This window comes from Barbus barbus (genome assembly GCF_936440315.1).
Source record: "Barbus barbus genome assembly, chromosome: 4".
Classification (NCBI taxonomy): Eukaryota; Metazoa; Chordata; class Actinopteri; order Cypriniformes; family Cyprinidae; genus Barbus; species Barbus barbus.
In genome coordinates this window covers 40,816,366-41,093,207 of record NC_136732.1, presented here as the reverse complement: position 1 = coordinate 41,093,207, position 276,842 = coordinate 40,816,366, and the positions used below count along the sequence as shown (strand labels likewise).

Below are 276,842 nucleotides of genomic sequence, written 5' to 3'. Positions count from 1 at the left end.
CAAGTCGTTGCGGAACTCAGAACGTAGTCAAAGCATTCAAACGCTCCGTTTAAAAGGAATCCTCATCAGTCCACGTTCGCGTACACTAAAACCAGGCTAAAAGTCATTCACTTTGACAAATACTGAAACACTACAACATAACCAAAAATCAAAGCCAACATACGTACCAAGCAGAGAGAGAGAGAACAATACATGCCAAGGAAAGCGAAAGGCAAAAAAAACAAAGCAGATGCGCGCTGGTATGAAACTCGCTTGTAGGCCAACAAAGCCACACAGGAGGGGAAGGCAGATGGGAAAGTGGAGCCGAAACACGCTGCCACAGACAAACAACCCAGCCAGGAGGAACAGCAGCATCCCAGAGGGGAGTCGCATTCCTGAGCAATCGGTGTGTGACGCTTATGTACGTAGCACGGCGCTAATTACTGATGTCACAACTATAACGCATGCCACACTTGTATCGTGCATGCTGCGTATTGTTGATATTAACTATATGGCTTTGCGTTATCGTCCGGGCAGAACTATTGTTCCAGCCACCAAAGACAGATTGACAAATAATCTGCCTGATTTATCTCAACTGATCTGTGTACCCATAAATACACACACAATTACTAGCAACATGGGCACTATCTTTTCTAATATATTAGAAGCTGTTGCCACCCTCAAATTGAAAAAGGTTAGAGAAAAACTTACTGCGCCATGGTACAACAGTTATACCCATTCTCTCAAGAAAGAAACTCGTAATCTTGAGCGCAAATGGAGAAAAAACTAACTTGGAAGTTTTTTAGAATTGCGTGGAAAAACAGTATGTCCAGCTATATATACTGTCACAGATCGGCCAGGCTCTCCATCCAGCCAATCACAAGGAGCACCCTCACCTGAATACTAATCAGCACACCTGCACTCCATCTGCACCTCATTAGGACACCCCATATAACCACACACCTCACAACAGCCAAATGTCCGGTCTCATTCGTATGAAGTGGACTCCTAAGTATTACCGCTACGACTTAGCTGTGAAATATCTGCCTGTGAATATAACCACACACCTCACAACAGCCAAATGTCCGGTCTCGTTCGTATGAAGTGGACTCCTAAGTATTACCTCTACGACTTACCTGTGAAATATCTGTCTGTGACTTACCTCTTGTGTGTCCTCCGAGTGTTGTCTCCATCCGTGTCCTTGGATCCCTGGTTTTCCTCCCTGGAAGCTTCATCCCAAAGCACTGAGGTGTGTGGTTCCCATCCGTCCACGAGCTCCTGTTGGAATATACCACGATTCTGTGAGAAGTCCCATCACATCATTATCCATCCCTGCTTCAGCCATCTTCAGTATAGTTCTATATCTCTGCTCATCTACCTTTAAATAAACTAACCCTGTTTTTGTATCTCGTGTGTGGGGTCTGCGCTTGTAACAAAAGACCGGACCAACACCAAAGGTCACGATGAGCAGCCCAGATCCGTTTCAGGAGCTCGTGGACCGCCTCCGACGAGTTCTTGCCTCAGGATCACCGCCAGCACCACCGATCCCCCCTGTCACCAGAACCTCGGCTTCTTCTCCGCCCATGATCTACAGTCCCATGGCCAGACCAGCGCCCTTCTCAGGTTTGGCGGAGGAGTGCAACGGGTTCCTATTACAATGCTCATTGAATCTAAGTATGCAACCGCATCTGTACCCGTCTGAAAGCTCTAAGATCGCATTTATCGTTTCACTTCTCTCTGGCAAGGCTTTACAGTGGGCAGAAACTCTCTTCTCTCAGTCGAGCCCAGTAACCCAATCCTCTCAGAGTTTCACCACCCACATCCGCAAAGTTTTTGGGCGAGTGGAAGGAGATCCATCCATTAGCGAGCAACTTTACCATCTCCGCCAAGGTACCGATTCCATCCACGATTATACTCTGTAGTTTAGGACCCTGGCGGCGGCTAGTGGATAGAATGAGAGAGCCCTTCTCACCACATTCCATCAAGGTCTAGAGCCCCGATTGCGGTTGCAGCTGGCAAATTTGGATGATTCCTGTGGATTAGAGAAATTCATTCAGCAATCCATTCGTGTTTCCACCCGTATGCAATCCTGTTTCAACGACCAACCATTGTTAGCCCGTTGTATTCCTCCATTGGGCCACCCAGGGGTTAGTCCCCCTCCAGAACCCAACCTGGAACCAATGTTAACGGATCATACTCACCTTTCTTATCACATGCGGCAGAGGCGACTGCAAGAAGGGCTTTGCCTGCATTGTGGAAAGGGTGGGCATATTCGAGCAGCCTGCCCCGTTTGCCCACCGCAGCTCCTGGTGAGTGCCATTCAACCAATCTCTCAGAATATGAAGCCACTCACAGTTGAACTATTACTTACTGCCTCCGATGTGTCCCTTCCAGTGAGCCCTTCTTGACTCCGGTAATTTCATCTCCGGTAGCATCTGCCGCCAACTCAACCTCCCGACAGTCACCAACCAAACCTTCTACCAGATCCACGCGATAACCGGAAAGTCCATCGGGCGAACCATCATCCACTATAGTGCCGGGCCGGTTCATATCTAGATTGGTAAACTCCATGAAGAAGATATCACCCTGTCGGTTCTGGAGAGAGAGCACACGGACATCGTCCTCAGATGCCCCTGGTTGGTACAACATGAGCCCCACATCTATTGGCGCACTGGGGAAGTCCTGAAGTGGGGCACCCACTGTTTCCCAAATATCCCGAAACCACCCAACCAAGTCTGTTCCAAGATCCCAGTGAATTCCACCACCGTAGAAAGTCGATAAATAATCTGTTGAAATTCCAGCCTGTTATGCCCCCTTCAGTGACGTATTCAGCCTGGAAAAGGCCTCAAAATTTACCTCCTCATCGGCCATGGGACTGTGCGATCGATCTATTGCCAGGTGAGCCAGTGCCCAAGGGTAGAATTTACCCACTCTCACTTCCAGAGCAGAAGGCCATGGAGGAGTATATCGACGAGGCTTTAAAGCAAGGATACCACCGTCCGTCCACTTCCCCTGCTGCTTCGAGCTTTTTCTTCGTGGCCAAGAAGGACGGAGGCTTGCGGCCTTGCATAGACTACCGGGCTCTTAACAAGATCACTGTCAAGTTCCGTTATCCCCTTCCTCTCGTCCCAGCTGCATTAGAACATCTTCGAGGTGCCACCATCTTCACCAAACTGGACCTCCGCAGCGCATATAACCTCATCCGGATACTTGAGGGGGGCGAATGGAAGACAGCCTTCGTGACACCTACCGGGCATTATGAGTATCTGGTCATGCCGTACGGCCTTGTCAACGCTCCCTCCGTATTCCAGGACTTCATGCACGAGGTGCTCCGGAAGTATCTCCATAAGTTCGTGCTAGTTTACATCGATGACATCCTCATCTACTCCCGGAGCGTCGCCGAACATCGCCGCCACGTTGCGGAGGTCCTCCAGCAACTCAGGAGGTTTTATCTGTTCCTCAAAGCCAAGAAATGCTCTTTCCATCAACCATCCGTGCACTTCCTGGGGTACATCATTGACAGTGGTGGCATCCAAATGGACGAGGGGAAGGTGGAGGCCATCCGAACCTGGCCGGTTCCCTCCACAATCAAAGAACTCCAAAGATTCCTAGGTTTTGCCAACTTTTACCGTAGATTCATCCAGGATTACAGCACCATCACAAGTTCCCTTACCAACCTACTCAGGAATAGGCCCAAGTCTCTGTCCTGGACTCCAGCTGCCACGGAGGCCTTTGAGACATTGAAGGAAGCCTTCACCCACGCTCCTATCCTCGTGCATCCTGACCCCCAGAAACCCTTCATTGTGGAGGTAGACGCCTCCCCTTCCGGAGTAGGAGCCGTGTTATCTCAGCAGCAGGGGAATCCAGCCAAACTCCATCCATGTGCCTTCTTTTCAAGGAAATTCAGCCCGGCGGAAAGGAACTATGATATTGGCAATCGGGAACTCTTGGCCATCAAACTCGCCTTAGAGGAATGGAGGCATTGGCTTGAGGGCGCTCAACATCCTTTCACAGTGCTGACAGACCATAAAAACCTGCAATACCTGAAGGAGGCCAAACGACTCAATCCCCGTCAGGCACGTTGGGCCCTCTTCTTTACCCGGTTCAATTTCTCAATATCATACCGTCCTGGATCCCGTAATACCAAAGCCGATGCCTTGTCCCGTTTACACGCCACCGAAGAATTCGAGGAAGTTCCTGAACCAATCATCCCGGAGAAGATCTTCACCTGCCCCATCCAATGGACCAAAGAACCTACCACTCCTGCCAATGCCTCTACCGCCACTCCGCCGGGCTGCCCACCTGGTAAACAGTAGGTTCCCAGATTACAACGCATCTCCATCATCCGCTCTGCTCACGACTGACCTACCAGCTTCGGACGGAAACTCTTGCATCCTGGTAATTGTGGATCGTTTCTCCAAGTCCTGTCGATTGCTTCCTCTGAAGGGTCTGCCTACCGCTATGGAGACAGCGGAGCTACTCTTCAACCATGTATTCAAGTATTTTGGCATTCCCGAAGACATTGTTTCTGATCGTGGTCCTCAGTTCGTTTCCAGAGTCTGGAAAGGCTTCTTTAAGCTCCTAGATGTGACCTTAAGTCTGTCATTAGGTTACCACTCACAGACTAGCGGGCAGACGGAGAGGAAGATCCAGGAAATCGGCCGCTTCCTGCGAACCTTCTGCCACAGCCACCAGGACTCCTGGAACCAGTTTATTGGCTGGGCCGAGTACGCCCAGAACTCCCTGCGTCAAGCTGCCACTGGACTCACTCCCTTCCAGTGTGTGCTCGGCTACCAGCCACCACTATTCCCCTGGTCTGGAGAACCTTCTGACGTGCCTGCAGTGGATTACTGGTTCCGGGAGAGCGAGAGGGTCTGGGACAATGCTCACCATCAGCTCCAGAGAGCAGTACGCAGGCGCAAAATGACAGCAGACCTTCGTAGATCTGAGGCCCCACAATACCAACCAGAACAGAAGGTCTGGCTGTCAACAAGAGACATCAAGCTGCGCCTGCCCTGCAGAAAGCTAAGTCCCAGATAAATTGGCCCCTTCACCATCAGTAAACAAATCAACCCAGTCACGTTTCAGTTACAGTTGCCCCCACAATAACGTATTATCCCTACATTTCACGTATCACTCCTGAAACCTTACCACCCTCCTGTTTCTCCTTCCACAGAGCCTGGTCCGAGTGAGGAACCCCCTCTCCCGTTAATCCTGGAGGACAGAGCGGTGTACAAGGTGAAGGAGATCCTGGATTCCCGGCACCGTGGTGGCCGCTTGGAATACCTCGTTGATTGTGAGGACTACGTCCCAGAGGAGAGATCATGGATCCCCAGAGATGACATCCTGGACCCAACGCTACTGGAGGAATTCCATGCGACCCATCCTGATCGTCCAGCTCCCAGAGGAAGGGGTAGGCCACCACGACGTCGGGGCGTTCGGCCCTCTGGAGCGGGCCGTGGAGAGGGGGGTAATGTCACAGATCGCCCAGGCTCTCCATCCAGCCAATCACAACGAGCACCCTCACCTGAATACTAATCAGCACACCTGCACTCCATCTGCACCTCATTAGGACACCCCATATAACCACACACCTCACAACAGCCAAATGTCCGGTCTCGTTCGTATGAATTGGACTCCTAAGTATTACCTCTACGACTTACCTGTGAAATATCTGCCTGTGAATATAACCACAAACCTCACAACAGCCAAATGTCCGGTCTCGTTCGTATGAAGTGGACTCCTAAGTATTACCTCTACGACTTACCTGTGAAATATCTGCCTGTGACTTACCTCTTGTGTCTCCTCCGAGGGTTGTCTCCATCCGTGTCCTTGGATCCCTGTTTGTCGTCTCTGGAAGCTTCATTCCGAAGCACTGAGGTGTGTGGTTCCCATCCGTCCACGAGCTCCTGTTGGAATACACCACGTTTCTGTGACAAGTCCCATCGCAACATTATCCATCCCTGCTTCAGCCATCTTCAGTAGAGTTCTATATCTCTGCTCATCTACCTTTAAATAAAGTAACCCTGTTTTTGTATCTCGTGTGTGGGGTCTGCGTTTGTAACATATACACATGCTCTAAAAGCTGCCAGAGCAGAGCATATCCACAAACTCATAGATAATAACCAAAACAATCCAAGGTTTTTATTTAGCACAGTGGCTAGATTAACAAATAAACAGATGCCACCCGATCTAAATATTCCCTCACAGTTTAATAGTGATGACTTTATGAATTTCTTCACTGATAAAATACAATAACAGCCGTATATTCTACAGCGTCTAGTACTTCAGCTTCATTCATCGCACCCAAAGAAAACCTGCAGTGCTTTACAACTATAGGACAGGAAGAGCTAAATTAATTTATCACTGCATCTAAACCAACAACATGTTTATTCGATCCTGTACCCACTAAACTACTGAAAGAGTTGTTACCTGTAGCAGAAGAACCGCTTCTCAATATTATTAACTCATCGTTATCTTTAGGTCATGTCCCAAAACCATTCAAGCTGCCAGTTATTAAGCCTCTTATTAAGAAACCACAACTAGATTATAGTGAACTGGCAAATTACAGACCCATTTCAAATATTCCGTTTATGTCTAAAATTTAAAAAAAGGTGTGTCTGCTCAATTGTGCTCCTTCTTGCAAAAACAATCTCTCTATGAAGAATTTCAGTCAGGTTTCAGGCCTCACCACAGACTGCAATTGTTAAAATTACAAATGACTTGGTTCTTGCGTCAGACCAAGGCTGCATCTCATTGCTAGTTTTACTTGATCTTAGTGCTGCGTTCGACACTATACTGCGTTCGATACTACTTCCGGCTTTGCTACTGTTCGGACGCTCTTGCTTATTGCTCTCCGCTTTGCTCCCTATTTTTGCATTTTTCTCATATCTCTCCAAGATTTTAACTTTAACTTCAGCAGATCAGCACAGTGCTCAGACAACACATTTTTTTTTGGGGGGAAACTTAAGACTTTCTCCCAGCAGTTTACATTCCAGAGACGGAAAAACACAGCTGTCTACATTTAAACAGACTAGAGAAAATGCCTCTCGTGGAATCTACTTGCTGCATGAACTGCCACAAACTTCTACAAAGGATTGCGGTTCTTGAAACAAAGTTGCTTACTGGACTTCCAAAACAGGCGGAACACACAGCAGACGGTCATCACGGACCCCCTCAGCATACAGCTGGTGAGTCCTCTGAATCTCAAAAGTTTATACAAAGTGTAGAGGAAAAAGCCGAAACAGATCGACAGACAAATCGATGGCACAAATAGGGAGCGAGACCCAAAGGCAATCGAGACATCAGATTATCACGAGTATCTCGTATTGCTGCTGTAGCATCCTCTACCCCAGATACGGCTATGACAAGACTTGTAAACACTGGCATTCTACCACCCCCTATACATCTTGAGAACAGATTTGAAGCATTAATGAATGTGGGTGAGAAATCTGCAAATGTGACTAAACACGCATCGAATCAGCCAGCAGCTAACATCGCTACTAACAGGCGCTCAAGGTCGAGCAGACAGCGGCTTTCAGCTCAGAGCGCAGTCGAGCCCAGGACTCTGATAGTGGGTGATGCTATTATCAGAAACATCAATAGCAGGACTACAACTACCTACTGCCTTCCTCAAGCAAATGTCTCTGATGTGAACAAAGAACTTCGGAACATTCTGATGAAGCACAAGACTGCAAATCGAGTCATCATCCATGTGGGGAAGAATGATATTCGGAAGGAGCAGTCAGAACTCCTTAAGAAGGATTTCAGTGAACTCTTTGAAACGCTTCAAAGTCTTGAAGTTCAGTCGTTCATCAGTGGACCACTCCCAGCAAGGGGAACTAACATGTTCTCACGGTTGCTTGGGCTGAATACATGGCTACAAAGAACCTGCAGTATAAAAGGAGTCAACTTCATCGACAACTTCAACCTTTTCTGGGGCCACAGACAACTGTTTAAACTAGATGGCCTCCACCCAAACAGACTCGGTGCAAGAGTGCTTAAGGACAATATCTATTTCTCCCTCCGTCATCCTTCAGCGGTGTGTGCCAATCTACTCGGCCTGAATGGCACACACACACCTGGACAGAATATGAGTGACCACAGGACTTCATGTCAGCTTTTGAGTCAACATGTGGTTGACACATCCCACAAGGATACTGATAACACCACGCAGCCACAACAAGCACTGCTCATGGACATCCCAGCTGAGCCCTGCCCACAGAGCTCATCACATGCAGACTGTGACGTACTACAACAGCTCCAAGACTCAGCACCCAAGGACGACCTTCTGGAAAACAGCCAGGGAAGCCAGAACGACATCTCACAGCCAGCGGAAACACCAGAGCCAGAGCCCTGCTCACCAGATACACTATCACTCTCCCCAGAATCTCCACTTCTAAGCTTCTCACAGAAAATGGAGGAACTGGTGTATGCTGGGACCAAACTCTCCCACTCTTTCGCTTCAAGCCCCCAGATATCAACTAAAAAACGGCGGGCCCCACAACCACCAAAGACTGCAGGCCCAGCTCACCCTCCTCCTCCTGCGAGAGCTCTCCGGCCGCTGCCACAACGTCAGGGCCCAAACCCCTCTCCATCTGGTGTAGGTGAACCAAAAACAACTGATAACAGCTCTCAGTGATATGTGTCGGGTCCCCGCTATATTAGCAGCAACATTCACAAATGTTTACAGAACAAGCGGGAACCCAGTGTGCCTGTAGCCTCCTCTATTTCTGTTTTATTAAGCAATAGAAAGTCTAAGGCCTTCTCAAGCCGTACGGCTGACCCATCTAACCTGCGGCCTATAATGCATCAATCTAAGATTGCTGTAGAGACAAAATGTAATTCCATCAAGTTAGCATTTTTAAACATTCGCTCACTTAAAAATAAATCATTTCTGATCAACGATTTAATAACCACAAACAACCTGGATTTTATGTTTTTAAATGAAACATGGTTAGAAGACAGCTGCAGTGCAACAGTCCTTCATGAAACAGCCCCTCCTAACTTTAATTTTATAAGTGTCTGCAGGACTGTTAGGAGAGGTGGAGGTGTAGCTGCTCTGTTTAAAGATGTTTATCAGTGCAAGCAAATGTCATTTGGTCAGTATTCATCTTTTGAATACCTAGGTATTGTGCTGAAAGGTGCTCCACGCACCCTGTTTATCATTATTTACAGGCCTCCAAAATATTCTCCAGCCTTTGTTGATGATTTCACTGAACTGTTATCAATGATTTCCTCAGAGTTTGACTGTTTTGCTATTGCAGGGGATTTTAATATTCACATAGATAATGCAGAAATCAAAACTACAAAAGAAATTATAACTGTTTTAAACACTTTTGACCTGAGTCAGCATGTGCACGGACCCACACACAATCGTGGACACACCCTAGATCTACTCATCAGTAGAGGTCTAAACATCTCATCCATTGTAATCAAGGATGTAGCACTATCTGATCACTTCTGTATTTTCTTTGATATATTGATCTCGGTCACCACTGAATCTAGATCTGTCTCTATCAGAAAGAGATGCATTAACGAGAACACTAGTGCGCTATTTATGGAGGCAATATCATTAACACCAAGCATTTCTGCAGACTCTGTTGATCTTCTCCTGGAGTCATTTAACTCAAAAATTAAGAATGTTATTGATGATATTGCCCCGATAAAGGTCAGCAAGAAGACGGGGAAACAGAAATCAATTTGGAGAAAATCAACAGCAGTTCAGAGCATGAAAAGACAATGCAGAAAAGCTGAGCGGATGTGGCGGAAGACGAAACTCGAAATTCACTATAGCATCTATAAAGACAGCCTTCATGCTTTCAATGTGGAACTAGCCACAGCTAGACAGACTTTCTTTTCAAACCTTATAAACAGTAACTTAAACAACACCCGCACTCTTTTTGCGACTGTTGAGAGACTGACAAACCCCCCAAGTCAGATTCCCAGTGAAATGCTCTCCGACAGCAAATGCAATGAGTTTGCTTCCTTCTTTTCTGAGAAGATCAATAATATCAGAAAGGAGATTGGCACATCCTCAAGTTATGCAGAGGTCACACAGATTCTACCGCAATTTCAAAAAGAAGTGACTATGTGTGTTTTTAAAGAAATTGATAACAAAATTTTGGAAGAAATAGTACAGCACCTTAAATCTTCAACCTGCTATCTTGACACACTTCCCACATCCTTTTTCAAAAATGTGCTTAACTGTTTAGAAGCTGATCTCTTAGAAGTGGTGAACGCCTCACTTCTTTCTGGGACTTTTCCAAACTCCCTTAAAACTGCAGTTGTTAAGCCCCTTCTGAAAAAGCGCAATCTTGATAACACCATGTTGAGCAACTATAGACCCATATCAAATCTTCCTTTTATAGGTAAGATTATTGAAAAGGTAGTTTTTAATCAGCTGAACAACTACTTAAAGTCAAATGGATACCTGGACAATTTTCAATCTGGTTTCCGAGCACATCACAGCACAGAGACAGCACTCATTAAGATAATAAATGATATTCGCGTCAATTCTGATTCTGGCAAAATATCAGTGCTGGTACTACTAGATCTTAGTGCTGCGTTTGACACTGTCGATCATAACATACTTTTAGAGAGACTGGAAAACTGGGTCGGGCTTTCTGGGATGGCACTCAAATGGTTCAGGTCATACTTAGAAGGGAGAGGTTATTATGTGAGTATAGGAGAGCATAAGTCTAAGTGGACGGCCATGACATGTGGAGTCCCACAAGGCTCAATTCTTGCACCGCTCTTGTTTAACCTGTATATGCTCCCACTAAGTCAGATAATGAGGAAGAACCAAATTGCCTATCACAGCTATGCTGATGATACCCATATTTACCTAGCCTTATCTCCAAATGACTACAGCCCCATTGACTCCCTCTGCCAATGCATTGATGAAATTAACAGTTGGATGTGCCAGAACTTTCTTCAGTTAAACAAGGAGAAAACTGAAATCATTGCATTTGGAAACAAAGATGAAGTTCTCAAGGTGAATGCATATCTTGACTCTAGGGGTGAAACAACGAAAAATCAAGTCAGAAATCTTGGGGTGATTCTGGAGACAGACCTTAGTTTCAGTAGTCATGTCAAAGCAATAACTAAATCAGCATACTATCATCTCAAAAATATTGCAAGAATTAGATGTTTTGTCTCCAATCAAGACTTGGAGAAACTTGTTCATGCCTTTATCACCAGCAGGGTGGATTACTGTAATGGTCTCCTCACCGGCCTTCCCAAGAAGACCATTAGACAACTGCAGCTCATCCAGAACGCTGCTGCCAGAATTCTGACTAGAACCAGAAAATCTGAGCATATCACACCAGTCCTCAGGTCCTTACACTGGCTTCCAGTTACATTTAGGATTGATTTTAAAGTACTTTTACTCGTTTATAAGTCACTCAATGGCCTAGGACCTAAATATATTGCTGATATGCTCACTGAATATAAACCAAACAGACCACTCAGATCATTAGGATCGAGTCAGTTAGAAATACCAAGAGTTCACACAAAACAAGGGGAGTCTGCGTTTAGCTATTATGCGGCCCGCAGCTGGAACCAGCTTCCAGAAGAGATCAGATGTGCTAAAACATTAGCCACATTTAAATCAAGACTCAAAACTCATCTGTTTAACTGTGCATTTGAATGAGCACTGTGCTATATGTCCGAACTGACTGCAATGAATTTTATGTATAATCATTTTCTTTAAATTTATTTTAAATCATTTTCTATATATTCCTTGTTTTTATTATTCTTATTTCCATGTTTTTATTGATTTTAATGTCTATTTCACTTTCTTTTATGTAAAGCACTTTGAATTACCACTGTGTATGAAATGTGCTATATAAATAAACTTGCCTTGCCTTGCCTTGCCTTGCCTATACATCATGACATACTTATAAATTGATTACAAAACTATACGGGTATTCAAGGGCAGGCTTTAAGATGGTTTAGATCCCACCTGTCCAATCGCTACCACTTTGTTTATTGTTAAATGGAGAGTCATCTCAATTATCACCAGTAAAGAATGGAGTACCACAAGGATCTGTCCTAGGTCCTCTGCTATTTTCAATATACATGTTGCCCCTTGGTGATATTATTTGAAAATATGGGATTAGTTTTCTGATGATACTCATCTATATATCTCAACAAGAACAGATGAAACTTCTAAACTATCTAAGCTAATAGATCATTGATTGTATATATATATAGATTTTTTTAAAGCTAAAACTGCATGTACTCTGATTTTGCTGTAAATGTTTGTTAAAAATATAATACCATGAAAACTCTGGATATTTTTCATACTTGTTTTAAAACTATGATAACTTTTCTCAACACACTTAACTTTTGTTTCAAAGAAAAAAATAAATACAAGATGAATTACAGTCCTTAAGGGGGGCGTTTTCCCCACTCTACCTTAAGCTTCATGGTGAATACTTCTGCATCACTCTTGTCATCATAGTCTATAGTTACAATAAAAATGTATCTTGACTTTATCTAGTGGTTATTGTTGGGGAAACAGAAGTAGGGGTTTCCCCCCGCTCTACTCTAATAACAACATGTTGAGTCCAGCCCGGGATGGAATTAAACACCACATCAGCCTTTGGTTGTCTTGCTCATTATCATATTGATTTTAAAATAAAAGCAACAGCTTCAGTTAAATGTTGTTTATTAGCAACAAATCACACACTTGTGCATCACTTCTCCCCTCACAGCACACAATATGACAAGGCATGAATATTGTCGCGAAGCACAGTAGGCTATTGTTTGAATTATTGTCAAAATATAGGCCTATCTTTTATCTTATAGGCCTTATTTTTAAACATTTTCCTTATACCTACATTCAAAATGCATTTAATATTTAAAACACCAATCTTATAACATTATTCATGCAGTTATAATTGTTTGAAGTACCATACAATTATATCACCCTTGAGCTGCATTAAAACTGAAATTATAAAATTACTTTTTCCTGACTCAAATACAATCAGCAGAGAAAAGTTGTTGATAAAATATTAAAAGTAAAGATAATGTATTAATTAAAAGGTTAACATTTAATTAATAATTACTCGAGCAAATACAAAAATGAGCTAAGTAAAAGTAAAAACTAATGAGATGAACCCCTCTCACCAACTGACTTACAAGAAAGAATAGGTATCGGTAAAGTTTTAATGGTATTACCATTCTTACAATCTTGTTAATTAAACATATTGGACATAACAGGAAACAATTGAACATAATATGAAACCCATAAGTTACTAAAATGATATAATTTATATCATGAAGCAAAATTATATACAAGAATAAAAGTTTTGGACATTGTTCTTTAGGAAGGAACTCCATCTTTGAGTTGATCTGAATCTCAGTTGAATCTGCTGGTTTTGAAGATGAAGATGAACTTTATTCACTGCGAAAACTTTAGATGATGTTTCTTTGTCATGTCGCTTGTAATGTCTGGTTAGATCAGATTTATCCAGATGATATTTTGTTGCTTGATGCGTTACTGTGTCACATCTGGTGAAGATGATCTACTTACTGTGATTGTTTTTTTGTATGACTTTGTAGAGCAGATGAATGTTTGAAATGCTTCCCACGTGCAGTGCAGTGATACGGTTTCTCTCCAGTGTGAATCCTCTCATGTGTTTTCAGGATTCCTGACACACTGAATCTCTTGTCACAGTGTGAACACTTGTAAGGTTTTTCTCCAGTGTGGATCATCTCATGTGTTTTCAGACGTGATGCCACACTGAATCTCTTGCCGCAGTGTAAACACTTATATGGTTTTTCTCCAGTGTGAATCCTCTCATGCAGTTTTAAACGGGTCGCTGTAGTAAAAGTCTTTCCACACTCAAAGCACATGTACTCTCTCACACCAGTGTGTATTTTCTGATGTATTTTCAAACTTTGTAGATGTGAAAAACTCTTTCCACACAAACAACATGAATGTGGCTTCTCCTTTGTATGAACTTCTAGGTGTATCTTCAGGTTTGAAGCCCTCAAAAATGTTTTTCCACATTGATCACATGCATGCGGTTTCTCTCCAGTGTGGATATTCATATGCATCTTATGGTTTACTGCTTGTGAGAAACTCTTTCCGCACTGATCACAAGTGAACGGTTTCTCTCCAGTGTGAATGTTCATGTGTATCTTATGGTTTACTGCTTGTGAGAAACTCTTTCCGCACTGATCACAAGTGAATGGTTTTTCTCCAGTGTGGATCCTCTCATGTGTTTTCAGGTTTCCTGACCGACTGAATCTCTTGTCACAGTGTGAACACTTGTAAGGTTTTTCTCCAGTGTGGATCATCTCATGTGTTTTCAGACTTGATGACACACTGAAACTCTTGTCACAGTGTGAACACTTGTAAGATTTTTCTCCAGTGTGGATCCTCTCATGTGTTTTCAGATTTGCTGACACACTGAATCTCTTGTCACAGTGTGAACACTTGTAAGATTTTTCTCCAGTGTGGATCCTCTCATGTGTTTTAAGATTCGCTGACACACTGAATCTCTTGTCACAGTGTGAACACTTGTAAGGTTTTTCTCCAGTGTGGATCCTCTCATGTGTTTTCAGATTTGCTGACACACTGAATCTCTTGTCACAGTGTGGACACTTATAGGGTTTCTCTCCAGTGTGAATCCTTTCATGTGTGTTCAGGTCTCTTGACTGACTGAATCTCTTGTCACAGTGTGAACACTTGTAAGATTTTTCTCCAGTGTGGATTCTCTCATGTGTTTTCAGATTCGCTGACACACTGAATCTCTTGTCACAGTGTGAACACTTGTAAGGTTTTTCTCCAGTGTGGATCATCTCATGTGTTTTCAGATGTGATGACACACTGAATCTCTTGTCACAGTGTGAACACATGTAAGGTTTTTCTCCAGTGTGGATCCTCTCATGCTGTTTTAAACAGTATGCTGAAGGAAATGTCTTTTCACACTCAAAGCACATGTATTCTCTCACACCTGTGTGTCTTTTCTGATGTATTTTCAAACTTTGTAGACGTGGAAAACTCTTTCCACACAAACAACATGAATGTGGCTTCTCATTTGTATGAACTTTCATGTGTTTCTTAAGGTTAGATGATTGTGAGAAACTCTTCCCGCACTGATCACATGTGTACGGTTTCTCTCCAGTATGAACTCTCATGTGAAGCTCAAGACTTGTTTTGCGTGTGATATTCTTTCCACACAGATCACAAGTGAACAGTTTCCCTCCAGTATGAACTTTCATGTGATAATCAAGATGAAATTTGTCTCTGAAACTCTTTCCACACTGAGTGCACGTTAAAGATTTATTGGCGCTTCCTTTCTTTAAATCTTTCTGTTTGGGTTTTTCTCCACTTTTAACATGATTTTTCTCCTCTAATTCACTCAATTCTTTTTTCTCCTCATTATCTTCAATCAACTCTGAAATAAAAGTAAAAACAGTAAATTTTCATTAACTCATAAAACACAAACAAAAAAAATACAGAAAGGACATAAAAACTAACACTGATATAACAGCGGAAAGTAGACAATTGCATTACAAAATTTTGATCATATTGCTGTAACTTTATTATGTCCCTGAAACCTTCCATGAATGAGGTACACTGATCCTCAAATTATTAGTTTTCAATCAACAGAATAGAGCCCTGCATTTCGGCCCGGGCCCGACGGGCCCCACCTTTTTTATGCCTCTAGGGCCGGGCTTCGGGCCAATTTCCACGTCATAGTTCAGACGTGGGCCAGGCAGCGGGCCTGTTTTGGGTTTCTCATTTTTATATTGTAGACATCCATCGATTAGGGATGAAAAAAATTTCCGCGCTGGCGGAAACAACACGACACCGTGCCGTGACTGAGAGCAGCTCAATGGTGTTTAGTGTCCCGCAGCAGCAGCAGGTGCGCAAGTGACTTCAGCACAGCCGAAGAGTTCTGCGTTCAAATGCACACAATAGGCTAAGACTATGTCTGCGGGAAAAAGTAAGGAGATATTTGAATTATTTACTAATAAACTAATGTTTTCTGAGTCTGTGTGGCAAGGATGAAGTTGCTGATCCTGACTCGCCGTCCCCTCATTAGATGCGCCTTTAGAGAGAAATGCATCTTTATTGATTATGATTAAAATTATAATAAAAGAGTTTTTGTTTTCAATTTTTTTTCGTTAAGTGACAATTTAAGCTTTCTATAGATATATTTATCATGTCTGTGAGGCATGTATTCACTCAGCTTCCGTTCATTTTTGTGAAGCGCTCCTGTTCAAGACGGCAGAAAGCGCATCGTGTTTGTTTTCTTTGTTTTATAAAATAACTACCTTTTGTTGTGAGTGCACACAAATACAAGTAGACCCTTTACAGGTCCGAATGATGTATTACTCTTACCTTTATAAAAAAAAAAAAAAAAAAAAAAAGACAGAGTAGGCTATTTTAATTTGTTTCCACTGAAAAAAAGTTGTAACGAGTGAAATAAGATGTGGCTCCTTTAAGAGCTGAGCGTCATTCTGTGAGTAGTCTGCAGACGCATGTGCCACGAGAACCGCATGTGTGCGGGTCCGATGGTTTTATTTTCATTTACGTGGCTCATTTTAAGTTTTCCTTCAAATAAGTAATGCTGTTGTCAGAGGAATAAAGCTCAAGATGTGGAATGTGACCCGTGTGAGCTTCGATTGATTTTCTGCAACTTGAGTTAGGCGAGCTACATTCAACCTAACTCAGCGCGTTACAAAGTGTTTGTGCTGGTGCCTCCATGTCCTGCAGAGCGCGCTTTAGCTTCCACTCTCTGCACAAACTGAGATATAGGCTAGCGCACATTATTATTATAGCGCAGGTTTAACGTTTAAACATTGTTATATACTTTAACTGTTTTAGTATATCTATAGATTTTATTTTAGGCAAGTCGTGATGATATGAGAAGGCTAAATTGATCAAACATAGGCTATAATCAGCTCATGCAGCTGGCCGCTTGGTCGTTACATAAAAAACAAAACAAAAAAAAACCTATAGGCTATTTAACGAACAAAAATGCTCCAAACGTTTTTCTAAATTAAATTAATAAAAAAACTAAACGAAATAATAATTTTGCCATTACACACAAAACTTAACTATTTTAATAACCGAAACAGTAGTATAAACTCTTTTAGGAGAAGGGGGAAAAAAGACTGGCTCGGGTCGGTAATTGTGATAAGCTGTCAGACGTGGGCCGGGCTAGGGCCTGAGCATCTCGGGCCAGGGCCGGGCTAGGGCCTAAATTTGAGGCCCGTGCAGGGCTCTACAACAGAAACGGAAAAAAAAACGATAGGTGAGTGGAAAAATTGTCCAACGACACTGTCGAATCCAAAATATTAAAAGATGTTATCGGTACTGGCTAAATATTGAAATGTATTGTTATAAGCACAATCAATGTTTCGGTCCACTGACCATCATCCTTTATTCATATAATAATTTATAATCAATAACCATTTATGGAATTTATTGTTTGATTTTTTTTAGCATTTATAGCATTTTATGATTTTATTAATTCATTTATTATTTTATGATGTTTTTATATTTTGTATATCTTATTTTCCTTGTTTATGCATGTTCATTGTTAATCTGATGATTGTGAGGTTTAATTAACTGTTTTGTCTGAATGAATAAGAGATAAGAGGGAATGTTAATAGAAATTCAAGGTTTATGGGATGTTATTGTGTTTGGTAAAACACTGCTTGGATTTGTGCTGGTTATATGAAGTCTGAGCATTGAAACATATGCAACTAAGATTATTCAATAAACTTTGGTTCTTTTTATCATCTTCACTTCATCTCCTGCGTCTGGTCTTCTCTGGCTTTGCTCAGTCATCTTCTAGGTTCACAGAAGACTATTAATACAGTTTTGGTGTCAGACATTACTTGATGTTAATGGGTTTTAAAACTCTAGTCTACCACATCCAGTTTTCAAAAGTCTTGTGAACAAATGTTCTGTATGTGTTTTATGGCCTTATTTTAGTGACTTTTTTTCTCTAACCAAGCTTAAACGTTTTCTCAAAAACACATACATGTATGCTAGTAACACTGCATTCATGCTGCTCATGTATTATTGTAGCACAGTTTGTGCTGATTACAGTGTAATCAGACTTTACTCATTAATATGTTTTCAAGATACTGAATAAAAGCACAAATGCATGTCATAACTACTCCAGGGCCCCAAAACCCCCCTCAGACCCCAGAGGATTAATGCTTTGTGTGCATCACAAACAATCATTAAAGATGAATGAAGAGTAAACACCAACCTCCTTGTTCCTCGTGTTTTATTCTCCATGTTTCTGGTTCCTCGTGTTTTATTCTCCATGTTTCTGGTTCCTCGTGTTTTATTCTCCAGGTTTCTGGTTCAATCATGTTCTCCTCACTCTCTTCTTTAGCAAACACCATCTTCACAGCAGATCTCAGTTCAGATGATACTCCTCCAGATATTCCTGCTTTATTCAAAACATAGTCACGACTCTGAGGATGAGAATATTACAGGTATTTACTGACCTGATCCAAAAATTGTATTTTTATATTTACAGAAACAACATTTCTAACAAGATTGCATTAAAACAGCACCAAAACATAACAGAGAGCACGGTGAATCTAATCTTCTTCCTCTGAGGTTTAATGGTGTTTGGCAAACAAACGAGTGTTTTAGCGCCACCTGCTGGACTGGAGTGAAGCAGCGAGAGGAGGGAAATAATACGGGGAAAATTTACTTAGAGCATGTACAAGGTGGCTGATTTGTTTTATTAATTAATAAATAAACAATAAAACAAATAAATAAATGAAAAGGAATTAAATCAAATCAATGAAAAGGAATTAAAATGGTAGACTCTCGTGGTATTTGTTTAGCAGAATCGGGCCGAATGCGGCTGAGTGTCACTGTGTGCTGGCAGCAGCTTGCCAAATGTGAGCCAGTGAGCCAGGTCTGGCCCAGTAATGGTTTCCAGATTCGGCTAGGTTTTGGATCTGTGGATCTGGCCCGATTCTGGTTGAGAAATGACGCATTTAGCCACATTCAGCCCGATTGTGGGCCACAAGTGTCAGTCCTAAGATGTCCAAAATTCAGGTTTTACTCCTTGTGTGAATATTTGGTCCCCAGAATTAAGGTTAAACCTTTACACACAATCAATCAATTAAGCTGAATTACAAAATTGAAAAATATATATTTTTAAACAAAATGCTTTAGAGTCTTTTAATATGTCTATGAATTTTTTAGGCTGACCTCAAATGGACTTTGCTTATAATAAAAAAAAAATGTTCCCTTCTATGGAGCGAATTTTGTGCCAATATTCATCAAACAAATCCAGTGTTTTGCAAATAAACAATCTGCTTTGCAAAGAAAAACTCGACTTTCAAACAAATGCAAAGTGATTTTCAAATATAAAACTTTTTTTTTTAGAGAGAAAATGCAGAGGTATGGACAAATATATGTATTGTGTTACAACTGTGAGACTCATTTGCCTTTTTATGAGGAAACTTGGCTTGATTTTATCACAAATCGTGCAGGCAGATTTTCTCACAAATGCATGCAGGCTGATTTTATCACAAATGCGTGCGGGCAGATTTTCTCACAAATGCATGCAGGCTGATTTCATCACAAATGCGTGCAGGCTGATTTTATCACAAATGCGTGCAGGCTGATTTTATCACAAATGCGTGCAGGCTGATTTTCTCACACGTGCAATTGAGCAACTTTCTTTCTTTTCCAAAAACAGCTGACGGCGCTGTCGGTCAATTAACGCTAGTCTCCCGAAACCCGAAACACCTCTTTACCGTTTCAGACCAATACGAGTAGGGAGCAGGTGAGTTTCTGTCTTACTATATCTATAATTAACTATTTAGATGTTTTCATAAAGCGACCCTACTACAGTGTCAGTGAAATTCACAACAAGTGCTATAAAGCCTGCACGGGAAGTCGTGGCCTAATGGTTAGAGAGTCGGACTCGTAATCCAAAGGTTGCGGGTTCGAGTCTCGGGCCGGCAGTGAATGGGGAGTGAATGTCCAGCGCGCTCTCCACCCTCAATACCACAACTGAGGTGCCCTTGAGCAAGGCACCGAACCCCCAAGTTCTCCCCGGGTGCTGCAGCATAAAAAGGCTGCCCACTGCTCCGGGTGTATGTTCACGGTGTGTGTGTGTTCACTGCTGTGTGTGTGCACTTTGGATGGGTTAAATGCAGAGTACGAATTCCGAGTATGGGTCACCATACTTGGCTGAATGTCACTTCACTTCTAAAGTTGTTAAAATGATTGATTAGTTCAAAAATCAGCAGTGACATTCTCAAGACCCAGGCTTGAACTCGCGTCTCTGGTGTGATGGTTGAGAGATCTACCACTGAGCCACGGAAGTGGTGAAGTTGGACCCAAATGAAACACTTAAGGCATTACTCCAGGAAACGAAGATTTAATAAAAAAATCTTTGCAAGGATAACTCAACAAAAGTTCTTCTCGGATTGAGGAATTACAACATCAAAAACGATGGAAAACCAAAAGAGAAAATAAAAACTCCACGAGGGGAGAAAACACAGTCAGATAGCAAATACAATCAAAGTCAGGAACTCAGGATACCTTACTTGGGGTAGCAAGAGAGGCTTAGCGCGACCAGGCAGGAAACACAGGGCGAAGACTCAAAAACCGAGTGGGGAAACAAGGGAAAGATACACAACTTAAATACACTGGGGGAAAGCATGACACATGTGAGCTGGATAACGCTAAAGGAGAAGACAAGACAGGTTTTAGCAATGAGACATGAAACGTGGGGTTAATTCTAAGTGAACGGGGAAGAAACAAATGGTAGGAAACAGGGTTAACTTTCCTTGCTATGCGAAAAGGACCAATGTATTTCTGGGAGAGCTTCCTAGATTCGACCCGAAGGGGCAGGTTCTTGGTGGCTAACCAGACTCTTTGACCAGCTCGGAAATTAGGCGCCGTCCGACGTGACTTTCTCCAGGTCTGCCGACAGCGTTGGACGAAACGCCGGACCGAGGGAACGTCAACCTGTGACTCTTCCTCAGGGAACAATGGGGGGGGTATACCCGAACTGGCATTCAAAGGGGGATAGCCCAGTGGCCGATGACTGGAGGGTGTTGTGGGCATATTCTGCCCATATGATGTAGGTAGCCCAGGAGGTGGGGTTATTGGCTGGCATACACCGCAGAGGGGTCTCCAGATCCTGGTTAACCTGTTCCGTCTGGCCATTAGACTCAGGATGGAACCCAGACGATAGGCTGGCTGTGGCCCCAACCAGTTTGCAGAAGGCCCCCCAGAACCGGGATGAGAACTGGGGCCCTCGGTCGGAGACCATATCCAGGGGAATTCCAAACACCCGGAAGACATGGTTCATGAGGAGCTCTGCTGTCTCTTTGGCCGAAGGCAATTTGGGCAGGGGAATGAACTGTGCGGCCTTAGAAAACCGGTTCACAACCACCAGGATGACAGTGTTGCCTTGGGATGGTGGGAGTCCCGTGACAAAGTCAAGAGAAAGGTGCGACCATGGCCTACGGGGAACGGGTAAGGGATGGAGCAGTCCCTGAGGTCGCCGACGTGTAGTCTTTCCCTGGCTGCACACAGAGCAGGCCTCCACATAAACCTTAACGTCCTCCTTGATGGACGGCCACCAAAACCGCCGCTGGAGGAAGTCAAGAGTGCGGGTAATTCCCGGGTGGCACGTCAAGGGAGACTCATCACCCCACTGCAAGACCCGGGCACGGGCTGATCGAGGAACGTATAGGCGTCCCGCTGGACCACCTCCTGGGTCTGGCTCTTGGGCTTGAGCCTCTCGTACCACCCTTTCCAGTTCCCACTGAAGGGGTGCGGCAATCCTAGACCTTGGGATGACTGATGCCAAAGGCTTTTCCTGTGTCTCGGGAGAGTAGGCTCGGGACAGGGCATCCGGCTTGACATTTTTGGTGCCGGGTCTGTAAGACAGGAGAAACTGGAATCGATTAAAAAACAAGGACCATCGGGCCTGCCGAGGGTTCAGCCGCTTAGCCTGCTGGAGATATTCCAGGTTATTGTGGTCCGTGAGAACCTGGAAAAGGTGCTGAGCCCCTTCAAGCCAATGGCGCCACTCCTCCAAGGCGAGTTTAACCGCGAGCAGCTCTCGATTCCCCACATGGTAGTTGCGCTCCGCATCCGAAAGGCGACGAGACATGAAGGCGCAAGGGTGTACTTTTCCATCCTCACCCCTTTGTGACAGGATGGCTCCTACGCCCGCCTCCGAGGCGTCCACCTCCACCACGAAAGGTCTTTCTGGGTCAGGGATCGAGAAAATGGGAGCAGACGTGAAGCGGCGCTTGAGCTCCTCGAAGGCCCTCGCTGCCGCCGGACCCCAGTGAATCTTGATTCCTCCCCCCTTGGTCAGTGCCGTCAAGGGGGCCACCACAGAGCTGAAGTTAGTAATGAACCTCCTATAGAAGTTCGCAAAGCCGATGAAACGTTGAACCTCCTTAACTGTGGTGGGAATAGGCCAGTTGAGGACAGCCTCAACCTTCTTAGGGTCCATCTCCACGTGGCCAGGAGTGATGATGAACCCGAGAAACTGAGCCCGGGTAACATGAAACTCACATTTCTCGGGCTTCACGTAGAGATGATTGTCAAGGAGTCTCTGAAGGACCCTGCTGACGTGCCCCTCGTGCTCCTTCAATGACCCCGAGAAAATGAGAATGTCGTCAAGATATACAAAGACGAACTGATTAAGCATGTCCCGAAGAACGTCATTTATCAGTGCTTGGAACACAGCAGGGGCATTGGTGAGCCCGAACGGCATCACCAGATACTCATAGTGGCCCGTGGGGGTGTTGAAGGCCGTCTTCCAATCATCCCCCTGTCGGATCCGCACGAGATGGTAAGCGTTGCGTAGATCCAGTTTAGTAAAAATGAAAGCCCCTTGTAGTAGCTCGAAAGCAGTGGCCATGAGAGGAAGGGGATATCGATTCCGAACCGTGATCTTGTTGAGGCCCCGGTAATCAATACATGGCCTAAGACCCCCGTCTTTCTTTCCCACAAAGAAGAAGCCTGCCCTAGCCGGGGATGTAGAGGTGCGGATTATGCCGGCTGCTACGGATTCCTTAATGTAGGTATCCATTGCTGTGCGCTCGGGGGAAGACAAGGAGAAGATCCGACCCCTGGGAGGGCAAGAGCCAGGGAGTAGCTCAATGGCACAGTCGTAGGGGCGGTGAGGTGGTAAGGAGGTGGCCCGGGACTTGCTGAACACAACTTTGAACTCATGATAGGAACTGGGGACTCGAGACAGGTCGACAGACTCTTGAAACTCGGAACTAGGGGCTGAGTGACTCAGGCAGGTGAGATGGCAAGTGGAATCCCAACTCTGAATGGTGCCGGCAGACCAGTCGATAGTCCTGGGTGGCCCAGGATAACAGGGTACTCGGGAGAGTCAATCAGATACAAGGTCTCCTCCTGCTGGTGTTGATGGATGGTAAGTTGCAGGGACTGAGTGGCCTCTGTTATTCTGTCCGGTTCCAGAGGTCTACCATCCAACGCCGTAACTGCCTGGGGATGAGGAAGAATTTGGGTAGGGATTCCAAGTTCCTTAGCCAAGGATAGATCCAGGAAGTTGCCTGCGGCACCGGAAATGATCATGGCCTGAACCAGATGCTGGTGGCAGGACAGAGTGGCTGGAACCGCTAGAACGGCGTTAGTAGGAGGAGCTCCAATTTTCCCCATCACGGCCCTCCTGTAGCCGGGTGGGGATAAGCGTTTCCCGAGAGCTCGGAACAAGTGGAGCGAAAGTGGCCGGAAGCACCGCAGTAGAGGCAACGTCGCTCCCTCATGCGACGTTCCCTCTCGCTGGGAGAGAGCCTGGAACGACCCAACTGCATGTCCTCTGGGGAGTCATGGAGCTTTTCAGGGACCGGAGAAGCCCTGGATGCAGGAATACCAACTGGGGAAACAGATCTGCTCACATGAAACTGGGACTGAGGCGCTTTACGTCGAGCCACCCTCCACTCTCTCAGGCGATTGTCCAGGCAGATGGCCATCGCAATGAGGGACTCAAGATCAGTAGCTGGTTCTCGGATGGCTAACTCATCTTGAAGGGGCTCGAACAGCCCTCCCTGAAAGCAGACCATCAACGCCTCATTGTTCCATCCACTTCCTGCCGCGATGGTCCGAAACTCAATAGCGAAATCTGCTGTGCTGCGGGAGCCTTGACTGAGAGTAAGCAGGCGCTTGGAAGCTTCCCTACCACTGACTGGATGATCAAATACTCGCTTGAACTCTTCTTTAAAGGCCACGTAGGACTCACAACAGGCATCTTGGGATTGCCACACCGCGGAGGCCCAGGAGAGCGCCTTGTCTGAAAGAAGGGTAATTATGTAAGCAATATTGGAGCGATCTGTAGGAAAGCTTGAGGGCTGGAGCTCGAAGGTCAGGGAACACTGGGTGAGAAACCCCTGGCAGGAATTTGGATCCCCAGCAAAGGACTTGGGAGGTGGTAATCGAGGCTCTGCAACTGAAGTAGGCCTGTTGACACTCGGAGCTGAAGCAGAGGGAGGTGAAGCGCCCGGGAGCCGTTCAAAGAGCTGGCGGATGGAATCCATCACATCAGACAGGAGTTGAGAGTGTTTGGTCATTAGCTCCTCCTGATGGCTGAGAACGGCTTTATGGCGCTGGAATGATGACTTGTGTTGGGCAATCACCATCAACAGGTCCTTGGAGGTGATTGTTTCTGGGTCCATGTGTGACTCGGTTTTTCTGTCAAGACCCGGGCTTGAACTCGGGTCTCTGGTGTGATGTTGAGAGATCTACCACTGAGCCACGGAAGTGGTGAAGTTGGACCCAAATGAAACACTTAAGGCATTACTCCAGGAAACGAAGATTTAATAAAAAAATATTTGCAAGGATAACTCAACAAAAGATCTTCTCGGAACAACATCAAAAACGATGGAAAACCAAAAGAGAAAATAAAAACTCCACGAGGGGAGAAAACACAGTCAGATAGCAAATACAATCAAAGTCAGGAACTCATGATACCTTACTTGGGGTAGCAAGAGAGGCTTAGCGCGACACAGGGCGAAGACTCAAAAACCAAGTGGGGAAACAAGGGAAAGATACACAACTTAAATACACTGGGGGAAAACAAGACACAGGTGAGCTGGATAACGCTAACAAGGCCACACGAAGAAGAAATAAGGAAAAGGAGAACACAGGGGATCTCTAGAGGCACGGAGACAAACTACAGGAGGAAAGATGCTGACAGACATGGCTAAACATTTAATTAGGCAGTCTTTCCCTTTAAAATCTGATCCATTCTCTGTACCTCTTATCCTGTTGGATCGCGGGATATAGAATATTTATATATATTGATACAATTGTTCAACATTCAAAACAATGCAGGGGTATAACAATATATTGTGATACAATGTAATGTATAATGTATACATGTATATATAATGGATAGCAACAATATTGTGGATGAAAAGCTTCAATGCTTAATCTCACCATTACTAATATTTTCTCTAATATATCACTTTAACTCAAACAACTTGTTTTCATAATCTTAGGAAGTCAAACTCAATCGAAAATAAAAGTAGGTTAATCATACAACCCTAAAATAGAAGAGAAACCTCACTTCAGGATTGCAAAACAATGAAAATGCCTCAGTGAAGAATGTCTTGATATTATCACATGTAAAAAAGGTTGGCAAGATACAGTTGATATTTATTTACCAATGATAAATTGTAAGTGTATTTCCTTAATTTCCCCAGCTCCAAAAGCAGAACAGCTAACATTAGAGTTTATCGATATTACAGTCTTTTGTAATTTAGCCACAGGGCTCAGGTACCCATCCATACGTACAAGAGAAGAAAATAAGGATCGATTACAAAGCTACATGACAGTATATCTTGCATCTGATTTACTAAATACATCTTAAGTGGAAGAATGACTCAGTCATTTTAAAAACAACAATAAAGAACACATTAAAGTGTTATAGTCACTTCATCAGCTTCCTGAACAAGAACAGTTTGGAGAAAGCTTCTACTTTCCTTCATGAAAGAGTAAGTAAACTACAAGTGACACATACTGTATGCGATATAGTATGAAATGAAACTGTATGAAAGTATACTGTATGAAACTCGTAAGAAAGCACAATGCTATAATTTATATCAGGGATGGGCAACTTCGGTCCTGGAGGGCCGGTGTCCTGCAGAGTTTAGCTCCATCCCTAATCAAACACACCTGTCTGTAATTTTCTAGTGATCTTGAAGACATTGATTAGCTTCTTCAGGTGTGTTTGATTAGGGTTGGAGCTAAACTCTGCAGGACACTGGCCCTCCAGGACCGAAGTTGCCCATCCCTGATTTATATCATGAAGCAAAATGATACACAATAATAAAATGTTTTGAACATTGTTCTTTGGGAAGGAACTCCGTCTTTGAGTTGATCTGAATCTCAGTTGAATCTGCTGGTTTTGAAGATGAAGATGAACTTTATTCACTGTGAAAACTTTAGATGATGTTTCTTTGTCATGTCGCTTGTAACGTCTGGTTAGAACAGATTTATCCAGATGATATTTTAATGCTTGATGCATTATTGTGTTGCATCTAGTGATGATGCAGCATCATATCTGAAAGAGCTGGATCTGAATATGATTTACTTACGGTGATTGTTCTTTGTATGACTCTGTAGGGAAGTTAATTGTTTGAAACACTTCCCACATGCAGTGTAGTGATACAGTTTCTCTCCAGTGTGAATCCTCTCATGCCTTTTCAGATTTATATACTGACAGAATCTCGTCACATTGTGAACACTTGTAAGGTTTCTCTCCAGTGTGGATAATCTGGTGCTGTTTTAAACACTTTGCTGAAGTAAAAGTCTTCTCACACCCATGCACTCTCTCACACTAGTATGCATTTTCTGATGTACTTTCAAACTTTGAAGTAATGAATAACTTTCCACACAAATGACAGGAATGTGGCTTCTCCTTCTCCCAAAAATTGTTTTGCCGCACTGATCACATGTGTACAGCTTCTCTCTAGTGTGGATGTTCATGTGTGTCTTAAGGTTTGCTGAGAGTGTGAAACACTTCCCACATTGCTCACAAGTGAACTGTTTCTCTCATGAATGAAAATATCATGTGATGGTCAATACTTCTTTTGCGTGTGAAACTCTTTCCAGACTGAGTGCAGGTTAAAGATTTCTTGGCTCTTCTTTTCTTTAAATCTTTCTCTTTGGTTTGAGCGCAACTCATGATTTTTCTCCTCAACTTCACTCAATTCTTCGTTCTCCTCACTTTCTTCTATAAAATAAAAGCAGAAACAGTTTATTTGTCAGTAACTTAAAAAACAAACAACGAAACAAAATAACAATAAACACACAGAAATGTGAAAATACAAAAAAGTGAACCCTGTTGTAACAATTTAAAGACAATTTATATTCACAATTGTGTTCCTTTTGATGCAATTGTATAAATTATACATCCCTGAAACTTTTTATGAATCATTTATAAAATATTATAGACACAAACCCCATGTTTCTATATAGAGAACTATTAAATATGATTGCTCAACTACAAACTTATTTAACATACATTTTGTTGAAAAAAAGTGTCCTTTATTATTTGCTCCAGCTATATTACTCAGCAGCTTTTATGACTGTTTCAGTTACAACAAACTAAATCTAAAACTTCTTGAAATGCTATAACCGTCAGTGTTATCAAAGCTTTATAAGCCTAATGTACCACAAACAGTCATTAAAGATGAATGAAGAATAAAGTCCAACCTCCTTGTTCCTTGTGTTTTGTTCTCCAGGTTTCGGGTTCCTCCTGTTTTATTCTCCAGGTTTCTGGTTCCTCGTGTTTTGTTCTCCAGGTTTCTGGTTCCTCGTGTTTTATTCTCCAGGTTTCTGGTTCCTCGTGTTTTATTCTCCATGTTTCTGGTTCCTCGTGTTTTATTCTCCAGGTTTCGGGTTCCTCCTGTTTTATTCTCCAGGTTTCTGGTTCCTCGTGTTTTATTCTCCATGTTTCTGGTTCCTCGTGTTTTATTCTCCAGGTTTCGGGTTCCTCCTGTTTTATTCTCCAGGTTTCTGGTTCCTCGTGTTTTATTCTCCAGGTTTCTGGTTCCTCGTGTTTTATTCTCCAGGTTTCTGGTTCCTCGTGTTTTATTCTCCAGGTTTCTAGTTCCTCGTGTTTTATTCTCCATGTTTCTGGTTCCTCGTGTTTTATTCTCCATGTTAATACTTGGTTGCAAATCCTTTGCAGTCAATTACAGCCTGAAGTCTGGAATGTATAGACATCACCAGACGCTGGGTTTCATCCCTGGTGATGCTCTGCCAGGCCTCTACTGCAACCGTCTTCAGTTCCTGCTTGTTCTTGGGGCATTTTCCCTTCAGTTTTGTCTTCAGCAAGTGAAATGCATGCTCAATCGGATTCAGGTCAGGTGATTGACTTGGCCATTGCATAACAGTCCACTTCTTTCCCTTCAAAAACTCTTTGGTTGCTTTTGCAGTATGCTTTGGGTCATTGTCCATCTGCACTGTGAAGCGCCGTCCAGTGAGTTCTGAAGCATTTGGCTGAATATGAGCAGATAATATTGCCCGAAACACTTCAGAAATCATCCTGCTGCTTTTGTCAGCAGTCACATCATCAATAAATACAAGAGAACCAGTTCCACTGGCAGCCATACATGCCCACGCCATGACACTACCACCACCATGCTTCACTGATGAGGTGGTATGCTTAGGATCATGAGCAGTTCCTTTCCTTCTCCATACTCTTCTCTTCCCATCACTCTGGTACAAGTTGATCTTGGTCTCATCTGTCCATAGGATGTTGTTCCAGAACTGTGAAGGCTTTTTTAGATGTTGTTTGGCAAACTCTAATCTGGCCTTCCTGTTTTTGAGGCTCACCAATGGTTTACATCTTGTGGTGAACCCTCTGTATTCACTCGGGTTTTTTCACTCGGGTGAAGTCTTCTCTTGATTGTTGACTTTGACACACATACAGCTACCTCCTGGAGAGTGTTCTTGATCTGGCCAACTGTTGTGAAGGGTGTTTTCTTCACCAGGGAAAGAATTCTTCAGTCATCCACCACAGTTGTTTTCCGTGGTCTTCCGGGTCTTTTGGTGTTGCTGAGCTCACCGGTGCGTTCCTTCTTTTTAAGAATGTTCCAAACAGTTGTTTTGGCCACGCCTAATGTTTTTGCTATCTCTCTGATGGGGTTGTTTTGTTTTTTCAGCCTAATGATGGCTTGCTTCACTGATAGTGACAGCTCTTTGGGTCTCATCTTGACAGTTGACAGCAACAGATTCCAAATGCAAATAGCACACTTGAAATGAACTCTGGACCTTTTATCTGCTCATTGTAATTGGGATAATGAGGGAATAACACACACCTGGCCATGGAACAGCTGAGAAGCCAATTGTACCATTACCTTTGCTCAAATTAAAGCTGACAGTCTGCAGTTAAAGCACATCTTGTTCGTTTCATTTGAAATCCATTGTGGTGGTGTATAGAGCCAAAAATGTTAGAATTGTGTCGATGTCCCAATATTTATGGACCTGACTGTATAACATATTACATGCACGCACAGTTTTATGGCAGCTTTAATCGCCTTTTTAACTTCATGACTTAAATGATCACGACATTGCATGCTCGTAGTTTCTTTCCCGATTTGGTATGAAATAATACAGGCTACAGCTCGCCGGCACCTCTGTGCGTGTATTGAAGAGCAAGCGCTGCGAGCTCAGCACAGTTTCCACGCTGTTTGACTCGCACCTGACACTGAAGTAAAGTTGACACACGCGTGTGAAACGTCTCCAGATTGATGTGATCGTAAAGATGTGCTGCGACTGAATAAATGCACTTCTTGTCAAAAAAAAAGAAACAGAAGTAGCAGTTATGAGTGGGGTGGCCAAGGCCCCGCTCCTGCGTTAAATAATTTTAACATGTTAAACTGAAAAAATAATTGCCTGCGTTAATGCACCCATTTTGACAGCAATAAAACTAGCTTCATGAATTCTTTTTTTAAACACTTGAATGTGGGTTAGTTTCATAAGTAAAAAAATAAAGAAATAAACAACATTTTGAACAAAAAGCTGAAAAAAACTATGAATTGGATTCAGAATGATAATCAAAACATAGATGGAGTCGATCAACACCCCAAAGCTTGACAGCCATTATTACCTCTTCAACATTTTATTCCATAACCTTACACAGTTTTGATGCTGTTTTATGTCTGACAATCGTGTTAGTGAACGTGGAAGCATTTGTTGTTTTGTTTTCTTCACTTGTATATATATATATATTGTGTGTATATATATATATATATATATATACAAATAATTTGGAAATTCTGTACAGAAGATGTATACTAGCACCTCCTACCGTATAACAATAGAAACAGAGATTCTAGGAGCACAAGTATAGCTCAAATATATTTAGACTTTTTCTAAGTATAAGTCAAGTATTTTAAGGAAACAGATTAACGTGGTTTAACGTACCTTAACAATGACTGGGGAAAAACAAACTTCTGTCAAATTTTACTTATAATAAACACATGCTGTCAAAAGAACAAGCTCTCATTCAGTGTATAAAGTGAATAACATGTTAAGCGTTTTCTCCCCCATAGAAGTCCGTTATAAGAAACAGTTGAACGTGAATGCATCGACAAACTGAGAACATTTTTGTTCAGTTTCATTTTGTAATAAGCATGAAAGTAAAGACAGGTACATTTTCTCCAGTCTCTGCTCATTATCTCTAATGATCATGCTCTCCCGGAGAGCACTATGTTAATGATCTACTGGAGCCACACGAACAGGGTCAATTGATTTGTCTGCGCGTTTGGATCATAACATGTTAGGGTTACGGTTACGATCAGCAGACGGTCCTATACAAAGTAAAACAAACTTTCACTTTGAAATAAAGGTCGTGATCCTGAAAATGAACATTGTGAAGCATCCCGGAGCACATCGTTTCTGACGAGTGAGTATTTTGTTTAATTGTTTCCTTAGGAAAATGTAGCATGGTTCACTATAGTAAATGTGCAGTGACCCTGGTTTTGGGGCAGACTGAGCACAGTTTTACTAATACTATTGTTGTATGGTGGTTGGTGATTATTATTTTAAGTAGCCATATGTTAGTATTTTTATTATTTGCCTATATATGGGTTATGTATGTGTGCTACTGGTATTGTACTCTGCACAATATATGCTAACAATCATTTACTTTTTCTTATAGGAATGTGGCTGCATTACTAGTTCTGTGTGCTTCAAAGCAGTGCATGGTGAAAGACAGGACACATGACAGACATGTGATGTTCAGAGGAACTCTTTCCAAAAATGACACAAGGATGTGCAACAATGTGCTCAACAATAAGCCTCTGACACTCATTATTTATATTTTGATGTGCACTATTTACTTAAATTGCATCCAAAAGGTGGTGATGTCTTTCTTTTTAAAAGTGTAAAGTCTGATGATTGTAACATGGACTTTTAGTATGACCAAATGACATGGAAACAAAGGGGTTCTAATTATCACAATATAAAAAAAAATATGGAGGAAAGGTTCTGAAACGTTACTATCACATCAGAACTCCCCAATGTGTTAAAGAGTCAGAAAAGGATTTCAGAAAGAGCATTTACTCTCTAGTAAGGGATGACAAACAGTTGGCTGCAGATTTCTCTTTAATACACTACATGGGGGATGAAACTGCATATGTTCCACATAAGCATGGAAACGCCAAAACAAATAGAACATTTATTCCCACCAAAAAACAGGTGTTCTCTGACATACTCCTCCATGACCAAGGGCAAGCTCCTTCTAACATTTATAAGGCTGTCCTGGCTAAAGCAAGCACCAATGATCAGGAGCAAATGCCAGTAAACTGCCCACGGAACCTGAAGCAGGTCCAGAACACCGTGTATGCCCAGAGGTGTAAACACAGAATTTCACACGATGAAATATTTAGTCTCCATCAATTGGCATACCAGCTGCCAGGTTTTATTTGGCATATTACAACTTTTCCGGACCTTCTTGCAGGATGCCAGACATTGTTGATTTAGCATGTGCCAATTTGGAAGAATCTGTGAAATTTGGATACCCTCGAATCATCAGCTATGACACAACATTTGGGATGGGGGATTATTATTTGTCTATTCTAGCCATGAGAAACACTGCACTGGTCAACGACCCAGTGTTTCCAGTTGGCTTCATGCTACATGAATGGAAATTTATGCAAAATCATGAGCAGTTTTTGACTGATATTTTAGGATAGCTTGGAATGGACTCAACAACAAAAAAATTAAAAAATACTGTTTACAGTTGACAGGGAAAAGGGAATTGTGGCTGCCTTGAAAAAAAACTTTACCACACTAAGCATAGTGTTTTGCCACATCTTGCGAGACGTTGAACACTGGGTAAAGGGACATGGGGGAAAAGGGATGATGTAAAGGTACTGAAAGACCATGTTGAACAGCTGATTTATTCCACCTCTCCAGGTTAATTTGAGGCCAGTTACCATGCATTTGCCCAAGGATGGTCAGAGGAATTCCTCTGCTACTTTGACCAGCATCTAAAATCAGATATTTTTGAAAACAAAGCTGCATTTTACACAAAACAGTTTACAGCATTCAAAGACAAACCCCCAACAAACAACATAAGTGAGAGCATGAACAAAATTATTAAAAACAAAATGAATGGCGGGGACTTCCAGTGGACGCCATGGTTCTTTACATGCAGTCTTATTTCCTCTTAGAGCGAAATGTGGCTTGGGCAATTATGCGGACAAGCACAATCTATGTTCAGCAGTAAAAGCTTTACAAATGCCCTCTTTTCTTCCTTTGGAAAATATTATCAGGAGGGTCAAGTCCACCATAGAAAATGAGCCATGTAAAGTTGAAAGACCTGTCATCGCAGACATCCTTGGTAAAAACAGTCACTGAAATGGGTCTTGTAAGCCTGAATAAATCATTGAGAGTTTTTGTTGTAAAAAGTCCCTCAGATGAAACGGTTTATGTTGTACGGAATACCACAAATGGTGCATTATGCTCAATTGTGCCAGCACTGGAAAGACTGAATCTAGTAATACATATATTTAACTATTCAAAATCTGTACTGGTCCATTTCAGGTAACTTTATTTAATTTTTTGCACAGTTTTTAAGTGGAAGATGGATGCATTTTTTCTCAGTCCTGTTACCAAAAAAAGCATGTTTAAAAATATGTTAACAAATTCCTTCATTTCTCCCTCAGGCAGGTGTTTATTTTAAAGAAATTATTGGTTTCATGGTCAAAAAATATTTTTATCATACAAAATCACTAATTATCTAAACAAGGTGTATTTTTCTAAAGTACACAATTGTTTTAATTTTAAAGGCGACTCAAACCTCAAGCGTATCAATTTTCTATGATGCAATTTATTAAACAATGGGATAAATTGTGGACCAAACTTAATAAAAAAAAAATTGTGGTTTAACTTTTTTTTTTGTAAGAAAAAACTATTTAGTGACAGAAATGAAATGGGTAACAGGAAGGAGTATCCATTATATTAGTATACAGGTTTACACATATGAGGTGTTAATGCCCGCACTAGTACATCATTGCATCATAGAAATTGTATCATAGAAAATTGAGACAAAGATGGCGGCGCGAACACATCGCGAGGCTCAGCGTCTTACCAGATTTTGGAAAATAGTGTTAATTTACCTGGTTATTTCATTCGTGTTCGCGCGATCCAGTTATGCGAACTACAGCTATAGTAAACAGTCACTTTTGGACATCAACAAACGGTGTTCCAACATAGTTTTAGATAATCCTTTCGACTTCAGCGAACTCCCGCCGGAGCTACTGAGATCAACGCGGACAAGCGGATCACTCGTATCGTCCGGAAGTGCTCGGCGTCGGCGTCGAGACCGTAAACAAAGACGGGAAAAGCGTGGAGGGCTGCGTGCTAAGCTAAGGCTAAACCCACATCGACCAGCTCTGCCCAGCATCTTCCTTGCCAATGTACGGTCTCTGATGAACAAGATGGATGAACTAAAGATCTGGACCCTCACACAGGAATGGCTTATGGACTGTAATGTTATGTTCTTCACTGAAACATGACTCTGCAACGATGTCCCAAACAGCGTGGTGCATATGGATGGACGCTCTCTCTTCAGGGCTGACAGAGTAGCAGCAACCTCTGGTAAAAACAAGGGTGGTGGAGTATGCATTTATGTAAATAAATCATGGTGTAAAGACTCTGTCATTGTTGATACCTACTGCTCTGCTGATCTGGAGTTCCTGGTTATCAAGTGCAGGCCATTTTATCTACCACGTGAGTTCACTTGCATTGTTGCTGCTGCAGTTTATGTACCTCCAGACGCTAATGCTAACGTGGCTATGAAAGAACTTTGTGCTGCTATTAGCAAATTACAAACCCTGCACCCGGATGGAGCATTTATTGTTGCTGGGGACTTCAATCACTGCACTTTTAGATCTGTTCTCCCAAAATTTCATCAAAATGTCTCCTGCACTACAAGGGGACATAAAACATTGGACCACGTTTATACTAATGTGAGTGATACCTACAAAGTCACACCCCTCCCCCACCTGTGTCAGTCTGATCACCTCTCTTTGTTCCTCAAGTATACCCTGGTCATCAAATGTGTGAAACCTACAACAAGGACTGTTAAAATCTGTCTGGAAGGTGCTGACTCCACTCTTCAACATCAATTCCAGCACACAGACTGGAGTGAGTTTGCTGCCCAGGCCACCACAAACTCTCAGATCAACATTAACATTTACACCAACTCTGTCATGGAGCACATCAACAGATGTGTGAGCAGAGTGACTACACACAAAAAAAATAAAAATCTTCCCCAATCAGAAGCCCTGGATGAACAGAGAGGTTCGCCTCCTGCTCAAAGCAAGAGATGCAGCCTTCAGGTCTGGAGACCAGGAGGCTTACAACTCAGCCAGAGCCAACCTGAGGAAGGGTATCCGCCAGGCCAAACTCATACACAAACAGAAGCTTGAAGAACACTTAAATTCTTCAGACCCCCGGCGTATGTGGCAAGGCAAACAATCTATCACAGATTACAAACCACCTAACTCTGTGCCCCCCTCCAGCTCTGCCTCCCTCCCAGACGAGCTCAATCACTTTTATGCTCGTTTTGATCAAAATAATGAGATCTCACTCAAAGCTGAGCATCAACCCAGTGAACTGCCTCTCACTCTCTCCACATCAGATGTTTACTCCACTCTGCGTAAGGTGAATGCACGGAAGGCAGCTGGCCCTGACGGAATACCTGGTCGTGTGCTTAAAGCCTGTGCGGAGCAGCTAGCTGAGGTCTTCACGGACATTTTCAATTTGTCCCTGGCCCAAACAACTGTCCCCACTATCTTCAAAACCTCCACCATCGTACCAGTACCAAAAACACTCCACTGCCTCGGTCCCTAACGACTTCCGTCCTGTTGCACTCACCCCCATCATTGCCAAGTGTTTTGAGAAACTGTTTGCATCCCACTTAAAATCCTGTCTCCCTGCTACACTGGACCCATTCCAATTTGCCTATCGCCACAATAGGTCAACAGAGGACGCCATCTCAACAGCACTTCACTCTGCCCTCACCCACCTGGACAGTCAAAACACACATGTGAGAATGCTGTTCATAGATTTCAGTTCTGCATTTAATACCGTAATCCCCTCCAAGCTGATCTCCAAGCTCAGCCAGCTTGGAATCAGCACACCCATCTGCAATTGGATTCTAGATTTTCTGACTAACAGACCTCAGTCCGTTAAGTTAGATAACCTCTCCTCCTCCATCATCACCCTGAACACCGGTGTGCCACAGGGCTGCGTACTGAGCCCTCTCCTGTACTCCCTCTTCACCCATGACTGTGTTCCTGTTTATGGCTCCAACACCATAATCAAATTTGCAGATGACACCACGGTGGTAGGTCTGATCAAGGATGACGATGAGTCAGCCTACAGGGATGAGGTGCAGCACCTGGCTGTGTGGTGTGCCACCAATAATCTACAACTAAACACCCAGAAGGCAAAGGAGATCATTGTGGACTTCAGGCGGACTAGGAGTCATGCACACACACCCATCTACATCAACGGAGCTGTAGTGGAGCGTGTGTCGAGTTTCAAGTTCCTTGGCATCCACATCTCTGATGACCTCACCTGGTCCCATAACACCTCCACTCTGGTCAAAAAGGCACAGCAGCGCCTTTACTTCTTAAGGAGCCTTAAGAAAGTTCACCTGAATCCCAGGATCCTTGTGTAATTCTACCGCTGTAATTGCTCCGCATCTGACCGCAAAGCACTCCAGCGGGTGGTGAAAACTGCTCAACGGATCACCGGCACCCAGTTAACTTCCATTGAGAACATTTATTATAAGCGCTGTCTGGGCAGGGCAAGAAACATCATCAAGGATGCCTCTCACCCTAACCATGGACTTTTCACCCTCCTTCCATCCGGCAGGCGTTACAGGTGCTTACGCTCTCGCACTAGTAGGCTCAGGAAGAGCTTCTTCCCCGAAGCTGTGACACTTCTGAACGCCACACCACTAATCTAACTCCTGCACCTGCTTATTACTGCACTGGTCACAGTACTTTACACACATGCATTTGCACTATTCATATTTTGCACAGACTGCACATTGTTAAAGTTATTACACTATAAACTGTCTAAAGTTGTTACTGTACAAAGCACAGTAAACTATTTCTATAAAATATTGCACTACTGCTATTTTGCATAGAATACATTGTTCTATCAATACTTTGCACACTCATCCAGCTGTATTTATTTATTACCACTGTTCTCACGTTTCTGCTGTTCATAATGTGTATATATAATCTGTAATCTATATAATCTACATTGCTCTGTTCATAATGTACATACACTGTTCATAATGTACATACAATCCCTACATTGCATTCCTATTTATATTCTGTATATACTCTGCTCAATACTGTATATAGCAATTCCACTGTACATTCTGTAAATCATATCTTCATTTACTCTGCACTTATATGTATATAAAACACTATATTCTTGCACTTCTGGTTAGATGCTAACTGCATTTAATTTGCTATGTACTTGTACTCTGCATAATGACAATAAAGTTGAATCTAATCTAATCTAATCTAATCTAATCTAATACAGTGAAAGTGTTAAACACTGACTAGTGATCTGACCTCACTGCTAAAAAAGGCCAAATCATGTTTCTATTTAAATCTAGTGGTCAGCAGAGGCTTTTGTTTATGGGTAGAGGACAGGTTATTAGATAAGATATAAATAACAATAATATTAAAGTAAAACTGATATTAAAAATAATAATAATAATATATATTATTATACAAATAATATCTTTTCATTTTTTCTGAGGATTTTGATTTCTTATAGTGCAGCTCACACTGAAACGCCATTCCATATATGAGTCTAATAGATAATTGCCACAGGACAGACATTTCAAGTACATTTTCTGTCATGTTTGCAGGAATGTAATATAAAATGCAGGAACAACCATAGGTTTTCTCTGAGAAAAAGATGCATTTTCAAATTTATCTAGATTGGTATGGATGTAGCCTACATGAATAAATTTGATGACACTACTCCTGTTACTTTTACTCAGTTACTATATATAAGGCTGGTTGTGCATGATGGGTTCCAAAGAGTGTTCCTGTGTGTGTTTGCTGTTGTATTTGTATTTTATTACAGTGTATTTGGACGCGAGCGGTGCGATGCACGCTACAAAAGAGAAACCCCATAATAATAATCATATCGCCTGGATGACTCGACAAATCCCCTGTCAGTAAAATTATTCCTCCTTCTACTTCTGGCATAACCCAAGCTCTTTGCTACAACAGTTGCATCTGGTGTTGCGTTAAAACCCTGATTCTACTGATTCATCTGCGTGCAGCATGCACTTTCAAATGTTGAAGATTCATTGTATAGAGCAGGGTTAATCTCCTACAGAGTTTAGCTCTAACCCTAATCAAACACACCTGAGCATGCTAATCAATATCTTTAAGATCATTAAAAAATCACAGGTAGGTCCAGGGTAAGATTTGAGGAACCCTGGTATAGAAGTACAGAAGACGACTCATTAACAACAAAAAACGTTCGATCGAATGCGATGTTTACCAGATGCTACGATCTTTCACAGACGTCTCCTGTGCTATCTGCCAGCACACAGCCGAGTGAGCCAGCACTCCTTCCGCTGGCTACCTGAGGTATAGCGAGCAGCACTACTGCTGATTAAATACCATGAGAGTCTACCATTTTAATTCCTTTATTTTTTTATTTTTATTTTTTTAAAGAAAACAAATCAGCGCACCTTGTACACGCTGTAAGTAAATTTCCCCGTATTATTTCCCTCCTCTCGCCGCTTCACTCCAGTCCAGCAGGTGGCGCTAAAGCACACGTTTGTTTGCCAAACACCATTAAACTTCAGAGGAAGAAGATTAGTTTCACCGCGTTCTCTGTTGTTTTGTCATGATGCTGTTTAATATAAACTGTTAGAAATATTGTTTCTGTAAATAGAAAAATACAGTTTTTGGATCAGGTCAGTAAATAGCTGTAATATTGTCATCCTCAGAGTTGTGACTAAGTTTTGAAGCAAGCAGGAATATCTGGAGGAGTATCATCTGAACTGAGATCTGCTGTTAAGATGGTGTTTGTTAAAGAAGAGAGTGAGGAGAACACCAGTGAACCAGAAACCTGGAGAATAAAACACGAGGAACCAGAAACCTGGAGAATAAAACACGAGGAACCAGAAACCTGGAGAATAAAACATGAAGAACCAGAAACCTGGAAAATAAAACATGAAGAACCAGAAACATGGAGAATAAAACACGAGGAACCAGAAACCTGGAGAATAAAACACGAGGAACCAGAAACCTGGAGAATAAAACACGAGGAACAAGGAGGTTGGTGTTTATTCTTCATTCATCTTTAATGATTGTTTGTGATGCACACAAAGCATTAATCCTCTGGGGTCTGAGGGGGGTTTTGGGGCCCTGGAGTAGTTTTGATGCATTTGTGCTTTTATTCATTATCTTCCAAACATATTAATGAGTAAAGTCTGATTACACTGTAATCAGCACAAACTGTGCTACAATAATACATGAGCAGCATGAATGTAGTGTTACTAGCATACATGTTTGTGTTTTTGAGAGAACGTTTAAGCTTGGTTAGAGAAAAAAGTCACTAAAATAAGGCCATAAAACATACAGAACATTTGTTCACAAGACTTTTGAAAACTGGATGTGGTAGACTAGAGTTTTAAAACCCATTAACATCAAGTAATGTCTGACACCAAAACTGTATTAATAGTCTTCTGTGAACCTAGAAGATGACTGAGCAAAGCCAGAGAAGACCAGACGCAGGAGATGAAGTGAAGATGATAAAAAGAACCAAAGTTTATTGAATAATCTTAGTTGCATATGTTTCAGGTGGATAAATGCATAGACAGGGGAAAAAAAAACAAAAAAAAACATAAAATAATAAATGAATGAATAAAATGCTAAAAAAAATCAAACAATAAATTACATAAATGGCTAATTTAGCATAGCCCCATTGACTCCCTCTGCCAATGCATTGATGAAATTAACAGTTGGATGTGCCAGAACTTTCTTCAGTTAAACAAGGAGAAAACTGAAGTCATTGCATTTGGAAACAAAGATGAAGTTCTCAAGGTGAATGCATACCTTGACTCTAGGGGTCAAACAACTAAAAATCAAGTCAGAAATCTTGGGGTGATTCTGGAGACAGACCTTAGTTTCAGTAGTCATGTCAAAGCAGTAACTAAATCAGCATACTATCATCTCAAAAACATTGCAAGAATTAGATGTTTTGTTTCCAGTCAAGACTTGGAGAAACTTGTTCATGCCTTTATCACCAGCAGGGTGGATTACTGTAATGGTCTCCTCACCGGCCTTCCCAAGAAGACCATTAGACAACTGCAGCTCATCCAGAACACTGCTGCCAGGATTCTGACTAGAACCAGAACATCTGAGCATATCACACCAGTCCTCAGGTCCTTACACTGGCTTCCAGTTACATTTAGGATTGATTTTAAAGTACTTTTACTCGTTTATAAGTCACTCAATGGCCTAGGACCTATATATATTGCTGATATGCTCACTGAATATAAACCGAACAGACCACTCAGATCATTAGGATCGAGTCAGTTAGAAATACCAAGGGTTCACACAAAACAAGGGGAGTCTGCTTTTAGCTATTATGCCGCCCACAGTTGGAATCAGCTTCCAGAAGAGATCAGATGTGCTAAAACATTAGCCACATTTAAATCAAGACTCAAAACTCATCTGTTTAACTGTGCATTTGTTGAATGAGCACTGTGCTATATGTCCCAACTGACTGCAATTCATTCTATGTATAATCATTTTCTTTAAATTTATTTTAAATCAATTTCTATATCATTTTAAAATTCCTTGTTTTTATTATTTTTATTTACATGTTTTTATTGATTTTTAATGTCTATTTCACTTTCTTTTATGTAAAGCACTTTGAATTACCACTGTGTATGAAATGTGCTATATAAATAAACTCGCCTTGCCTAATGATTATAAATGATTATATGAATAAATTATTGTAAATTAATTTATTCTCTTGATACCATACAGTTTGTATTTGTGGATCCTCAGATCCTTCATGTTGTTGATCAAATGTATTTCATAGTTTTCCCTATAGAAACATGAGACTTGTGCCCATAATATTTTAAAAGTAATAATTTATGCCTGATGAAGGTCAGTGGACCGAAACATTGCTTGTGCTTACAGTAATAAATTTAAATATTTATCAAGTACCGATAGAGTGTGGGATTGCATCTTTTTATATTTTGGATTCGACAGTGTCGTTGGACTATTTTTCCACTCACCTATCGGTTTTTTCAGTTTCTGTTGATTGAAATGTAATAATTTGAGGATCAGTGTATCTCATTCATGGGAAGTTTCGGGTACATAATTAATAAAGTTACAGCAATATGATCAAAATTTTGTAATGCAATTGTCTACTTTCCGCTGTTATATCAGGGTTCATTTTTATGTCTTTTCTGTTTAGTTTTTTTACAAGTTAATGAAAATTGACTGTTTTTACTTTTGTTTCAGAGTTAATTGAAGATAATGAGGAGAAAAAAGAACTGAGTGAATTAGAGGAGAAAAATCATGTCAAAAGTGGAGAAAAACCCAAACAGAAAGATTTAAAGAAAGGAAGCGCCAAGAAATCTTTCACCTGCACTCAGTGTGGAAAGAGTGTCAGAAGCAAATATCATCTTGATTATCACGTGAGAGTTCATACTGGAGAAAAACCGTTCACTTGTGATCAGTGCGGAAAGAGTTTCTCACAATCATCTAACCTTAAGAAACGCATGAAAGTTCATACAAATGAGAAGCCACATTCATGTTGTTTGTGTGGAAAGAGTTTTTCACGTCTACAAAATTTGAAAATAGATCAGAAAATACACACTGGTGTGAGAGAGTATCTGTGCTTTGAGTGTGGAAAGACATTCCCTTCAGCATACCATTTAAAACTGCATGAGAGGATCCACGCTGGAGAGAAACCTTATAAGTGTTCACACTGTAACAAGAGATTCAGTGTGTCAGCACATCTGAAAACACATGAGAGGATCCACACTGGAGAAAAACCTTACAAGTGTTCACACTGTGACAAGAGATTCAGTCAGTCAACACATCTGAAAACACATGAGATGATCCACACTGGAGAAAAACCTTACAAGTGTTCACACTGTGACAAGAGTTTCAGTGTGTCAGCAAATCTGAAAACACATGAGATGGTTCACACTGGAGAAAAACCTTACAAGTGTTCACACTGTGACAAGAGATTCAGTCAGTCAAGAGACCTGAAAACACATGAAAGGATTCACACTGGAGAAAAACCTTACAAGTGTTCACACTGTGACAAGAGATTCAGTCAGTCAACACATCTGAAAACACATGAGATGATCCACACTGGAGAAAAACCTTACAAGTGTTCACACTGTGACAAGAGTTTCAGTCGGTCAGCAAATCTGAAAACACATGAGATGGTTCACACTGGAGAAAAACCGTTCACTTGTGATCAGTGCGGAAAAAGTTTCTCACAATCAGTACACCTCAAGAGACACATGAACATTCACACTGGAGAAAAACCATTCACTTGTGATCAGTGCGGAAAGAGTTTCTCACGATCAGTACAACTTAAGGGACACATGAACATTCACACTGGAGAAAAACCGTTCACTTGTGATCAGTGCGGAAAGAGTTTCTCACAATCAGTATACCTTAAGATGCATATGAATATCCACACTGGAGAGAAACCGCATGCATGTGATCAATGTGGAAAAACATTTGTGAGGGCTTCAAAGCTGAAGATACACCTGGAAGTTCATACAAAGGAGAAACCACATTCATGTTGTTTGTGTGGAAAGAGTTTTTCATATCTAAAAAATTTGAAAATGCATCAGAAAATACACACTGGTGTAAGAGAGTACGTGTGCTTTGAGTGTGAGAAGACTTTTACTACAGCAAAGAGTTTGAAACTGCATGAGAGGATTCACACTGGAGAAAAACCATATAAGTGTTCACACTGTGACAAGAGATTCAATCAGTCAGGAGACCTGAAAATACATGAGAGGATTCACACTGGGGAGAAACCTTACAAGTGTTTACACTGTGACAAGAGATTCAATCAGTCAGGAGACCTGAAAATACATGAGAGGATTCACACTGGAGAGAAACCGTATCACTGCACTGCATGTGGGAAGTGTTTCAATAGTTCATCTGCTCTACACAAGCACACAAAAAAACAATCACAGTAAGTAGATCATCTTCACCAGATGTGACACAGTAACGCATCAAGCAACAAAATATCATCTGGATAAATCTGTTCTAACCAGACGTTACATGCAACATGACAAAGAAACATCATCTAAAGTTTTCGCAGTGAATAAATTTCAATTGTTTCCTGTTATGTCCAATATGTTTAATTAGAGACTGTAAGAATAGTAATACCATTAAAACTTTACCGATACCTATTCTTTCTTGCAAGTCAGTTGGTGAGAGAGGTCCATCTCATTAGTTTTCACTTTTACTTAGCTCATTTTTGTATTTGCTCTGAGTAATTATTAATTAAATGTTAACCTTTTAATTAATACATTATCTTTAATTTTAATATGTTATCAACTTTTATTGTCTGCTGATTGTATTTGAGTCAGGAAAAAGTAATTTTATAATTTCAGTTTTAATGCAGCACAAGGGTGATATAATTGTTTGGTACTTCAAACAATTATAACTGCATGAATAATGTTATGAGATTAGTTTTTTTTAAATGTAACATTTTGAATGTAGGTATATGGAAAATGTTTAAAAATAAGATTATTGATAGGCCTATATTTGGACAATAATTCAAACAATAGCCTACTGTGCTTCGCAACCATATCCATGCCTTTTTCCAAATCCACATTGTTAACCAAATTCTTCCAGTCCAACATTATGTCTTGAATTAGTCTAATTACATATGTTATGTCATATTGTGTGCTGTGAGGGGAGACGTGATGCACAAGTGTGTGATTTGTTGCTAATAAACAACATTTAACTGAAGTTCTGTTGCTTTTATTTGAAAATCAATATGATAATGAGCAAGACAACCAAAGGCTGATGTGTTGTTTAATTCCATTCAGGGCTGGACTCAACATGTTGTTATTAGAGTTGAGCGGGGGGAAACCCCTACTTCTGTTTTCCCACAATAACCACTAGATAAAGCCAAGATACATTTTTATTGTAACTATAGACTATGATGATAAGAGTGATGTACAGCTACATCTCAATATTCGATGTACAGCTACATCTCAATATTCTCAATATTCATCTCAAAATTCGTGGCCTAATGGTTAGAGAGTCGGACTAGTAATCGAAAGGTTGCGAGTTCGAGCCCCCGGCCGGCAGGAATTGTAGGTGGGGGGAGGGAATGTCCAGCGCTCTCTCCACCCTCGATACCACGACTGAGGTGCCCTTGAGCAAGGCACCGAACCCCCAATTGCTCCCCGGGCGCTGCAGCATGGCTGCCCACTGCTCCGGGTGTGTGTTCACGGTGTGTGTGTGTGTGTGTGTGTGTGTGGATTTGTTCACTACTCACTGCTGTGTGTGTGCACTTGGATGGGTTAAACGCAGAGCACCAATTTCGAGTATGGGTCACCATACTTGACAATACGTCACGACGACTTTTTTTTTTTTATAAATTAGAATGTCGCAAAAAAGTTATTTTTTCTTGTAAGTTCTTTATAAAAGTGAAACTTTCATATTTTAGATTCATTGCATGTAAAGTAAAACATTTCAAGTTTTTTGTTTTAATTTTGATGATTAGAGCTTATAGCTCATGAAAGTCAAAAATCCAGTATCTCAAAATATTAGAATATTTACATTTGAGTTTCAATTAATGACCATCCCTACAGTATAAATTCCGGTATCTCTTGTTCTTTGAAATCACAATAATGGAGAAGACTGCTGACTTGGCAATGATCCAGAAGATGAACATTGACTCCCTCCGCAAAGAGGGAAAGTCACAGAGGGTCATTACTGAAAGCTGTGGCTGTTTACAGAGTGCTGTATCAAAGCATATTAAATATAAATTTGACTGGAAGGAAGAATTTGGGTAGGAAAAGGTGCACGAGCAACAGGAATGACTGCAAGCTTGAGAATACTGTCAAGCAAAGCTGATTCAAACACTTGTGAGAGCTTCACAAGGAGTGGACTGAAGCTGGAGTCAGTGCATCAAGAGTCTCCACGCTCAGACGTCTTCAGGAAAAGGGCTACCAAGCCACTTCTGAACCAGAGACAACATCAGAAGCATCTTACCTGAACTGTGGAGAAACAGAACTGGACTGTTGCTCAGTGGTCCAAAGACCTCTTTTCAGATGAAAGTAAATTTTGCATTTCATTTGGAAATCAAGGTCCCAGAGTCTGGAGGAAGAGTGGAGAGGCACTGAATCCAGGTTGCTTGAAGTCCAGTGTGAAGTTTCCACAGTCTGTGATGATTTGGGCTGCCATGTCATCTGCTGGTGTTGGTCCACTATGTTTTCTGAAGTCCACAGTCAACGCAGCCATCTACCAGGAAATGTTAGAGCACTTCATGCTTCCTTCTGCTGATAAGCTTTATGGAGATGCTGATTTCATTTTCCAGCAGGAATTGGCACCTGCTCACCCTGCCAAACAGGAGCGCAGATGGCACTAGGGACGGGGGGACATGACCCCCCCAGATTCATAGTGACCCGATCCGTCCCCCTCGCTGTCTCTACGAAAGGCAACATCAGTATACGGAGGATAAATCAGGGTTTCCGCTATGTACTAAGCCATTTTTGAAAAACGCTTTTGACCACAGTGTAGTGATGGGTTGTTCTTGAACGAATCTTTAATGTGACTCAGGAAGAACGAGTCGTCTCGGGGAGTGATTCGTTCAGTCGCGCATGCACAACATCCTATAGGTTCTGCACTGAATTAGTTCACCTGTTTTGAGTCTTTGGGTTTTTTGAGTCGTTCGTTCATCACGTGACAGCCTCATAAGCTAAACCTATGCAGTCTGAGGGAAAAAGACTTAATAATAATAATAATAATAATAACCAACTCTTTAGTTTATTACCTTTTTACCACATTCAGTGTTGTGGAAAAGAACCATCATGACAGAAATTCACACATTTATAAACTGTAAGAAATAAAAAGCTACAATTTGAGAACAGAAACATATCACATAACTGTAAGAGTAAATAATAATAATAATAGTAATAACTATGCAGATGTTTGTAAGGAATGTTGTAAACTAACTAATTTCTCTAATGCTGTCACGTCACGTGACAAAAGCGGGAGGTGAACTAATCAATTCTCTTCCCGGCTCTAACTGCATAGGTTTAGTTTATGAGGCTGTCACGTGATAAACGAACGACTCAAACCCAAAGACTTGTCAGATAAGAGGTGAGGTGAGCTAATCATAGATTAAAGACCCAGGTAAACAATGAATACATTATTTTTATATTTCTTATACTATTATAGTTTTGTATTGTTTGTAGTGTGATCAACGTTTGCATAAGTAGAAGATGTGTTAGGGAAGTGGCACGTAACATTTTAATTATATTTTGCTAAAAAAAAATGACTTGAAAAAAGATTTGTTCACTTTGCTGAACGAGACTCAAAGGTCCGAGTCAGTAAAATGATCCGAACTTCCCATCACTACCGCAGTGTCTGACCGAGTCCCAAAACACGTGTAGCCAATCAGCAGTAAGGGGGCGTGTCTTGTACTGATAGAGAGAAGAGAGCGCTCTATTTGAGTGCACAGGAGTCAGGACGTATATTAGCAGATCGACTATAGATAGAGAGAGATGACAGATAAAAAAAGAGGAAAATAGCATAGAAGCAAAATTCTATGCTACCCCCCAAAATTTTATTTTTCTTTGAAACAAAAGTTATGTGCATTGAGAAAAGTTATCATAGTTTTAAACCAAGTATGATAAATGTCTAGAGTTTATGTTATTGTCAGGGTTCTGTCGTGTGTGTCTTGTGTTCCTGCCTCACGTTTCCTTATTTGGTTTGTTTCCTGTCCTTGTTAAATGTAATCATCAGTTAATTCTTGTCCAGCTGTGTTTGTCTTGTTATCTATGATTTACCTGTGTATTTATAGTCCTGTCTGTTCAGTTAGATTTCGTCTGGTCTACTCGTTACTCCCCGGTGTTCCTGTTGATGTCTGCCTTGCCTTGACCTGCCCTGATGTCATGATTAAAGTATGTTATTTGAGTTTATATCCTCGTTTGCGTGTTCCTGGTTCCTCCCTCGTGTGTGCACCGTGACAGTTATTAGATTTTTAGCAAAAATTAAATATGTACCAAGGGGACGTTTTATTCCAGGTGGGGTAAAATGCCCCCCCCCCCCCCCAATCTTACAAAGCAATTTGCTTTAAATAGCAAAATCAGAGTACATGCAATTTTAGCTAAAAATAAAAAAATAATATAATCAATAATTTAAAATTATAATAGCCTATTTCAGAATTTGTTAGCTGGTGCTAACTGGCTAGCTAGCTAGCTACCTGATGACATGAAATTCATGACATTACTTCAGGTAATTTTTAAATATAAAGTCCAAGTATTTTTATTCAACCAACTAGTTAAGTAATTACAGTAATTATTCATTGTCTTGGGGGAAGTCGTGGCCTAATGGTTAGAGAGTCGGACTCGTAATCGAAAGGTTGCGGGTTCGAGTCCCCGGCCGGCAGGGATTGTAGGTGGGGGGAGTGAATGTACAGCGCTCTCTCCACCCTCAATACCACGACTGAGGTGCCCTTGAGTAAGGCACCGAACCCCCAATTGCTCCCCGGGCGCCGCAGCATGGCTGCCCACTGCTCCGGGTGTGTGTTCACGGTGTGTGTGTGTGTGTGTGTGTGTGTGTGCATTTGTTCACTACTCACTGCTGTGTGTGTGCACTTGGATGGGTTAAACGCAGAGCACCAATTTCGAGTATGGGTCACCATACTTGACAATACGTCACGACTTTACTTTACTTTATTGTCCCTTGGGGACTATGTTTGAGAAAAAAAAAAAAATTGTCATTCTGAAAATATAATTATATTTATATTAAATAACACGTACTCCCTATCGTCAGGCACTTTTCTCATATCATATATAACTGTGATGTTCTACAAAACAACAAGCTTTAAAAACACCTTTTGTCTTACTGCGAAAAATTAGATAATTTACTGTGAAATCTGTTTTACTTACTTACTTTTTACTTTTGTCATTTAGCAGACGCTTTTGTCCAAAGCGACTTACAAATAAGAAAAAGTAACTAAAACTAAAAGTTACAACTCTATAAATACTATATACCCACATATTTAAGAAAATAAAGAAATTAAAATAAAATTGACATGCATATAACAACATTTCAATAATAAACATATAAATGAAAAAATTAAATAAAAAGCGATACTACTATCCCTTGCCGGTGTCGCAAGGTAGAGTCGATGGTCTTCACACTAGGAGGGCTTCACACGACAACTGCCGCGACCGCTGCCGTGGTATAATAACCTTTTTTATACCAATCCAACAAATCATCATTTCAATTCAGCTGGACCCACTTTCCTGTTTATCAACTACAAATGGCCAAGCAAGTGCACACACTGACAAGATACGCGATACAGTACGAGACCAAACGCGATTTCAGCAACTCTCAACCCAGTAAACAAAATAAGCGTTTCCTAGCAACGGCAAATTTTTATCTCCGGAACATCACCAGTGTAAGCTTCATGCTGAAAACTTCTATATCACTCTCGTCAACGTAGTCCATAGTTATAATAAAAATGTATTTTGACTATTTTGACTTGATCTTGTGGTTATTTTGGGAAAAAACAGTAAGGTGGGGGGTAGGTTTAGCCCTCTCTACCCTACACTGGTGATTTACAGGAGAGAAAAAGGATTTCACAGTAAATTATCTAATTTTCAGCATATGTGTATGTGGTCCTCCTTCCGCACATTTGTAAACACTGACTCGGTACTTCCGCCTACATCAAGCATGACCTTTTCAACGTAATTGCGTATTACATGACGTCACGAACGCGCATCACAGAACAGAGCAAGGCGAGCATTTGTGCTTATAAAACTTAAACTTTTTTATTTATTTTTGAAATGACCGATCGTTTCGCTAGATAAGACCCTTATTCATCGTCTGGTATCGTTTAAAGCCCTTTGAAGCTGCACTGAAACTGTCATTTTGACCTGAACCGTTTGGGTCCCATTGAAGTCCATTATATGGAGAAATGTTTTCATCAAAAACCTTAATTTCTTTTCGACTGAAGAAAGACATGCACATCTTGGATGACATGGGGGTGAGTAAATTATCAGCAAAAGTTTTTTTTAAAGTGAACTAATCCTTTAAGGGGGCTGTCTGTTCTCCAAACAATTCTTTTGAGTTTCTTCATGTTTTTATTTCCCCAAGTGAATCGCTCCACTATAATGATGATGAGAACGGCGTGCAGTCCAGGAGAAGGTTATACACATTACTCATTTACTTGTGAAGCGGATCAACTACCACGATCCGCTTCACCTGATTACTGATCACTCAGTATTGTCTCTGAATTCCTTACCTGTTTGAACTTACCTGCTGTTCTCCTCCTCGTTTGTCTCCCTCGCCTCCAGATAATCCAACACAGTGGTTGCTACTCCTGTTAGCTGGTCATCTCCGGTCTCCGCACCTGTGAAGGAACAAAGTGAAAATCAGTATCTCTTCGTCAGATCCTCTGAATACTCAAGACTACTACTCACCTTTAATCACCGCCACCTTTGATTTCCTGCACTGTTCCTGTAAATAAACTCACTTTGTTTCCACCTACCTCAGCGTCCGAAGTTATATCCATAACAGAAAATCGGACCAACCCAATTACAGGATGAGTGCTCCCGATCCCTTTCAAGAGTTAGTCGACACCCTCAAGAGGATCCTTTTGCACCCCTCAGCTCCCTTATCTTCACCCACTCCACCGGTCACCGCAACCACCAGTTCTCCTTCTCCCGCATTTTTCGCCAGTCCCATGGCCCGACCAGCGCCCTTCTCAGGTAATCCGGAGGGGTGCAATGGCTTTATTCTACAATGCAAGCTCATTATGGATTTACATCCACAGATGTTCCCCACGGATCAATCCAAAATTGCCTTCGTTGTAACCTCTCTCACGGGTCCAGCTCTGAAATGGGCAGAAACCATCTTGAGCCAAGCTGGTCCCGCGACCCAGTCCTTCCCTCAATTCCTGGCACATTTCCGTGAGGTTTTTAGTAGTTCTCTGGGAGATTCATCAGTGGGCGAGCAACTATACCAGCTGCGGCAGGGATCGATGACCATTCACCAACATGCATTGAAATTCCGCACCTTCGCGGCCGCGAGCGGCTGGAACGAGCCGTCTTTATTAACAGCGTTTCGTCAAGAATTGTATCCCCGCTTACGATTACATCTGGCGGCTTATGACGACACGTTTGGCCTAGAAAAATTCATCCAGTTGGCGATTAGGTGTTCTAATCGAATGCAAGCGTGCATATCTGATCCGGCTATGTCAAATGCCATTGTCATTCCTCCAAGTCACCAGCCAGAGGCCAAAGAACCCCCTGAAGCTATGCAAACTGATGCATACCGGCTCGCTCCCTCAGAAAGACGACGACGATTAATTCGAGGTTTATGCCTGTACTGTGGTGGTGAAGGTCACATGATCCAGATGTGCCCACTTCGACCTCCGCGGCCGATGGTGAGTGGTATCCGGCCCTGTTTTCCGAAAATGCATCCTCTTACAACTCGTGCGCAACTGACTTACGGCTCTACTTCTCTACCAGTTACCGTCCTCCTCGACTCCGGATCACCGGGGAACTTCATCGCCGGAGGTCTTTGCCAGCAACTCCAACTCACGGCCATCGCCACCGAAACCACCTATCAAGTTCAGACCATAAAAGGCAAACCTCTAACACGACGTCATGTAAAACACTGTGTTGGACCCCTTCAGCTTCGTATTGGCCAACTCCATCAAGAATCTATCCACTTACTGGTTCTGGAAGGGTCAACCATTGATATCTTATTGGGTCTGCCCTGGCTGGTGCAACATGATCCTGTACTATCATGGAAGTCTGGTGAAGTCCTAAAGTGGGGTAACAGCTGCTTCCCACAGTGCTTCCCTAATCGGCCACGACCACCTTCGAGAGTGTCCGTCACTTTATCACTCCAAGCTACCTCCATTGAGAGCCCTATTGAGAAGCAGTCTATTGACATTCCCTCCGAATATGCCCACTTTAGTGACATCTTCTGCCCCAGAAGGGCCTCTCAACTTCCTCCACATCGGCCATGGGACTGTGCCATCAATCTCATACCGGGTGAGCCAGTACCCCGTGGAAAGATCTACCCATTATCCTTACCTGAACAGAAGGCCATGGAGGAGTACATTGAGGAAGCGTTGAAACAGGGATACATTGTGCCATCTATCTCCCCTGCTGCTTCCAGCTTCTTCTTCGTGGCCAAAAAGGACAGAGGCTTACGACCATGTATAGATTACCGCAAGCTCAACGAGATCACAGTGAAGTATAGATATCCCCTTCCTCTTGTCCCAGCAGCCCTTGAACAACTCCGCGGTGCCACCGTATTCACTAAGTTGGACCTCCGCAGCGCTTACAATCTCATCCGCATCCGAGAGGGGGATGAATGGAAGACGGCTTTTGTGACACCTACTGGCCATTATGAGTATCGGGTCATGCCCTATGGGCTAGTCAACGCCCCCTCAGTTTTCCAAGGATTCATGCATGAGGTGCTCCGGGAGTTCCTTCATCGGTTTGTCCTCGTATATATTGATGATGTATTGATCTACTCCCGGAGCTTGGCTGAAAACGGCCAACACGTTGCGGAGGTCCTCCAACAACTCCGGAAATTTCAGCTGTATCTCAAGGCAGAAAAATGTATGTTCCATCAACCCACAGTCCATTTGCTCGGTTATATCATCCATAGTGGTAGCATTCGCATGGACAAGGGGAAGGTGGAAGCCATAACCTCCTGGCCTGTTCCTAGCACCATCAAAGAACTCCAGGGCGTCCTTGGTTTTTCCAACTTCTACCGCCGTTTCATTGCCAACTACAGTACTATCACAAGTCCACTCACCGATTTACTTAAAGGAGGGAGTAAGTCTCTGATCTGGAACGACAATGCCACTAACGCCTTCAATAAGCTGAAGAAAGCATTCACCACCGCCACTCCTTGCGCACCCCAACCCAGAGTTACCCTTCGTAGTTGAGGTGGGTGCCTCAACCACAGGAGTTGGTGCGGTCTTATCGCAGCAGCAGGGGACGCCTCCCAAACTCCATCCATGCGCCTTCTTCTCCCGAAAACTCAGCCCGGCGGAGAGGAATTATGATATTGGGAATAGAGAGCTACTCGCCATCAAGCTTGCTCTAGAAGAGTGGAGGCACTGGTTGGAGGGAGCCACACACCCCTTTCTGGTTCTTACTGATCATAAAAATCTCCAGTATCTTCGGGATGCAAAACGACTGAACCCTCGTCAGGCCAGATGGGCGTTATTATTCACTCGCTTCCAGTTCAGAATCTCGTATCACCCCAGACTCAGGAATATTAAGACACTATAGGAATATAGCAGACACTCTGTCACGCCTCTATGCCTCCGAGGAGAGTCAAGACGAACCAGAGGGAATCCTACCTGCTGAGATCATTACTAGTCCCATACAATGGTCCGCTCCACCAGTTGCTTCCGACACTCCACCTGTCAATCCGCCGGGCTGCCCACCTGATCGTCAATATGTACCAAGGACCCAACGCACACCACTTATCTGCTCCACACACTCTTCTCTCGGTACTGGCCACGTTTTCAGATATTATGGAATTCCTGAGGACATCGTATCCGCTAGAGGACCACAATTTATCTCCCATGTCTGGAAAGCCTTCCTTAAGCTCCTAGGTGTGACCGTGAGTTTCACATCCGGTTACCATCCACAGTCCAATGGGCAGACTGAACGTAAGATCCAGGAGATTGGGCACTTCCTGAGAAACTTCTGCCATGGCCGCCAGAACTCTTGGAATCAGTTCCTAGGCTGGGCCGAGTATGCCCAAAATTCCCTGCGCCAGGGGTCCACTGGACTCACGCCCTTCCAGTGCGTACTCGGTTTCCAGCCCCCACTATTCCCGTGGTCAGGAGACCCATCTGACGTCCCAGCGGTCGATCACTGGTTCCGAGAGAGCGAGGGAGTCGCAGCACATCATCAGCTGCAGCGGGCAGTGCGCAGGCAAAAGATCACTGCAGATGCCCGACGCTCTGCTACCCCCACTTACCATCCAGGGCAGAAGGTATGGCTATCAACCCGGGACATCAGACTGCGCCTGCCTTGCTGGAAATTAAGTCCCAGATTTGTTGGCCCCTTCACTATTCTGGAACAGATAAACCCATTCACTTTTAAACTCCAAATAACTTCACAATACAAAATTCATCCCACCTTTCACGTTTCACTATTAAAACCTTTTGTCCCTTCTGTTTCCCCAGAGCCTGGCCCGGGCGAGGAACCCCCTCTCCCTCTCATCGTGGATGAAGGTGCCATCTACAGGGCCAAGGAAATCTTAGATTCCCGGCGCCGTGGTGGTAAATTGGAATACTTAGTCGATTGGGAAGGCCCGGAAGAACGCTCGTGGGTCTCAAGGGAGGACGTTCTAGACCCGGCGCTCCTGGAGGAGTTCCACTCTACCCATCCAGATCGTCCCGCTCCGCGAGGCCGGGGTAGACCACCACGACGCTGGGGTCGGCCCTCAGGAGCGGGCCGTGGAGAGGGGGGTAATGTCACAGAATGGCCAGGCTCTCTCCCCAGTCAACTACCACGATCCGCTTCACCTGATTACTGATCACTCGCACCTGCACCTCATCCCCACCGTCATCAAGTCCAAGCTATAAGCACACACCACAACCTTCCCTGTTGTCCGATCTTGTTAATTCAACGTGGACTCTCCGGCAACGGATCACACACTTTGAGTATTGTCTCTGAATTCCTTACCTGTTTGAACTTACCTGCTGTTCTCCTCCTCATTTGTCTCCCTCGCCTCCAGATCATCCGACACGGTGGTTGCTACTCCTGTGAGCTGGTCATCTCCGGTCTCCGCACCTGTGAAGGAACAAAGTGAAGATCATTATCTCTTCGTCAGACCCTCTGAATACTCAAGCCTACTACTCACCTTTAATCACCGCCACCTTTGATTTCCTGCACTGTTCCTGTAAATAAACTCACTGTGTTTCCACCTACCTCAGCGTCCGAAGTTATATCCATAACAATAATCAATTCAGACATTATTTAACTAAAATTAAAATAGATAACAAATGCAAATCACGACAGTATAGTTTATCAGTAACCCTAAGAAATAACACTGAGACTTGGTTCAAGATGGCGCTGAGCATGGAAGCCGTGTTGCGAGCTCCAAGAAAACTCTGCAGTTTTTCTTATGTTTCTTATGTTTTATTTGTTATTTTGTTGTTTCACGTGTTGGATGTTGTCAGTATAACTGTCTACGATAGACACGCTTTTAAACATTGGTTCCTTCGTCGCGCAACGCAAACCGGACTTTGAGTTCCTGAACGCCGGCGCCTTGTTTACAGACACCGCATCAGAGCCCTTTGTCTGGGCTGCACGATTGCGACCGAGGAAACGCCGCCGGAAAAGGGGGAAGAGAGCCGGCGTCCTTGTCAGACTAAGACACCGTCCCCTCCGACCTCCTCTCCAAACTATTTTGCTGGCTAATGTTCAGTCACTGGACAACAAACTCTGTGAACTGCTGGCACGCATCTCATACCAACGGGAAACAAGGGACTGCTGCATTATTTGCCTCACAGAAACCTGGATGTCTGCAGTGGTTCCAGACTCAGCCATCGAGCTTACGGGGTTCTCCGTGCACCACTCGGACAGAACGAAAGAGCTCACAGGGAAAAGCAGAGGTGGGGGCGTCTGTTTCTTTATCAACAACTCGTGGTGTGATGAAAGGAACCTACACATTAAATCCTCCTGCTCCCCTGATCTGGAATTTCATATGCTCCTGTGTCGACCATTCTGGCTACCGAGGGAATTTACAGCGATCATAATCATGTACTTGATCGTGTACTTGACCACTGCTACTCTCCATTCCGGGACGCCTACAAATCGCTCCCCCGCCCACCTTTCGGCAAATCGGATCACACTTCCGTTCTGCTCCTGCCTGCTTATAGGCAGAAACTGAAACGAGAAGCACCCGCCCTCAGGACAATTCAATGCTGGTCGGACCAATCAGACGCTATACTACAGTACTGTTTTGATCACGTGGACTGGGACATGTTTCGGGCAGCGTCTGATGACGACATAGAGGCGTACTCAGATACTGTAACGTGTTTCATCAGGAAGTGTGTAGAGGATGTAGTACCGACAAAAACAATCCGCATCTACCCCAACCAAAAACCGTGGATTAACAGCGATGTTCGAGCAGCCTTGTCAGCGCGGACATCTGCCTTTAAATCCGGAAACTCTGACGATCACAAACAAGCCAGTTACGATCTCAGGAAATCAATCAAAGCTGCCAAACGACAATATAAAAACAAAGTTGAAGAACAATTCAAAACCAACAATGCAAGAAGCATGTGGCAGGGTATCAATAACATCACAGATTTCAGAGGGAATAAACCAGCTACTGTGAACATTGCCGCCTCTGTACCGGACGAACTTCGAGGCTCACAACACCGCCCACACAGAGCGCGCTCCCGCGGCTGTAGCAGAAGAGGCGAGCGCACTTTCCTTTTCTGTCGCAGATGTAACCCGATCCTTCCGACGAGTGAACATCCGCAAGGCTGTGGGTCCCGATGGCATCCCAGGCCATGTGCTCCGAGCATGCGCATTCCAACTAGCCGGGGTTTTCACAGACATTTTTAACCTTTCCCTCTCTCTGTCTGTGGTTCCCTCATGCTTCAAAAAATCCACCATTGTGCCCATACCAAAGAAAAATAAAATCACATGCTTGAATGACTGGAGGCCCTTTGCTCTGACACCCATCTTCAGCAAGTGCTTTGAGAAACTCATCAGAGACTACATCTGCTCTGTGCTGCCTGACTCACTGGATCCCTTACAATTTGCATATCGCAGAAACCGTTCCACAGACGATGCTATTGCCTTCACCCTGCACACTGCTGTCTCCCACCTGGAAAATAAGAACACCTATGTGAGAATGCTGTTTGTGGACTACAGCTCAGCATTTAATACCATAGTGCCTGCCACACTGGTTGAGAAGCTCCAGACTAAACGGATCTCTGTGCAGCTGGATCCTGGACTTCCTGACAGGCAGATGTCAGGTGGTCAGAATGGGCAACAACACTTCATCCCCGCTGACCCTCAACACTGGTGCTCCTCAGGGCTGCGTCCTCAGCCCACTCCTGTACTCCCTGTACACACATGACTGTACACAGCAACACAAAGCTCCAACGTCATCGTCAAATTTGCTGACAACACAGCGGTGATAGGCCTGATCACTGACAACGATGAGACGGCCTACAGAGAGGAGGTGAGAACCCTGACTAAATGGTGTCAAGAGAACCACCTCTCACTCAACATCGATAAGACCAAGGAGCTGGTGGTGGATTTCAGGAGACAGAGCAGAGAACACACACCCATCACCATCGACATGACACCTGTAGAACGAGTAAACAGTTTCAAATTCCTCGGTGTTCACATCACTGAGGATCTCACATGGTCCGCTCACACAGATGCAGTGCTGAAGAAGACACACCAACGCCTCTTCTTCCTGAGACGGCTGAGGAAGTTTGGAATGAGCCCCAGCATCCTCAGAACATTCTACACCTGCACTGTGGAGAGCATCCTGACAGGCTGCATCACCGCCTGGTTTGGAAACAGCACTACTGGCAACCGCAAAGCTCTGCAAAGGGTCGTGCGAACTGCCCGTCACATTGTTGGAGGTGAGCTTCCCTCCTTCCAGGACATCTACACCAGGCGGTGTATAAAGAAAGCCCGGAGGATCATCTGTGACTCCAGCCACCCGTCCCACAGACTGCTCTCTCTGCTGCCCTCAGGAAGACGTCTCCGCAGCATCCGATCCCGCACTAGCCAACTGAGGGATAGCTTTTTTCCTCAGGCTATCAGGCTAATGAACAGTCAAAACTAATACACCCTACAGCATACTCCCACCTTACGGTACGCCACGCACTGCACTTTAATTCCAATACAGTTCAAACTGGACTACCAGTACACTACTGCACAAATACAACAATCTTTTTGCCAGCACTGGATACCATCCAATGCACATCCATGACATTTGCACATCCGGTTTATATATAATCTGCTGCATATTACTGTGTGTATATAACGTAGAATGTGTACTACATACTGTGTATAATGTGTATCGGTAACTGTATGTCTGTCTAATAGTACACTGTGTGTACTGAGTATATGTATGTGTATATTACACATTGTCATCTGTATAAGTCTGTACGTATGTATGGTAATGTCTATATGTAAATTGTTTCTGCAGTGTCTGGAGCACGCTCTCAAGAATTTCACTCACGAAGGCACATGTGCTGTGGTGATGTGACAATAAAAGTGATTTGATTTGATTTGAACACACATGCTAAAAACAACAACTTACTTACACATAGTATGAAATGGTTATAAAAACTGAAACAGAAGTGAAATAAGTAGTAGAAAAGAGGAGAAATAGAAAGTGATGCTCATATCCTTTGCCGGTGTCCCAGCCCGGTGGAGTCGATGGTCTTTACACTCTTCGGTCTTCACACGAGTAAACTAAGCTTTTTTATACCCATCTAACAAAATACTAATTGAATTCAGCTGGACACACTTTCCTTATTTTTCCTGAACAAATGGCCAGGCAAGTGCAGACACTGACAAGATATGGGATACAGAACGAGACCAAATGCGATATCAGCACGTCTCCACACAGGACGATCACGCAAGCTTGTGAATTTTTAAGATAATTTTTAAAAGCACGCTTTGAAACGTTTCACTAAAGACTAAAAATCAATCTGGCAGTATTTTCTGATCATATGTTCACCACAGAGGCCAAAATGTATGGGATGATATTAGACTCAAAATGATTAATAGATGCACGCACAATTATCCATGTACTGCATAAATTTTATGTATGTATCTTACTAACCACAAACAAATGTCTTTCAATTTGAGTCTGTGAAATTCAGGATTAAATGATTGTGCAGCGATTTGAACAAATAAAGACATGTTTACGTATAAAAATGTTCTGATCTGCATTAATATATCATAAATTGCTCATGCAAAAAGGAATCTGTGCATTTGTGGATCAGGCGACGCACGTGCATTCATTCACATCTCTTCTGAGTCGATTCTATTTGATTCATTTGAATTTTGAGACTTTTGTTCCGCCTGTTTAGCCTTGCCCAATCCACACACACACAGCTCACGATCCACACGCAGCTGAGCCTAAGAAAATCAGCGACCACTAGATGGCACTAGCCCCAGTCACATGTGTGCATTCCATTGTGTACACTTTTATGAATGTTACATTGTGTTTTCTTTGTTTCCTTTTGGTTTGGCTATTCTATTCTGCCCTATATTCTGCTATATTTATATGTATAATAATTGCTTATATTTCTATTGTGTTTCAAGGCAGTTCGTGAAGACAGAGAGATGTTGTGACGACTAGGCAGAGGTGGGTAGTAACGAGTTACATTTACTTCGTTACATTTACTTGAGTACATTTTTTGGGTAACTAATACTTTTAGAGTATATTTTAAAATGGGTACTTTTACTCTTACTCAAGTATATTTTTAGAGAAAAAACGGTACTTTTACTTCGTTACTGTGGGCGACTCTCCTCTCGTTACTGTATCTTAATGCAATACAAGTTAAAAATGCTTCAGTTTATTCCAAACGCGCCGCCTACTTTTCTCTGGGCAATGAACGATGCCTATTCGCGAATGATTCATTATTTTGAGTCGATTCTGTTTAAAGGCTTTATCAAACCAGTTGGAAAACCAGTGAATCGGTTCGCGAATCAGTTTGAATGATTCGTTCAGTTCCCTGCCGCACGCGCTGAGTCTCTGAAGCGGTTCTCTCTCAGATAACAGAGAGTTTAAGAACATCAAGAGCGATGAAGACGTGGCTTTGGATCTACAGTCAGTTGAAAGCAAATCTGCAAAGGCTTGTTTGCTAGAGCTATATGAAGATCTTTTATTAGATGAACACCGCGTGTGCTGTCTACTGTTCCAAAGGTATAGGCCACGATACCACTATGGCATTATCAGTTTGTTGTACATGTACCTTACATTAAATACAATGTATAATTTATACATTAAATAAGCTGTCACAGAGTATGAAATGAACACCCGCGGAACCCGCGTTAGCTCTGCGCAGCGGCGCGCGGCCTGTTCTAGACACAATTAATATTCATATTTTTACAATATTTACGCTTGCCTAAAATATAGGCTACATTTGTTTACATTTTGCAGAACAGAAGATCCGTCAATATGCATTAGGGGTGTGCGATACTGCAAAGTTTGGTATCGATCCGATAACGAGTAAATAAAATGGCTGCCCACTGCTCCGGGTGTGTGTTCACGGTGTGTGTGTGTTCACTGCTGTGTGTGTGCACGTTGGATGGGTTAAATGCAGAGCACGAATTCCGAGTATGGGTCACCATACTTGGCTGAATGTCACTTCACTCACTTCACTTTAAATACAGGGCCAGTATCGCCGATACCGATTCCAATACTTGTCATGTAAAAAAACATAAATTTAAATGACCAACAACAATTAAAATAAATTAACAATACTAATGTTGATATGACTAATATTATATTCACCTTAAAGCTACGTGGATATTATTTGCCTTTCTAAAAGTACTTTGCAGGCAGAGGAGCCCAGAACATGAAAGCAATAAACATTTCGTGTTAAGTATTTTCCTCCCAAAAAAAGATTTATAAAAATAATTAATGTGGCTTAATAAATTAGGAACATAATATTAAAAGAAAAAACTCAGTATACACCTTATTAATGTTGCAAACTAGATATACAAGTAAGCAGATGTGCCCAGAATATGAAAGCAACGCTCAAAGTTTTCACATTATGTATTTTCCTCCCATAAAAAAACATTATAAAAAAAAGTTTAACGTAAGTGGCTTATTGAATGAAGACATTGATATGAAAAAGAACTATTAAACCATAACTCGTTTATTATTGAAAGGATTTTAGTATGTTATGTACGTACTGTATTTTCTGTTTGTTTTATACATACTGTAATATTTGTTTGTTATTATCGCAATAAAACAAAACTGTGATATGAAAAGGCCAAATTCGTTATGGTTTATAAAAATATATAGGCCTACTGTGTATGTACAGGTAAGCAGATGAACCCAGAACATGAATGCAACATGTTGAATTTAATTTTCTCTAATTGCAATATAAAAACATTTAATATTGTGCAATTAATGAATGGAGGAAGACAGTGATAAAGACCAAATAAATAAATAAAAACTAAATTCGGTATACAGCTTGTTAATAAAATATAATATGTTGCAAGCAGCTGAGACCAGAATATATATGCAAACATGCTAAACAACATGTTAAGCATTTTACTCCCATAAAAAACCATTATAATTAAAATTTAAAGATTAAGAAATAATTTTAAAAAGCTAAACTCAGTCCACACCTTACAGTGATACTGTATAAAAAGGACAGATTCGGTATACAGGTATAATATGCACTGTGTGAAGGATTTCCTTCCTCTCCTTTTCATTTCTTTAGTAGCTCGGAGTTCCGTTCCATCTCTCACTGTAACCGCTCGCGCTCGGAGCCGCTGAGTCATGTGATGACAACCAAACACAGAGTAGCAGGGGAGGACCAGCAATGTTTGCATAAGAGATGTGAAAAGAGCGGCATATGCACCCAGACATGTCTACACTGTGTTGTATGTATTAAGCAATGTTATTACGTGTATAGGAGAAAAAATTAACCTAAAGTATCGATCTTATCAGGCTAGTATCGATCCGATACCAATACCAACGTTGGCATCGATACTATCGATATTAGGATCGATACGCCCACCCCTAATATGCATTTGTTTCGTTATGTTCAGAGCAGTCATGTGAGGCGTTTTCAGAGGTTTCAGTGTCAGAGGTTATAGGATAATACATAATTAATTTACTTTAAAATATAATTTAATTCAGTGATGCAAATCAGAATTTTCATCAGCTGTTACTCCAGTTTTCGGAGTCATATGGTCCTTCAGAAATCATTATAATATATCGATTTATTACCAGTGTTGGAAACAGTTTTGCTGCTTAATGTTTTTTGGAACCTGTAACATTTTGTTCAGTATTCTTTGATGAATAGACAGCTAAAAAGAGCAGCACTGATAATAAATCAACATGATTTCTGAAGGATTATGTGACTCTGAAGACTATTTCTTATAGTGATAAAGTAGAAGACTATTATATTATATCTTATAGACTATTATATCTTATAGAAGACTATTTCTTATAGGTATTTAAAATGTTGTGGAGGGACACAAACATTTTTGATGAACTGAACTGGGACGGAGGATGTTGAAGATGCTGAGATAAAGCGTGATTCTCATAGAAAGCATGGTTTGATTACACTCGTGTGCTGAAGATCATCGAGATCCTACAGAGACTTCAAGAGTGTCCATTCAGTCATCACACACTTATCAGTGACTGTTTGATAAAAGACTGCAGATAAACACTGCAGGATCGCTGTCTCTGCTTACTACAATACACTACAGTTTACTGTAGTAAAAACTAAAGTATACTACAGAATTTATTACAGTGTATCAGTTCACTATAGTTAATATGCAAGTTTTGTAAATACTATAATATACAGTATAATACACTTTACTATAGTATTTACTATAATATTTTTTCCTGTGGGGAGTGAAGTTTATTATGTTTTTCATGGGGTAAAGGCTGATGAAAATTCTGATTTGCATCATTGAAATAAATTATATTAAAATACATATATATATATATATATATATATATATATATATATATATATATATATATATATATATATATATATATATATATTGAACGGCAGTGTGTGTGTGTGTGTGTACACATACACATTACATAAATGTAATCTATATATCTAAATAAAAATAGACTATATTCAGTACATATATGATCCAAAGTAACTAGTAACTAACTACTTGAGTAGTTTTTTTATCCGATACTTTTTTTACTCTTACTCAAGTAACTATTCAGACTATTACTTTTACTTGTACTTGAGTAAATATTTCTAGAAGTACTTTTACTTGAGTACAGTTTTTGGGTACTCTACCCACCTCTGCTACTAGGACAGTTCCACCTGCCACACCAGAATATCTGCTGTATATGGATGCCTGTCCACAGAGGTTTTACAACTTTTTGGAGCCTGGGACCTCTTGCAGAGAAGATTTTTCAAGGACACCCTCATAATTACAACAGATATTAAAGCTAAAGTTATTGTGGGTGGGAGTATAATGAACATAATATGATTGTTTTATTTATTGCTTGTTTTAAATGGTCACCATTTTATATGATTTGTTTAATTATACAGCACAATAAAGGCCTAATTTACCATATTTTCCGGAAAGTTGCACCAGGTCAGGAAAAAACACACATAAGTTGCATCGGTGTATAGGACGCAGTTTATTATTACTTTCAGAAATAATATGAATACTGAAAAATATTGGCTCTTCAGGGGACGTACTTTTACTCGGTGGGAAGTCTTCTAATATGTATAAGCTTTTCCAACAAACAAGAAAGATGTAGTAGAATTATTGGAAAAATCTAAGTCAATGAAGTCAAAAAAAGGTTCAAATAAACGAGAATTAATAAATAAAAAAAAGAAAAAGAAAATAAAAAATATCACATTTATAGGTTATTTCTTTGTCTATATAAATTGGATATAGGCTACTTTTGTAATAAGGACTTCAAAAATACTGGATTAGTGGCATTAACTGAATGTTTAAAATAAGTAAAATTAATTTAGATTTGGGGTGGTGGGGTATTTAAAATTTTGTGGAGGGAAACAAACATTTTTGATGAACTGAACTGGGACGGAGGATGTTGAAGATGCTGAGATAAAGCGTGATTCTCATAGAAAGCATGGTTTGATTACACTCGTGTGCTGAAGATCATCGAGATCCTACAGAGACTTCAAGAGTGTCCATTCAGTCATCACACACTTATCAGTGACTGTTTGATCAAAGACTGCAGATAAACACTGCAGGATCGCTGTCTCTGCTTACTACAATACACTACAGTTTACTGTAGTAAAAACTAAAGTATACTACAGAATTTATTATAGTGTATCAGTTCACTATAGTTAATATGCAAGTTTTGTAAATACTATAATATACAGTATAATACACTTTACTATAGTATTTATAATATTTTTTTTCCTGTGGGGAGTGAAGTTTATTATGTTTTCATGGTTTTTGTACAAACACAGTGTCTTTAAGTTAATTTACATGTATATCAATCAATCAATCAACTTTTTATTCAAGACACAGAGGTCCATAGAGACAACACAGTACAAATATATACATAAATATAAAACAATACAAAACATTTAAGAATGATGCAAATGAGGCATCATTTAAAACATATACAGGCTTCGGGTCCAATGTTTCCAAATGTAACAGGTACAGAAAGTATTGTGTTCATGTGTATTTAGAATTACACAAAATGTTCAAATGTGTACCTGATATGCCTGTCTGTGTGTGTGCACCTGCCCCTTTAAATTTCTGACTGCAATGTTGAAACTAATTTCCTGTCTTTGCACCTCCTCTTCCCTTTCTGCATTGTCTCTGCATGGGAGAGAAAGGGGAAAAGGGCGAATTCACACCGTATACATAATTTTATGTCTTATCAGATTAAAAGAAGAGTCGAACCGTCAGCTGATGTCCGTGTGGTCATTCCATCCAAAACAAAAACACAACGCAGATTACACTGGTTACACGTGGTGCCGTGACCATTTCGGGTCTTCAGATCAGCGCTTCGCAGATCACCGTGGTTGCGTGACGGCTCGTCGGCTTCACCGATCTTCTCTCCCGGGTTTCCTGGCTGCCATTGCTCGCAGCGGCTTCGTGCTCACGGATGAGAAGGGCATGTGTGTGAGACAAACAGCGCGTGACATCGCGGGTCAGTCTGTTTCAATTTAAAGGAACGGTAAAGAGTTTCTTTGACTTTCTGGTCAATGACTTTTCTCTCCGGGAAACCTTCTTCGTTGACGCGTGTTAATCGAGAGAGACTGTGTGACAAGGACCACGGGACGCTTCAGTGCATGCGAGCATCGTATCCTTTATCTGAACAGTATATTATGATTGACTGTTGATGCATTTTAAATTTGAAATGGTGACTAATTAACTTGGAAAATACTCAAGAAGTGAGACAAGAACATTCTCTTTGAACTATTCATCCTAATAATTGGCTGAGTTGGGTCTGATTTCAAATTTCCTGGGACTTATATGAAATATATATGAACATTTGTGAATCAGTTAAGGTGTTGCTGTTTCAGGCATATTAATTTGTAGTAATTGTTCATATTTTCTGTGTTTACTTTGCTTTTGAGACATGTTTGAGGATATTGGTGATGACGATTTCAGCCCTACAAAACAATCTAATGTAACTTTTCCAATGTGCAGGGGCGGTGGGCCTGAAATTTATCACAACAGAAGGATGTCTGAAGTTATATCTCATTGTTATGGGAGAGGGAGAGCATTAGCTAATGTGGGTCTTGACTATATGCACACAGTTGATTCAGCGATCGGTGCTTCTGTAGGTCCAACGGCTAGCTCCACCCCAGTCACACGCCCAGATACCGAACGTGTCATTTCTTCCGAGACATTAGGGAGCATAATTTCAGATTTGGCTCAGAAAATAGGGCAGAGTATTTCAGCCAGCCTTAATGTTGCGCACCAGCCCAGCCCAGTACAGCCTAATCCTCCTTGCCAGTCTCAGCACTCCAGTGAGTGTATGCTTCTAGTCTGAAGGTGATAGTTCAGCAGGAATCAACACCTCCGCCATTCTTCAGGGGCGATAAGAGTGATTCTTTTACTGTCCATGAATGGGGGGATATGATGTGCGGTTATTTAACCAGAATGAAATGCAAACCGCAAACTGATGTTTCTGATCTCATCATGAGCAGATTGGCTGGAAAAGCGAGAGATGTTGTCAAGGTGTCTCTACGAAGCCGCTCTGAACTGAATGCCAGTGAACTTCCAAGTGCAGTGTTTGACATACTGAAACGCAACTTCAGCGAGTTGGCTTACTCTAATATGCCTATGGCTGACTTCTATAATACCGTCCCAAGATCAGATGAAAGTCCCATGGATTACTGGATACGTCTTAACAAGGCCATAGATGTTGCTGATGAGTGCTTGCGCAGACGTAATAAGAGTGTCGAGGATCCCGCTGCAGAAGCTGTCATGATGTTCATTTCACATTGTCCAGACCCAAGTCTTGCTATGTCTTTTCAGTTTAAACCAGCTGAGAAGTGGAGCGCCGCTGAGGTCCAGGAGCGGTTGGATAGCCATCAGAGGGATCTAAAGAGAATTTCATCGAGGACACAGAACACAATGTCTTTGTCAGCTTGCAACCAGTGCACTGTTACGGCATGCCCCAATTCTGTGTCCAGTTCTCCTCAGCAGCCTGCTTCTATGCCAGCCCAGTCTCTGCCTCCTGTAAGTCATCTTAATTCTAATGCTGTTCCATTCTCTCCAGACACCAGTCTTCAACACATGGTTGGCATGATGGATAGAGTCCTGTCATTGTGCACTGCCTCTTTGACTTCGCCCAGTCAGGTTCATGCAGACAAAACTTCAAACTTCAAGACCAACTTAGGCTCTGCATGTAGGGTCTGTAGATCCAAGGACCACACTACATACTCCCATTGTAGACGTCACAGGCTGTGTCGTCACTGTCTCAGTCCTGGCCACTTTAAGAGTGACTGTCCCAAAGCAGCATGCCCTGCGACTCCCTCAGATACTGCTCAGTTAAACTGAATAGCCCATGTGATGAGAGGGGTAGCATGGGCAATTTCAATGAAACTTCCCTCACAGAAGCAGCAGATATGCAAAATGTTTTAGTGAACAGCTGCAAGTCATTGCCAGAAGACAAAACTGTTTTATATGTGGGGTCTCAGAGAATTGATGGGGCAAGTGAGTTGTTTTATGTTCCTGTGACAGTTAGTGGCCGTTACACATTAAAGGGGTTACTGGATTCTGGTAGTATGTCTTGCACGCTTAGTGAAGAGTGTGAGTCCAAGCTGCAAGCTGATGGTATTCTTCCACATCCTCAAGCAATTCCAAGTAATGTAATCCTGGTTGGCTGTGGTGGCCTTACAATTCAGCCAAAGTGTACATACGACTTGGAGATTGAAGTCTATGGATTTAAGTTCTTGTAGTGCCTGGACAAAGAGACGACTTCATAATTGGAAGCAATGTGATCAAGTGCATTCTACAGAAGATGAAATCTCATGACAAGTACTGGGAACTTGTTTCCTGTAGTAACCGTAATCCTGAGTGTGAGCAATTCCTCGAGCTTCTGAGCTGCATCTCCCGATGGTCTGGCCCTCAGCAGCCTGATAAACTTGGTACTGTGAAACTCTGTCAGGCGGTCACTCTGCTTCCCAGACATGAGTATCTTGTTTGGGGGAAATTGCCCACAAACGTCCCTGTTTCCCCCGGAAGCACTGTGATTGTTGAGCCAACCACTGCACGTTCAGCACCTAAAAACATTCTTGTTGGACGAGTAGTAACACCTATGTGGGGTGATCGATGGGTGCCAATGAAGATATTGAACCCTAATCCAACATCAGTGACACTTTGCCGCAACTCTAAACTGGCTGACGTTTCTCCCTGTCTAGCTGTCGAAGACCTCGCTGTCACGCAGGGATTGAGTAGAACCCATCGTGACCTAGCTAATTCAGATCCCCTTCAAACTGCCTCGCCCGCTGATCCCGTGCAGTTGCTGAAAGACTATGGTCTGAAGGACGTCGACATTGATGGATGTGAAGTTCCCGAGATGTGGAAGAGAAAACTTGCAGCTCTCATTGTGTCTTACCACAATGTTTTCTCCAAGGATAAACTGGATTGTGGAGAGGCAAAGGATTTTGTGCACAGAATACATCTTTATGACGATCGCCCATTCCGTCTTCCCTATCGCCGCATTCCTCCTGCCCACTACCAAAATCTGAGAGAAGTGTTGTCAGAGATGGAGGAGAAAGGCATAATCAGCAAGTCTGTCAGTGAGTACGCATCGCCTTTAGTGATGGTCTGGAAAAAAGATGGTAATCGGAGGGTTTGTACTGATTTCCGCTGGCTCAATGCTAAAACAGTCAAAGATGCCCACCCTTTACCACATCAAGCAGACTGTCTTGCAGCCTTAGGAGGTAATGCCTTTTTCAGCACCATGGACTTAACTTCAGGATTTTACAACATCCCACTCCATGAGTCTGACCGACGATACACTGCTTTCACAACACCAATGGGGTTATACGAGTATAATCGTCTCCCTCAGGGCCTTTGCAATAGCCCCGCGTCTTTTATGCGCATGATGCTCAGTATTTTCGGTGACCTTAACTTTTCCAGTCTTCTCTGTTACCTTGATGACTTGGTCTTCGCTCCATCTGAACAGGAGGCATTGAGGCGCTTGGAGATAGTGTTTACTCGATTGAGATCCAGCAACCTGAAGCTTGCTCCTAAAAAGTGTCACTTTCTGAGGAAATCTGTAAAGTTTCTGGGCCATGTGATAGATGGTACTGGTGTTTCAGTTGATGAGGAGAAAGTGAAAGTCATCTCTGCTTTTCGAAAGGAGGATCTAATGAAGGAAGATGGAACCACGCCTTCGAAGAAAAAACTCATCATTTCTCATCAATCATTTTTCGGTATGGTCCTGTACTATCAAGCCTTTATTCCGATTTGTTCTCGTATCGCCAGACCCTTATTCAATCTGACGGCTGGCCTGAAACGTTCAGTGAAAGGTGCTGGTAGTCGTAAGAGAGCAGGCACTTTTAGGGAGTTGACATCTCAGGACTGGACCCCGGACTGTGACTTGGCCTTTGAAGAACTCAAAAGGGCCCTTGTCGATAGTGTGGTGCTGGCTCATCCAGATTTTGAACGTCCATTCCTGCTCTGTACTGACGCTTCATTAGACGGCTTAGGCGCCGTACTCTCTCAGATACCTGCTGGTGAAGACAAGGCGAGACCAATAGCGTTTGCTAGCAAGGCATTGAACCGCAGTCAAAGAAAATATCCTGCACACAGATTAGAATTCTTGGCTCTTAAGTGGGCTGTGTGTGACAAGTTCAGTCACTGGCTTAAAGGCCATGAGTTCACCGTGTGGACGGATAATAATCCGCTTACATACATTATGACCAAGCCGAAATTGGATGCATGTGAGCAGCGCTGGGTCTCGAAACTTGCTCCATACTCTTTTAAGATCAAATATGTTCCTGGGAAACTCAACGTGGTGGCAGACGCGCTCAGTAGGGATCCATTTGTCTGGCCAGTAAGTCAGCGGCTTCTGTCAGAGCCCTATTCTGAACTGTTGAGACAAGTACACAGTGTTGAGGATGGAAGTGTGCAAGAAGTGTTCCGACTTACCTGCCAACCACAAACATTAAGATCAGGTCCACTTGATGCTGGGCTGCATACATCATTGTCTGCCGATGACGTGTCCTCAGTTCTGTCCTCCTGTGATGAATGGGAAGCAGGAACTGAATGTAGAGCAGCATCATTCACAGAACATCTTAACTCTTTGATCAGCGGTGACAAAGTGTTTCATTTCCTTTCCCTGTCCGACTTACGAGAACATCAGCACAAAGACCCAGTCATTGCCAGAGTGTGTTATTATGTTGATAGAAGGCGAAGACCATCAAGACGTGAACGTACCAATGAAAACCTGTATGTGTTGCGGTTTCTGAAGCAGTGGGACAAACTTTCAGCGCTCAATGGAATCCTGTACAGAGCTATTAAAGACCCGCTCACCAAGCACAAGAGATTTCAGTTCATTTTGCCCAAATCCTTGAGATGTCAAGCACTTTGTCTTTGGCCCGTCAGAGGTTTTTCTGGCTTGATATGGAGCGTGATGTGAGTGATTATGTGAAGAAGTGTCCCAGGTGTGTCTTCAGCAAAACTCCAGAGTCTGCAGCAAGAGCCGCCTTGGAGAGTATTAAAACCACAGCCCCTCTGGAGCTTGTTTGCATCGACTATTGGTCAGCTGAGGATCGGCACAACAAATCTGTGGATGTTTTAGTGATCACGGATCACTTCACAAAGCTGGCACATGCATTTCCGTGTCAAGACCAACAGCAAAAAAGGTAGCCAAGAAACTGTGGGATGGCTTCTTCTGTGTCTATGGATTTCCCCAACGCATCCATTCTGACCAGGGGGCTTCAATTGAGAGTGATCTGATCGCTGAGCTTCTCGAACTGGCTGGCGTTGACAAGTCTAGAACCACTCCCTACCACCCAATGGGGAACGGTGGTACCGAAAGATTCAACAGGACATTAGGTAACATGCTGAGGTCCCTTCCACCTAGACCTAAGCAGAAGTGGCCGCAGTTGGTACAGACCATGACGTTTGTGTACAACTGTACAGCACACGAAACAACAGGCTTTGCTCCATTTTACTTAATGTTTGGCAGAGTACCAAGGTTGCCAGTTGACCTTATGTTCCAGAGTGTTCTGCGGGACGTGTCAGTGTGTGACTGACCAGTATGTTAAATCGCTCATCAGTGACCTCCAGTCTGCTATGTCAGTGGTGCAGGAGAATTCTGTTCAAGAACAAAAACACCAGTCCAACCAGTACAACAAAAGAGTTAACCTGTTAGCCTTCACCAGAGCGACCTCGCACTGAACGATCTTTGTTTGCATGTGTCATTGTTTTCTAATAGAATAAATGAAACGGGACCAAGTTAATCTTGACAAACTATATATCATTCTGAGGGTCTAAGCCTCAAGCATCGACGACAGATCGCTGTTTTTCGATGGAAAGCTTATAAGGAATGAGTGGCACAAATTTGCTACATTTGTGTAAGCAGTACACATCCAAACACGCAGAGTAAAAAAGCCGTACGTACCTTTATCATTGTAATAACGAGCCACAAACGCGTCCACTGCTGAAATCCCAGTTTATTTAGAGAGGTAAGGGTCCACAGAAAAACATCCCAGCGAGCACTTTTAGTCCAGCGAAACAATAACGTTGTAATAAGGATGAATATTCCTTTGTTTACGTTTCATTTCTTCAGAGAGTTATTGTTCGCGTCCGTTATGGAATAAATTACGCTCAAAAACAGCGTCTTGGTGGTAAAAAAACAAAACGATGTTGTAGAATACGGTCTTACAAACATAATGAGACCGTCTACGGAAAAAAAAGTCTCAGAAAAGCGGAATATAGATTATTTGAATTTGGCGCTCCCTCCTGCCGGCAGTGACGCTTCTGTGACGCACACTGTCATCTGAGCGGGGCGTAACTTAGCGATCTGCTTTATCCATAAAAAACTGTTTTTTTTTTCTTCTACATTTTTTATATGTGTGTGTGTGTATTGTGTGGGGAATGTGGCCGTGTCTGCATGATTATAATATGTATGGACGCACATCAGCGTGTTTATTAGCGACTCTATGACGGCTATCATTGTGATTCATTGATCAGCTATTATTGATTATATGGCCCATCTGTTTGATTATAATCTGAATGGAAGCACATCAGCGTGTGTTTACTGACTCTATGACCATGTCTGGCAATATCACTTCACGTCTGGCAGTGATATTTATCATTGTAATAACGAATAACGAAGAATACTTCAGTATACATACTATATACAAAGCATTTTTTTTCTATTTTTTTTCCTTTTTTATTACTCAAATAATTATTTTTGTATTTTTTAGTGCTCAAATAAATCTGTCTATTATTTTATAATTGAAAAACTATGCAGGAACATGTATAATGACTAAAATAGCTTGTATAATTCTGTAATCCATTTGGTGGTTATTTTTCCTCAAACAGGGGGGTGGGGGGACTATAAATAGTTTCAGAAAAAATATTGCAGGAATCTCATTTTTCATGGTATCTTCTTCAAATTTGAAATATGAACTGATGAGACACATGGCTTTCGATCCATTACTTTTCTGGATTGCTCCAGGACTTATTTCATGTATTTGTATATGAAATAAAAAAACATTCAGTGTGGAAAAATATTTTTCAAGGCACGTCAGTGTCTATAACTTTTTATCTTTTTGAGCATTATCAACTCTGGATGATAGATAGTAAAGCCCAGAGTCTCGTCTTTCCAAAGATACCTAATTTGTTTGTGTAAGCACACTTTGTCACAAACTGTTACCATTTTAATTCAGGTAGGTTATTTTCACCTGCGAGGCCCTAAATGGGGTTGAAGGTTAACAGGTTAAAGGCCTTCCTCTAGCCATTGGTGACCAGGTGCTTGTGGCTAACAAGGGTTGTAGAGGGAAGCGGAAACTTGCTAACAGATGGGAGCCTGTTGTATACACTGTCGTTGCCTCAAAGCCTTCCATACATGTGTATAGGATCTGTGACAGAGCTGGTAATGAGCGAACAGTACATCGCAATCTTCTTTTGCAAGTGAACTTTCTCCCTTTGCCTGATACAGTCTCAGATAGTTCTGGTCAAGAGGATGCTGGAACACCTACCTGCAGCACCCCTTTGCAGTCTGATCCAACACGCTCTGGTGGTCTAACTGCCCAGGCCCACAGAGATGCTTGCTCCAACACTGCAGAGATTGAGCCTGCAGATGATGAGCGGAATGGGGCTGAGGAACTCCTGCAGGCAGACTCTATGTCTAACATCTCCAATGTAGCTACATGTGATGATGACCGCACTGCTTCATGGGTGCATTCTCAGTTGCCCTGCCAACAGGAGCCAAATCCTCCTCTTACTGTGCCAGTGTCTGATGACAATACTGTGGCTGGTGCTGGTGCTGACCCTTCTCCCCAAAATCCTGTCTATGGCAGTATACCTGTAATGCAAGGTCCTGTAGTTGATTTAAATACAGCCGATCGTTACTCTACCAGGTTTGGGAGAGTTATCAAACCAGTATGTAGACTTATTGAATCTATGGTTCAACTTGAAACCCTGTTTGGTTTGGATTCTAGGTCAACTGTAATTCATGTTTAACTTTAAACTGTGACTCGAAGTACATGCAGTTTTTAGAACTTGCTTTTTAGTTTTTTGTCTTTTTCAAAGTGAAACTTGCCTTAATTGAGTATGTGGTCTAAGTGTACGAGGTGTAATGGCACCTAGATAAAGTCTATAGAATGTGATGAAATTTGGCCAATTTCAAAACATTTTTATCCTTTCATTGGGTGGCTTTTGATGCTGACTGTCTTCACTGATTCTTTAGAGTGTGGACCATGTAATTCTTATGACTAGTGTACAGAGTTTTTCCTGTGTTCTCACAATTTTGTGTTATTCTAGGGGGGTGAATGTAACAGGTACAGAAAGTATTGTGTTCATGTGTATTTAGAATTACACAAAATGTTCAAATGTGTACCTGATATGCCTGTCTGTGTGTGTGCACCTGCCCCTTTAAATTTCTGACTGCAATGTTGAAACTAATTTCCTGTCTTTGCACCTCCTCTTCCCTTTCTGCATTGTCTCTGCATGGGAGAGAAAGGGGAAAAGGGCGAAATCACACCGTATACATAATTTTATGTCTTATCAGATTAAAAGAAGAGTCGAACCGTCAGCTGATGTCCGTCAATATTGGACGTCCAGAAGACGTCATAAAAACTTGCATTCTGGCTCTTCAGGGGACGTCATTTCAACATCCGACAAAGATAACGTACGTTTGCTTGTGAACAAATGTTCTGTATGTGTTTTATGGCCTTATTTTAGTGACTTAAAATTTGTTTTGTTTTTTTTCTCTAGAGTCTACCATTTTAATTCCTTTTCATTTATATTATTTAATTCCTTTATTTATTTATTTAAAGAAAACAAATCAGCGCATTTTGTACGGTCCATGTACGTTGCTGCGTTCATTCTTTTTTTGATTTAATATTGAAAACAGAAACATGAGAAAGCGGCACCATTTTCATTTTTTCGTTTTTTCAAAAACACGAAAAGACAAGAATTTGCCTTAATTTTAAATTTTTACATTCAGGGGTAGAAAATGGATAAACAGCTTGAATGTTTGATTTCCACGTGTGGGCGGAAATTCAGTGCCCCTTTTCACTGATTGGTCAAGCAAAAATGAAACTGTGCCGTCATCATGTCGTCTTCAGTTCTGTGCAACAGAATAAGAGTCCTCCACTGTTAAGGCGTTTATTGTAACTCCTGCATTTCGTCTCTCTCATCAAACAAGTAGACTAACAAATGGACAGGGCTTACTTCTGTGTAGGCATAGACTGTCTATGGCAAGTATTAGGTGCTTATTGCAGAAATATGTATGTAACTCGGATCTGCAGCCACCGCACATTTTATTTAGCTGTTCAGTTATCAACATATGTGTGGTAAAGCTGCGTGACGCACTGGACAACATGGGGTGAATGCATTTACATTAGTAATTAGCAGCAGTAATAACTTTTATTTTAGACAGTACAGTTTCATTAATAATGAGTATACATTGATAAAACTTCAAGAATTTGTGCTAAATTTAAGATTTTCCCTTAATATATTTGTATTTTTATTTGTATGCCCTCTATCTCTCTTTTTTTCTGCCAAATTTTTTTATTAATCCGTTTTTTTTTTATTATTATTGAAAGGTACTTTGTTCTTTTGTATATACTGTATACATTGATTTCATTTTAGACACAAAACAGTGTTAAAGTGACTTAAAACACAGGTGTTTCATTCTTGAATGAATCCGAGTCTTTGAATGAATGCTTTGCTCCTGAACAAATCAGCATTTTTAATTCATGTATCCAACTGTTTCATTTTGTCACTCATTTCATATTTCTGTAGGCTATTCAGAATGTTTTTATTTAAAACATTAATCTCATTCTGTAATGCAATTGCTGTGTTAATGCATTTACTGCCGACTGAGCAGCATTAATTGTGTAAATACATCTAAATTCAACTTAAGATGCAGTTTCTGTGCCACAGTGCAAAGATGGCTTTGGCTGGTACTGATTTAATTAGTAACACCTATAATGTCATATTTTTCAAATATTGACTAAATTCCGGAATTTAATATTAAAGGTGACACATATTTTATAAAGTTAGAAAATTTTTATTTTCTATAAAAATAGCATGTGCCGTCGGATAATGACAGTATCATATAAACTTCTCTATGAAAAAAAAAAACTCGAAATAATAATCAAAATGGTAAGATATATAGCTTTATATTCACACTAAAACCGGTCTGGTGGTCTACTGGTCTGCGCTTCACTATAATGTAAATGTCACACAGCTTTGCCACACAGATTTTGATAACTGGATAGGTAAATAAAATGTTTGGTGAACCAAAGCAATAGACCAAAAGGGTAATGTGGCTGCAGATCTGAGGTACATACATATTGCTTCAATAAGCACCTAATATTTCCCATTTAGAATATTAGTCTGGTTGTTTGATGAGAGGGAGATGAACGCAGGTTGCAATAAATGCTTTAACAGCAGACGACTCTTATTCTGTTGCACAAAAATAAGAAGTCATCTCCATCCTGCTTCAATCCCATCCTCATGAAGTGCTTTGAACGGCTAGTCTTGCACCACATCAAGTCTGTCCTCCCCCCCTCCCTGGACCCCTTCCAGTTTGCATATAGGTCCAACCGCTCGACCGATGATGCCATCACCACTGCCCTCCACCCAGCCCTCACACATCTGGAGAAAAAAGACTCATATGTCAGGATGCTGTTCATAGACTTCAGTTCAGCATTCAACACAATCATCCCTCAACAGCTCACTCACAAACTGGCCCAGCTGGGGCTCAATACCGACTCTGTGCAACTGGCTGTTGGACTTCCTGACCGGGAGACCTCAAGCAGTACGGGTCGGCATTAACACATCCAGCACCATCACACTGAACACTGGGGCCCCCCAAGGATGTGTGCTGAGCCCCCTCCTCTTCACTCTGCTGACCCACGACTGCACACCGTCACACAACTCTAACATTTTCATTAAGTTTGCGGATGACATGACTGTGGTGGGTCTCATCAGCAACAGAGATGAGACAAACTACAGGAGCGAGGTGAGCCGCCTGGCCGGGTGGTGCAGTGACAACAATCTCTCTCTGAATGTGGAGAAGACGAAGGAGATTGTTGTTGACTTCAGGATAGTACACACTCAGCATGCCCCTCTGACCATCAACGGTGCGACTGTGGAGAGAGTGAGCAGCACCAAGTTCCTGGGTGTGCACATCACAGAGGACATCTCCTGGACTAACAACACTGTAGCACTGGCCAAGAAAGCACATCAGCGTCTCTACTTCCTCCGCAAACTTAGAAGAGCCAGAGCCCCGGCCCCCATCATGTGCACCTTCTACAGAGGCACCATCGAGAGCATCCTAACCAGCTGCATCACTGTGTGGTATGGCGCTTGCAACGCATCCTGCCGCAAGTCACTTCAGCGCATAGTGAGAGCAGCTGAGAAGATCGTTGGTGTCTCTCTCCCTTCCCTCCAGGACATTTACAGCACCCGTCTCACCCGCAGAGCCCTCCGCATTGCAGGTGATCCCACCCACCCGACACACAGCTTCTTCAGTCTGCTGCCATCAGGGAGGAGACTGCGGAGTCTCCAGGCGAGGACCAGCAGACTGAAGGACAGCTTCATACATCAGGCTGTCAGGAAGCTGAACTCCCTCCCGTCCTTGCCCCCCCTCCCCTCTTTCTCCCCCATTTAACACAGTAACACACTAGGAACTCTGACTCTGTGACCCCCCAGCCCCCCCCCACACCCACCGACCAAAAACTTTGACCAGCACCTGTCACTTGTGCAGCATTGCTGATCACTACCCATCCAACATTGACTGCAAACTACCTCTTCGGATAGTCTGACAAAACTATCCAAACAGTCACTTCAACTTGTCACTTTAACAGACTGATAAGCTCTTCTTGCACTACACTCATAACAAAACAAAACAAATCTGCACAGTTTTGTTTTTGTATATTCAACTGGTTTGCACTCCATCTATTCTGCCATGTGCCTTATGCACTTTATCTATCTCTCTTTTTTATTTTTCTACAGTGTCCTCAGACTGATAAGCTCTTTTGCACTACAAATATAGCCTATCTACACAGTGTTGTTTTTATTTAACTGGTTTTGCACTCTATCTGCCAGGCGCCTTATGCCACTTCCATCTAGTTCTTCTTATTATTTTTTTTCTACAATATCCTCATTTGTATATTTGTATAGTTGTATGTACATATGTTTAAACTGTATTTATCTGTATCTGAACGTTTTTCATGTTAACTGTATGCACCAAGGGTCTGAGAGTAACGCAATTCCAATTGAAGAATTGAAAATAAAGCAGACTTGACTTTACTTGAAAAATGAAGACGACATGATGGCGGCACCATTTAATCCTTGCTTGACCAATCAGTGGAAAGGGGCGTTTTATTTCCGCCCACACGTGGAAATCGAACATTCAAACTGTTTATCCATTTTCTACCCCTGAATGTAAAAATGAAAAATTAAGGCAAATTCTTGTCTTTTCATGTTTTTGAAAAAACAAAAAATTAAAATGGTGCCGTTTTCTCATGTTTCTGTTTTCAATATTAAATAAAAAAATGAATGAACGCAACGTACACGGACTTTGTACACGCTGTAAGTACATTTCCCCCGTATTATTTCCCTCCTCTCTCTGCTTCACTCCAGTCCAGCAGGTGGCGCTAAAGCACACACGTTTGTTTGCCAAACACCATTAAACCTCAGAGGAAGAAGATTCGTTTCACCGCGTTCTCTGTTGTTTTGTCGTGATGCTGTTTAATAGAAACTGTTAGAAATGTTGTTTCTGTAAATAGAAAAATACCGTTTTTGGATCAGGTCATTAAGTAACTGTAATATTGTCATCCTCAGAGTCGTGACTAAGTTTTTAATCAAGCAGGAATATCTGCAGGAGTATCATCTGAACTGAGATCTGCTGTTAAGATGGTGTTTGTTAAAGAAGAGAGTGAGGAGAACACCAGTGAACCAGAAACATGGAGAATAAAACACGAGGAACCAGAAACCTGGAGAATAAAACACGAGGAACCAGAAACCTGGAGAATAAAACACGAGGAACCAGAAACCTGGAGAATAAAACACGAGGAACCAGAAATCTGGAGAATAAAACACGAGGAACCAGAAACATGGAGAATAAAACACGAGGAACCAGAAACCTGGAGAATAAAACACGAGGAACCAGAAACCTGGAGAATAAAACACGAGGAACCAGAAACCTGGAGAATAAAACACGAGGAACCAGAAACCTGGAGAATAAAACACGAGGAACCAGAAACATGGAGAATAAAACACGAGGAACCAGAAACCTGGAGAATAAAACACGAGGAACCAGAAACATGGAGAATAAAACACGAGGAACCAGAAACCAGGAGAATAAAACACGAGGAACAAGGAGGTTGGTGTTTATTCTTCATTCATCTTTAATGATTGTTTGTGATGCACACAAAGCATTAATCCTCTGGGGTCTGAGGGGGTTTTGGGGCCCTGGAGTAGTTTTGATGCATTTGTGCTTTTTATTCATTATCTTCCAAACATATTAATGACTAAAGTCTGATTCCACTGTAATCAGCACAAACTGTGCTACAATAATACATGAGCAGCATGAATGTAGTGTTACTAGCATACATGTATGTGTTTTTGAGAAAACGTTTAAGCTTGGTTAGAGAAAAAAGTCACTAAAATAAGGCCATAAAACACATACAGAACATTTGTTCACAAGACTTTTGAAAACTGGATGTGGTAGACTAGAGTTTTAAAACCCATTAACATCAAGGAATGTCTGACACCAAAACTGTATTAATAGTCTTCTGTGAACCTAGAAGATGACTGAGCAAAGCCAGAGAAGACCAGACGCAGGAGAAAATATATAAAAACATAAAATAATACATGAATAAAATACTAAATGCTAAAAAAAATAAATTACATAAATGGCTAATGATTATAAATGATTATATGAATAAATTATTGTAAATTAATAGAAAAAAGAAAATAAAAACAACACAAATGTATGGTCGCTCTCTTGATACAATACAGTTTGTTTTTGTGGATCCTCAGATCCTTCATGTTGTTGATCAAATGTATTTCATAGTTTTCCCTATAGAAACATGAGACTTGTGCCCATAATATTTTAAAAGTAATAATTTATGCCTGATGAAGGTCAGTGGACCGAAACATTGCTTGTGCTTACAGTAATACATTTAAATATTTATCAAGTACCGATAGAGTGCGGGATTGCATCTTTTTATATTTTGGATTCGACAGTGTCGTTGGACTATTTTTCCACTCACCTATCGGTTTTTTCAGTTTCTGTTGATTGAAACCTAATAATTTGAGGATCAGTGTGCCTCATTCATGGGAAGTTTCAGGGACATATAATTAATAAAGTTACAGCAATATGATACAAATTTTGTAATGCAATTGTCTACTTTCCGCTGTTATATCAGGGTTCATTTTTATGTCTTTTCTGTTTAGTTTTTTTACAAGTTAATGAAAATTGACTGTTTTTACTTTTGTTTCAGAGTTAATTGAAGATAATGAGGAGTGAATTAGAGGAGAAAAATCATGTCAAAAGTGGAGAAAAACCCAAACAGAAAGATTTAAAGAAAGGAAGCGCCAAGAAATCTTTCACCTGCACTCAGTGTGGAAAGAGTGTCAGAAGCAAATATCATCTTGATTATCACATGAGAGTTCATACTGGAGAAAAACCATTCACTTGTGATCAGTGCGGAAAGAGTTTCAGATGCAAAAATACACTTGAGACTCACGTGAGAGTTCATACTGGAGGGAAACTGTTCACTTGTGATCAGTGCGGGAAGAGTTTCTCACAATCAGCAAACCTTAAGAAACACACGAAAGTTCATACAAAAGAGAAGCCACATTCATGTTGTTTGTGTGGAAAGAGTTTTTCACATCTACAAAGTTTGAAAATACATCAGAAAAGACACACAGGTGTGAGAGAATACATGTGCTTTGAGTGTGAGAAGACTTTTACTACAGCAAACAGCTTAAAACGGCATGAGAGGATCCACACTGGAGAAAAACCTTACAAGTGTTCACACTGTGACAAGAGATTCAGTGTGTCATCAAATCTAAAAACACATGAGAGGATCCACACTGGAGAAAAACCGTTCACTTGTGATCAGTGTGGAAAGAGTTTCTCACAATCAGTACACCTTAAGATACACATGAACATTCACACTGGAGAGAAACCACATGCATGTGATCAATGTGGAAAAACATTTTTGAGGGCTTCAAACCTGAAGATACACCTGGTAGTTCATAAAATGGAGAAACCACATTCATGTAATTTGTGTGGAAAGAGTTTTTCACGTCTACAAAGTTTGAAAATACATCAGAAAATACACACTGGTGTGAGAGAGTACGTGTGCTTTGAGTGTGGAAAGACTTTTACTTCATTGAGCAGTTTAAAACTGCATGAGAGGATCCACACTGGAGAAAAACCATATAAGTGTTCACACTGTGACAAGAGATTCAGTCGGTCAGGAGCCCTGAAAACACATGAGATGATCCACACTGGAGAGAAACCTTACAAGTGTTTAAACTGTGACGAGAGATTCAGTCAGTCAAGCTACCTGAAAACACATGAGAGGATCCACACTGGAGAGAAACCTTATAAGTGTTCACACTGTGACAAGAGATTCAATCAGTCAGGAGACCTGAAAACACATGAGAGGAGCCACACTGGAGAAAAACCTTACAAGTGTTCACACTGTGAAAAGAGATTCAATCAGTCAGGAGACCTGAAAACACATGAGAGGATCCACACTGGAGAGAAACCTTATAAGTGTTCACACTGTGACAAGAGATTCAATCAGTCAGGAGACCTGAAAACACATGAGATGATCCACACTGGAGAGAAACCTTACAAGTGTTCACACTGTGACAAGAGATTCAGTCGGTCAGGAGCCCTGAAAACACATGAGAGGATTCACACTGGAGATAAACCTTACAAGTGTTCACACTGTGACAAGAGATTCAGTCAGTCAGGAGCCCTGAAAACACATGAGAGGATTCACACTGGAGAGAAACCGTATCACTGCACTGAATGTGGGAAGTGTTTCAATAGTTCATCTGCTCTACAAAGTCATACAAAAAACAATCACAGTAAGTAGATCATCTCCACCATATGTGACACAGTAATGCATCAAGCAACAAAATGGTGATAGCGCAGTGGATAAGACACATGCCTTTGGTGTGAGAGACCCGGGTTCGAATCCACTGTGAGACACCAATGTGTCCCTGAGCAAGACACTTAACCCCTAGTTGCTCCAGAGGCGTGCGACCTCTGACATATATAGCAATTGTAAGTCGCTTTGGATAAAAGCGTCAGCTAAATGAATAAATGTAAATGTAAAATACCATCTGGATGAATCTGTTCTAACCAGACATTACATGCGACATGACAAAGAAACATCATCTAAAGTTTTCACAGTGAATAAAGTTCATCTTCATCTTCAAAACCAGCAGATTCAACTGTGATTCAGATCAACTCAAAGATGGAGCTCCTTCCCAAAGAACAATGTCCAAAACTTTTATTCTTGTATATAATTTTGCTTCATGATATAAATTATATAATTTTAGTTACTTATGGGTTTCATATTATGTTCAATTGTTTCCTGTTATGTCCAATATGTTTAATTAACAAGATTGTAAGAATAGTAATACCATTAAAACTTTACCGATACCTATTCTTTCTTGTAAATCAGTTGGTGAGAGAGGTCCATCTCATTAGTTTTCACTTTTACTTAACTCATTTTTGTATTTGCTCTGAGTAATTATTAATTAAATGTGGGTATTTAAAATGTTGTGGAGGGAAACAAACATTTTTGATGAACTGAACTGGGACAGAGGATGGTGAAGATGCTGAGATAAAGCGTGATTCTCATAGAAAGCCAGTGTTTGATTGTGTTTTGATGACACTCATGTGTGCTGAAGATCATCGAGATCCTACAGAGACTTCAAGAGTGTCCATTCATCTCTGTCATCACACACTTATCAGGGACCGTTTGATCAAAGACTGCAGATAAACACTGCAGGATCACTGTCTGTCTGCTTGATTGTTTGTGTGAATATGTTACAGCAGTGCAAGGTTATTTTCTTAAACTAAAACTAAGACGAAAACGATTGATGAAAAACAATTTCGTAAACTGAAATAAAATAAAAACGACAAAATATTTGAAAAACTAAAACGAAACGAAACTAACAACAGTAATTGAAAAACTAACTGAAATAAAATAATAATTAACAAAAATAAATAATCGTTTTCGTAATTATTATGTTCTCTCTCCTTGGTGGAAAATTATACAGAGCTGTGTGGTGGTAAATGGCGCATCACGCACATAGTTTATTGCACGGGTCCTGTTTGGTAAACGTGCACCAGCAGTACTTAACAGAACACCCGACACGTTATCCCACAGCAGCACTCATTTAATGCTGTTGCCTACCAGACCAGGGGTGCGTTTCCCAAAAGCATCGTTAGCTAACTATGGTGGTAAGTCCCATTGAACTCTATTGGTAGCGATGTAACTTGCGACCATAGCTTTTGGGAAACGCACCCCAGAACCGTTTGACATAAAGACCGCGAGCCGAACCGCACCCGCATTAATCTACAACATCAGGTGGGCAACATTATTTTCTCATGTAACACAAGCAATCAAACCAACATTAAGCATTCTAAGTTGGTGCTTTGAAGAAAAACAGACACACAGCACAACATGATAATTAACAGAAAAAAAAATTAAAAATCCTTTCTGTAAACAACACAAACCTTCAAGCACCTTGATCACTCTGACAGGCTTTTGAACAAATATGCATAGGCTAAATCACATCATGCACACGCTAATAATTCTTCATAAAAAAAGAAATGAACATATTCAAATATGAGGCTTTACTGTTAAATATGACTGTCGTTTATTATTGAATTTCATTAGACCCAGTTATGATCTATGTGCGGCTGTTCACGGAAAAGTGTGCCAAGACAGACAGTTACAATATCATGATTATGGTTAAATAAGAAAAAAGACATCTAATATAACCAAATTAGGCTTCTGTCACGGTCGGTGGTTGTAGTAATCGGCGCCCACACAAAAGGATAACAAAAAGGTATATTTAATAGCATCAACACACGTAAGACCATTTACAACTTAATATCCGACAAACATAAAGGCAGAACTGAGGACTTATAAAGAAACAGGAAACAAAGGAGCAAACTAGATAATTAATCAAACACAGGTGATGCATATAACTAATTAACAGAACTGGGTCATGAACTAAAACAGGAAGAACCAAATATGGGCAGAAAGGAAACTAAACAGAAACAGATACGTTACAGTATCTCCCCCTCCCGGAAGGTGCGTCCCGCACCGTAACAGTAACATCGGGGAGGGGGGGGCGGGCGTCCTGGAGGCTGGAGCAGGACCAGGATAGGACAGGGGAGCCTCCAGGACGGATCAGGAGCCTTGGGAGACCATGGCAGGACTGGAGATTCGGGAGGCCATGGCGGATCTGGAGCCTTGGGAGGCCATGGCAGGACTAGAGATTCGGGAGGCCATGGCGGATCTGGAGCCTTGGGAGGCCATGGCAGGACTAGAGATTCGGGAGGCCATGGCGGATCAGGAGCCTTGGGAGACCATGGCAGGACTGGAGATTCGGGAGGCCATGGCGGATCTGGAGCCTTGGGAGGCCATGGCAGGACTAGAGATTCGGGAGGCCATGGCGGATCGGGGTCCTCGGGCGACCATGGTGGATCTGGATCCTCGGGCGGCCCTGGCGGGTCTGGATCCTCGGGAGGCCTCGGTGGATCGGGATCCTCGGACGGCCATGGCGGATCAGGGTCCTCCGTGGCCTTGGCCCTTGGCCTGGCCACACAGACTGAGACTATATGCCCCCCCCCCAAAATTTCTTTGGGAAAGCTCCCCTCTGGGGGCCACATTGGAGGAGAGGGTTCTTGAGGGCGCTCTGGAGGAACGGACTCTTGGGGGCGCTCTGGAGGAGCGGACTCTTGGGGGCGCTCTGGAGGGGCGGACTCCTGGGGGCGCTCTGGAGGAGCGGGCACTAGAGGGCGCTCTGGACGAGCGGGCACTTGAGGGCGCTCAGGAGGAGCGGGCACTTGAGGGCGCTCTGGAGGAGCGGGCACTTGAGGGCGCTCTGGAGGAGCGGGCACTTGAGGGCGCTCTGGAGGAGCGGGCACTTGAGGGCGCTCTGGAGAAGCGGGCACTGGGGGGCGCACGGGAGGCGCGGAGCTGGATAGAACCAGCGGAGACGAAGGAGCGCTGGACGGGACCAGCGTAGATGCAGGAGGGCGCTCTTGCAGCGCGGACTCCTGAGGGCGCTCTTGCAGCGCAGACACTTGAGGGCGCTCTTGCAGCGCAGACACTTGAGGGCGCTCTTGCAGCGCAGACACTTGAGGGCGCTCTTGCAGCGCAGACACTTGAGGGCGCTCTTGCAGCGCAGACACTTGAGGGCGCACGGGAGGCGCGAAGCTGGATAGAACCAGCGGAGACGAAGGAGCGCTGGACGGGACCAGCGGAGACTCAGGTGGGCTGGACGGGACCAGCGGGAACTCAGGACGGCTGGACGGGACCAGCGGGAACTCAGGACGGCTGGACGGGACCAGCGGGAACTCAGGACGGCTGGACGGGACCAGCGGGAACCCAGGTGGGCTGGACGGGACCAGCGGGAACTCAGGTGGGCTGGACGGGACCAGCGGGAACTCAGGTGGGCTGGACGGGACCAGCGGGAACTCAGGACGGCTGGACGGGACCAGCGGGAACTCAGGACGGCTGGACGGGACCAGCGGGAACTCAGGACGGCTGGACGGGATCCTCTTGCGAGGTGCGGGGATAGGCGGACACAAACGAGGAGCAGGCACAGGATGGCACTGGCGAGGAGCAGGCACTGGATGGTACTGGTGAGGAGTAGTTTCCGGCGTGAGCATGGGAGCCGAGAATTCCGGGGGAAGAGCCTCATCCAATAGCCCCCTGTCCTTTACCTGAGGCGTAGGCGGCGGAACCCTCTTCACCGCAGCTGGCGCAACGTTCATCGCCCTTTTCGGCGGCTTCCTCCTCGCCGCGGGCGGAACATTCATCGCCGTGTACGGCGGGATCCTCTTCGCCGCGGACGGCGCAACGTTCATCGCCCCTTGCGGCGGAATCCTCCTCGCCGCGGGCGGAACATTCATCGCCGTCTCAGGCGGAGTGACTTTCTCTCGGGCGGTGGGTAGGGGCGAGCGGCGAATGGCAACCCGTTCTCCCCAAAACGGATGGCCTCGGTAAGCCGCGATAGGCAGCCCGACATCCCACGCAGCACGAGCAGGGGCGAGCCGCGAACGGCGGCGTGAACCCCCGCAAACTACGGGAACCAGCTCCAACATTCCGAGCGTTAATCTCGTCTTCGTTTGGGGTCGGATATTCTGTCACGGTCGGTGGTTGTAGTAATCGGCGCCCACACAAAAGGATAACAAAAAGGTATATTTAATAGCATCAACACACGTAAGACCATTTACAACTTAATATCCGACAAACATAAAGGCAGAACTGAGGACTTATAAAGAAACAGGAAACAAAGGAGCAAACTAGATAATTAATCAAACACAGGTGATGCATATAACTAATTAACAGAACTGGGTCATGAACTAAAACAGGAAGAACCAAATATGGGCAGAAAGGAAACTAAACAGAAACAGATACGTTACAGCTACATTTATTTTCATATTAAGTATTTCAACACACTATTAGATATGACATTAAGCGCAACTTGAAACTGAAACTAAAACTAAACTAATCAACCAGTTCTCATCAATCTGCGTATAAATAACACGGCTTTACACTTTCCAGTTGTGTATAAAGCATACACCAAAAGCCAATTTTGCGTGCATATAATACGCCAATCCTTCCCATGATCTTCTGTGGAGAGCAGATGCATCCAAACACCACGCTCATCTTCAGCGGAAGTGACATAATGGTTTGTGATCTACATGGAATTAAACATAACTCTGTTTCCATTTATTTAGTTAGGCTTGGAAAATAATTCATTTACGTTAGAAATTGTGAAAGCTTACACTTGTCACACTTGTTGATTTGGCTATTTTTTTCTGGTAACATAATATTAATTTAGTATAACTGATATATATATACATGTAATATATAATCTAATGTACATTAAATTAAATGAAGTTTTTTCTTTGTGGAAATTGCTTTCTCTGTCGTCAACCCCAACATTTGAGCTTTTCTTGTGCTTCAGGTCAGAACACAGCTCAATCCCAGTGAAATACTGGAAACCAAAATAATGGTATAATAATACTGAAATCCTAATAATACATCTGTAAGTAGCCTACTAATAATTGACCATACCTGATAAAATGGAATAAAATCAGTATACAAATCAAAAATTGACGCACTGGTAGTCCGTTTTCAATATTTTCATAGCAGGAGACAGATATAAACTCCACACCAAACAATAAGAGAATCCTTCATGGATACAGTAGTAATAAAGCTATTCGTACTACTTTTCAAAGAGAAAGTGTTACTGTACCGTATGTTTTGTCTCATTGGAACTCTTTATTAAATGGAAAATTGATTTGCTGGAGAAAAGTGTGGTTGTTACCGCATAAATATCATTATAGAAATAAGATTAAAGAAGTTTCTTATAAGCTCATTCACAGATTTCAGCCAAATTTAAATGTAAATTGTATTTTCTGCAATGAATATGAGGAAACTGCAGGTATTTTGGCACTGTATATATTCACTTAAACTATGGTGTAAACTTAAACGGTTTATCAATGAATATATTTAGTGTTTAAGACCTTTTTCACTCCTATGGAGAAATGTACTCTTTTACATCTTTCCATGAGGAGCAGTATTGTTTACTTCATTTATTTACATATGCTGTGAACCAAATTTAATCTATAATAAGAATCTAATCTAAATCTAATAAGAAACCAAATTCATGGATTTGTTGGCTGAACTATATATACATATTCATATATATTGACAGTTTCAGAGACTCTTTGAATAAGAAAGCTGTAAGAAGTTTGAAAGCTTGTGAACTTTATTTGATTTTGATATTAATACTTGTATATGTATCTTGTGTCTTTGAACTATAATACTTAGCCTACCTCCCCCTGGCAACTCCTATTTGTTGTAATTTATTTTTTATGTTTATTCTTATGTTGCAACATCTTTTTTGATGTTTGATTTTTGATGTTATTTCTTGATAAAATATTGTATGTTATTGTTTGGAGAAAAAAAAAAGCCCAAAAATCGCGTTTCGAGGGGGGTCCCCTCGGTAAAATCCCGCTCCTGGCAGATTATACTTTTAGTTATTGAAATATGTTCTCAGGGCAGCATTGCATCTTATTGGTTCTCTCAGTCGTCCAATCAGCGACAGCAGGAGGCGGGACATGGATTATTAGATTTTTTTTTTCTCTCAGGACGCGGGTGTCACAGATGCAGACGGACTCAAGGGTAGGTGCAATAACAGTGATTTTATTTACAGGACTTGGGTGCTGGTGATCGTGAGACGAGGTGAGTAGCTTCTTTATAGTGGTTCTTGCGGGTGTCGGATGATAGTGCTAATAGTGTCTTCTTGCTTTGCAGGCGGGTGGTACGTGGCCGGAGAGGAGTCGGATCTCCGAATTGTTGATCACACACAGACGGGTCTGAAGACAGAGAAGAGGACGGGACGGAGAACAGGAGGTTATTACACAAGGTAGGTAATCAGAGGTTATACTCATCAACTGGAGGTCTTCCGAGTAGAGTCCGTAAGGTAGCAACGAGATCGGACAACTGCGGTGACTGGGGTGAGTGCTTATGAAGTGTCCGTGATGAGGGTGATGACGAGGTGCAGGTGTGCGTGATTAGAAGTCAGGTGAAGCAGATCGTGGGAGTTGAGTGATGGGAGAGCCTGGCCGTGCTGTTACAGTACCCCCCTCTCCACGGCCTGCTCCTGAGGGCCGACCCCGGCGTCGTGGTGGCCTACCCCGACCTCGTGGGGCTGGAAGCTCCGGGTGAGCGGCATGGAAATCCGAAAGAAGAGTCGAGAACATCCTCTCTGGGTACCCAAGAGCGCTCCTCGGGGCCATAGCCCTCCCAATCGACAAGGTACTCCAACCTGCCACCACGGCGCCGGGAATGTAGGATCTCTCGAACCCTGTAGATGGGGCTTTCGTCTATGATGAGAGGGAGAGGGGGTTCCTCGACCGGACCAGGCTCTGGGGAGACAGAAGGAGAGAAGGGTTTAAGCAGTGACACGTGAAAAACAGGATGTATTCTATACTGAGGGGGTAGTTGAAGTTTGTAGGTTACTGGATTGATCTGCTCAAGGATGGTAAAGGGGCCAACGAATCTGGGACTCAATTTCCGGCAAGGCAGGCGCAGGCAGATGTCCCGAGTGGACAGCCATACCTTTTGTCCGGGGCGGTAGGAGGGTGTAGCAGAGCGGCGAGCATCTGCTTGGATCTTCTGCCTGCGCACTGCCTGCTGCAGCTGGTGATGTGCCGCGTCCCAGACCCTCTCGCTCTCTCGGAACCAGTGGTCTACTGCAGGAACATCCGTGGGAATACCCGTCCACGGGAATAGTGGGGGCTGGTAGCCGAGTACACACTGGAAGGGTGTAAGACCTGTAGAGCTTTGGCGTAGGGAGTTCTGCGCGTACTCGGCCCAGCCCAAGAACTGGTTCCAAGAGTTCTCATGGCCATGGCAGAAGGTTCTTAGGAAACGCCTGATCTCTTGAATCTTTCGTTCAGTCTGTCCGTTAAACTGAGGATGGTATCCGGATGTCAAGCTGACGGTCACACCTAGGAGAGTGAAGAAGGCTTTCCACACACGTGATATGAACTGGGGTCCCCTATCGGACACAATATCTTCTGGTATGCCATAGTGGCGGAACACATCATTGAAGAGTAGCTCTGCGGTCTGTAGAGCCGTGGGCAGGCCTGTGAGCGGGATTAGGCGGCAGAACTTGGAAAAGCGATCTATGATGACAAGGATGCAGGTGAATGTGTCAGAGACGGGCAGATCGGTGATGAAATCCACTCCTAGGTGTGACCATGGGCGGTTAGGTGTGGGAAGTGGAACGAGTTTGCCGGTGGGGAGATGACGGGAGGTTTTGGAGATGGCACAGTCCGGACAGCCCTGAACGAACCTTTGCACGTCCCTGGCCATGTTGGGCCACCAGAAGCGATCTTGTAGCAGCGAGAGGGTGGCGTTGGCCCCGGGGTGGCCAGTACCGAGGGAGGTATGAGAAGAGAAGATGAGCGGGATCCGTTGAGTTCTAGGTACATACTGGCGATCTGGAGGGCAGCCCGGCGGATTGGCAGGAGGGTTCTCTGAGGCAACTGGTGGAGAGGACCATTGGATGGGACTAATTAACATCTCCGTAGGCAGAATGCCCTCTGGTTCTTCCGGACCTTCCTCAGGGGCATAGACTCGAGAGAGAGCGTCTGCTTTCAAATTACGGGGCCCTGGGCGATAGGAAATCTTGAAGTTAAACCGGGTAAAGAATAAAGCTCATCTGGCCTGGCGGGGATTCAGCCGTTTGGCCTCACGCAAGTACTGAAGATTTTTGTGGTCCGTAAGAACCAGGAAGGGATGAAGGGCCCCCTCCAACCAATGCCTCCATTCCTCCAGGGCGAGCTTGATAGCTAAAAACTCTCGATTCCCGATATCATAGTTCTTCTCTGCCGGGCTGAGTTTTCGGGAAAAGAAGGCACATGGATGGAGTTTGGGAGGCGTCCCCTGCTGCTGGGACAAAACCGCACCGACACCTGTGATGGAGGCATCCACCTCCACGATGAATGGCAGATCTGGGTCAGGGTGAACAAGGAGTCGTGCGGTTGTGAAGGCTTTCTTCAGGGTCAGGAAAGCTGTTGTGGCGTTGGTGTTCCATGCTAGAGTTTTGGTTCCACCTCTGAGTAGGTCTGTGAGAGGGCTAGTGATGGTGCTGTATTGTGCAATGAAACGACGGTAGAAATTTGAAAACCCTAGGAAGCGCTGCAGCTCCTTGATGGTACTTGGTTGTGGCCAAGAGGTGATGGCCTCCACCTTCTTTCTGTCCATGCGGACACCACCATTATCTATAATATAGCCCAGGAAGTGGACGCTGGGTTGGTGAAAGGTACATTTTTCGGCCTTGAGGTAAAGACGAAACCTCCGCAGCTGTTGGAGGACCTCCGCAACGTGTTGGCGGTGTTCGGCCAGGCTCCGGGAGTAAATCAAAATGTCGTCGATGTAGACGATGACAAATCGATGGAGGTACTCCCGGAGCACCTCATTCATGAACCCTTGGAAGACAGAGGGAGCGTTGACGAGTCCTTAGGGCATAACCCTATATTCATAGTGGCCAGTGGGCGTGACAAAAGCGGTCTTCCATTCGTCTCCCTCTCGGATCCGAATGAGATTATATGCACTGCGGAGGTCCAGTTTGGTGGCGCTGCGGAGTTGTTCCAGGGCCGTAGGGACAAGAGGAAGAGGGTACCGATACTTGACTGTGATGTCGTTGAGTTTACGGTAGTCGATGCACGGACGGAGGCCACCATCCTTCTTGGCCACGAAGAAAAAGCTGGAAGCAGCAGGGGAGGTAGATGGTGTGATGTAACCTTGTCGTAACGCCTCCTCGATGTACTCCTCCATGGCCTTCTGCTCTGGTAGAGACAAAGGATAAATCTTTCCCCGCGGTACTGACTCACCCGGTAGCAGATCAATTGCACAGTCCCATGGCCGGTGCGGTGGTAACTGAGAAGCCCTTTTTGGGCAGAAGACGTCCTTAAACTGGCTGTATTCGGCTGGGATGTCGACAGACTGCTGGGCGACAGGGCTCTCTATGGTGGTGGTGTAGAGTGGGAGAGGAGTTTGGGTCTCAGAGGCTGGCGACGGCAAAGATGGGAAACATCTTGGGAAGCAGCAACTACCCCATTTTAGAACCTCACCGGTACTCCAGGACAACGTCGGGTTATGTTGAATGAACCAGGGGAGACCCAAGATGATATCAACCCGTTACTCTTCTAACACCAGCAAATTAATTTCCTCCTGATGTAGTATGCCCACTCGTAGTAGTAAGGGACCCACACAGCGTCTCACAAGACGACGGGAAAGGGCTTTACCTGTTATGGTTTCGATTTGGTAAGCTGTCTCGGTGGTGGTGGTCTGGAGCTGTAGCTGCTTGCAGAGGAGACCGGAGACGAAATTCCCCGAAGAGCCGGAGTCGAGGAGGATGGTGACTGACAGGGAAACGGAGTCTGTGGTTAGCTGAGCCCGAGTGGTAAGAGGTTTCATTTTCGGAAAGGTAGGTCGGATTCCACTCACCGTCAGCCGCGAGGGACGAAGAGGGCAATCCAGGATGAGGTGAGAGCTGTTTCCACAATATAAGCACAAACCTCCTTGTAAACGTCTTCGGCGCTCTACGGGAGTGAGGTGATAGGAGTCCGTGATCATAAGCTCAGGTAGATTACTTCCTGACGATGGCAGAGTGGATGTAATGCTGGGGTTATGGGTTTGGTGGAGCTCAGGGCTGCAGGCCCGCATTCTGTTAGAGCAGCGTACTGCCAGTTGGATAAATTTCTCCAGGCCAAAATTATCATCGTACGCTGCGAGTTGTAAGCGTACCGAGGGGTTTAAGCCCTGGCGGAAGGCAGTCAGAAGCGAGGGCTCGTTCCATCCGCTCGCTGCTGCGAGGGCACGGAATTTGAGGGAGTATTCATGTGTGGATAAAGAGCCCTGCCGCAGCCGATACAGCTGTTCGCCAACCGTGGAGTCACCTGGTGAATAGCTGAAAACTTCGCGAAAATGGGTCATAAATTGGGAGTGAGTCGCGGGACCAGCTTGGGACATGATGGTCTCCGCCCACTTGAGCGCTGGACCGGTGAGGGAGGTGATGACGAACGCTATCTTGGACTGATCAGTGGTAAACATTTGTGGATGAAGATCGATAGTGAGATTACACTGCAAAATGAAACCATTGCATTCTTCAGGTTCACCAGAGTAGGGCGCTGGTCTGGCCATGGGACTGGCAAACATCACAGCAGAAGGAGGGCTGATGGCTGGTGGATTCGGTGGAACGGTGGGTGATGAAGAAGTGGCAGCTTGTGTGAGGAGCCTCTTCAATGAGTCGACTAGCTCTTGAAAGGGATCTGGCGTGCACATGCTGTTAGCGGTCTGGGTCCGATCTTCTGTCACAGATGCAGACGGACTCAAGGGTAGGTGCAATAACAGTGATTTTATTTACAGGACTTGGGTGCTGGTGATCGTGAGACGAGGTGAGTAGCTTCTATATAGTGGTTCTTGCGGGTGGTACGTGGCCGGAGAGGAGTCGGATCTCCGAATTGTTGATCACACACAGACGGGTCTGAAGACAGAGAAGAGGACGGGACGGAGAACAGGAGGTTAGTACACAAGGTAGGTAATCAGAGGTTATACTCATCAACTGGAGGTCTTCCGAGTAGAGTCCATAAGGTAGCAACGAGATCAGACAACTTGGGACTTCAGTGTTTCTAAGTCTGCATGGATAAAGAAATTAAGTCCCAAAATAGGTAACCTTACTTAGGCTAATGGCACAAATTTAATCCAGTCAACTAGTACACGTAGCATACAAAACGTACTCGGTTGCTAACGTAACCTCGGTTCTCTCTAGAAGAGGGAACAAGTACTGCGTAATATCTTACGCTCGGGGAAAATGTCTTTTCCGCGAGATATTGAAGCCAAAAAATTATCCTTAATTTTGTAATAATGCAAAACGCGTTGCGGCAGCATGCAGACATAGGTGAGACAGCTCGCGCGCCCATTGGCTGCCCTGCGGCAACTGCAGCAGCCTATCGAGAGAGGCCCCTCATGACGTCATTTCCAATGACAGCATTTTGTCATAGCTACATACAACAAAAAGCTTAGCTGCTCTTTAGTGCATTTTTGATGCATATATTCTAATACTGGTCTTAGAGCACTGTCGTATTTAAGCGCAACATTCATTTGCTGCTCTAAAGACATTTTTGCAGCATAAATTCTAACACCTTACCGTATCTCCATGCAACATTCTAATACTTCCCTCAGGGCACCTTACCGTATCTCCATGCAGCATTCTAATACTGCCCTCAGGGCACCTTACCGTATCTCCATGCAACATTCTAATACTGCCCTCAGGGCACCTTGCCGTATCTCCATGCAACATTCTAATACTTCCCTCAGGGCACCTTACCGTATCTCCATGCAGCATTCTAATACTGCTCTCAGGGCACCTTACCGTATCGCCATGCAACATTCTAATACTGCCCTCAGGCACCTTGCCGTATCTCCATGCAACATTCTAATACTTCCCTCGGGGCACCTTACCGTATCTCCATGCAGCATTCTAATACTGCTCTCAGGGCACCTTACCGTATCTCCATGCAACATTCTAATACTGCCCTCAAGGCACCTTGCAGTATTTCCATGCAGCATTCTAATATTGCTCTTAGGGCACCTTACCGTATCTCAATGCAGCATTCTAATACTGCTCTTTTGGCACATTACCGTATCTCCATGCAACATTCTAATACTGCCCTCAGGGCACCTTGCCGTATCTCCATGCAACATTCTAATACTGCCCTCAGGGCACCTTACCGTATCGCCATGCAACATTCTAATACTGCCCTCAGGCACCTTGCCGTATCTCCATGCAACATTCTAATACTTCCCTCAGGGCACCTTACCGTATCTCCATGCAGCATTCTAATACTGCTCTCAGGGCACCTTACCGTATCGCCATGCAACATTCTAATACTGCCCTCAGGCACCTTGCCGTATCTCCATGCAACATTCTAATACTTCCCTCGGGGCACCTTACCGTATCTCCATGCAGCATTCTAATACTGCTCTCAGGGCACCTTACCGTATCTCCATGCAACATTCTAATACTGCCCTCAGGTCACCTTGCCGTATCTCCATGCAGCATTCTAATATTGCTCTTAGGGCACCTTACCGTATCTCCATGCAGCATTCTAATACTGCTCTTAGGGCACATTACCGTATCTCCATGCAACATACTAATACTGCCCTCAGGGCACCTTACCGTATCTCCATGTAACATTCTAATACTGCCCTCAGGGCACCTTACCGTATCTCCATGCAACATTCTAATACTGCTCTTAGGGCACATTACCGTATCTCCATGCAACATTCTAATACTGCCCTCAGGGCACCTTACCGTATCTCCATGTAACATTCTAATACTGCCCTCAGGGCACCTTATCGTATCTCCATGCAACATTCTAATACTGCCCTCAGGGCACCTTATCGTATCTCCATGCAACATTCTAATACTGCCCTCAGGGCACCTTACCGTATCTCCATGCAACATTCTAATACTGCTCTTAGGGCACATTACCGTATCTCCATGCAACATTCTAATACTGCCCTCAGGGCACCTTACCGTATCTCCATGCAACATTAATTTGCTGCTATTAGCGCATTTGTTTCGCCTCAGGTATGTAAGTATCATAGTCATAGGTACCCTTACAAAAAATAAGTTTATTCAAGTGTGCTATTAGTATACTAATTTTAAACTAAGAATAAGAGAGTATGCTTTCAGTCTACTTTTTATACATTTATCAGAGATATACTTAACAACATTATACTTAGGTATACTTGGCTTATACTAACAAGTATACAGAGAAGTACAAGTATATTTGACCTATACTTGCACTTCTATCTTTTGATCAAGATACACTAAAGTAATAATAATAATAATAATTCATTACATTTATATAGCGCTTTTCTGCTTTTCTAAGCACTCAAAGCGCTCTACATTGTGAGGGGTGGTGTCTCCTCGTCCACCACCAGTGTGCAGCATCCACCTGGATGATGCGACGGCCTCCATAGTGCGCCAGAACGCCCACCACACACCAGCTTACTGGTGGAGAGGAGACAGAGTGATGAAGCCAATCAGTGTAGTATTCTTTCCGTATACAGAACGTTTAAGTATACTTGGCTTGTAGCTGTGCTTACTCTTGTAGTAGAGTAGCCTATTAAATAATTTTCAGACATATATGCTATTTGCTACATATTGCATGTTATGCCAAGCAAGCCACTACAAAGAAGACCATATGAAAAGAACAATTATTTTCAATCTGGAGTATGTCTTTTGAGTATGTATATGTGTAGTCCAGTGGTAGTGTACATGTGAGTTAACGTCAAGTCTACTTAAATTACATTTAAATGTATATTTCAAGTATAAAAACTATTAAACCAGGAGTTTACTGAATACACTTATAAGTGTACTTTCATAAACAAAAAAGTGGGCTAGAAGTATATAACTAGTAAACTAGCAGTATATCTATAAGTGCACTTATAGTATAGTTGCAGTACAAAATAAAACTTAAATATAAACTATTTGTGTACTCAAACTTTACTACTTTTACACTAAAAGTATACATAAAAGTATAATTTTATATACTACGAAGTGGGCCAATTTAGTCCCAAGAAGTATTAAAGTAGTACACTTATAAGTATACCACTAGTGCATTGGTATAAGTATACTTACTATGTAAAGAATACTTGGGAAATATACTTGAACTTTACTCGTGAAATGAATTGAGGTCCTCTATCGGACACAATGTCTTCCGGGATGCCATAGTACCTGAAGACATGGTTAAACAGCAATTCAGCAGTCTGTAGAGCAGATCAGAGAGATCAGGACTGATGCTCCACTGAGCATAAACTCCTCCTGCTCTTCTGTAATCTCTCCAGGAGACGGACTTATCTGATCCTTTGGGATAAAAACAACGATCACTTGCTACGTCTGATGTGCAGATGTTAATACACAAGTTTGTTGTTCCTCTGTACAAATGTCCATTAACTCCAGTCACTCTGTGGAAAGCAACACTGTGATCTTCATCATGGTTTTCTATGGTGTTTGTGCAGATGGCTCCACAGAACGGACACTGAACCCAACAGCACCGACAGAAGAGATCAATCAGAAGCTCATCTGGTCTGAACTTAGAGTCCAGTTTTTCATTAAATACCTTTCTGTTGAATCTGCTGCTTATGTCAGACATTATAGCACAAAGCTCTATAGGAGTTTAATGTTCTCCTTCATCTTGGGTAAAACACTGACCCTGAACCGTTCAGTAATGTACCAACTGACTTCATCTCTGAAGTGATCTCTGGGAGTTTTAATGTAGTTCATGTATTTGCAAAAATCCTCCTCTTCTGCCAGTGTCTTCAGGATGTGTTTCTCCAGATTTGATCTGTTTCTCTTCCGTGATGCACAGTTTGATCTCATTTCATCTGCTAACTCTCTGGCTGTCCTCTTATAGACGCTCTGCTCAAAGAGCTCTTTCAGCTTCTCACAGATGATCTCTCCTGCTCTTCCAGTACTCTTGTTTTTTCCCTGTTTATTAGACGAAACAGTGATACATCATTTTGTATTACTGATTTAACCCTTTATCACTCCTTGTGGTCTATCTGACCCCAATGGAAATTTCCTTTATTTTATAAAAGTGTTGACTTCATCTCAGGGGCATGAGACTCTTTTCCTAAATAATCTATCTAAACGCACACAAAAATCTTGATTTGCTTGTTCTAAAGGTGTGTAAAAAACTAAAACAAAAGAAAAAAAACATTTAAGGTCATTGGATTTAGACTGACCCCACACTGAAAATGAATGAGAAAAAAAAAAAAATTATAACCTTTGACAAAACTATTGATTTTTAATATATTTTAGAATATATATATATATATATATATATATACACACACACACACACATACATACATTTGTGAGGAGAAGCTGAAACATGACGAAAAACTGAACTGAAGCTGAAATGAATGAGTCCCTGTGGACCTCTGCTGGATATATGTGGTCACTGCACTTTCTAAGGGGCTCCGTAGTATTCTATCCCCAACACACAGGGAAATATCCAGAAACCTTTCATATGTAAGTGATTTTTTTCATTTAAAAAAAAAAATCAATTAATAAATACAATTTTCATAAGCCAATTTATGGCATTCTTTAGTAATTGTGGAGTAAAGAGGTAAAACACTATCAAATGTCCACAAACACAGCATAAATGTAAAGCTGAGAATTAAATTTTAAAAAACTATACATAGTCATATAAAAAATGTATATTTCCTTATGCAATCGCTCTGTAAAAGTTAAGAAGAATTTAAGTGTAAAGTCCACTTGAGGAGTGATTAAGGGTTAAACTGTAATTTTATACATTTACTTTCTTGCATTTTAGTGTCATATAATGACTGTGAATATAGATCAACGTTATGCCAAATTAATGTAGTGACAGACAGTGTTACACTATTTTTCAAGGTCTAAAAGATTTAAAGTATGAATAAATAGATAACTGTGAATAAGCAGAATGTGATGTGGTTAAAGTGTTAAAATGGCATGAATGAACATGAATCAGTTCTCTCCATATTTCTCTGAACACTCACCTGTAGTGAATAATCAGATTTTCTCATGTTCCTTTCTTCTTTCAGTCCTTTCTCTGAATCCTGTAAGTGGAATGAGAGTTACTCTGGGCTGATATTGCAGAGGTTGTGTGTTTAAACCCTGCACAGATACACTGACTGGTTGACCTGTAGTTGGTGTAACGTCATTGTTGGCTTGGAGCTGTAGTTACTGGTTACCTTTATGTCTGTCCTCTAACTGTTTAGCCAGATGATTTTCTTTCATCTTCCTCAGGATGTTCAGTGTGATCTCCACAGCTCCTTCTGGTCCATGACGCGCTATCATCAGATCCACTGTATCAATGGCATCTGCATTCTCCAAATCAGCAGCTGAAGCAATACCATCATGCTTTAAGTGCCATTTAAACCTCTTCGGTTTGTCAGGGACTAGATCCTCCAGTGTCTCTAGAAGCAGTTGTGAAACAGATGTCATCTTTTGTCACTGATTCACATCTGTTGGACAAAAACAAAAAAACTATAGATTTGTCCTTTTTTGACCATACTGGTACTACAACCCTGAGAACATCAGTTCTACAAACACGATGATGGTTAGGGTGCAGATAACATCTGACTGAAGTAAGAGACTGATTCATTTCATTCCTGATTTGTTTCTTACACAATACAGGTAGATAGAGGTGTGGTGAACTTCTTCTATGCACAAATCAACCAAATCAATAATAATTCAATAATTCAAAACACTCTCAATTACTAGTCATTCCAGCGTAGACTAAAACTAAGATGTCCTATGTGAAATCATCATCCATCATCTGATAAAATGATCGTTTAGTGCCATCTGCTCGTTTGTTTAGTAATACCTTTACCAACAACCATAATAGTTAGAAAATTCATCTTTTTTTTTCAAAGCAGTGTTCCCTCCAACTTGCTGAGTAAAACATCATATTTAATTTAGCTTAATTAAACATTTCAATATAACAAACGTAAACAACTCGGTGGGAACGCACTGATGACATATCGTAGTCCTTGGACAGAGGGAATATGATTGGACGAGCATTTTATGCTCCTAAGTCTTCCACAGCCAATATAAATATATAAATGCACTTAGAGGACTTAATTTTGTGATTGACAGCAGACCAGCATAACCAGCATAACAAAACATGTTTTCAACCAAATCACCTACCCTGCCTTTAATTCTTAAACATTACAACTGCACAGAACTCATAATCTTCATCTAAACAGAGTTTTGACTTTTGGTTTTGGTTACTTTTTCTTATTTGTAAGTCGCTTTGGATAAAAGCATCTGCTAAATGACTAAAAGTAAAAGTAAAGTAAGTAAAAGTAAATATCCAGGCATATGCATTCTCTCACTCTCTCATATTATGCGCTGTATTATATTTTTTTATTATATTATGCATAATTATTATGCAACTTGATATTCTAAACATATTTTCTTCCAAGAACATTTTACCAATTCCAAACCACATCAATCTTAATAACAATTATTGATTTTATATTTAATCATTTATAAGTGATATATAAACGTTAACATGAAAAACGCCTCATAAATTAACGCTGTGCCTATAAAGCATGTTTTCTTTTATGGGTTAAATGTGCCAACGGAGATTTAACTCACACTCAAAATATCACTTATAAATGATTATCCACTTTAAGTCAATTTGTGTATTGTTAAATCTAAAATAATAATCAATAATACTAATAATAACCTTAAGATAATAAACATTTTGGGGTTTTTCAGAGATCTCAGGATTTCTGATTCACCTATTTTTGCTCGTTTCAGATTGCATCAATTTATCAGTCAGGTCATCCAGTGAAGAGATAAAACAATTGATTTGAGAATTAGATGTGATTTATAGCTTTAAATGATAAAAAATGACTTGCCAGATCTCTCACTGTGATCCACGTGTTGCTTTCCACTTCACCACATGCATGAAAACAACTTCAGGAACAACTGAAGAAAGTAGAAAAACAAGCCATTTCCAGCCCAGGGCTAAAGAGTGGCCCTGGAGTTTCTGGAATAGAGCGGCCCCCAACTCATGCACAGAGTGTTTTTAATACCACTTACTAATATAACAATACAACACAATACAGAAATACAAATGCTATCCATATTTCACTAGAGTTAAGTACATAGCAGTCCACATGACACAATGCTCTGCTTTGCTCTCGAAGACTTGGGATGTAGAGCAGAATGTGGACTGTTTTTATGGTTTTATTTGACAGCTTGACATCTCCTGTCATTGTACAGAATAGAATTGTGGGGTGGAGTATCAAATTAATTTGATGATGAAAATTACAGTAATACTGTGAAATATATAACGTTACAATTGAAAATGTTTTCTATTTGAATATATTTTAAAGTGTAATTTATCTAGTTTCCAGCATCATGACTCCAGTCTCCAGTGTCACATGATCTTCAGAAATCATAATAATATACTGATTTACTGCTCAAGAAACATTTCTGATTATTATCAATGTTGAACACAGTTGTGCTGCACAATATTTGTGTATAAACTGTGATACATTACCATTAAGTCTAGGTTAAGATATAAATTAATTGCCTACTTTTATTCAGCAAGGTTGCATTGAAATGACAGTGTACATATTTATACTTATTACAAATCACTTATGTATTAAAGTGAAACTCCTCCCACAACAATCACACATTCAGTAAATCACCAATAAATGCTGGAATATTCCCATCAGTTTACGACTGAAGACGAGCATCAGAGCATCAGGAAGAGCTGAAATCTGATCAAAGACTGAGTTTACTAAAGAGGACAGAGAGAAGATGAGAGATCCAGAACCCTGCAGAATCAAACACACTGAAGATACTCAACAACTAACAGGTTGGTGTTTATTCTTCATTCTTCATTAATAATGCTGACGGTGGGAATAAGTAAATAGATGAATGTATAAGGGAAGTATTTGTACGAAAGAATGTGTAATGTCAGAAATGTACTTTCCATTGTGACCTCCCTTGGTAGAACAGACATGGGGTATTGGACCCCACACCGGTCTAAAACAGGGGACTGCAGATCTACCGTGGCCCTCATAATAAGGTTATGCATGTTAGAAAATAATAATGTTATGCATGTTTTACTCTCTAAGAAGCTGATCTCATTGTGTGTGTGTAGTTAACCATATTTGATCATATTCAGGGCAGAGCCCAGCAACCTTGGAGTACAGATAGGTGTTCTCTGTGTATGTGTGTGAGTGTGTTTCTTTGCAGCTACATGCAGAGAGAGAGCTCGAGGAGGAAATGGTCATCTGCCGTCTCCGTGACGTCATTAGTGACCAGTAGTAGTGTCTGGACCATGTATGCAGAGTGGCCTATGAGCTCCATCGAGAGTGTTGAAGCTGACTTCTGCTGATGAAAACAGCAAACTACTTTCTTCAGTAAATGTTTCTTTAATTGATCACATCGCCGACTCCTGGTCTTCATTCATCGCACCGGGTCCTTAGGATTTAACTTTAAATTCCCCTGCAGTGTTTTCTGGTCTCTTCTTACTGAAATAAACATTTAGTGGAGCAGATATGGAATATTTTTTATTAATCAGAATATTCATTGTAATCGACACAAGTATAATCAATGGTATTATAGCCTTTCATGTGAACAAGTTATTTTGCTATTCTAATCAATGTATTTGTCTGAATGTAGAGGATTGCAAACAGCTACATGTAAGGAATGCTGATGGAGTGGATTGTATGTAACTATAGGAACATGAAGCCAGACTCAACAGTTGCTCTGTAGATCAAATCGGCACCTCAAGACTCTGACAGTGTTTTTTCTCAGAGCAAGAAGAAATCTACAACAAAGGCAGCAAGCATGTGAGTAAAATGTATTCATTCAGACCGATTTTGATAGTGTTTGTTAGTGTGATAGTGTCGATGTTTGGAGTAAAAAAACTGTTATTGAATGTCAGGTCAAAAGTCAAAATTTGAGATCTGTGAGGAGAATTGATAGGAATCGATCTGAAGTGCTGCGTTTCTACTCTTTAGATATCTTTGAAAGGAATTTGTTAGTTAATTTCATTAATATATCATATTTAAATTGAGCCACGAGATGTTATAAATGTTCGTTTAGATAAATATGAATATAGTTTGACACTGGACACATTACATATTGTTTTGTGGTACTGTTTATTTTTAAATATGAAATGAATATTGTCAGTTTCTGTACCTGTAACATGTTAATGATCCAACTATTTTATCGCAGTGAATGTAGTTATTAGAGAATCGAACTATATGTAGTTATTAGAGAATCGAACTATATTTAGATTTATAGGGACGTTATTGTGTTGTAGTTATTTGCCTGTAGAGTATCATAAAGATGTCAGTTGGTTTTGTTTTTATTATTGATCATAGTCAATCATAGCCTGTGGTAACTTAGTACTTAAACTTTATTTGCCACAACCAGATGAGAGAAAGCAAGATGTTGGATTTCCTTCTTAAAGTGCATCATACATGAAATACACATTCTTTTGACATTTTTCAGATTTGACAGTTTACTGGTCATTACGATAACTTACCATCTCTCTGGCAGAAGGAACATATGTGGACAGACAAAGACAAAGTAAGTAGACAATCATGGGGACAGAGCTAGTTTGTATGGCCCACAATCACTTGTGCTAACATTGTGCTTTCACACTGACAGTTTTTCTGCTACACAATAAATAATTACTAGGTACAGTGATTTGGAGAAAGAATGGATGGAACAGGACCCAAACCTCAAATTGTAGCTAAATTAAAGCAACTTCTATTTAAGAGTTACTGAATATAAAATAAGAGTGTCTGTCTTTGTGTACTTTCTCAAGCAATGTGCGAGTAGTTTATATTTTTTACTGCTTCATAAAACTTTGGATACTATTAATTCTTTATTTTCATCACCATTTTACACATTTTTAAAGTAAATATTATAGTCATCAAAATCTATAAAGAACGTAAATAAAAGTATGGTATTTTTTGAAGTGACCAAAAACTTCATCCATTAAAATTTATAAATTTTGCATTTGTAAAGAAATTTATACATATGAAGAATTTGTGATCTACAAAACCAATTTCAAGCATTTAGAATCATGAAAGGAAAGGATGTGGTGTGTGGCCAAGTATGGTGCCCGATACCTGGAATCTGTGCTCTGTATTTAACCCATCTAAGTGCACACACACAGCAGTGAGTAGTGAACAAACACACACACACACACACACACAGCCGGAGCAGTGGGCAGCCATTTATGCTGCGGTGCCCGGGGAGCAGTTGGTGTCACGATTCAGCTGGTGTGCCCTGGTTGGCCACCAGATGTCACTGTCCTTGTTTGAGCACATGGGTTTGTTGTGGTTTGTGCCATGTGTTTCCCCGGTCTATTGTCTAACCCCGCCCTCTTGTTATCTCGTTATTTGTTTAGTGAATTCACCTGTTCCTGCTCGTTTGTGTCCCTATTTATGTTCCTGGTGTTTGCAGTTCTGTTCGGTCACGTTGTTACATGTTGTGTACGGTCAGTCGTGTGTGTTCCTGATTCCTGTTTCTGCCATGCTCTGTTTTCCCCCTCGGGGTAGTTTGTTTCTGTTTTGTTCCTTTTTATAATTAAATTATCTTCATTTCCCTGCGCTTGAGTTCTCGCCTCTTCTCTCTGTTCGTGTCATGACAGTTGGGGGTTCGGTGCCTTGCTCAAGGGCACCTCAGTCGTGGTATTGAGGGTGGAGAGAGCGCTGACATTCACTCCCCCCACCTACAATTCCTGACAGACCTGAGACTCGAAGACTATATACCCGCAACCTTTGGGTTACAAGTCCGACTCTCTGTCCATTAGACCACGACTGCCCCCTGTAACTGTAAGTCTTTAACTGTAAGTCTTCAGATCCAAAGCTTTTTACAGTCATAAAAGACATCAATTGTTAAGTGTGTTTACAAAGGTTCTTATAGGAATTAAATGGCTTGTCAGTTAATAAACAATTGATACAAATGTAATTAAATTTACATCTGATTTTGTGATGTTGTAGGCTTTTAATAAGATCTTACCCGTTATGTAGAGAAGAAGGATTCCAGCAACACTCAAAGCGCTGTTGAACTTCATCCTTCTGTTCTTGTCTGTGATCTGACTGCTTCTCCTCTTGTCAGGTTTCTGATGAGATGGAAAGCAAGTACCACCTCATTTATCAAGAGTTCCCTATCTCCACATCAACATTATTTTCATCTCGGACTCAAGTTTTGTTTAGAAAAAAGAAACAAAACAAAACAAACAAAAAAACTTATTAAAATGCTTATTCTGAGATTTTCATGTGTCTTTTGTGGATGTGGGTTGGAATGTCACACTCAGTTCCAGAGAGCTCACAATGAAGAAGATCAGGTTCAAAATTCTTTAATACTTTCCCTGCCAGCATTTTTGGTCATTTGTTTAAATTTTCATAGCTCCCAAAATATTTTGTTGTATGAATATCCAAACATGCAATACATTAAAAAAAAGAACATAACTTTTACTTTTAAAGGGATCCCCGGGTATTAAAACTTGTATGGCTTAATATAATGTAAATGATGAATCGTACAATTGAAATATGTTGTAAAATCCCCATAAAATATTTAAGTTTTTAAAGACACACACACATTGTTTTATACATATTTTGGACTATGGGGGTGCCATTATTTCAATGATGTGAAATGGTTGCCCTTGGTGAGCTACTGTTGCTATTTTTTACCACAACACAACTTGGAAAATAAAATACTGATATGAAGCCACATTGGATGTAATTATTAACCGAAGGCCATAAGAGAAGCAAAGTCTGCACTGTTTTCCTAGCGATAAGCTTACAAACAGCAGAAACAAACACTAGATGCCATCCTGGCAGGGTGTAAACATCCCGACCCTTGCCATGACGTTATGGCCACAGGAGTTTCTCATCATGGATTTCACTCCATAACCAGAGCTTTTTAGACTTGCTGTGGGGAAAATTTGATGCTACTGCATTTGGTTTAAACCTACACTTATAGGGTATTCCAAGGGCCATAGCGGGACAGGAGGCTCGGAGCGCCAAGGCGGGACAGGAGATTCATAGAGCCATGGCAGATCAGGGGATTCCAGGAGCCAAGGCAGGTCTGGAGACTTGGGAGGCCATGGTGGGACTGGAGGCTCGGGAAACCGTGGCAGGACTATTTTTTTCTGCATGGCTTGATCGAGGAACCTTCCCCATGGCCACCATGGTTATCAAGGCCAGGGATATATAGCCCCTCCAAAAATAAATTCTTGGGGAAGCTCCTTTCTGGAGGAGTGTGCTCTGGTGGAGACTCGGGAGGCGTGATTACTAGAGAGCACTCTGGAAGCGTGGACTCTTGGGGGTGCTCGGGAGGCGCGGACTCTTGGAGGCGCTCTCGAGGAGCGGGCTCTGGGGTGCGCTGCGGAAGCGCTGGCAGCGCAGAGCTAGATGGAACCAGCGAGAACGCAGGAGGGCTGGACGGGACCAGCGGAGACACAGGAGAGCTGGACTGGACCAGCAGAGACGCAGGAGAGCTGGACGGGACCAGCTGAGAAGCAGGAGAGCTGGACGGGACTAGCTGAGACGCAGGAGAGCACTTGTGAGGAGCAGGCACTGGAGGGCACTTGCGAGGAGCAGATTCTGGGAAGAGGACAGGAGCTGCAGGTGGCAGCACAATCATCACCGTCTTGGACGGCGGCACTATCATCGCCATGTCGCGGTGGTGGAATCATCATCGTCGCTTCGGGCGGCGGAATCATCATAGTCGCGGGCGACGGTTGCACTGACCTCTTCACCGCAGGCGGAGCTGGGCTGAGGAACACAATTTAGTTGTAGATGGTATGCGGATGATTAGGGCTGGGCAGGCCGTTCGGACTGTTGGCGCGGTATGTGGAGGTCTTTGGCTTGAGGTGACGTGCTTCAGCGGAGACTGGGCAGCGAGACTGGAATTCGTCTCTTTCTTCAGCTTCGAAGCTCGATCCATTTAGAAATAAAACAAGATTAATTCAATCAGGGAGAGATCAAAAACAGGAAGCTCACATCTGATTGTCTCGCTATCCAGCCCCAGCTGAAAAAATGCACTTAAAGAAGCGTCAGGCCAGTTCAACTGGTGAACAAGCTCAATAAACTCCTCCACATACCGCTCCAACTTCCAACCAGCCTGTCACAGAACCCACAATTTGTCCTCAGCCGTCAGCATTCTTTCCAGTATTGGTCCTGTCTCCTGTCTTGGGTCCGAGTTTCTGTTATGCAATCTATGTGGTTGTTGATAAATAAAGACTTAGGAGAACAAAGTTGCATCAACACACTGTAATCATTTTGGGGGTGGTGATGGCGCAGTGGAGAAGACACATGCCTTTGGTGTGAGAGACCCGGGTTCGAATCCACTGTGAGATAGAGGGCTGCATTGGGATTGGGACCCAACGCAAATCTCGCGGGAGCGGGCGGTTTGAACTTTGCTGCGGGCGGGAATGGGCGGCTAAAAAAAAACACTGCGGGATCGGGAGGTAGCCTAGCGACATGATGTCATTGTCAACAAAATCAAAGTACTTGAAGTCTAAAGAAACGCGCGGTAGCCTAAGCGTTTTAGATGTCCCCGATAGCCCAAGCTATATTCATCTTCCCTACCAGTGCGTCAGAATACATGCAGGTCAGGGAAAGAAACAAACATGAATCTCTTTAATAATAGCAATACAATACGTTTCTTTTTCCTGCGGGACGGGAGAAGACACAAAATCAATGCATCTCTATTATCGTGCGGGAATAAATTCTCAGAGTTTTGCGGGCGGGAGTGCGGGCGGGAGTGGACATACATATTGCGGGAGCGGGTGGGAGTGTAACACACACGTTGCGGGAGCGGGCGGTAATGGTCAGAAATTCGGCGGGCGCGGGCGGGAGCGGGATGAAGAAAACAGTCCCGCGCAGGGCTCTACTGTGAGACACCATTGTGTCCCTGAGCAAGACACTTAACCCCTAGTTGCTCCAGAGGCGTGCGACCTCTGACATATATAGCAATTGTAAGTCGCTTTGGATAAAAGCGTCAGCTAAATGAATAAATGTAAATGTTCTAACATTAAACTCGGACGAAGACAAGGGGAGAACTGAAGACTTATAAAGGGACAAACGAGTGAGCTAAACAGGATGATTGATAGGACACAGGTGACTAGAATAAATGATAATTAACTAATGACAGGAAACAAGAACAGGAAATACCAAGAAAGGGCAAAAAGGAAACTAAACAGAAACTGACAAGTAATGTGCGATATTGACAAAAAATAATATCTCAATATTTTCTGCTATTTTAGCGATAACGGTAATTAGACAATATTTTGCTGGATAATATTGTGCTGGTATTTTAAGGACTGTCGTGGACAGCTTTTTCATATTCTGTGTGCTGGTCAGTTCACACTGATATAAATTAATCTTTTCCAATAAGTTTAAACAGATTTTTACATTTTATGGGCATTTTTACCTTTATAAAGTGTAGAAGAATGTGGATTATTAAATATGACATTTCCTGATCAACCCTCTGCGAGAACCAACAAGAAGCACCTGGACAACATAGAAATTGATTTGAATGATCTTTTAGTACAGGGGGCTCGGCGACGCCAGGATAAGGAGGCCAAGAAACAGGAACGGAAGGAGCGTCGCAAGGGGGCCAAGAAGGGAGCTACAAGGCCAGAAGATTCTCTTCAAGATGAAGGAAATTCTCAAGTTAATGAGGAAACAAGAAGTGTTGAATAAAAGAATAATGAAATTAATGAGGGGAATGATTAAACTGTGATTTAAAATGTGATTTCTCAGATGAATTGCAAGTGTTAACAAATTAGTTAGAAGTGATGGAGCTTCAGTCTCCAGCTATAGGACTATAAAGGTCAGGTGTTATGTTAAAAGTATGTGCTGTATAGTGTGAGAGTATCACTTGTTTGAGGTTTTTAGTGTTTCGTGTTAAGAAATGTTTGCTTTGCAAAAACAAGGTTGCAGATCAGGAGATGCATCTTGCATGTGTATGCAGGATGGACCTTCTATCTATAACCAAAGCGTAAGTGTTAGTTACACCGTAGGAGGTGTAAAATAGTGGTTTAGTCATATATGTGTAAGGTATGTAAGGTGTTATGATCTTAGCCTATGTATTAAAATAGCAATAGGCACGCTTCGCAGTTAAAGGGATTAACCCTTTCTTTTGAACTTTTGCCCCCGTCTGCGGAGTGCTCTGTACTAGAAGTTGTACATCTGTTCTGAGCACGAGTGGAGGAAAGAAGGGGGGCTGAAGGGAAAATGACAGAAGGTTATTGTTATGAGACTGAAGGTGACGAATGAGGAGCTATAAAAGGTTGATGCATTCTTCATACGTGGCCGTCATTCCGTGGTGAAGACTTCTCGTTGTTATTTTGTATTTTGCTTATGAGTTACTGTTTTTAATAAAACGAAACCAGGGTGTTGGTGATTCGTTAAATTTTTATATACAGACTCTGAGTATTTTATTACATCATAACCAGTTATCAGAACTTGAATAAAAATCCTATTATCGAGCTACAACAGGCCCGGACCTGACTGAGCCGGTTCGGCAACCGGGTTGTAAAGGTTGTTGAACATCGTTGAACATCTCTCAGGATACCAGGTAAATATGGAGATGTCTATTATGATACCTTCGGGAACTGAGATAATGATGTGATATTAGATGTACAGCCTTTAAATCGGTATAGAAATACAACAAAAGCAATTTTTTTCTCCAAATGTGTGCGTCATTTTTGAGTCAAATTCTTACATTGAATAAGTGAGTTAGAATAATAAGACTTTTGGGCTGTTACCAAGCAAATTAAACAGAATCAACAGAATTCATCTTCATCTTTGCATTGCAGAGGAAACACAGAAGCTTTATCTGAAGAGGCATTTAGATGTGTTTATACACTGTTTAATGCAGGACATGAATGTATTTAACCTACAGTTACAAATGCATAAACCATGTTTTGATATATTAAATACAAAACGTTAAATACCGATATTTGAAATTATTTGAATAATAAAAGATACTGTGAATGTGAATTAAAACCGCCAGTAGGTGGCAGCAAGTCACTGTTAATAAGTGAGTCATTGTAATTGAACCGAATAATATAAATGATTTATTCATTCATTCTTCAAGTGAACATATCACCTCAAATTTTGCACATATGGACTACTACTCAGCTAAATGAATATAACATGGCAAAGGCTGATTGAATGTATTTTAGTCCAGTGCCTGTATATAAGACTAGTATTAACCAAGTTCAGAGGCTGTCATATGTGGATCAACTTACTTTGTTGTGTATTTTCAATATTTCCAATATGAAGAAAAGAAGGAAAAAAAATATATTGATTCAATGGATTTAGTGCATTATGAAGAAGAAGAAGAAGAAGAAGAAGAAAGTCATGGATTTATTGCATTTTGTGTTGTTATAATAAATATTTTAAAATAATAATCTGGATTGGAATTTTTAATGTTATTATAATCTAAATATTCTAAGTGAAAGTTTGAAGCTAAAAATAGTGGTTTTCATCTTGCCACTTTTTTGGTAAAGAAAACAAATTATTACACAAAATGGATTTATAGCGTTTGGGAACCAAACTCTTCATGTGTGTGCCTCACTCACGCTTTCAAAAGGTGTTACCGTTACGAAGAAGAACAAATGTGCAGCTGTAAGATAAAGTTCAAGCTTCCTGTCTGTGCGTTTAGTTAGAAAGGAACAAAGAAGACCCCCCCCCACACACACACACACATACACATATAGCTTGGAGGTGGTGTGTGTGTGTGAGTGTGCAACAGTTTTGCTTAAAGCTTTTGTAATCAAGACAGTGATAACCCACTGCAGAACATGCTTTAATTTTTTAGCTTAACTTCTGTGTATCCAATAAAGGAATATGTTGCTGAATGTTTTGCTGAGGAGAGATATTGTAACGTCCTCCTGCATATAAAATTAAATGTTTGTATTGGAATTGTTGCTGAACTTCAGGTGAAGACTTTAATCGCTGTTACTTTTTATTTATTGCTTATGAGTTTTTGTTTTTCCAAAATCTAAGAAATAAGAGAGCAAAAAGGATGTATAGAATTTTTGAATCCTTTTCTTATGGAAATTTCCTGTAAGTAGAAAATAGCCTGTAGTTTCTCCCCTTCTTTCTTTTTTCTGTTTGTTTCTTTGATGCTAGTATTATGCATGTAACAGATAATAGTTGACGACACTGTGATTCTCTCTCTCTCTCTCTCTCTCTCTCTCTATATATATATATGTTGTGTTACTGTTCTTGTTATACAATAAAACAAATAACTAACTAAAACCAAGTTTATTTAACAAAGAAACACTTGAACATGCATCAGCGGGATAAATACATACAAAGTCAAACCCCATCTTTGGAAACACACATTAGAAGTGTAATGTAATTATTTATTTTGTCTCGCGTCCAATCAGATTGTATGTAGGGGGCGGGGTTGTGACCTGGGGGCGCTCGAGACGCTCTGCTTCACTCTGCAGCGTGCATGAGGATCACTCGGTGTGCGCATGTGAGAGGAAGAGTGTGTGGTGAGTCCTCTTTTTCTTCTCTTTCTTCTCTATTATTTGCTTTTTTGTGTCATGCATGGATTATTCTGCGTAATTATGTTTGAGGGCAGCAGGAATGTGAGGTAAATACCTTTCTAAAGGTAAAGACTTTTACTCCAGAAATGCCCTTTAACCGGATCATTGTGTCTAATGTGCCTCCGTTCTTAAAAGATGAGTTGAATACGGAGTTGTTCAGATTTTGACAAATAGTTTCACAAATGAGGAAAGGAAATCCGCTTTACTTAAAGGTGCAGTATTTAAGTTTTTGACTCTTCTAAAGACAATATATACATATATATATATAGATATTTGTAGATATTTAGGAAACACGTTAGCTGTTACTCTGAAAAATAATGCTATATCCAGTAATTGTACTCTGAAATGTGTGAGTCTGTGCGGAATGCCTGGGTTTCTGCAGTAGCCTACATGGAAATGGCAATTTTCCTTCCCAGCCAAGACTACTTTAGCCATCTTTGTTACATTCTGTGCCGATGGTGGCCGTTCAGAAATGAGGAAACCGTACTTTTCAAGATTTCACTCCAAAGTTTGCATGCCTGTAACTCATTAAGTATTAAAGATATTTTAATGCCATTTCAGATATGGGGTCTTAATGAATTTTACTTTTGGCATCTTCATTTTTAAGGCCCTACATTGTTCAGTTCAATATGGCTCAAGGGGTTGGGTAAACGTACCTATTAAAGGACATATTGCAGGTTAGAGTCAATGTATGGAAAAATAATCTAGGAATTATATTTTCTTTAAAATATACTTTAAAATAATGCTATTAAGGCTTCTGGAATAGCTTTTGTGAGAGAATTTTACTTCCGCATCTGAAAAGCGCCAAAACTAGAAGTGACGCATCAAAAGGGGGAGTGGTCTATTTTAACTTTAGGAAAACAATGGATCGCAATGACAGTTCGGACACTGAGGAAATTTGAAATGAATGACGGACTACAGTTACAATTATGAGCCTGTAGTGCAGCATAGAGAGCAGCACAAGCCAGGATTAGACAGAACAATGGTCAGAAGAGACAAATTGAGTTGATGTGTGAGGAGAACATGGCAGGGGTGAGAGACCAGTGTTAGCTTACAGATATACACACCTTAGCTAACGATATATAATCAGGCAATAGCAGATCTAGTATTGGTCATCTATGACTATGTGTACTGATACTTACCAGTAATACAAACTAATAAGCGTTGATCAGACGTGTCACGCTCGTTAATATCCCACACTAACATTACGCGATATAACAGTTTCTCATCACCACAGGAGAGAGAGAGATAAACACGTTTTTGTTTAATTAAGTGTTTGTGTGGTAAATGCGAGGCCATGGTCACAGCTGAGGAAAGTCAGTGCTGCAGGGCGTTAGATACGTTACATACCGGGTCTTAGTGGAGAATGTGACCCCCACACTTGATGTGCAGTTTCTGACTCTGCAGCCAGGCTTTGAGGCTTGCCGTCTGAAACCGTATGTGCTACAGACTGGAGCATGGACCGCTCCAGGCCAGCAGACATGTATGTTTAGGGCAGAGATACATTATTGCTCTGAGCTAAATACATAGTAAATTACAAATTTGAATATTAAAACATTCTGAATAATTTTGTTTCTCAATTACAAGTTGCCTATATTTAGGTCACGACTACCTACAATTTGCCAGGGACCCATGGAAGTATCAAGCAGATTTGTAAGTCTCTTTCAAATTTGAAAAAAAAAAATATATATATATATATTTTTAAAGGATGGTATGTAGGTACCACATTTGGATATCATGTGGTATGACTTCAAAATGACAATGAATAATAAGTTATTTCTGCAATTACATATTTTCATTGTAAATTTCATAGTGATCTTTAGTGGGAAGCTAGCTTGTTTTGTTTAGATGACCAATTCTGTGTTTGTAAATCTTGATTGAATTTGAAAATATCATGTGGTGCGACCACCGCAGAGTGTTTTCCATTATATATATATATGTCCCAGATTGGCCTTTTTTTGTTTTTTGGTTTATTTACATAGAATACTTTATTTTAGTATAATTTGGAATATATTTATATGCAGTTTGGTTCATTTAAGACTGTGTTTAATCTACAATATGAGAAAAAATGCAAAAAAATAAAAATAATAATTTAGAGCATGTACTTTTTAGTTTGGTAATTATGCATTTATTGGTAATTTATTATTTATTTATTAATAACTATTTTAATCTATTCTACCAGATTATACTGCAAAGCAAAGTACAATAAACGCTCACCATAGGCAGCATGTTAGTTCTGACCCTGCAGTCTAGCACAAACTCCAGAAGTCATTTTCTACTATAAGACGTTAATATTGTCATCTCAGAAAACCTCCCCCTATTCTAAATTGACCTTTTGCAAAGACCCACAACCCTTAGTTACTGTTGCTACATCCAACAAACCATGGCACTTTTATGCCACACATCATGTTCTCACGCATTGAAAAGTGCATCACGGAGCAAAGAGGACACTGATAAACAAGACAGAGCTGGTCTCAGTGTTCAGATTTTGTCATTTTTTGTAACTTATAATGACAAATTGCTGTAGCGCCTCAGTTCAAGCGGCACGTGACCCGATCATCTCTTCATCTTTACTAGTCATAGCACACAATAAACATGAGTGAACATCAGAAGGTATCTTGTTTCAACTGTGAAAAGATGTCAGTACACCATTTTTCAAGTTCAAGCCCACCGATGTTAATTTACTCTCCTGTCTTTGTTTTTTATATGTCCGACTGCCTGTTAATCAAACTCCCAGTGAAAGGGTCAATTGAGCAGCCAATATTGGGCAAAGTACAGAAATAACTGGGGCTTCTCTCACATGCCTTTTTAAATAGATTTTTAATGATATAAGGTATTGTTGTCATTTGGAGCGACCATGCATCATGTGGTGCGGCCAATAATAGCTGTATTAAAATAAAAACTAAATATCTAATTTATCTGGTTGAAATATGAATCACTGCTACAGTATGCTTAGGTGAATGGTATTTTTAAAACATGTTTATCAGTTTTATGCAATTTGCAGGAAACATAAGTCTACATTTAAGAAGGCAACTCTGAAATTATAGAACAAAAATAAGAGATCATAATTTACAAAAACTCAAATTAAATGCAAATACTTTGTTTCTAAACACTTTAATTACTGAGAACATTTTTTTAAGCATGTTAAGGAAATTATTTAATTTTAATATAAATCATGATCGCACCACATGACATTTTTTAAGGCTATGGCCAATTCATCTAGATGAAAAAACACTAAAATCACTTAATTTAAAATTTTAATATGAATTTATGTGTGCACAACATTCTTAATGTTTGAAAAATTACAGTAAATATTTTAATTTTTTTGTATTTTAAAATGGGCCTGTCGAAAATCCTTATACGTCAATGACCCATGTATAAATACATAGTAAATTAAATTTAAAGATTTGAATATTAAAACAATCTGAATAATTTTGTTTCTCAATTACAAGTTGCCTATATTTAGGTCCTGACTACCTTTAAGTAACACTTTTTAATGCCATTGATATAACACAATCAATAATGACAGCATACAGGCAAGTTGTCCGCTGTGCCTGTGGTGTTTTGGGCACATCAGGAAGCCCTTACCTGCATGTGTTGTGTCAGCCGTTAGAAGACAGTTTCCAGAGGAAGGAGGACTTTATAAACGATTTGAAAGGCCCCATTTTGGTGACAATAAAAGGTAATCACAATCACAAATGGTCTTACTGTATAAAAACTTGTTTATGAAGTTTACTTCAGATATATATATATATTGTTACGATCTCTGGTCTAGGTCAGACTGTAACATAAATAACACTACCACTTCATCTGAGTTGATCATTTTATTTCTCTTTCCTTGTTTTCTTGTTCGTGTCTGTTGCAATAGTATCCGCCGTTCTCGGCTAAGATACACAAACAATATATTCAAGACATACGAAAACAATCAGAAGCGAAATCTTCAGGGGTGAGCTAATGCCAAAAATAATAAACAAACAGAAACTAACTTCCCCACAAAAGAACTACCTTCCCTACAGATCAAAATAAAAGAAACAAAACATACAATCAAATTCCCTATCTCCTTATCTGCCCAATAAACAGGAGAAAAAGTAACGGCCTAATGGCCTACAAAAGAAACAAGGCACTCACCCCCTACTGCTCCACAACACAGTGACAAATTTACAAACATGGTTCAACAAGACATCAATGTCCTACGATAAGGCTCACACAAGTCAATAAAGGCACTCGGCTGGAACAGACAACACAATCTGTCGCAACCACATAGTCACCAACTAGCACAGTATCACAACAACCTTGAGCAATCAATCAAAGAGGCAGAGAGCTCCCTCCAGTGGAATGCCAGGGAATTTATAGTCCTGGCCTCTTCTCCGGTCCAACCACCAGCAGACTCCCATTATGTCCAGGACCAATCCTAAAAAGGAACGAAACAACAGCAACAACAACAAAACCAACATATAATGCATTAAGTCATAGACGTAACACCCCCACCCTTAAAATTATAAATCATTAAATGATTTACAATAAACAACTTGAATGGTAACAATGAAAACCATTCTTAACCCTCACGCTCACATGGGGCACGCGACAAAGCATCAGCGAGCACATTCTCACACCCCTTCTTGTGCCGGATTTCCAAATTAAAACCCTGTATCAAGAGAGACCAACGCATCAGTCTCTGGTTTGAATTTGACATCTGGAATAGGAAAACAAGGGGATTATGGTCCGTATACACCAGGATAGGGACATTACAAGCATCAAGGTAAATTTCGAAGTGCTGGAGTGCCAACAATAGCGCAAGGGCCTCTTTTTCGATTGTGCTATAATGTTGCTGCGACTTTGTAAATTTCTTGTGTAACCCAGGTTAAAATCTATCAATATATATTAAATGGTTGTATGTCGGTTTTGCCGTCCCTGTCCCTTTAAATTCCCCATGCGGAATGTGTGCCCTGCGACCTCATGTAATTCGAGTCACGTGATTATGCTTAGCACGAGTGTTTAACAGGGCTGCGGCGTCTTCCTCATTCAGAAGTGTGGGGAAGCCGATCGACAGCTGTGGACAGGTTTGTGTTTTACAGACTAGTCACTCTAGTGCTTGATTCATGCTTTTAGGTTAAGCTTATCATTGTAACTTTTTAGAACCACTTACTGGCTGAAGGGAATCTGTCGCCGCCATCAAGTTATGTTTACATAGATGAACTGGTGAGTAAATTGAATGAATTAGCTATATGCTGGAGGCTGATATGTTAAGCTAGCGGCGTTGAACATTAACATTAGTTTTAGCATTGGCATTTGGCTGTTTAACAAAAAGGGTTTTGATTTATACTGTTGTAAAGTCTGTTATTTCTGGGTTACAAATGGGTTTGTACCAAGTATGTTTACATGCACTAAGGGAATCAGATTATAGTACTGTTGTCAAGTATGTAATGTTTATTAATTGTAGTTTATACATTTATTTGATGATTCTGTAATGATTTAGAATTGGGTACACAAGGAAATGGTATTTGAGTGTGGAATTAGCTAAAGGTTAATGTAATTTTAGTTCCAATTTAGCCTTATTTACTGGTCCTGTTGTTGCTTTACAGGCCAGGTTTTTTTCTTTGTTTGGGGATGAATGATGGCGAGCTGAACTATTACGGCTGGGAGTCTACCATCTGTGCAGCATTCACTGAACAGTCGGCCTACTGGTCTGGTAGGAAGGTTGTCCGCAGCCTGGGTCCCACATACACTTCTCCACAGACTAGCGCTTCAATCCCACACGCACATCTTTTTCCTCTTAACGAACAATAACCTATGGATTTATCGGTACAAACTCTCATAAACCTTTTGTGGTTTGTTGCGTGAGTCTTGAAGAAGTCAAACATCGATGGGACAGTTTTCTTTTTTTGTTTTTTGTGTGTATTTGTTGTAATTTCTATTGTCATATTTTGTTTGAACAATAACCACAAAGTGCACTTAATTATAACTGGTTCAATTGTAGTCTGTAAATATTTTGGTTTCTTTATTTTTCCTTTTTATTTTCATTATTTTTTGTCTGTAAATATCTTGTTTAATCACTTTCAATACATGGTACCTGTACTAAATTTAAATTCATGTTTCTGTGTTATTACTGACTACCAGCTCCTGTAGCCGAATTTAGACTTCTGGGATCTAACTAGATTAAACTGTTTAATTCCATAGTTATTTATTTAATTTATTATAGCTAATATTTATGACATATTAATATTGGCTAGTGAGTCCGAAGAACCCGTTACATCTGGCGAGCCAGGCCAGGAGCTGGTTTGTACAGTAATTAACATTTTATAATAACAGAAACAGTTATTCATGCTCACCAGTTCGTCTTTGCGATGGAAGTTTTTGAAAAACTCGGGATAAAAATTCCTAATGCCGTCTTAGTGGATGGGCCGGTTGAAGAGAGTTCTTCTGAAGTTATAGATTTTCTTGATCAATACGGTGACATTAATCGTGATAACATTATTGATGATAGTGAATCCGAATTTCACCATATGCTCGTTGTTGAATTTGTGTCGGGAGCGTCAGTAGTAAAACTGTCTTCACGACTGCCGTGTACATTTATTTCTGATGAAAATAAAGAATTCCATATTAAGAATTTATCCCAAATTTACATGTCGAAGTTGGGTGGTTCAAAGACTGACACCTATTTATCTGACCTGAAAGGAATTGCTAAAATGTCTGGGAAAGATTATTCGATGGTTCTTGGGGAAATGATGTCTCAGATACAACAAGCTATAGCACAACTTCATCCTGCTGTTGTAAATGTCCCTAAAATTGAACAAAAGATAGCTGATCAACCAAAAAACCCTCTAGAGTCATCGTTACCAGGTCAAACTTTTGGTCCAGTGTATGTTCCCTTACAAACCTCTCTCACTCCACCTGCTTCTGCCTCTAACAGTGCCGGTATGAACAGCGCCGGAGGACGATCGATTGCATCTGGTGATCTTAACCCTCCGGAGGTGCAGCGTTACGTTGTGGAGCATGTGGTTCGGAGCAGTGATTCATCCATGCATGCCACTCATCGGCTGAGACCGTTTTCTGGTAAAGTGCCCAGGCCAAACCATGAAATGGACTACGACACCTGGCGGTCTGGCGTCGAATTAGTGCTGTGTGATCCAGCCATCTCTGATCTCCAACGCGCCAGACTAATTCGTGACAGCCTACTGCCCCCTGCCTGTGACATGGTGAAACATCTAAGCCATGATGCGCTGCCTGATGTGTATCTGCAGCAGCTGGAGTCGGCGTATGGCACTGTCCAGGATGGTGAAGAACTTTACGCCAAGTTTATGGACACTTACCAAAATCATGGAGAGAAGCCATCTAAGTACCTGCAGAGAATCCAGGGGGCACTGCAACAAGCTGTGAGGAGAGGAGGAGTATCTGAGAGAGATATGGATAAACGCTTATTGGCTCAATTTTGCAGAGGGTGTTGGGACAATGGACTGATTTCAGAACTCCAACTTAAGCAAAGGAAATCAAGTCCACCATCTTTTGCTGAACTTTTACTACTCCTGCGAACAGAGGAGGATAGAGAAGCAGCAAAGGAGCAAAGAATGAAACAGCACTTTGGAGGAACCAAACAAAAGGTAACCACTCATGCTCAATTTGTAACCAGCCCGAATGAAGAACCAAATCTGTGCACTGCGATAACAAATTTTACCAAAGAGCTTTCACAACAGATGACAGCCATTCAGCAACAGCTTGCCGCTCTTAATGCCGGTCAGACTAACAGATATCAGCCAGCAGCTACGTATTTTGCCTCAAAGCAGACTGAAACCGGGAGGATGGGGAGAAACGCCAAACTAGCTTCTTCCACTCCAAAACCTGGGTTTTGCTTTCGATGTGGGGAGGATGGCCACATTAAGCCTCAGTGTGATTCTGATCCGAACCCAGTACTGGTTAGCGCCAAGCGAAAGCAGTTTCAGGACAGGCAGCAGAAGTGGCAGAGACAAAATCCATCTGCAAGAAAGCATTTAAACTAGCTCTAGTTCCTGGTGTGGGACAACCAGGGGCTGAGCAGGATCAAATTTGTCCCGCCAAGAGTAAGCTTCCTGTTAACTGTTCTGAGCTGCAGTCTACATCAAGGAGAGTGCCAAAAGGACTTATAGGATCCAGATGTACTGCTGATGTCAAAGTCGCCGGTCACCAAGGTTCTTGTCTTTTGGATACTGGGTCTCAAGTTACGACCATTCCGGTTTCCTTCTACAATGAACGTCTTTCCAAGCAACCAGTTCAACCCCTGTATGAGCTACTCCATGTCGAAGGAGCAGCAGGCCAAAATGTTCCATATCTTGGCTACATTGAAACTACAGTGACTTTTCCTAAAGATTTTGTTGGAAGTATTGTTACTGTTCCAACTCTTGCACTTATTGTTCCTGATGTCAGACCAGGATTTCCCACCTCAATCCTGATTGGCATGAACACTCTCGAAACACTCTACGACCAGTTTCGGCAAAGCGACAATTCTTCTTTCCAACCAAATGTATCCGGTTACCGAGCTGTACTACAAACTCTTCAAGTCATCTACCAACAAAGCTGCAGCGACCATTTTGGAGTTGTAACTCTGCTCGGTAAATCCTCTGTGCTTGTTCCTGCTGGCCACACTGTATTGCTGAACGGCTCCGTTAAAGTCTTTGCTCCAGCAAGTCAGTATGCTGTCGTCCAACATCCGGATTCAGGCCTACCGGGTGGTCTGTGCGTTAGCAGCTGTCTTGTCGCCATGCCAACGCGTTTCCCTCACCAAGTACCAGTCAGGGTGAGAAATGAATCGGAGCAAGACATCTATATACCGTCTTCGACCATCATAGCAGAGCTGGGAGCGTATGCGTGCATCGTTTCAGAGCAGCATGTGACCAGTTCCTCAGCACATGGGCTCAACGGCACCCCACTAGTTTTTAACTTTGGGGAATCACCATTACCCCCGGAATGGAAGGAAAGAATTACCATCAAGTTGAATGCAATGTCCAATGTCTTTTCCCAGCATGACATGGATGTTGGCTGCGCTAGTCATGTGAAACACTATATTAATCTCCATGACAACACTCCGTTTAAGCACCGAGCAAGACCAATTCATCCTCAGGATATAGAAGCTGTTCGCAAACATCTGAGAGAGCTTCTAGATGCTGGTGTTATCAGAGAATCCGAGTCCCCATTCTCGTCACCTATAGTTGTTGTCAAGAAGAAAAATGGAGATATTCGATTATGTATTGATTACCGCAAGCTCAATTTGCAGACTGTAAAGGATGCGTATGCATTGCCAAACTTGGAGGAATCGTTTTCTGCACTCACTGGATCCAAGTGGTTTTCGGTGCTAGACCTCAAGTCAGGTTATTATCAAATTGAAATGAATGAAGCAGATAAACCAAAAACAGCCTTTGTTACGCCTCTTGGATTCTGGGAATTCAACCGAATGCCCCAGGGAGTAACCAACGCACCTTCAACCTTTCAAAGGTTAATGGAAAAGTGTATGGGCGATCTCCACTTGGAAGAGGTTCTTGTGTTTTTGGATGACTTGATAATTTTTTCTAACACGCTTGAGGAGCACGAGAGCCGTTTGCTTAGAGTGCTGAACCGTTTACGAGAGTACGGATTGAAACTATCGCCTGAAAAGTGTAAATTCTTTCAGACATCAGTTAAATATCTGGGACACATTGTTTCTGAAAATGGTGTTGAGACCGATCCAGAGAAGGTGTCTGCACTAAAATCCTGGCCAGTTCCCACTAATCTTAAGACCTTAAGATCCTTCCTGGGATTCGCAGGCTATTACCGCCGTTTTATTAAGGGGTATTCAGCCATTGCAAAACCTCTCAACGACCTGACCCGTGGGTATTCTTCCACAAGAAAGAGCTTAAAACTCTTTGATTCAAAGGTCTGCCAGTTCGATCCAAAGCAACCCTTCGGTTCTCGGTGGAGTCCTTCTTGTCAACTCGCTTTTACTATCTTGATTGAGAAACTTACCAGTGCACCAGTCCTGGGGTTCGCTGATCCAAAACGCCCTTACATTTTGCATACGGATGCGAGCACCACTGGGCTGGGTGCAGCACTGTATCAAGAACAAGACTCCAATCTTCGGGCTATTGCTTTTGCAAGTCGAGGACTATCATTAAGTGAAAGTCGTTATCCGGCCCATAAGCTTGAGTTTTTGGCACTAAAGTGGAGTGTGACAGAAAAATTTCAGGACTATTTGTATGGTGCCAATTTTACTGTGGTTACTGATAATAACCCTCTTACTTATATCTTGACATCAGCTAAGCTGGATGCAGCGAGCCATCGGTGGTTGGCTGCGCTTTCCACGTTTTCTTTTAAGTTGCAATATAGAGCTGGACGACAGAATCTGGATGCGGATGCACTTTCCCGCCGACCACAGGAAGATTCCTGTAAACCTTGCGGCGAATCTGATCAAGAACTTCTCAATCAGTTTGCTAGACAACATCTTTTCGATTCTGGCGACTCCTCAATTTCGTCTGAGGTTGTCAATGCCATTTGCCAGAGCTGCCTCATCCGAGTGGAAGCAGCAAGTACTTTGATCGAGTCCCTGTCTATCATGGCAGATGTTCTTCCTGAGAGTTATATAGAAGATCTTGGGTTGCCTGTGGTTCCGGCTTTGTCCCATCATGAGCTTCGGGATAAGCAGAGGGCTGACTCAAATCTCCGGGAAGTCATATATCAGATGGAGACCGGTGAGAAAGTTCCTCCTACAGCCAAGGAGGAGCTGCCTGAGATCTCCTTGTTGCTGAGGGAGCTCAACAAGTTCAAACTGGTTGAAGGTATTCTTTATAGAACACGACAGGACAATGAACAGATTTCATATCAACTTGTCCTGCCTAAAGAACTTCGTTCTACTGTTTTGCAGAGTCTCCATGATGATATGGGTCACATGGGGATAGAGCGTACGTTAGATCTCGCTCGTACCCGTTTTTATTGGCCCAAGATGTCTGCTGATGTAGAGCATAAAATAAAGACTTGTGGACGGTGTATTCGTCGAAAAGCTCTTCCTGAGAGAGCTGCTGCTCTTATTAGTATTCAAACTTCCAGACCACTTGAACTTATCTGCATGGATTTTCTTAGCCTTGAGCCAGACTCTAGCAACACTAAAGACATCCTCGTGTTAACAGACCACTTCACCAAATTCGCCTTAGCCTTTCCAACCTCTAATCAGAAGGCTAGGACAGTGGCCAAATGTCTGTGGGACAATTTTATAGTTTATTATGGGATACCAGAAAGACTACATACAGATCAAGGGAGGGACTTTGAGTCCAAACTGATTAAGGAATTATGTGAAGTGGCTGGAATCAAGAAATGTCGGACTACACCATACCATCCGCGAGGAAATCCGGTAGAAAGATTCAATCGCACTTTGCTCAACATGTTGGGGACTCTGGAAGCAAAACAGAAAACAAAATGGAAAGATTTTGTCAAACCCTTGGTACATGCCTACAATTGTACAAGGAACGAAACCACAGGATACACCCCATACGAACTAATGTTTGGACGTTCTCCTCGTCTTCCGGTCGACCTGGCTTTTGGGTTACCGTTGAATGGGGAAAAACATCAACCTCATTCACAGTATGTCCAAAATCTGAAGTCCCGGTTGAAGGAAAGCTACGACATTGCCTTAAAGAACGCCACTAAAGCATCTGAAAAAAACAAGGTCCGCTTTGATCAAAGAGTCATTCCTTCACAGTTGGAGCCTGGAGACCGAGTGCTTGTGCGCAGTGTTCGATTGAGAGGTAAACACAAGCTCAGTGATAAGTGGGAGCAGGACATCTACGTTGTCGTGGATCAAGCTGGAGATTTACCAGTCTATACAGTGAAGCCAGAGCGTTGTAATGGTCCTAAACGTACTCTTCACAGAGATCTTCTTTTACCATGTGGTTTCCTCCCTGCTGTTGAAGAGCCGTCCATTGAGGCCAGTCCAGTCTCAAGGCCAAGAACGCGGCAGCAGTGCGAGATTCTTCCTGTCTCTGAAGAGGAAGACTCTCCACCTGAACCAACAGTTTTCGGTCTGGACCTAAGTCCAATAAAGTTCACTGTAGAGAAGCTTTACAAAAAGGCTTCATCCCCAAGTGTTGCCAATGACTATTTTCTTCCACCAATGATATCTGCGAGTGAACCGGCCATTGTTGATGAAGGGTTGGAGAGTGAGCACTTACCTGAAGACGAGACATTACTTGTAACACCTGACCACTTACCTGAAGCTGAAGAATCGGTAGCACATGTTGAAGTTGACTTACCTGAAGCTGAAGAATCGGTAGCACATGTTGAAGTTGACTTACCTGAAGCTGAAGAATCGGTAGCACATGTTGAAGTTGATTTACCTGAACACCTACCTGAGTCTGAAGCCGACGCTGAAGAGTCTGTCGATCCTGAGACGTTAGTCTCTAGTGTCTTTGAACCCTTAAACTTTGATGTAAACCCTGATTCTGTAGAACTAGAACCCGGTCCAAGGCGTTCTGTGCGTCAACGATTACCGCCTAAAAGGTTGCAGTACAGTTCGCTTGGTAATTCTCTGATATCTGTGGTTCAAACTCTTTTACACAGTATATCAGACATTTTAAATCCTGTGTCTACCACCAGTTCAGTTATTCACGTGGTTTAACCTGCAACGGGACGTGCATGGGTTTAAGGGGGGAGGGTGTAACCCAGGTTAAAATCTATCAATATATATTAAATGGTTGTATGTCGGTTTTGCCGTCCCTGTCCCTTTAAATTCCCCATGCGGAATGTGTGCCCTGCGACCTCATGTAATTCGAGTCACGTGATTATGCTTAGCACGAGTGTTTAACAGGGCTGCGGCGTCTTCCTCATTCAGAAGTGTGGGGAAGCCGATCGACAGCTGTGGACAGGTTTGTGTTTTACAGACTAGTCACTCTAGTGCTTGATTCATGCTTTTAGGTTAAGCTTATCATTGTAACTTTTTAGAACCACTTACTGGCTGAAGGGAATCTGTCGCCGCCATCAAGTTATGTTTACATAGATGAACTGGTGAGTAAATTGAATGAATTAGCTATATGCTGGAGGCTGATATGTTAAGCTAGCGGCGTTGAACATTAACATTAGTTTTAGCATTGGCATTTGGCTGTTTAACAAAAAGGGTTTTGATTTATACTGTTGTAAAGTCTGTTATTTCTGGGTTACAAATGGGTTTGTACCAAGTATGTTTACATGCACTAAGGAAATCAGATTATAGTACTGTTGTCAAGTATGTAATGTTTATTAATTGTAGTTTATACATTTATTTGATGATTCTGTAATGATTTAGAATTGGGTACACAAGGAAATGGTATTTGAGTGTGGAATTAGCTAAAGGTTAATGTAATTTTAGTTCCAATTTAGCCTTATTTACTGGTCCTGTTGTTGCTTTACAGGCCAGGTTTTTTTCTTTGTTTGGGGATGAATGATGGCGAGCTGAACTATTACGGCTGGGAGTCTACCATCTGTGCAGCATTCACTGAACAGTCGGCCTACTGGTCTGGTAGGAAGGTTGTCCGCAGCCTGGGTCCCACATACACTTCTCCACAGACTAGCGCTTCAATCCCACACGCACATCTTTTTCCTCTTAACGAACAATAACCTATGGATTTATCGGTACAAACTCTCATAAACCTTTTGTGGTTTGTTGCGTGAGTCTTGAAGAAGTCAAACATCGATGGGACAGTTTTCTTTTTTTGTTTTTTGTGTGTATTTGTTGTAATTTCTATTGTCATATTTTGTTTGAACAATAACCACAAAGTGCACTTAATTATAACTGGTTCAATTGTAGTCTGTAAATATTTTGGTTTCTTTATTTTTCCTTTTTATTTTCATTATTTTTTGTCTGTAAATATCTTGTTTAATCACTTTCAATACATGGTACCTGTACTAAATTTAAATTCATGTTTCTGTGTTATTACTGACTACCAGCTCCTGTAGCCGAATTTAGACTTCTGGGATCTAACTAGATTAAACTGTTTAATTCCATAGTTATTTATTTAATTTATTATAGCTAATATTTATGACATATTAATATTGGCTAGTGAGTCCGAAGAACCCGTTACACTTGGAAAAATAACAAACAGGGTGATCAATTCCCTCCACATCCTCCTGAATAAGGACTGCACCTGCTCCCACCTCACTCGCATCCACCTCCAGTTTAAATCCTTGCGAAAAATTTGGAGCTGATAAGACTGGGGTACTACACAACAACATCTTAAGGCGAGACACTACAGGTGAATAGGGTAAATTTTTTAAATAGCAGATATCACCATGAAACTTTCCCAGTTGATTACCTACATTAAGATGAGAAAAAAATGTATTACAAAGTTTCTGTAATTTTATGTTTAAATATGCAAATTAGGCATTATCTAATTAAATATGCACTAATTTGCATATATTTTAAAAAACGAAATCTCAGAATTGGATAAAGCCAGGTTCAAAATTATTTTTTCATTGTGTTCACATATTAGATGGGAAAAAAATTACAGAGGGATTTATGGATATCTACTTTTGTTATCCTGTAAATCAGAATATACTGTCAATAGCCTTAAAAAATGTATTTTCGCCATGTTTTTTGGAATAAAATGTTATATAAATCAGGCTAGGAATAATATATTTACAAATCCCTCTGTAATTGTCTCCATAATATAACTAGGTACAAGACTGGAAAGTCTGGTGTATATAGGTGCTACTGAAGTGGAGATTTCGGACTTGGAGTATGAGAGAAAAGTCATTTTGAGAAAACGGGCTTTAAAGATTTATATTGTAAAAATCCACACATTTTTATATGAAAACATTGCTAACAAGCAACACAACTGGCCAAGTAATTGTTTATAACAATGTAGACCATGAACAATGACAACTGAATAAAACAACATTGCCAAATAAGACCTTCAACTAACCACAGAGAACCACAAATACAGACACAAACTTATCATCAGAACTGCAACTCTAGTCATCTATGTCCATCGGAACACAAAGTTCACCCATGATGGTTGAAAGCCTAGCTCTCCATGCCTGCACCATATGTAGGCCCCTCACCTCTCTCTTGCTGATGCCTTTTCAGCTTTTTAGCTGTGCTCAGAGTCCTTCTGCAACGTTTTACACTCTCAGACTGGATGGATTCGGCTTTTGTGATCCTCAGCATGTCGGTTTCCCTGATGGTGGTGACGGTAACGACAGTGCTTTCCAGCCAAAGCTTATCCATAATGGCAAGCATGGCAGAGGCCCCCTTATTAAAAGTGGAAATGGCCATACTTGCAGCTGCCTCAACTCTACTCTTACCTACAAACACTGTTTTTGGACAGTGGGCCCAAATGACGGAGTTGAGGCACTCATTCGCATTTTGAGTGCCACCATGCTGCATGCGCTGCAGCAGGCTGTCACTTGACATGCGGTGGTATACAGGTATCAGCTTCTGGCCCACCTCCCGAGACAAAAAGTTTCCTGCATGGAGCCTGTGGCTCTCTGGAGTTTCTCCATTTTCCTCCGCTCTCCTATACCAAAACCTGGTGTGCAAGGGGACTTCGTCACAGGACATGCTATGGAGGAGACCAGCCCAGATCTCATTTTTCATTTTCTCTATGGAACCCTGTGCCCATACGCTTATGGGCATGGTTGATGCATTCTAATTCTACTACCTCATGCCCAGGGTATGGGTTGAGGGATACCACCTCCCTGAATGCAGCACTGTCCCCATCTGACAGCATTTGAATGTATCTCAGCTGGTGGCGACTCACAGACCTGGCTCACATCCTCTTCGCTGCCTCCTGCTCCATAGCCTTGCTTGAGCCCCTAAAATTTTGTGCACAGTCATGCGTTTCTCTCCAGCTGTCAATTTCCTCATCTGTAATCTTTCCCTCATGTCTGGCAGCTTCTTAAAGGGCACAAGCATGGCAATAGGAGGATAGAACCTCAAAGTCGATCACCAGTCCCGTAAAAATATCGATGCACACCCCGATCCCATAGTGTGATGTGAACCCTCTTTTCTGCCAAGTGCCATCAAAAGACACACTGATATTTATCACCGCATCTGCATCCTCTCTCAGCAACTCTGCCACATCTGCATCAATATCTGCATAGGCCTGCCTGACCTGCTCCCTGGTCCTGTGAAGTGACTCAAGACCTCTCTCAATTTATGCCACTAAAATGAAATGTGTATTGTATCAATAACTGTTCATTTGTTTTGTTTTTATAGATACAGCACACAGAAATCTGTACTGTAAAAGTAAAACTGACCACCGCAACACAACATAATGAATGAGATGGCACTTTATTCTATTTTTATAAATCTTATAAATAAATAAATAATTTCATCCATAAAAAACAAATATTGTTACAGTAATGTTATGTTACAAGGTGGTAACAGCCACACGTATTGGGCTATTTCTGACATTAGAAATTCTAAACCTCCCATCCACAGCGTTCAGATGCGCTTCCCGAGGGCATTTCACTGGGTAATCCATCACTAATTTTCCTTTTCCCCTTGCAAGTGACAACTGCTGTACTCTTTTTGATGATTGACGCGAAGTCATTTTCATTAATTCACTCAAAAGATCCCGCGGAAAGCTTAACCAAACAAGGAAGCGTCAACGCATACCATGTCATGTGACGATTCTGAACGAATCACGTTGTCAGAAATTGTCTTCAGCCAATGAGATCGCGCATTTAGAGTTAAACCCCCTCTTTTACTTTCACGATTGGTTGCTGATAAAAAGGAAATGACCATATTTGGATCCGACAGCATTGTAGAGAAGAGAGAGAGCTTTCCAGCAGTATACGTGATGACTGGGTACAGGCAGAGATCGCGGAGCAGCATGTTGATTTAGAACGCCAACTTTTGTTGAATTTATGAGAAATCTACAGACGCAAACAGACAAAGTGCAGTAAAATAAAGACCTAAATGTGTATTTCGGACTTTTTTTCACCACAAGTCTGAAAGAAGACATGTTATTGAAGACAAATATACAAAAATCTCAAAATTGACCAATAAAAAAAAAACTATGTTTTTGCCTGCCGTGTCTCGCCTTAATAGCATCAAAAGCTACTTGACACTCTGCAGTCCAGTCAAAAACTTTAGATTGACTCAACAAGTTAGTGAGAGGTGCTGCAACATCAGCGAAATTCTTGCAAAAAGCCCGGTAATATCCTGTCATTCCCAGAAACCGACGCAACTCCCGTTTCGTCTTTGGGGCGGGAAAGCCAACAATACACTCAATTTTTGCGTTGACAGGACGCACTTGTCCTTGACCTACACACTTTCCCAAATATGTCACGACGGCCTTACCGAACTCACACTTGGCGAGATTTAGGGTAAGAGATGCATCACTTAAACGTTCAAACACAGAATACAGACTTATTAGATGTTGTTCCCAGTCACAGGAATAAACGACAATGTCATCCAGGTATGCCTCACAGTTTTCTAGCCCAGCCAACACTATTCTCATTAGACGTTGGAAGGTGGCGGGTGCATTCCGCATCCCGAAGGCCATCCTCTTGTATTGCAGGAAATGATCAGCTGTAACAAAGGCAGAGATTTCTGAAGCCCTGGCCGTCAAAGGTACCTGCCAGTAACCTTTTAACAGGTCTAGCTTAGTCACAAACTTTGCAGCCCCAACCCTGTCAATACAATCATCCATCCTCGGTAAAGGATAGGAATCAGGTTTCGTGACTGAATTTACCTTACGGTAATCTGTGCAAAATCGGAATTTCCCATCTGACTTAGGAACCAATAGACATGGCGAGCTCCATGAGCTAGAGCTTGGCACAGCAAAACCATGCTCCAACAGATATGCCGTCTCCTCCTGCATTATTCTCCTTTTAATGGGATTTATCCGATAACAATTTTGCTTGATAGGGGAACACTCACCCACATCAATATCATGCTCCAACACTGTAGTTTGACTAGGCACATCAGCAAAAAGAGAAAGGAACTTATTAATAAGAGTAATAATATCCCTCTGACACGCTTCACTTAAATAACACAAATGGGACTTTAAATCCAGTAAAAGCTTTGAATTGTCCAATCGGGCGCACGACGCATCTCGCATCTTAAGCCCGTCCTCCTCAGGACAGTACACAGCCGTAACAGCAGAGATGGGAACAGCAATTTTAGGCATGCTCTGAGCTACAACCCTCTGGGCACCCTCCCTATTTACATAGGCTTTCAACATATTAATGTGACACACTCTGGTCTTTCGTTTTCTGTCAGGGGTATTGATGACATAATCTGTGTCACTTAATCTTTGCTTGACAGTATAGGGACCAGAGAATTTGGCCTGTAATGGCGACCCAGGAAGAGGAAGAAAGACAAGCACCAAATCACCTTCCTGAAAACTTCGATAAACACTTTTTTTATCAAAGTGAGTCTTCATTTTAGTCTGCGTGCGGCCCAACTCCAAAAGTGCCACTTCACGGGCTCGGTGTAAACGATCACGAAACAAACTCACATACTCAAGTACACTAGTCTGTGGTTTTGTCCCCGACAACAACTGTTCACGAAATAATTTTAACGGGCCCCGCACAGTGTGCCCGAACACTAGTTCGGCAGGACTAAAACCTAAGGATTCCTGAGGGGTCTCTCGTACTGCAAACATGACCAAAGGGACTCCCTCATCCCAATCCTTCCCGGTTTCGAAGCAGTATGCACGCAACATACTTTTCAGAGTCTGATGAAAACGTTCGAGTGCTCCCTGTGACTCTGGATGGTAGGCACTAGAGAGATTATGCTTTACAGACAGGCAGCCTAAAACCTGAGAAAACAGCTGGGAAGTAAAATTTGTACCCTGATCCGACTGTATAACTCGAGGAATACCAAATGTAGAGAAAAATTTGATCAATTCTTTAGTCACATTCTTAGCTCTAATTGTACGCATAGGAATCGCCTCGGGATACCGAGTAGCAGCACACATTAGGGTCAACAGGTACTGATAACCAGACTTTGTCTTGGGTAATGGACCAACACAATCAATAATAATTCTCTCAAATGGCTCTGACAGTACAGGAATCGGATGAAGAGGAGCAGTAGGAATTGCCCGATTAGGTTTCCCAGCCAGCTGGCACACATGACATGAACGACAGTACTCTGAAACAGCCGACTTCAAACCAGGCCAATAAAAATAGCGACTAATGCGATTGAACGTTTTATTTACACCCAAATGGCCAGAGAGAGCATGGTCATGAGCAAAACACAAAATCTGTTCACGATAGCTTTGAGGAACCACTACCTGAAACACTGTCTTCCAACTCAGATCCTTTTCTGATGGAGACCACTTACGCATGAGCACTCCATCCTCCCAAACGTAAGCCACATCCTTGTCCACTGCTTCATCCTGTTGTACAGCCACAGCAAAACACTTGGCTAAAGATGTATCAGCTTTCTGCGCAGCCGCCAGCGATTCCCTCCCTGTCTCAAGCATAGTTTCAATTTGGACTGCCACCTCCTGGTCAAAAACACAGACATTAGGAGAAACATCCTGCACACATTCTTGTCTGTCAACTTCAGTCATAAATGTTTCAGACACATCTAAAACATCATCAAACTTCCTAGACTGAGCACGGGTTACCGCGCAAGCAGGAAAGACAGAAGGAAACTGTTGACCCACATCCACCAGGTCACACAGTCCAAATACATCCAGTTTATCCACAACAATGGGCTGAGGGAACACTTTACCACCAGCGATATCATTACCTAATATCAAATCTACTCCTTCTACAGGAAGCTGAGAACGTACCCCCAATTGCACAACTCTTGTGAATAAATCAGATTGAAGATAAACTGAATGCAAAGGCACTTTAATACAGCCAAGCTCAATGCCACGAATTAACACACTGGAGCCACAGTATGACTGCTCCGAAAACTGCAGTACACTCTCCAGAATGAAAGATTGAACTGATCCTGTATCTCGCAAGATAGTAATCGGCTTCAAATTTTCCTGCTCACCTGAAAGAGATACCGAACCATTCATCATAAACGGACAGTATAAATTGGTATGCAAATTAAAAGAGTCAGCCACCATGGGAGCAGTATGAACCAAAGCAACTCCCTTTGGTTTCTCAGAGACCTTACCCTGATTCCAGCGCTTACAATCTGCAATCAAATGTCCTGCCTCGCGACAGAAAAAACACACCCGTCTTTCCCCCTCACGAGACAAATTTGTATTACGGAACACATTCGAAACTGCCTCTCTATACTCCCGTTTTCCCTTGCCCCTGTTAAAAACTCTCGAACCGTTTTTCCCAGAAAATTCACCAGATGACCCAGATTTCTCTCTGTACACAAACGGAGTAAAAACTGTTTTGTGCGTAAGCACAAATTCATCTGCCAGAACAGCTGCATTAATCACAGACAATACCTTCTGTTCATTCAAATACACAACAATGTCCTCTGAAACACAACTCTTAAAATCTTCTAACAACACAAGTTCTCGTAATTGCTCAAATGTTGTAACTCTACTAGCTGCACACCATTTGTCAAACAACACCGTTTTCTCACGAACAAACTCACCAAAGGTTTGACTGGTAATTTTCTGATGGTTTCTGAATTTCTGGCGATAAGCTTCAGGTACTAATTCGTACGCTCTTAACACTGCAGATTTAACGGTATCATAATTCAAACTTTGCTCAATAGGCAAGGCTGTGCACACTTCCTGAGCTTTACCCACTAATTTACACTGCAACAGTAACGACCACAACTCTTTTGGCAAACGTAATGTAACTGCAATGCGCTCAAAAGCGACGAAATAAGAGTCTACCTCTGTCTCTCTAAAAGGAGGAACAAGTGTAACGTATTTACTCACATCAAAACTGTTCACAAACTCACCACCAGATGAGGAGGTACTCTGAGATAACCCGAGTGGCGGACTTTGACCCGGTACCGATGAAACTGGTACAGTCCCTGATGAACGAGGAGCTGGAAGTCTAGACCTGGGCACAGGCACAGGAATATTAGATGGCGATTTGGCTTGCAGTTCCAAACTATGTAATTTAAATCTATTATCAGCCTCTAACTCCAGAGTCCGAAAATGAAGAAGCTGCGCATCATAATCCTGTTTCTTTAACTGCAGATCCAACTCCTTTAATTTAATAGCTAGCATAGGATCAAAACGGGGATGACTAGGATCTATACTAGGAAAAGTAAACGTATCATCCCCCGGAATTTCTGTTCTCATCCTCGCTAACCCTTCCACCGACTCATCCGGCAAGATTCCAGCCTCAACTAATTCGCTATACAACTCATCTTTAATAACTTGTTTCGATCCCTCCCTAGGAACAAGGACATTAAAGAAATCTGCAATTAGCAATAAATCCGCTTTACGACACTTATTAAATTCCTCCGTCGTAGGAGACAACGTAAATGACGTTAAATCAAATTGCATACTTATCCATAAACTCGTCCCACACAACAAGAAAATTACCAGAACAAACGCGTGTTCAACTATACCAATTATCTTCATTTATATATAACTAATGGACGAGCCCCCAATTTATGTTACGATCTCTGGTCTAGGTCAGACTGTAACATAAATAACACTACCACTTCATCTGAGTTGATCATTTTATTTCTCTTTCCTTGTTTTCTTGTTCGTGTCTGTTGCAATAGTATCCGCCGTTCTCGGCTAAGATACACAAACAATATATTCAAGACATACGAAAACAATCAGAAGCGAAATCTTCAGGGGTGAGCTAATGCCAAAAATAATAAACAAACAGAAACTAACTTCCCCACAAAAGAACTACCTTCCCTACAGATCAAAATAAAAGAAACAAAACATACAATCAAATTCCCTATCTCCTTATCTGCCCAATAAACAGGAGAAAAAGTAACGGCCTAATGGCCTACAAAAGAAACAAGGCACTCACCCCCTACTGCTCCACAACACAGTGACAAATTTACAAACATGGTTCAACAAGACATCAATGTCCTACGATAAGGCTCACACAAGTCAATAAAGGCACTCGGCTGGAACAGACAACACAATCTGTCGCAACCACATAGTCACCAACTAGCACAGTATCACAACAACCTTGAGCAATCAATCAAAGAGGCAGAGAGCTCCCTCCAGTGGAATGCCAGGGAATTTATAGTCCTGGCCTCTTCTCCGGTCCAACCACCAGCAGACTCCCATTATGTCCAGGACCAATCCTAAAAAGGAACGAAACAACAGCAACAACAACAAAACCAACATATAATGCATTAAGTCATAGACGTAACAATATATATATATATATATATATATATATATATATATATATATATATACACATTTATGGTTAATTCAATTCAGTTTTATTTATACAGCACTAAATCATAACAAATATTATTTCACAGCACTGTTAATACCTAACTCAAAACACAACATTTCAACTGTTTATATATATATATATATATATGTGTGTGTGTGTGTGTGTAGATGTAGATGTAGATGTACCAAACATATACTACAAAAAAGAAATACCATCTGACCCATTTAAAACCATTTAACAATCTTTCAGTCTAGGCATCACACTAATAAGTGTTACGGTCTGCTGTCCAAGAATGCAGGAGCTGACCAAAATCTACATTGAGACAATTTTCGTGCACAAGATATTGGTTTCAGTACAAAAAGTTTTGTTAAAATAAAATATTAATCTCTCACACAAAAAAATATTTATTTTATTTTAAATGAAAAAATAATTTTGATGTACAATACATTTTTGTACCCAATAAGCACACCCCTGTTCCCATTAAGCTCACATCATGTTTTATTAAAAAATCTCTGCATAGTTTAAGGAAAACGTTTAAAGAATTGTAAAAAATATGTTTTTGAAGGTACAAAGTCAATCTCAAAGAAAAGCAGAACACTAAAATCAAGCAACAAGGAATTCAAGTCGATCAGTTATATATTCATAATGAAGTGTCATTTAAGCACATACCAACATCTAGACTAGTCCACATTCAGCAAGTAGCACATTAAAAAACCAAATGCTTACCTAATGATTCATAGTGTGCAGTTATTATAAAGTATTACCCTATTTTTATTTTTATTTTTTAAAAAGTGTCCCTTTTAGACGTGCACTCTATTCATTTACTGCCTGTTTTCTTAAAAAAAAAAAAACTAGCTTTTCTAATCTTTTTGTATAATATCTGTTTTCTTTTTATTTATTATACAATTAACAAAAGCAAAAAAAAAAAAGACATCTAACACTAGCTTGCTCTATTCTTTTTCTTCCTCTATTCAAAACCTTGCTACGTGTACTGCGTTAAGTAGAGATGCACCGATTGCTATTTTCTTGGCCGATTCCCAAGTTCTGTTTTTTGGTAAGTGTGACCCACCAAAAGGTATTTATTTATTTATTTATTTTCTCTCTAAGAACTCAAATTGACAGCATATACAAACAACAATCTATGCAAATTTCAGTGCAAACAATTTCTTTGCATAATAAAATTAATTATTAAACATTAAAATTGCCCTAATCTGGACTAAGTTACAGATGTTCTCTCACTTAAACAACTCTCAAAATAAAGTATTTGGTGACTGGAAAGAGGTAGAAATAACAATCAACTTCAAATGAGTTGCTGTACGTAACAAAACAGATCAGGTCATTTTTTCCCATCTTTCACATCAAATCATTACTTTGTTTCATTTAATATAGTCAGAATAATTCAAGACTGTAGAGTTGTTAACATTCAACTGAAATCAGTATCAGCAAACACCACGTTTCCACTGCAGGAAACACAGACGCTGCATCTGACGTGGCATTAGATGTGTTCACACAGACTGCTTGATAAAGCTGAGGTGCCATAAATGCATTTACAATGCATAAATCATTTAAGAAGATTAATGCTTTACATATTTCCGTAAAAATACCAAATTATTATTACCAAATTAAGGAAAAAACACGTCCCAAAGACGTTATACATAAAGTGTCCGAAAAGGAGTGGGATGAAGCAAAATCTTATTATTATTCCCACCCCTATACAATTCCATAATGTTCCAGTATATCTTTTAATATTACATCCATCCCTATATTATTTTATATATTCCTCCCAAATGAACAAATCCACAATAAACAAACCCAACCACATTGTTTTCATCCAAAATAACCCATCATTCTATAGTCACCTAACACAATGAACCTTATAACCTTCTCAACCCTCACAATCACCCTATATACATCCACATATCCTTTTAATAAAGAGTTTTTATACAATGTTTTAAACTGCTTAATATTTATACAATGCTTTAACACCTGCTCCAAACCATTCCACAACCGCACCCCACAAACAGAGACACACATACTTTTTAAAGTTGTTCTTATACGAATCTTTTTAAAGTTGAACTCTTCCCTTAAGTTATAACCACCCTGCCTTTCCAAAAACATTTTTTGCAAGTTTCCCAGAAGTAACATATTTCTTGCTTTAAACATAATTTGTGCAGTTTTAAATCTAACCAAATCTATAAACTTCAATATATTAGACTGTAAAAATAATAAATTTGTCTGGTCTAAATATCCCACATTATTAATAATTCTAATTGCTCTCTTTTGTAATATACTTATTGATTGTAAATTAGTTTTATAAGCATTTCCCCAAATTTCCACACCATAGCTTAAGTACAGTAATATCAATGCATTATACAGAATATACATTGATTTATTATCCAAAATGTTACGGGGCTGACGAGACGTGAGACGTGCGGATCCATGTGCAAGGCTTTATTAAAAAACATGGTCAGAAAACAGGCAGGGTCAGAGATCGGCAAACAGGTATGGCAGAGGCAAGACAGAGCAATCCGTGGAGCAAGCGTGGGTCAACGATCAGCGAACAGTATCCAAAGGGGCAAGGCAGAGAGATAATCCAGAGTCGAAGCAATAATCCAAACGGGGAGCGACCAGAGTCCAAACGGCAAGGAAAGGGGTAAATCCAGGAAACAAAGGCAGGGTCAGACACGGCAAGATAAACAAGGCAAGGCAAGACAAGACTAAGATAATGGCTCTGTAAAGTTGCTATCGCTGAATGAGTGATAAATGCTAACAATTACAGGAACAAAACAGAAACACGGAATGGCACGGTAAAGCAGCTAGCGCTGGGTGAGCACTATACGCAGGTCAATACTCGGCCCTGAACAAGAGCAAGTCCCAGGCTTATATGGTGTGTGGTGGTGATTGTGAAATGGTGATCAGGTGTGTGTGATGTGTGAATGGTGACAGCTGTGCAAGTCGTCAGTGCAATGGATTGTGGGAAATTGAGTCCAGTGTGCTGTGTAGTGTAAAAGTCCATGTAGTGAGCGGGTGACCCCTGGTGGCGAGTTAATGGAAGAGCATGGCCAGGATTCGTGACATAGCCCCCCCCCAAGGAGCGGCTTCCAGACGCTCTTATATAATCCAGGAGGGCGGTGGAGCGGAGGCGGAACAGGGGGAGGGACGGAGGGCCAGGTCCATGAGGAAGTGGGAAGACTGGGGACTGAGGTAGAACCGGCAGAGCAGGACACCCAGGCGGAACCGGAGACCAGAACAGAGCAAGAGCCCACCAGGGCAGAGCAGACGGACCAGGAGCCCACCAGGGCGGAGTAGATGACCACCAGACCGGAGTAGAAGACCACCACGGCGGAGCAGACGACCACCAGACCCGAGCAGAAGACCACCATGGTGGGGCAGAGGACCACCAGACCTGAGCAGAAGACCCTCGCCAGGAAGCAGACTGGGCAGGAAACCATGGCAGAGTCTGAGATCTGGGGGAAACAGAGACAGACAACACAGGGAGAGCAGAGACAGACAATACAGGGAGAGCATTCATGATCTCAGGGGGCGTGGCAGGGCAGGACGAGGATTCATAGACTGCGTTTATAGCCGTGACAGGACAAGGCGTGAGCTCACAGACGGCATCTTTAGCCGTGACAGGACAGGGCGAGAGCTCACAGACGGCCTCTTTAGCCGTGACAGGACAGGGCGAGAGCTCACAGACGGCCTCTTTAGCCGTGACAGGACAGGGCGTGAGCTCACAGACGGCCTCTTTGGCCGTGACAGGACAGGCAGTGAGTTCAGGAACGGCCTCCGTGGCCGTGACAGGGTAGACAGTGAGTTCGGGAACGGCCTCCATGACCGTGACAGGGCAGACAGTGAGTTCAGGAACGGCCTCCGTGGCCGTGACAGGGCAGACCATGAGGTCAGGAACGGCCTCCGTGGCCGTGACAAGGCAGACAGCGAGTACAGGAACGGCCTCCGTGGCTGTGACAGGGAAAACAGCGAGTTCAGGGACGGCCTCCGTGGCCGTGACAGGGAAAACAGCGAGTTCAGGGACGGCCTCCGTGGCCGAGACAGGGCAGACAGTGAGTTCATGAGTGGGTGCCACCACCTCGGGAGGTTCTGCAGCGGAAGCTGCCACCTCTGGTGGTTCTGCAGTGGACGCCGCCTCCTCTGGAGGTTCTAGGACAGACTCGTGGACTGAAGAGGTCTCAGGAGCAGACTCGTGGACAGGAGAGACCTCAGGAGCACAGTGTGCAGCCCACACACTCAAAATGGCGACCGCTATAACGGGAAGCACTGAGGTCAGGGGAACGGTCTCTGTAACAGCCAGGGTTGAGGCCCTGGGAATGCCAGCTACTCGCACTGACATCAGTGGTGGGTCCATCACACTGGATATCAGGCAGGGAACTTGAAGGACTGACCTTAAATCCTTGGGTGTTACAGACTCTGGCTGGAGCACTGTGACGTGGTGTGACTCTGGCTTGACAGCGGCGACGTGGTGTGACTCTGGCTTGACAGCGACGACGTGAGCAGACACTGGCTTGACAGCGACGACGTGAGCAGACTCTGGCTTGACAGCGACGACGTGAGCAGACTCTGGCTTGACAGCGACGACGTGAGCAGACTCTGGCTTGACAGCGACGACGTGAGCAGACTCTGGCTTGACAGCGACGACGTGAGCAGACTCTGGCTTGACAGCGACGACGTGAGCAGACTCTGGCTTGACAGCGACGACGTGAGCAGACTCTGGCTTGACAGCGACGACGTGAGCAGACTCTGGCTTGACAGCGACGACGTGAGCAGACTCTGGCTTGACAGCGACGACGTGAGCAGACTCTGGCTTGACAGCGACGACGTGAGCAGACTCTGGCTTGACAGCGACGACGTGAAGGGGTGCTGTTGCTGCCGCCATTTTGTGAGTGAGTGCGGTGCCGCGTTCCTCCGCGACACCCACAGTGAACGGAGAGCCCACACACCTCAAAGCATAATCCATGAACTGACTAAGAGATGAACGGGGACCCTCGCGGATTAACTGAGCCTTGAGCGGCTGATTAATGCCCTCACAGAAAAAGTCTATGAGTGCGTAGTCCGGCAGATCAGAAAAATAGGCGAGGTCTAAATACTCCTGAATATAATCCTCGAGCGGTCGCGAGCCCTGCTCGAGGGTTAACAACAGTCGTGCAGTGTCCATACCTGGCCAATGTCCTCTGGAAAAGCCGCTGGATCCTTGTGTGGCCGAGTATTCTGTTACAGGGCTGACGAGACGTGAAACGTGCGGATCCATGTGCAAGGCTTTATTAAAAAACATGGTCAGAAAACAGGCAGGGTCAGAGATCGGCAAACAGGTATGGCAGAGGCAAGACAGAGCAATCCGTGGAGCAAGCGTGGGTCAACGATCAGCGAACAGTATCCAAAGGGGCAAGGCAGAGAGATAATCCAGAGTCGAAGCAATAATCCAAACGGGGAGCGACCAGAGTCCAAACGGCAAGGAAAGGGGTAAATCCAGGAAACAAAGGCAGGGTCAGACACGGCAAGATAAACAAGGCAAGGCAAGACAAGACTAAGACTATGATAATGGCTCTGTAAAGTTGCTATCGCTGAATGAGTGATAAATGCTAACAATTACAGGAACAAAACAGAAACACGGAATGGCACGGTAACGCAGCTAGCGCTGGGTGAGCACTATACGCAGGTCAATACTCGGCTCTGAACAAGAGCAAGTCCCAGGCTTATATGGTGTGTGGTGGTGATTGTGAAATGGTGATCAGGTGTGTGTGATGTGTGAATGGTGACAGCTGTGCAAGTCGTCAGTGCAATGGATTGTGGGAAATTGAGTCCAGTGTGCTGTGTAGTGTAAAAGTCCATGTAGTGAGCGGGTGACCCCTGGTGGCGAGTTAATGGAAGAGCATGGCCAGGATTCGTGACACAAAATATATCTTGCTTTATTCAAAATTGCTATAATCTTTGCCAGTTTTGATTTAACATACTTTATTTGTGGTTTCCATCATATCTTGTGGTCTAATATTACACCAAGAAACTTATTTTCATATACTCTTTCTATATTTACATTATCAATTTTCAATTCCACTTATTTTCCAAATAGCATAATCTTTGTTTTACTTATATTTAATGACAATTTATTTACATCAAACCATCGTTTTAATTTATTAATTTATATTGTTATTACTTCCAAAAGCTGTTGTAAATTATCCCCAAAACAAAAAAATATTTGTATCATCTGCAAATAAAATAAATTTTAATATCTCTGATACTCTACACATATCATTGATATAAATTATAAACAATTTTGGACCTTAGCTTACAGCTCACGAAAGTCAAAAATCAGTATCTCAAAATATTAGAATATTTATATTTGAGTTTCAATTAATGACCATCCCTACAGTATAAATTCAGTGTATCTCTTGTTCTTTGATAATAATGGAGAAGACTGCTGACTTGGCAATGATCCAGAAGACGAACACTGACGTCCTCCACAAAGAGGGTAAGACACAGAGGGTCATTACTGAAAGCTGTGGCTGTTTACAGAGTGCTGTATCAAAGCATATTAAATGCAAAGTTGACTGGAAGGAAGAATTTGGGTAGGAAAAGGTGCACAAGCTACAGGGATGACCGCAAGCTTGAGAATACTGTCAAGCAAAGCTGATTCAAACACTTGTGAGAGCTTCACAAGGAGTGGACTGAAGCTGGAGTCAGTGCATCAAGAGTCTCCACGCTCAGACGTCTTCAGGAAAAGAGCTACCAAGCCACTTCTGAACCAGAGACAACGTCAGAAGCATCTTACCTGGGCTGTGGAGAAAAAGAACTGGACTGTTGCTCAGTGCTCCAAAGTCCTCTTTTCAGATGAAAATAAATTTTGCATTTCAGAAAATTATATTGTGATAATTATCGTTATTGAATTATCTCCCAGCCCTAATTGAGATGCACCTGCATGAAATAATGCATTAACCAAATGGAGAAAAAACAGTCAACGTTGATAATATATCAATTTCAAGTATAGAACTAAAATGTATATTAATTCCTCGTTTTAATTCTTTAAAATGTGAAATTTGCAATCGTGGTTTTTAGGGAACTTCACTCTCTTAGTCGTGTCATGTTGGTTGTAAGAATTACAGAACCTCATACACCTTGAACTTCTGATATGGACAACACACACACAGTGTATTAACATATTGACATCTGTCTCCACATCCCACTGAGAGAAGATGCAGGAAAACGCCTCTCTCACATATGCATCGGTTCCTTTTCATCTCCTTCCTTCCCCTCACCCATCCTTCCCTTCACTCAACTCACTCAGAATGGTCAATAGTAGAATATAATGTTCTGCATTAATGCAAGTGATATTCACAATCATGTGTGGTATCATCTGAATTGTCTCAGGGCGACTGGTACAATTCTTATAAGAAGTAAATTAAAAGGTTATACAGATCCTAAGTGTTCAGAGATATTTTGCACACTAGAGGGTGGGTCAGTTCCCAGTGGTTTTCATGCAAAATTACCTTTTGTGCCAAAAGATGTTTACTCAATCAATGCAAATTCCAATTGTTAGCTCCTGTCTCCATCTCGGGGGATGTTTATCTTGGTCAGAGAACTTAAGGAAATGTTGTGAAAGGATTGGGGCGATTCAGTAGCCCGTAGTGTGGTGTATCTCTATACTTCACACTATGTATTTCTATAAAGTCAGGTTTGCATCTTTTACTCATAGATTTATCTTTGAGGATTTGATGTTTTGTATTGATATGATTTGATATCTCTGAATTGGCTGTGTAATTCACATAATACATACAGTATTTACCTGACTGATAATAAATTGTCACATTTGATCTTATTCTGTTTTACTCTGTAATTATTGACACTAGTAGATCCTTGTTAGTGGCACGAGCACCCCGATGAACGAGTAAATGTAGAGTAAAGAGTTAACTAGAATAATCAAATATCAGAAGAATACTAATTAGAAACAGACAAACAACCAATTTGCACTTAATCTAAATTCGAGGTCATAATAAAATCGAGTAAGATTAAATAATAAAATGGAGTCAGATTAAAGTTTAACTAAAGAATTTTGCACACTGAAGACACCAAACACTCAGGAAACCATCATCCACCTTTGGATACCTTCTTGGGGCCAAATATGTGGACCTCATGGTTAACTAGGCTGTATATTATAAATATAAAACAACGTTACATTTTTATGTTTCTTCTGTGTACAGTTGCGTTAATTTGTTTTAATTTCTCCACGATATTCTCTCTCATAGACAAGCTGCGTGATCTTCAACCTTGTTGTTACTGATTATCCATTGTCACCGCTTTCACCGAATGTAATAAAATCAGAACCAGGTTTTAATCAGATTAGTTGTCCGGTCAGTGAAGTAAAATTATTATCTTTCATTTACCCCTTAATCTGCTTGATAAGCATTAATGTCTAGCTCTGTTACTGTATATAAAATTCAACCCGCCAGAGCTAGTGGGAGTGACCATGTTACCCGCCACAGCTGAAATCCACCTGCATTTGGCGGGTGTTAATGTCAAGCCCTGGTTCTCCCTATAGGAACATGAGGCTTGTGCCTATTTCAACCCTCTGGGGCCCTGGAGAAGTTTTGACATGCCCTGACATTTGAGCTTTTTTCAGTTGCTTATAATCATTTTAATGGCTAAAGTTTAATAACACTGTAATTCGCACAAACTGGGCTGCAATAATATGTGAGCAGCATGTACATGATTGTGTTTTTGAGAAAACAACATTTATGCGTGGTTAGTGAAAAATCACTGAAATAAGGTCATAAAACATGCATACATACATAAACAAGACTTTTGAGAACCGGATCTTGTAGCCTAGAATTTTTGCATAAAAGTTTATATATATATATATATATATATATATATATTTATTTATTTATTTATTTTATTTTTTTATACATAAATAAAAGTAGACCCTTTACAGACTCAAGTGATGTATCATCTTTATGTCCTTTCACTTTTTTGTTTCTTTAGTGAGTTACTGACAAATGTACTGTTTTTACTTTTGTTTCAGAGTTGATTTGAGACAATGAGGAGAAAGAAGATTTCTGAGGAGAAAAATAATGTCAGAAGTGGAGAAAAACCCAAACAGAAAGATTTAAAGAAAAAAAAGGCCATGAAATCTTTCACCTGCACTCAGTGTGTAAAGAGTTTCACAAACAAACAATCTCTTGTGCGTCACATGAGAGTTCATACTGGAGAGAAACCGTTCACTTGTGACCAGTGCGGAAAGAGTTTCTCATACTCATCAACCCTTAACAATCACATGATCATTCACACTAGAGAGAAACCGTACGCATGTGATCGATGCGGGAAGAGTTTTGCATTTAAAGGATGCCTTACAGGGCATATGAGAGTTCATACTGGTGAGAAACCGTTCACTTGTGATCAGTGCGGGAAGAGTTTCTCACAATCAGCAAACCTTAAGGATCACATGAACATCCACACTAGAAAGAAACCGCACACATGTGATCAATGTGGGAAAACGTTTTTGTGGGCTTCAAATCTGAGTTCACACCTGAGAGTTCATACAAAGGAGAAGCCATATTCATGTCATTGGTGTGGAAAGAGTTTTTCACGTCTACAAAATTTGAAAGAACATGAGAAAATACACACTGGTGTGAGAGAGTACATGTGCTTTGAGTGTGAAAAGACTTTTGCTTCAGCGAGCAGTTTAAAAAAACATGAGAGGATTCACACTGGAGAAAAACCTTACGAGTGTTCACACTGTGACAAGAGATTCAGACAGTCAGGAGCCCTGAAAAGACATGAGATGATCCACACTGGAGAGAAACCTTACGCATGTGATCAGTGCAGCAAAAGATTTTCAAGAGATTCAGCCCTGAAACAGCACGTAGTATTTCATACAAAAGAGAAGCCACATTCTTGTCATTTGTGTGGAAAGAAGTTTTCATATCGACAAAGTTTGAAAGAACATGAGAACATACACACTGGTGTGAAAGAGTACATGTGCTTTGAGTGTGAGAAGACTTTTACTACAGCAAAGAGTTTAAAACTGCACCAGAGGATTCACACTGGAGAGAAACCTTACAAGTGTTCACACTGTGACAAGAGATTCAGACTGTCAGCATTTTTGAAAACACATGAGATGATTCACACTGGATATAAACCATACACATGTGACCAGTGCGGGAATAAATTCCCACTAAGAGCAAACCTTATGGACCACATGAGAGTTCATACTGGAGAGAGACCGTTCACTTGTGATCAGTGCGGGAAGAGTTTCTCATACTCATCAACCCTTAAGGTACACATGGACATCCACACTAGAGAGAAACTGTACTCATGTGATCAATGTGACAAAACATTTTTTAGAGCTTCAAACCTGAAACAGCACCTGAGAGTTCATACAAAGGAGAAACCACATACTTGTCATTTGTGTGGAAAGAGTTTTTCACGTCCAGAACATGTAAAAGTGCATCAGAAAGTTCATTCTGGTGTGAGAGAGTACATGTGCTTTGAGTGTGAGAAGACTTTTACTACAGCGGGCAGTTTAAAACGGCATGAGAGGATTCACACTGGAGAAAAACCTTACAAGTGTTCACACTGTGACAAGAGATATGGAGATTCAGGAGCTCTGAAAACACACGAGAGGATTCACACTGGAGAGAAACCTTTTAAGTGTTCGCACTGTGATGAGAGATTCAGTCAGTCAGGAAATATGAAAAAACATGAGATGATCCACACTGGAGAGAAACCGTACACATGTGATCAGTGCGGGAAGAGTTGTTCAAGAAAAGAAAGCCTTACGGAGCATATGAGAGTTCACACTGGAGAGAAACCGTATCACTGCACTGCATGTGGGAAGTGTTTCAATAGTTCATCTTCTCTACGCAGTCATACAAAAAACAATCACAGCAAGTAGATCATCTCCAGATCCAGCTCGTTCACGTCTGATTCTGCATCCTCATCAATGGCACAATAATGCATCAAGCAATAGAATAGAATCTGGATAAATCTGTCATTTAATCTGTCATTTTTGTCAGTTAATAAAGTTCCTCTTCATCTTCAAAACCAGCAGATCAACTGTAAGATTCAGATCAACTCAAAGATGGAGTTCCTCCCCAAAGAACAATGTCAAAAAGTTTTGTTATTGGATATCATTTTGCTTCATGGCTTAAATTGTGTTTTCTTATGAGTGTCATATTATGTTATATTTTTTTCATATTATGTTCAATATATTTAATAAGCAGGATTCTAAGAATAGTAATCAATAAAACCTTACAGATATCTATCCATACTTGTAAGACAGTAGGAGAGAGAAAACCGGCTCATTAGTTTTCACTTTTACTTGTTTTTGTATTTGCTGATTAAATGTTACCTTTTTATTATTACATTATCTTTACTTTTTATATTTAATCAACTTTTGTTGTCTGCTTATTTTATTTGAATCAGGTAAAAGTAATTTTATTTTAGTTGTAATATCTAAAAGCCATGAAGTATTATAATTGATTTTTGTGGTTTTTAAGTTTCTCAATAAAGCTTTTATTTGCCTAATAAACTATTTTACTCCACACACAACTGAGATTGAATGACTTTGTCTACATTAGCAACCAGTGTTGAGGAAAGTTACTTTTAAAATAATGCATAAAAATATTGCGTTACTCCATATGGAAAGTAATGTGTTATGTTACTTTTGCGTTACTCTCGTGTTACTTTTTAAATATGAGTAGGGCTTGATTGTTTTAATATAATAAGTTCTATTTATAGCAAATGTAAAAGCCCTTCCACACCAAAAAGTGTATTGAATAAACCTCAGGCTGAAGGAAAAGTAAATTCATGTCTGTAAAGTAAAACGCAGGAGAAGACGGTTCAACACTTCAGTAATTAAAAAAAACAGCAGGTTACATCTCTAATACACGACAAGAATTGAAAGGCAAGGGCTAGGCTTCTTATAGCAAATAAAGAGGGTCACATGACAAGAACAACCAATGGAGACAATACACAAAGAACAAGAGAACCAATCAGAACAAGATACATAGTACAAGGGAACCAATAACAAGGAGACATGAGGGCGAGGGAAGTAAGACACAAACAGGCACTGAGACTAAACTTCAAAATAAAAGACATGAAAACAAGAACATGAAGCAAAACCAAAAACAGACCTTACATATTCCCCCCTCAAAAAAGGTGGCTCCAGAAGCCTGAAACAAAACCTAAAAATGGACCCCAAAATGTCTAGGAGGGAGGTGGAGCAGAGGCAGAATGGGGGAGGGATGGAGGGCCAGGCCCATGAAGGGGAACAGGACTTGGAGCATGGGACAATGGCAACAGACAGAGCAGGGAACCATGGCGGAGCAGGCAGAGCTGGGAGCCATGGCAGAGTAGGCAGGGCAGGGGCCTCAGTGGCCATTACAGGACAGACCGTGAGTTTATGAGTATGCTCCACCATCTCTGGAGGTTCTGCAGCGGAAGCTGCCACCTCTGGAGGCACAGGACCGGATTCATGGACAGGACAGGCCTCTGGACCAGATTCATGGACAGAAGAGGCCTCAGGAGCAGACTCGTGGACAGGAGAGGCCTCAGGAGCAGACTCGTGGACAGGAGAGGCCTCAGGAGCAGACTCGTGGACAGGAGAGGCCTCAGACAGGAGCGCAGTGTGCAGCCCACACTCACAAAATGGCAACCTCCATTACAGGAAGCACTGAGGTCAAGGGAACAGTCTCTGTGACAGCCAGTGCTGAGGCCCTTGGGATGCCAGCTGTTCACACAGACATCAGTGGTGGGTCCAACACGCTAGCTATGAGTAATTTAAATCCAGGCCCAAGATCCACATTCGCAGGAGCTTGGGTACTAGTGGTCAGTAACGAAGTAAAACTTCTTCGTTACTGTACTTAAGTATATTTTTCAAGTATCTGTACTTTACTGGAGTAGTTTTATTTTGAGTAACTTTTACTTCACTCCATTCCTAAGCATAAGATCGTACTTTTGACTTCACTACATTTCATAAAACATATCGTTACTCCTTATAATATATCACGTGCTCCGAGACGCAGAAGCCATGTCTGACTCACGAACAAACTGATTCTTTTCAATGAACCTGTGAAATCGGTTCGCAAATCGCAACAAACGATTCATTGACGAATTGGAATGATCCGATTGCAGCTGTTCTCGAATCGACAACTCACTGATTCAAATGATCCGTTTAGAGCGAGTCTCCAGTGAACTGAACTCACGAGTAAGAACCGGGAGATCGGGCGCGCAACTGATGCTGCGAAAAGTAAGTTACTAATGTCAAATTTTAGAATTAATAATTGTAACTGAAAATCATGTTTAGGTCAAAACTGTCAGTTGTTTGTGAAATCTGCTGTAAAGGGTGATCTATTTAAGCCCACTGAAATGCTTGAATGCAGACAGATCAATGTCAGTGTTTCTATGTTTTAGGTAAAAAAAAAAAAAAAAAACATTATAATATAGCACAGATTAAATCAAATAACTGTGCATTCATATTCCCCGCTGCTGTGATGTTAGCAGTTTTATTAAAATGCTACGCATTTAGCCCTATGTGACGTCTGTTTTTATATTGTTTATCAACAGTATACATTTTTTTATTGTTTAGATCATCTAGCCGAGTAGACAGATATGAATGTTTATTCATAACCATACTGTAAATAAGTAAATATTGTTAGCTGATGCTAACAAGCTTGCTTGTGCCAAGTTGAGGAAATGTTTAGATATAAAGTCCAAATATTTTTCAGAGTGTCTATTTACACTAAGTGCAAATAGCCCATCTTGTTGGCAAAGGCTATTTACAATAACTCCGCTCACTAACGTGTGTTTGGGTTGGTCAACAATAAAAAATGAAGCTAGTTTAACATCAGTTTCAGTGGCGTAGATGGTAAGGCGTATGCATTTTGACGCGATCGACCCGAGTTCGAGTCCACCTTTTGCCAAACATTTTTTCTCCCTTTTCAAATCTCATATCGCATCAGAAAGGCATTTATTTTCAATAAAAATGAAGGAAATAATCAAAAAGTTGAAAACAAAGTATCGGTTAGGGTAGGTGTAGGGAGGGCTTTATTGTCCCAATAAGGTGTCATCCATTTAATAGTTTGAATGAAATCTATAATTTACACTCAGTACGTTATTATTGCGTACTGTTTTATAATGTACTACAGTACTGAGGTGCAGATAATTGCCACTATTTGCAATAAGTATTTTAACAGTGTAATTAGAATCCATTGCTATTTGCACTTAGTGTAAATAGCATCTGTCACTAAAAAAATATGCTATTTGCACTTGGTGTAAAAGTAGTCTATTAGGGACAACACAAAAAACTATCACGATTTCTAGAATTTTTTTTTCCGATTTCGAGTTTAATCACGATTTTGACACAAACAGACATGCTTTACAGTTATAAATGCATTCTGTGTGAATTTGAAACATATTTACAAAGGAAATCAATTAGAACTTTACCAAAAAGTTGTAACATGTCTCTAGAACAGACATATGGCCAAAAAAAAATTATATTATATATATATTATGTATATGTGAGTAATCAAACTTGAACTGATAGAAGAGCTGATAAAAAATGAAAAAAACTGTAACTTGAATGCAATGTAAGTCGCTTTGGATAAAAGCGTCTGCTAAATGCATAAATGAAATAAATGAAATGAACTTATTTCGTATGGTGTGCAGCTCGCAAATGCCTGTATTATTGATTTTTGTTCACCTCGTTCCGAATGTGTTTGGGATGTACTTTTGTTCATGTCCAGGGATTTGTTTGCCATGCATTGGTCATAGAGCTCTTTGTAGCGCTGCCTCAGGTGTTGAAATAAATTTGTTGTGTTACCCTGTTTTGCCGCAACAACAGATTGACAGGTCTTGCAAATTACCTGGCTCTGTGATAAATCATCTCTCCTGTATCCAAAGTACTCCCACAGCACAGATGTTGATTTTTTGGAGGGGCACCAAGTCCTTATCCTGTTCTTAACTCATCTTCCCTGTTTTTGTAGCACACTATCTGTAAATGCCTACAATTTAGGCGCGCTGCATTCTGATTGGTTCGGATGGCATACTGCGGGAGGTTGGGGCCAGGCGCGCGGAAAAAATCGTGCTATAAAGCGATTTAGAAATCGCGCGAGCTCAAATCGCGATTTTATTTTGATTTTGATTAATCGCACAGCCCTATAGTCTATATAAAATTGCAAAATAAATCTATCTATCTGTATTTTTTACTCAAGTACATAAAAAAATCGAGTACTTTTGTACTTTTACTCGAGTACTTTTACTTTTACTGGAGTGATATTTTATTATATGTATCTGTACTTTTACTCAAGTACTTGATCTGTGTACTTTGTCCACAACTGCTATAGCCCCCCCCAAAAAAAATAATTTGGGGAAATTTTGATGACAGCCATGGCATGACAAGGCTATGATGTGGCAGCCATCTTGGACGGGTAATCAGGTGTGGCGGCCATCTTGACCGGGGACTCAGGCATGGCGTGAGCAGGCCCCGTAGACGCTGGCTTGACAGGCATGGCAGCCATCTTGCAATGAGGCTCAAGCGTGGTGGCCATCTTGGCCGGGGAATCAGGCGTGGCATGAGCAGGCCCTGTAGACTCTGGCTTGGCGGGCATGACGTGAGCAGACTCTGGCTTGGCGGGCATGACGTGAGCAGACTCTTGACGTGAGCAGACTCTGGCTTGGCGGGCATGACGTGAGCAGAATCTGGCTTGGCGGGCATGACGTGAGCAGACTCTTGACGTGAGCAGACTCTGGCTTGGCGGGCATGACGTGAGCAGAATCTGGCTTGGCGGGCATGGCGTGAGCAGACTCTTGACGTGAGCAGACTCTGGCTTGGCGGGCATGACAGCAGGACTGTTGGATGCTATCTTATGAAGCCTCAGATTGGAACTTGCCAACATCTCCTGAGTTCTTTTCAACAGATCAATCGCTTCCTCCGCCATGGGCATTGATTTTAGGTCATCATCCACGTAGAAGTCACACTCTACAAAGGCTCTTGCATCTTTCCCGAACTCAAGTTCCCCATGTTGAGCTGCACGATAAAGTCCATAGATTGCCACCGCAGGGGCGGGACTATTCCCAAAAACATGGACATTCATCCTAAATTCCTTGACATCTTTAGAGGGGTCATTGTCCTCAAACCATAAGAAACAGAGAAAGTTCAGATGATCCGCTCTCACCACAAAGCTATGAAACATCTGCTCGATGTCAGCGGTGACTGCTACCACCTCATTTCGAAAACGCAACAAAACTCCTTAATTCCAGCAAGGAATTATTCAGGTTGGGTCCCGAGAGAAGCACTTGATTCAGCAAAATAACTTTGTACTGGGCGCTAGAGTCAAAAACGACTCAGATCTGTCCCAGCTTACGAGGGTGATAGACAACGAAAATAGGCAGGTACCACACCTCCTCATTTTCCTTTACAGGTGTAGCTGGTTCTGCATGACCTGCGTCAAAAATCCTTTGCATGAACATAACGAAATGTTTTTTGCATTTGAGATTTTCTCTTCAATGTCTGACGGAGTGACAGGAGACTTTTCATACTCTGTTCCCTATTGTTGGGCAGCCGGTGGCGTGGAATTCTAAAAGGCAGAGGTGCCATCCAGCTGTTAGAGCTATCAATGAACATGTCCTTATCTATCAGTTCCATGAACACTCGATCTTCAATGGAAGGGGCTATCTTTTCATCATCTTGAGTTCGTTACCCAGGAAGTCCTCGGGACAAGTGGTTGGATACAAATGACAGCCTTGATAAGAGACAGCATGATCTTTGTTGCTTAGTTTCTTTTTAACCCGTATCTGATTAGGACATGGCTCACAAAAGCTTGGGCATCCATTATGAAGTATGTTTGTATGGAACATATCAACCTTACTAGGCAAGGCAAGTTTATTTATTTATACGAATGTTTCAAATACAATGGCTGCATCCAAAACGCACTCAATAAGTAGGTGTTTAATTTGAATACAGGGGGCCTCATTTAGCAATCTAACATAGAAACAAGCACAGATCCATGTGCATGAATCACCTTACGACAGAGTTTACGTGTGATTCATGACACATTCCTATGCTGCCTATCTCATCGTACGAATGATCACTGATAAATGTGGCGGCAGAAAACAATCATCATTTGAATATCACGCCTCTAAAAATCCCCCGGTTTAGAAGCCCCGCCCCTAGTCTCAGCCTCGGTCACGCCCACAAAACATCTGATACATATGAACACTTAGCTGCAAACACTTCGGGAGTTTCGAAGTCATTGTCGGATTGGTTTGAATTATACAGGATTTCTGGAGACGTGTGTGTCGCGTTCTTTAACGTTCAGCCTGGCAACAAAGATGCTGTGACACCAAACCCCCTCACGAAAGAAGAAAGCTGTTGTGTTTACATCTGTGACGACGAGCGCTTGTCAGGATCACCTGAACGCTGGATTTTCAAAAGTATGTGAAATAGTTAAAGTTTGCGGCATAGAAACTTTCACATACGTCTGAGAGTTTAACAGTTAATTGTGGCGACATTTCCACGCCCCGAAACGTGATGATGAGCGAAACAACTGTGATGTCAGTCAAACGGCCTCATGGGTGGGCCTTGGCCAATGAGAGCTGCCACAGATTCATCAAGCCTCTCAGAATTACTCTCAAGAACACTGCTAAGAGTTTGCTTAAGTGAAAAATAAAATCTTGACTCAAAGCTGCGCTTAAAAGTTAGTTATCAATCATCTCAGTCATAATTTAAAGGGTAACTAAACCCTAGAGATCACACCAGACGTGAATGAAGCGTTAAGTGCAAGTGATTTACATGTTAGTAAACACAAATCAATGGCACACACGGATAATGACTGATTAAACTATGTTTTTACTAGCGGACAGCTATACAGTGAATACTGTAACATTCATTAAAGTTACTTACTTGACGATGTTGTGTCCTAAAATGCACTGTTGTCGCAGGTTATAATGCAAGTTAGCGGTTCTAACTTCACATCTTAAACCACAGCTTCATGGTTTTTTTTGCTCTAAATTATTTTTGGTTTTGTGCTAGTATTGTTATATTTCTCATGCTAGTGATAGGAATCTATCCCTTGATTGGTTATTGGTTTGCTACAAACTGATGGTGGTTGAGTATCCCCCGCTACTATGTAAAGCGCTTTGAGTATCCAGAATAGTGCTATATAAATGTAACTAATTACTAATTAATATTTAAATTTATCTAGTAAATAGATATATATTTTTGGTGTATAAAAATAAGAGTTTGGAGCAAAATTTGGTTATTAATTTGATAACTATGTTTGGGAAATACCATATGCACATACGAAAATGGTCTAATAAACTTAACATTGCATTATTTAAAATTGACCTTAAGCATTACATTGAAATTTCTTGTAAGTTTCCCCCTTCTTTGTATATTTCTGTTTGTTTCTTTGATGCTATTATGAGTGTTACTGATTGAAAACACTGTGATCTTCTCTGTGTGTTGTGTTACTGTTCTTATGCAATAAATCAAATAACTAACTAAAACTAAACTTATATAACAAACAAACACTTGAACGTGCATCAGCAGCGTGACAAAAACTACATACAAATTCAATTATTTAGTTAGTCTGGCGTCTCATTAGATTATATGTAGGGGGCGGGGTTTGTGACTCGTGAGGATCACTCGGTGCGCGCGCGCGTGCGAGAGGGACTGAGAGCTGTACGGTGAGGGTGAGTCCTGCTTTTCTTCTCTGTTTATATCTTTTTGGTGTCGTGCATGGATTATTCTGCGTAATTAAGTTTGAGAGCAGCAGGAATTTGAGGTAAAAGTCAGCTTCTCGTATAAATAGCGCTGGAGTGATTTACTTAACGTGTTAAGTCTGAGCAGAAAGGAGAGTTTTACTCCAGAAATATACTTCAACAGTTAAAAGCGATCATATTGAGTCTAATATTCCTCTGTTCATAAAAGATGAGTTGAAAACGGAGTTGTTCAGGACAAATAGCTTCACAAATGAGGAAAGTAAATCCATGTTTCTTAAACATGCAGCTCTCAGTCAGACACTTACTGAAGTGAGATACAACATTTTGGTGAAATAACGTTACAAGTTTTATTTATTTCCGCTATAATAGATTATATAAGAGATGTAAAGTATTCAAGTATCGTGGTTGTGTATTTTGTACATATGAAACAGTATTAATTAAATCTGGACACTATGAATGTGCTAAACTTCAGAACAGGGAAATATTTTGTTGAATTATATTCATTTTTAAAGTCTCAGTCTTGACACTAGGAACCTACTACAAACCTGTGCATGTTTAAGTAATTTTTAAATTCATTCTGTAAAAACTTTTGAACAGAATGAAGATGTGAACATTTGTCTTATTTTGCCTGCATATTATATTTTTGTATTTAGTACTGCCCATCAGAAGCACTCAAAATTACTCATACTGCACAAAAAGTGGTTCGATAATGTTGAATGTTAAAGGGACAGATTAATGCAAATGCAGATCCCACTGTGTTCTGGTTAAATACTTATTAGAATTTATTTATTTTTTTGTTAAGGTTTGTTAAGGTGGCGTGCTCTTAATGACAGCTTTCCTAAAAATATAATCTATTCCTAAAATAAGAATATCACAATATATCAACTTGCTTACAGTCTCGCAAACATATAGGAGCAAATCGCCAGATTCTTGCCAATACACAGCCCTGTGGACACAGCCCAATCCCACAGCTGTGGATAACTCAGGGAACAACACAGTATTAAGGATCAAGGGGGTGTAAACTTTTGAACGGGATCATCTTTATAAATTCAGCTATTAATTTCACTTTTATGTGAAATACCTTATTCAGGTCAGTATTAAATTATAACATGCACTTTGTATGATCCCTCTGATTTTTGTAAAATAATTAATATTTTGCATAGGCTTTTGGCATTTAAACAGCACACAGCTGGGATCCGCGGTGTGTGTGCTCTCATAGAAAACAATGTGTGTGAATTTTAAAGATGTGGTGCGGAGCAGCTCTGTGCTTCTCTTTGGCAAAGGAATGGACCCGCCCTACTCTGCCTCTGATTGGCTTACCTTAATGTTCTTTTCCTCATCGTCCAACCAATCTCACTGAAGCTTAACTTTTAGACGCCGCAGACAACTCTCCATATTTCCAGAAACTACGTGAAACGTGAAGGAACAAGCTAACAATAAGCAATTTATTTTTGAAATAATTGGACTATGTTGGTGGTTGTATTAACCACCTGTTTGTAGCTAGCTAAATTAAGTTTGCTGTAGAGCAGGACGTATCTGCTGTAAATTATTAAAAGCATAGCGTTTAATGAGCAGCAATATTAGTATCACTCAGCTCAGGTGGAGGCAGCGCTAATTGTCAGCCTGTAACAGCCTGTTTCAAGATGGAGAAACACCTTGCGTTTGTCATGTCTTCTGCCTTCTCTTGAAGCCTTGGGGTTTTGATGCCAGAATTTAGATTTTATTATCAGAGACAATAAAACCGAGAGACGCTGCAGTGAATCTCCCGAATCTATGTTCGTTCCCTCTTAAATACAGTTTTTCTCCTCTATACATTTTCTATAGCATTATTGTTGTTAGGAAACAGTCTCCATCTGTTTGCTAGAGCAGACAATAGGCCCTCTTCGACAGCATTGGCAATGTTTATGGTGTTGTCTGTTGTCACGGGAACGGGGACGTTTGATCTGCTGATCTTCCAATCTATCACAGCCTCTTTAAGTATTCCCGATAAATGGCCGCTTGTATGGCTCTCATACACCGGGCGTGTTTGGAGGACGTGGTTTGCTATTTGCCAATTGCCCGTAATATAGTGTGCGGTTATGGTCATGTAGCTGTCTGTGGCACGGGACGTCCATCCATCTGTGGTGATTGCGATGGATTCAGCAGTACTCAACCCTTCCTCCACTTTAGCCTTCGTTTTCTCTTGAAGTTTTGGTAGCACATTTTGCGAGAAATGCGCCGGTTTGGTAATAGATAACGGGGCTCGAGCACACTGAGTAAATACTTGAACCCCTCGTTTTCGACAACCGAAAATGGTCGCATATCCAGTGCCATAAAAATTGCAAATGCATTTGTAGTTTTCTGTGCTCGATCTGAATTCGCTGGAAACTTTGCTTGGAATAAACTAGGTAGTGTAGGCTGCTGCTGCTGGGTTGTTTTCTGTGCTGCAGCTAAATTGATTTCTGGATGGTGCCGTAGGATATGCATCTGCATGTTGGTTGTGTTGCCTGTCACTTGGGGAAGCTTCTTAAAGCACTTGCGGCAAATTGCGTGGGTCTTGTCGACTACACGATTGCCATCCTTTATCTCCACCGGGTAGCCGAAGTGTTGCCATACTGCTGACTTAAATGAGGAGGGAGGGTCCGCAATCTCTGGGTTGGTTGCCATGTTTCCTCACGTTCTTCTTCAACTAGCTCAACTTTTGCAGGCAGGCGTCACATGATTGGAAAGGTAGTCACAGGGTGTGTCGCGATTCTCCCTTATCACACCGCGACACAGGATCGTGGATCTGAGTGTCGCGATTTCGGTTTCATATCACGTATCGATACAGCCCTATAATTCATACTACATGGAAATGAAATAATATATATTGAATTTAGTTTATATATGTGTGTGGCTGTACATACACAGTTGTTTTTTGGTGTTGGGCTTAGTGTTATGTTAGAATAATTATTGTACTCACCTTTTGTTAGCTTTATTTATTTATTAATTTATTTAAATGTTTTGTATTGAAATGTTGTTGTTTGCATTTGTAATTTTTTTTTTTTATTATTATTATTTTTTAATGTGTGCATAGTATTTACAGAGTTTTGACTTTTGGTTTTGGCTACTTTTTATTTTTAAGTCGCTTTGGATAAAAGCGTCTGCTAAATGACTAAAAGTAATATTTCTTGAATAATTATTAATCAAAGTTACATTGATGCATGTTAGAGAATAAGTTGAATATGGCTTTAGTCTGCCTTTTAACTCTCTTAGAAGCTGCTCTCATTGTCTGTAACCATCGGGCATAGTTACACACAATGAGAGAGGCATCTAAGAGATTTAGGGCCGAGGCAACCTTGAAGTAAGATAAGGGTTTCTCTGCGTATGTGTGGTAGTATCTGTCTGTACAGGAAGAGCTCAGACAGTCCCAGGACAGACATTTAACTGCCAATGTCTAGAGTATCAGATATACGTCTTCAGAGAGACGCATTGCGTCTGACCTCTGATCACTCATCACTAAAATAGTCTCATCTGAAGATATGCTTCAAGCTTGTGTCCATATGTGGAAATTGTCTAAGTTTATTTAGGTTTTAGGACCAATCAGTATTCTGATGACTTATCAAGTCAAGTCAGCTTTATTGTCAATTCTTCCACATGTACAGCACATACATACAAAGAATTGAAATTGCATTACTCTCAGACCCTTGGTGCATACAGTTAACATTAAACACGTTCAGATACAGATAAATACAGTTTAAACATATGTACATAAAACTATACAAATATACAAATGAGGATATTTTAGAAAAAAAAAAAGAATTAGATCGATAAGTGGCATAAGGCGCATGGTAGACATTGTGTAGATATATTTGTAGTGCAAAAGAGCTTATCAGTCTGAGGACATTGTAGAAAAAAAAGAGATAGATAAAGTGCATAAGGCACATGGCAGAATAGATGGAGTGCAAACCAGTTGAATGTACAAAAACAAAACTGTGCAGATTTGTCACAGAGTCAGAGTTCCTAGTGTGTTGCTGTGTTAAATGGGGGTGAAAGAGGGGAGGGGGGGGCAAGGACGGGAGGGAGTTCAGCTTCCTGACAGCCTGATGTATGAAGCTGTCCTTCAGTCTGCTGGTCCTCGCCTGGAGACTCCACAGTCTCCTCCCTGATGGCAGCAGACTGAAGAAGCTGTGTGTCGGGTGGGTGGGATCGCCTGCAATGCGGAGGGCTTTGCGGGTGAGACGGGTGCTGTAGATGTCCTGGAGAGAGGGGAGAGAGACACCAATGATCTTCTCAGCTGCTCTCACTATTCGTTGAAGTGACTTGCGGCAGGATGCGTTGCAAGCGCCATACCACACAGTGATGCAGCTGGTTAGGATGCTCTCGATGGTGCCTCTGTAGAAGGTGCACATGATGGGGGTCGGGGCTCTGGCTCTTTTGAGTTTGCGGAGGAAGTAGAGACGCTGCTGTGCTTTCTTGGCCAGGGCTACAGTGTTGTTAGTCCAGGAGAGGTCCTCTGTGATGTGCACACCCAGGAACTTGGTGCTGCTCACTCTCTCCACAGTCGCACCGTTGATGGTCAGAGGGGCATGCTGAGTGTTTACTCTCCTGAAGTCAACAACAATCTCCTTCGTCGTCTTCACATTCAGAGAGAGATTGTTGTCACTGCACCACCCGGCCAGGCGGCTCACCTCGCTCCTGTAGTTTGTCTCATCTCTGTTGCTGATGAGACCCACCACAGTCGTGTCATCCGCAAACTTAATGAAAATGTTGGAGTTGTCAGGAAGTCCAACAGCCAGTTGCACAGAGAGGTATTGAGCCCCAGCTGGGCCAGTTTGTGAGTGAGCTGTTGAGGGATGATTGTGTTGAATGCTGAACTGAAGTCTATGAACAGCATCCTGACATATGAGTCTTTTTTCTCCAGATGTGTGAGGGCTGGGTGGAGGGCAGTGGTGATGGCATCATCGGTCGAGCAGTTGGACCTATATGCAAACTGGAAGGGGTCCAGGGAGGGGGGGAGGACAGACTTGATGTGGTGCAAGACTAGCCGTTCAAAGCACTTCATGAGGATGGGAGTGAGTGCTATTGGACGGTAGTCATTGAAGCAGGATGGAGATGACTTCTTAGGGACTGGAATGATGGTGGTAGCTTTGAAGCATGTGGGGACAACAGCCTGATTTAGTGAGATGTTGAAGATGTCTGTGAAGACCTCAGTGAGTTCCACTGCACAGTCTCTCAGTACACGCCCAGGAATGTTGTCAGGACCCGGAGCTTTGCGTGCATTGATCCTGCTGAGGGATCTCCTCACACTGTCCGGGGACAGCGTCATCACCGGGTCACCGGGAGGAGGTGGAGTCTTCTGTGCAGTGGTGCTGTTTTGTGCCTCAAAGCGAGCAAAGAAGGCATTCAGCTCGTTCAGCAGGGGGATGGTGTTGTCACAGGTCTGTGGTGGGGGCTTGTAATCCGTAATGGTCTGTATCCCCTGCCACAGGCTCCGCGTGTCTCTGCTGTCGCTGAAACGATGGGCTATCCTCCTGGAGTACTGTCTCTTGGCCTCTTTGATGCCGCGGGATAGGTTGAACCTAGCTGTCTTCAGGCCCTCCTCATCTCCAGCTCTAAAGGTAGCGTTCCGAGCCTTCAGAAGTCTGTAGACCTCCCCTGTCATCCACGGCTTCTGGTTAGCCCGGACAGTGATGGACTTTGTGACCGTTACATCATCAATGCACTTGGAGATGTAGGCAGTAACAGTCTCTGAGTACTCTTGGAGGTCTGTAGTATTGTTGTATGTGGCAGCCTGTTTAAACATATTCCAGTCAGTGGTGTCAAAGCAGTCTTGGAGTGCCTCTGACGACCCTTCCGGCCACACTTGAATCTGTTTGTGAACTGGTTTGGTGACTTTAACGAGCGGTCTGTATGCAGGCATTAGCATGACAGTGATGTGGTCTGAGGCTCCGAGGTGGGGGAGGGGGAGGGCCTTGTAAGCTCCTCTCTGGGTGGTGTAAACAAAGTCCAGAGTGTTTTTTCCCCTTGTTGGAAAGTCTATGTGTTGGTGAATTTTTGGAAACACACTCTTTAAGTCTGCGTGATTGAAATCCCCAGCCAAGATAAGAAAGGCATCTGGGTGGGCTGTCTGCTGCTCACTGGTGTGCTGGTACAGTTCATTTAGCGCCTCACTCCTGATGTTGTTGTTGGAGCTGGGAGGGATGTATACAGCAACGAGCAGTATGGCTGTATATTCCCTCGGTAGATAGAACGGCCGGCACTTAATAATCATAAACTCCACCAGGGGTGAGCAGTGTTTGCAGACCACAACAGCGTCGCGACACCACGCATCATTGATGTAAACACAAAGCCCGCCGCCGCGGATCTTACCTCCCTCGACGAGAGCTCTGTCAGCTCGATAGCATGTTAGCTGGTCGAGCTGTATGGCGCAGTCCGGTACGCTGTTGTTAAGCCATGTTTCCGTAAAAACAAAAACACAACAGTCTCTTACAGTCCTCTGAGTAGAGCGGAGTAGTCGGATGTAGTCCAGTTTATTCTCCAAAGAGCGTACGTTCGCCAGTACGATGGTGGGGATAGCTGGCTTGTGTGGGTTGGCCGCTAGCCTAGCTCGGATACCTCCGCGCTTACCCCTCTTCTGCTTCCTCTCACGCCGCTTGTAGCGCCTCCGCTGTGGGCGAGATGCAGTAGTGGGGGTCGGTGATGGAGAAGGCCTTTGGAGCAGACCGAGGTCCTGCAGCTCTTCAGCGTGCGCGGAGTTTAACTCTAAAAATGTGGTTCTGCCGACATCGAGCAGAAACTCACGACTGTATGCGCGCTTAAAGACAGGTAGACGAGATGAAGATGTGCAAAAACATTGAGACTTACAAGACAAAAAAACACGAAAACACCGGTTTGTCGGGAGAGAGAGAAGCTGCTGCGACTGCGCGCGCCGCCATCTTAGCTAACAACCTCCTCTTATGCATTGACGTAATTAGCAACCTCTGTCAGGGTATAATTGTGGTGATTTCTCTACTGTAAAGTGAAGTGACATACTGCCAAGTATGGTGACCCATACTCAGAATTCGTGCTCTGCATTTAACCCATCCAACGTGCACACTGCGGTGCCCGGGGAGCAGTTGGGCACCTCACTTGCTCAAGGGCACCTCAGTCGTGGTATTGAGGGTGGAGAGAGCGCTGGACATTCACTCCCCCCACCTACAATCCCTGCCGGCCCGAGACTCGAACCCGCAACCTTTGGATCACGAGTCCAACTCTCTAACCATTAGGCCACGACTTCTCCAGAAGTCGTGGGGAAGTCAGAGCGGCCTACGAACTCCGTGCGAGTGTTGATGCTTACTTCTGCGGATGAAACTGCAAACTATTTCTTCAGTAAATTCCTTTTAATTAATCGCAATCTGACTCCTGGTCTTTGTTCATCATACCTGGTCCATGGTTTTAACTGTAATTCCCCAACATACCTAAACGATGGTGACTCGACAACAGAAATGGGATGCAACCCTTTGACTATGAACACTGTGATCGACCTGTGACACTCCTCAATTTTTTCTTGTGTGAGCTTTCCTTTCAAAGCGAGTGAGAATGGTGTCTCGCACGTAACATTTTGTGGTGTTGTCACGTACTAGTGCCGGCTAATGGGCAATCGGCACTCGGGATGCGCAATGAATCAAATACGGTGCACTCTTTTAATTCGATGCGGTGAATCAACCGCAGATGCTTAGTCATGTTGGTTGTGACGCCTTTCTTGCAATAATTACACTTAGCTTTGTCTTCGGTCTTTACAAAATGTAGCCACACTTTTGAGCGCTTCTTGCGGTCCATTGCAAACTGATGTTTAGATTACTCTGCCAAAATGATATGACCTGGAAGAAATAATAGATTCAGAGACCAAAGATCGCCTGTTAGATTTACCCAAAATGAATTTTACCTCATGTTTAGCCACTATAGAGACATCAGAGCCAGCGGCAGATGTCAGAAGGACTAGACGCGGTGAGACAGCTCTCAGTGGGATACATGAGCATCGAGCGCCCAGTGATCACTGGAACTCACCTCTCTGAAACTGGCGAAGCAAATTTTCAAGTTGGCACTATCTTTATAAATAAATCGCAGATTTGAGTTTTAAACAACTACATTCTCACCTGAAATACTTTTAGAACGGCATTTCATGACACAATAACAGTAATATTTAGAAGATTTTGCAGTTTTCCCCTCTCCATTAACACTCGCTGATTGATGCGAAATGCATTTTGGGATACCTCGCTGCTTCAGGTTCACACAAGTCACCATCGTTCATCATTCTGTAACAGTAAAATTGCTTGAGGTGGTTTAGACAAGACGAGTGATGTGCTGAGTGATTGACAGGAGGCGTGACTGTAGAACCGCTGTGTGTGATATGAACTCACTGTCAGAGAGGGAGGAAGCGTAGCGTAGCTGGTATTGTTTTACTAATCCTGCATTGCTTTGTTGAAAATAATTAAGGTTTGCCTCTGACTTGTCCCTCTGCCTAGAACGCAACTGTTCGCACAGGATTAGTATTACCTGAGGTAATTTCTTAAAGTCGCTGTAATCTTTACTGACATTGTCTGTAATGATTACTGTGATGGCGCATTCGGATGGGACTAAAATAACTGAGAAGGTCTGGTAATAATTACTTTATCCCACCTCTCCATGTAAAACTAATCTCGTCCGAACAGGGATTTTGACTTAGGCTACAAGAGTTTTTGCATCAAAGTTTAAAGTATTATTTTAGTTTTTTTTATACATACACAAATAAAAGTAGACTCTTTACAGACTCAAGTGATGTCTTTATGTCCTTTCACTTTTCTGTTTCTTTATAAATGAGTTACTGACAAGTGTACTGTTTTTACTTTTGTTTCAGAGTTGATTGGAGACAATAAGGAGAAATAAGAATTCTGAGGAGAACAATAATGTCAGAAGTGTAGAAAAACCCAAACAGAAAGGTTTAAAGAAAAAAATATGGCCATGAAATCATTCACCTGCACTCAGTGTGGAGAGAGTTTCACAAACAAACCTCATCTTGAGCGTCACCTGACAGTTCATACTGGAGAGAAACCACATTCATGTCATTTGTGTGGAAAGAGTTTTTCACATCTACAAAGTTTGAAAATACATCAGAAAATACACACTGGTGTGAGAGAGTACATGTGCTTTGAGTGTGGGAAGACTTTTACTACAGCAAAGAGTTTAAAACCGCACCAGAGGATTCACACTGGAGAGAAACCTTACAAGTGTTCACACTGTGACAAGAGATTCAGACAGTCAGGAGCCCTGAAAACACATGAGAGGATCCACACTGGAGAGAAACCGTACGCATGTGATCAATGCGGCAAAACATTTTCGAGAGATTCATACCTGAAACAGCACCTGACAGTTCATACTGGAGAGAAACCACATTCATGTCATTTGTGTGGAAAGAGTTTTTCACGTCCAGAATATTTAAAAGATCATCAGAAAATACACACTGGTGTGAGAGATTACATGTGCTTTGAGTGCGAGAAGACTTTTACTTCAGCGGGCTGTTTAAAACGGCACCAGATGATCCACACTGGAGAGAAACCTTACAAGTGTTCACACTGTGACAAGAGATTCAGTCGGTCAGGAGCCCTGAAAACACATGAGAGGATCCACACTGGAGAGAAACCGTACGCATGTGATCAATGCGGCAAAACATTTTCGAGAGATTCATACCTGAAACAGCACCTGACAGTTCATACTGGAGAGAAACCACATTCATGTCATTTGTGTGGAAAGAGTTTTTCACGTCCAGAATATTTAAAAGATCATCAGAAAATACACACTGGTGTGAGAGATTACATGTGCTTTGAGTGCGAGAAGACTTTTACTTCAGCGGGCTGTTTAAAACGGCACCAGATGATCCACACTGGAGAGAAACCTTACAAGTGTTCACACTGTGACAAGAGATTCAGTCGGTCAGGAGCCCTGAAAACACATGAGAGGATCCACACTGGAGAAAAACCTTACAAGTGTTCACACTGTGACAAGAGATTCAGTCGGTCAGGACACCTAAAAACACATGAGAGGATTCACACTGGAGAGAAACCTTACAAGTGTTCACACTGTGACGAGAGATTCAGTCGGTCAGGAGACCTGAAAACACATGAGATGATCCACACTGGAGAGAAACCTTACAAGTGTTCACACTGTGACAAGAGATTCAGTCGGTCAGGACACCTAAAAACACATGAGAGGATTCACACTGGAGAGAAACCGCACGCATGTGAACAATGCGGGAAGAGCTTCACACTAAAAGAAAACCTTACGACACATATGAGAGTTCATACTGGAGAGAGACCATTCACTTGTGATCAGTGCGGGAAGAGTTTCTCACAATCATCAACCCTTAAGGATCACATGAACATCCACACTAGAGAGAAACTGCACAATTGTGATCAGTGCGGCAAATCATTTTTGAGGGCTTCAGACCTGAAGCAGCACCTGAGAGTTCATACGAAGGAGAAACCATATTCTTGTCATTTGTGTGGAAAGAGTTTTTCATTACTACAAAGTTTGAAAGTACATCAGAAAATACACACTGGTGTGAGAGAGTACATGTGCTTTGAGTGTGGAAAGACTTTTACTACAGCGAGCCATTTAAAACGGCACCAGAGGATTCACACTGGAGAGAAACCATATAAGTGTTCACACTGTGACAAGAGATTCAGTCAGTCAGCACATCTGAAAATGCATGAGAGGATCCACACTGGAGAGAAACCGTAATACTGCACTGCATGTGGGAAGTGTTTCAATAGTTCATCTGCTCTACACAGTCATACGAAAAAACAATCTTTCTTATGAGTTTCATATTATGTGCAGTTGTTTCATCTTAAGTTCAATGTGTTTAATAAGTAGGGTTGCAAGAACAGCAATATCAATAAAACCTTACAGATATCTATCTATACTTGTCAGAGACAGATCCAGCTCATTAGTTTTCACTCTTACTTAGCTTGTTTTTGTATTTGCTGATTAAATGCTATTAAATGTAATTATTGATTAAATGTTACCTTTTTTATTAATACATAATCTTTTTATATTTAGTCAACGACTTTTATCGTCTGCTGATTGTATTTGAATCAGGAAAAAAGTCATTTTATTTTAGTTTAAAAGCCATGACGTATTGCTTTTTGGGCTTTTAAATTTCTCAAAGCTTTTATGTGTCTAATAAACTATATTTTACTTCACACATGACTGAGATTGAATGAGTTGGTCTACATTAGCAAAACTTCTTCTAGCGGTGGACAGATTGATCCTAATGTTTTGATAGCATCGATACGAACGTTGATATTGGTATCGGATCAATACGAGCTTGATGAGATTCAGTTTCTCTCCTCTACGCTTAATACATTACTTCTGTTTCAACAAAGAGAAGATTCCTGTGTGTGTATATATGCCTCCCCTTTCACATCTCGTATTAGAGCTGCACGATTCTGGATAAACTGAGAATCAAATACAGATTCTGAACTAAACAAAATAATGCGTCACAATTAAATTAATTATTTGAATGAATTATTAAACATTTTAATACATGGCAATATATATATATATGTGTATTTAAAATATAGTGCATTTCAAGGACGTAAACAATAACAAAGGCGTTGGAACGCTACTGAGCATTTCTGGTCCTTAAACATTTCCGGTAGCGCCATTTTTTGATTTCAGATCTATCAAAACCTACAGCGTATACTTTTTAAGTCTAGCGATAACGCAAGTTAGGTATTTAAAAAAAAAAAATTAATTACCCTTTAAATATGATTGAGGTGCAAACTTACAAAGAACTTTAAAAGTAGTCTTCTGGACGGCTCTGATTAATGCTGCGGTGTACATGAGAGATGGCGCTCAACGCGTATCGCAGTCTGAATGCTTACAATTAACTCCTGAGCGGAAAAGTTGGGATCATTTGTTTGTATAATGGATATTCGGTTTAACTTACGATCTTATCATGGTTTGTGGTAAGATGTCCAGGGAAGTTTTTGTGGACATTTCACTTGCATTGCTGTGTCAGTCTGTACGTCTACGCAAATATTCATATTTATTTGTACAGCTCTTTTCACAATGCATATCGTTTCACTGCAGATTTACAGAACATGCATGTTTATTACAACGCTAAATGAATGCTAGTAAGCTAATCACTTCATGCCATTATTACTGATTGCATTCGTTTTATCATGTGTGCTTAGTTTGGTCAGGTTTGTTGCTGTGGAACAGTGCTAGAAAGCATTTGAATGCTCTATCGGAGCCATCATGTGGTCACAAATAAACAAGGTCAACACAATTTAATGCTGGCTACTGTGTTTTACGTAAACCTTTTTTTTTTTTTAAGATAAAAGTATAGCCTACATGCAGATTAATAAATGCGCACACACACACACAGTAAATACAGTATATATGTGGGTATGTATGTTTTTTATGCACATTTACTGTAAACACACACAGATCAAAAGTGTGGGCACAATTTTTATTTACAAAATAATGGTTTTCTATTTTAATATGCTTTGAAATATAATTTATTCATGTGATCAAAACTGAATTTTCAACATAATTACTCCAGCCTTCAGTGTCACATGATCTTTCAGAAATCCTTCTAATATGCTGATTTATTATCAGTGTTGGAAAAAGTTGTGCTGCTTAATATTTCGTTATAAACTAAGAACAGCATTTATTTATAATAGAAATGTTTTGTAACGACATGCTCTACTGTTCAAAAGTTTGGGGTCAGTATTTTTATTTTTTTGAGAATATTCAGCATTTAAAAAAAGAAAAAAATAAGTGATAGTAAAGACACACTGTTAGGAAAGATTTCTATATTTTGAAAATCCCTGCCAGGGTTCAATCAATCAATCCTGTATAAAGTATCACAGATTCCAGAAAAAAATATTAAGCAGCACAATTGTTTCCAACACTGACAATAACAAATATGAAATCAGCACATTAATGATCTGTGAAGGACACTTAAGACTGGAGAAAAGGCTGATCAAAATCCAGCTTTGCATCACAGAAATAAATACAAAGAATATTAAAACAGAAAACCATAATTTTACATTGTAATATTTCACAATATTACTGATTTTGTCTGTATTTTTGCTCAAATAGATGGAGGCTTAATGAGCATAAGAGACGTTCTTCAAAATCATAAAAAATAGTAACATGTCCAGACACTTGACCAGTACTGCATATAAACAAAAGACAGAGACTGTTTCCAGCAAATGTATTAATGTGATCAATATCAAAAGCAGCAGGCTAACCATGAGCATCTTTGAGTGCTACATTGCATCTCATCCTCAAGTTCTCAAACACATCTGGGTGTTCATATGGTCTCATGTGGTCTGGCACTGTCCTGTCTCCCTGTAGCACTCACTGTCTTAGGTGTCTTACATTACAGATGATGGCTTTCCTAAAGACAAGAGTTCAAAAACAATTACTTAATGCACAACATTTACAAATAATACTATTATCGTTTAATACATCAGTACATGTTGGACATTAGACAAGCATAAGTGATGAATGTTGTATAGTGAAACTAACTATTTTTCAAGTTTACAGAAAGATAGCTAGACAACTAATCAGAACTCGTTTAATTACAGCCCACATAACGCTTGCAGTAAAACAGAAATAAAAGCTTGGGCTTTTTCACTAAAAAATTATCAAAACACTAGGCGCATAATAACGAAAACACATCATACTTGAAGAGTTAACGTAAATAAATAGAAATAATCAAATGGGAAAAGATAACTTTTCCTTACCTGAATGGAAATGTGCTCTGTATATCCTGGAGTGGCTATTCTGCTTCTGACTTCACTGCTGCAATCCAGACGCGTTCCTCGGAAATCCAAACACTTTAATTTCCGATTATTTATAATTTAATGTTAGTTCCAGGCCAAAGGGAGCACCCAACCACCGAGGAACAAGGATCTAATTTTAATTTGGACTTTTTAAACAGCCGCCGCCATTGTTTTGAATGCGCTCCAACACTAACCGGAAACGACCGAGGACCAAAGACGTCACTTCCTTATACCACCGAACATCCGTTGAAATGGTCTATATGTACTAAAATATAATATATTTAATACACCAATTTTTTATATTAAAACGATGAACAAGCGGTTTGAATGAATGATTTAAAAACTTACTCATAAATACTTCACTAGTTTAATTACTGGGTGAATCAGCGTTGAACGAATGTTTCCAAAACGCACTCAATAAGTAGGTGTTTAATTTGAATACAGGGGGCCTCATTTAGCAATCTAACATAGAAACAAGCACAGATCCATGTGCATGAATCACCTTACGACAGAGTTTACGTGTGATTCATGAAACATTCCTATGCTGCCTATCTCATCGTACGAATGATCACTGATAAATGTGGCGGCAGAAAACAATCATCATTTGAATATCACGCCTCTAAAAATCCCCCGGTTTAGAAGCCCCGCCCCTAGTCTCAGCCTCGGTCACGCCCACAAAACATCTGATACATATGAACACTTAGCTGGAAACACTTCAGGAGTTTTCAAGTCGTTGTCGGATTGGTTGAATTATACAGGATTTCTGGAGACGTGTGTGTCGCGTTCTTTAACGTTCAGCCTGGCAACAAAGATGCTGTGACACCAAACCCCCTCACGAAAGAAGAAAGCTGTTGTGTTTACACCTGTGCCGACGAGCGCTTGTCAGGATCACCTGAACGCTGGATTTTCAAAAGTATGTGAAATAGTTAAAGTTTGCGGCATAGAAACTTTCACATACGTCTGAGAGTTTAACAGTTAATTGTGGCGACATTTCCACGCCCCGAAACGTGATGATGAGCGAAACAACTGTGATGTCAGTCAAACGGCCTCATGGGTGGGCCTTGGCCAATGAGAGCTGCCACAGATTCATCAAGCCTCTCAGAATTACTCTCAAGAACACTGCTAAGAGTTTGCTTAAGTGAAAAATAAAATCTTGACTCAAAGCTGCGCTTAAAAGTTAGTTATCAATCATCTCAGTCATGATTTAAAGGGTAACTAAACCCTAGAGATCACACCAGACGTGAATGAAGCGTTAAGTGCAAGTGATTTACATGTTAGTAAACACAAATCAATGGCACACACGGATAATGACTGATTAAACTATGTTTTTACTAGCGGACAGCTATACAGTGAATACTGTAACATTCATTAAAGTTACTTACTTGACGATGTTGTGTCCTAAAATGCACTGTTGTCGCAGGTTATAATGCAAGTTAGCGGTTCTAACTTCACATTAAACCACAGCTTCATGGGTTTTTTGCTCTAAATTATTTTTGGTTTTGTGCTAGTATTGTTATATTTCTCATGCTAGTGATAGGAATCTATCCCTTGATTGGTTATTGGTTTGCTCCACACTGCTGGTGGTTGAGGAGATCCCCCGCTACTATGTAAAGCGCTTTGAGTATCCAGAATAGTGCTATATAAATGTAACTAATTACTAATTAATATTTAAATTTATCTGGTAAATAGATATATATTTTTGGTGTATAAAAATAAGAGTTTGGAGCAAAATTTGGTTATTAATTTGATAACTATGTTTGGGAAATACCATATGCACATACGAAAATGGTCTAATAAACTTAACATTGCATTATTTAAAATTGACCTTAAGCATTACATTGAAATTTCTTGTAAGTTTCCCCCTTCTTTTTATATTTCTGTTTGTTTCTTTGATGCTATTATGAGTGTTACTGATTGAAAACACTGTGATCTTCTCTGTGTGTTGTGTTACTGTTCTTATGCAATAAATCAAATAACTAACTAAAACTAAACTTATATAACAAACAAACACTTGAACGTGCATCAGCAGCGTGACAAAAACTACATACAAATTCAATTATTTAGTTAGTCTGGCGTCTCATTAGATTATATGTAGGGGGCGGGGTTTGTGACTCGTGAGGATCACTCGGTGCGCGCGCGCGTGCGAGAGGGACTGAGAGCTGTACGGTGAGGGTGAGTCCTGCTTTTCTTCTCTGTTAATATCTTTTTGGTGTCGTGCATGGATTATTCTGCGTAATTAAGTTTGAGAGCAGCAGGAATTTGAGGTAAAAGTCAGCTTCTCGTATAAATAGCGCTGGAGTGATTTACTTAACGTGTTAAGTCTGAGCAGAAAGGAGAGTTTTACTCCAGAAATATACTTCAACAGTTAAAAGCGATCATATTGAGTCTAATATTCCTCTGTTCATAAAAGATGAGTTGAAAACGGAGTTGTTCAGGACAAATAGCTTCACAAATGAGGAAAGTAAATCCATGTTTCTTAAACATGCAGCTCTCAGTCAGACACTTACTGAAGTGAGATACAACATTTTGGTGAAATAACGTTACAAGTTTTATTTATTTCCGCTATAATAGATTATATAAGAGATGTAAAGTATTCAAGTATCGTGGTTGTGTATTTTGTACATATGAAACAGTATTAATTCAGTCTGGACACTATGAATGTGCTAAACTTCAGAACAGGGAAATATTTTGTTGAATTATATTAATTTTTAAAGTCTCAGTCTTGACACTAGGAACCTACTACAAACCTGTGCATGTTTAAGTTATTTTTAAATTAATTCTGTAAAAACTTTTGAACAGAATGAAGATGTGAACATTTGTCTTATTTTGCCTGCATATTATATTTTTGTATTTAGTACTGCCCATCAGAAGCACTCAAAATTACTCATACTGCACAAAAAGTGGTTCGATAATGTTGAATGTTAAAGGGACAGATTAATGCAAATGCAGATCCCACTGTGTTCTGGTTAAATACTTATTAGAATTTATTTATTTTTTTGTTAAGGTTTGTTAAGGTGGCGTGCTCTTAATAACAGCTTTCTTAAAAATATAATCTATTCCTAAAATAAGAAATATCACAATATATCACCTTGCTTACAGTCTCGCAAACATATAGGAGCAAATCGCCAGATTCTTGCCAATACACAGCCCTGTGGACACAGCCCAATCCCACAGCTGTGGATAACTCAGGGAACAACACAGTATTAAGGATCAAGGGGGTGTAAACTATTAAATTATAAACGTGAAGGAACAAGCTAACAATAAGCAATTTATTTTTGAAGTAATTGGACTATGTTGGTGGTTATATTAGCCTGTTTGTAGCTAGCTAAATTAAGTTTGCTGTAGAGCAGGACGTATCTGCTGTAAATTATTAAAAGCATAGCATTTAATGAGCAGCAATATTAGTATCACTCAGCTCAGGTGGAGGCAGCGCTAATTGTCAGCCTGTAACAGCCTGTTTCAAGATGGAGAAACACCTTGCGTTTGTCATGTCTTCTGCCTTCTCTTGAAGCCTTGGGGTTTTGATGCCAGAATTTAGATTTTATTATCAGAGACAATAAAACCGAGAGACGCTGCAGTGAATCTCCCGAATCTATGTTCGTTCCCTCTTAAATAGTTTTTCTCCTAAGGCGTGTTCTATACATTTTCTATAGCATTATTGTTGTTAGGAAACAGTCTCCATCTGTTTGCTAGAGCAGACAATAGGCCCTCTGTATGTTACGTTAAATGAAGAGGCATGACTTGGTCAAAACAGGATGTGCAGCTTTACTTTAAACCATACGTCTGCACATTCCATTCTTCTGCAGGCCTCTACACATGCAGACAGATACAGTTTTACAATAGCAGAATAACTTGATACATACGTGGCTATATTCACATTGATTACACTTGATTAATTTATATTTAGATTAATAAAACTCTTCGTCACGTTCAGCTGCTTCAAAGATTCGAGTGCAGAAATGAAGATTTACAGTGATTTATTTGCCCTGACTAAGTTCATGTAAGACCTTAACAACAATCCTTGTTGATTGTAGACCGTACTTGTCTCTCAAGCGTCTTTTAATCATATAAAGGTGTTTATCCTTGAATGGTGCACTGCAAAAAATGCTTTCCTACTTAAGAGTTTTTTGTCTTGTTTCTAGTCCAAATATTTAAAAATTCTTAAATCAAGAAGCATTTTCTAGACAAATAAAAAATGTCTTGTTTTCAGAAAAAAATAAGTCAAAATTAAGTTTTTCCTTAAAATAATAATAATAATAAAAAAAAAAAACACAATCTACCAATGGGGTAAGCAAAATAATCTTATTTCAAACCAAAAACAAGATTGTTTTGATTTATTTTTTGAAGATTAAAAAGATGATTTGGGATTAGGTTAGTTTGTCACCTTTTTTGTGTACCCCTGACAAGTTTGCACCCCTGGGAATAGCCTCTTGTTTCAGAGGTGGAACTATCAAAGGTGGCTTTAAGAAGAAGACACTGTAAGCTAGGCTGGTAGTTTGCTTTTTCCACCTGTGAGGGTAGAGGAGAGGGCCAAGGTTCAAGAGTCATGGTTCACTACTGTAATATAGTAATGTATTGATTTACAAAGAGAGAGCACTTAATACCTCATTGATTTGTTTATTTTGACAAATCTGCTTTACCACACAGAAATTTGTTCAGTGAGGCTCCTCCCACAACAATCTCAACATCAGTGAAGCTCCTCCCACAACAATAACATCATCAGCGAAGCTCCTCCCACAACAAGCACATCATCCGTGAAGCTCCTCCCACAACAATATCATCATCAGTGAAGCTCCTCCCACACCAATCACATCATAAATGAAGCTCCTCCCATAACAATCTCATCAGTGAAGCTCCTCCCACAACAATCACATCATCAGCGAAGCTCCTCCCACAACAATCACACATTCAGTAATTCACCAATAAATGCTGGAATATTCCCATCAGTTCACAAGTGAAGACGAGCATCAGGAAGAGCTGAAATCTGCAGAGACTGAGTTTATTAAAGAGGACAGAGAGAAGTTGAGAGATCCCTGCAGAATCAAACACACTGAAGATACTCAACAACTAACAGGTTGGTGTTTATTCTTCATTCTTCACTAATAATGCTGATGGTTAAAAAAATAATAATAAATAAATATATATATATATATATATATATATATATATATATATATATATATATATATATATATATATATATATATATATATATATATAATGTATATATGTGTGTATGTGTGTATAGGCAGTTGTAGATTTAGGCTTGTTCTAACAGAAAAACATCACAAAACAAGGGACACTGTGGTGGCTGATGCTGTGAGGAATCATTCCCAGAGTCTTGGGGTTTTGATGCCAGAATTTAGATTTTATTATCAGAGACAATAAAACCCTGCAGGGGATCTCTCAAGTCTGAGTCTGCACAATCTTATGTAGTTTTTCCTTTAAGGCGTGTTCCATACATTTCCTATAGCATTATCATTGTTTATCTTCTTTTGGCTGTGGCTCCATCTGTTTCCTGGAGTAGATAATAGACCTCAATTTCCGTCACGTTAAAGAAGGAGACCCTGTCATGTAAAACCAGGATGTACCTTACACCATACGTCAGCACATTGCATTCTTCTGCAGGCCTCCACTCACACAGACAAATACAATTTAATAATAGTAGAATAACTTTATACATAAATTACTTTATTCACATTGATTACACTTGATTAATTCATATATTGATTAATAAAAGTATTCTACAAAACTTCCTATGAACTGGGTATTTTTTTTTAATTTATTTTTTACAAAATGTATATTTGATTGAGCCTGGACACCAAATAATTAAGATCCAGTCCCGGATGCCAGATCCTGTCAGAATTTTAAATTTTTTTTCTGGTATCTGAACAAGTAGGAGTGCTCCGATCAAAACTTTGAGGGCGATCACAGAAAGCAGATGCCGATCCGATCACGGATACCGATCTTTTTAAAGCCTTATGTTATCATGTAGAATTATTTATAGTGATACTCCAATCAGGAATGTTAGACATTTATCTTTCGTTTTTGAAAATGGGGGGCAATTTCCCTCTTATAGGTGTCTCTTTTTTAATTTGAGGGGTGGAGGGGATAATTTTTCAAAAATATATATTTATCTCACCTAAATGTATAATCATGCAGTGCATTTTTGTATTTACATTTTGCAATTGTTGCACAATAGCTTACACGCAGCACAGAACAGTTGCTCAAGCAAGTGGCAAAACATTTAAAACACTTTTCCTACGTTATCACAAACATTATAAATTAAAACTTACTATTGACAGAAACAGTCAGCTCTACTGCTTTTTTTTTTGCATTATCCAAAAGTGCACCTTTCCTTTACTATGCATTTATGATGTAATTACTAAATTTTCGTTTTCATATTTACCACAAACAATCACTTTAATTCAGTGTGTGCCATGCAGCAAACTCAGTGTGGAATCTTTGGCTTTGTCCAAATACCTACACTTGCGGTCTTGGCTACTTGAGAGCGCATGTAGGTAAGTGTGCAAGTCTGTCCCATGTCTTTAAAATGCCAAAGTGCAGTGCCCTTTACGCACACTAAATCCACCGCTCCGGAGCGCTATTCGCGGGACTTTTTGCCGAGATCTCGCGTAACTTTTCCAATACAAGTTAAATACTAGGTGTGTTCGACTTCATGCAGCACCGCACAGACGTATCGGCGAGAGTAGTCGCTTGCAGTCAGAGGTGGAATTGAAAGCGGAGACGGTAGTGACGCTCTCACGGTGTTTGCATGCTCATCACAGATGAAGTGAATAACATGCAATATTTGTCAAATGCACGGACGTTTCAGAAATGTTTTCAAGAGCAACAGAAACACTTTTTATATACTGCTTAATACAGCGCCATCTGTTCAAGAATAAAGTTCAACATAAACGCATACTATTTAAATACCAATAAAGGAGGTATATTTGCTGTTATCAGTGTTTTTTTATTAAATGTGACTCAATATAACATTGCCACTATACAGTAATAAAGCTTTTACTGTTCTAAAAACAGATTTGTGAGCAGTATTGGATTTGAAGATGTTAGAAACACACATCATTGTTGTCATGTTGTGAATTTGGCCAATTGTGAAACAGCTGTGTGGTTATCAGCACTCCCGCAGTCGCTCCGGAGAAACTGCACCGGCTGCTCGCTAAACGCTATCGCGGTACTTTGATGCCACACGTGACAGTAACACGGCGCCGGTTCAAGTCGGACATATTTTCTAACCAGCATGCACTGCTTCAAGTCAGCCGCCGATCGGTCTGTACGGCGCTGCATGAAGTCGAACACCTATTAATATAATAATTAGATATTACATATAATTTGGTAGAAAAACAGTGTTTTTACATTTTATTGGTGCAAAGATGAGTAGTGCTGATATTTATTTTGTACAACATTTGCAACTGCTTTTTATCACTTAATTAGACGCACTACAAATTAAATTGTCATGTAATAGGGATACTGAACAGACATTTAGAAGTTGATTTTAAAATGAAAAGTATTTCAAATTAAAATAAAGCTATGTAAACACTTACATTTTTACAACAAAAAAAAAACCGCTGGCCGCTTAGTCGTAAACATTAAAAAAACAACAACTTACATTTAACGAACAAAAAATGCTCCAGACGTTTTTCTAAACATAGTTATTTTTTTATTACATAAAAAATTATTTAAATAACAGCTGTATAAGCTGTTTTGGGAGAAGGGGAAATATAGACGCTAATATAGATCCATAGTATGTGTGTATTAACAAACGTATTTATAAAGAATTTAAACATAGCTACAGGAGATTATCAGAGCTATTTTCTGAGAGATGTTGAACCCTCAGTAAGAGATGCATATTTTACCTTTTATCTTACAATTGCTCCAAAGATTAAGGAGGTGCATTACAGAATTATGTTTAGTATTTACCCTCACTCTAAAAAATGCTGGGTAAATTATGGACAATCCCAGTGATTGGGTTGTTTTTACCCAGTGGTTGGGTTACTGCCCAAAATGTTCGGTTAAACATTTAACCCAACTGTTGGTTGAAAACAACCCAGCATGTGTTCTGTCCAATTTTTGTAGAGTAGTTTGGTAGAGATTAGTTTGCAGCCCGAGTCCGCGCAGTAGAGATTAGTTTGTAGCCCGAGTCTGCGCAGTAGAGATTAGTTTGGAGCCCGAGTCTGCGCAGTAGAGATTAGTTTGGAGCCCGAGTCTGCGCAGTAGAGATTAGTTTGGAGCCCGAGTCCGCGCAGTAGAGATTAGTTTGGAGCCCGAGTCTGCGCAGTAGAGATTAGTTTGGAGCCCGAGTCTGCGCAGTAGAGATTAGTTTGGAGCCCGAGTCCGCGCAGTAGAGATTAATTTGGAGCCCGAGTCTGCGCAGTAGAGATTAGTTTGGAGCCCGAGTCTGCGCAGTAGAGATTAATTTGGAGCCCGAGTCTGTGCAGTAGAGATTAATTTGGAGCCCGAGTCTGCGCAGTAGAGATTAGTTTGGAGCCCGAGTCTGCGCAGTAGAGATTAGTTTGGAGCCCGAGTCTGCGCAGTAGAGATTAATTTGGAGCCCGAGTCTGTGCAGTAGAGATTAATTTGGAGCCAGAGTCCGCGCAGTAGAGATTAGTTTGGAGCCCGAGTCTGCGCAGTAGAGATTAGTTTGGAGCCCGAGTCCGCGCAGTAGAGATTAGTTTGTAGCCCGAGTCTGCGCAGTAGAGATTAGTTTGGAGCCCGAGTCTGCGCAGTAGAGATTAGTTTGGAGCCCGAGTCTGCGCAGTAGAGATTAGTTTGCAGCCAGAGTCCGCGCAGTAGAGATTAGTTTGCAGCCAGAGTCCGCGCGGTAGAGATTAGTTTGCAGCCAGAGTCCGCGCGGTAGAGATTAGTTTGCAGCCCAAGTCCACGCAGTAGAGATTAGTTTGCAGCCCGAGTCCGCGCAGTAGAGATTAGTTTGAGCCAGAGTCCGCGCAGTAGAGATTAGTTTGCATCCTGAGTCCGCGCAGTAGAGATTAGTTTGCAGCCCGAGTCCACGCAGTAGAGATTAGTTTGCAGCCCGAGTCCGCGCAGTAGAGATTAGTTTGAGCCAGAGTCCGCGCAGTAGAGATTAGTTTGCATCCTGAGTCCGCGCAGTAGAGATTAGTTTGAGCCAGAGTCCGCGCAGTAGAGATTAGTTTGAGCCAGAGTCCGCGCAGTAGAGATTAGTTTGCAGCCCGAGTCCGCGCAGTAGAGATTAGTTTGGAGCCCGAGTCCGCGCAGTAGAGATTAGTTTGCAGCCCGAGTCCGCGCAGTAGAGATTAGTTTGAGCCAGAGTCCGCGCAGTAGAGATTAGTTTGGAGCCCGAGTCCGCGCAGTAGAGATTAGTTTGCAGCCCGAGTCCGCGCAGTAGAGATTAGTTTGAGCCAGAGTCCGCGCGGTAGAGATTAGTTTGAGCCAGAGTCCGCGCGGTAGAGATTAGTTTGAGCCAGAGTCCGCGCGGTAGAGATTAGTTTGCAGCCAGAGTCCGCGCGGTAGAGATTAGTTTGCAGCCAGAGTCCGCGCGGTAGAGATTAGTTTGCAGCCCGAGTCCGCGCAGTAGAGATTAGTTTGCAGCCAGAGTCCGCGCAGTAGAGATTAGTTTGAGCCAGAGTCCGCGCAGTAGAGATTAGTTTGAGCCAGAGTCCGCGCGGTAGAGATTAGTTTGCAGCCAGAGTCCGCGCGGTAGAGATTAGTTTGCAGCCCAAGTCCACGCGGTAGAGATTAGTTTGCAGCCCGAGTCCGCGCAGTAGAGATTAGTTTGAGCCAGAGTCCGCGCAGTAGAGATTAGTTTGCAGCCTGAGTCCGCGCAGTAGAGATTAGTTTGAGCCAGAGTCCGCGCAGTAGAGATTAGTTTGCAGCCCGAGTCCGCACAGTAGAGATTAGTTTGAGCCAGAGTCCGCGCAGTAGAGATTAGTTTGGAGCCCGAGTCCGCGCAGTAGAGATTAGTTTGCAGCCCGAGTCCGCGCAGTAGAGATTAGTTTGAGCCAGAGTCCACGCAGTAGAGATTAGTTTGCATCCTGAGTCCGCGCAGTAGAGATTAGTTTGCATCCTGAGTCCGCGCAGTAGAGATTAGTTTGCAGCCCGAGTCCGCGCAGTAGAGATTAGTTTGCAGCCCGAGTCCGCGCAGTAGAGATTAGTTTGAGCCAGAGTCCACGCAGTAGAGATTAGTTTGCAGCCCGAGTCCGCGCAGTAGAGATTAGTTTGAGCCAGAGTCCACGCAGTAGAGATTAGTTTGCAGCCCGAGTCCGCGCAGTAGAGATTAGTTTGGAGCCCGAGTCCACGCAGTAGAGATTAGTTTGCAGCCCGAGTCCGCGCAGTAGAGATTAGTTTGAGCCAGAGTCCGCGCAGTAGAGATTAGTTTGCAGCCCGAGTCCGCGCAGTAGAGATTAGTTTGAGCCAGAGTCCGCGCAGTAGAGATTCGTTTGGAGCCAGAGTCCGCGCAGTAGAGATTAGTTTGGAGCCCGAGTCCGCGCAGTAGAGATTAGTTTGGAGCCCGAGTCCGCGCAGTAGAGATTAGTTTGCAGCCCGAGTCCGCGCAGTAGAGATTAGTTTGGAGCCCGAGTCCGCGCAGTAGAGATTAGTTTGGAGCCCGAGTCCGCGCAGTAGAGATTAGTTTGCAGCCCGAGTCCGCGCAGTAGAGATTAGTTTGCAGCCAGAGTCCGCGCAGTAGAGATTCGTTTGGAGCCCGAGTCCGCGCAGTAGAGATTAGTTTGGAGCCCGAGTCCGCGCAGTAGAGATTAGTTTGGAGCCCGAGTCCGCGCAGTAGAGATTAGTTTGGAGCCCGAGTCCGCGCAGTAGAGCTTAGTTTGGAGCCAGAGTCCGCGCAGTAGAGCTTAGTTTGGAGCCAGAGTCCGCTCATTAGAGCTTAGTTTGGAGCCAGAGTCCGCGCAGTAGAGATTAGTTTGGAGCCAGAGTCTGCGCAGTAGAGATTAGTTTGGAGCCAGAGTCTGCGCAGTAGAGATTAGTTTGGAGCCAGAGTCTGCGCAGTAGAGATTAGTTTGGAGCCAGAGTCTGCGCAGTAGAGATTAGTTTGGAGCCATAGTCTGCGCAGTAGAGATCCGTTACAGATTGTGCCTATAATATTTAAAAAAAATAATAATTTGTACCTCATTCGTGGAAAGATTCAGGAACGTATAATTTATAAAATTGCATCAAAATGATAAATTTTGTGAGGCAATTGTCTACTTTCTGCTGGTATATCAGGGTTAATTTTTATGTCCTTTCACATTTCCGTTTTTTTTTTTTTAATGAGTTGGTGACAAATGTACTGTTTTTAATTGTGTTTCAGAGTTGATTGAAGATAATGAGGTGAAAAAACATGTCAAAAATGGAGAAAAACCCAAGGAGAAAGATTTAAAGAAAAAAAGGGCCAATAAATCTTTAACCTGCACTCAGTGTGGAAAGAGTTTTAAATACAAGTCTGATCCTGAGCTTCACATGAGAGTTCATACTGGAGAGAAACCGCACACATGTGATCAGTGCGGGAAGAGCTTCTCACGATCCTCAACCCTTAAGGAGCACATGAACATCCACACTAGAGAGAAACTGTACACTTGTGATCAATGTGGGAAGAGTTTCTCACGATCCTCAAACCTTAAGGAGCACATGAACATCCACACTAGAGAGAAACTGTACACTTGTGATCAATGTGGGAAGAGTTTCTCACGATCCTCAACCCTTAAGGAGCACATGAACATCCACACTAGAGAGAAACTGTACACTTGTGATCAATGTGGGAAAACATTTTTGAGAGCTTCAGACCTGAAGAATCACCTGAGAGTTCATACAAAGGAGAAACCATATTCATGTCACATGTGTGGAAAGAGTTATTCATGTCTACACAATTTGAAAAGACATCAGAAAATACATACTGGTGTAAGAGAGTGCATGTGGTTTGAGTGTGAGAAGACTTTTACTTCAGTAAGCAGTTTAAAACGGCACCAGAGGATTCACACTGGAGAGAAACCGTTCAAGTGTTCACACTGTGACAAGAGATTCAGTCGGTTAGGAGCCCTGAAAACACATGAGATGGTCCACACTGGAGAGAAACCGTTCACTTGTGATCAGTGCGGGAATAGTTTCATGTTAAAAATAAACTTTACGACACATATGAGAATTCATACAGGAGAGAGACCGTTCACATGTGATCAGTGCGGGAAGAGTTTCAGACAATCATCAACTCTTAAGATGCACATGATCATCCACACCGGAGAGAAACTGTACATATGTGATCAATGCGGCAAAACATTTTTGAGATCTTCAGCCCTGAAGAAACACCTGAGAGTTCATATAAAGGAGAAACCACATTCATGTCATTTGTGTGGAAAGAGTTTTTCAGATCTACAACGTTTGAAAGTACATCAGAAAATACATGCTGCTGTGAGAGAGTACATGTGCTTTGAGTGTGAAAAGACTTTTACTACAGCAAGTAATTTAAAACAACATGAGATTATCCACACTGGAGAGAAACCTTACGAGTGTTCACACTGTGACAAAAGATTCAGTCGGTCAGGAGCCCTGAAAACACATGAGATGATTCACACTGGAGAGAAACCTTACAAGTGTTCACACTGTGACAAGAGATTCAGTCAATCATCAAGTCTGAAAACACACAAGGTGATCCACACTGGAGAGAAACCGTATCACTGCACTGTATGTGGGAAGCGTTTCAAACATTCTTCTACTGTACACAGTCATACACAAAGATATCATAGTAAGTAGATCATATTCAGATCCAGCACTTTCAGCTCTGATGCTGCTTTCTCATCAAATGTGAGACAATAATGCATTAAGCAATAAAATATCATCTTGATAAATCTGTCATTATAAGTGACATGACAAAGAAACTAATGTTTCTACAATGTTTCTATAACTGTTTCTATAAAATTATCTAATGTAAAAATATCTTCTATATGTTCTCACAGTGAATAAAGTTCATTTTCATTTTCAAAACCAGTAGATTCAAATGTGAGAATCAGATCAACTCAAAGATGGAGTTCCTCCCCAAAGAACAATGGGTCTCATTCACTAATAAGTGCGTACGTTTTTCGTATTTATACGCACATTTGAACTTCTCACAAAAACTTTCCGCCTAATTCACAACACGTGCGTACGCACATGAGCTTGTTCTTAAACTCGTTGTAGGATATCAGAGACTGAATCAGACAATTTTAAGATGCATCAGAACACTGAAACCTGAGGAGCTGGAATGCAGAGAGGCCTTAAGGAACAGGACGTCATAAATCTAGTTTGGAGCAAGCAACTCCTAACTTAGCAAGCCTCTTTCACCAAACAACTTGCAACACTGAGGAAAAAGAAACACTTATTGATAATTCCAATTCAAGAAGGAGACTGTCAAATTTGTTGCAAGTAATCAAGACTGATGTTCACATGTAGGGGAAGTCGTGGCCTAATTAGGTTAGAGAGTCGGACTCGTAATCGAAAGGTTGCGAGTTCGAGCCCCCGGCCGGCAGGAATTGTAGGTGGGGGGAGGGAATGTCCAGCGCTCTCTCCACCCTCAATACCACGACTGAGGTGCCCTTGAGCAAGGCACCGAACCCCCAATTGCTCCCCGGGCGCTGCAGCATGGCTGCCCACTGCTCCGGGTGTGTGTTCACGGTGTGTGTGTGTGTGTGTGTGTGTGCATTTGTTCACTACTCACTGCTGTGTGTGTGCACTTGGATGGGTTAAACGCAGAGCACCAATTTCGAGTATGGGTAACCATACTTGACAATACGTCACGACTGACTAAACCTGTGATAGAAAATCATTAGCTACAGACTCTTTCGGGCGTGTCTCCACATAGAAGACAGTCCAAACCAACATTCCTTCGTCTAAAGAACATGCCTTCGTTCTCCTTAGAACTATACAAAAACTTTCTTCTCCATATGCACATAAAATCATCCTAAAAGGACATTTTTACGTTGTACCCACATATCATGTTTTAATCAAATAATATGTATGTCTTTTTAATAAGTATTGAATGGCTCGAGCCTTAAAGAGACCTATTGCATGTTTAGTATCTATGAGTTTGAGAATTCATGCTTGAAATGTTTCTTCCGGTCAATTCTTTGTCAAATGTATCATAGTCTTGTTATAAAATCAATGTTGAAAAGGTATACTTTGCACGAGCCTGTAACGTTCAGACCTCTGACTGAACAGATTTATTAGAGGGGTGGAGAAACAAAGCAATACCCCAAGCAAGGACACTATCTAATTGGTCAAGACATCCAGATGGGACGGTCCAGAAGCTGAGTTTAAAAACTCAGGACATCGTAAAATTCTCTCTCTTAGCTCTCTCTCTCTCGTCTCTGGTCCCTCTCACCGAGTGCTGCTCTTTGAGCGTGCTCTGGCCCACGTGCCCTAATGAGAAGGAAAACAACTTAGTCTCGTTACATAATTTTATTGTTATTCTTTTACTTTAGTTTCTTTTCTTTCCGTGGAGTTTCGTGTTCTAATGTACGTTTGCTACAAAGTCCAGTTCCGACTGCACTCAAACGTCAACCAAACTTCAACTCCACGCCCAAGAGACATCACTTCAAAGACTACTGAACTTCCAGCCAATCAGACACTTCGGGAAACCCCCTGTCTGCAACGAGGACACAACCCCGTTACACAGGCAAAGCACGCAACACACACCTCCAGATTCTAACAGGTTCTAATTGGTGTATTTAATATAAATTTTAGCCTCATTGAGAAACTCAAAGCGAGGGTTAAATAAGTGATTGATGGTTGTTCAGGTCTATGCAATAGCACATATTGCTCTAAACTTGGGATTTCACATTTCAATTCTCTTAAACTCAGCCTTTCCTCACTTTCTCTCTTTCTGCAACGTGTGAATGTGTGAATGCTTGTGTTCATGTGTTAGATTAGTTTATGTCTTAGGTTTATATAAATAAAAACTGATTTATATTTTAAAAGAGAAGTATCTTGTGTTTTCTGCTCACAAGTTAATGCCTTAATCTGTCGATTTCGTTACTGTGCTATTTAATAGTGTTTTCACTATTAATATCAGTGCAGAGTTTGTCGCCGTAACACTGATTCTGTTCAAATCCCTATAAAATCATAAATGATTCCCTTTGAGCTAAATTAAACTATTTCTTTAAATTACGTATTAATATTATTATATGTAATACCCTTACATCGTTCTTCTGTTAGTGAATCTGGAGTCTTCTAAAAGAGCGCCCGCGTGCACGAGGTTAGTGATTAGCATAATACACGCCCAAACCAGCTCTATATAAGGGCTTTCCCAAAGCGGCTCTCGTCTAGAGAAAGACAATTATGCCACCGAAACAAAGAAAAATAACTTTAATGATGATAAACGTGAGGTTTTGCTGGCGGAGGTGAAAGCCAGAAAAAATATGTCATTTAAAAGCGACTGAATAGCCATTCGTCACTCTCAGCAAACATATCTGTGCGGCGAATTCCTTGTATGTGTAAACATACCTGGCAATAAAGCTGATTATGATTCTGATTATAAAAACCCATTGGAAAACCTTGAGGGAACCAACTGAGAACTAGTCTTTACAGTATTAGTCACGTTTTGAGATCACAACTAAAACACTATATTCTCAGGGAATACAGCAAAAACCGTATTAACCTTATAAACCTTATAAAAAAAATTATACATGGATTATTATATCACTTATTTTATTATCACTCTAGTACAATTTGTACTACATATACTAACACCACATATCACTTTTACTACATTTTTACTCTACTACACTGCACTGTGTCAGTGCATAATGTTTTACCACACTCTATCCATGAAGGATTATCTGTCACGGTTCACTAATCCATTGCTTTCTCCTCGTCTCGTGTCATTGTTGATGTGTGAGTGTAGGTGCGTGTGGGCGTGACCTGCCCATCACCGTTGATTATGTCACGGCTGTGTCTCGTTTGCAGCACCTGCTGCAGCTCATCAGCTCACCTACAGTTGGGCAAAAAAGTATTTAGTCAGCCACCAATTGTGCAAGTTCTCCCACTTAAAAAGATGAGAGAGGCCTGTAATTTTAATCATAGGTACACTTCAACTATAAGAGACAGAATGGGGGGAAAGAATCCAGGAAGTCACATTGTAGGATTTTTAAAGAATTAATTGGTAAATTCCTCGGTAAAATAAGTATTTGGTCACCTACAAACAAGCAAGATTTCTGGCTCTCTCACAGACCTGTAACTTCTTCTTTAAGAGGCTCCTCTGTCCTCCACTCGTTACCTGTATTAATGGCACCTGTTTAAACTCGTTATCAGTATAAAAGACACCTGTCCACAACCTCAAACAGTCACACTCCAAACTCCACTATGGCCAAGACCAAAGAGCTGTCGAAGGACACCAGAAACAAAATTGTAGACCTGCACCAGGCTGGGAAGACTGAATCTGCAATAGGCAAGCAGCTTGGTGTGAAGAAATCAACTGTGGGAGCAATTATTAGAAAATGGAAGACATACAAGACCACTGATAATCTCCCTCGATCTGGGGTTCCACGCAAGATCTCACCCCGTGGGGTCAAAATGATCACAAGAACGGTGAGCAAAAATCCCAGAACCACACGAATGACCTGCAGAGAGCTGGGACCAAAGTAACAAAGGCTACCATCAGTAACACACTACGCCGCCAGGGACTCAAATCCTGCAGTGCCAGACGTGTCCCCCTGCTTAAGCCAGTACATGTCCGGGCCCATCTTAAATTTGCTAGAGAGCATTTGGATGATCCAGAAGAGGATTGGGAGAATGTCATATGGTCAGATGAAACCAAAATAGAACTTTTTGGTAAAAACTCAACTCGCCGTGTTTGGAGGAGAAAGAATGCTGAGTTGCATCCAAAGAACACCATACCTACTGTGAAGCATGGGGGTGGAAACATCATGCTTTGGGGCTGTTTTTCTGCAAAGGGACGAGGGCGACTGATCCGTGTAAAGGAAAGAATGAATGGGGCCATGTATCGTGAGATTTTGAGTGAAACCTCCTTCCATCAGCAAGGGCATTGAAGATGAAACGTGGCTGGGTCTTTCAGCATGACAATGATCTCAAACACACCACCCGGGCAACGAAGGAGTGGCTTCGTAAGAAGCATTTCAAGGTCCTGGAGTGGCCTAGCCAGTCTCCAGATCTCAACCCCATAGAACATCTTTGGAGGGAGTTGAAAGTCCGTGTTGCCCAGCGACAGCCCCAAAACATCACTGCTCTAGAGGAGATCTGCATGGAGGAATGGGCCAAAATACCAGCAACAGTGTGTGAAAACCTTGTGAAGACTTACAGAAAACCTTTGACCTCTGTCATTGCCAACAAAGGGTACATAACAAAGTATTGAGATGAACTTTTGTTATTGACCAAATACTTATTTTCCACCATAATTTGCAAATACATTTTTAAAAAATCAGACAATGTGATTTTCTGGATTTTTTTTTTCTCATTTTGTCTCTCATAGTTGAGGTATACCTATGATGAAAATTACAGGCCTCTCTCATCTTTTTAAGTGGGAGAACTTGCACAATTGGTGGCTGACTAAATACTTTTTTTGCCCGACTGTACTTATACTCACCAGTTCTTCTATCCGTTGCCAGATCGTTGTTTGATGTCTTCCTGTGTGGTCACTAGTTTCCCGTTCCTGTCGGCGTTCTGTGTTCCGGATTCACTCTGCACCCACGGATTTCTCTCATCACTTCCATTCATCTGTGTTGTCCATCGAGGTTCCTGCGTCACTCACCATCATCCTGTGTTCATCTGTGTTGAACTGTCTGGCTTGGAATAAAGCTCTTGTAATCACTCGCTACCGCTTCCTCAATTATTGCCCCGTGACATTATCTGTTACATTTCTTATTGTGTGGTGTGGAGTTTATATCTGTCTCCTGCTATGAAAATATTGAAAACCGACTACCAGTGTGTCAATTTTTGATTTGTATTTACTGATTTTATTCCATTTGATCAGTGATGGTCAATTATTAGTAGCCTACTCAAAGATGTATTATTTCGATTTGTTTCCAGTATTTCAATGGGATTGAGCTGTGTTCTGACCTGAAGCACAAAAAAAGCTAAAATGTTGGAGTTGAAGACGGAGAAAGCAATATCCACAAAGAAAAAACTTTTATTAGATTATATTACATGTATATATCACATTTATAGTAAATTAATATTAGAATTGTTACCAGAAAAAAAAAATTGCCAAATCAACAAGTGTGACAAGTGTAAGCTTTCACAATTTCAAAACGATATGAATTATTTTCCAAGCCTAACTAAATAACTGGAGACAGAGTTATTTTTAATTCCATGTATATCACAAACCACTGAAATCGGCTGATAAATGTAAACGTTATCGTGTTTTTATCCAGAAAAAAAAGCAGCTCCTCCATTTGTTTTTAAGGAAGTCTTACCCGAACCAACATGGCAGACGCGTCGCAAGTGTAGGTGACGTATTGACTTGCCCTGACCAACATGGCGGACGCGTCGCGAGTGGAGGTGACCTATTTCCGCTCTTGAGTGGAGCTCCACTTATGAAGGTAGATCAGTAGCAAAACTCGAGGGCTTGTTGATCTGAATGTGAGAACTTGTCATATTAACATTCGTATTTGTAAGTTGAAATTTACACTCACAACTCTGATCTGAAAAGCTGAATCTTTCGATTTGCACACAGACAATAATCAAAACACCTGTGTTTTGAAGTCGAAGTTGTAGATTAATGACATTCACATAAACAAAATGACACACACAAACGTGTACTTTTTGCGCTTTACTTCAGTTTCGCTGTGAAACCTCAAGTCAGCACTTACAACCTCTCAGATCTGGCAGTACAACTTCAAATCTTAGCGCTTTGACTTTTGCTACTCCTTTTGCAGTTTCCAGTAGCAAAACTCACTTGTACACTTGTGAATGCAGACCTGAGAGCTCAGAGCCGGGGGCGGGGCTGGGCTGTGAATGAAGACATTTTATTGGTCGATGCCTGACCAATGAACAACACCACCCATCTCGACTTACCAACTGATACATAAAAAAACATGTTTTTTTATGTATCAGTTATTTGTAAAACACTGGAAACTATTTTCATTGAATATCCTTAGCTGTTATATGATTTTAAGACACAGCATTCATCTTGTCATACAGGTATTATCTGGTAGACAAATAAGGCAACATCCTTCATATGTATGTTCTACTGCACATTGCAGAGTAATATCACTGTACCAGAGTTGCGACATAACTCTGTTTTTTTTTTTTTTTTCTACGTGATCCCGTTTGCCATTGAACCTGCTTTAACGACGACAGTGGGGCTTTGATTGCCTTAGTCAAACGGGTTGGCGCGTTTGGTCGGGTTGTTAGTTAGTGCGCTATATTGAACCGTTTGCCACTGAACCTGCATTAACGACGACAGTGGGGCTTCGACTGCCTTATTCAAACGGCTTTTCTATAACGTATGAATATATCCACTATAGCGTTCTATAACAAATCCGATCAGAGCGCCTGTTTATCACTAGTTTTATTCTGATTCTCGAATCTGCTATTAGCTTATAGCCCGTTAGCATCGGCAGCGTGGCAACCGCTAATCTCGCTTACATTCCCAATCCTCTATTCACACACATTACTATCGTTTCACTGTTACTTGCTTAAATGGCGGATTTGTGTCTACCTCTGAGTGCAGGTGAGGACACGTTCGAGCTGCATTCGGTGCAGCTGGAGCTGGAGGCCGTGGAGAAACAGATCCGCGACCTGCTGGAGAAAAAGGCCCAGCTGAAGGAACGGAGAGCCGCGCTGGAAACATCCCGGGCTGACGCTCACAAGTCCGGGGTAAGTATACAGCACGCTGCTAACACTCCCACCACCTCTACTCCGTGTGTTTCTCTGCACAGACCCTGTGCACCCAGGACTCGATCTTCCCAGATGTCCTTCACTCCGGCGCCGGGACGCCACGGACCCTGGGTGCTGCAGCAGCGGAGGACGCAAGCCAGGCCTCGGGTGACGACTCCCCCCCCCCCCCCCCCCCCCCCCCCTGTCTTCGAGATCTCCACTAGGAACAAATTCGCCCCCCTCCACGAGACAGAACGCGACATTGTGATCGTTGGAGACTCCATTGTCCGGCACGTCCGTGCTACGCTAGCTGAAGGTAAAGTACACGCTTCTAACATCCCCACCACCCCTACTCCGTGTGTTTCTTTGCACAGACCCTGTGCACCCAGAACGCGATCTTCCCAGATGTCCTTCATCTCCACCCGGAACCGCTTCGCCCCCCTCCGCGAGACGGAACACGATGCTGTGGTCGTGGGAAGCTCCATCGTCCGGCACGTCCGTGCTACGTCAGCTGAAGGTAAAGTGCACACTCACTGTTTCCCCGGTGCACGTGTTCTCGATGTTTCTGTGCAGATACCTGCGATCCTGAAGGGCAACGAGAACATCGGTGCTGTCGTGCTGCACGCGGGGGCCAACGACATCAAGCTGCGGCAGACGGAGACACTGAAGAGGGACTACAGGAGCCTGATCGAGACGGTACGCAGCACATCACCTGCGGCGACGATCATCGTGTCAGGATCGCTTCACACGTATCGACAAGGAAACGAAAGGTTCAGTAGACTTTTTGCTTTAAACGAATGGTTATCGTCATGGTGTAAAGAACAGAAACTGCTCTTTGTTAATAATTGGAATCTTTTCTGGGAGCGTCCTAGGCTTTTCCGTGCTGATGGCCTGCACCCCAGCAGAGTCGGAGCGGAACTCCTGTCGGACAACATCTCCAGGACGCTACGCTCCATCTGACTAGTAAGCCAATTCTCAAATAACTGCTATGACGACTTTTGTTCAACCCACTTAAAAAATAGAAGTAATTGCGTTGTCCAATCTATAAAGACTGTGTCTGTTCCCCAAATAGCGAGATCAAAATATAAATTCAATGCAGGATCTAGAAAAAATCTGACCGTGATCAAACCAGAAAAACGCAAAATAAATGAACAAAAACAATTTTTAAAACTTGGACTCTTAAACATTAGATCACTCGCACCCAAAGCAGTTATTGTAAATGAAATGATCACAGATAATCATTTTGATGTACTCTGCCTAACTGAAACCTGGCTTAAACCAAATGAATATTTTGGTCTAAATGAGTCTACTCCACCAAGCTACTGTTATAAACATGAGCCCCGTCAGACTGGTCGTGGCGGCGGTGTTGCAACAATATATAGTGATATTCTCAATGTTACTCAGAAAACAGGATACAGGAGGTTTAACTCATTCGAACTACTTCTGCTTAATGTGTCACTGTTAGATATGCAAAATAAATCTCTCCTATCTCTTGCTCTGGCTACTGTGTATAGACCGCCAGGGCCATATACGGATTTCCTAAAAGAATTTGCAGATTTCCTCTCAGATCTACTAGTTAATGTTGATAAACTACTAATTGTCAGAGATTTTAACATTCACGTTGATAATACAAATGATGCGTTAGGACTTGCGTTTACTGACCTAATAAACTCTTTTGGAGTCAAGCAAAACGTCACCGGGCCCACTCATCGTTTTAATCATACGCTAGATTTAATTATATCGCATGGACTTGATCTTACTGATATAGATATCGTACCTCAATGTGACGATATTACTGATCATTTCCTTGTATCGTGCATGCTGCCTATTACTGATATTAGTTATATGGCTCCGCGTTATCGTCTGGGCAGAACTATTGTTCCAGCCACCAAAGACAGATTCACAAATAACCTGCCTGATTTATCTCAACTGCTCTGTGTACCCATAAATACGCATGAACTAGACGAAATGACTAGCAACATGGGCACTATCTTCTCTAATACATTGGAAGCTGTTGCCCCCCTCAAACTGAAAAAGGTTAGAGAAAAACGCACTGCGCCATGGTACAACAGTTATACCCATTCTCTCAAGAAAGAAACTCGTAATCTTGAGCGCAAATGGAGAAAAACTAAATTAGAAGTTTGTAGAATTGCGTGTATGTCCAGCTATAGGCAGGCTCTAAAAGCTGCCAGGGTAGAGCATATCCGCAAACTCATAGATAATAACCAAAACAATCCAAGGTTCTTATTTAGCACAGTGGCTAGACTAACAAATAAACAGACGCCGCCCGATCTAAATATTCCCACACAGTTTAATAGTCATGACTTTATGAATTTCTTTACTGATAAAATTGATAACATCAGAAATACAATATCAAATGTAGATTCTACTGCGTCTAGTATTTCAGCTTCATTCATCGCACCCAAAGAAAAACTGCCGTGCTTTACAACTATAGGACAGGAAGAGCTAAATAAACTTATCAGTACATCTAAACCAACAACGTGTTTATTAGATCCTGTACCCACTAAACTACTGAAAGAGTTGTTACCCGTAGTTGTTAAACCGCTTCTCAATATTATTAACTCATCGTTATATTTAGGTCACGTCCCAAAACCATTCAAGGTGGCGGTTATTAAGCCTCTTATTAAGAAACCACAACTAGATTCAAATGAACTGGCAAATTACAGACCCATTTCAAATCTTCCGTTTATGTCAAAAATTTTAGAAAAAGTTGTGTCTACTCAACTATGCTCCTTTTTGCAAAAAAATTATCTCTATGAAGAATTTCAATCAGGTTTCAGGCCCAATCATAGTACAGAAACTGCACTTGTTAAAATTACGAATGACTTACTACTTGCTTCAGATCAAGGCTGCACCTCATTGCTAGTATTACTTGATCTTAGTGCTGCGTTTGACACTATAGACCATAATATACTCATAGATCGATTACAAAAATATATTGGTATTCAAGGACAGGCTTTAAGATGGTTTAGATCCTACCTGTCCGATCGCTACCACTTTGTTCATTTAAATGGAGAGTCATCTCAATTATCACCTGTAAAGTATGGAGTACCACAAGGATCTGTCCTAGGTCCTCTGCTATTTTCAATTTACATGTTGCCCCTTGGAAATATTATTAGAAAACACGGGATAAGTTTTCATTGTTATGCTGATGATACTCAACTATATATCTCAACAAGACCAGATGAAACTTCTCAACTATCTAAGATAATAGATTGTGTAAAAAGTGTAAAAGATTGGATGACCAATAATTTCCTCCTACTAAATTCAGACAAGACAGAGATATTACTTATTGGACCAAAAAACAGTACACAGAATCTTGTGGATTATAATTTGCAACTAGACGGATGCACTGTCACGTCCTCTAAAGTCAAAAATCTGGGTGTTATTTTAGACAGCAATTTGTCCTTTGAAAATCATATTTCCCATGTTACAAAAACAGCATTCTTCCATCTTAGAAACATTGCCAAGCTTCGAAGCATGCTACCTGTTTCTGATGCAGAAAAGCTAGTTCATGCATTCATGACCTCTAGACTGGACTATTGTAATGCACTGTTAGGTGGTTGTCCTGCATCTTCAATAAACAAGCTACAGATAGTCCAAAATGCAGCGGCTAGAGTTCTTACCAGATCAAGAAAATATGATCATATTACTCCAATTTTACAGTCTCTGCACTGGCTACCTATTAAGTTCCGTATCATTTACAAAATATTATTACTTGCCTATAAGGCCCTAAATGGTTTAGCTTCTGCGTACCTAACTTGTCTTCTACCACGCTACAATCCAACCCGCTCTCTAAGGTCGCAAAACTCTGGACTTTTGGTAGTACCTAGGATAGCAAAGTCCAATAAAGGAGGTAGAGCTTTTTCACATTTGGCTCCCAAACTCTGGAATAGCCTTCCTGATAACATTCGGGGTTCAGACACACTCTCTCTGTTTAAATCTAGATTAAAGACATATCTCTTTAGCCAAGCATACACATAATGCATTTTATAATCTTGTACTGCAGTTATATCTGATCAGACGTACATTATTATTATTCTTTAGCTTGGGTTGAACAATTTATTTTTGCTTAGATGGAACAGCAGCTACGCTAATCATGTCTCTGCTTGTCTCTACGTTTCTGCCACGGGATTAACATCCCGTGGTAGCCAGGAATTACAGAACTTCAGTCTGGATCCAACCATTACATGATCTGAGATGACCGAACACCTGAGATGGAGGATCAGCGCCGGGAGATGACGTATGTGTCCCTGATCGTAGGCAGAGGCCAAACACCTGGATGAACGCCAGAGACAGATCCCCATTGAGGACCCCACTACTTAGACAGCCATCGGAAAAGACCACTGGAACCAGCTGAGCCCATTCAACCTGACTTGCTGCAGTTTGGAACTGAACTGCTGGTTTGTTGGCCAGAGGAGAATTGGCCCCCCGACTGAGCCTGGTTTCTCCCAAGGTTTTTTTCTCCATTCTGTCACCGATGGAGTTTTGGTTCCTTGCCGCTGTCGCCTCTGGCTTGCTTAGTTGGGGACGCTTCATTTCCAGCGATATCGCCGACCTGATTGCAAAGACACTATTTAAACTTATTGACACATTATTTTCCTTTTGTGATATTGTGCAGTGCTTTGACACAATTTGCATTGTAAAAAGCGCTATATAAATAAAGGTGACTTGACTTGACTTGACTTATTTTTATTATTTTTGTTTTTAAAAAAATTATTTAAACTTCTTTATTGGGTTAAATTCCTTATTTGCTTGTCAGTAATGACATTTTTAAATGCAACATAAAAAAAAATCTAACTTATAAACATCGAGTGTTTGATAATGTCCATTGTTATACGGTAGGGAGCGCTAGTACACATCTTCTGTACAGAATTTCCAAATAAAATATATATATACACAAGTGAAGAAAACAAAACAACAGATGCTTCCACATAAACGAACATGATTATCAGACATAAAACAGCATCAAAACTGTGTAACATTATGGAATAAAATGTTGACAATGAAGAGGTAATAATGGCTGTCAAGCTTTGGGGTGTTGATCGACTCCATCTATGTTTTGATTATCCTTCTGAATCCAATTCATAGTTTTTGTTTCAGCTTTTTGTTCAAAATGTTGTTTATTTCTTTATTTTTTTGCTTATCAAACTTACCCAAATTCAAGTGTTTAAAAAACGAATTCATGAAGCTAGTTTTATTGCTGTCAAAATTAGTGCATTAACGCAGGCGATTATTTTTTTCCGTTTAACATGTTAAAATTGTTTAACGCAGGGGCGGGGCCTTGGCCACCCCACTCATAACTGCTACTTCTGTTTCTTTTTTTCTTGACAAGAAGTGGATTTATTCAGTCGCAGCACATCTTTACGAGCACATCAATCTGGAGACGTTTCACACGCGTCAACTTTACTTCAGCGTCAGGTGCGAGTCAAACAGCATGGAAACTGTGCTGAGCTCGCAGCGCTTGCTCTTTTAGTTTCTTTTTAATTTAGTGTTTGATAACTTTAATAAATTTCTGTATATTTCTGCTGAGGGACACAAGTAGATAAATATGACATTTATTATTATGGGTTTATGTGAAGATTGTTTTAAGTTCACTTAAATTAGAAGTTATTTTCAAAGTCTAATAAATGTTAAAATTGAAAGCTCTTATAATGTAAAGTTGAATGGGTATAGTCAATGGTTAAATATTAGGGGGAAATATTTTAATAAGGAAATCAGTATTAATTGGTATCAGTGATACTGGCCTTCAGTCATAAAAATAAAGATGCCATTAAACAAATATTGAAAATATACTGTCTTTATGTTGTTTGTACATTAATTTGAAGATTGAATGTGAAATTATTGCAATATAAAAGTATATTTAAAAACTTTTATGTTAGTTGGGATTAACCACGATTAATTTCAGAAAAATGTGTGATTAATTAGTTTTAAAACATTAATCGATTGACAGCACTAGTTTGGTTACAAGCAGATACCCTGTTCTTTCTTGTGATGTTTTGTATGTTCAGATATTCATATAACAAAATATATACAAATTAATAAATAGGAACATAGTAGTATACGTATGATGTAAAGTTCACATATAGAAAACTTACGAGTATAAAACTACTAAACTAGTAGTTTACTGAGACTATACTTCAAAGTGTACTAAAATGCTACTACGAGTATTTAATAAGTAAACTATCAGTATACCTATAAGTTCACTTTTAGCATAGTTGCAGACAGTACAAGCTAAAAACTTTGATGTAAACTAGTGTGAATAGAGCATTAGCTGCACTAATTTGCCCCGTATTATTTCCCTCCTCTCTCTGCTTCACTCCAGTCCAGCAGGTGGCGCTAAACACATGCGTTTGTTTGCCAAACACCATTAAACCTCAGAGGAAGAAGATTAGATTCACCGTACTCACTGTTTTGTTTTGGTGCTGTTTTAATGCAATCTGAGAAATGTTGTTTATGTAAATATAAAAATACAGTTTTTGAATCAGGTCAGTAAATAGCTGTAATATTCTCATCCTCAGAGTCGTGACTAAGTGTTGAAGCAAGCAGGAATATCTGGAGGAGTATCATCTGAACTGAGATCTGCTGTGAAGATGGTGTTTGTTAAAGAAGAGAGTAAGGAGAACATGATTGAACCAGAAACCTGGAGAATAAACCACGAGGAACCAGAAACCTGGAGAATAAAACACGAGGAACCAGAAACCTGGAGAATAAAACACGAGGAACCAGAAACCTGGAGAATAAACCACGAGGAACCAGAAACCTGGAGAATAAAACACGAGGAACCAGAAACCTGGAGAATAAACCACGAGGAACCAGAAACCTGGAGAATAAACCACGAGGAACCAGAAACCTGGAGAATAAAACACGAGGAACCAGAAACCTGGAGAATAAACCACGAGGAACCAGAAACCTGGAGAATAAAACACGAGGAACCAGAAACATGGAGAATAAAACAGGAGGAACAAGGAGGTTGGTGTTTATTCTTCATTCATCTTTAATGATTGTTTGTGATGCACACAAAGCATTAATCCTCTGGGGTCTGAGGGGGGTTTTGGGGCCCTGGAGTAGTTTTAATGCATTTGTGCTTTTTATTCATTATCTTCAAAACATATTAATGACTAAAGTCTGATTACACTGTAATCAGCACAAACTGTGCTACAATAATACATGAGCAGCATGAATGTTACTAGCATACATGTATGTGTTTTTGAGAAAACGTTTAAGCTTGGTTAGAGACAAAAGTCCCTAAAATAAGGCCATAAAACATACAGAACATTTGTTCACAAGACTTTTGAAAACTGGATGTGGTAGACTAGAGTTTTAAAACCCATTAACATCAAGTAATGTCTGACACCAAAACTGTATTAATAGTCTTCTGTGAACCTAGAAGATGACTGAGCAAAGCCAGAGAAGACCAGACGCAGGAGATTAAGTGAAGACGATAAAAAGAACCAAAGTTTATTGAATAATCTTAGTTTCATATGTTTCAATGCTCAGACTTCATCTAACCAGCACAAATCCAACAATAACATCCCATAAACCTTGAATTTCCATTAACATTCCCTCTTATCTCTTGTTCATTCAGACAAAACAGTTAATTAAACCTCACAATCATCAGATTAACAATTAACATGCATAAACAAGGAAAATAAGATATACAAAATATAAAAACATCATAAAATAATAAAATAATTAACAAAATCATAAAATGCTATAAATGCTAAAAAAAAATCAAACAATAAATTCCATAAATGGTTATTGATTATAAATTATTATATGAATAAAGGATGATGGTCAGTGGACCGAAACATTGATTGTGCTTATAACAATAAATCTCAATATTTAGCCAGTACCGATAGCATCTTTTAATATTTTGGATTCGACAGTGTCGTTGGACAATTTTTCCACTCACCTATCGTTTTTTTTTCATTTTCTGTTGATTGAAAACTAATAATTTGAGGATCAGTGTACAGGGCCGGATTTAGCCAGCCCCACTAGGGGGTGCAGGTAGAATATCGGGGGGGGCAAGTCATTTTTGGGGTGTCAAATCCCCCCAAACCCCTAAAATGCATAGAAATCTATACTAACTATACTATGGGAACAGAGCCATGTTCCCTCTGTTACCTACAGCACTTGTGAATTAGCAAGCGGTACACATGTGGATGTCTGGGCTGCAGGAGCCGACCGGGCAGCGGAGAACATTAATGTTCCGTCTGATGAAAAATTTACCGAGAACTCCAGCGTTATACCATACGAGGGAAAAAAAACAAAGAGATTTAAACATTAAAATAAAATAAGCCTTCACACACAGAATATAACCTAGCAGTCAAACCCCCCCCCCCCCCACACACACACACACACACCTGATTCTGGTCTGATTCTAAACAAAATAATTAACATCTGGCTTGACACTGCTAATAGCTTAGCATTTCATTTAGTTTATGTTGTCTTTGAAAGCTGCTCTAATTTGCACCAAGGATTTAAACAAAAATGTATCTATATTCTGTTTGATTTTTTTGTTTTAAAAAAACAATTATTCTGATAATTTGTTGTTAGTTCCTAGCTAATTCATTTCATATTGACAATATTATCTTTTGAAACTTGAAAACCTTCACTTTTTGTTTAGTTTGTAATATGTGTAACTTTTTTTTAGTTATCTGAAAAAGTTGTGCTGTGAGGCAATAAATGAAGGGAAATGAAATTTCAAGTGTTGACCACACTTTGTCGCTCCTTCTCAACAATCTCTCAGCACTCAGAATAAAGCTTTGAAAGTTGTCATGTTCCTTCAGTACGTCTGTCATGTTTAATCTATGACAGGAAAGAAATATTTCAATCCAAACAAGCTGCTGATGATTTCACATCTCACTTATGAGCAACGGAACATTTAAATTTGACAAATATAGTGATTTGATTTATATTGTGATATATATCGATATGGCCAGAAATGAAAAAATGTATTGTGAAATGAAAAAATCCTATATCGCCCAGCTCTAATCTATCAGCTCCTTTGATCCATTTGATTTGTCTTATAGGTTTTATGTTGGATGCCCTTCCTGACACTACCCTCTGCATTTACCCGGGCTTGGGACCGGCACAAATAGGACACTGGCTTGTGCCCTGTTGAGGCTGCATTTATCTTTTTTTTTTTTTATCTGTCTGTCTGTCTGTCCTTTCATTTTTTATTTCAATCTTTTTTATTTCTTTTTTGGGTTTTTTTTGTTTTCATTTCTTTAGCTCTGTACACAGCATGGCTTATATCAGTCATTATAGCATCAGTCGTCTGCTTTTCTGTGCAAAAGTCCTAACAAATGCGTCCATATCTAGACCTGTTGTTATGGCCTTCTCGTGAGCCAGAATAACTAAATTTATTTTTCTCTCATGTAGCATAGTGCGGCGGAAGGGGGTAAGAACACGAGACAAAGTGGAGAAAGAGCTCTCGCATGATGCAGATGATATTCCAATCACAAGTGAGGTCACATACATGCGATGGAGCTGAGGAAAGGCATTCTTATACCCGTGTAGATATGTGCAAATGGTGGAGAGGTCTACAAACTCTACGTTCTCATCATCATTAGTCTTTTTGAATTATTTTTCCAACATTATTTTTGCGACAAGAATCTCATTGGAAAGTTTGTCACTGTCACTTTTTGCCATTTTTTGCAGAGGACTTAACATGGCAACATCCAGAAAAGAGGGAGATTGTGGTTGAAGGCAATTAACTGCTTTCATGAGATCCAGATTGCTTTTGGAGAATCTTGTCTCCATCTCTACAATGGCGATGTCCAAAATGTTGAGAAGAGCTCTCTTCAGAGCCTGGCTAGGAGTCATGGAGTCTTCTGCATGGCCTACAGTGGACGTAACAACGCTACCTACGAGCAGTGAGCTCATTGTTCTTTTTCTTTTAGCAGCTGGTGCAGGCATGCTGGTTAATGTCTCACTCTCCTCATCTCTCATCTGCTTCAGAGCCTGCAGAGATGCACTGACTACTTCTGAAGCACAGCACAGGTCAGCAGAATGAGCCTGCAGCATAGCATTTGCAGACTTCAAGGAACCCAGAACTTTAAGGAGGAATTTTCCTATTTCAAAGAAATGATGCCTCCTTAACATCATCAACAGCCCTGATGTCTCTGTACAGATATCAACAGCAGCGGCTCTGTCCTCTGTAACCTCTGACAGGATACTCAGAATAGCATCCTGATTCTCCACAAGACACTTGGTCACATCATGGTGGCTTGTCCACCTGATCTCCAACAGTCGTTTAAGGGAGGGAACATTATAGTTCTGTGACACATAATGACGGTGAAAAAAAGAGTGCAGTGATCCTGATAGATCAAAAAAGATTTTTGCACACTGCTCTCCTTGCATTGCATGGACCACGGCCAAGTGCAGCTGGTGGTTATAGCAGTGGATATAAGGAATATCCTTCCCTACCTTCTTTTGCAATAAGGCCTGAACCCCACCCCTGACCCCACTCATGACAGAAGCTCCATCATAGCACTGACTGATAATTTCAGCTGCACTATAGCCTGAATCAGAAAGATGCTCAAGAATTTGTGTGGTAATTCAGCATTTAACTGACTGAGGTCAAGCAGGCCAATCAGGTGTTCCTCTGGAATGCCTTTACAGACAAATCTAACCATGATTGACAGATTCTCCACATTACATCTGTCCCTCGTTCCGTCACTTTTGATGCAAAACCCAGCATAATCTGCTTTGTCATAATTACCTTTTATCTGATTTAATACCATTTTGGCCAGTGTTTCAATAATTTAATTTTGTATGTTGTGAGAGGTGTATTTTGCATTTGGTGGGATGTGTTTGTTAATTTCATTAAATTTGGGGTCCTTTGCCAGTGTGTAGTCAACCATTTTTAAGAACAGTCCTGCAGAGAAATCATCATCATTTGAACTTTCCACACTGCCACGAAGTGGAAGTTCATTTACTGCTAGGAACTGAACTACTTCTCCAATTGTTTTAATATAATACCTATTTTTTTCCATTTGTGTGGGCCCTATTAAATTACAAATGGTCTCCCCTGTGGCCTCTCTTTGGGACATTTCAGACCAGGCTTTTGCATTTTTTATGTGGCATTGACTTGATGCGTGCTTTGAGAATCCCTTGTCCTTTTCCAATGCAGTTTTCCAATTAGTAAATCCTTGTTTTGTGAAAACCAAATCCCTATCATTGTTCCCCCCAAATTTCTGACACGGGAAACAAAAGCACGCATCAAGCTTTGCTGAATATTCGAGCCATGGTCTCCCACGATACCAACCTGGACAGAATGAGCGGGAGTTCTTGCCAAAATTACGTTTGGGGAAAACCAGAGCTATGGGTTGTGACGGTGCTTCAGTGTTGAAGCCTATGTTGTATTCATCCACAACAGCCACGGATGGGCTGGGAACGATGGGGGCTGCGGTGCTTGTGCAACTAGAACTAGGTGTACTGGTACTGGACTGGGCACGGGGGTTAGAAATTGTAGCGAGACGAGGAGCAGTATCACCCGACGAGCCGGGTGATTCGGTCTCTGCTGCAGCTAATGCCCTAGCAGCCTCGTTGCTGCTGCCAGTGCTAGCTTTAGCAACCAGAAATCGGCGCATACTCGACTCGTCACTCGGTGCAAATTACAAGAGAAAAACGATAGAGAGATATGGAGGGAATGAGAACACGCTTACAGAAAGAGTAACCAAATAATTTCAGTGACTGACGGCGAAGGAAACTCAAAACAGGGGCTCAGCTCAGCTGACGACAGTGTGTCTGCATGCTCCGCTCTGCAGTGACTGACTGAGACGTGAAGCTCAGCAGGTTCACCACAAGCCGGTGAAGCGACTGGCCACGCCCTCCCTATGCATCTACCAATCAGTAGCTACTTTGAATGAGCGATAGAGAGCAGAGTGCGCTCACTCTGACCATTTTTCTTGAAATATTTTTTAAATTTGGGATCTTTGCATGCCATCACGTTTGGGGGGGGCAGTCACGGCATTTGGGGGGGCATTGCCCCTCCTTGCCCATGCCTATATCCGGCCCTGTCAGTGTACCTCATTCATGGAACGTTTCGGGGACATATAATTAATAAGTTACAGCAATATTATCAAAATTTTGTAATACAATTGTCTACATTCCGCTGTTATATCAGGGTTCATTTTTATGTCCTTTCTGTATTTTTTTTGTTAGTTTTTTACGAGTTAATGAAAATGTACTGTTTTTACTTTTATTTCAGAGTTGATTGAAGATAATGAGGAGAAAAAAGAACTGAGTGAATTAGAGGAGAAAAATCATGTCAAAAGTGAAGAAAAAGCCAAACAGAAAGATAGGAAGAAAGGAAGAGCTAAGAAATCTTTCACGTGCATTCAGTGTGGAAAGAGTTTCAGAGACAAATTTCATCTTGATTATCACATGAAAGTTCATACTGGAGGGAAACTGTTCACTTGTGATCAGTGCGGAAAGAATATCACACGCAAAACAAGTCTTGAGCTTCACATGAGAATTCATACTGGAGAGAAACCTTACACATGTGATCAGTGCGGGAAGAGTTTCTCACAATCATCAAACCTTAACAAACACATGAACGTTCATACAAAGGAGAAGCCACATTCATGTTGTTTGTGTGGAAAGAGTTTTTCACGTCTACAAAGTTTGAAAATACATCAGAAAATACACACTGGTGTGAGAGAATACATGTGCTTTGAGTGTGAGAAGACTTTTACTACAGCATACCGTTTAAAACTGCATGAGAGGATCCACACTGGAGAAAAATCTTACATGTGTTCACACTGTGACAAGAGATTCAGTGTGTCATCAAGTCTGAAAACACATCAGATGATCCACACTCATCTGTGTGGTACTACATCAACCCATTTAAAACTGCACCAGAGGATTCACACTGGAGAGAAACCGTACAAGTGTTCACACTGTGACAAGACATTCAGTGTGGCATCACGTCTGAAAACACATGAGAGGACACACACTGGAGAAAAACCTTACAAGTGTTCACACTGTGACAAGAGATTCAGTCAGTCAGGAGACCTGAAAACACATGAGAGGATCCACACTGGAGAGAAACCTTACAAATGTTCACACTGTGACAAGAGATTCAGTCAGTCAGGAAGCCTGAAAAGACATGAGAGGATTCACACTGGAGAGAAACCGTATCACTGCACTGCACGTGGGAAGCGTTTCAAACATTCATCTGCTCTACTCAGTCATACAAAAAACATTCACAGTAAGTAGATCATCCTCACCAGATGGTGTTCAATGCTGGTCGGACCAATCAGACGCTATACTACAGGACTGTTTTGATCACGTGGACTGGGACATGTTCCGGGCAGCGTCTGATGACGACATAGAGGCGTACTCAGATACTGTAACGTGTTTCATCAGGAAGTGTGTAGAGGATGTAGTACCGACAAAAACAATCCTCATCTACCCCAACCAAAAACCATGGATTAACAGCGATGTTCGAGCAGCCTTGTCAGCGCGGACATCTGCCTTTAAATCCGGAAACTCTGACGATCACAAACAAGCCAGTTACGATCTCAGGAAATCAATCAAAGCTGCCAAACGACAATATAAAAACAAAGTTGAAGAACAATTGAAATCCAACAACGCAAGAAGCATGTGGCAGGGTATCAATAACATCACAGATTTCAGAGGGAATAAACCAGCTACTGTGAACATTGCCGCCTCTGTACCGGACGAACTTAATCACTTTTATGCTCGTTTCGAGGCTCACAACACCGCCCACACAGAGCGCGCTCCCGCGGCTGTAGCAGAAGAGGTGAGCGCACTTTCCTTTTCTGTCGCAGATGTAACCCGATCCTTCCGACGGGTGAACATCCGCAAGGCTGTGGGTCCCGATGGCATCCCAGGCCGTGTGCTCCGAGCATGCGCATTCCAACTGGCCGGGGTTTTCACAGACATTTTTAACCTTTCCCTCTCTCTGTCCGTGGTTCCCGCATGCTTCAAAAAATCCACCATTGTGCCCATACCAAAGAAAAATAAAATCACATGCTTGAATGACTGGAGGCCCATTGCTCTGACACCCATCTTCAGCAAGTGCTTTGAGAAACTCATCAGAGACTACATCTGCTCTGTGCTGCCTGACTCACTGGATCCCCTACAATTTGCATATCGCAGAAACCGTTCCACAGATGATGCTATTGCCTTCACCCTGCACACTGCTCTCTCCCACCTGGAAAATAAGAACACCTATGTGAGAATGCTGTTTGTGGACTACATCTCAGCATTCAATACCATAGTGCCTGCCATACTGGTTGAGAAGCTCCAGACTCTGGGACTAAACGGATCTCTGTGCAGCTGGATCCTGGACTTCCTGACAGGCAGATGTCAGGTGGTCAGAATGGGCAACAACACTGCATCCCCGCTGACCCTCAACACTGGTGCTCCTCAGGGCTGTGTCCTCAGCCCACTCCTGTACTCCCTGTACACACATGACTGTACAGCAACACACAGCTCCAACGTCATCGTCAAATTTGCTGACGACACAACGGTGATAGGCCTGATCACTGACAACGATGAGACGGCCTACAGAGAGGAGGTGAGAACCCTGACTAAATGGTGTCAAGAGAACCACCTCTCACTCAACATCGACAAGACCAAGGAGCTGGTGGTGGATTTCAGGAGACAGAGCAGAGAACACACACCCATCACCATCGACATGACACCTGTGGAGCGAGTAAACGGCTAATGAACAGTCAAAACTAATACACCCTACAGCACACTCCCACTTTACAATATACCACGCACTGCACTTTAATTCCATACAGTTCAAACTGGACTACCAGTACACTACTGCACAAATACAACAATCTTTTTGCCAGCACTGGATACCATCCAATGCACATCCATGACATTTGCACATCCGGTTTATATATAATCTGCTGCATCTTCGCATATTACTGTGTGTATATAACATAGAATGTGTACTACATACTGTGTATAATGTGTATCGGTAACTGTATGTCTGTCTAATATTACACTGTGTGTACTGAGTATATGTATGTGTATATTACACATTGTCATCTGTATAAGTCTGTACGCATGTATGGTAATGTCTATATGTAAATTGTTTCTGCACTGTCTGGAGCACGCTCTCAAGAATTTCACTCACGAAGGCACATGTGCTGTGGTGATGTGACAATAAAAGTGATTTGATTTGATTTGATTTGAGATGTGACACAGTAACGCATCAAGCAACAAAATACCATCTGGATAAATCTGTTCTAACCAGACATTACAAGCGACATGACAAAGAAACATCATCTAAAGTTTTCACAGTGAATAAAGTTCATCTTCATCTTCAAAACCAGCAGATTCAACTGAGATTCAGATCAACTCAAAGATGGAGTTCCTTCCCAAAGAACAGTGTCCAAAGCTTTTATTCTTGTATATAATTTTGCTTCATGATGAATTTTATATATTTTTTGTTATTTATGGGTTTCATATTATGTTCAATTGTTTCCTGTTATGTTCAATATGTTTAATTATCAAGATTGTAAGAATAGTAATACCATTAAAACTTTACTGATACCTATTCTTACTTGTAAATCAGTTGGTGAGAGAGGTCCATCTCATTAGTTTTCACTTTTACTTAGCTCATTTTTGTATTTGCTCTGAGTAATTATTAAATTAATACATTATCTTTACTTTTAATATTTTATCAACTTTTATTGTCTGTTTTTATTATCAAGTTTTAATGCTGCGCAAGGGTGATATAATTATATGGTACTTCAAACAATTATAACTGCATGAATAATGTTATAAGATTGGTGTTTTAAATATTAAATGCATTTTGAATGTACGTAGGTATTTGGAAAATGTTTAAAAATAAGATTATTGATAGGCCTATATTTTGACAATAATTCAAACAATAGCCTACTGTGCTTCGCGACAATATTCATGCCTTTTTCCAAATCCATATTGTTAACCAAATTCTTCCAATCCAACATTACGTCTTGAATTAGTCTAATTACATATGTTATGTCATATTGTGTGCTGTGAGGGGAGAAGTCAGAGCTGGCGCCAGGGCACCTCCATTGGGGGGGCATTTAAATTTGTAGGGGGGGCACAAATCACGTTCTGTGTGTGTGTGGGGGGGGGATTCGTGAAGAGCGTGCAATCTGTGATTGCGTGCAGTTGCTGATGCTCGCTAAAGCGTGCAATCGCTTTTTGTGCGCTGTTTTATCGGTACTTTCACTTTCAAAATCGATCGCGTTCAGCAAGGAGGGGAGAGGATGGAAAGTGGGGAGGCATAGTAACTCGTTACTTCACAGTAACTTGGCGCCGGCCCTGCTGTGCGCTCTCTAAAGACGCGCTCTCTCCTTAGAGCACGCGCCGCAATGTCTTCAGGTAGTACCAAGTGTGCCATGCCTCCAAACACAAGTTGAGACACAATAATCACCATTTATATAAGGATAGATCAGGTGATTTGTTGATTGGACCTCTAATTATATATATATATATATATATATATATATATATATAATTTATTTATTTATTTATACAATTGGACCTCTAATTATACTTTATTATAAATGTTAATGTCTAGTTACATTTCACCCACCCTGTACATAACATATCTAATTATATGTAGGGTTCTTTATACATGCTTATATAAGGCCCCGGGCGTACATGATTATTGCATACGGGTGGTATAAGTTGTTCTTGTATTTTTTCGTACATTTAGAATAAATTTTAGTACGAATGTTTTTGATGAATCATGATTTATTCGTGAAAACGTCCGTACGCACATTTCACGCAAAAATTTGTGTACGCATGTTTAGTGAATGAGACCCAATGTCCCAAAGTTATTTTGCTTGTATTTCAGTTTGCTTCATGATATAAATGATATCACTGTGCTTTCTTATGGGTTTCATCTTATGGGTTACGATGGTGCCGCAGATGGCAGCTACAGTGCTTTGCTCTTCAGTGTTTGTACTGTTTTTGTTTGTTTTTCCTTTTTTTTTCTTTCTCAAACACGATCAGTTTTACCAGGGATGACCTGCTGAACATTCAGCAGAACACACCACAAAATCTTTTACCGGATTTTGATTATTCGGACGTTTTGCTGGACATTGTAGTTAGTAGAGCCGTAGCTCTGGTCAAACGCTTCAGGACACGCAGATGGGGGAAGTGAGCCGGCATGCTCGTGAAGCTTTGTGGATTTAGAACGGCATTGCCTAGCATCCATCTAGCAAATCTCCGCTCTCTACCCAACAAAACGGATTAACCTGTTAACCTTCAACCCCATTTAGGGCCTCGCAGGTGAAAATAACCTACCTGAATTAAAATGGTAACAGTTTGTGACAAAGTGTGCTTACACAAACAAATTAGGTATCTTTGGAAAGAAGAGACTCTGGGCTTTACTATCTATCATCCAGAGTTGATAATGCTCAAAAAGATAAAAAGTTATAGACACTGACGTGCCTTGAAAAATATTTTTCCACACTGAATGTTTTTTTATTTCATATACAAATACATGAAATAAGTCCTGGAGCAATCCAGAAAAGTAATGGATCGAAAGCCATGTGTCTCATGAGTTCATATTTCAAATTTGAAGAAGATACCATGAAAAATGAGATTCCTGCAATATTTTTTCTGAAACTATTTATAGTCCCCCCACCCCCCTGTTTGAGGAAAAATAACCACCAAATGGATTGCAGAATTATACAAGCTATTTTAGTCATTATACATGTTCCTGCATAGTTTTTCAATTATAAAATAATAGACAGATTTATTTGAGCACTAAAAAATACAAAAATAATTATTTGAGTAATAAAAAAGGAAAAAAAATAGAAAAAAATGCTTTGTATATAGTATGTATACTGAAGTATTCTTCGTTATTCGTTATTACAATGATAAATATCACTGCCAGACGTGAAGTGATATTGCCAGACATGGTCATAGAGTCAGTAAACACACGCTGATGTGCTTCCATTCAGATTATAATCAAACAGATGGGCCATATAATCAATAATAGCTGATCAATGAATCACAATGATAGCCGTCATAGAGTCGCTAATAAACACGCTGATGTGCGTCCATACAGATTATAATCATGCAGACACGGCCACATTCCCCACACAATACACACACACACATATAAAAAATGTAGAAGAAAAAAAAAACAGTTTTTTATGGATAAAGCAGATCGCTAAGTTATGCCCCGCTCAGATGACAGCGTGCGTCACAGAAGCGTCACTGCCGGCAGGAGGGAGCGCCAAATTCAAATAATCTATATTCCGCTTTTCTGAGACTTTTTTTTCCGTAGACGGTCTCATTATGTTTGTAAGACCGTATTCTACAAAATCGTTTTGTTTTTTTACCACCAAGACGCTGTTTTTGAGCGTAATTTATTCCATAACGGACGCGAACAATAACTCTCTGAAGAAATGAAACGTAAACAAAGGAATATTCATCCTTATTACAACGTTATTGTTTCGCTGGACTAAAAGTGCTCGCTGGGATGTTTTTCTGTGGACCCTTACCTCTCTAACTAAACTGGGATTTCAGCAGTGGACGCGTTTGTGGCTCGTTATTACAATGATAAAGGTACGTACGGCTTTTTTACTCTGCGTGTTTGGATGTGTACTGCTTACACAAATGTAGCAAATTTGTGCCACTCATTCCTTATAAGCTTTCCATCGAAAAACAGCGATCTGTCGTCGATGCTTGAGGCTTAGACCCTCAGAATGATATAGAGTTTGACAAGATTAACTTTGTCCCGTTTCATTTATTCTATTAGAAAACAATGACACATGCAAACAAAGAGCGTTCAGTGCGAGGTCGCTCTGGTGCAGGCTATCAGGTTAACTCCTTCTGCTCTCCCAGACAAACAAGGATTTTTCAAACTCTGCTACTCTGTTTCACGGAAACCTGGCTGAATGGTGACATACTGGACAGCGTGCTACATCTGGCTAACTTCCAGCTTATCAACGGGGAAATCGCACGGCGGCGGGACCTGCTTTTACATCAGTGAGAGGTGGTGTACAGATGTAACTGTGTTAAAGAAGATGTGCTGTTCAGATCTAGAAACACTCTTCGATAACTTTAAGCCTTTCCATTCGCTGCGAGAGATTCACTCGTTCATTCTCGTGAGTGTCTACACTGCAAGCGAACGCGAGATCACCTTTGCAGAAACTCACTGATCAGATCACAGACACAGAACAACAACACCCAGAGTCTGTTTTAATCTTTCTTTGGGACTTTAATAAAGCAAATCTCTCCCACGAACTGCCAAAATACAGACAGCACATCACATGTCCCACCAAAGAGAGTAATATATTGGATCGCTGTTGCATAACAAATAAAGGACGCATATCACTCTGTTCCACAAGCATCTTTAGGACACTCTGACCACTGTTTTGTTCATCTCATTCCGACCTACAGGCAGAAACTTAAATCTGCAAAACCTGTATTAAGAACTGTTAAAAGATGGACTAATGAAACGGAGCGGGATTTACAAGCCTGTTTCTCTCCCACTGATTGGACTGTTTTTTAAGCTGCTGCCACCTATCTGGACGAGCTCACAGAGACTGTAACATCTTATATCAGTTTCTTTGAGGATATGTGCATTCCGACCAAGACTCATCTAACTTACAACAATGACAAACTGGTTCACTGCAAAACTTAGCTCCGTCAGGCCAAAGAAGATGCTTACAGAAAGGGGGATAAAGTCTTATATAAACACTGGAAAAGGAGATCAGAGTGGCAAAGAGGAATTATTCTGGCAAGCTAAGAAACAAATTCTCAGAGGTCCTCTCATGCTTGAAACACTCCACCATCATCCCCGTCCAAAAAACAACTAAATTACTGGACTTAATGACTACAGACCTGTGGCTCTAACGTCTGTGGCCATGACATCATTCGTAAAAGTGGGTTTGGCTCATCTGAAGGACATCACTGGACCCCCTGCAGTTTGCCTGCAGAGCAAACAGGTCTGTGGATGATGCAGTCAATATGGGACTGCACTTCATCCTGCAGCATCTGGACAGACCAGGGACTTATGTGAGGATCCTGTTTGTGGACTTCAGCTCCACTTTTAACACCATCATCATGGACACCCTTCAGAATAAACACAGCTCTCCGTCCCCACCTCCGTCTGTCAGTGGATCAACAGCTTCCTGACAGACAGGCAGCAGCTAGTGAGGCTGGGAAAATACACATCCAGCACCTGTACGCTCAACACTGGAGCTCATCAGGGCTGTGTTATCTCCCCACTGCTCTTCTCCCTTTACACTAACGACTGCACATCTAAAGACCCCTCTGTCAAGCTCCTGAAGTTTGCAGATGACACCACATTGATCGGCCTCATTCAGGATGGTGACGAGTCTGCTTACAGACAGGAGGTTAAGGAGCTGGCTATATGGTGCAGTCTTAACAACCTAGAGCTTAACATGCTCAAAACTGTGGAGATGATCGTGGACTTCAGGAGAAACCCCCCTGCACTCCCCCCATCGTTGCAGTTATTACTGAAAACAAATAGGAAGTGTTTGTAGAATGAATCCATTATCCAGTCCTTTGGTGCCTCAGTTTACTCAGAGAAGCTGTCAATCATGACGAAACTCTCCTGTTTTTATAGCATCACAAAACTAACTAAAACCTAAAGTTAAGATCCCTATAACTGCTAAAGAGTTTGCAGTAGTAGTATTTGATGCCAGTTCTAGTGGCATTATTCAGTGTTCTTCTGAGTGTATCCCCTTATATACTAATCATTTAAATATTAATGGTGTGAATATTATGGATAATTAATTTAACCTGTTAACCCGCAGAAGGACAAGATGTGGTAGAAAAAAGTGTACAAGCAATAGGGATAACCGCACCCTGGAGAGAATTGTGAAACAAAACCCATTCAAAAATGTGGGGGAGATTCACAAAGAGTGGACTGCAGCTGGAGTCAGTGCTTCAAGAACCACCACGCACAGACGTATGCAAGACATGGGTTTCAGCTGTCGCATTCCTTGTGTCAAGCCACTCTTGAACAAGAGACAGCGTCAGAAGCATCTTGCCTGGGCTAAAGACAAAAAGGACTGGACTGCTGCTGAGTGGTCCAAAGTTATGTTCTCTGATGAAAGTAAATTTTGCATTTCCTTTGGAAATCAAGGTCCCAGAGTCTGGAGGAAGAGAGGAGAGGCACATAATCCACGTTGCTTGAGGTCCAGTGTAAAGTGTCCACAGCCATTGATGGTTTGGGAACGCTCTTTGTTTGCACGTGCCATTCTTTACGAATAGATTAAATGAAACGGGACAAAATTAATCTTGACAAACTATATATCATTCTGAAGGTCTAAGCCTCAAGCATCGACGACAGGTCGCTGTTTTCCGATTGAAAGCTTATAAGGAATGTATTTGCTACATTTGTGTAAGCAGTACACATCAAAACATGCAGAATAAAAAAGCAGTATGTACCATTATCATTGTAATAACGAGCCACAAACGCGTCCACTGGTGAAATCCCACTTTAGTTAGAAAGATAAGGGTCCACAGAACAACATCCCAGCGAGCACTTTTAGTCCAGCGAAACAATAACGTTGTAATAAAGATGCATATTCCTTTGTTTACATTTCATTTCTTCGGGGTAGTTATTGTTTGTGTCCGTTATGGAATAAATTATGCTCAAAAACAGCATCTTGGTGGTAAAAAAAACAACAGTGTTGTAGCATGCAGTTTTACAAACAAAATGAGACCGTCCACGGTAAAAAAGTCACATAAGCGGAATATAGTTTATTTGAATTTGGCGCTCTCTTGTGACAGCGCGTGACACACCCTGTGACGCAGCTGTTATCTGAGTGGGGCATAACTTTTTCCACAAATAAATGTTTTTTATTTTATTTTCTTCAACAGTTTTCATATGTGAAATGTCCATATCTGCATGATTACCATCTGTATGGACGCACATCAGCGTGTTTATTATCAACTCTATGACTGCTATCAGAATGCTGTCAACGATCGCTATTATTGAATATATGGCCCATCTGTATGATTATCATCTGTATGGACGCACATCAGCGTATGATTACTGACTGCAATCAGTGTGAATGTCTGGCAATATCAGTTTATCTCTAGCAGTCAGAGTATTGAGTATGTAGGCTACTACACACAAAGCAAATTCTTCTTTTTTTTACTCAAATTATTCTTATTGTATTTTTAGTGTTCAAATAAATCACTTATATGATGTCTAAAATTCTGTCTATTATGTTATAATTGAAAAACTATGTATAATGACTAAAATAGTTTGTGGAATTCTTCAATATATTTGGTGGTAATTTTCATCAAACAGATTTTTTTTCATCTACATATTCTAAGAAAAATGTTTGCAGGAATCAAATTTTTCATGTTATCTTCTTCGAATTTGAAATATAAACTCATGAGACATGTGACTTTAAACCCATTTCTTTTCTGGATTGATTCAAGACTGATTTCATGTATTTTTATATGAAAAAAAAGAAAACATTGAGTGTGGTAAAACATTTTTCAAGGCACTTCAGTGTCTATATATATATATATATATTTTTTTTTTATCCATCATCCAACTCTGGATGATGGATAGTAAAGCCTAGAGTGTCTTCTTTCCAAAGACTGAGGTGAGACCCTTGAGCAAGGCACCGATCCCCCAACATGGGTTAACATGGGTTAAATGCAGAGGACAAATTCCGAGTATACAGGTGCTGGTCATAAAATTAGAATATCATGAAAAAGTTGATTTATTTCAGTAATACCATTCAAAAAGTGAAACTTGTATATTAGATTTTTTAGAAATGTTGGCCAACTGAAAAGTATGAACATGAAAAGTATGAGCATGTACAGCACTCAATATTTAGTTGGGGCTCCTTTGGCCTGGATTACTGCAGCAATGCGGCGTGGCATGGAGTCGATCAGTCTGTGGCACTGCTCAGGTGTTATGAGAGCCCATGTTGCTCTGATAGTGGCCTTCAGCTCTTCTGAATTGTTGGGTCTGGCGTATTGCATCTTCCTCTTCACAATACCCCATAGGTTTTCTATGGGGTTAAGGTCAGGCGAGTTTGCTGGCCAATCAAGAACAGGGATACCATGGTCCTTAAACCAGGTACTGGTAGCTTTGGCAGTGTGTGCAGGTGCCAAGTCCTGTTGGAAAATGAAATCTGCATCTCCATAAAGTTGGTCAGCAGCAGGAAGCATGACGTGCTCTAAAACTTCCTGGTAGATGGCTGCGTTGACCTTGGACCTCAGAAAACACAATGGACCAACACCAGCAGATGACATGGCACCCCAAACCATCAATGACTGTGGAAACTTTACACTGGACCTCAAGCAACGTGGATTATGTGCCTCTCCTCTCTTCCTCCAGACTCTGGGACCTTGATTTCCAAAGGAAATGCAAAATTTACTTTCATCAGAGAACATAACTTTGGACCACTCAGCAGCAGTCCAGTCAAGACGCTGTCTCTTGTTCAAGAGTGGCTTGACACAAGGAATGCGACAGCTTAAACCCATGTCTTGCATACATCTGTGCGTGGTGGTTCTTGAAGCACTGACTCCAGCTGCAGTCCACTCTTTGTGAATCTCCCCCACATTTTTGAATGGGTTTTGTTTCACAATCCTCTCCAGGGTGCGGTTATCCCTATTGCTTGTACACTTTTTTTCTACCACATCTTGTCCTTCCCTTCGCCTCTCTATTAATGTGCTTGGACACAGAGCTCTGTGAACAGCCAGCCTCTTTAGCGATGACCTTTTGTGTCTTGCCCTCCTTGTGCAAGGTGTCAATGGTCGTCTTTTGGACAACTGTCAAGTCAGCAGTCTTCCCCATGATTGTGTAGCCTACAGAACTAGACTGAGAGACCATTTAAAGGCTTTTGCAGGTGTTTTGAGTTAATTAGCTGATTAGAGTGTGGCACCAGGTGTCTTCAATATTGAACATTTTCACAATATTCTAATTTTCTGAGATACTGAATTTGGGACTTTCATTAGTTGTCAGTTATAATCATCAAAATGAAAGGAAATAAACAGTTGAAATATATCAGTCTGTGTGTAATGAATGAATCTAATATACAAGTTTCACTTTTTGAATGGTATTACTGAAATAAATCAACTTTTTAATGATATTCTAATTTTATGACCAGCACCTGTAGTTCACCATACTTGGCCACAAACCACTTCCCTTTCCCTTTCCCCATTTTAATTTAGGTAGGTTATTTTCAACCGTGAGGCCCAAAATGGGAGGTGCAGGTTAACAGGTTAATAAATAAAAATATATATATGTGAAAGCACTATTGTCTAATGCAAACCTTTTTGTAATTTGTAATATGTTCGGATTGAATGGAATTTACCCAGTAAATACTGTCTCTCCAATAAAGTTAAAGATTATTCATTTGATTTACCCAGTGACAAAAGTAGTTGCAAAATCTTTTAGAGACATAGAGACTACATGCATCTTTTGTAACTTATAAATGTTTTGGATCGGTGTTTCCCCTTCATTAACTAGAGTGTGGCGGCCTGCCACAGTTTCACAATAAATCCATGATATATTTATGCTTCTCATTAGAACATAAAAGGTCTTAAACATTGTGTTTCACGCTGAGTTTATATGTAGGGGCGGGGTTTGTGACTATACTGAGTGCAGCCGCTGGGGGCGCTCGAGACGCTCTGAGGATCTCTCGGTGTGCGCATGTGCGAGGGACTCGGAGTGGGTGAGGGTGAGTCCTCTTTTTCTTCTCTTTCTTCTCTGTTATTCAAGTAGGGATAACTGCAGGCTTGAGCAATGGGCGTGCCAAAAGGTTAGGGCGTGCCAAAAGGTAGGGGCGTGGAGAAAGGTCTTAATGATTGGTCGACAAAGCTGTCTGTCAGGGTGTGGGGGTAGGGTTAGGGGTACATTTTGTTGTACTGATTCAGCTTTCGGAACGCCTCCTTTCAGCACGCAAATGAGGAAAATAAATCCCCTTTACTTAAACATGCAGCTCTCAGTCAGACACTTACTGAAGTGAGAGACAACATTTTGGTGAATTAACGTTACAATATATTATTTTTTTTACTAAATAGAGGTAATGTAAAGTATTCAAGTATTGTAGTTGTGTATTTTGTATGAAACATGACCTGTATTCAGTCTGGACACTAGGAATGTATTAGGAATTACAAACTTCAGAACAGGAGCAAAGTGGCCGTCACAGTAGATCGAGAGGAGGTTTTCTGTTTTCTGTGTGCATTATGACCCTTTCTAGGAATTTACAGCTGTGCCCCCATAACTTTCTGGATATTATCTTTGGGTCTGTATAGGGGAAAAACATGGACGATAAGTTTATTTCTATATCTATGCGAGTACACACTAATAATAATAATAATAAACTGTTGAAACAAGCTCAGCTGATACAGCTCTTTAATTTCATGTTGGATGGGGAAACTCCACATTCTGTGCATCTAAAATATTAGGATCTGTTTCGAGTTGGCATTCCCTATTTTAAAAAAAAACTTTGTCAACATGATTTTCTTTTGTAATATGTTTGGCATTTTATTTACTAGGAATTGAATCTCTGTAAAAATAAGAAAAGTAATAAATAAATAAATGAAAATCATATAGATGTAAGAGACTTGTGACCCGTTAAAACTTAAAAACAGTATTACCAGTATTAATATGCAGTCTTAACTACACAAGCATATGTTGTATTAGCGGTCTTTAGCCCCACAAGTGGTTGTTTAAACAAATGTTTTAAATGACCCAGAAAGTTATGGGGTAGATTCCTGGTGAAGTCATAAACTCGCACTTCAACGACAAGCAGACAAGCGGTTACATCCACGTGTGGTGTGTCTAAGTTTATTATATTTCAACAAATGCTATGTTTCACCCAGATATTAATCACACTGATAAAGGTCGGATCAGAAAAGTACAATAACATCAGAATGATCAGAATCAGGATGAGCTTTATTGGCCAGGTATGTTTACACATACGAGGAATTTGTAATAGAGACAGAAGCTCTACAGTGCAACAGAGAGACAGTAACAGGACAGGACACAGATAATAAAAGAATAATATACAAATATAAGGTCTGATATGTGCAAATATAATAGACAAATGTGTGTACAGGTCTGATGTGTGCAAATATGAAACAACAATAAGCCCCAAACTAGATCTGAGCTCCCACAGGATGTCAGATATTCAGTGATATGCCAGAGAGGAATATGCTTTGAAATCAAATAAATATAAAAGTTTCTAAAAGATACAACTTAACTGAGGAATTACCGGCTCTGTGACAAACACAAGCCCCTTCGCATTCATTTAAAACAAATGAAGTATTTTTCTAGTTTTATTTGTTTATACAGAAATGCTTTGACAACATGTTTTATTAAGTGTGTGACGGGATTAAACTTTGAAGATTATGTTTAAATAAGAAACTTTAAGAAAGTAAAGTGATTGCTGTGAAATAAATCTAATATAAATGATTCTTTAGTTGAAATAAGAATCACCGGACGTCAGCTGAAGCAGGGAAACTCTCTCTTAGACCACCTGGTGTGTAACTCGCCCCTCCCTCGTCTCTGAGCGGTCTGAAGCATTCATTTCACATGGTTTCACATCTCTTGGGAGGAGTTTTGTTTATATTTCATCTTAAACTTAAAAGTTTTATTTTATTTAATTTAATTTTCACAAAATAGACATCAAGGTTCACAGAAGAAATGTAAAGCATTTTTATTGTCACGTAGCCTGACTATTGTAAAATGTTTATTTTATATAGTATGTTACATATAATCACATTTTATTTTATTAACATCTGTTTTATAAGTTCAATAAACTTAAATAAATGCTGAATATGTGTTTAAAATGTATGATGAATGATTTGCTTTATTAGGATGTTTTATATTTATGTTAATAAGCTTAATAAAATATATAAAAAATATAAAATAAATGCTAAATACATTTAAAATATATGATGAATGATTTGCTTTTGTAACACGCTGTCATATATAACTTTAACGGTCTGGGTCTGAGGGGTTTTGGGGGACCCCTGTATAAATTTAGTCATGTCCCTGACATTTGTGTTTTTTCAGGATCTTAAAAAGCATATTAATGGCTAAAGTCTGATTATACTGTGCTACAATAATATGTGAGCAGCATGAATGCTTATGTATGTGTGTTTGTATGATTTATCAGTACACACATTTAAATAATGATGTGGGTATTACTCTGATATAACAGCATGGTTTATGATTAAACTTCTCGAGTCCTCATAATTCAGATCGCTTAAAAACAATATTTTATTAAAAATGGTTGTATGCAGAATTTTGGTAGGTGTACAGTAAAAATAATTTTGTCTATGGAGTGTAGTAATACTCCAAATTATTTATCTATTTATTTTTTTTATAAAATTAACAATTTAAATAAAACAGCTTTTAAAAACATTTAATGTATGTTTGATGTATGATGTTTATGAAAATATTTAAAAAAAATGAAGAAAGTTTACTGTGCTGGATAGGTCATTGGAAGATAAAATTCATTAAAATAATATAAATACTAAAGGTTCTAAATATAATGTAGAAGCTTTAATTTTCTGTGATACAGATAAAAATATATAAATAAATGTGAATAAAACAGATAAATTTGTCATGTCTGGACTTGTGGGTCCAGAGCCCTTATTGTTTGGTCTATTGAAATATACATTGTTTTCCTCTGTGATAACTTTTCTAACATGACAAACTCTTTTGTTCCCGCTCCTGGTAAAATGTACAACGTTTTTATATTTTTAGTGACGACTAAAGTTAGTGTAAATGTTTTGCATTGTTTTATATCGTTTGTGATCGCATAATTAATTTAAAAGACTGGAATAAGACTCTGACGATTGAATGTGTGTCTGTATACTTGTTTAACCTGCAAGCATTTTATTGAGCCCACGAGTAAATTACTTATAAAGCACAATAATTATTCAATTATTTTTTCAATTCATTTAAATTTTTCAATTCATTATTAGGAGTGTTATTTAATTACAATTTATATAACCAAGAGTATATTTGTGAATTTAGGGTTATGTTTAGGGGTATTGTTTGTTTGTTTGTTTTTTCTCGATATTGGTGTCAAATCGATACTTTGGCTAAACCGATATTTATTTATTTATATATATATATATATGTGTGTGTGTGTGTGTGGGGGGGGGGGGGGGGGGTATAGGGATAGCTGTGTATTTGTTCATAGGATAGGTTTATAGTGTTTTTTACTTCATTGTTGCATGTCTGTATTTATGTAGCACCGTGGTCCTGCGAGGCACAACATTTCGTTCCACTGTATGTCCCCACATGTAGCGGAATGACAATAAAGCTCAACTTGACTTGACTATATACTGTATGAAATCCCCAATATGGACAAAGGCATTGTTATCGCTGTAATGGAGTAAACGGAAGATATAAACATTTTGAATGATAAAACAAATACATTAAACACTTGACTACAACAATATATAGTTAATCTGTGTTATTCAAGCCATATCTGGTATTTTCAGAATAATTATGTATATTTATAATCCATTGCTAATCAATGCATTATGGAACATATTTTCTGCCTCATTCTGTGAAAAGAAGCTACATCAGATCACAAAAGGAAGCATTTAACTGGTGTTGTGGACTAAAAGGGTTAAAAACTTTAAAAATATATATATTTTTCATTGTTTTGTTTTTTTTCATTTTTCTACTTTCAATTTTAATTAAAAAACCGAATGAACGAATGATACACAGATTCTCATTCATGGAAAGTTTCAGGGACATATAATTCATAAAACTGCAGCAAAATAATCAATTTTGTGATACAATTGTATACTTTCTGCTGTTATTATCAGGATTAATTTTAATGTCCTTTCAGTTTTCTGTTTTGTGTGTTTAATGACTTACTCACAAATGTACTGTTTTTACTTTTGTTTCAGAGTTGAAGATAATGAAGAGAAAGAAGAATTGACTGAAGTTGAGGAGAAAAATCACGTCAGAAGTGGAGAAAAACCGAAACATAAAGATTTAAAGAAAAAAAGGGCCATGAAATCTTTCACGTGCTCTCAGTTTGGAACGAGTTTCACACACAAATATGATCTTGAGCTTCATATGAGAGTTCATACTGGAGAGAGACCGTTCACTTGTGATCAATGCGGCAAATCATTTTTGAGAGCTTCACTCCTGAAGTATCACGTGGTAGTTAAAAAACACTGGGTTAAAAACAACCCAAATTGGGTTGTTTCTAACCCAACTGCTGGGTAAATATAGGACAGAACCCATATGGGGTTAAACTAACCCAAGAAGTTGGGTTATTAATTTTAACCCAGCAAATGGGTTGTTTTTCTACCCAAAACTTGGTTATTTTTTACTAAAATGATGGGTTAATTTGATTTCATAAATGGGTTATATTTTGAAAGGTAATTTATTTGTATTCCTTTTAAAATCATATTTTAAAATTAAATATACCACATGATAAACAAACAGGTCAACATTGTATATAAGCTTTATTTTTTCATTAATATTTTTCAGCACATTACACTTTGTAAATACACTTTACTCAACCAAAAATTCAAGAGATCATACAAAAGTAAAACAATAAAATTCCATTTATAAACAGCATTCAAAAACAATTTATTTCATTTTTATGGTTTGCCTCTGTAGTTGAAAAACTGTAAATGTTTTAACATTTTTAAAAATTCATGAACTACAAAAAACCTCAAGGTTTAGTAAAACAGTTTGCACATGAATCCATATGCATATGAAGTTAAAAACTCTGAAATACCTCAACAACTGTTTGTTACAAAGCAGTATTGTTTTTAGTCTACGAACCTGTTGTTTTTAGCCTACAGTATGAACACAAAAATAAAACAATGAAATACAGAATTTTTCCAGTAAAATGTTTTCACAAAAATATTGATAATCATCAGTATGTGCACAAAGTACTACTCTTCCTCAAGCAAAAAAATTAATATATATATATATATATATATATATATATATAAAAAACTTAACTGCAAATAAAATGAAAAATAAATTGCTACCTCATATACTTGAACCACTACTTGTTCAAAGAACTTCTTATCATCTACTTGCAAGAATGTAGTGCCGAGTGTAAAAATTTCACTGTTGGGGATTCACTTCCCTCCAACTGAAAAATATTTTGAATAAACTCCCAACAATAGAAACACTGTTTTGGATAGGTTACATCGAAAACATAAAATGATTTGAAGCATGCATCTACTGCCCCAATGAGAGTGCTTTGCTCCAAAGCTTTTCCTGCAAGGATGACAAATGCCTGAGAGTCAATGAGTCCATTTTCAAGTGACAGGACATAAGGGTAAGGTCTTGATGCTTCAGCCTGCTGGAGGTACTCCACCATATTTGTTCCAACCTAAAGGACAGATAATGCAAATGAATTAAGGTGAAAAAGAATGGGGGTATCGGGGTGTGGGTATGGGTGGTGGGTTGGGTAGTTAATCCAAAATGTTTATTCAATCAAGGGCCAGAGCTTTGGATGAGGCAAAATATCTGAAAGTTATTATGGCCCACTTTGACAGAGCCACTGACAGGCATACAAAGCAAGTCAAAAGAGTTTCGGTAACACTTTACAATAACGTTTTATTAGTTAAAATGAACTAAGCATGAACAATACTTCTACAGAATTTAATAATCTTAATTTCTACATTTACTGTTGAAATCACATTGTATTTGTTAACATTGGTTAATGCACTGTGAAAATATGAATGACTGTTGCTTTTTTTCAAACTAACAGTAACAAAAATTCAATAAATACTGTAACAAATGTATTGCTCATTGTTAGTTTATGTTAGTTAACACATTAATATTAACAAGTGAGACCTTATTGTAAAGTGTTACCAGATTTCTTATTATAAGCTGTTCATGGGCAGGGTTATCCATTTACATTACATTACATTTACATTTAGTCATTTAGTAGATGTTTTTATCCAAAGCGACTTACAAATGAGGACAATGGAAGCAATCAAAATTAACAAAAGAGCAATGCGCAAGTGCTATAACAAGTCTGAGTGAGCTTAACGCAGTACACTTAGCAAGTTTTTTAAAATAATATAATCCCAAACTTTTAAATGGTAGTGTAGTCGTACTTACAGGCTGAATGTCGATGAAAGCTTTTTTGCTTTCATCAACGCTGGGCCGGACAGTTTTTCTGCCAATTTTGTAGGGTGGAGGTGGAAGCAAAACAGGTAGCAGCTTTAGTGCAAGATTTCCCTTTGCATCTGTAGGAAAACAATTTTCCATATATCAACACTACTAAAAACAGTAGCGAGCTGTCATTTAATAATAACTAATATAGAATATAGGGCCAGATTTACTAAACAGAGAAAATTAGCATGAGACCAAAATCCTATAAAAGCATAGACTGAAGTGTAAAGTTCTGCTGTTGATCTACTAACTATGTGCAAATTAAAGAACATAGACACATCATGACCAATATAACCTAGCAAGAGCAGCAGAAATTAAAAACAATGTGGTTTGACAAGCGATATGTTCAGATAAATGTATTTAAAATAATTGAAGATGATTGGAGAAAATGTTGCTCCTCCCAGCAGCAATTATTACCAAGCACAAAAATGGGTTAAGACCTATAAACTACCACAAATGCATATGCAATAATGTTAGCCTTGGCCGCAAAAATAATGGCCCGAATTTTTTTTCACTAATTCTTCACTGTATATCTTTAGTAAATTCTGCAAGTAATATGGTGCAAGCTTTTAGTAAATCTGGCCCGTAATATCAAAATGGTGGAGAAACTTTAACCTTCTGTCATCTCTTCAACTGAACATGGAAGCTTTGCTTCTCGCTCTGCAAAATGCAAGATCCTGCCAGTATACCAAGGGAGCCATTTTTCAAACAGTTTTGAAGCTGCATCCTGGTGTAGTATGTGAAAGTCTTGTGCAATCTACAAGCAAAAATAACAACAACAACAAAAACTTTTCTTAAAAAAGAAAAAATATAACTCCTGTTACCATATGCTAAAGACAGTATGTTAACATACCATTCCTGGGGTAGTTAGCCGAGGAAACTCATTGAGGACCTCAAACATATTTTTTGAGTTGTTTGCCCTTATCCACTGCGCCCTGTACAACGCAGTTTCTCGCATGTACTGTTCCAGCTGGCTGATGGGCTGTGTGTTGTTTCTCAGCCATTGTTTAATTTCCTCAGCTCTCTCTTCAGATATGGTTGATTCTGCTGGACAAAGAAATAATGCTGTTAATCAAATAGAGGCTTACAGAAAAATCCAACATATAAAAGGATAAGTTAAAGAGCTTTTCAACACTTTAACCAGTTAATCCTGGATGTTTCTAAACTCCATGCAAAATGATTCCTGAATTATAATGCTTAACATTTCCCATTACTCATAATTTATTCAGGGTCAACAATTAATCCTGGTTATTCATAAACTGACGTTTTACACTGTACATTTGTAAACCATGAGTTAATGTTCTTATTTGCATATTTGTGGTGTCTGTGTCATTGTTTGGATAAATGCTGCTTGCGACATATTTACATAACAGCTCTAACATTGTACACTGCACAATCATATTATATCGATCTCTTCACTCCAATTGATAGTTTTCACGTGACATCACACCCTTATAGGAACGCTATGCTCCATTGTGCGCCAGTTATTTTTACGTGGTTTGCATTAAGTAGTAAAACGCTGATATTAAAAGGCAAAATTCAGTAAACACCTTAGTGCTGATGCATACATTGTACAGGCAAGCAGATGAACGCAGAATATAAACGCAGCGTGCATAGTTTTACATTAAATAGTGGAATTGTTGAGTAACATCTCAGAAAGAAATGGTAAATCTGCTTTATTCCTTGAAAAAGAGATGAACTGTACCACTTAAGCTGGGCACACCACATACTGACTGCACCCTCTTTTTCACTTCTGTTCATTAAATGTCTGCCAAATTTTGTCAGGGTTTTGTCTCGGTTGTTGTATCGCGTATATATATATATATATATATATATATATATATATATATATATATATATACACACACACAAATATTTACATGTTAAGAAATTTGCTGAAAAAAATGCATTTGAAAACGAGAGGATGCTTCTTTTTTCTGCATTATAAACAACAAAAAGTCCCTTTGTCTTGACATCTTAAAATCATTGGACTTTGAGATTGCAGGGATTTTTTTGCATGAACTACTCCTTTAAGAATCGAGTCTACCCATTACCTGGCACGACTGTCCTGCATGGTGCATCTTCTTTCTCTCCTTGTGGTCTTCTCAAGCGCCTCAGTCGCTTTCGTATGTTCCTCAGTCTCTCTTCAATGAACCCAGTGGCTGGTCTATTATTTCGGCATTGGGCATACCATGTGTCCTGGAAAGACATAAATAATGTATGAACATACAATACACATGAACACAGGGCCTGAATTTCAGTGCGGGATTGTGGGTATTGTGAATAATTCTATACATTCCTCTACACATTGTCACTTATATATTTAAAAAATTCAGCAATTTAAACAATTCTGTATGCCCTCTCTGACACGTACACAGTAACATGTACTATTTACATAGCAACAAATCTTACTACTTACATAACCATTGGCAGTTTTATCGTGCAGACAGGGGAATGCTTGCACCAAGGCTGATGCTAGGCCCTTTTTTGTCTCCGAGCTTGGACTATGAACAAGAAAAGACAAAAATAGTGAATAATCAGAACAAACGATTGTACAACCAGAAGATCCTAATCAATTCTACTTACGTTTCTCCAAATTTCTCAATTAGGTGTGACACTAAAATCCTGATCATGCAACGTCTCTGTTTTATGGTGACAAAATTGTCCTTATCAAGACTCTCAACAATCAGCCTGCCTTCGTATGAGTTGGTGAGGATTGGGCGGACATCCTAAATTCAAATGCCCAGAGAAATTATGTAAAAAGTTGCAATGTCCTTTAGGAATAAAAATGTTAATTTCTTATTTTGAAATGTGGGACTTACAAAAAATGGGATGACGTGCAAGACAATAGGTGTATTCGGATCCAGCATTGTTGCATCATCTTCTCTTGGGCATGCAGGTATGGGAGTTGGGGGCTCATTTGTGCTTGTAATTGGGGCAGTGGAGGGCACAACATTTTCTTTCTAAGCAAAAACATATTAGACACACATACTTCCAGAAAACTTTTTAAAAAACTTAAAGTTTGATCTTAATCATCTAATAAAACTTAACATATGCATTATATACAGTATATACATATATACACATACACAGGTTGTAGTGTTGAAAACATCATATGCTCAGAATATGTGAGTCTTACAGATTCTAGATCTGTATGACCTAAAAGATTCTATAGCGCAGGGGGATGTATAAACAATGATCATCCTCTTTGTACGACCTGACAGCGTGTAGTGGATGATGATCAATCAGTTCTTTCACATCAACAGCAATCAAAATGTGAGTGGGTATCACGCAGTATGCAAAAAAATGCCTCTCAAAGCCTACTGTTTCCCATTTCTGAACAACAAGCTTTACTGATGGTGTTTTTGATGTTTGCTCCATCAAAAGAATGGTTTGTAAGAGCCCAAACTGGGGTTCTCCATCTGTGTCGTAGGCAAGGAACACCGTCATGCCTGTTCGGTATACTGTACCATCTACCTTAACCCATTCAGGAACAAACACTTCACTGAACATAGGGAATCCTGTCAAACCACTTTTGATGTTTTTAAATCCTTCTAAAGTGGCCAGAAAGGAACTTTGCCCTGGGCCAACTTCCATATTGTGGCTCAAAACAGTGCCAGAAAGAAAATCGTAACACTGCATCATCTGATGCCGAAACGCCATTGTCTTGCAGATGTTGCGAAAGTTGCATGTGACGTGACTAACCCGTTTAAAGAAGCCATGTTTGGCCTCAAAGCGCATTGACCAAAACTGCATCAGGGGGCCCAGCTTCTGAATTGCTGTTGGGTAATGCAGCATGAAATGGTGTTTTGGCCGCAAATGTAGGTGGGGAAAGAGCTGCAGAAAAAGGCAGTGATGCTCCTCAATAATCTTTCTCAAGAACTCTGTTGCTGGAACAGTCAGAGAAGGAGAAAAAATAAACTCCATACACTGGAGCAGGAGCAACAGAAGTTGCCACTCTTTGTTTCCCACCGGTATCAGGTCACCAATCATGGTAGGCAGTAACCTAAGTAAGCACCACATCTGAGCTGCAGATTGGTGCATAGACTTGTCCAGGTTTCTGAGGTCAGCTTTGCTTATTAGAGAAGGTTTGTTGCTTTTATCACAAAACCCATAATCAAAGCTTGTGATTCTGTAGTTTAACTTGTCAAGAGTAAGATGTTTTTGTTCAATTAATGAATTCAAGACAAGTTTCACTTCATATGGGCCCACACCTTCAAGGATGTCGTGCATGATGTCTGGAGCCACATTTTGAGTTACGTGATAAGACATCAAGTTGTTCAGCACGCAGTCTCTTTTTAACCCTGTCTCAGTGGGGTTTCCTATGAGCAAATCTGCCTCATGACTGTAGATGTCACGCAATAGCGTTACATCTTCTGATGTCTGAACCCGCAAGACATCTCTATGTGCTCTGCACCATCTGCAGACATAATTTCCAGAGAAGCTTTCGGAATAGCCAAGAATGGCATTTACACCCAAATTATCCCCCAAGACTTGGACAACCGCAAACTTAACAGCACCTTGGAAGTTTGGTGTGTTCAGAATGATGCCATCAGTCTCAAGAGACCTGAGTTCCTCAACAATCGGGCTTAACAGTGCATCAAGGCCATAGGTCTTTGCATCGTCAGTTTTGTACACTGCTAAAAGGAAATGTGACCGTAAACTTGATAACAACTCTGGTGGCAGGCTCTTTATGATGAAATATAAAAAGCCTAGCTTATGAGTCATAGTCTTCGATCCCAGAGGATTGACAGTTTCACAGTCATCATTATAGAGCAGAAGAGGAATTGAAATCTCTTTTGAGAAAAGTGGGTGTGTTTTACAAAACTCCCCATCAAAGACATCCTGAAGTGCTTCTCTGTTTTTCTGCTGCCATGATAGCATCGCTTCCAACATGCCAGGGATTTTAAGTACCTGGGCTAAAATTTGCTTCAGTGGAATACGGTAAAACGTATCAGGGACAGCTACTTGTTTGACAATGCCTGTGGCAGAGTCCGTTTGCTGTACAAAAGACACTCCAGGCAACAGTTCCTCAGTCGGCTGAATGAAGGTACCTGATTTTGCAAAATACTGCATCTGTTTATAATCTGACTCCAGGCTTCTGAAGGGCTCGGCAGCATTTGTGAACTCCTGTCTGAGTTCCTCTACCTCTGGAGTATGTTCATGACCAAATATCCGAAATACTGACATGGTCTTTGATTGCAGTCTCCCGACAATGTCACTAATTAAACTGGAGGTCTGTCGGACTACCAAGTTTATGGTGGAAAATGTCTGAGAAGGTTTAGATCTCAGGTTAGCTAAAAAAAGAGCTACCCGTTTGGTAATGCTGTCCTGCTCCAAATCATCCCATTCATTTTCAACATCCTGTTCTGGTTCCTCTGTGCTATATAGGAGCTCAAAGGACTGGTCTGGACCACCACTGGCCCCACAAAGTGGCTCTTCAACCTGGTCTCTATGCTGCAGTAGGTGCCTTCTGTAAGACCTTATGTATGAAAATGTTCTGCCACAACCATTTTCACTACATTGAAAGTATGTTGTGGAACTGTTCACATTGTGCACTGCACGTAAATGTGTAAAAAGACACTTTGTGTCCCCAGGAATCTGCCTTTTGCATCTAAAGCAAATATACGGCATCTGCAGTGAGTTTTGCGTGAATTGTGTCTAATAATAAAGTGTCCGACCCAGTTCTAGTAACTTACGAATTCTCTGTAGTATTTTAGGAATTTTAACCTAAGGCCGATTTTTGGAATCAGGCAGTTAATGGTCCCCTCATCTAAAAGCAAAAAACTCTCCTCATCAATTGCCTGTTCTGAAAAACAAAAACACAAAAACACATTTTTTTAATGAACCTAACATATGACACTTCGACAGTTTAACAAAAATTAAACACCCAAAAGGACATTATACCTGTCAGTTTTTTGTTGCTCAATATATCTAAAGCCCAGTATACATAATACAAAATAGGACTGTCAAATTAAAATTAAAAATTGGGATATTCTGCAAATGTAAAACCTGAATCCATATTTGGATGTGCTAAACACTGACAACAACTTACAAGCAGATCAACAGATAACAGATATAATGCATTGGTGGGAGATCAGTCCTAAAAATTAGGGGTGCTCCGATCAGGATTTTTGAGGTTGATCACAGAAAGCAGTATCTGCCAATCCGATCACCGATACCGATCTTTTTAAAGCCATCTTTTTATCATGTAGAATTATTTATAGTGATACATTTATCCATTATTTTGATTTCAAATCCAAACATTGTTACTGAAAACGCTTTTTCATTGTGATTCTTTTTTCTTTTACAGTAATACAATCTTTATAGACGTGTTCAAGTGCAATAAATATAACATTATTTAATGCTTTTTACTTTTGCATTTAGGCTACTTCTAGATTCTAGATTTACATATTAAGTTGCTCAAGCAAGTGGCAAAACATTTAAACTACTTTTCTTATGTTATCACAAACATTCTAAATTAACTTATGACTGGCAGAAACAGTTGAATTTTCTTTTGCATTTAAATCTTTATTACAAGCAATCCTGCGGTTTATAGAGAACTTTGCTTTCCATACCTCTACGAGCGCCATCTATTATTGCCTTGTTTATCTAAAAGTGCTTTTTTCCTTTAAACCTAGCCAAAAAGCCACATGTGATGACTCTGAAACACAGTAGACTAATTATATGCATATATAGTGTAATTACGACATTTTCGTGTCAATCCATGTTCATATTTACCGCAAACAATACGCTGTTACTTTAATTCAGTGCATGCAGTACAGCAAAGAGACTCGGTGTAGAAACAATCTCTGCTCTGCTGCAGACACGCTCCTGTGTGCAGCATCTCTCTCTTTTAGAAAAAAAGTAGTGCTGTCAAACGATTAATCGCATACAGAATGAAAGGTTTTTTGTTGCATGTGTGTTCTGTGTATATTTATTATGTTTAAATACACACACACATGCAGTATATATTTTGAAAATATTTACATGTATTTATGTCTATATTTATATTTATATAATTTATATTATATTTATATAATTTATTTATATATTTATATTATATTTATATCTGAGATTGAGCTACCTGTGCATTAAACAGTTTTACGCCACAACTTCCAGCTAATCGGAATTAAGCATTCGGACAGAGTATGGTATAATTAAGAACAGTTCATGGTCTCTATGACTATGCTGGATGGCGAAAGGACAGGACAAATAGGATATAACAGGGAAACTTACCTTCAAAACTATTTACAAGTTCTGGAAGCTGCCATTCCGTTAACTTCTCCTGTACAAAGCAATCCATCCATGCATAATCAGACCACCTTAAACACAAAAAAACAGACCTTCACTTACAGCAAACAGTTTTATTTTTGATGCATTATTCAATTATCATTTCTCCTTTCAGTGTCCCACAAAAGAAAGTCCAGCAATTTTGGGTAACACTTTATTATAATTTTAATTAATAAATCATTAACAAACATTATTTAATGTTTAACTAATCTTTACTTGATATATATTCACATATCTAGAAATTGAAATGCTTACAAATGTCATTAAACTTTCAATTCATATGATCATGCATTTTTTTTTTTAAATCTTCAAATCTTAAATCTTCAAATGATTTATGCCATTTTTATTATCTATGTGGCAATAACTCAAATTAGATGAGATAAAGTGTCACCTCAAGTGAAAGGTTGTGGGTTTGCCACCACGGATGGTCGAGCACAGATCTGAGGGAACAAAAGCAATATATATTTTAGTCTAAGATTGACAATGACTTGGATTTAAAATAATAATAAATAGGTTAATGTGTGTGTGTGTGTGTATATATATATATATATATATATAGATATATATATATATATATATATATATATGAATGAGGATAATTATAGAGTATAAAAATCTGGAACAAAAAAAAAAATGGATTAAAAGTTTGCATTGCTATATTGATGCAAAAAATGCACTCCTACTTAGAGTACTGAACAAATTAAAAATGCTAAAATTCAAAACAATTCTTGAGCAAATATAGTTCACAAATTTCTTTAGAACCAAGAATTATTTTTCATATTTATATTGTATCAATATTTAAAAATAAAATAAAATAGATATCACTATTGTCCCACCATCATTCTGAAAACAACAACAACAGACAATTAAACAAAACAACATGTAATTTACTAGTTTCTAGTAAAAAACGGCTGCAGTCTATTTATAAAATACAATATTTAATGAATTGATGAAAAAAAAATTAACAAATGGGTCAATGACTTGTTCATAAAGATTTCACTTGTTTCATTCCTGAATGAATCAACGTTTTTTGAATGAATCTAATTTTCAGTCACTTGTCTCCACCTGCTGGTACGACATTGTAATTGATGCAATCTTTATTTGAAGCACCATCACTTTTAAAATGGTGATTTATTCTATTTTGATCGCTTCTATAGACAGCAGTGTTTATATCCGAACTATAAACTTGTATTCCAGTACTTCTGTGATTATTTAAATGTTTGTAATGCAGAAATAACAATATAAAAGACTTTGTAAAGATGTTTCATATACGTTAACTGCTCTCTCTGGATCAGCGGCAGCGCGAACGCAGATTTGAATGTCACAGAGTGTGATTAGGGCTTTAATAGACGTTGAATCCTGTAATTTATGAACACGATTGCGTGGGTGATTGAATCTGTTCTCGATTTTGGCTATTTATTTAAATATCCAACAGACAGTATACGACAGTAAATATACGACGCGACAATTTGGTTTATCTGTGTTCTTCAAGCCATGTCTGGTATTTTCATAATAATAAAGTATAATCATAATTAATTGACATTATTGTATAAAATATATTATCTGCCACATTCTGTGACCAAAACCGCACATAGGCTCACAAAAGGAAGTTATTTCAAACACTCGACTGATGCGGTTTACTAAAATCATGTAATTAATTGTCATCTTTTGTTGGACAACACTTCGAGCAGCTTTTACTACTGTGATTTTATACATTTAATAAAAAAAAAAATCAAACTGCCTAATATTTTGAGCGCAAATTGTAATAAAAATACATTAAGCTTTCAGCATGACGCGGGCCACAAAAAAATGCAGATGGCTAACGTTACCTCGGCTTTAGGTGATTATGATCCATCATATAAGTGATATTTTAGATACAGAACGGCACATTTTACCAGTCGGAAACGATTAAATAATACGAAGACAAATACAAACCTTTATTTCACCAGAAAAAACGCTGAAGACAGTGTTTGAAAAAGTGCCGTCTAGAAGTCCTCCTGCTGACGATCCAAAAAGCCCGCGACAGATGACCCAAAAATTGGGTTGTTTTGACTCAGCAGCACTGCAGTACGATGGAGGATGGGCAGGTTTGACTGTACGTGTACAAAAGGTGGTTTTCAGAAATGTATTACCAAAGATTTAGCTGTAATGGACAGAAATCTAATTTTAATAATCTGAAAAGGCAAGGAATGCAAGTTTACATTACATCTCGTTGCATTTAAACACCTTCAACTTAATGGACTTAATGGACTTTGAAGTAAATTACTTCATATGACCTTAGTTAAGAAGAAACGTAAGTATTTGACCAAAGGGGACGTTTATAACATTAAAAAAAAAAAAAAAAGTTGAAAATTTATTTACTATCAGACCAGCGGGCATTATAAACCAGCAAAGCAAAACGAACGAAGCTGGCGGCGCATTTAATGCCATGTAAACTTGACTGTTATCGCACATTTGTCTTTTTATAGCCCTCAGTATTATGTTATGTGTATAAATAGGTTAAAAAATACATGTTATATGTATAAATATATTGATACGAACCTTATTTCTCCAAATATTACAGTGTGTGTGTGGCATCCACCTCCACCTCGAATTCAGTCAGCCCGCGCTGCGCTGCGTTGATTTGACCCAAGAAGCTGGGTTGATGCGTCTGGGTGGGGGAGGGGGTGTATTGATTCAACTCTCAGTAAAAATGACCCAGAAAATAACCCAGCGGTTGGGTTACAAAGAACTACCCCAAAACTACCCAGGACTGAGAAAATAACCCCCAAAAAATACCCAAATGGCTTAACCCAGCATTTGGGTAGAAAAAATAACCCAGGATTTTTTAGAGTGTAGAAAGGAGAAGCCATATTCATGTTATTTGTGTGGAAAGAGTTTTTCACATCTACACAGTTTGAAAGTACATCAGAAAATACACACTGGTGTGAGAGAGTACATGTGCTTTGAGTGTGGAAAGACTTTTACTACAGCGAGCAATTTGAAACTGCATGAGAGGATTCACACTGGAGAGAAACCGTATCACTGCACTGCATGTGGGAAGTGTTTCAATAATTAATCTGCTCTACGCAGTCCCACAAATCACATTCACAGGAAATAGATCATCTTCAGATCCAGCACTTTCAGCTCTGATGCTGTGTCCTCAACAAAAGTGCTACAATAATGCATCAAGCAACAAAATACCATCTGGATAAATCTGTTCTAACCAGACATTACAAGTGACTTGACAAAGAAACATCATCTAAAGTTTTCACAGTGAATAACGTTCATCTTCATAACCAGCAGATTCAACTCAGATTCAGATCAACTCAAAGATGGAGTTCCTTCCCAAAGAACAATGTCCAACACTTTTATTCATTTTACTTCATGATGTAAATTATATTATTGTACTTTCTTATGGTTTTTATGTTCAGTTATTTAATTTTATGTTCAATATTTTTAATAAGCTGTATTGTAAGAATAGTAACACCATAAAAACATTTTGCTCGTCAGTAGGAGAGAGATCCAGCTCAGTAGTTTTCATTTGTTGTTATTTTTGCTTTTTATATTTTATCAACAACTTTTATTGTCTGCTGATTGTATTTTAATCAGAACAAAGTAATTTTATAATTTTAGTTGTAATATCTAAAAGCTATGATGTATTATAATTGCTTTTTGGGCTTTTAAAAGCTAAGGCTTTCCTTCGATGCCGAGTTCACACTGCACGATTTTCAAAGTCATCGGGGCACCGTTGTTTTCACACTGTATGATTATCTGGGGTAGCATTCAGTTACTGCTGTGTTCACATTGCACGATAGATCGGCGACAGGAGGTTTCACACTGCATCACTTTACAATAGGAAGAATCGCTGAGTGACAACTCTGTCTTTTCAGCAAACTACAGCCAAACGTACACGAGAAGTGAGAAGGTAATAACGCAAGAGCACGCTGATATTATGGTCTATAAGTCCTCCCCGAACAAAGATGACTTGCTAACAAACATGTTTCTGCTGGGAAATTTTTATATAGGCTACACAAATCTAAGTAAGCGTACTTGAAAGTGAAACCAACCTGTTGTGTGATGTATAATGAGTTTACTTCTTATAGCCTATAGCCCCATGTTCATCTTCATGTAGCCTGCCTGTTCTGTATATTGTAATGTACTATTGTAAACTCATCCAGTGTGAAACCTCCTGTCGCTGATCTATCATGCAGTGTGAACACAACAGTGACTGAATGCTACCGCAGATAATCATGCAGTGTGAAGACAACAGTGATCCAATGAAGTTCATAGACCAGATTCATGACAGTATCTGAGATGAAGCTTCACTGGATGAAACACCCACCTCATTGATGAAATTCTGTTCTATTCTGAAGTTTCTGACTGAATCACTCTTATCACTGCGATCAGATCTTTACTGATTCTCGTTGTAGTTTCTGACTGAGACTCTGAGACCGATGCTGGTGTTTCCAGTCACACTCTTTTTTTTTTTTTACAAAATCTGAACCTTACAGCAGTCAGTAAAATATCATCTAAACATCTGTCAGATCAGTGTTTCTGAGTCATTTCTAAAGAAGTTCAGTGGAAACAAATGATTCATGAAGAACATCGTCTGAGCTACATACTGACACAGAAACTCACCCAAATCAAAGTCCTGAAAGTTTCAGACTGAACTAACACTCTCTCTCTCTCACGGGAAGAGTTTAGGACCTACTGAGGTCACAAACACATCACATCTCAATGAATGCCTTTCCTGATTTATAATATCTATAAATTAACACATTTGCATTAAACACACTGTTGCCAATGTGTTTAATGATTTTCTCATTTTTGGAGTGGATTTTCTCAAAATGAATTCCTCATTTTGTTTATATATTTTTTTAAAGCATTTGACACTGTGGAGCATGAATTTATATTTACAATGCTTAGATTGTTTGGTTTTGGGGAAGGGTTTTTTAAAGGCTATTAAAATGCTCTATAACAACATTTATAGTTATATATCCGTTAATCCAGGAATGACTCCTAGAATTGACATTTTGCCTGGAATTAGACAAGGTTGTCCAATCTCTCCAAAACTGTTTATACTATGCACTCAAATGTTAGCTTATTTAGTTGTCAACCATCCTCAATTAAAAAGAGTAACCATTTCTGATTATGAATATCGAATTAGTCAATTTGCTGATGATACAGTAATATTTTTAAAAGACAAATCTATAGTTAAAAAAGCTCTGAATGTTATTTCAGTTTTTTCTGGAGCATCAGGCTTATGGCTAAATTTTAAAAAATGTGAACTTTTTCCTCTGTTTTCATGTAATGAAGAAAATATAGAATCCATTCCTGTTCAATCTGAAGTGAAATACTTGGGTCTAAAAATGTTTAAAGAAATGCATACGAGAGAATTAGTAAATATAGAAGAGATAATTGCTAGTATGAAAAAATCCCTTAATCATATGCTTATGAGAGATCTGTCTATTATGGGCAGAATACTCTTGACCAAAGCAGAAGGCATATCTAAACTTATTCACCATGTTACTCTCTTTATGCTTCTCCTCAACTGATAAAAAAGGTCAACTCTATTTTGTTTAATTTTATATGGAAAAACAAAACTCATAATGATTAAAGAATATAAAAATGGAGGTCTGAAAGCCTCTGAATTTGAATCAATGGTTGGAGTAATTAAACTGAATTGGATTCAAATGTATTTAGTGCAGCCTAACTCAATGTGGTTTCATTTACCAAAGTCTGTATTCAAGCAAGTTGGAGGAGTAGATTTTTGGCTGAAATGTGATTTTGAGGTTTCCAAATTGCCAATTAAACTTTCAAAATTCCACAAACAGATTTTGTATTACTGGAAAATGATATTCACCCAAAATGTTTCACTGCATTGTTCTACATTGTGGAATAACAGAACCATTACAATAAACAGAAAGACAGTATTCAAAAAAGAGTGGTATGAAAAAAATGTTTTACATGTTGTTGATTTTTTAGATGAAACAGGTCAAATTATTCAGCATAATGCATTCATGGAGAAATTTGAGATAAATGTTCCTTTAGAGGATTGAATACATTGTGCAAAGCATCCCTCTTGCTTTAAAACAATTAATACAAAACACTCTTAAATATTCAAAAATATCTGTTAAACTGCCCCAGTTAAAGATTGGAGAAATATATATTGGAGACAAAAAATGTAATAAAATGTAAGTTATTCTCAGATTTCAATAAACCTTCAAAATTAAAACTATTTGAAAATAAAATATTTAAAAACAAATTCTGTAATTACCTTAATGACCAATTCTACCTAAAATGAAGGATATTCAGTTGAGGATTATTAATAATGTGTATCCCGCTGCTGAAGTTTTACGCTAAAGATACAGTTTTGAGGTGGATCCTTGTGTTTTTTGTTTAGGAGAGCCTGAAACCATTGATCATTTATTTCTTGTCCAGTAACATTGAAATTCTGGCAGGATCTTTTCAGTTGGTTAAATATTGATATCAACACTGATATTGCATCACTAAAGTTGTTTCAGGTGTTGGTTTATGCAGATGGTCTTTTGAAAAAGATGTCATACATGTTAAACATTATTATTACAATGGGTAAATATCATGTACACAAAATAAAGTTTGAAACCCTTATTAAATTACTTAAAAAATGAATGTAAAAAGTACTTAGAATCTTTAAAACACGTATCCAAAGATAATCAATCCCTCGGAGAATTGTATAAATCCATTTATGAGTCTCTTTCCTTTTAAGTTTGGTAAGATTTTACACCTTTATTTATTTATTTATTTTTCTTTCCTTGCACATATACACATGGACATTTATGATGGAAGTATGATTGGAAAAGTGTATATTTTGTTATAGGCATTTTATTGTTCCCTATTTGGTTTTGTAAATTGTTATTGTTCATTAAAGAATTATTAAAAAAATAAAATAAAGTGAAAGGGGAAAAAAGGGGGATCGTAGGTGGCGGTAATGCGCCTTAATGTTGAATGCCGACCGCCATTAAAACAACAAAGAAGAAGAAGAAAAGGGGGAAGGTAGTTGGTCATTTTGATCCACTCTCCATACCAGTTGGTGGCGGAAATACACCATTTTCTTGTTTGTCAACCACCAATCAATTTCAAGAAGAAGAAGAAAAAGAAAGTGAAAGGAAAAAAAACCCAGCAGATGCCATTTCCGTTTATTTTGCCTGACAAAGCTCTGGACAGATTTCATATAAAAACATGAACTATTAAGGTTTTGTTTTTCAAGAAGCGTTATGTTGGATTTGTGACCTACACGGAGTTATATTCTTCTGCAGCCTCCGGTAAGAGCTGTTGTTTCAGAGTCAGGAAACATTCTTACAATCATCAACTCAAGGACTATACACTTAAACAGTGGTTACTTTAAGAGTTCACTTTCTGTCTGATTTAACGCTGTAGTTTTGTTGGTGTAAATCAACATACTGCAGGTTGCTTCAGTGATATTAAATAATATATGTGACTTGAATATAACCAATTAATGTAGATGTTACATTATTTTCAGTGAAGGAATAGCATGGTAGGCCTACAATTCTGAACTTGAGGCCAAATTCAATGATGCAGATTTCTCCAGGTTCCTCATTTTGGGCCAGTTTACAACAGGAAGGTTTGAGCCTCTGTTACAGAAATACTTGACTCATGTGTTTTGAAAAGATAAACAGTTAGTGCATGCGATATGTGCTAAATTTGAGGTGACATCTTCACTTTTTCATAAAAGAGAGGAACTTGGTTCAATTGTACAGGCCCTTGTCAAAAAATCCTATTGGAATATCAGTTTATCCTTTAGGATCTTACTGGGTTCTTAGAATCATGTGGACATTCTGATTGATTTTAATGGGATTTCACTTTGGTCCATAGGATTTTATTTGATGCTTAGAATCTTATTGGACATTGCATTTATTTAATGGGATTTACATTTTTCCTGTATGATGTTTTATTGATTTGTATCATATTGGACATTATGGTTTTTAAATGGAAATTCACTTTATCCTTTAAGGTATTATTTGATTCTGTTAATTAATTACTTTTTAAGAGTAACCCTGCATGTGTGTATGTCATATATGTGGGTCTTAATGAGTCTATAGGTAGGCAAAGAGTAAGAAACGTCAGGTGTGTAATTAGTTTTTGTAATTACCCATGTTACTCTCTTTATGTTTCTCCTCAACTGATAAAAAAGGTAAACTCTATTTTGTTTAATTTTATATGGAAAAATAAAACTAAAGTTCAGTATTGAATGAAACTAGCTCAATCAAATAAATGCAAAAATGCCACTTATACACTACAATCAGCATTTACCAGTACTTAAACTAAATAAGCAGCCTTTTTCACAAATTAAATTACTCAAGTACAACATGTTACCTTTGAAATAATTCAAGTGTGCAGAAGATGCCTGCTCCTGGGACGCCAGACTGCTGTAATAAGTTGTAATAAGACTGCAAATCTAGTCACAAAGTTGAGGTATGAATTCACAACCATGTGACCCTCGAATAGTCAAGACCCACTGGGTCCACCTGAGATGAATAAATATAAGCAATAATGTAACCTACAATACAGTATTTCAATATCAAATATAATCTAAAATACAAGCTTATCAAATGATTTACAACAGAATTACTGCATTATATAATCAGCTTCAGAGTCTTGAAGCATCAAACATTTCTCCACATCAGCTGCTATTCTTTGCACCTACTAGAAATAAAGAAAATGATCTTGTGATTTCTTTAAATACATTTACATAAATGAGAACAAAATGAACACCCAAAAAGTCACATATTTTAAAATAAACTAATTCTTACATTTGATTAATAAATTAATTTATAATAATAGTACCACAAATCAAATTAAATAATTTATAATGAAAAATTATAACTGTGTTATGACATTAATATTTTACATCAATTTTTGAAATTACAAATAAGAAATGTTGTAAAAATGCAACGATACTTTTTAAACGTGAAACTAAATCACCATTAGTTGGTAGCAAATAACTTAAAGAGTCAATTGAGCCATTTATTGTACCGATCCGTTCAGAATACTGCATCATTCAGTAAAAACACAACTGAGTTTTGCTTTGATCTTTGTTTGGAGCGATTTTTGTTGGTGAAATAGAACAACAGTCAATATTGTGTCTAAAATGTAAGTAACTTAAACTAATTATTTTGAACTATGTAACATTTGCAATCGTGATAATAAGAAAAACAGCTGGCTTATGCTACTTAATACTATCATATGTTATAAATAAACTCAACAGTTTGAACATTTACCTCGTGTTTCTTACGTGTGCCGTTAAGGTTATTTGTTTTTACGTTGAATGTAATAAAATCAGAAATAGTCTTGCGTTTCAATGCTTCCCTAGTTATTTTATTTAATTTTTTTCACTCAAGTTTTAATCCAATTGAGCATGTAAAGATGTCTTTCATTAAAAAAATCCACGATCAGGACAAGCTTTAATGTCGAGCACAACTACAGTGGCAATAGACACAATTTAAGGGAAGTCGTGGCCTAATGGTTAGAGAGTCGGACTCGTAATCGAAAGGTTGTGGGTTCGAGCCCCCGGCCGGCAGGGATTGTAGGTGGGGGGAGTGAATGTCCAGCGCTCTCTCCACCCTCAATACCACGACTGAGGTGCCCTTGAGCAAGGCACCGAACCCCCAACTGCTCCCCGGGCGCCGCAGCATAAATGGCTGCCCACTGCTCCGGGTGTGTGTGTGTGTGTGTGCATTTGTTCACTACTCACTGCTGTGTGTGTGCACTTGGATTAACCTTCACTGCCATTTGTGGCCTCACAGGTGAAAATAACCTACCTAAATTAAAATGGTAACAGTTTGTGACAAAGTGTGCTTACACAAACAAATTAGGTATCTTTGGAAAGAAGACACTCTGGGCTTTACTATCTATCATCCAGAGTTGATAATGCTCAAAAAGATAAAAAGTTATAGGCACTGACGTGCCTTGAAAAATATTTTTCCACACTGAATGTTTTTTTTATTTCATATACAAATACATGAAATAAGTCCTGGAGCAATCCAGAAAAGTAATGGATCGAAAGCCACATGTCTCATGAGTTCATATTTCAAATTTGAAGAAGATACCATGAAAAATGAGATTCCTGCAATATTTTCTGAAACTATTTATAGTCCCCCCACCCCCCTGTTTGAGGAAAAATAACCACCAAATGGATTGCAGAATTATACAAGCTATTTTAGTCATTATACATGTTCCTGCATAGTTTTTCAATTATAAAATAATAGACAGATTTATTTGAGCACTAAAAAATACAAAAATAATTATTTGAGTAATAAAAAGGAAAAAAAAATAGAAAAAAATGCTTTGTATATAGTATGTATACTGAAGTATTCTTCGTTATTCGTTATTACAATGATAAATATCACTGCCAGACGTGAAGTGATATTGCCAGACATGGTCATAGAGTCAGTAAACACACGCTGATGTGCTTCCATTCAGATGATAATCAAACAGATGGGCCATATAATCAATAATAGCTGATCAATGAATCACAATGATAGCCGTCATAGAGTCGCTAATAAACACGCTGATGTGCGTCCATACAGATTATAATCATGCAGACATGGCCACATTCCCCACACAATACACACACACACATATAAAAAATGTAGAAGAAAAAAAAAAAACAGTTTTTTATGGATAAAGCAGATCGCTAAGTTACGCCCCGCTCAGATGACAGCGTGCGTCACAGAAGCGTCACTGCCAGCAGGAGGGAGCGCCAAATTCAAATAATCTATATTCCGCTTTTCTGAGACTTTTTTTTCCGTAGACGGTCTCATTATTTTTGTAAAACCGTATGCTGTAACATCGTTTTGTTTTTTTACCACCAAGACGCTGTTTTTGAGCGTAATTTATTCCATAACGGACGCGAACAATAACTCTCTGAAGAAATGAAACGTAAACAAAGGAATATTCATCCTTATTACAACGTTATTGTTTCGCTGGACTAAAAGTGCTCGCTGGGATGTTTTTCTGTGGACCCTTACCTCTCTAACTAAACTGGGATTTCAGCAGTGGACGCGTTTGTGGCTCGTTATTACAATGATAAAGGTACGTACGGCTTTTTTACTCTGCGTGTTTGGATGTGTACTGCTTACACAAATGTAGCAAATTTGTGCCACTCATTCCTTATAAGCTTTCCATCGAAAAACAGCGATCTGTCGTCGATGCTTGAGGCTTAGACCCTCAGAATGATATATAGTTTGACAAGATTAACTTTGTCCCGTTTCATTTATTCTATTAGAAAACAATGACACATGCAAACAAAGAGCGTTCAGTGCGAGGTCGCTCTGGTGAACGTTACGCAGAGCACCAATTTCGAGTATGGGTCACCATACTTGACAATACGTCACGACTTTACTTTACTTACTTTAATTTCTCATTTACATGTAGTTTCTAATTATAGTAAGATGTCACGTCAATATGGGACAGTTGAACACACAAACAAATGAAATTTCACATATTTTGCTGTTCGTCAGTTATTTGGACAGATAGTAGTTACTATGACAATCGTTCACACTGGGCATTATGTTAAGAGTTGGGTAAAAACTACTTTAAATGCTCTCAATAAGAAAATCAAACTGCCAAAATGAGAAAAATGCAGCATTTAGCCTAACTATGCTATGATAGCAATTTCCAGCTTACTGCACATAAATTACCAAGGCCGCTTGTCTAAATGTGGTGATAGCAGGCTGTTGTGACGTGATATCGCTTATACATGAACTTAAATAGAGATAAAAGGATATATGTCTTAAGTAAAATTAAGTGAACTTACCAGGAATTATGAATAAAGCCTCTAATCTTCAATCGTTCTCGCGCTGCTCCAGTCGGCTGGATTTCTGATTTGAATGATGTGCACGCAATCCCACAATGCATTGCAAATTACAGCTACATCTTGTAAAATGTTTAAACTGTAATATTATGTAACAATTTGCTGTAGAAACCACAGCATTTTTTTACAGTGTTGGCCTAAATAATTTAATAATAATAAAGGAAATTTCTAAATAACTTGTTTATTAGTATATAATATAGATTTATGCTGTGACTGACACAAAACGTTTTGCTTTAATTACTGCCTCAATGCGGCGTGGCATGGAGGTGATCAGTTTGTGGCACTGCTCAGGTGTAATGGAAGCCCAGGTTGCTTTGATAGCGGCCTTCAGGTCATCTGCATTGTTGGGTCTGGTGTCTCTCATCTTCCTCATAGATTCTCTCTGGGGTTCAGGTCCGGCGAGTTTGCTGGCCAATCAAGCACAGTAACACCATGGTCATTGAACCAGCTTTTGGTACCTTTGGCAGTGTGGGCAGGTGCCAAGTCCTGCTGGAAAATGAAATCAGCATCTCCATAAAGCTTGTCAGCAGAAGGAAGCATGAAGTGCTCTAAAATTTCCCGGTAGATGGCTGTGTTGACTGAGGACTTCAGAAAACACAGTGGACCAACACCAGCAGATGACATGGCAGCCCAAATCATCACTGACTGTGGAAACTTCACACTGGACTTCAAGCAACATGGATTCTGTGCCTCTCCACTCTTCCTCCCGACTCTGGGACCTTGATTTCCAAATTAAATGCAAAATTTACTTTTATCTGAAAAGAGGACTTTGGACCACTGAGCAACAGTCCAGTTCTGTTTCTCCACAGCCCAGGTAAGACGCTTCTGATGTTGTCTCTGGTTCAGAAGTGGCTTGGTAGCTCTTTTCCTGAAGACGTCTGAGCGTGGAGACTCTTGATGCACTGACTCCAGCTTCAGTCCACTCCTTGTGAAGCTCTCCCAAGTGTTTGAATCAGCTTTGCGTGACAGTACTCTCAAGCTTGCGGTCATCCCTGTTGCTTGTGCACCTTTTCCTACCCAAATTCTTCCTTCCAGTCAACTTTGCATTTAATATGCTTTGATACAGCACTCTGTGAACAGCCACAGCTTTCAGTAATGACCCTCTGTGACTTTCCCTCTTTGTGGAGGACGTCAATGTTCATCTTCTGGATCATTGCCAAGTCAGCAGTCTTCTCCATTATTGTGGCTTCAAAGAACAAGAGATACCCGGAATTTATACTGTAAGGATGGTCATTAATTGAAACTCAAATGTAAATATTCTAATATTTTGAGATACTGATTTTTGATTTTCATGAGCTGTAAGCTCTAATAATCAAAATAATAAAAAAAAAAACATTAAAGTCCTGCAGTCAAAGCCAGAATAAGACACGCTTCTGTAAACAGAGGCTGATTCCAGCAGCTGGATTATGATCAGAGAGTGTTGTGGAGGCGTGTCTTCAGCTGGATCCTTTAGTTATAGATAAAAGCAAAACTGAGACTGGAATAATCTCTTTTTGATCTGTACGTACTGTCGTATCAACTCTTAGTTAATACCCATATAATTATATCAATAATTTATTCAGAGACTCTTGTGAACGCATCCGCATCAATGTTCAGTCGAAGGTAAATCGATTTAAAATCGCAAAACCCGCCCACGCTTAGTTACTGTTGCCATGACCGACAAACAATGCTGCTCTAACATTGCACATGTGTTCCTCACGCAGTGAAAAATACATGGCAGAGCAAAGAGAAAACAGACAACACACCAACAGAGAAGACAGAGCAGGTTACTTCTGATATGAAACAAGATCTCAGGACCCTCAGCTGTTAAACTGAGTCATTTTAAAAGAAATTCAAACAATAAATACCGTTTTGTGGCTCTTCAATGTGTCGTGATCACTGTATTGCCTCAGTTCAAACACTCAATCGTCTTTTCATATTTGCATAAAGCACGAAATGAACATGAATAAACATCAAAAAGCGTTTTATTTCAACCGCGGAACACGCCATTTTTCAAGTTTACATCCACCGAAGTTAATCTGCTCTTCTGTCTGATTTGTGGTTAAAGCTAGGAGCTGCAGCTACTGGGCATGTAATTATTATAATAGTCAACAATATGATGTGAAATCTATGAAAATGGTTTTATAAAGTACATAGAGACATAGTTTCATCACTTTACAGTGTCGCAGTGACCGTCTTTTTGCAGTAAACGACCTGCCATACAGGGCCCTTTGGAGGGGCAGGTGCTCAAAGTATAAAAGGGACACAAGGAACATGGCTGTTAATAGGGCTGTGCTCCTCGCTGATATGTGTATCGAAATGCATGCGTCTGTATTGATACAGCAGCAAATGCCATGACACAGGTTTGAAAAAAGAAACAGAACATAAAAGACCATTTTAAGTTTAAATTTTTTTTGCACCTCTTAATTACTCTGGAATGGTGATATTATTATTATTGTTGTTGTTTTTGAGTGTACAGGGTATGGTGGTTTTGCTGTTGTAAACACTACTGTTGTTGTTGTAGAAAACAATATTCCTGTTTTATTTCAAATAGAATTCTATTCTAATCCTGTTCTGAATTTAGTCATTTTTTGAATTATAATGATTAAAAACAGGATTGATAAGTATAATTCGGAGGACGAGAAAATCAGTATAAGCCTGTTTTACCAGTGTTGTGATAATTATTTTTAAGGCACTCTACGTTTTTTAAAATAAATATTGTAATTATGGGGCAGTCGTGGCCTAATGAATAGAGAGTTGGACTTGTAACCTGAAGGTTGTGGGTTCGAGTCTCAGGTCCGGCAGGGATTGTAGGTGGGGGGAGTGAATGTCCAGCGCTCTCTCCACCCTCAATACCACGACTGAGGTGCCCTTGAGCAAGACACCGAACCCCCAACTGCTCCCCGGGCGCCGCAGCATTGGCTGCCCACTGCTGTGTGTGTATGTTCACTACTGTGTGTACACTTGGATGGGTTAAATGCAGAGCACTAATTCTGAGTATGGGTCACCATACTTGGCCACTCACCACTTCCCTTTCCCCCTTTCATAATAATAGTTCAAAGTATAAATAGTTTTTAGTCAGATAACATGAAAAAGACAAGACACTTCGAACGCGCTTTAAACTTTTCCCAATTAAACAGCAAGAACGAAAGAGAACTAGCACCTTTGTTTTTATTGCTGTGTGTTGAACTACGTTAGCTGCATTTTTTATTTAATATTAATTTGAATAAAATGTAAATTCATCCCCCGCACTTTATTCAAGCTTGAGCAGGTGTTTTCACATAGACGTTTCTAGATTTAAATCTAGATTTAAATTAAAAGAGACATGACCTGAGGTTTTATTCGTATCCAAACGAGGAGATGTGAATATCAGGCGAGCTGAACACTGGTGCAGTGCATGTTTCATTCATACTCGAAGCCAGAGGAGGCTCTCGCGCAGAAACTTCTGATGTATGGACAAACTCACACGGCTGTCGCTATAGCTGAGCTGAATAACAAGCAGAAACGTTTTTACGGATGAAACGTGAAGACAATAAATGTAGGATTGCGAAAATATATGGTTTATGTGTGTTTTTCAAGTTATCTTCAGGTAATAATAAATGAACTATATGAAAAATGCAGTAGCTACTGATTGACATACCATTTAGTATAAAAACTATAAAATATATTTCCTGAATTATTCTGTGATAAAAATGGGAAAAGGGTGTTTTCCCACCCTGTAGCCTTTATAACCAATCATAAAACTGTCATTAGGAAAACACTGAACAAAACTATTGTAGCCCCTTGCTGCAGCTAAGCTGCCTTCCACAGGCTACACACAGCAATATAAACAAGCTGTGCATGATCTCTTCACGCCGTTCTCGTAAAATAATAATAATTCAATAATATAAGTTTACAAGCACACCGCTGAGAACGCCACTTACCGGCAGCCGCGGACGTTATTGAAGGCATCCTAAAGTTGTCTGAACGTGAGGGATAGTCCTCAATGAGATCTTCAGGTGAAAGGTCATCATGTGGATAATTTAATTTAAGGCTAAAATATTATTATTTAATTTTAGTAATAGATTGGGCAGGCCTTTACAAAAGGGCGTTTAACTACAATTTTTTTTTTAAATTGCCTTGACAAAAGGGCACTTCGGGCATCAAGGGGAAAAGGGTCAGGTGCTCACCCACCCTCCGCACATTTTTATATTTAGTTATATTGACAAAGTTTCAATTCAGTCGATCTATTTTCCCCCGTTTTAACATGGATTTCTATGGAGACAGGCCGTAGCTATTGGCAAGATAGCGGATAGTATCGGCGGCGCATAATCTCTGCGTTCTGATTGGTCAGATCGCCTGTCAATCAAGCTCTTTGCGAACGGTCAATTGTGTGTTTATCATGAGTGTGACTTGAGATCAGATGTGTTTAACCGGTTAGGTAGGTCTTTAAGTGATACTGAACTATATAAACACTTTAAAAAAAAGATAAAGTCAAGTTATACTACATGTACACGTTGTGCATTTGGTCCTGCTTTGTTTGGACTAATTTAACCAACTGATTCTAGACCTGTATGTAAATTGTTGTATTCATCTCATAAGTATAAATGTGCAAGTATTCAGAGCCAACACATGCATGTTAACACGAGATGACTGTTTATTATACTTATTATTTCTTCTTTCATTTTAGCATCTGTGTCCTTCAGAGATGAGGCTCATTTGCTTGACTTTGCTGATTATTAGAGGAATCACAGATTCAAGATCAGGTAATTATTCACACTCATATAAAGAGCTGAAGTGTGTGTTCATGTCTATTCATCGTCCAGCTGAACTATATTTATAGGCCTCATTATAGTTTAATTCATAGTTTATGTGATAATGACTGGCTCACTGTAATATTACATTAATGTCACATTATGACATTTATTACATGGCTACTTATTTTATTAACCACAGAACAGAAACTGTAGGTTTCCTGGATGAATGGTCAGTTTTTTAACATTGTTATAGACAACTGTCATTGTTCAGAAGTATTGACTAATTAGAATAAACTTAGAATTTACAAAGATCCATGTAATAATATTTAATAAAACAGAGAGAAATATACACAAGCAGTGTTTTTAAGCAGACATGTTCTGATGCAGAGTTTTGTGGAGAAGGACAGTTACTGCTTTACATGGGAACACTTGTCCTGCTGAAGGGTGACAGTTCAACTGACAGGAGGTTCACTTTTAATTAGATCTTTCTTTCTCTTTTACAGAGCAGTATGAAGTCGTGGGACCTGCAGGTCCTGTGCTTGCTGTAGCTGGAGAAGATGTGATTCTGCACTGTTCAGTCAAACCCAACATCAGTGTTGAGGACATGAGAGTGGAGTGGTTTAGACTTGATCTGAGAGACTCACTAGTGCATCTTTATGATGATCATGTAGACAGAAACACAGATCAGAGTCAGTCCTATAGAGGGAGAACAGGACTGAATCATCAAGAACTACAGAGAGGAGATGCATCACTCAAACTCTCATCAGTCCGAGTCTCTGATGAAGGACTTTATAAGTGTTATATTCAGTCCAAATCCTGGTCTGATGATGCCACTGTTAATGTCAGTGTTGAAGGTGAGAAAACCACTCAAAACTAAAGGCTGGAATACACTACACAACTTAAAATCTGAATCAGATTTTAAAACACGTGGCATCATACACTTACCGACTTTGTAAATAGTGTAAAAAGCTGGCCATCATGCACTGAATGACTGAGGATCACAACAAACTCACGCAGAAACATGCTCCTTGTGAGGAGACATGTGACAAATGAAAACAATATGTGCTCTAAAATCAGCTGAAGATATCAAACATATTGACTGGATGGAATCAAAGTCTGAATTTTGATTCTCTATGAAATCTGTCAACTCTAATCTGCAGACTGGCTCTGACTGTCAGGAACTAGCGTCAGTTTGTTCAGACTGTAAATCAGGACAGAAGTTGTGTGGTGTATTCCAGCCTGAACATGCTCTAACTTAAAAATGTCAGAACAACAACATAATGTACTTCTTGTTTATCTGTAGCTGTGGGGCGTCCTCCGGTGATCACTGTAGATGGGTTTGATCATTCAGGAGGGCTTCATCTACAGTGTGAATCTGAAGCTTGGTATCCTGAACCTGATCTTGAGTGGCTGAACAATGAAGGAGTCAGTTTGAGTTCAGAAACTACAGAGAAACACAGAAACACAGACGGATTCAGAGTGAAACACACCATAACTGTACATGAGAGAGACAGCAAGATTCACTGCAGATTCAAACTGAAGCATCACATGCTGGAGACACTGATGATCACCACAAGTAACTACTGACACTTTTACTACTGTAATTGTGTGTCATGTTCTCATGGTATATTTGATGCAGTAAAAGGATTTAATGATTATCAGCTTAGTCTGTTAAGTAAAGCTAAAACATGTCTATGTACACATTCAGAACTGAACATTATATATTTGTAATCATCTTTTATAATAATTTGATTTACACAGTGTGATTAATTGCAATGTGATTAATTGCTGTTTTGTGTTACAGGTAATATGTTTAATTCTTGGAGGACATCGGTCATCATGATTTCAGTTTTTGTTGTGCTCGGTGTGATTACTGGAATACTGATAGCTGTGTTTGCTCATAAATACAAAGGTAAAATGCTTGTTTTCTTTCTTTTTTTCTTTTTGTTTTGTGCAAATAAGGCAGTATGGGGTTAATTTTCAAGGCAAGGTAAGTTTATTTATATAGCACATTTCATACACAATGGTAATTCAAAGTGCTTTACATAAAAAAGGATTAAAAGTATCATAGAAATAATCACAATAAAAGCAAAAACTTAAAAAGTGAAGTGAAAGTGACGTGCCATATGGCCAAATATGGAGACCCATACTCAGAATTCGTGCTCTGCATTTAACCCATCCAAAGTGCACACGGACACACACACAGCAGTGAACACACACACACACAGTGAACACACACACACACCGTGAACACACACACACACACACACAGTGAACACACACCCGGAGCAGTGGGCATTTATGCTGCGGCGCCCGGGGAGCAGTTGGGTGCCTTGGTCATAGTATTGAGGTGGAGAGAGAGCTGTAGATTCACTCCCCCCACCTACAATTCCCTCCGGTCCTGAGATTCGAACCCGCAACCTTTGGGATATGAGTCCGACTCTCTAACTGGGGGCACCCTGAGGACACCACACACTATAGGAGCAAAACAGTTTAATCTTGTTTTTTTTTTTTTTTTTTATCATGTTTGTGGTCTCTCACATTTTGAAGATCTTACAAGATTTAAAAAAAAAAAATCTTTAGTTTGTACCCAGCATAATGGTCTTCTTGGACCATTCTTGTTAATGGTCTTGTTATTACACTCATTTGGATTCTTGCAGATCTAAATAAACCGTTTTGATCTGGGAACGTTTCCAGCACTTCTCCAAGCATCCAAGAATCGCGAGGGGCCACAGTGTCACCTGGTTGAAAATGATGTCTTTCCTTGGTCCACTTTTGCCTTTCCTGATAAAGAAGCAAGTACTCTTTCATCCACCTCTTCCAAAAGAGGTCAGAGAGGTGCCTCCATCTTCTTCTTGCATACTGGTCCTTTTCATCAAACAGCCCAGGAGAGGCAGGACTGGTGTTTTTCTCATTGTAAGGAGATGGTTGGGAGTGAGTGGCTCCAAATCGTTTGGATCATCAGACACTTTAGTAAGGGGCCGATCATTTAGGCTAGCCTCTCACACAGAAAGGTGTGCAATCCCTCATCATTCAGTGTTTGCTGACAGAACTGAAGACAATACTTTTCTTACCATTTTTATGATGCATTCCCATGTACCTTCATCGTGTGAAACCACAGGTGGATTCAAGTCTGCAAGGGCTTTTCTCAATTTTCCTTCTGTGCCAAATACAATTTGTTCCATTGTCAGATCTTAAATGTGACACTTGTCCTCTTCTACAAATGAACCTGCGCAATAAGCAACCTCCAAATGGACTCCTCTGTAAATGCATGTAAAAAATACATGCCATGTATGTAATACTGGCCATGCATGTAAAAAATTACACCATAACGTTTCACGAGAGAGTGGCCTCTTTTTACTTCAATCGGACCGAAGTAATCCACTCCTATATTGGTAAATGGAAGTAACCTTTCTTCAGGCAAGTCAGCAATCAGATGCTCACCTAATTTCGCTTTCTGTCTCCTGCAAAAGATGCAACTCGAAAGGATTCTCCTGGCAGCTGCATTGTCGTGGATGATCCAGTACTTTGCTTCCACCAAGACCAATCTGTTTATGGATGTGCTTAAGGATAAGCTTGGAAATATGCTGATCTTTGGAGAGAATTACAGGATGCTTTACGTCTTCTGGTATTGTGATCTTGCAAAGCCAACCACCAACTCTCAACAGTCCATCTTCAAGAATGGGTTTAAGCTTATAATTAGTACTATCTAGAGGTCTTCACGGAGGACCCGAGACCCGACCCGGGACCCGTACGAGTTCGGGTCTATAGTTTAAATGGTCAGCCAGATCCGGGTCGGGTCCCAATGTATTACTTCGGGTCCCGGGTCTGTTTAACATTGTGTGTAATGCCCGAGTCGATCAGAGAATGCCAGACCCGACAGTGATCAGTGTTAGTCAGCATGCGTAACTTGCAGTTTATAAAATTAGGATGAGAAAAATAAAATAAGACACACTTTACCTCAGCCGCCAGAAGCAGAGCATGGGCGGAGTTACTGTAGTACTGCAAGCGGACAGTGATCATGGATTCCTTCATGAGTGACGTAAAAAAAAAAATGCAAATGTAATCTACGATTTTCATGCTCTTGTCGTTTAATTTGCAATTCTAGTTCCTTTAATTTAAAAAGAAGCAAAGGGTCTGATAAGGGTATTTAAGTATTTTTTTAGTGCATTTAAGTATACTTTTTTTTCACCTGGGTTTTCCTCCTGCAGATCAGTTGACTTGTCCTATAGTCTACAATTTGATGTGGTTCAGTTCGTAAATGTAGATTTACAAGCAAATCAAAACCAGCTCCAATTGCGGTTAAACTTTTTTGACTTTACTATAGGCACGCATCGCTGGATTGTTGGTTTTAACGTGCTAGTCTCTTGAACAGATCGATAATAAAATGCAATGTCCATACCTTTGAAAATAAAAGCCATTTATTGTCCATTTCTTTGATCAAATAAACAGCAAACAACAAAAATAAAGAACAATCCATTCAAGTCCATCACAGTCAAAAAAGTTTTTTTTTTCTTTTTTACTTTCTTCGGCGCACACCTCTCTTCTTCTTACTTTATTGGCGGCTCACGATCACAAATTGAGCATTGCCACCATCTCTTGAAGCAGTGGATCAGAGACTTGAGTCCCCCTTACCCCAGACCTATCAGGACCCCAGCTTTCAATATCACTGCGTGTTCAGCTCCTCCATCTACAGCCCAAGCCCCTCCCAGCCCAGAGAAGAGGAATAGCAATAACAGCACTAATAATAATAATAATAATAATAATAATAATCTATATTCTGTGAATTAACTGAGTCCTTTTCAGAAATTGTATTAACAGACTATTTAGTTTAATATGTAAGAAAACAGAGTTTCTGCAGGTTTTATGAAGGTTAAGACATTTTTAAGACCAAAGTACAGCAAATCTGAGGAACAAATGAGAAAAACACAAATATGTTCTGTAGAATATAAATGTATGGAGAGAAACACAACGAGTTTTATTAACGCCACAAGCAGAGTAGAAACAGTGCTCTCTACAAGAACAACACAATAGAGATATTACAAAAAAACAATGATTCTATTACAGACACAAATAAAGACACACACACACACACACACACACACACACACACACACGCACACACACACACACACACACACACACACACACTCACACACACATACACACACACACTCACACACACACACTCACACACACATACACACACACTATAATACTGTAGTAATTGTGCTGTTCTTGGCAGATATATGGCTGTTCTGCAGATATAATGTCTGATTTTGAACTGTTTAATACATGTGATCTCATTATAACAATGAAATTAATGGTTATGTCCATTCATAATTTAGCTTGTAATCAACAAATAACTTGTTAATGATGACAAATAATACACAGAAACATTACAGCCATGTTCATTCATAATTTGGTGTGCAAACAAATCCTGATGAACTATAGTAAATAAATAAAGTTTGGAAACAAAGAAAGTGCACTAAAGTGATTTCAGTATTAACGGTAAACTGATGATAAAGTATCTTATCTTTGATAAATCCGCTGAGAACGCCTTGAATTTATGGAGTCAAAATAGGGCCATATAGATCTGCAAAATAAAACAATGTTTTGCAAACAAAAAATATGTTTTGCAAAAAAAAAAAAATGTTTTGCAAAAAAAAAATAGAGTATTGAGAAAAAAAAAGCTTTTTTGCAAGTAAAAAAAAAATTGCAAAAGAAAAGTTAACCACTGAGAGAAAAAATAAAGTTTAGCAAAGTAAAACTTCAGCAGCATTGACTTTGCAACACATATTTCCCTTTGCGCCGCTCCTTTAAATCCGCGTTTCAGTCATCCGTGCCTCTGCGGCGCAAGCTTTCCTTTGCGCTTCTTTTTTCTTTGCGCCTCGCTTTGTGTCCCTGATTTGACGTGGGGGAGGGGTCAAGAGGTTGGGGTGTGTACAAGGGACGAAGGCGCGTCCTTCTCGTTACGTCATCAGCGCGAGCCCCAGACCGAGTGAGTGGATCGATCGAAATGGCGGAGCAGAGACATGCGGGTGATGGATCACAGGTATGTATTATTGATCGCTTTCTTCAAGTTCGCTAGATAGACCGATAACTATATGTAACTATGTGTATCAACGCGTTTGCTCAAGTTAAGTAAGTTAGAGATCAATTAATGCGGTTAATGTGGCGATTAGCTAATCGCCGACGCAACGTTAAGTGTGTCGGCGGCTGTACATTTCTCTCAATATGCACACCTTTCACGTTGTTTTATAATTAATAAATAATAATTATTATTCTCCACGTCCTAGTTGTATTATGGACTATAAACGATGCCAAATGTGTCTCTCAAAATATACTGTAAATTGAAAACAAATAATACAAAACAAATCCCTTGTATGTGCAAACATAATTTGAAATAAACCTCTTTCTGATTCCGAACAAGTTGATTTATATACAGTAGGTCACATCCATATAGACTATGTTTAAAAGCTGTGATGTTAATATGATACATTGTTAATGCACTTATTCTAGATCAGTTGTGTGAAACTCAATTCCTGGAGGGCCACAGCTCTGCACAGTTTAGCTCAAACCAGCTCCAACCCACACCTGTTTGGAGGTTTCTAGAAATCCTGAAGATCTTGATTAGCTGAATCAGATGTGTTTGATTAGGGTTTGAGCTCAACTGTGCAGAGCCGCTGCCCTCCAGGAACTGAGTTTAAAACCCCTGATCCAGATAATCCTATATGATGTTGTCATGACATATTTAACAGAGAGAATATTCAGATGTCTGTACAGCTGCACAGAATTTAATAGGTCTTCTGACCCAAAGCCTTGGTCAGATTCAGTCAGCTCAGGGTCAGCAGCAGCAGCCACAACAACGACAGCAGCCTCCTGCTATTTCTCAGCCTCGAATAGAGCAGGATATGGCCAGATATTGCCGCATCCACATCTAATTATCTTAACAATTGTCTTTTGAATGTTTAATATTATAATTAACATTGTTTTATTATTTGTAGATCTTTTCCTGGGATGTTTAAAAAAGCAAAGAAAACTCCAAATCCACAAATACATGTGAAAGCCACACCTTGGAAACCATTTGCTGTTTCCATATATTTAATGAGCAGCAACACTGACACCTCACCCACACCTTCTGAAGAGCTTGAACTACTCCAGGCCGGACTAGGAAAACGGGTGATTACAATTTCATCCAATGTGAACCATTCGGATGTAAGTTCATTTTATAGTACAATCTAATTTGTTAGTTTGTGCCATCTGATTTTAGAGCAGGATTATTTCTTTATCACCCTGCGAATAATATATAATTAACTGCTTCAAAGTAATATTCCACTTTCAAAACATGCTGAGATGAATGAACATAATTTGCTTAAACATAGTAAAATGTGAATTAGTATGTATAAAAATGACAAACAAATGCATGTAAAATTTTCAATGTGATAAAGATTGTTTTTACTTTGTATGGTTGTTTGAGAACCCTTGTTCTGTTTCATGTTTATTTCAGTTATGCAAGCTCCTTGAAGCTGAATTTCCAAAGATGAAGTCACTTACTGGAGGGTGGTTACTTTATAAGGCACCAGGTATGCTGTACTGTCAACCAGAACAGACACAAACATGAATATCTGAGTAGAGTATACTGTAGTGTAAGTAATTTCCATAGGTAGTTATTAATTGAACATTTCCCCTGGCATTCTAACCTTAAATCCCAGGCTACATCCTTTTTTAATAATAGTACACAGGGAAGTGTTAATAGAATATGGGAAGCACTGTTTTTTGCACTGTGTTGTAAGTTTTTTTTTTTTATTTTTTTTTTTTAAAAGCACTTCGCTTTTAGCTACAGTATAAAGCCCAATTATATAGTAAAGACCTTTTATTGCTGGATTTGTTAATGTGTTTTTAAATTGTCAGGTGGGAATGGAAGAAGAAAGCTTACTGTTGTCCCTCCAGACTCAGAGGGTTATACAGGCAGCCTTCTCAAAATGGCTACCACCGCTGGAAGAACAGCACTGTATATGGTCCCTCTTCAAGATGAGTTATGTCTTGATCCACTGCCATTCTCAGCAGAAGAGTTTGCAAAGATGCCAAAGGTTGAGTGTCGTACTTGTAAAACCACAATGCCACTACCAGTTTTGTACTTGCATGTTAAATCTTGTGGTGGCTGCACACAGTCAGCTAATGATGAGGTATGTTGTTTACACAATGACATTTTTTAGTAGAATTTATTATAACATTTTTCAGTTAAGTTTTCTTTTAGGCAGAATATATATCTCGTTTTGTCATTTCAGACTACTGAAGATGATGATGTAAAAGTAGTTTGTGAGATTCCCAGAGCAGTTACCCCTACAGCCCCAGCTTCTACACCTACACCCACCACTTCAATACAAACTTGTTCTCCTACACCCACCACAAGTTTTGAGGTGAGCTAAATGAAAATGCTGTTTTTAATATATTCAAAATATTTGAGAATACATTTGCTTTTAATTTAAGTGCATAAGGACCGGTGCAGTTAGTAAAATGGTAATGTATGGTATTTTCTTTGTAGTGCCTTATTGTCAAGCACTTTTGATTAATTGATTGTAATTATACTGTCTCTCATTGGTACATAAAGACCATTTTGCAAGAGGTAAATAACACTGGTTGAGAATGCCCTATTTTTATAGTTTTCAAACTATACACAAATGTTAGAAGTCAATACAAAAAACATTCTGATTCAGTTCTAAATGTTTAGTAAATTGTAAAGTTAAAAAAAACTGAAACAGCGAGTGCTTGTTTAGATCTTGCAAAATACTTGGTGACCAAAGTATTTAAAGTGACAAATTAAACAAATAACTTGATTGGAGTTTGGAAATAACCAATTGTGTTTTAATTGGGATTTTATTGTATAATACTTAATCAGTTGTCCTTTTGCCATTATAGGATGAGGGACAGTGTCCCATTTGTTTAGACACATTTTCACAGACAGAGTTGCCCATGCATGCAAGCGTTTGTGGAGATAGGTAATTTTTAATGATTTGAAAAGTTATTTCATTTACAGACATTTAATAATGTTATGTATTAAAAACATGTTTTAAGTGTTATAACGTGTTGTAAATGTTATAAGAAGTCAATCTAACCATTGGGTATATACTCAGTATATTACAGACACTGGATTATGAGAGCAGTCCTCCGTGTGGCACACCAGTACAGCAAAACCAAGGCCCAGACATGAAATGGTACAGTTTATTTATTACATTTTAACAACCCTGAGACATCAGAATTCTTTACTAATCTTTTTTTTCCTGTTTTTATAGTCCAGATGATGTATTGTGTTTGTTGGCAAGAAGGGTAGATGACAGCAAGGATTTCAAGATCTGTGTTTCTCGAACTGACTTCTATCAAAGAGCTATGGTGCATGTATAATAAATCATTTTTAAGGATTAAAAATATCAAAAAAATCTTGGGCATTACTTATATTCCTTCATACATTTTCAAAGAATTTAAATAGAATTAGAAAACACAAACTCACAAATAATGACTTCACATAATGTAATGTGATCACAATATGTGATATTTTCACAGAAAGGGTCACATATACTTTTATCAGTAGCATTACATCAATGGCTTGACACGCATGACATACCTTATCAGCTTCTGGTTTGTGTCTACGTGAACAACATGAAGAGGGCCCTTGATGGAATAAGTCCTTCTGACTACATATCTCAATTGTGTAATTCTTGCAAGTATTCCAGCAGAGTCCACTCGATGCATGGAATCCCAAACTCTTGTCCATTGCACACGATGACCCAAGGCTTGTAAGTGTCCCTTCATCATTCTATGGCCTAGGTGTGGACTTTTAGCTTTGATTGATCTCACTAGGTTGTCAAGTTCTTCATCTGTGATTTTACTGTAGGTGTCCTTTAGAGAAATGCCATACTCAGTGAGGCGACGTTTGATTGTCCTTGTTGACACACCAAGAAGCTCGGCAATACATGGAACAGATAGCTGCATATTAACTAGGTACTGAAGATGTTCTCTGGAAATAATAAACTTTGGGGGCCCCTTACCTCCAAATTCCACTTCAAGGGCAGTAACAGGTTCATTGTTATTGTCAATATGCCTATCCACTGTGTTTTTCAAGGTTGACAGTTCGCCAAGGAGTTCCTCTGGGACTGAAATTTGATCATAGACTGATGAAATGAAGAGAAGCTCATGACCGCATAAAAACTGCAAATAATCTAAATCTAGGGGTAGGCGACTCATTGTATCCTGCAGTTTGGATAGCAGTCTTTCCATGATCATCCTTCCCAGCTGGTGACTTGTGGCATCATTAGGTCCATGGACCTAAAGATAAGAATTTATTTGATTAAATGTATAAAAAATTATTTACAAATTGATATGCGAGTCAGCTAAAGTTAAAACACCCTTAGGAGTTTGGCTGGTGTGTGTGTGTTGAGTTCTGTGCATGCATCTGTGTGTGTTTTGTGCACGATTGTTTCTTATTTGAGTGTTTTCACGATTCTGATCAGTAGGAAATGCTGCTCTATGTAAAAGCAGTTCGAGTTTGGGTCACTTATAACGTGCATTTGAAAAAGCAACACCAGTCGAACATCATCATCATTATTATTAATATACTTTATTAAAATACCTGAGAAGGTTTTAGGAATATTGATAAAATGATGTCCATATGCATTTCCTATAACTAGTTATGTGTGTTATTGTCTTCCTCTACTGTGCGTATTTTGAGTTTTCGCACGAGAGCGACCTCTAGCTTTCGGGTGCAACAGTATTTTACCTATTTCACCCACAAGCTGTTCATAAATCATGTACAATATAATGTCTGTTAATCGTGACAGCCTTATTTGTGCTGACGCCTAGGTAAAGGTAGCAGTTACTCTTAACGTCTCAGGTCAAAGAACATACGGGTCACATGACAACAGAACATGGCGGATGCAGTAACGTATGTCTGAATACTATTTCCACCACACATACTATATTGTGCCTTTTTTTGCGGATTACATTTAAAGATTTCAGATGCAAAAAGCCTCTACAGGCCCATCTCCATCAAAAAATGAGATTATGATGTTCAGTGAAAGCTCTCCACACATAATAGCCTGTGTTACTCAAATAATTTTACTTCAAAACCCCGCTAAATACCACCCTCTGGCCGGTCTGAAGTATCTGTTATTAATAATATAGGAGTCTAATAATAATAAGAAAGCAATCAATAATACATACCTGTGATCCATCACCCGCATGTCTCTGCTCAGCCATTTCGATCGATCCACTCACTCCTCGGTCTGGGGCTCGCGCTGATGACGTAACGAGAAGGACGCGCCTTCGTCCCTTGTACACACCCCAACCTCTTGACCCCTCCCCCACGTCAAATCAGGGACACAAAGCGAGGCGCAAAGAAAAATGAAGCGCAAAGGAAAGCTTGCGCCGCAGAGGCACGGATGACTGAAACGCGGATTTAAAGGAGCGGCGCAAAGGGAAATATGTGTTGCAAAGTCAATGCTGCTGAAGTTTTACTTTGCTAAACTTTATTTTTTCTCTCAGTGGTTAACTTTTCTTTTGCAATTTTTTTTTTTTACTTGCAAAAAAGCATTTTTTTTCTCAATACTCTATTTTTTTTTGCAAAACATATTTTTTGTTTGCAAAACATTGTTTTATTTTGCAGATCTATATGGCCCTATTTTGACTCCATAGAGAGAGCTCGAAGAGTTGTGTAGAAATACTTGCTACGTCTAACGTTGCTCTATCGGTTCTTCGAACTTTACCAGCCGGAGAATTACACGGAGTGTCGGAAAGCGGTGCAATTACCTCTTCCATCAGCATAATCTCAGAATCAGCGTTATCGTCAAAGTAATTGTGAGGATTATCCTTCAGTACATCGGTTGAAGAAGCACTGTCAGGACGCGCCATTGCTTGTAGACTTCTGTCAACATTAGCAGTGGGAGTACTCAACATTGTTTTCCCGGACTTCTTTAAACTTTTTCTCTTTTCAGACCCTCCCATTGTTGTTGTTTACAAAAATAAAGTCATTAAGAAAGACAATTTCCCAAAATAATATCTTACGTATCACTAAAACTATTTAAAAAACAGATTGGGATTGCAGACCTCACAAACGCACGTGTGTTCAAGGCGCCATCTTGCCCCCCCCCCATGTATTGTATAATTAAAACACTTTATAACCAAATGTCCAAACATTTACTCGAATCAATGCACCGCACTAATAAAGACACAGTATTACCGGTCATTAACTCAAAAAAGTTCTTTTAGGGTTTCAAAGTCTGAAAATGTACCTACAAGCCAATTTTGTGTTCTTCTGTGTGTGTTTTATATTGTTCAGAAGTGGGTAGGTTTAGGGTAGGGTGGGGTTAGGTGCTCCAATGAAAGTACAAATTTATATAAAATTATTTAAAATTGCATGCAAACTATTAAATTAAGACAAACAACTGAAAACAGTCTGACCAAACATCGGTATGTGAGGAGTTGGGATGAGGCTGTGTTGACAGCGTGGTGTGTGATTGGTTATAACGCAGTGCTGTACAGAGGCGTTTGTCTCTGGATCAGCAAACGCAGATTTGAATTTAGCTGAACGATGTAATCACGCCGGTGTGATTGTATCAAATATAGAAAATATTATTCGGCAATTTTTTTTTTTTTTTTTTTTTTTGGTCTTTTGGAAGCTGCATTAAAATCCACTTGGCTCAAAAATCTGACGCCTCTGAACACAGCTGTAAAAAATCCTACTGAAATGTGTATTTAACATTTTTATTATTATGGTTTTGTCATGTTTGTTGTATAAGGATTATTACCCTCTTCTGGCAGTTGTGGCCTTTAAAAAGGTATGTTCAGGTGGGGTAAATAATGTATTGTACGTCCGATGTGGCATAAAGGCTGGAGTATTTTACTTATATGAAGTTATGTAGACATTAATTGGATATTTATGTGATTGTTTTTTTAATTCTCGTTTTCTGACTGGGACGCCAGTATATAGACATGACATCCAATGAACATGAGGATGGCAGACAACAGTGCAGTCTTGTTTTGAAATGTTCAGCCTTTCAAATAATACTCCACATGTGTGAACAAAATTATTGCTGTGACCCTTAAAAAACAAATAACCAGGAGAAATATTACATCACGGAAAGTAATCTTATATATTACAATAGAATTGACGGAAAGTAATCTTATATATTACAATAGAGTTGCTAATGATGTTACAATATTAACTTAAGTATTTTAGATACAGTGGTATAATGTAAATGTAATAGGCCTTGTTAATAATTTGGTTATGTTGTAGCCCTATTGTTTGTTGTAATTTCCAAGGCTTCAAAATCTTAAATGATTAATTTATTGCTATAATTGCTTTTTGTTTTTATTTCATTTTATTTTTTATTTCTTTAAATAACACATTAGGCCTACATACAATGATCACAGAAACAAATCCACAGCAGAAGCGCGGCAGCAGGTGGTGTTTCGGTAATCAGCGCCACCTATTTGAATGGATTGAACTCACTCCTTAAGACAGTGACTTGGCGCCACCTAGTGTCTGTTTTATTTTCATATTAAACGTATCATTAAAAGGTTTTTTTTTAATGCCCCTGGTCATCAGTTCACAGGTTTGTTTCTGATGTCTTCAGTGTTGTTTTTGGTTTTTGTCTGGATGAGCATGATGCTTATATGTTCAATGCATTGTGTGTGTGTTTAACCAGCATCTTTCCCATGGGCACCTTTTGTTTGACCTAATTCTGTATATTTCCAGCCTAAAACCTGTGATTAATCCGTATCTAAAGCCATGTCTACACCAAGAGACCCCACTGTAATCAGTTGATGCGGTGACTGTCCACACGGGAAGTGGCGCGAGGCGACAAATCTTCTGCAGTAACCTGCTTCTATTCCGATTATTGGAAACATGAGTTGTATGCGTTGAAAGTGAAACCTAAAAAAACCGCGCGCATGCGATTGCACTCTTTCACGAACTTCAGAAAACGCACGCGATCACAGATTGCACACTTGCCGGCTGAAACAACCCCCCATGTGAAACTGAAATAATAACCGTGATATAAGACTTTGGCCAAATCGCTCATCTAAGCCATTCATCACACGCTATCAACAGGCGCTTCATGTACTTCGTTTGGGCACCACAAGGTGTCACTGTGGCCCCAAAGCTTACCCCTCGATTACTCTGGATCGATTGCTGTTCCTACGGGAAAACACGCCCTCCTTATTACCCTACGGACAAAGAAATGTAGAAATATATAAATGTGAAAATAAATAAATATGGAAATAAATATATAAATAAATACGTAAATGTATAAATAAATAAATGTGGAATTAAAAAAAAATACAAGGAAATAAAATTATAAATAATTATTTATTTATTTATTTTACTTCGTACATTTATTTATATATTTATATTTGCTTTTTTACATTTCTTTGTTTATTTCTAAATATGGCAGGATTGGCATTCCATAAGAAACAGCACTGATCTTCTTCTGAGTGTTTCGGAGTTATCCAAGTAATAGGAAACTAGTGAATAGACGACATTAAACACATTTACATTTATTCAGGAGATGTTTAATCAGTTCAAGAAGCAAATCTGCAGCAGTTCACAGAGCCAATAATATTCATACTCAATATATACATAAAAGTACAAAAAATTACATGACACATTTCTTTTTTAAGTCATGGTTTGTAGTGGGCAAAAATAAATAAAACATCACATAGCTTCTTTTTTTCTGGTGCTTTACTGAACAAATTATGTTCAGTAATTAATAAAGTAAAACTAGCATTTAGTAATTAAGGTTTATAAAGCATTTGTGTGATATACATGCCAAATTTAAAATGTTTAAATTCAAGAAGATCATTTTTTGTTTTAAGAAAGTTTTCTTGATTTAAGACTGTGAAGCGCATGCAGAAAAAGAGTCTTGATCTGCCTCCTGAAGGTCACGAGAGTCTCAGCAGATCGTCTGGAGGTCGACAGAGAGGAACAGAGATGCTGAAGGGTCTGGAAATAGACTTCTGCTTCAATGTGAAGAAAAAACATGGCATCGCTTCTTCCATTTGAACAGAATTAAAATGACCCGTGATGTTGATTCAAACCACCAGATGGTGATCATCCTCTAGACACAGAACGGATTCACTGAACCGATTCACTGACCTGATTCATTGAACAGACTCACTGAACTAATTCACTGAATCGATTCCTGGATGATCCGATCTTACCGTCACCAGATCCCTGTGAGAAACACACACATTTACACAACAGCAGACACAGATTCAACAGATTACAACATCATCCATCTGATTCAGCTCCTAAATGATCATATGATTCAGTAAATCAGTTCATTTATCAGTTTGATTCACTCACATGTTTTTTGGATCATCCTCCTGCTCTTCTCTCTGAAAACACCTGAAAACAGACAGACACTTGTTATTGCATGTTGCCTGTTTATTCAGATGATTTAATTCATTTGATCTCAAATCTCTCTGTTGAAGATGATAAAATAAATAAAAACGATGATGAAATGAGCTCTTGTGAATAAGATATAATGACTGAAGAATCATGTTAGGAGAGATCAGCCTCGACTCACCTGAAGATCCTTTTCCGCAGCAAGAAACAGATCAAAACCAGACCAGCAATGACAACAAGAACAGAAATCCACCACCACTGATCTGTACATGTGAGAGACATTAAATTCAGCTGAATGACTGAATACAGAAACTGATCAACAGAGGCGGACTGGGGCCAAAAAGTGGCCCTGGACTTTTCGGCACAGCGGCCCACCAAACCCGGTCCGCAACACACCATAAATGAGTGGCATATTCTTGACATTATAATTTGACTTTTCTGGTGTATATGGCAAATAGTAAATAATTTTGAAGAATTTTTGCAAGGGACAGTTTAATATCACTAAAGATAAATGCCTATATAATCAGTCCATATGACACAATGCTCCGGTATCGTCTAGAAGACTGGAATAGTGCAGAATGTGAAGTGTTTTATGGTGTCTTTCTATTGATCAGATACAGTATTTGTTCTTTTGCAGGAGCTTGACATCTATCATTTTAAGGAATAGCGCTCCAATTCGGAAAAGAGTATATGTATAAGTATTTTGATAATGAAAAATACAGTAAACAGTGCTGTGAAATATATAATGTTACCATTTAAAATAGCTGTCTTCTATGTAAATATATAGTAATATACCTTATTTCTGTGATGCGCAGCTGTATTTTAATCATCATTACTCCAGTCTTCAGCGTCACATGATCTTCAGAAATCAGTCTAATATACTGATTTACAAACATTTCTGATTATTATCAATGTTGAAATCTGTTGTGCTGCTTTATATTTTTTGTGGAAAATGTGACACCATTCAAACTTTAAATAAAGATTTACAAAATACAAATGACTAAACAATATAATTTACTGTGATTAAATTGATTTGAAATGATAGTAAAGATATTTAAACTTATTAAAAAGTACTTGTATTTCAAATAAATGCTGTTCTTTAACTGAGAACCATTATACCAATAATACAAATATTATTAATAATTGATCACAAATTATAACTGATAATTAAGCAGCAAATTAGGCAGCATTAGAATGATTTCTGAAGAGACGCTGAAGACTGGAGGAATGATGCTGAAAGTACAGCTTTAATCACAAAACATCCTCAATAGAAAACCACTGTTTGAAGTGTGATATGTCATAATATTAGGCTATTGTTTTACTGTATTTTTGATCAAATTAACTCAGTCTTCTTTCAAATAAATAATAAATAAAAAGCCTTAATTATTTCAAACTTTTAACCACCAGTGTGTTATAAAATAGGCTAATGCATGGGAATTAATAAGCAAATCATATTTTTATTAGGCCTATAATATAAATCACTTTCCTATGCACAGCATTCAAAAGCAAAAGTCTGCAGATTTACATTGTTCTAGAGTAAGCTCGAGAATGATTTATATCATTTTTACTGTGTCCACACACCGTGAACACACACACCCGGAGCAGTGGGCATTTATGCTGCGGCGCCCGGGGAGCAGTTGTGGGTTCGGTGTCTTGCTCAAGGGCACCTCAGTCGTGGTATTGAGGGTGGAGAGAGCGCTGGACATTCACTCCCCCCACCTACAATCCCTGCCGGCCCGAGACTCGAACCCACAACCTTTGGATTACAAGTCCAACTCTCTAACCATTAGGCCACGACTTCCCCAAATGTAGCTTGTGTTATGTAGCCTACATTGTGACGACTCGAATAACAGAATTAAAATCTGAGAAATTTGAAAAGGCCAGTAGTAGTTTGTATTCCTGAAAATTATTGCCAAATATTGCTGAATTGTCTCGTCATGTTTAGCTGCTTACATCTTCAGGTCGCATTCAAGTCTTGCGCAGCTCAGTGTCTGTGAACGGTAAATCCCGCCCTCTTCGATTTGATTAGCTATTTCAAACATTTCGACATTGACAAGCGGTTTTGAGCCGCTGCATTGAGCCGAAGCACGTTAAATTAATTACAATTGACCTTATGCACGGTTACTTCCTGGTTGTAGATAAGCCAGCTCAGTCATTTCCGGTCAAGTGTACTGTGCCGTAGGAGGAGCGCCCTTTGCTCAGTTTCTCTACATAATCCATTCACAATTAGGAGAAACGTTTTGTTTGTCTAAGATGACCAAATGTCCACGTATTCTGTTTCAGGAATGACAAATGCGAATGATAAATTTCATGCTGTGAGTCATTGCTATGAGCGACAGAATCATCTGAAGAGCCGATGTCAAAATAAAGCTGTGCATTAAGTGATTCAGAATAAATTCAGACTAACAAAACTACTGGTCTGTGTTGGATGAAACTTAAACGATGTAGCCTAGTTATTAAATTAAATCTAAACATTTCAAAATATTGAATGCATTATTTATTTGTTATACCAAGTTATTTAATTTATATTTGACTATAGGTATTTAAATAATTCAGCATTATAGGCTGTGACTTTGTGACTTCCTGCACTTGCTATACTTCATACTTCATTGTGACAAAGCTCTAAATTTGTTAAAATATTTATTTTATAATAGCCTAAATCAAAAGACGTGAACAACTAAGTTGAAATGGCAGCTTCAGCCAATGATTGATCCTCTACTGCCATCTCCTGTTATAATGCTAATTTCATTTTCATCTATTTGCCGAGACATGTTTTAAGCATATTTCTTCATGTCGTCTTCATGAATGAAAAGTGAACCTTTAATTATGTGAATTTTACCGCACAGAGGTGAGAAATAATAAATGCTTTAAAATTTCATAAGATTTAAAAAATGTGTTCATGGCTATGAAGGTAAGATATTGATTATTGAGAATACCGTTGCAATGTCCTTTAAGAGATTAGTTTAACTGCCTGAACAGTTACAATAGTGTTTATTTGTCAGCATTTAAATGTACATTTATACTTTCCTGGGATTACCAGACTCTGCATATAAAATTATGTTCTTTAATAACATGAAACTGTATTTTAATGCCACTATCATTATTTACGGTGTTGCAATTATTTTTTTTCTCAGTTTCTGATAAGAAGGAGGCAGGAGATGTTTCTGTGAGAGTCTCCACCTATAGCCTATATAACATGAGCTTCGCCGGAGGATTACGAGCTGCTTATCTTTATCAGGAAGTTCTAAATAGTACTCTGTGCATATGGTCAATTGTTGAATGAAGTCTGGGCCGATGGAAGGATATATGTATATTTACTACAATCCATTTTTATATTACGCAAAGGGCCGGCCCACATTATACAGTGGCCCACTGGGAAAACCCCTGATGCTCCAGATGGCCAGTCCGTCACTGCTGATCAATCAAAATGATAAATATTGAAACAGAAGCACAGAGGTTTACCTGGTGGCTGGAGATCTGGAGTCACTTCATTCAGAACATATTTAGAAACACATGACGATCATAAATAGGAGTCAATATGAGAGAAAAGAGAGAAAGTGTATTGAGTGTGAGTCAGATCTGCTGTGTTTTATTAGACGTTTATCAGCTGAAACTCACCTGGGTTTGGAGTCGCTGCAGTTTGATTCCTCGCTGAAAAACACATTCACAATCATCATGATTCACTTGAAGATTCACAGAAGATTCAGTTCAACACAGAGTTTATTAAAGCGTTTCTCTCACCTCTGAAGATGGTGTTCAGTCTGAGCTGTGATGAAGGAGAGATTCATTAGAGTAGCATTGATGGTGTTCATGAAGGATTAAATATGAAAACAGATGAACATGATGTAGAGAAATCATTTACCCCTGAAGTATCGCAGCGGATCTCATGACGAAGTTCATGCACACAGTGAGACGTGACGAGACGATCAGACGAGACAGAAATAACAGGATCAATCAGTTTCTGAGGATCTGATGGGTCTGCTATCAGACGATCATCCTGATCAAATAAAGCATTATTATGAGTTTGATTGTGAATAATGGTGTGGTTTGAGGACAGAAACACTCTCACCTGTGAGTACCAGAGCGGTTCACAGTCAGACTGCTGGAAGTGAGTGAATCTATCAGCAGGAACTCTGAACTCAAACCCGTCTGTGATCTGAATCTCTGAACACGTCACATTCACACGGCTCTCCATCATCCAGCACTGACAGAGAGAGGGATTTCTGAGTCAAATAACCTGTCAGTTAATGCACAACTGTCTTTTTTTTCTTTTTTTTTAAATGCACATTTGTGTTGAAATGTGAAAAATGTGTTGATGCATGATGCAAAAATCTCCAAAAAACATGGTTATTGATATACATTTATTTACATTTTACATTTATTCATTTAGCTGACGCTTTTATCCAAAGCGACTTACAATTGCTATATATGTCAGAGGTCGCACGCCTCTGGAGCAACTAGGGGTTAAGTGTCTTGCTCAGGGACACATTGGTGTCTCACAGTGGATTCAAACCCGGGTCTCTCACAGCAAAGGCATGTGTCTTATCCACTGCGCCATCACCACCCCGATTCATACAGATTCATATGCATTATGACACCATATGCATTATGAATCTGTCACCATCCACCGATTCAAAAGACCAGCAAATATTTAAAATTTTCCACAGAATAAAACATAAAACATGTTCCACATAAGAAAAGAAAGTGACGAGGGTGAGAAAATTATCAAAAAATAAATAAATAATAATAATTAAAAAAACATCCCTGATTCTTTAATTCTTAAATCCGCCTCACTGTCTAATTAAAGCAGAGGTGGGTATTAACGAGTTACATTTACTTGAGTAAATTTTTTGGGTAACTAATACTTTTAGAGTAGGCTATATTTAAAAATGGGTACTTTTTCTCTTACTCGAGTAGCCTACATTTTTAGTGAAAAACGGTTATTTTACTTTGTTACTGTGGGCGACTCTTCTCTCGTTACTTTATCTTAATAAAATACAAGTTAAAAATGCTTCAACTTTATTCCAAATGCGCAGTCTACTTTTCTCTGGGCAATGAACGATGTCCGTTCACGAATGATTCATTCTTTTGAGTCGATTCTGTTCAAAGGCTTGATCAAACCAGTGAATCGGTTCGCGAATCAGTTTGAATGATTGGTTCAGTTCCCTGACGCACGCGCTGTTGTAACGCTCCATTGACACGGGGCGTCGGCATCAACGCCTCTCGTTAGTCGCGTTCGACTTGAATGATCACTTATTTCCAGATCAGTCTATACGTCCTTATCATTGGATATTCCTCCTAAAGTTACGAAACAACTGGATAAAATGCTTATTGATTTTATCTGGAAAAATAAGCCTCATTACCTGAGAAAATAAATTTTATGCAACTCCAAAGGTAATGGTGGTTTAGAGGTGTTGAAAACAATATTATAGTAGTTAGCCAGCTCTTAAACAATGATGGAGTTTTATTAATGTATAAGGAATTTATTAATAAATGTAAAATACCAGTTAGACCTAAAGATTTTGCAGTTGTAATGGATGCAATCCCTCAAAAAGACCCTTCTCAGAAGTGCATCACAGGAGAAAGATTTGAATTTTGAAGAGATCAAGAGTAAAATATTTATTGGTAATACAAATATTATACCAAACAGACTCTCACATAACTATATTAGGAATATACTTAATAACACTGTTTATCCTCCAGCTCGCTTTTTCTGGTCTTCTGTATTTGGAGAAGTGAATTGGCGTCAAGCTTGGCGAACAGTAGACAAGTTCTATATTAATAATAAAGTAAAGGAGGGTTCTTTTCAAATAATGCATAGAATATATCCAGTTCAACATGTGCTGGAGCGTTTTAAATTAGAAATTGATTACTCTTGTGATTTCTGTAAAGGTGAAAAGGAAACTATTTTTCATTTATTTTTTCACTGTATGCATACAAACATATTTTGGATTGATGTGGAGTTATTTATTAAGAAAATGTTGGACATTTCTCTGCAGCTGAGTGGATTTGATGTAATAATATACTTCGGTGATCATGGATTTGATAAAGATAAAGCATACTTCATACAATTGTTAATTTTAATGGGGAAGTTTCATATTCATAAAAGGAAGTGGTCAGGCTCCAGACCAAACTTCTGTCATTTTATAAACGATTTCAAGCTGTATTGTAAAGTCCTGTGTAATTTCACAAATAAAAAGGCTATTAGAACTCATAATATTGTAAGCAGGTATGCTATTGTATAAAGTTAGCCCCCCCCCCCAAAAAAAAGGTTTGTAATTTTATTTATTTATTTATTTGTCTATTATATTTTGTCCTCTTGCACTGTTTCATTATATTAATGTTGTTCATCTTTTTCTATGTTTCTTTTACACTTGAATGTTTCTTGTTTTATTGTTCTGATGTAAGGCATAATAATAAAAAAAAAAAACTTGAATGTTCACCGTATGACATCAAGTACCGCGAGAGTGATAAGAAAGCTGTCGGATCCTATGCATTCAAATCGCTCTCGCGGTACTTTGATGTCATCAGTCAGCACCAAGCTTCAGACACGCCCTCCGTCAAGCGTTGACGCCGACGCCCCGTGAGAATGCAGCATAACAGAAAGAACATCAAGAAGAGCGTTGAACGGCGCGCGACCTGTTCCAGGAGGAATGCCTTTGCCTAGACGCAATTAATATTGATATTTTCACAATATTTACGCTTGCGGAAATATATGCTACATTTGTTTACATTTTGCAGAACAGACTGAAGAAGATCCATCATATGCATTTATTTCGTTATGTTCAGATCTTCGTTAGCCGGTCATGTCAGGAGGTCATTTTCACGCTTCTTCGTGTCAGGTATACATACACACATATATATATATATATATATAATACATAATTAAATATACTTTAAAATATAATTTAATTCAGTGATGCAAAGCAGAATTTTCATCAGCTGTTACTCCAGTTTTCGGAGTCATATGATCCTTCAGAAATCATTACAATATATTGATTTATTACCAGTGTTGGAAACAGTTTTGCTGCATAATATTTTTTGGAACCTGTGAGATTTTGTTCAGTATTCTTTAATGAATAGAAAGCTAAAAAGAGCAGCATTTATCTGAAATATAAATCTTTTGAAACATTATAAATGTCTTTATCAACACTTTTGATCAATTTAAACCACCCTTGCTAAATAAAACTATTAATTTATATCGTTTATTTTCCAAAATAAATAAAATAAAATAATAATAATAATACTGACTCCACACTTTTGAATGGTGTAGTGTATAATGTTACAAGAGCTTTTTATTTCAGGTAATGCTGATCTTTGGATCTTTCTATTCATCAAAGCATCCTGAAAAAAATACTCAACTGTTTTAAATATTAATAATAATAATTAAAAAAATGTTTCTTGAGCAGCACATAAGCATATTAGAATGATTTCTGAAGATCATGTGACTCTGAATCCTGGAGTAATGATGCTGAATATTCATATATTCATTTATTGGACTGCTTTCAAATAGAAAGCAGTTGTACACAGTAAACTGTATTTTGGATTAAATAAATGCAGGCTTGGTGAGAAGAGACTTATTAAAAAAAATCATATATATATATATATATATTACATTTCTGTCCCCCTCACTTCTGAAATGATGTCTTCGCCCCCCCCACCCCCAACTGCTCCCCGGGTAATGCAACATGGCTGCTCCGGGTGTGTGTTCACTACTGTGTGTGCACTTGGATGAGTAAAATGCAGAGCACAAATTCCAAGTGTGGTTCATCATACTTGGCCACACACCACTTCCCCTAATTTCCCCTTTTGCTTGAGTAGTTTCTGGGTACTCTACCCACCTCTAAATGAAAGAAGACGGCGCAGAATCCAGATTTACGTTTACGAACAGATTTTATCATCAAAATCAAATCAAATATCGTGCATCTAGACAAACGAGTACCACAAACATTCTTTCCTTCTCTTATAATTGTTTATAAACCTGTTAGTCAGGCGTAGCTACATACAAGAGTAACGTGTAATTCTTACCTGAAGAAGCTTGGACAAAGAGCAGCTAAAGATGGCATCATGGTGTCACGTGATTGGCATTTCATATTTTTGCATACGTAACTTCCGAAGATGACGACTCCACGGTGACTCACGCTGGCGAGTAGATCATGAACCGAAAGAAACTTGGTCAGATCTGAATCTCCTTTAGGAGGTTTTCGAGGCTTTGAGTTCTCAATAATAGTATTTTAGTTCTTCTCAGTAAAGATACTTTGTTAAGCTGATGTAAATTTGTTTGTTCAGGCAATGCTGATGGTCTTATTCTGCTAATAGAAATATTCTTCTCACAGCAACTGAAACAACAATTAATATCATTGAGGTAATTAATTTTTTTCTGTTTCCTGGAAGAGAAAAGGCATGTTAAAAAAATGTATATTATAAATTTTATGTTTATTTATGAATGACAAACCTTAATGGATATCTTAGTCCAATGTGCAGATAGCATCGTCGTTGCTTGTTTAACAGCTTACAAGACTAAAATATCCAGGAACGGGAAGTGGTTGAACATAGTCTAGGGAAGGGAAAGGGAAGTGGTGTGTGGCCAAGTATGGTGACCCATACTCAGAATTTGTGCTCTGCATTTAACACACACAGCAGTGAACACACCCCTGCCTGGGCGCCTGTCTCACCTCACAATCCCTGCCGGACCTGGGATTCGAACCCACGGCCTTCGGGTTACAAGTGCAACTCTCTATCCATTAGGCCACCACTTTTTGCACATGGGCCCAGGCTGACTTGCTACGCCACTGCACCTAACGAAACTAACTTCAGACAAACTAAATTGAAACAAAAAACTTTAACTGTTTCGAACAAATTAACTGAATAACAATCACTTATATATTTTCTAATTTCACTGAATATATTTATTTCATTACCATCTTTATCAAACATGTGCACTTTCACTTTCATTAAGGCTTATGTCTGTAGGCTGGTTTTGTAAATGTAATTTAAGCTGTAGACAAGAGCAAACTGTGCGCATAAACACTGCCTGCAGAGTCAATGCTGGGACATTACAAAGAGTCAAGAGCCAAAATATAGGCCTGCATAGTTTTTGCACGAGTCCACTTACAGATACAATCAAACACACAGCCTTTCAAAGAACTGTATACTCCATTTGATAACATTAGAGAACGCAGGCGGTCGACTGATTCTTCTTTGTCCAGCATCTCCTACATTTAGGCATGTGTCTTATCCACTGCGCCATCACCACCCACATTTCCTGTATTTTTCTCTGGAAGTTATAACCAGTAAAAATGTCTTTGTACTCTTCACCTATGTCATGACAATCAGTGCTGCCAACTCATTTTCAGGGGAAGTTGCTAAAGGAAAGTTGATTTGTTGCCAAAAGTTGCTAAATTATATTCTGATGTCATGACTGCATCAAATCTCAGCAAAAAAATAAAATAATAATAATAATAAAATAAAAAATTATATATATATTTATTTATTTATACACACACGTGTTTGTGTATGTTTATTTATATTTGTTTGAAAAATAATATAAATGCATAATATACTATTAAAATATAAATAGCTATTTTTAAATACATTTAATTATCAAAAAAATGTAAACATTTTTGAGTGATTATAAAAAAGTTTGGTAACACTTTAGAATAGGCAACATTTATTCACTATTAACTACAACTTTTCCCTCAATTAACTCCTAATTTGCTGCTTATTAATAGTTAGTAAGGTAGTTGATGAGTTTTGGTGTTGGTTTGGATTAGGGATGTAGAATAAGGCATTAATATGTGCTTAATTACTACTAATAAATGTCTAATATTCTAGTAATATGCATGCTAATAAGCAGCTAGTTAAGAGACCCTAAAATAAAGTCCTACCAGAAGTTTGTATTAGCTAGTAAACAAGTAAATCTGATTCTGATCAGTTATAGTTTTAAGCAGTGTATTAGTTAGTGAGCTACACTCCAAGAAAAGACTGTAAAATAATAATCTACTTTGTTAATATGAAGGGATATTCCGTAATTATTCTTCCCTGCCTTTTTAATTACACATTATATTTAGTGTTTTTTTGATTACAGGGTTTCAACAGATAATGGATGATGTCCTGGAAAATTAGTAGTTCATTTTCCATTTTTCTAGATATTTTTTCTTGCTCTGTACCAAACTGATCAACAATCACAAGTATGATGCACTACTAACAAAGTGTATCATAAATGAACAATTATTATATTTCTAAATTATTATTAAATTAAACAATTGCAAATAGATGCTAAATTAATTCACATGATGTGTGTACTACTAGGCATCTTTGAGTTTCTCTTTTTGTGTAATTTAATTTAAATGGGAAATGTGCCTTTTTATAATTTGAGTCACTAATCAAAAGTAGCTAACAGCTGCCAAATAAATTATGAAAAATATAAAGCAGTAGATGTTGCAGTCGCTGCTGTTTTGATGGACAGTGCCGCCACCTTCTGGAACAACTGAGTAGTTCATATGTGACCTCTGCTGAGTCCAACCACCCACTTTACTTTTGTCTTTCAGCAGTATTGTTTTTTTGTTTCTTTTTTGTATGTAGACAGTCACATTACTTTTAAGCAGAAATCAATTCCAATAAAGCATCATTAAGCTGTAGTTTGTGGGCAAACACAGAAAAACACAGAGTTTGTCTGGTCTTGCGTAAAAGAAAACTGTATGACACTTTAACACAAGAGCCAGCCGGGGGTAACAGTTTACAACTACGACCTTCGAGACCAGAATCAAACACCATGGTATTTATGATGATTTCACACAGAAGAAAGACACATATTGAAAAGCGTGGCGATCAATTTGTGATCACATGGCTACTTTAAATAAAGGCAAATGACCACATTATGTTGATTCAGTAGTATATAACAACTTTTGTTGTTTTTATTTATTTTTCTTCTACATAACTACCTAAGCATACCTAAATATCTAATATGCTCAAAATTCATAATTTTATTTTCCAGTAAATGAATTAAAATGTCTTGTTTAATGAGTAGAAAACATCACTGGATCTGGGCTGAATGTCGGAGAAGCATTTATTAAGAAAATTAAAATGTGATTGATGATCAGACAATCAACAAACACATAACTGATCATGCACTCAAACATTACAGTCTACTGGAAAATGCCAGGTATAATCCATAAATCTGTTTTATTATAAATACAACATTCCTCGCTATAATTTCTTATATAAAACAGATTAAAGGAACTACATTTTTAATTCATATTTCCCCCCTCTTGGAAGTGCAAATTTATATTGTTTTGTAAATAAGTGTCTTAAAGGGTGTTGTTTTGCTCTATTAGATTAGTTTATATATTTTAAAGGTATTTATCCAAACTCTCAATAGCTTCCTGTTTTGTGCATCTTCTCCATTCAGCTGGTATTTTGCCACACTCATCAAATGTTTTCTCATAGTATTTTTCCAGATCTTTCTGGAATCTGCACACAAACCACTTCCAGTAGAGCAGATCAGAGAGATCAGGACTGATGCTCCACTGAGCATAAACTCCTCCTGCTCTTCTGTAATCTCTCCAGGGGACGGACTTATCTGATCCTTTGGGATAAAAACAACGATCACTTGCTACGTCTGATGTGCAGATGTTAGTAGACAGGTGTGTTGTTCCTCTGTACAAATGTCCATTAACTCCAGTCACTCTGTGGAAAGCAACACTATGATCTCCAGGATGGTTTTCTATGGTGTTTGTGCAGATGGCTTCACAGAACGGACACTGAGCCCAACAGCACTGACAGAAGAGATCAATCAGAAGCTCATCTGGTCTGAACTTATTGTCCAGTTTTACTGGAAATATCTCTGAGCTGAATCTCCTGCTGATATCAGACATAACAGCATGACATTCATTCTTTATCACATCTTCTAGGAGCTTGAAATCATCAACATCATCATGATTGACTCCACTGAGGTCCTTTTCAGAGAAGATCAGCTCATCTGAGAGCTGCTGTGTGAAACTCTTCAACCACAAACCAGCATCTCCTCTGTTCAGGTGAACATGTTCAGTAGATTGATGAGCTGCTCTCATGATCTTCTGCTGCAGGTGTTTAATGTTCTCCATCTTGGGTAAAACACTGACCCTGAACTTATCAGTAATGTACCGACTGACTTCATCTCTGATGAAACTCTTGAAGTGATCTCTGGGATTATGAATGTAGTTCATGTATTTCCTAAAATCCTCCTCTTCTGCCAGTGTCTTCAGGATGTGTTTCTCCAGATTTGATTTGTTTCCATTCAGTGATGGACAGTTTGATCTCATTTCATCTGCTAAATCTCTAGCAGTCTTCTTATAGACGCTCTGCTCAATGGGCTCTTTGAGTTTCTGACAGATAATCTCACCAAATATAACAGCTGATGTTGCTCCATGACAGTATTTAAGGAAAATACTACAGTACTCTTCTCTCTTCTTCTGAACATGTATTACAGGATCATTATATTCTCTGAACAGTCTGTGTTGGTCAGTGATCATCTTGTTTGCTCTCTCACAGATGTACAGAACCAAATCCATGAAGAATTCACTCTTGAACACATATCTCACTGATCCTGCCTCATGTTCAGTTACTCTTGCTTTGATGTAATCTATGAGTTGTTGAATGCAGCTGATGTTGTAGCCCATCTCTGAAATGTTAAATGACTGAATCATTCTGTCTATCTGCTGAACAACATCTGTGACTAATGATCTTATATGAATTTCGTCTTCTTGAGACAGAATATAACCCAACTTCACTTTAACTGATCTGTAGGCATATGCACCAGCTGTAATTCTACTGGTTTTCTTTAACTGTACATAATCTGAATAACTCTGCACAGATAAACTATCCCTCCTCTCCCCCCAGTGATCTACAGAAACACTTTCATAGATGTCACCGAGGATCTCTCTCATATCTCTCATTATGTCAATGTCTCTGATTGCAGGAGTGTCTCTGATGATCTTCTTCATCCACTGTTCCCAAATCAAATCAAACTCTTTCTTCAGCGTTTCTTCATCGTTTGTTTTGTCTCTGAGTTTTAAGGTAAGTTCTTTGCTCTTTTCATAGAGAGTGTTTTCAATGAGTGTCCTCTGAGCATCAATCTCTTTCTTCAGATCTCGCTGCCGAATAACCTTATTTAATTTCCTCTTTGTTTCTCTCACAATATTTTCCTGAAGCTCCTTGATTTTAATCTCAAACGATGTTTTCCACTGAATCAGTATATATTTATCTCTGTCTTTCTCAAAGAACTCTGACATTGATTTTTCTACTTCTTCACTTGTCTTCTTCAGTTCTCTGTGAAGATCTGTTTCCTCAACCTCATGAATCGCTTCATTTCCTATTTGGTTGTGTAGTTTGTTCTCAGTTCCTATCAAGGCTCTGTGGAGACTCCAGGACCACTTCCTGTATTCAGTCTCCAGTTTCCTGTAGGCTGTGACCTTTGGGGTCAAATCAACACATCAGTCAGTGAAAATAACTTTAATTGAGTTTTTGTGGGATATTATTAACAGTAAAAGTGTGATTACTAACAGAACAAACATGAAAGTCTTGAAGACTCACCTGCAGTGAAGGATCAGTTTCAGAGCAGATCATCCTCATCATCTCCTCTTTCTCTCGTTCATGTTCCTCTCTGCTCTCCACTCGTCTTCTCTCCAGTTCTTCTTCATGCTGTTCTTCAAGGAGTCTCAGTTTCTCTTCAAGAGTCTTCTGCTGATCTTCTCTCATCTCTCTTTCTTCTCTCAGTCTCTTCTCTGAATCCTCGAGCTGTTCTCGTTTCTCTCTTTCTCTCTGATTATTTCCTCCATTTTACATGTGAGTGTCTGAATCTGTTCATCACAAATCTGTTTTTCTCTCTCTCTCTCATCTCTAATCTCTCTCTCTTTCTCCTGTATTTGTGTTTTATAACTTCCTTCTATAGTGTTTAACTCTTCTTCTCTTCTCCTCTTGTCCTCTAGTTTCTGTTTCTCCCATTCCTCTCGTTCTCTCTTCATCTCCTCACACATCTCTCTCTCTTTCTCTTTGTTTAGTGTTTTATATAGTTTTTCTCTCTCATTATATTCCTCTTCTCTTTTCTTCCTCTCATTGTCTATTCTGTTCATCAGTTTGTCTATTTCTGTGTCGCATTTGTTCTGAAGTTTCTCTTTTTCTTTCTTCATGTCCTCTATTTCTTGTCTAAATGTCTCTCGTTCTCGTCTCATCTCTCTCTGTTGTTTCTCTTGTTCTCTTATTTCTCTTTTCAGTTCCTCTTCTCTTCGCTTTCTCTCTTTGTCCTGATTCTGTCGTTCTTCCTCCATCATCATCTTCATTCTCTCTTTCTCTTCTTCTAGTTTCTTCATCTCTTCTTCTGTTTCTGTGACTCTGTCCATCAGGATCTTCATCTGTTGTTCTTGTTTTTCTCTCTCCATCTCTCTGAACATCTTACACGAGTAGTAACTCCCTCCGTTTGTTTTCACCATGGCATCTATCTTCTGCAGTAGATCAGACACCTGTGTTCGGTCTTCAGTCTGATTATTATTGAACACATGATATCTGTTTCCACACACTTCAATCAGCTTCATCAGAGGAGATCCAGGTTTCCCCAGAAACTGATCAATGGTTTTCTTCTTCAGATCATCTCCTCTGGTGAAGAGCACCATGGTGTACATGAATGATTTCTCACCAAACGTCTCTTGGATGATCTTCACAGCTGTTTCCTCCTCTTTAGTGAATCGTTGTCCTAGATTGAGCACAAGGATAAACACATGAGGTCCCGGCAGGATCATGGAGATGCAGTGTCTGATTTCTCTCTGTATCTCCTCATTACTGAGTTCAGTATCAAACAGTCCTGGCGTGTCGATCACAGTAACACGTCTGCTGTTGATTTCAGATGTCTGTCTCTGACTCTCTTTAGTCACAGACTCATGAGATGTTTCTGCTGTAAACGCTTCTCTTCCTAAGATTGTGTTTCCAGTCGCACTTTTCCCGACTCCAGTTTTTCCCAGCAGCACAATCCTCAGATCATCTTCTCTATCTGATGAACCTGGAAGAGAGGAAATGCATTAGCTTTACAGCCTAAAGTTGTTTTTCTTCCCAAAATTCGACTCTGTAACAAAGGTTTGCTGTCTGTTTGTTTATTAGTTTTGTATGGACTGAAAATGCATTGAGGAGGTAAGAATTACATGCCACTCTACAAGACATCACCTGTGTGCTTTTCTAAATGTTCATCAGGCAGTTGCTCTCTGTCAGATTCACATTATCTGCAAAGTTTAAAGTTAGCATTTTAGTAAGACAAATGTGTTTCAATCTGAGAGCAGCATGTTTAATATGGATCAGGAAGCAAGACTTCCTGATCATTTTAATTTCTGAAGATGAATTATTTCTCTCACAAATAATTCAGGTTGTAAAATTACAGTAAATCTTTCACCATCACTGCTCCAGAGCACTGTAGTAGTTCAGTGATTGGTCAGAATTATCAGTTTGACTACGGTAATAATCTTCATTTCCTACTGAAGTGTCACAGAAGCAGCCGGACACAAGGGTAAGTGAAAACACAGTGACTTTTATTCAAAGGTAGTGCTGATATCGTGAGTCAGGTAACTGTTCTGATAATGTCCTTTTGCTTCACAGGTTAGAGGAGTGAGACTGATGAAGAGAACCGGAGCCCAGGAATGTCGACCACAACACAGGCGAGTCTGAGGACAGAGGAGACAGCGGGACGAAGAACAAGAGGTGAGTACAAGAGGTAGGTAAGCAGAGGGTATACTCATCAACGTGATGATCACTGGCGTAGAGTCCATGTAGTAGCAACGAGATCGGACAGTTTCTGTGACTGGGGTGAGTGCTTATGTAGTGTCCATGATGAGGGTGATGACGAGGTGCAGGTGCGCGTGATTAATGACTGAGGGAGACCAGGTGAGGGCGTGTATCCGGATTGGAGAGAGGGAAGGACAGGCAGACTCGTGACATTACCTCCCCCTCCCGGAAGGTGCGTCCCGCACCGTAACAGTGACATCGGGGAGGGGGGGCGGGCGTCCTGGAGGCCGGAGCAGGGCCAGGACAAGGAGGAGAATAGGGAAGCCTCCAGGGCGGATCAGGGGCCTTGGGAGGCCATGGCAGGACTGGAGACTCGGGAGGCCATGGCGGAACTGGGGATTCGGGACGCCATGGCAGGGCTGGGAGCTCGGACGGCCATGGCGGATCGGGGAGTTTGGAAGGCCATGGCGGATCGGGGTCCTTGGGCGGCCTTGGCGGATCGGGGTCCTTGGGCGGCCTTGGCGGATCGGGGTCCTTGGGCGGCCTGGGCGGATCGGGGTCCTTGGGCGGCCTGGGCGGATCGGGGTCCTTGGGCGGCCTGGGCGGATCGGGGTCCTTGGGCGGCCTGGGCGGATCGGGGTCCTTGGGCGGCCTGGGCGGATCGGGGTCCTTCGTGGCCTTGGCCCTTGGCCTGGCCACACAGGCTGAGACTATATGGCCCCCCCCCAAAATTTCTTTGGGAAAGTTCCCCTCTGGCGGCCATATTGGAGGAGCGGGCGCATGAGGGCGCTCTGGAGGAGCGGACGCTTGGGGGCGCTCTGGAGGAGCGGCCTCTTGGGGGCGCTCTGGAGGAGCGGGCTCTTGGGGGCGCTCTGGAGGAGTGGGCACTAGAGGGCGCTCTTGCAGCGCGGACACTTGGGGGCGCTCTTGCAGCGCGGACACTTGGGGGGCGCTCTTGCAGCGCGGACACTTGGGGGGCGCTCTTGCAGCGCGGACACTTGGGGGGCGCTCTTGCAGCGCGGACACTTGGGGGCGCACGGGAGGCGCGAAGCTGGATAGAACCAGCGGAGACGAAGGAGAGCTGTACGGGACCAGCGGAGACGCAGGAGGGCGCTCTTGCGGCGCGGACTCGTGAGGGTGCACGGGAGGCGCGGGGCTGGACGGGACCAGCGGGAACTCAGGTGGGCTGGACGGGACCAGCGGGAACTCAGGAGGGCTGGACGGGACCAGCGGGAACTCAGGAGGGCTGGACGGGACCAGCGGGAACTCAGGAGGGCTGGACGGGACCAGCGGGAACTCAGGAGGGCTGGACGGGACCAGCGGGAACTCAGGAGGGCTGGACGGGACCAGCGGGAACTCAGGAGGGCTGGACGGGACCAGCGGGAACTCAGGTGGGCTGGACGGGACCAGCGGGAACTCAGGTGGGCTGGACGGGACCAGCGGGAACTCAGGTGGGCTATCGCACTTCTCTGGTGGGTTTGCCTTGGCTGCGATCGGCGGCGGGTTTGAGAGACGTGGGGCTGATTTCAGCGCTGACCGGACAGATGTTAAGCCTGGGTCTGAAACTTTAGCCCCCAGGTCAGCGCTGTTGGACACCCATTTTCGGGCATGCGGGAATGCCACGGACCGCGGCGGCTGTACCCTCTTGGTCACGATCTGGTTCGAGTGGGACTTGGAAATGGTGGTTCGCTCTACTGGGGTAGATTGGGAGATTGGAGTGGTTTCATGATCCTCGTCGACATCACCTACGGTGAAGGGAGAGTCAGCTAGCAATAGCACATGGTCTATGTATTGTGCAAGCGAGGCAGGGGTTGTGACAGCCTGTGCTCGGAAATACAGATGATCGTTTAGGCCAGTCCAGAAAATAAGCTTTAACATCCCTTCGTTCCACCGCACCTGATTCACGAGTTGGAGGAATTCCTCAACATACTCTACTATGGGACGATCTTCTTGAGCGATGGAGAGTAGGGCTGACTCCGGATCAAATGTGGCATTCATCCTTTTAACTGTGTAAAGGTCCGATCTTCTGTCACAGAAGCAGCCGGACACAAGGGTAAGTGAAAACACAGTGACTTTTATTCAAAGGTAGTGCTGATATCGTGAGTCAGGTAACTGTTCTGATAATGTCCTTTTGCTTCACAGGTTAGAGGAGTGAGACTGATGAAGAGAACCGGAGCCCAGGAATGTCGACCACAACACAGGCGAGTCTGAGGACAGAGGAGACAGCGGGACGAAGAACAAGAGGTGAGTACAAGAGGTAGGTAAGCAGAGGGTATACTCATCAACGTGATGATCACTGGCGTAGAGTCCATGTAGTAGCAACGAGATCGGACAGTTTCTGTGACTGGGGTGAGTGCTTATGTAGTGTCCATGATGAGGGTGATGACGAGGTGCAGGTGCGCGTGATTAATGACTGAGGGAGACCAGGTGAGGGCGTGTATCCGGATTGGAGAGAGGGAAGGACAGGCAGACTCGTGACATGAAGCTTGACCTTTGACCTTTTTTTTTTTTTAAATTGGAATATTTGACTTTGAAATTTTCAATTTGGATTTTTTGAACTTCAGAATGTTGAATCTTGAAGTTCTTCTGTTTAAAATACAAATGTATAAAACTCTAATATAGACTCAAACTCTACTGGAGTAAGGCCGTGTTCACACTTGGCGTCTTTTTTGACTAGAAAAAGTTGACAAGAGCGGTTTTTTAATGAAAAACAAAGCTGGCAGCGTCTGTTACAAATAGCAGCTGAGAGCGTCTTTTGTTGTCATAGCAACAGCTGTAACAGTAGCCTAGCGCTGTGTACTGCAGAAATGTCAAGAAAGAGTAAAAAGTTGGCTCTTGCGTTGGCTTTTGAAGTTAACGGGAAAGAAAATGTCGATTCACAACGACGTTTGTGGGTGCACGACATTATACGGGGAAGGAACCAATATTATGATAGAGTTTTGTGCTCATATCATACAGCTCCTTGTGCTCCGAAACTAGTACGAGCAGTCTATCTACCGGCGCCTTCTCCATTTTTCTTCTTGTTGTTATGGAAACGACAGATCTCGCTACTCGCTTGTCATTGGTCAGCTGTCAAAAAGGCGCTTGACGTAGGGCGTTTTTTTCAGAAAAGTTGAAATTTTTTCAACTCGAAAAAACGCTGCAGAAAAAGACGCCGGCGGTGGCGTTTTAAAAAGCGCTCAGGACTTTTTTGAAAACACGGTTTACTCCATAGGATTATAATGTAAAACAGACGCCGGCAGCTTCGAAAAAGACGCCAAGTGTGAACACGGCCTAAAAATTAAACTTTAAAACATGTTGTGTAGTTTAATAACAAACTATATATATATATAATATATATATATATATATATATATATATATATGTGTGTATATATATATATATATTTTATTTTTTATTTTTTTCTTACCTTGTGACAGTGCATGTGTCTCTAGTGAATGAATTTTCTTCTTCATCAGTTTTTTCATCTGTGCCTCCAGAAACATCTCTGTGGAGAAACTCTCTCCTCTGTTTTCTTCCAGCATCTGCTCGATGTTCTCCATCAGTGTGGACACTTGTGTTTTGGGACCAAAAAACTGGTGTCTTCCTCCAAACCTCTCGATGACAGACTGCGTTTCTTCACTGAGTTCTTCTGTCTGATGCTCTGAATCCTGCTTTATGAGGATCGTGATGTGTTTGTTGATTCTTGAGCTGAAGATCCTCTGGATCTCCTCTATTTCTGCTTTGTCTTCATTATTGAGTGGAGCATCAGGAATAATGAGGAGGAAAGCATGGACTCCAGGATGACAGAGAGACACACAGCGGAGAGTCTGACGCATCACTTCCTCCTCTGAGAGACCAATCAGAGCTGGAAGCTCCAGCAGATTAATCAGACGATCATGAAGCTCCACGTCTCTCCTCCTCTGTTTCAGTAGTTTTGATATGGATTTCTTCAGGGTTTCATCACTTCCACACAAAACCAAGTTCAGCTTCTGTTGTCTGGCGGCACTTACTCCTCCTTAAACACAGGAACATTTGTTACTTTTGTATTGCAATAATTTCACATTCAATCTTCAAATTAATGTAGAAGCAACATACAGTATATTTTAATATTTTTTTAATGGCATCTGTTTTATGAGTGAAGGTGAGAATCACTGCTGATGTCTCTATTAATTTTTTCCTAATATTTAACTACTGACTAGCCATTCAACATTACAGTATAATTGAGAGATTTCAGTTTTAAAATGTGTTAAAAAATAACTTGTGTAGATTAAATAACGTGTTACAAGCAGAGTACATTCACATGGGGTGTCGATGCATTATGGAGATAGTGTTGCCAACTTTTCACAACTTTTCAGTCTACTTTAGCAACTCTTTCTTCCAAAAGCACCTAGCAACAAATTTAGCTATTTTTATAATTTATTTAGCAACTTTTAGCAACTTTTGATAAGTGATTCAAATGATAAAAAGGAACATTTAAATTAGACAAAAAGAGAAAACCAGAGATGCCTAGCAGTGCACACATCACATGAATTAAGTTAGCTGCTATTTGCAATTGTTCAGTTTGATAATAATGATAATAATAAAATAATTTAGTGATAATCATTCATTTATGATACACTGCCTTAGTAGCTTGTACTTGCGATTGTTGATTGGTTGGTACACAGTAAGAAAACTATCTAGGAAATTGAAAATATACTAATTTTCCAGGACATTATCCGTTATCCCTAATATCTGCTGTAATCCAAAAACACAAAATACAATACATTATTAAAAATGCAGGTAAAAAACCCTGTGAAAATTCCTTCATATTAACAAAGTAGATTATTATTTTACAGCCTTTTCTTGGAGTGTAGCTCACTAACTACTAATACACGGCTTAAAACTATAACTGATCAGAATGTGTAGATTTACTAGTTGATAAAAACAATTCTTAAATTGTAATCATTCAAAAATGTGTACGTTTTCAAAAATGTAATGCATTTTATAATAGTTATTTACATTTTAATATTAGATTATGCATTTTACGAACAAATCTAAATTAATATTTAAATATATATATTTTTGCTGATGCAGTGACACAATTTTGTGTTGTGATTATGTAATGACATCATTTAGCAATTTTCTCTGAAATTTGGATGGAGGGCATGTCTGAAGCTGGTGCTGACGCCACCATCACAGTGACAACAGCCAATCACATGGTGGTGGTTGAGGAGAGACCCTCCCACATGATTGCAAAGCACTTTGAGTGTACAACAATACACAATAAAGTGCTATATAAATGCCTCATTCATTCATTCATTCACATTAGTTTTCTGGTGTTGCATGAATGGGACTGGCAGGTATCCGTGCTAGAGTATTTGCATGAGGCGATCTGATGGCTGACGCTTGCGTTGGCGCTTGAAAAGTTAAAACGTTTTCAACGTCTGCCACAAGCAACAGTTCGGCAACAGTTCGCCAAGAGGTGTTGATATCGATGCCCCGTGTGAATGTACCGTAACAGCTGACAGGACAGAAAAGTCACCTGTTTGATGTGCTCATGAAGATGTTCTGCGCCTAAATAAACGCAATTCTTTTCAAGAAAAAAACAGACAGAAGCAGCAGTTGTGAGGGGGGTGGCCAACACTAGCCCCGCCCCAACATTAGCTGCGTAAAATATTTTTAACGCGCTAAACAGAAAAAAAAATATTGCCTGCTTTAACATGCTAATATTGACAGCACCACTTTATACACTCTTAAAAATAAAGGTGCTTCATGATGCTGTAGAAGAACACTTTTTGTCTGAATAGTTCCATAAACAACCTTTAACATCAGAAGAACCTTTCTGTTTCACAAAAGCTTCTGAAAGAAGGTTCTTCAGATTATAAAAAGTAAGAAAGGGATGAATGGTTTTACTGAATGGTTCTTAGTGGAACCAAGTGGATCTTCTGTGGCATCGCTGTGAAGAAGCTTTTAAGCAGCTTATTTTTAAGAGGGTTTAGGACATTTTTGGTGTAAAGTGTTTTTCAAAATTGTGTCACGCACCCTCGAGTTCTTTATAGATCTCTTTTTTTCTAAGAGTGTGTCTTCAGGCTGAATCTTCGTCTTTTATCTGTGCTTAATGTTCAATAACCTAATGTCTGAATATAGTTCATTAAAGTTTTTTTTTTTTTTTCAAAAACAGGAAATATTTAAAAACTAGTAAACTGCAAAGAAAACATATTTCTTTCTCTATTTGAGAATCCTCACCATCACAACTTTCCTCCTTCGTTCTGAGTGAAGCAAAAGATCTGCTCTGATCTTCTTCCAGCAGTGTTTCTTCTGCATCATAAAATAGTTCACATGTAAGAAATTCTCCATGGTTTTCTCCAAGTATCTTCTCCAGTCGTTGTGATATTATAGAGCACCATTCCTCTGTTTCGTTAGTAAACTGAACGTGTCCTCCTGCACATTCTGCAGTTAATCGTTGGATGAATTCATTAACTTTCACAGATGCCCCTTCATCAGTCTCTTCATCAGTTGTGAGCACTACAGTGTGTTTAATGGCCTCTTCACTGAATGTTTCCAGCACATATTCCACTCTGTATCTGTCCTCCTCAGTGAAGTCTTTATTCTGCAGTGTGATTATGAACACATGAGGTCCTGGATCAGACAGAAACACACACTCTCTCACTGTCTGTGTGATCTGATGATCTGAGATGTTCGTCTGGAGCAGCTGAGGACTGTTGATGATGATCACGTGTCTGTCCTTCAGTCTTCCTCCGACTCTCTCTACAACATCTGGAGGAGCTTCACTGTCAAACGCTGCTCGTCCTAACATGAAGTTCCCCACCAGACTGTTTTCTGACACGCTCAAACCCAGAAGAACAATCCTCACTGCGGAGAGTCAAATCAGACATTTAATATTGACAATAACACAAATCATCCTGATCTTAATCCAGCATCACAGATCAAAATGACCAGAATCCAGCGGCAGGAGATACATTTAATCACTTGTGTTTGATGGGGATGAATTGCACATATGTTCCACACACTCTCCATCACTTTATTTATGTATGTAGATGAAGACTTACTCAGAGGAGGTTGTTCTTTGCTCCATCTTCTCCTGCGAGGAGGATTGTGGACGACGATCACTGCATGAAACACAAGTCTTATTATATCTGACTCTCATCATCATCATCAAACATACCAGCAGAAATCAGCATCTTTGAACAAATCACTGAAACAAGTGCAAGTCTGAGACGCTGGTAAATCAGAGAATAACATTTCTTTTGGAGTTAGTTTCTCTGAGTGCACTACAAATCATCTTGCACTGTGCGCTGCTTCCCCAAAATATCTCTTTTGAACAATTTCATTTACAGTATTTATATGAAATATATATGTTTTTGGACCGTCTCAGTTTGTGTATGTATAGTCAGCTACTTATGAACAGTTGAATGCCCCCCCACCCCCTCCATTATGCAATAACAATGTGCAATAAGTCAAGTCAAGTCAAGTCACCTATATTTATATAGCGCTTTTTACAATGCAAATTGTGTCAAAGCACTGCACAATATCA

General features: G+C 40.4%; 3 protein-coding genes across 4 annotated transcripts; 2 read left to right on the top strand and 1 right to left on the bottom strand.

Moving 5' to 3' along the window:
* Positions 1-12,637: 12,637 nt before the first annotated feature.
* LOC306862735 (uncharacterized protein) lies at positions 12,638-18,583 on the bottom strand. Its single transcript, XM_079405679.1, has 3 exons — positions 18,547-18,583; positions 18,228-18,438; positions 12,638-15,392 (listed from the first exon to the last, which is right to left on the bottom strand). Exons 2-3 carry the CDS (start codon positions 18,364-18,366, stop codon positions 13,516-13,518), a joined length of 2,016 nt encoding a protein of 671 aa, XP_079261805.1. The 5' UTR covers positions 18,367-18,438; positions 18,547-18,583; the 3' UTR covers positions 12,638-13,515.
* Positions 18,584-69,328: 50,745 nt separating this feature from the next.
* LOC306863800 (uncharacterized protein) lies at positions 69,329-247,612 on the top strand. Of its 2 annotated transcripts, none has more exons than XM_079407351.1 (8): positions 69,329-70,914; positions 245,292-245,397; positions 245,690-245,765; positions 246,094-246,368; positions 246,471-246,602; positions 247,102-247,181; positions 247,317-247,397; positions 247,476-247,612. In XM_079407351.1, exons 3-8 carry the CDS (start codon positions 245,723-245,725, stop codon positions 247,582-247,584), a joined length of 720 nt encoding a protein of 239 aa, XP_079263477.1. In that variant the 5' UTR covers positions 69,329-70,914; positions 245,292-245,397; positions 245,690-245,722; the 3' UTR covers positions 247,585-247,612. The 2 variants fall into 2 exon arrangements, with proteins under 2 accessions (XP_079263477.1, XP_079263476.1); XM_079407350.1 differs by lacking the exon at positions 69,329-70,914 and adding an exon at positions 244,174-244,731 and having other exon boundaries at positions 244,861-245,397; positions 247,476-247,603.
* On the top strand, positions 228,730-240,330 carry LOC306863817 (butyrophilin subfamily 3 member A2-like). Its single transcript, XM_079407362.1, has 5 exons — positions 228,730-228,893; positions 238,113-238,188; positions 238,683-239,033; positions 239,483-239,755; positions 239,984-240,330. The coding sequence occupies exons 2-5, from the start codon at positions 238,131-238,133 to the stop codon at positions 240,154-240,156; spliced, it is 855 nt and encodes a 284-aa protein (XP_079263488.1). The 5' UTR covers positions 228,730-228,893; positions 238,113-238,130; the 3' UTR covers positions 240,157-240,330.
* Positions 247,613-276,842: the final 29,230 nt, after the last annotated feature.

Bases quoted from the DNA above. Each gene is read 5' to 3' on its own strand.
- LOC306862735 (XM_079405679.1), bottom strand. From the start codon at position 18,366: ATGGTGTTTGCTAAAGAAGAGAGTGAGGAGAACATGATTGAACCAGAA. The intron at 15,393-18,227 runs GTTGGTGTTTAC...CTTTTATTTCAG, and splicing joins AAAACACGAGGAACAAGGAG to AGTTGATTGAAGATAATGAG.
- LOC306863817 (XM_079407362.1), top strand. From the start codon at position 238,131: ATGAGGCTCATTTGCTTGACTTTGCTGATTATTAGAGGAATCACAGAT. The intron at 238,189-238,682 runs GTAATTATTCAC...TCTCTTTTACAG, and splicing joins AATCACAGATTCAAGATCAG to AGCAGTATGAAGTCGTGGGA. The intron at 239,756-239,983 runs GTAACTACTGAC...TTTGTGTTACAG, and splicing joins GACACTGATGATCACCACAA to GTAATATGTTTAATTCTTGG.
- LOC306863800 (XM_079407350.1), top strand. From the start codon at position 245,200: ATGTTTAAAAAAGCAAAGAAAACTCCAAATCCACAAATACATGTGAAA. The intron at 245,398-245,689 runs GTAAGTTCATTT...TGTTTATTTCAG, and splicing joins CCAATGTGAACCATTCGGAT to TTATGCAAGCTCCTTGAAGC. The intron at 246,369-246,470 runs GTATGTTGTTTA...TTGTCATTTCAG, and splicing joins CACAGTCAGCTAATGATGAG to ACTACTGAAGATGATGATGT.